General features: G+C 40.4%; 3 protein-coding genes and 2 long non-coding RNA genes across 10 annotated transcripts; 3 read left to right on the top strand and 2 right to left on the bottom strand.

The window, feature by feature from the left end:
* The first annotated feature begins 161415 nt into the window (after positions 1-161415).
* Positions 161416-173637, top strand: LOC119655325. Its single transcript, XM_038061164.1, has 2 exons — positions 161416-161759; positions 171617-173637. Exons 1-2 carry the CDS (start codon positions 161750-161752, stop codon positions 173500-173502), a joined length of 1896 nt encoding a protein of 631 aa, XP_037917092.1. The 5' UTR covers positions 161416-161749; the 3' UTR covers positions 173503-173637.
* A 4113-nt stretch (positions 173638-177750) lies between these two features.
* Positions 177751-193066, bottom strand: LOC119656114 (ring canal kelch protein-like). Of its 2 annotated transcripts, XM_038062435.1 has the most exons (7): positions 192716-193066; positions 192558-192654; positions 186536-186760; positions 179329-179435; positions 178341-179016; positions 178014-178242; positions 177751-177950 (listed from the first exon to the last, which is right to left on the bottom strand). In XM_038062435.1, exons 1-7 carry the CDS (start codon positions 192797-192799, stop codon positions 177806-177808), a joined length of 1563 nt encoding a protein of 520 aa, XP_037918363.1. In that variant the 5' UTR covers positions 192800-193066; the 3' UTR covers positions 177751-177805. The 2 variants fall into 2 exon arrangements, with proteins under 2 accessions (XP_037918363.1, XP_037918364.1); XM_038062436.1 differs by lacking the exon at positions 192558-192654.
* Positions 193067-199973: 6907 nt separating this feature from the next.
* Positions 199974-287151, bottom strand: LOC119653539 (long-chain-fatty-acid--CoA ligase 4). Of its 5 annotated transcripts, none has more exons than XM_038058217.1 (13): positions 286564-287149; positions 233313-233558; positions 219506-219641; positions 212108-212546; positions 211842-212048; positions 207769-207928; positions 207479-207653; positions 207193-207332; positions 206963-207135; positions 206794-206903; positions 201564-201717; positions 201220-201495; positions 199974-201059 (listed from the first exon to the last, which is right to left on the bottom strand). In XM_038058217.1, the coding sequence occupies exons 2-13, from the start codon at positions 233333-233335 to the stop codon at positions 200905-200907; spliced, it is 2148 nt and encodes a 715-aa protein (XP_037914145.1). In that variant the 5' UTR covers positions 233336-233558; positions 286564-287149; the 3' UTR covers positions 199974-200904. The 5 variants fall into 5 exon arrangements, with proteins under 5 accessions (XP_037914145.1, XP_037914144.1, XP_037914147.1 ...); XM_038058216.1 differs by lacking the exon at positions 286564-287149 and adding an exon at positions 285493-285513 and having other exon boundaries at positions 200905-201059; XM_038058219.1 differs by lacking the exon at positions 233313-233558 and having other exon boundaries at positions 200905-201059; positions 286564-287151.
* On the top strand, positions 225171-226484 carry LOC119653541. Its single transcript, XR_005249715.1, has 3 exons — positions 225171-225611; positions 225841-225996; positions 226067-226484. It is a non-coding gene; the product is annotated as an uncharacterized LOC119653541 (long non-coding RNA).
* Positions 236716-244476, top strand: LOC119653540. Its single transcript, XR_005249714.1, has 2 exons — positions 236716-237810; positions 244223-244476. It is a non-coding gene; the product is annotated as an uncharacterized LOC119653540 (long non-coding RNA).
* Positions 287152-288358: the final 1207 nt, after the last annotated feature.

Here is a 288358-nt window from a genome sequence, read left to right as displayed (position 1 = left end):
TCCTGATGGTTTTTCTGTAGTCTTCAGTCACTTAGGAAAGATTTTCTCTCCTTCTATGGTTAAGAATAATTCCCGATCATTCCCGCGATGCAACATATTGCCTCATCCAACACTGTCCTGAAGGCAGGCCTGATGTTAGGGGGTTAAAAAGATGGGGATTCCTCCGGGGTCAGAGTTTCCTCAAGAGCCGGAAAATAAATTCCCAATGCCCTGTTTTGCTGCATGTGTGTGTGAGTGTATAAGATGAAGAGAAGCAAAGCCTCTAAGCAGTCAGCCACTAGTAGTCCATTGTCCTCGATTCCCCTGTTTAACAGAATATCCCGGATTCGTTTATGGATCACAGGATTCTCTTCAGAGGAGCATTTCAGCACCAAAAATAAAAACATTGAAAATGATCCGTGGATCCCGCTTCCTCATTACAGAATGACACGTATCACCTTGGAGAATCCCTATTCTGAACATATGCCCATTTAGCGAATTATGGCCCGTCAGAATGCCTAAAATACCTACCTGATACCTGATAATGCTGCTGGATTTCCCTTGGTGATACCGATGAAGGCAACAAGGGAAAAGTGAGAACGTTCTTAACGCAAGAATGATACCAAAACAAAAGCAAACTAGCCCCAAGTAGCCATACAAATCCTTCTCTGAATGTTTAACACAGGTGGCCTCACTGATGGTCAGAAATAGGAATTTGGGAGAATCGGCTAGAAGAGGGAACGAGCAAAAATGGATATAAACTTCCATGCTTTGGTAATCCATGCGTTCGATATGGTATTGGTATTGCCACCTCTAATAGTTAGAGTAGTTGGCCGGCTCAACTGACAGTACCTTACACGAAAATTCGACTCTTTGCGAAAGAAAACACCTTCTATTATATCATAACATCAGTAGCCCACTCGATACCACTAGGGTAAAGACCTCAGTGCACATAATGGAGATGGCAGTTACATGAACTTCTAATGCTTATTAGAGGCAAGCAAGTCAATTGTATTATCATAGGAGGTAGGAGGACGGTGTTTTTCTTGTGTCTCTCAACAAAGCTGATATGAAGCAACTCCATAAAACACGATGTGATAGCTCAAGGAATGCGGTCGTCGACTGAATGTGAACACAATGTTTTTGACGACCCAGTTTAATGAAACCAGTGCGATCACAACAAGTGACGGTGATTCGTTAAGAATTGTGTGACCTAACTACTTCAGATCGGTGCTCCCAACTAATGGCGCACTGTACCATTAAGTTGTTTCATGCGCCAACCATATCTCATAGGGGCAATGATCTTGGAGAAATTGCAACAGAAACTCCTTTGATGGTATGGTCTTGTCACCGCCAGCTCACATCACCCTGACCATGCAAGTTAATGTGAAACGACAAAAACACACCCAAACAAAATAGTTTGGCACGATGGATGACAATTTGAGGAACTTCCAACTTCACCCCGGTGAACCCGATCCAGACGTGCCCACCTCGCTACTGTACGCGACGAAGAAACAAAGAAGAATAAGCCGCTAGAACAGAACGAAAAATAACTCTATTAGCTTTTCATGTAGTTTGAAAACCTCATCGAGTTGTGACGTCACACAACATGGCACGGGCTTTTCAGCCTGTTTGAATTTGAATTGAATTGAATTTCAAATGCTAATATTTTCAAACACACAGTTTTTATTTAAAAACGGTCGTAGAAAGTTTTGTCAGATTGTACCATATAAGTGATTTCCGTCATTAGTGAAAATAAGGGGGGGGGGAGCCTATTCCTTCAACTTTCAGTAACTTCTGTTCATTAAGCCGATTATAGTAATTACCCGGAGTCTTTCTTCCATGTTTGACGGTGGCATCATTTGTCCGCCGTCTTCAGTTGGAGGATCTTCAACTCCCTTGTATTCTAGTAGTTGGGTAATTCATCAAAATACTCAACCCATCGCTCCAATATGATCAGAAATAGGATTTCCCTGTTTATCTCGCCAGAATGACTATTGAAATGTATATGACTTCATCCTGTTTATAAAACTTCCGCGTTTGCGGCCGTACTACTAATAATCTTCTTCGGGTGGATATGAAGGTCAGTTATCGGTGCTTCATCTCCAAGAAATCTGAAAGCTGCAGCTGTTGCAACACCCATTTTCCTTTACAGGTGTTACGCAGGACTGTGTAATGGATGGCGCCAATAATAATAGTATCTGATTGTCAGATTAGATTTGAGGGGGTTTTGCGATACGTGCCGAAAGCACCATACCAACGAAATGGTGACCCGAATCTCTACTGTATCATTATACTCGTATGCCCTGACATTCATCAAAGCATTTCGTTGTCATTGCTATATTCGTGCAAGTCATGGACTCGGGCGTATTGCGAACATCCTCTCTATCGAAATGTAAATTTTTGATTTTCATGTCATGACTGGGGTAGGGTACAAAAGTTTTCTCCACAGCTTCGTAAGACTGATGGTTTCAAATTTGCCTCGTAAGGTCAAGGTGTATAGCTTTTCATTTACGTTTCCAACGCCGATTATTAGAGATTCAATTTTTTTGGGTGATTAGAAAACTTACTCCAGGCACATAATGGCAGCAGGATGGCAGGTATAATACAGTATTCGCTCGAAAATTTTCCAAGTGTTTTCGATAATGTAAAGAAAAAAAATCAGGTAAATAATTCTGCTCAGTCAAGCTAAGAAAACCATTAGCAAAATCAATTGCCTCTGCCTGGGTGACCCGTATATCCAATTTCTCACCCTCACCCTCGATAAATTTAACTTTTGGTTAGCAATGTGATCATACTATCTTTTGACCTGAGGTCCCGTTACTTCCTACAAAAATTAGGAATATTTACGTTGTGTATTGTGCTATTCGAAAAATTAATGATCTTGATTGATTGATGTGGTCGGAAAAATGTTCGAAAAGCTCATGAGGAGTAGTCTCGTCGAAGCGATAAGTGCTGCCGGGAAATTATCCCCAAGCAGTTTGGTTTTAGAGCAGAAAGATCCCCACTGGATATTGTCATGGAAGTTCTGGATGCTATTCAACGAGCTGACGGGCAGAACCGTTGTTGTCTACTTCTCACAATTCTTGATCAGAAATGTCTTCAATTCCATGTGATTGCATATTTACTAAGTAATCTACAAAATTCATTCAACATGCCGGGTTACCTTTTGCGCATATTGAGGAACCCTCCTAAGACCAGACCTCCTGAATACTACTTACAATAGTCTACTAAGACTCGACATGTCGGAAAAGTTGAACATATTGTTGAATAGGCACAATGCTGAGTTGACATATTGATGCGATGGGTAAGCGGATGGATGACTGGACATGGCTTCAGCCTTGCACTCGAAAATACTAAAGTATTCATCTTGATTAAGAAGAAAGTCTCGAGCCTGTGTCCCATATAGATCGGCAAGATTATTAATTAGTGAAAATCAACCGTTGAGGGCTTTTGAGTAAATCAACGCAGCAGCGCTAGTCCAAAGTAAGGTGTGAAACGGTTTACCATTATGGAAGTCCAATACTCAGTGCATAAACCCATTCACCTACGCTACATAAAAAGATGAAAATATTGTAGAATGTTAAATAAAACACAGGAAAAGCTTGGAAATTCCAACCACTTATTCTAATTTCAGAGCGGCAAATGTAAATAAATTGTTTGTTCTAATTTGCACCATTTTCTAATTTCTGCGACTGTATTGTATATGGTATAGTTGGTCTTCTCCAGGAAAGCGGTTCTTGTTCAATACATTTCATATGGCGCCATGGTATCTGCTTTCTTTTGGAAGAGGATACCACCTAGCAACTGAACAGGTCTTACATTCTACAAGAAGCGCACGTTTCACCAGAAAATGCGCCAATCGGTTGTCTTTTCTTCTTTGCAAAATCCGTCGTTGTAATCCCAACCCAGTCCGTGACAATCTCCGTGCTTTCCGGGCCGGTGGTTTTCCCGGGTAGGATTGTCGGCCCTATTCGAACCCTTAATATCGGGGACAAGTGCTATCATCCATCTCAGTCAGTTATTCCTAACGATCACCACGTGAAGGTCGAAATAAGATTTGACAACTGATCTACTGATGTCGGGTTTGCCAATAACGTCGAAATAACGTTGTCTAAAAACTGAAAATTCATTCGCGACTGTTAGTTTTTATCTATCTGCTCGGCAACATTTTTTTCAAATACTCAGATCGTTTGCCATTATGCTGTGCACAATGACTTTTTTTAAAGTTACATGTTTATGCCGTCAGTCTCATTCGATGACCAGTGGTCAACAAATCAGGTGTTATTTGGCAGAAGTTTTTCCATATTGATTGCCGATCACCTTCCTCTAGCCAACCTCCTTCAATAGCCAAGGCTGAATGAATGAATAGATTGACATTGAAATGCCGTTTTTCAAATTTAATGAAGAGACATTTTTAAAAATATCTCATTACTACCTCTACAGAGTTTAGCTGAATGCACAAGAGTAAGGAAAGATGTGAGAGCGGAAATTACTACTGCGAGTCGTAGTCAACGTAATCTGGGAATACTCTTACAGCAGAGCGAAGCACGGTGCAGAAAGATTTTCTGCAATCAAGACTACTTCAACAACCAGTCTAATGTTTGAAATTCAGGAAAAACAGAGATTTAGGGAAATTGATAACTTGCTTTTTTCAAAAGAGTTACTTTTTCTGTTCCAGAAAGTCTACTTTCCCAACAAGAACCACTAAGCAAACAGCTCATAGAAATTGTCCTCAGTAGAGAAGAACATCTTTAATTTGGGCTCATCATTCTTCATTGTAGTATCTTCAACCTTCCAGATAATATCCTTTCGGTCGACTCTACCCTAAATGCATATGATAGGCTGAATGTGAAGTTGTTTTAATTGCTGCCTACATTGCATGTAGGCGTTCGAGACTGCGAAATGTTACAATTAATTCCACTCAACACCTTTTGGGCTTTGCAGAGCGGTCAACGTGATGCGTTCGCTTCTTAGGCAGACAACTACAGTCAGACTCGATTTGTAAATTATAACATGTTCGATACGTTTCCTGTGCTTCATCTGAACTTTGATGTACAATCTGGCGTTTACGACTTGCGTCTGAAGTCCGAATGGATACCAGAAGCAATTGACTTGGCTATGTCCAATTACAATGCCGGTTGGAGATATCTCACCCAAGACTTGAGAGCAATCGGCTTAAGGCGACCGAGATTCGTAAATACAAATTTATCCACTCCTACGGAAAATATGTAGCGCAAATTATCTCCTGGTGAACAGATTTTGCTTAATTTATCTTGTTCTAATTGTAGGGTTCACCGAGGCTCGAAAGTTAATATAGATTCTCCAGGATTTTTACAAGTATTAGGTAACTGGCACGGTAGATACGTTCAGCAGGCCTTGATTCATGCTAATGTGGCCAGGTTTCATGCATTCCCCTTATCGAACGAGTACTGAATCCCCTTAAGGTGTAAATTACAACTTGTCCCTGACATTGAACCTGGACTTGACTATACTTACCACAGCTCTGACACAGTCCGCCACGCTAGATTGGAATGATCTTCTTGATTCTAGAATCGTTCTCATTTCCAAGTTGTTTTTCCACTGGGCAGAATATTTTTTTAGTGGATCTCAAAGAGTAGTTCTAATTGGCAAGAAATCGTAATTGTTTACGGTTATCATTTAGAACACTTCAAAGGTGTATGTAATTGTTCGCAGAATTACTCCGTACATGGCAATAAAAAATTAAATTAAAATGCACGGAATCATCTAATTTTTTATAACATGGCCAGACACAACGCTTTCGGCTCCATTTATCTGACTCTATAAAGGGTCTTGTGGTTTAGTAAATTGTTAAGTGGCGTAAAATGTTCGGTTGCGTTGCAAACGAAATTATCTATTCATTTGACGGTATTTAAATGTGCACAGATTATGATAGTTCCCAGGAATTGTAACAACCCAAGCGCCGTAAAACCTGGCATACAATACATAAAATCTTAAGAAACCTCAAAATCTATAATTATAGCCAAATTAAAAGGAAATACGGCAGGAGAAATAAATGGTGGAGTGGTAGGCAGCGTGCTGCAGTTCCGAATTACCAGGCTTTGTTGTGAATACAGAGTAATTACTCATTAAACCGCCATTGAACACGCCTGCTCTGAAAGTTCACCTGAAGGCTTCACTTCTACAATAACTCTGCTGACAATTGAAGTGGCTCATCATTTCTAGCCCCACAACCTGCAAATAGTCATCGACGTTTATCTCACCGTTGAACAACTTGCAGACCACATCAGTACTACCGAAAGCCGCGGTCTTACATAGACACATAACTATTTAGATAAAACTCTGGTAATTTCTTACATTAGTGAAAGTGATTAAAGGATATTTCCAATTTTAAGCGATATCAAAAGGTCTTAGTAAAATTTTTGCCATCTATAGTGTTGACCTCACTGTGGAGTGGTAAATGGGCCTGAAGTCCAACACCCATGTGAAATATTCCAACCTATTGCTTAGGTAACTGACTATGAACTCCCACTTTTCGTTCCTCGAGTAGGCCAGTTCACTTCAAAATCTCTCAAGAGTCCAGAGTAACACGATCATAAAAATGTACGCCTAATAATAATAACTCCTAGGCCCGATTGTGAAAGGAGGAGGAATAGATTGCTTCAGTCTGAATGGCTGCAAGCCACCACAATGCCTCTGGGGGTAGGCGGTTAATTTAATTCGTATCCGAAAGTCAATAAATCAATAAGTAGGAAAGAAGTAGTGGCAGACCCTGTCTCAGATGGTGCAATGGTATTGGTCGGGACGCCAGGCAGCTTTTAAGGATATCGAATTGGTGGACCTCCTCGCAAAACCGGAATATCTGCAGTGCCTTACTAAGGCTGGCCTAGACCGGCCAACGGTTGTTGCGCCGTTGATGGTGATCATGTGTGCTGATATATCGCAACTGCAACTGCAATCACTTGTGTATTATGGTGCAGTCACGGGTGTCAGATTGCACGGTCAGAAGCTTCGTTTTCACATTATTGGTTTGAGTGACCAAAAAGATCCACCATGGAAAATTCGCTGTGACTCACTTAGGACATTGCTAGGCTGGCTGAAATCAGCTCTTACAATGCTAGCAGACAGATAAAGAATAAAGTGCAGAGGGCTTATCGAATCTACGCCATCCCCGATTAGACACCCATAGTTGAAATTCAGGACACATTAAAGCAGAAACTTTCTATAGTAGGCAATCGGTTACGACGGTATGGCGAAAGTCACTCCAGGCGAGATCAGAATACAATGGACACGAAGAACCAGCGAAGCGTTTTCAGATCACTCCACGAACCTAACAGAACTTCCTGACAGTGCAGTTTTCGGTAACGGATGAGGAAGAATATTGGGGTAGACTTTGCGGGTTACACGCCCAACATGCTGTATGGATTACCGCTGAAGGCACTCACCATGCTAATATGCCGGGCACGAATTTTGTAGAAGTTACCGAAGAAGAGCTTCGACGAGCCATATACAGCTCAAAGAACCGGTCTCATACAAAATTTCAGCAGTATACAAAGTCGGCTGGCACATAACATAAATCAGGTCATAAGTTGGCCTGAGGAATCTTCACCTTTGCTCGCTGCGGGAATTATCTACCCTATCCCCAATAAGGACACGGTGCAGGACTTCGTGGACACAATACCGATTACTTGCTTACCAACCCTCTACAAGCCATCTAAATTATGAAGACGGGTGTACTTGGTACTGCTCATCATCCTACACGTAGATGTTATCTGATGGATGGTCTCCTCTTCACAATTGCATAATCTACAGAACTGGAGTTGGTAATTGAGAAGTCGTGGAGGATATACCGTTTGCAATTTTTCGTTAGGAGCGAAGCATCCTGAATTGAAATAAGGAATAGTTCTGTCTCGTAAAACAGTATAACGTTAGGTAATCATTGCATTAGCTAGATATTCTCTTGAATTGGTTTTCTTTCCCCATGTTGATATTCTATTAGACTGAAATTCCATTCGACATGGGATCCCATTCATTGCTTTTCAAGTTCAAATTAAACAATTTATTATCTGCATGATGGTAACCTAATGTAATTGGCTAAGAGATTATTTCTCAAAGAAAAACTCACGAAGAGAGTGCACTTGATTGTTTTTAAATGAACCACCCTCTTTCTCCCTGGTGATGCGGGATATAGATGCTCAATTTTTCGGTAGCTCTATTGTGCATATTGTTGTATGCAATAACCTGTCTGTTGACAGATTTTAAATTAATGCACACTGGAATAGTATCACACCGAAGGTATTGGTTGCCATAATTTTATTTTTTCCGAAAAGCTCAGTTTCAGAGCAAAATCCAGGCGCCGTTCTAATTTCCCCAGCACTTTAGATTTAAAACTTGCCATAATAGGTGTTGTTGTTTGTAATATCAGCGGTGCCACAACCGATATCCGGTCTAGGCCTTAGTAAGGAACTCCAGTCATCCTGGTTTTGCGCCGAGGTCCACCAATTCGACATCCCTAAAAGTTGTCTGACGTCCTGATCTAAGTCATTGCTCCATCTCAGGCAGGAGCTGCCTCGTCCTCTTTTTCGACCATAGATATTGCCCTTATACACTTTCCAGGCAGGATCATCCTGTATCATGTTCAGATATTTATATACTTCATCCGAATCGGGATAAGATAAGTTATCTACTTGTTGCAAAATGGTGGAGCTAAGTTCGGATCGCCAATCATCTTGTTAAAATTATTTGGCAAGAAGTGCGGAAAGTAGCTTCTGAATTATAACGGCTGGGTTGGCTCCAAACACTTCTTGTAAATTCTGCTGCCTGCTCCAAATCGAGTTTCACTTTCCGACATAAGTCGTTGACAAATTTATCAAATCATCTTTGATTTTGGAAGAACAAAGGGTTGCCTGCCCTTCGCTCTTTCTTTTGATACCTGTAGATGCGATTGGGGCATAGCGCAAGTATCTGGTTCATTACCTCAAAGATTGCTGTAATGGGCATATCATTGGGGAATCGGTAGTTTCCACTGATATCTGCAACACACCTGTCCACTCTTGGTGACTCCAAAAAGTGCTTGCGCGACATGGCCAATCTCCGCGGCCAAAATCCGTGGCACGGTAATAGGCGCGGAAGTTTAGTTGGTTCGTTCAAATCACACAACGCCTAGGTCTTTTGACCCTGTTCAGTGACGACATAACCATCAAAACTTCCGAAAGCGTAGAACCGCTCTTATGTTGTTGAGCGATCCTCAATCGTGTTGGAAATTGTTTTCATATTTCTGAGGTCCCATGAAAAAAAGTTGCTTAATATCCTCGGTTTTATACCAATGAGTGCTAGGGAATCAGTCAGCCCTGCCCTCCAAAAGTAGGGAAGGTATTAAGCAAGAGCCCCTGAAATACAGTGGCAAGTCACTGTAACGTCCGATAGGTGCGTCGAGGTTTACTCCCCCAAAAGGGAAGAATGGGTACAAAAAAATAAACATAAATGACAACATTCTGCTTTCCGCGGATACTTTTTCAGAGGATTATTTTATGATCTGGGATTTATGTCAGTAATCGCATCCCATAACACAAACCCCAGAGGGGTCTTAGGCCAAGCCCATTCGCACATTCCCTCAAGCATAGTTTTACCAGATCATACTATGTTTAAGAGCCCATGAAGCTTAGTGGCCATTTTCATACTCTTTGCCTTTAATAGCTTCATAGACATTTCATCCACACTTCATCGAATATAGTTAGTTAAGTTTGGTGGGGGAATCTGTAGCTCCAAGCACTAATGGCACCCCCCCTCTCCTAAAATCAGCGATTTAACGGACTTCACCAGTGTTCACAGGTTTTTGAAAATTTGAAAACCACTTCCAGAGGCAGATATATACACCATTGCGTTTCTTTTTCGTTTAAGAAAACCGCTCTGGAATATCTCCAACTGAGATCTAAGGAAGCCAAATAGCTTCCTATGAAGTACAACTCTAATTTTTCCATGCAGTAGTTCAAAGTGCAGTGTGCCGCTAAATGCTCAACCAATATTTTCATTTCCCACTTCTTAAAAGGCAAGAAATTGCCGCTCCAAAGGCCCCGGGCTCTTTCACAAAGATTTTCGCCTTGCAAGAATTCGAACTCCTCCATTTGATTGGGTGAACCCTTGCAACTTCATCCTTCAGAGCAAAGTTTACCATAGATAGCTCTGACGGGAAATGCGGGGTCTGATCCCAACATTATTGAGCCAGACAATTGCAATCTCCGCATCATCAGATGTACTAATGCTGTGACATCCACGTTACTCATTCGTTCGAGTTTCGGCAACAGATGGTGTCTTAATGTAGTATAGTGTATTAGAGTTTTAGCCAAACGATATGTAAGATAAGAAATAGGAATAAGATAATTTTTCTTTTCTCGTTCGAACCCAAGCACTAAGAAAGGCGGTAAGCAATTGCTGAAATGTAGATATATGCAAATAAATAAAAAGATCGTAAAGCTAAAGGAAATGGTTTAGAATTTTGTTTCAACTATCGTAGTCTTGCTTAATAATCTATTTAGGTTCTGTAATAACTACAAACTCCTTGATGCTCCGGTGCACGCTAAAATATCATACACACCTTGATATTTGTTACAACAGCAGGCTTGAGTGCGAGACCTTCATTACTACTCGCAACGATCATCAGCGGTTTCAGTACGTTACATCGTTTTCTCTTCTAAAGTTATTGTTTGTCACTCCCGTGGTGAACACATCGAGACCAGAACTCCTAAATTTTTTGCTAACCACATTGAATTCAGTTTTAATCGACCTTTGGTATGCTCTACACTCGAGTGGTGTGTCACAATGACGAGGCGGAGAAAGCTGTAAATATCACAATATTATCGCTACGATTCACAAGACCATGATTACATGCCTGAGCAAACGTTTAAGGCTCATTGTCATTCTGCCAATCATCATCATCTCAAAAGTCAAATTCAAATAACTTCTTTTGAACCCCATTCACCTTTTTACAGAAAGAACCCGGCGGTAAACCCAGCGGCCAGGTAATGAGGGTGCACCTTGCGGATGGAGTTAGAATTAGCCTAACACCGATTTGACTCTTACTTCCAACATACTTTCTAGAATGTTCCTCACATTTTACTTCAATCACCATCAAAATATATGGTTATCATAGACATAACTTACTTAATGTGTGATCTATCCACTGCCACTTCCGCCTTGGCTGGCCTGGCCTGCTAGGCCTGTGTGCCGACCAAGTTCTTCGTTTCTTATAGTATCAGCCCACCATATTCCGATGATATGTCGCGGACAGGTGTTGACGAAAGTTTGGAACCTTTGAGTCGCAGGGAATAGGGAGAATAGACTGTGACTTCCATCTCTTTTCAAATCCACAGCCATTTTACAATAGTCCATGACCCGGTGAGAGAGCAAACAGATGTCATTCGTCGTCAGATTTTATGACCCCTGCGTAGCACTCGAGAAAAGAATATTTTTTATGGCAATCAAAACACGTTGATATTCTCAGGCGGGTTGCTCAGAGTATCTGCTGTTCGATCAGTAAGATAACTCCCCCACTGTCGAGAGAAAGCTTAATCATACAAGTGGTGGGTGTTGCTCCCCTGTCGCAGCTCTCCAGTCTTGCGAGAAGTGGCGGACGCAACCGTTAGCAACCATCTGATTGTGATTCCTTTCGAGGACGGTGCTCGATCTAACTAGTCGTACGGTGTCCGTCAGTTGAAACCCAACTAACCTTATTGTAGACTCTCTGCTCGAGCAATGTGTCCCCAATAACAAGGCGGTCGAAGCAGCAGAAATCCACAAAGTAACATGTATTAGTAGGGTGTTGTCCGAACCCACCTTCGCATCCACATCATACATAACGATCACAGTGTCACCTCCAGGAAGCCCTTCCTAAACTGGCGTAATTGCTCATAGAAAGCCTCCTTCTTCGCTATTTGGGAAGTCTCCATTGGTTTATAGCACTGTACAATTGTGATGCTTCTGTACCTGGACCGAAAGCTTGCAACTGGAAGTCTGTCGAAAACCGGTATCCAGGACAATCTATCGTACCTTGTGGTAGCCACTACCACTTAGCTTTCCAAAGTATAAAAGCACATTTCCGCAAGTGGGTGAAGTACTCTCCAAAGTCCCAACAGCTTACTTCGCTTAGGCCCAGAATCTCCAGCTTATATTGTTGGTACCCCTGCTCGAGTTGGAGAGAGCGAGTATTATGAAAACCCTCGTCACGGTTGTCGAGAAGCGTGTGAATATTCTAGAAACCAATTGTAATCCGTTTTTGACAGTCAAAAGTCGCAGCTCTGAGGTCAGTCCCTACACGTGACGGTGTTGACGTTTCGATAGCAGTAAAGCTTCAAAATTTGCAGGTAGCTAGCCCACAAATCTCTATCCCGTTTAGTCGCCTCTTATAACAAGCAGAGAAAAGCTTGAGTGTATTCTTAAGCCCCAACACACAGTATCGATAGCTAACATCAAAGCGCTGGAACTCCCACTTAAAAAGCAAATAGTCTGGGGCCACCCAATACCGTTACTGAGGAACGCTGGTACATTTCAAAAGCCAATTCTTTTCCTCACCCAAAGATAGGTAAGGGTATACACATTTCTATTCCTTTTAGTCGCTTCTGACAATACGCAGGGAATACTTTGAGTGAATCCTTAATCCCCAACTTATAGGAGAGTCATCATCTTAAAAATGTTTAAGACACATTAAATTTATAGTGCCTACTATTAATAAGGCTTGCAATTTCCACATCTGCATCCTGAAGCACGTAGGTGTTTTGAGTCTGTTCAGACTACAGTTACCCGAACCTCCTTATTTTCAAAGGGGATTGGAGCTGTCTTTTTAGGAAATCAGTGACAAGCAGAGATTGAGGTTTTGCATGTCGTAAACTTTTATCATAAAAGACCTTCCAACTTCCTTGACTGTCTACTGAGTTGACTAGTTGTGAATAGCAGAAGTACGCTGTCACTTCCGGTTACCTTTGGTGGTAGATGGTTTGGGCATTTCTTTCCCATCGAAATTTTTAGTTTAGTTTCAAAGTTTCAAAGGATAAGAAAATTTACATTCAAATTTTTCAACGATGAGGCAACAAATAAAAAACAAATTCGGGACTATATTATTAAATATTAAAAAAAAGTAGTATATCAGGTAGTACTCCTCATCCCTCTTGTGAATAGCTGTCCTTTGGACTTCTGCGCATAGTTCGCTAGTAATAAGCCAATAGCCTTAACTGGAGACTAAACAAAACTATGTAAAGACGAACATTTTTGAGCGTATGTACTTTACTGTTGTATTGAGCACTTTTTGGTCATCAGTCTTTTGGGCAATTTCGAACCCTTTCTTGTTACTAACGCTGACTAATTTGTTTGTCCGTTGTCTTGCTTACACCAGCAGCATTCTCATTAATCTTTATATTATGTATTCACAAGTTGTCCATGCATTGTTCCTACTCTGCATATGTGAGCTTTCGAAATTTTGTGCATTCTGAAGAATTCCGGTTCAGCATGTATTTGAGCTCTCCGTTTTTGACAAATATATATGTATTTGCAACTGATGTGTGTCTAACTGTCGCCATTTTTTTAGGAAAGGAATGCGCCAGAATGCTGTTGGCCAAGGTCCCCTATAACCTTTTGATAAAGAATAATGCGCCTTTGAAATTTACCCTATATTTTTCAAAGTCAACTATAGTTGATATAGTTTGATCCCACGGACCAATCACTACGTCCCCTTAGTGCGATCTGACATTTCAATTCTTTATGTGTATACGCCTCTGTTTTTTTTTCTAAGATATTTGAGGATGAATTACTAACAAAACTTATAGAAGGATGATTTTGAATTACCGGAATGTTAGTTCGGAATTTTCTCCGTAGATAAGGAAAGGTCAGTTGCATTATCTGCATACGTTAGTTTCAAATTATTTCCTTACCTCTAGTCCTACACACAGGTTGAGCCTGTAAACACGATTGCTGTGAGCCCATCTACTCTAATGGACACTTTTTGACTTTCTTATTCAATATGTTTTTAGGGAAAATATTTGGCAACTGCTGGTTTTATTAGTTCTAAAACTAAAATGCGGGTTATTCCTGCAAATGCAGCCTGATATCTTAAGAAACTATTCAAGTCGTTTCTATTTCAGGATCTCTCAACTAAGGTACGAGTTCAGCGTAAATAATTAGCAGAATCTGAGTCTGCCAGTAAGTGCAGGTGTCAATTAAAACCACTAGTAATCACCATAAACAAGTTATTCCCGTGTATATCCTGCTAAAAGCCACTGTCGGCGTTTTGCCAATTTGACGGCTTTTTCCATGCATACCCAGCAAGGATAGAATGTCTTCACGTTTCGCTGTTATTTATGACCTCGCAGATACATCCTCCGCTCCCCAAAACGTGTTAGTAAGATATCGATAAATTTTAATAATCGGCTATTAGTCAATTTTGAAATAATAACTGAAAATATTGCCTTTTATAATTATCATAAAAATATCTTCAATTGCCTGTTGCAGCAATGAAAGATGCTACGTGGCGATAGGAGAGCATTGTTAAAAGAAGGAAACCACCTCTTGCATCCTATCAAGCGAAATGGTTAATTTATAACCGATTCTTTCGATTTGCCAGGTTGCTAGGTACAAGGGCTCTAAGGCTTCTTTTCCTGCAATTCGAAATCATCCTGATCATGGTCAATTCATAGATGAGGAACGGAATTACGTCTTCGCGTGTGTACCATCCGTGTTTATCCATTTGTCCGTTCGCTTCGGTCTTACCGATCGCCAATAAAAAGTGCAAAATTCCAGTCGGTAATGAAGACAGAGATTAAGTGCCTTCGGAATACCCCCGCATTGCAAGAATTCCTCTTATTGTGGTCATTTTGTGAAAAGGATGGCCTGAAGATGATCTTCTAAAGTAACTTAACCCGCCGTCAAGTTCAATATTCCTTCGAGAGAAACTGGTCCATTGGCAACTGCCAAAACTCAACAGCGAGCCCCAGTCAAATATAAGAATAATCCACGTCATTTTATCCAATAGAAAACCACCTCCTGAATTGACAATAAAAACTTCTCGATTATCTTCCCAACTGAGAAAAGTTCAGAGTCAAATAAAGTCCAGTCACTATCACAGGCTTTTATGATAAAATGCGGTGCAGTATATCTTCCAATCACGCAATCTCACCAATGATTACTAACTGAAGTTTTTCACAGCCTGTTTTGTAAAAGAAGAAATCAAGTAAACGAAACCAGAAGAAGTATTCAGGCATACCAAACAAGGGTTAACCACAGGATCCCATCGCTTGATGTAAATAACTTGGAAGCCGCGACGGAAAGAGCCTTGGCGATTTGTAGGCAGTTTGATCTCCGCAGAAAAACAATTTTTTCCCAGATCGAGATTTTATTTTTAGAACAAATTGGTTCGTCTATAGATTTATAGTTGGCCCAAGGGACTCAGACCCAGTCAACTTACATAGATGGAAAGATTTTTCTATAAGCAACACTATCGTATTCTCGCTTCTTCAGGTCTTCAGGGCGATCTAGTTGGCAAAGTCTTATGTGGAAAGATGCTAGCATTTCTTGAGATATTTCTTCAATCTGAACTTTGGTGGTATGTATGGTCTATAAAATGACGACTGGAATTTAAGGTTGTCGTTAGGGTCGAATCGTGCATCTCGGTGAGTCTATGAATTGGCAAATTGAACGCTCAGCTTTTAGGGTCATAAATTTGTTAGAATTGGACACACTAATTCCATGTTGAAATTCCAAGAATATATAATTAACCGGTCAAAATATCCATGTGAAATTTTAGACCGTCTGGGGTAGTTCGTCTCCATGACTACTCCATGGATCTGATGCTTACATCACATTAGTTCATTATGCCTGATTTATAACCGCTTATCGGAGGAATGCAGTCTGGTGTATAATTGATTCTTATTTAGTAAGGTTGATTAGCAAGACATTGCATCATATATGTTATAGCTGATTCCATTATCCATGCCCTTTGACTGGATATAGATTCAGTTATTATTAAAGCTTTTCGAAGGATTTAGCTCATAATACTCTTGCAGATTCACAACCTTATAGGAAATGAACAGCTTAGGATTGAAAGCAAAGCAGCAGACAGGCATTGGCAAACCATGTGGTAGTGGAGGTTAAAGTAAGGCTGATGGTAGATCTGAGGTAAGGATGAGGTATAGTCAGTTCCTTGAAAAAGTTCTGTCTGAATGTTATCATCATCATCATCAACGGAGCAACAATCGGTATCCGGTCTAGGCCTGCTTTAATAAGGAACTCCAGACATCCCGGTTTTGCGCCGAGGTCCACCAATTCGATATCCCTAAAAGCTCCATCTTAGGCAGGGTCTGCTTCGTCTTCTTTTTCTACCATAGATAATGCCCTTATAGACTTTCGGGGTGGGATCATCCTCATCCATACGGATTAAGTGACCCGCCCACAGTAACCTATTGAGCCGGATTTTATCCACAACCAGACGGTCATGGTATCATAGATTTCATCATTGTGTAGGCTACGGAATCGTCTATCCTCATGTAGGGGGCCAAAAATTCTTCGCACGATTCTTCTCTCGAATGCGGCCAAGTGTTCGCAATTTTTCTTGCTAAGAACCCAAGTTTCATGAGGACATAAGGACTGACAAGATCATTGTCTTGTACAGTAAGAGCTTTGAGCCTATGGTGAGACGTTTTGAGCGGAACAGTTTTTGTAAGCTGAAATAGGCTCTGTTGGCTGACAACAACCGTGCGCGGATTCCATCATCGTAGTTGTTATCGGTTGTAATTTTCGACCTTAGATAGGAGAAATTGTCAACGGTCTCAAAGTTGTATTCTCCTATCCTCATTCTTCCTGTTTGACCAGTGCGGTTTGATGTTGTTGGTTGATTCGTCTTCGGTGCTGACGTTGCCACCATATATTTCGTCTTGCCTTCATTGATGTGCAGCCCAAGATTTCGCGCCGCCTGCTCGATCTGGATGAAGGCAGTTTGTACATCTCGGGTGGTTCTTCCCATGATGTCGATATCGTCAGCATAGGCCAGTAGTTGGGTGGACTTGAAGAGGATCGTACCTCTTGCATTTACCTCAGCATCACGGATCACTTTCTCGAGGGCCAGGTTAAAGAGGACGCATGATAGTGCATCCCCTTGTCGTAGACCGTTGTTGATGTCGAATGGTCTTGAAAGTGATCCTGCTGCTTTTAACATATCTGGCCTCGCACATTGGTCAGGGTCAGCCTAGTCAGTCTTATTAGTTTCGTCGGGATAACGAATTCTCTCATGGCCGTGTACAGTTTTACCCTGGCTATGCTATCATAGGCGGCTTTAAAGTCGATGAATAGATGACGCAACTGTTGTCCATATTCCAACAGTTTTTCCATCGCTTGCCGAAGAGAGAAAATCTGATCTGTTGCTGATTTGCCTGGAGTGATATGGGCCAATGATGTTCTGGGCATAAGGGGCTATCCAGCCTAGCAAGGTAGCGGGGAATATCTTATAGATGGTACTCAGCAACGTGATACCTCTATAATTGCTGCACTGTGTGATATCTCCCTTTTTATGTATGAGACAGATAATGCCTCGTTGCCGATCGTCAGGCATTGATTCGCTGTCCCATACCTTGAGCACAAGTTGATGAACCACTTGGTGTAACTGGTCGCCTCCATATTTAACCAATTCGGCTGTAATTCCATCGGCTCCTGGCGACTTATGAATTTTTAGCCGATGAATTGCACGGACTGTTTCTCCTAATCTTGATGGTGGCAGTATTTGTCCGTCGTCTTCAGTTGGCGGGACCTCCAACTGGCCGATATTCTGATTGTTCAGTAGCTCATCAAAGTACTCAACCCATCGCTCCAATATGCCCATTCTGTCGGAAATCAGATTTCCCTCTTTGTTTCGGCAGGATGAGCATCGAGGTGTATAAGGCTTCATCCTACTGACTTGTTGGTAAAACTTCCGCTCCTGGTGCGGTTTCTCCCTGTACTTTTTTAGTTCACAGACTTATTGGTTCTCCCAGGCTTCCTTTTTCCGTCTGTGAAGTCGCTTCTCCGCTCGACGGAGTTTGTGATAAGTCACTGCGCGTGCCCGCGTTCTTTGAGAACGCAGCAGTACTCGGTATGCGGTATTCTTCCGTTCCGTTGCTAGCTTACATTCATCGTCAAACCAGCCGTTCCGACTCCTTTTGCTGCGGTTATTGCGGCATCCATTTCCCTTTTATAGGTGTTGCGGAGGGCTGTGTTGTGGATGGCTTCAGTGTTCACTCTCACCTGATTGTCAGAGGGGATTCTAGGTTGAATTGTTATTCGATCTCGGAGCACTATGCTAAGGAGATAGTGATCCAAGTCTATATTAATATAATAATAATCGTTGGCGCAACAATCCATATTGGATCAGGGCCTTGAAGTGTGTTAGAGCACTTCATTCAAGACCGTAACGGTACACTAGGAGGCAATGTGGTCAGCATTGCGCTCGCCCGAGATTATTACTCTGATTTGACTCAGGTACTCATTCACAGCTGAGTCGACTGGTATTCGACGTCAAATCACGATGCAAATTCCACTGTCACCAGTGAGATTTGAACCGCGACCTTCCGTATAACAGCCTAGTGCTCTAACCACTGAGCTATCCGGACACGTCTATATTGGCCCCCTTATATGTTCTGACATTCATCAAGGCTGAGAGGTGGCGGCGTTCAATCAATTTGGTTGGAAGTGTCCCGTCTGGAGAGGCCGTTTTCCGCGCAAACCAGGTACTTCCAACAATCATTTCGTGTGACACTGCTAATTGAATAATCCGCAGTCCGTTATCATTTGTATTTTCGTGTATGCTATGGGAGCCAAAGTATCGCCTGAATACGGGCTCCTTCCCTACTTGGCTGGTAAAATCCCCAAGTATGATTTCGATATCATATCTGGGACAGGCTTCGAGGGTTCGTTCTACTGCCTTGTAGAAGGTATCCTTCTCCGACTCTGCAGTCTCCTCTGTAGGGGTGTGAACGTTAATGAGGCTTATATTTTTAAACTTGCCTCGCAAGCGCAGAGTGCATAGCCGTTCGCTTATGTTTTCAAAGCCGATAACAGCAGGTTTCATTTTTTGGCTGACTAAGAAATTTACTCCGAACACATGGTTTACTGGATGACCGCTATAATATATGGTGTAATGGCTCTTCTCCAGGAAACCAGTCCCTGTCCAACGCATCTCCTTTAACGCTGTTACATCAGCCCTATATTGGAACAGGGTATCGGCTACCTGCTTGTCAGCTTCATCTCTGTACAGGGAGTGCACGTTCCATGAGAAAATGCGCAAATCGTTATTCCGTTGTCGTTGCCGGGTTCGTCGTTGTATAATCCGTCCAGTCCGAGGCTCCTGCTGTGGCTTCGTAACAAGTTGTTTCCCGTGTAAGGTTGTCAGCCCTACCCAACCCCCAACCTGGAGGACTAGTCGGTACAATTTGTCCCGTTTTTAGGTGCGGGAGACTCGCCTTCATCCTTCTCCGTCTGCAGCTTTTCGTTAAGAAAGAGCTCCCAGCGGTCACAACGTGGAGGTGGAGATAGGGTTTGGTAGTAGAGCTGTTGGTGTTGGTTCAGCAGGCATTTCCCAAGTTTTATGCTCCATCGTGGGTACCAATCCACGTTTCGCCCTGGGACCTATACTACCCTTTGACCACGCTGAATGTTATACTCCTTTCGAACTTAAACGTCAAGAAACAAAATACATGTGTACCTACGGGAGGAAATCCTTAATTTTGTAAATAGAAACTTCCTTCCTTGGCACGACGAAGGATGAAGATTCAATTCATGGATCTAATCTTTACCGCATTTAGAAATCATACTGATTTCGAAACAACGTTGATTTTCGTAAATGGCGCAGAAACCAACCGTATTATCACGAGGCCAGCTCAAATGAAATGCAAACTTCTCGTATATTTAATTAGTGGCAGCCACGTATAGACGTGGCAAGTGCAGTACACACCACTTAGGGCTGATCATAAATACAGTAACATCAAAACAAGTGGAGAAGCGAAAGCCCGGTGATTCAGGTATAAAGGGTCTTCTCAGTTTTATATAAAAACAGTCTATCCTCAACGCAAGCACCTCAGCTAATCTGTTGATCTTCCCCCGAGATGGAGAGCATCTACATCGCATTACTCTACCCTACCAAGACCCTTAAGCGGAGAAGGCCGAATCGTCAAAAAAACTGCAAAGTAAATATTATAATTTACTTCTCAGCGCAAGGGATACTGATCAACTGACACATTCCTAATAAATTTTGTATTGATAGCTACAAAAGTCTCTGAGTATCGCATGGGATAGACAGACAGACTTGTACCACAGACGCAGGCTTGTACCAGGTATTCACATCAGATGCTAAGGGAACTCTCTGGTTGAGAATGACTGCGTGCCATGCACACACCCACCAATCAACTGCTTAAGCAACCTGACAGGGGGTTATGTATAGGTTATAAACGGACTTCCACCCGTACGTGTCAGCGCGACACCCAAATTGCGCCAAGCATGGGTTATATGGCAAACCGGGATAGAGTTATTCCAATCAGTTGGAGATTCAGAACATGCCCGAAACTAGAAGAAACTAACTCAGGAATTGTGCGGAGGAACTATCTCTGAATGGCTTGGGAACTTTCACCGAGTGTCTGTTGTGTGGTAGATGGGCACTTAAAAAATAAGAAAGAACTGCTTACGGAATAGACCTTACTATGGGTCACCGAAACAGCAGGAGGCGAAAAGCAGGCGATTACCGTAGCTGTAATCCATAAGTTGCGGGAAAATACTCGGAAAATATATACAAATATGGATAAAAGAAACAAACTTCCATTAGGAAAGAAATTATTGACGCTACTTTTGTGAATTATTTGGCCACTACAGTAGTTAACTCTATAAATTTTAAAGAAGAGAAAGCGCACTAGGATCCCTTCAACCGAAGTGATGATATGCTAAGGTCTTTATCACAAGGCTCGAAAAAGCCATCAGAAGTAGGCTCGCTGAAGAGATTTTTGCTGCCGGAGACTTATCCCCTAGGCAGCTTGGGTTCAGAGCTGGAAGATCCACGGTGGATGCTATTATGGAGGTCGTGATTGCGATTCATTGAATCGAGGCACGCCGCGCCCGGTCTCGGTGAATAGTGTTACTCATAACACTTTATGTCATAAATGAGTCCAATTCCGTAAGAGGAGCTTGGTAGAAACACTAGAAAACTCATTCCACTTGCCGAGCTATCTATTGCTGACATTGAGGGATTATCTGAAAGGCTGCTTCCTGCTCTATGAGACGTTACACGTGTCAGATGCGGATGGTGATCACGTCAGGCGTAACACAGGAATCCATTCTATGCCAGATGAGTTTCGCCTGGTCAGTTATGCAAATGCAACGCCGGCACTTATTGCCGAAAATGCTGGTGGATAGGGGCAAAACAGACTTGGTAAGCAGATGGATGATCCGGATTCTGAGCATAGCAGAGAAACACTATTATGTATCAGTAACTAAAGTTTTGAATCGCTGCTACCGAATTTATTCAAGGTAGAAAACTGAAAACAATAACGAGCCTCGTACTTTATAACACTAGATCCATGCCAACGTTCTCGCATTTAGGCTGGGGACGAGACATTCTAGACATAACCTTGATTTTTGTGTCGCCGGTGAAGGTGTAAAGCTCTTAAAGACTAAGGGATTGAAACACAACACCGCCTCTGTAGCTAATCTGTGTTTTTTACAAATACCGATATTTCGAGAACAACTTGTGTTTGAATCCGTTAACCATTTCCGTGAAAACACATTGCCTTAAAGCCTACTCAGTGAATGACCATCAATATATCCCATTGGAAGTGAAGCCCTCGGCAGCCTGCCTAAGTAGTAAGGATCTGTTGCCAAAAGTCCGCTTACTTGGGACCCAACGTGGTTGCATTTTACGAGAGCTCGTTCTGCAGTCCGGCCCCCTACGATCAAACCCCGGCCCCGGGTGAAGGTTCCTATGCCAATTCGGAGCGGAGCAGGGCAGTGAAAGAGTAGGTACGTAGAAATCATCCAGGCAGCCCTTCGCGTACTTAGGGGTGAAAATATGTCCCGCATGAAAGCAAGATGGAGGACCGGCCTGCCCAAGTCAAAATGACGCAGCTCGAAGTTATTTACTATTAGGTGGGGTAGTGGTAGCCTTTTACGTAACTGGCTATAGCTTACGTGTGAAGGAATGTGCTTCTTGCGTGAATGCAAGATCATGGGGGCAGATTTGCACGACGCTGGGTAGTGGAGCACGAAGTGGCCTGCTAATAGGCAAAGGTGGTACCCTTTTACGTAGGTGGCTAGAACTTACGTGTGGGGGAGGAGTGTCTTGCGAAGATGTACGACGACGGGAACAGATTTGCCCGAAGCAAAATGGCGCAGCTCAAAGTGGCTTTGGTAGTAGCCTTTTGTGTAGGCGGCTGGAACTTACGTGTGGGGGAGGTGCGTCTTACGAAATGCAAGATGGTGAGGCAAATTTAATGATTTGCTCTCCTATCTGCATTCCTATCACTCTGTATATGTCATACTGCCGGGAAATTGATTGAAAATCGCATCAGGAATGGACTCGTCGAAATAGTACGTCTGCTGCGGACTTATCCGGAAGGTTCAGTTTAAAAGCAAAGAGTTCTGCGGTGGATGCTGCCGTGGAGGTCATAGATGCAATGATTGAGCTGTGGCGCACAACCGTCAATATAGACGAATAGTTCCCCAAATAATACTTGATAACAGAAATACCTTCAATTCCGTTATATGGACAGATACACTAGGCCCACTAAAAAATTCACTAATTTGGGCTACCTCTTACAGATATTGAGGGATTACATATTTGAGAGCCAGTGGAGGTTGTACATTGTGCTGAATTAACGTATCTAGGGAACGTTTCCTACGATAGTCTGCTAAGGCATTACATACCAGAAACTTCGGGCCTAGTTGATTATGCAAATGATGGTCAGTAAAGCAATTATAGAGTCAAAACAAGTGGTTAAATATCTTGGATGGACACTCGACTCAAAGACAAATTTTTCGAAGAAATCAAAATAATGGCGCTTCAAAAACATTAAGAATATTGACGCAACTTTGTTAACGCAGGAAGAGTGCACTAAGGCTAGAGAGAGTACAATATCTGGAACTCATATTAAGTCCGCTTATAAGATTCCAACAAATGGAAGCAAATGTTTTTTCGACTGTAAAGCAAAACAAGTCGGGAAACCGGAAGCTGGACGCTTCAGGTACGAAAGGTTTTGTGTATTTCTTAGTACGTAGCACGTAATATATCCATATATTATGTGAGAGTATCCACCTTCGGGTGATATTAACATTCACAGTCTTCAATTTTCAAAGAAGCAACAAATTTGAGGTATTATAACTTTGTTAGTAATAGTGCGATTTCCACCAAACTTGGTAAGATCATGCCTATATCACTGCAAAATTTCATGGTACTTCATGAACTTAAGGGGGGTTTCTGACCAATTACAAAAAATTGTAGTAATATACTATTATTAACTTTACTTAAACAGATATCGGCATTGAAGGTATTTCGGAGCCCAGGCACCATATAGTGGCAGCCTCCTGATTTTTTTCAGGTTTTTCGGTTTGGTAATTTCTGAGAATGGCCCCCTTAAAGAAGTGATCACTTTCAAGCCCCCGCGCTCCCCACCCTTCCAACGAATGTCAAAACGGCTTTGAAAAGTACTAATCGAGACCTTTAATTTGATACCCCACATGACTATATTTAATGAAAAAAAATTGTACACCCCCCTTTTGCATGTATGGGGACCACCCCCCCCCCCCCCCCTTAAATTCGATTTAAAAGGATGTAATTCACTTTATGCCTGAGCGTTCACAGTTCCCACCTTTCTACCAAATTTGGTGTCAATCGCTCTAACCGTCTCCGAGAAAAATGCGTGTGACGGACAGACAGACAGACACACGGACAGATAGACAGAGAAAGTATCCTTAGCTGTCTTGATATGGATAAATAATCAGGAAAACCGAATTAACGAAGCCACGAAAAGAGCCTCGGATAGGATGGATTTTACAACGACGAACACAGCAAAGAAAGCGAAATAACGATTTGTGCATTTTCTCATGGAACGTGCGCTCCCCGTACACTCCGAATACTGCTCAGTAGTTAGCCGACACTTTGTCCGGTTTCCGAATGACTCAAGTGGTTAAAGCGCTGGGCTGTCGTAGGGAAAGGTCGCAGTTCAAATCTCACTGGTGGCAGAGGGTTATCGTGACTGGATGGCGGATACCAGCCGACTGAGCTGCGAATCAGTACCGGAGTCAAATTAGGGTAATAATCTCTGGCGAAGGCAATGCTGGCCACAGCGCCTCCTACAGTGTGATGTAGTATACCATTACCTTGAATGGAGTACCCAGACATATGTGAAGATTCTGATCCAATACAGATTGTTGCGCCAGCGGTAATAATGATTAAAAGCGTTACAAGAGATGCGCTGGTCAGGGACACCGGTTTCCTGCAGAAGAGCCACTAAACAATATATTATAGCGGCCACCCAGTAAACCATGTGCTCGGAGTAGGCTTCCTAGTCAACCAAAAAATGAAACCTGCTACATTTGCGAGGCAAATTTAGAAATATAAGCTTCATTAACGTTCAGAGAAGTCCGCAGAGTCGGAGAAGGATACTTTCTACGAGACAGCGGACCCTCGAATATCCCAAATACCATATCAAAATCATACTTACACTCATACAGATTTTAACAGTCAAGTAAGCACAGAACTCGTATTCAGGTGATACGTCGGCTCTCATACATAGTTTACACAAAAAAAAAAAAACACAAATGATAACGGACTGCGTGCTATTCAGTTAGCAGTATCGCACGAAATGGTTGTTGGTAGTACTTGGTTTGCTCGGAAAGCGAAGCCTGGGCGACCCAATAAGTCTGTGAAATGGAGAAGTAACTGCAACAATGGCGGAAGTTTTACTAACAAGTCAGCAGGATGAAGCCTTATATACCTCGATGCTCATCCTGCCGAGACAAAAAGGAGGAATCTGATTTCTGACAGAATGGGCATATTAGAGCGATGAGTTGAGTATTTGATGAACTGCTTAACAACCAGAACATGGGTGAGGTAGAGGTCCCGCCAACTGAAGATGACGGACAAAGACTGCCACCACCAAGTATAGAAGAAACAGTCCGTGCAATTCATCGGCATAAAAATAATTAGTCGCCAGGACCCGATGGAATTACAGCCGAATTAGTTAAATGCGGAGGCGACCAATTATACCAAGCGGTTCATCAACTTATACTCAAGGTCTGGGACAGCGAAACAATGCCTGACGACTGACAACGAGGCAGTATCTATCTATTTTCTTTATACGGCAAGCAATGAAAAAACTGTTGGAATATAATCATCAATTGCACCATTTTCTCATCGACTTCAACACCACCTATGATAGCATAGCCAGGGTAAAACTGGACACGGCCATGAGAGAATTCGGTATCCCACCGAAATTGATAAAGCTGACTAGGCTAACCCTGTCCAATATGCGAGGCCAGATAAGAACAGCAGGGTCACTCTGAAGACTATTCAAATAAACAACGGTTTAAGACAAGGGGATGCCCTATCATGCGACCCTCTTGGCCAGACCCCTTTAAGTCCACTCAACTACTAGCCTACGCCGACGATATTGACATTATTGGAAGAATGACCCAAGATATATTCGTACAGTCTATCTTCATCCAGATCAAGCATGCATCACGAACTCTTGGGCTGCACATTAATGAAGGCAAGACGAAGTACATGGTTTGAACGTCAGCGCCAAAAACCAAAAAGCAAACAACATGGTCAAATTTTATTATTATTATTATATAATAATAAAGACAGGGGACTACAACTTTAAGATCGCTGAAAATTTTTCCTATCTTGGGTCGAAGATCACAACCGATAACAGATATGACGTTGAAATCCGTGTACGGGTTTTGACTGACAACAGAGCCTATTTCAACTTACAGAAACTGTTTTGCTCGAAACATCTCACCATAGGGTCGGAGCTCTTACTGAACAACTTGCCTTGTGCTTATGTATTCCTCGGGGACCTGAGATTTCGGCAAGAGAAATTGCGAACTCTTGGCCGCGTTCGAGAGAAGAAACCTTTTGAAGAATTTTTGGCCCCCTACATGAGCCCCCAATGAGCGATACCATGACCTTCTGGTTATGGATAAAATCCTGCTCAATAGGTTGCATTTGGCAGAGCACCTAATCCAAATGGAATAGCTATGGTAGAAAGAGAAGACGTGGAAAAAACCGGGATGAAGTTCCCTGCTAATGCAGACCTAGAGCGAATACCGGTTGTTGCGCCATTGATGATGATCAGTACAATGAATATTAGACGGTGCCCGACAACAAATTACCAGAAAAATTGTCCCAAGCTGCAGGGTTACAAAGGCAACGTTACGGGTAGTAAAAAATGTAACTTGTCTGAAAGAGATCCAAATTAGGTTTATTCAAATAAATCCGAATCACAATAAGGGAACAAAAGAAAATTGAAAAGTGGAGCGCAGAAAGTTGTACTATAAACTCTATCTAGGGGAATCTTTGAAGAATAGAGCCCCTGTGAAGAAACCATAAGGAGAGAACAATTCACATCGTAGGAGTAAGCCGAAATGGTTATAACCTTCCCCGCGCCGGAAGGCTTCGATGTCACCATCGAAATGGAAAAATCTGAATGGATTACATTCCCGTTTTATACTACGCTGTTGATGAAGCGCGACCTATGGAGTTTCAGCCTTTTCAAGGTTAATCATAACCTTTGTGGCAAACGTACTCATATTTCAAATATATTAGAAACAAATCAAAGTGAAATGATGTTTGTTTTATGGTCAGTAAAAGGCGATCTATAGGGGGAAAAATGCTTTTCGACCACCTATTATCTTTGCACTGACAAGAAGTGCTTAAATACTGGTCTAATTGTTGTAGTGAAAATGGAAACCTTCCATTGCGATCTTAACTATCCTCTTCTTTTTCCACTCCCTGACCTAATTTTTGCCGGATTTCAAAAAGGGATAGAGCGAACTAAATACTTTCAATGACCATTTTGTGTGATAATCCGCAGTTTATCTTCATTGGTACGTTTATGGAAGCTATCAGCCGGTATATCAGCAGAATGTTGGTTCTTCCGCTACTTACCTTAAATTCAGTAAAGTATGGTTTTAGTATGGTTCTGAAGCCATACCTGGGTAAGGCTTCGAGGGTCCGTTCGATTTCTTCGTAAAGTCTTATCTGTAGAAGCATGAAGCTCTTGTTCTGAGATTTGCCGCATAGTGAACAGCCATTAACTTATGTTTCTCACCCGATGCTAGTAAGTATCATTTTTTTGACTTACTAGAAGCTCTGCTCGGAGCACATAGTTTCCTGCATCATCATCATCATCAACGGCGCAAGAACCGGTACCCGGTCTAGCCCTGCCTTAATAAGAAACTCCAGACATCCTGGTTTTTCGCGGCCAAGAGTTCGCAATTTTTCTTGCTAAAAACCCAAGGCTATGGCCTGGCAAGATCATTATCTTGTACAGTAAGAGCTTTGATCCTATGGTGAGATGTTTCGAGCGGATCAATTTTTGTAATCTGAAATGGGCTCTGTTGACTGCCAACAACTGTTCGCAAATCTCATCTTCATAGTTGTTATCGGTTGTGATTTGATGGGTCTCAAAATTGCATTCTTCTATCTTTATTCTTCCGTTTGACCAGTACGGTTTAATTTTGTTTGTTGGTTGGTCTTTTGTGCTGACGTTGCCACCATATATTTGGTCTTGCCTTCATTGATGTCGTAGTAGTGTCCGGATAGTACAAGGCTGTCGTACGGAAGGTCGTGGTTTAAATCTCGCTGGTGGCAGAGGGATTTGTATCGTGATTTGACATTGGATACCAGTCGACTCAGCTGTGAATGAGTACCTGAGTCAAATCAGGGTAATAATCTCGGGCGAGCGCAATGCTAACTACATTGTCTCCTACAGTCTACTGTAGTGAACCGTTACGGCCCAAGATCTCGCGCCACCTACTCGTTCTGAATGAAGGCAGTTTGGTTGGTTTCCTGCATGGGCGCTATAATTATTCTATATTTGTTATGATGTCCCTATAACCTGGTGATATCAGTTTTATATTGAACAGGGTGTTGGCAGCTCCTGCTCTGCACAAGAAGCGTGCATTCGGTGAAACGAACGCTCAAATTGTCTGTCCGTGCCGGCCTCTTCGCTGCGTAGTTAATCTAGTTCGAGAGTCCTTACTTGACTCGTGACCAGCAGTTTTTCCGAGTAGGTTTGTTTTGTTTTGTCAGCCCCACACCAATCAGTAACCTGGAGGACCCCTTGACACAGTTTGCCCCGGTACTAGGAGCGACAAACTTACCTTCATCCTCCCCCGCCTGCTGTTTTTCGTTGTGAAAGAACTCATAGCAATCACCAGATGGGGGTGGAGATAGAAGTCGGCAACAGGGCTGTCAGTGTTTACTCAGCAGACGTTTCCAATCTTATGTGCCCCATTTTGCATACTAATCCACGGTTTCGTCTTCTGATCTACACTACTCTGAACCGCCGTACCATTACATTCGGAAAGCCAATGCAAAAAATGCAATTCCTTGATAATAAAATTTCTACAGCTCATTTTGGTATTTGGCTACCAGGATGTTCTTCGTCCAACCATCTTGATCCATCAATCGCGACCTTGAATTTCGCAATCCAAGCCATAACTTACTGTCTTATTGAAAAGAATCTGCCCAAAGCTTTCCGGGACTTCCCACCGGTCTTCGGTATGCTGTTACCCTATCGAAGACTCTTTTAGGTATCCGAGTATCGTCCTTACGTTGAATGTGACCACCCATTGCAACTTTTGAAGTTTGATTAAGTTGAACGCTTCAGGGCCGTCAAATATTTGGTACAACTGATAAGCCATTGATTGCCGGTATAGCGCCTATTAATCTCCTCATGAGGAAAGTATTGACCGATTTTTCGGAAATTTGTGTTACGATTTAGGTTTCAAATCCGTAGCATAGCGCAAGTCTTATTACCGTTACTGGCTGTATACTGGCAGCTTTTAAAATCGTCATAACCAAGTAGAAGGCTTTGTTTGCGAGGCGAATTCGGGGTTTTATTTCACCAACTTCATTTCCATCTTTTGTCAGTTGTACACTTAAGTATATAAAGTTGTTTATCGTTATATTTTGTCTAGTGGGCGCCATTTTGCTCGTTTGCGTTATAATTTTCATCTTATTTTCGTTAGCTCGTAGACCAACTTCGTTTGCTGTTTTGTCGAGGCTTATTTGGTTTGCTACTGTGAATGATCCCGCCTTGATGTTTATATCGTCCGCATATACGACGATGTAGCAGCAATGTGCGGCGCAATATGCTTTTTGTGCCCGGAGGGAAAGTTCGTATAATCTGCTGCAGTGCTAGATTGAACAGTAAAGGCTCCAGCTCCTCTCCTTGCTTTAACCTGACATTTGTCTCAAATGCATCTGTCAGACTATCACTAACTCTGACTATTATTGACCCTGACCTAGAATTCCGAAGGCAAGCGGTACTTTGTTCAGTACATTTTGATCAATAGTATCATATGCCGGTATGAAGTTAACGAATGTTCGTTGGGCGTCGATGATGAATTCCTAGCATATTTCTAGCATCCGTTTGGGCGTAAATAGCTGGCCAATTGTCACCCTTCCAGTTTAAAAACCTCCTTGTTACTCACCAATCGTCTCATCGTTGTACAGTATAATCCTTGTCACTAGTATTTTTCAACACGTACACTATTTTTGATTATTGTAATGACTGCTTTTCAGGGCAGTACAATTAGATTAAAACATAAAAGTCCATACCAAATCTAATGAGCTATGATTGTAAAGAAGAGCAAGATGAGCCGTGCACTTACTGACCTCACTAAGAACTATTTTGCTATCAATTATGTTGTAACTGCGAACTTCTTCGTGTATTATGTATTTTCGGATTCGAAATAATTTCCCAGACATAAATAGTTTAACCTATCTTAGGAAGATAATAATGAAAGCATTTATTGGTATTCACTTACTTTCCAGTGGGCCCACATCAAATCCAAACATAAAATTGGTTTATCTATGATGTGCCCATTTGTATCGAATATCTTTCTCCCAGCATAGAGACCTGCACATGATCATGAATAACAATCGTTTTCTTCACCAAACACAGCATTACCGATCATAAAAGAGGAGTAGTCTACTCAGATAACAGATACTCTGCCCGAACCGATTCAAACTATGTAGGAACTCAGAGTCCAGGTTTCTCCAAAAAACACCACACAGCCTAGATATAGATTCTCGACAAAAGATCCACATCTAAGATGAGGTAACAAAAAAGCCACACTTTTTTCCTTAATAAAATTTGTGGTTTTTCGGATTTCATGAGAATTCCGGAGCTTCACGTCTCCTCCGGGCAAAAAACAAATACTATTAGAATTGAATGCTTCATATTATGAATGATGAGGCTAATTATGATTTATCGCATGATCTGCACTCTATAAGGTGAGAAATAAATCAAATATAGTTAGTATCCAGATTTCAGATAAGTCATATATTAGAGATCGGACAATGGAAAAAATGGTTCTACCTTTGAGAAGAATGGATCGAAAATGAACTTAGGGGCACTTAGCAACGTAAAGGAGGTTTTCGACAAGATCATACATCTTTTTTGCCCCGACTAACATCAATTTCAGTGAATATAGGAACAACGCGTGGCGGTGTAATTGTAATCATAAGAATAGGAGATTGGATTCGGTATATCAGACGGTCTAAGACGCGACCAGCAAGAGTTCAAACCGTCACGTCATTCAACTACCAGAATTATGCAAATCACTGTAACTCAATGGTGCTTTTATGGGAGTGCTAACAACTGGTGTTTTGCTTATATTCATTACTTTGTTTTCGTTAATTATACCAAATTTTTTGTGCGAAAGCGGTGTAAGTGGGGTAATGGAGCTCAACTTGTTTTTTGTGAAATGATTACGACGGGAAAATGCCCAAATTGTTGCCTTGAAAACAAACACAATGAGGATCGCTGTTCACAAAAATACTGGAAAATTTTGAAATAGGTGGCTGGAATTAAAGAAATGGAGCAATAAAGGTGGTCTGCAAGAGTAGAGTTTTATGATTTTCATATTACATTGCCGCTTCTTTACAAACTTGGCTTCCTATTGTTTCTAAAATTTAATTGAGAAAATGTCGTTATTCATATGTGTACACTTATATGGTTCTTGAATTTGTGCGCACGGGCAATACTGTAATTGAAACACTATAAAGATATATAGTCTGCCAAGGATTGCAAAACAGTCCTTAAAACTCCATCGGTCTTTTTTGTCGTTGGAAAGTCAAAGCTTCAAAACTTATAGCTAACTCCTTCGATACAATCATGTGAGACTTTTTCTCCTTCACTTACCCCGATGGGAAAGAGATAAATAAAGTATAGTTAAAGTTATTCGGCTATAATAAATTGTACCTGACCACTCTTGGTGACAAGTCTCAAGTGGCAGGCCGACAAAGCAAATGCATCCAATGTAATTGAAAACAAGATGATCGCGTTGAGTCATACACCTCAGAAATGCTTGGGCGTTCACCACAGTCGACGCGACAGGATGGGCCCCGGTCCTGTCGAGAAACGGTCCTGACGCATAAACGGTGCCAGGACGTAAATAAATTAGTCCAAAAAAATCAACTATATGTTTGCACGCTAAATAAGCCCTTCCGAAAAGGCACATTGATATCTGCCCTCTGCAAGAAACTCCCAAAAGCTAGGACATACCTAGAATGTGGGCGGGATAAAAATGGTTATAAACTTCTCTATTTTGGTACACATATGCTCAATATGGTGTTGGCATTGCCATTGCAGAGAGTCTCCGTGACGCTATTAAAGAACCGATTTGATTTTGATGACCGGCTGATGAAGCTGATTATTATATCAGCTAATCGCACTATTCACTTCTATACCGGGTGCGTTCCGCAGACAGGTCGACCTAATTCCGAGAAAGATGCCACTTACCCCCAAAAACCTGTAACGTGCCAGCTGATGACTGTATCATCATTGCAGGCAGTCTTAATAATCATGTGGATGAAAAACGTGCCATGGGAGAAAAGCGTTTGGAGCAGGGAAAGAGGGTGGCGAACATATAGTCGATTTTGTGGACACCCATGACCTCGTAATTAAATACACATTATTCATCAAATAATTGCCTCATCTTCCTTCATTTTACAGCGGAAATAGTAAAACACAAATCGACTATATTCTCATAAGACGCCGACATTTTACCACCATCACTAACTACAGGCTAAGTCGTTCCCTTGTCTCATCGACCGTTGATTGCTACCTTGCGAATAAAGCCACCGATAAAACAGGGTGAAGAGCGCAAGCCAGGTAAGCGGTATATCAACCGAGATACCTGGCTTTGGAATGATGTTGCAAGGTGCGTGAAAAAAACGCCTCTAACACAAGTTTGCCGACAATAAAACGCTGACCAATTGGCAAATTTACAAGAATGCCAACCGGGAAGCAACGAAAGCGATCGCTGCCACCGGAGCGATCCATTACAAAGATTTATACGATAAACTGGACTCTCGGGACGGCGAGAGAAATCTATATCGACTTGTCAAAAGCCGACACCAACGCACACAAGATATCGAACTTTTCAATTGCGTTAATGACAGAAATGGTACTTTGCTTCCCCATCGAACCACCGCAACGGATAGATGACGGGAGTATTTTGATCAGACTTCAACGAAGAATTTATTCATCCTCCACTTCCACAAGCATCGCCGATATTTGGAACAATTGCACCTGTCTGCACGACTGAAGTCGAGGAAACAATAAAATGAACGAAATCAAGGAAAACCACAGGACTTGACGACATCACACCTGAGCTCAGGAAAGCGAAGAGCTGCGACTCAACACTGTGGCTTAGTGAATTTTTCAATCGGGATATTAAGGAAGGTAGAAAACCATCTGACTGGCAAAAAAGTGCCACACATCCAATCTATATATCGATAGACGATGGTAAACGACCATAAGGCCGGCTGAGGCAGCGGTGGCTTGATGCACTGGATGGTGATTTGAAGGCCTTACGACTACATGCAGATCAGGTCTTTGATAAAATAAAGTGGCGCAACCGATCACTACGAGCCAACCCCCTTTGTGAAGGGAACAAAGGCTAAAAAGAAAAAGAATTGCACCTCGATTATGTCCAGAGGAATGACTCAAGCGGATAGCAAGACCGAAATAGCAACTCTTGAAATATAGATGATGATGAAATTCAGGGATGTTTTCAATTAATTTTCAAAATATGATAATATACTATCATTAACTTTATTCGAACAGATATCGTAACGGGGAGTACTTCGGAGTCTAGATACCATACGCATAGCCCACCATAACTGCACATTGTTCAGTTTGGGTAAATTCTGAGAACGGTTCTTAAAATAATTGACCCTTTTTGAACCCCATACTACTCCCGTTGCCCACCTATGTTAAAACTAACAGCTGCTTCGGAAAGGACTCGAGACTGTTCCATCTATACCCCGGATTACTAAATTCGATGAAAAAAAAACATTGATGATCTATTTAGGTGTATTGAGACTCCCCCCTCCCCTCCTTTTTTTATTCAATGCATGTGTGGAGGCAAACAGAGAGGCAAACGAACTTATGGTGATGCTGATACTCGCGCTCGAAAATTAATTAAGATAACGAAATTAGAATTCGCCATTCGTCGGAAATTTACATTTGCAGAATTCTCTGTTATTGGTACGTACACCATGGGTACAGGCGCAGCGGTATATAATTGATATGATTCGTAGGTGTAGATTACCGAAACAAAGAATCTTCCACGGTGGCCATTTTGGAGTACCTTCCCCATTTAAGAAGAGTACGAACGCAGAACGATAGCCAACTGAAAAATCCGACGACGGTCGGAAAATTAACTAATGTGCCTCGGTGGATGATTTGAACAGTGAACGGAGTGGAAAAAAAACGCCGCCCACGGCAAAAGACGGCAAGAGCGTGGCAGGCTCCATTTATCGTCATCATCATCAACGGCGCAACAACCGGTATCCGGTCTAGGTCTGCCTTAATAACTCCAGACATCCCGGTTTTGCGCCGAGATCAACCAATTCGATATCCCTAAAAGTTGTCTGGCCTCCTGACCTACAGCATCGCTCCATCTTAGGCAGGGTCTGCCTCGTCTTCTTTTTCTACCATTGATGTTGCCCTTACAGACTTTCCGGGCTGGATCATCCTCATCCATACGGATTAAGTGACCCCCCCACCGTAACCTATTGAGCCGGATTTTATCGACAACCTGACGGTCATGGTATCGCTCATAGATTTCGTCGTTATGTAGGCTATGTAATCGTCCATCCTCATGTAGGGGGCAAACAATTCTTCGGAGGATTCTTCGCTCGAACGTGGCCAAGAGTTCGCACATCTTCTTGCAAAGAACCCAAGTCTCCGACGAATGCATCAGGACTGGCAAGATCATTGTCTTGCACAGTAAGAGCTTTGACCCTATGTTGAGACATTTCGAGCGGAGCAGTTTTTGTAAGCTGAAATAGGCTCTGTTGGCTGACAGCAACCGTGCGCGGATTTCATCATCGTAGTTGTTATCGGTTGTGATTTTCAACCCTAGATAGGAGAAATTATCAACGGTCTCAAAGTTGTTTTCTCCTGTCTTTATTCCGTTTGAAAAATGCGGTTTGATGTTGTTGATTGGTTGGTTTTCGGTGCAGACGTTGCCATCATATACTTTGTCTTGCCTTCATTGATGTGCAGCCCAGGATTTCGGGCCAATGGCCGCCTGCTCGATCTGGATGAAGGCAGTTTGGACGTCTCGGATGGTTTTTCCCATGATGTCGGCATCGTCAGCATAGACCAGTAGTTGGATGGACTTAAAGAGGATTGTACCTTTTGCATTTACCTCAGCATCACGGATCACTTTCTCGAGGGCCAGGTTAAAGAGGACGCATGATAGGGCATCCCGGAAAACATCTTATAGATGGTACTCAGCAACGTGATACCTTTGCTAAATTTAAACAAAAACAAAGCTACAGAAGAGAAGCCAAAAAAAGAGGTGAAAGTATGGGCCGTATAAGGCGAACACAGAAAGGCGGTCTACTGCTTGAAGTTAAACCAGACGAAAAGTCATAAGACCTGGAGAAGGAAATTCAATCGTCATTGCGCAAAACGGCTGGAATAAAACTGAGTAAAAACCAAGTAGTTATTGAATGTAAGGACTCAGACGAGGTTACTACGAAGGGAAAATTTGCCAAGCCTTACACTTCCAGCTAGGTATACAATTAATTCAGGTGACTGATATTTTACCACGCAAACCGCATCAGTAAGTTTACTTCTTGAAACGGCGAAAAGGGTTGTCACTGTCAGCAAAGTCGAATTCGGCTGAATCGTGTGCCGGTTACGAAAGCAGATTTCATTGAAGAAATGCTGTAATGAGTAAAACTTCCGCGCCTGGTGCGTTGATCTCTGGGCTTTTCGAGTTCACAGACTTATCGTTTCATTTTTCCGCCTGTGAAGTGGTTGTGAAAAGATTTTTAATAATAATAATCGTTAGTGCAACAATACAATTGGATCAGGGCCTTGAAGCGGGTTAGAGCACTTCATTCAAGACCGCAACGGCGCATTACAGGTTTGCAGTACCTAATAAGAGGCAATGTGGTCAGTATTGCGCTCGCCCGAGATTATTACCCTGACTCAGGTACTCATTCGAAGCTAAGTCGACTGACGTCAAATCATGATGCATATTGTACTGCGACCAATGAGATTTGAACCGCGATCCTCCGTACGACAGCCTTGTGCTCTAACCACTGCGCTATTCGGACACGAAAAGATTTTTGGCTTCGGATAAAAATTGGAGTCCCGCAATTGGAGATATCTAATTATGACCTTCAGCGGACTAATGCCGCGTACCTTTGTTACTTTTGACTTAAATTAGTAAGAAAAAAATTCTAAAAGGTTGTTCAAACTATGACTAATATAATGTTCATATAAAACAAAATCCAAAAAATAAGGTGAGAATAAGCCATTTAATGTGGTTTCCCCTCTTAAAAATGAAAGTAGATTCCTCATAACAACCTCGAAGTCGTGCTGAAGTACTTACCCCAGAAAATCAAAAGATTGTCATATCAGAGTGGGGAAGCAAATTATCACTCAAAACCACCAATCGAATACCTTACAATGATGACAGATGATAGACTTGAAGCAACATTTGCATTATGCTTGCAATGATGATGCTAAATGCTGAGGGCAGACGAACTGCACTGCATGAACCGTTGTCTTGCTTCAGAACCGTATTGGACGATACGGCATACGCAACAGCTGGAATGATGTCGATCGACATTCTCGTCGATGCGCATCTACAATGGGCCAGGTTCTTCCTCTGGATGCAAAGTTAAACCGTCGAAACAGCGCTAAGAATGACTGAGAAAGGGTCGATGAAGCCACGGATTGATTCCCAGTGTTAATTTCTGAAAGCAAAAGCGATAAACGACAATGTCGGTACCGCAGATGTTTGTGTGTGTTTGAACTGGGCAGCTCACCTAATTGTCTCAGCTGTGACAGTATCCCGGAGCAGCCGGGATATGTCTTTTTCCATTGTCCTAGATTTAGGAAAGAAAGTAACAGTCTGAAGGAGCCTTTGGAAGGAACGGCAACACTGGAAAGGCTTACGTCCCAAGAAAGACAGAATGCAGTTAACTAAATTGTTGGGCGGTACGAATGTAGGCTAAAAGAGGCAAGGAATACGCGACTGCGAATACAACCGATGAGTGAAGAGCAGCAAGGACTATACACAGAAGGAGCAACTTCTGCGATAAAGGGACGCGGAATCTCATTGTGCAACTTTCAGGTAGAGTCGAGGAAGGTAAATGGTATTGGTGTGTCGGTGTGTCGATGTCGCCTTGATGGTTTTCTTGTGTGTATTTCTTGATCTTATCGCAGTAGGAAACGGATGCATCCGGAGAATTAATCGTAGATGCATCTCCTTATTTCCACCTCACTTAGGAGACGAAACATGGACCTGTTGCCGTGAATGTCGTGCGTGTTTGCTCGCAACCACGTGGGCGCATACCAATACACTGCATCACATACAGCCCTTATGCGCGGAATTTGTGTTGCGCAATTCCCGTCGCAGTCGAACTTGTGCAAGACTTTTCCGTCACCATACAATTTCAAAGAATGTGCTGGGTGTTGAATCTTCTGTGTATAGCCTTCTTGGTGCACAGAAAGGTAGCTAGAGCGATATCTAACCCGCGATGTAACATTTTGAAGTGGTTTCGCACGAAAGAAAACAAAAATTAGGGTTGGTTTCTGTGTATTAAATTCGCACATACTGGTCCCACGTATAAGTTAAGTTTCAACACTTTGATTTCGAAAAAGACAAACGGGTTTTAATAAAGTGTTATAAAAGCCTTATAAGTTAAGTAATTGCCAGTACAATTTTTGATGGGATCGGTCCCAACAGTTACAGCTGACTTACTTTTTCATAGCCCTTAGATTATTCAAGGAGTTACGAGTTGTAAAAATTTAGAGAGATCATCACTAACTATAATTTGGAGAAGCCCAGGGAATATTGTGCCGGAATTTTAATTTGGAATAAAAGCTAATAGAAGAGTGCTCAAAATCCGGAAGTCGTCATTAATGACTGACCTCTTGGAGCATGAGAGTAGGCGCTGATATACATACGTATGCATTTTCCGACTCATCAAATAAACTTGATATCCTCCTCGCAGAGATTTGATAATGGGGCAGGAAAAGGTGTATATTATTATTTGTAAACTAAAATTCCAATATTTGTGCATAAAGCATACTCTTAGCAAGTTTATAGTGCCCCAAATTACTTCCATTTAGCCTGAAGGAAGTACGCTCCCATTACCCATTCATGTGCAGTTTGCTGGTAATCGAAAAAAGTTTAAAGTCGAAATGGCATTTCTGCGAAGTCTTTGAATTGATTTAGGTCTCACAACACACTTAAAACTTGCCGGCTCCAAAATTAGAACGACGTGACCTCAAGTATTATTTCCGTTATGCTATGTTTGTAACCCGAAAAGATTCAGAAGAAAATTTAATAATTGCTGATGCTATCCAAAATTGAGAATTTTTTAAATTTTTTCCTAGCACTTCTGCATTCCTTCAACCGAAAACCTGGGGTGTTACAAAAAGCTGTTAACATACGATAATAAACTCAATCTATATTGACCTAATGTATTCGAACAAATCAATAACCGCATAACGGTCAATCATTAAAAAAAGCACGTTCCGTAGCTTCTGTCTTTTGTTGTTAGAAAATAATAATCTAAAAACACAACATGGTAGATGGGACGTCACGAGCACGTGTAATTTAAATTGGTTAAGCTGTTTTGTATCCAGCGTGGCGAGCAACAGAGGTGGAATTAGAGTGAAGCGAATCGAAATCGATTTCTGATGACACAAAGATAGCCTACAGAATTCGATTTTGAAGAGTCCATTACGACCAGTATTAAAGGTAACAATATAATTCATCTAAACTTATATGGGAGCGGGAATGGAAAATATGAAGTAATTTTGGCATTGTAAACATTAGACGGGAGTTGAGTCAATAAAGCAAGCGGGAGCGGCGATTAGAGAACAGTTTGTAGTGTAGAAATTTCCTATTCTGAACGAGGGGTGAAATAAGTTCCTGGTTTATGAAAGTAATATCTTAGCAGTTCCCATATGAGTGAAAGGATTATGAGAAGGTACGTCTGTTCTTGCACAGTGACCGAAGAAAAATCATTACTTCCCAATACTGTCAAGGGTAGCTGTTAGTTTTTCTCTCCTTTTCTTTCAACATGCTTTTCTCATAATTTCCCATATAGCAGCTGTAATAACTTATGAACTTGTGCGATGGTCAGAAGAACATCTGAGTTGATCAAGGGCAACTAAAAATAAGGCTATCTCGAAAAACCTAAAGAAATATTGAAATTAACCACGTCGGTTCTCCCGCAAATAATGTAGCTCCACTGTCAAGACGCGCTTGCAGGCTTCTATGCTAACCAGGTTCAGAAATGTCAGAGTTCTTTTGAACACTTCAGTCCCTTTCACGTCATTTCCGTGCGTCCTTCTATCCAATGTATCGGCATTGATACCGTACCAAAACTCGATATACAAAAAGAGATATTGCGCAAAGTTGGAAGGCAATGATGCAAAGCTGAAAGTAAGAAATAAAAAAAAAATACCAGCTCCACCGCGCGCGTGAAACCAACCCGAGACCCGAATGCTGCCATCTAAAGGGAGGCGAAGGAAGCGGGATGTCCTTATCTTGGCATCTTCAGACTATCACAATGAAGTATATCCCTTACTTATTATAAATGGCGCCCAACGTGGAGCCCAACCATCATTCGATGAAACTATAATATAATAGACCAGTGAAATATAGCCTTTCCGGGCTTCCAACTTCATTTGAAGTTTCTCAACTTTGTTTTCATTAGGCGCGTTCCTTTTCCGCTGGAGCTCTGCTGCGTTTGACTCTTCCGCACACCGCTCTGATTGTGATGACGCATTGCAAAGGGAAGACCCCATGGGTTGGATTGATCCTTCCGCGACGAACGACTATATCTCTACCGATTAAAGGAACACAACTTGTGATTTTTATCAAAAAAGGGTTGGGGGGGGGGAGGGTCCGGATTTGGAAACTATTGCGGACTTAACGACTAATTCAGATTTAGCAGTTTTTAAGGACACGACGTTGACAACACGCCTCTAGAATGCCAAGCACAACCGCTTTATTCCTAGCAGTGGATTGGATCGTGCACCACTATCATTACGTCATGAGATTTGGTGTTTGACTTAGCATCAAAAACTTTGCCCATCAACCAACTTTTCCACGTGGAAGCATTGACCAAGTTAACCTTATAGGGGGATTTCGAGGTAGAGCAATAGATTGGTACTGGGATATCCTCGAATTGATGCGAAGCCGCACCCAAAGTCCATACGAGAATTTCGATAGCTACCTTACAGCTTTGTGTTTACTAACCGATAGGATAAAAAATTCTTGAAGAGAAGGCAGATTAGTATGTTACGGTAGATGCGCCATAGGTTGAGACCCGACTTACAGAGACAATTTCTCTACTTTCCGGCCAGTAAGGCGGGAGTGCCGCGCAAGTTAGTGCAACAGAGTGAGGACCCATCTCATACTTATTTTATTATATCTGAAAAGGAGATGAACATGCAATGCCCCTTCAGAAATTCAAAGTCTGAAATCTATCAACAGATTGGACATACCTACCATTCCCGCAGAATAACCACAACTTCATATCGGCGTTGAAGTACCTGTGTTTTTAGACATTTTAAAAACCACCGAAGACAGTCTAATGCTGTTAATGCTTTGAGTAACGTCAAATTCTATGCTACTGTCGACAGTATCACTGCTATCTAATACAATATATAATTGATCGATTCTTCTATTGCTGCCCCATATCTGCAAATAAAAAGAGCACCATGGTTCGTCGTATTGAAAATCTTGACTTTGTTGGTATTCAATCCAAGGCGGAAGATGCATAATGCAAAGTAATGGACAAAGCCGACATGGGTATGAACTATAACGATCAAAAACCGTCGATTTGAAACTATGACCGGTCTGAACCGAGACAACAACTTCCAACCTGCTTCCACCAGCAAGCGCTTTCATGGTGCGGTATACTATTCTCACTCTTATCTGTGACAGCTTTCCACTCCCAGGCCGAAACTCCATTCCACAAGATTAGTAGCTTTGTCTCCTTCGTGACTGTTATCTCCTCCTTTTTCGAACATATCAATAATTCCACCACCAGATAACACAGAAAAAGCGAAAAAAACGAACTAGAATTAGACTGCCAGTTCCGCTTATTAAGCCGGCGGAGGACAAGACCTTTGTGAAAATCCTTAGCTAGAAACGAAGCTGGTGACATCTTAGTTAAGTTAGATCCGAACAAAACCGATAAGTGCATGTTTTGCGAAGCGTTAAGGGACTATTGAGAGAGAAGGCTTTAGTTTCTACTCTGGTGGCTAGATGTTCTTTGGAAATCCATAATCTTGACTGCCTTATATTAAAGACAAAAGAGGAACAGAGCTTAATAGGCGGATAGACAACACCTATGCAGTTTCTGGAGGCCAAAAATTCGCTGCAGTGGAAGTTATGGAGCAATACAGGAGAAAATTCCTTAAAAGCGGAAAAATTAGAATTGTTTGAGTAATATGTCTCGAGACGAGTACCGAAAACCCTTAGAAAATGTCACAGGTATTTTTTTCTTAATATGACTGCAGCCTCCGGGGATCAGGCAAGAAAACCGCGTATCGTAAAGCAAAGGTTTGCAAAAAGGAGCTCTAAGTATTCAGGAATCGTAAGGCCGCTGGCGGGAGAGTTACACATACTGCCGCTTTGGGACCATATCCAGTAGTCAACGTGAAACCGGAAAAGTTTAGGATACTACTAATATGAACCACATATTGTGAATCAACAAACGTCGAAGTGCAACCCCTTGCGAGTTGCTAGCGCTACTCCTGGAAAGGCGATAATTGATATATTGCTATTCAGCCAGTGACGGAACAAGAACCGAGCCTCATGGCATCTTGATTTATAAGATACCGCTCCCATCTCAGTTCGGAGTTCAACACAAGGTTGACAAGATGATTTCGTCTGGATTTGTTGTTTAGAGTTAATGCTTGCCAACATCTAACACCTTTCAAACCGGCCCTGATGCTTTTGGAAGGCAAAACCCTAGGTGTGCAGAGAATGTATCCTGATTGGAAGAGACTTTAATGTAGGAGTATTTCAATAGGGCACACATCATCCAAACTTTAGAAAAAAATAGATTCTGGAGATGGTGACTATAGCGGAGCTCGTAGAGTTTAGTATCGGATCAACGCAAACCTACCAGCGTAGGTATTCAAATCACTAGTCTCATCAGCGGACAGGTGGCGAGTCCGGGAAGACTCGCGGCAAGCGACCATCAATTCAATATAGCCGATGTTATCTCTCAGCGTACATTAGACGGGTGTTGTTTCATTCATTATTCAATTGCGAACCTCATGATGACATCCTCTGCGAGCCTCTATACCCCGAAGCACACCCAGCCGTGACAAGTTTTCAATGTATTGGTGGACGACGGAAACTCCACTGCTTGGTTCAACGTTCAAATGGCTGAATAACTCCGGAAACCCTGCTCAGTTAATACCGAACAGAAATACCGTATCATACAGGAAAGTCGCTAAGGGTTGCCCACTATAAAAAATAATACATAAACTGGTGGTTCATCACCTGTCATGACTGCTATTCGGAGCATTCAACGCTTGTCTCAAGAACAGTGTTTTCCTTGTCTTGGGAAGGTAGCAAGCAGCACGCTGATTCGCGAAGGCAAGGAAACCGTGATCTGCCGTCCGGAAAGGTACTCCAAAGGCTCATCATTTACTGAAACAATACGTTCTGCCAGACACTAATTCCCAAGCCAGTTTGACTTTAGATTAAGGAGGTCCATAGTGTTATGCAGGCTACATAAGCTAAGCTAAGGCATACAGTCACAAATTTCCACTGGTAGTGCTATTCCTAATGCTCCATTTATGCTGGACACAGTGAAAAAATCCTTCCATGTACCGTGGTACCTCTTACTAATACTAAAAGATTACCTAAGAGGCCCCCCCCCCTGTGTGGAACGCTGGAGGGTCATATCTAAGTGGATATTATCTCGGAAGTAGTATAGAGGTCCATCCTAGGGTCGGATCTCTGAAATATTTCCTACGATAGTCTGCTAAGACTCTACATGCTAGAGGTGTCGCATCTGGTTGATTATGAAGATGCGGTGATGCGGCACTTGCTGCCAGGCGTACTGTTAAGCAGACGCAAAGCGGACTGAGGTATATTGATGCAGATAAATGACTGTTTTGCTTCATAAAAAGAAAAAAGAATAAACCATCTTGAATGAAAAAAGATTAGTGATACCATGGAATGGAGCTCGACTTGAAGATGAGCCAAAATAGTGACAGAAAAGACTGCAGCAGGAGTGTCGACCTTAAGTTGGCTAATGATAAATGTTGGTGTTGTACCGTTCCTTTCTTTTCTACGATGCGGAGGTGTGGTTTAATGTTGAAAATTAGCAATACACAGAGTAGCAATTGTCTTAAAAAAATGAATTGAGATTAAATGGACTAACAAAATCTAATTATTGATTTTTATCTTCATATCTTAATAAACAATTACTTTTGTTAAATTTTATTAACATCTAATACTCAGTTAACATAAGCGGAGCGCGGATACCTTTTCCTCTTCACTGACGGCCTTTTTTCGACTGTCTTTGAAGAAAAATTTTTCCTGTCTGTCAAAATATTGTTTTTTAGAGTCATGGCCGACTCTTACCAAAGTGTTCACAATTGTGTGCGTTCGTCGCACAAATTGCTCGCTCCGCCAAAGCTCATCGCAAATTTACATCCATAGTTGGACTACAAACAGGATGAGATTGATATTTCTTTACTCAGTTTCTAAATAGGCATGGTTTCCATTTGTTCCTAGATAAGATTGGTAAAACGCGATTCCCTAATTTTGTGTTCAGCGTTGATGTGGTTGATGATACCACTCGACCCTTTTTATTTTTATTAAAAGTGCGATAAAATTTGTCAGCAACTCTAAAGATACAGGGGAATTTCTTCTGGACAACATTGGTAAAGCGATCCTGAGAAGCACCGACGAATGGATCCGCGTTGCACATTATGTTCGGGTTCTTTTTCTCACAAAGAAAATTGAGCTCGACCGGCGAAGGGACCGGATGATAATGGGGTCTTTGTATTAACCACTTAATCTCCTTCTATACTCTCCAGTTAGTGAAACTAGTGGCTTGACTTCAAGGCTCCTCAAGACAGGAAAACGAAAGGGCTAGCCCAAAGTAATATGTTAAACTAGTTAGTTAGGCTAGTTCTCTGATGAGGAAGAAAGATTACAGTGTTTTTGGCTCTCACGAAAACAACTCGTTTAGGCTCAAATGCGATTATATCCCCAAATGTACTCCGCAATATGGGCAAATACTACAGCCGTAGATATCATACAATAAAAGCAAGACCACTTCGCCACACTCAAGCGAACAACCCGTTGGAGTTGTTGGCTTCCCTGCAACATACCTTTCTACAGCTTGTGGGTTCTTGTCTGATTTACAACCAAAACCAGATTTTCCCCCTTTTAAAAGAAAATCATATTTTATGAAACTGTAGTACAAACGGGTGGGCTCAACACTTTACGAATTGTTGCCTCAGAAGGTAACGAATTTTGATGCCCACTTGATTCCCTTTTGTTGGATTTCAGAATGGCAATCTAATCGAAAGTGCATTTCAGATTTTAATAAATACTGAATCTTCAACTCAATCCCCGGTGGAGACGGGAAAGTTAATGAGTAGGAAGGAGATGTACAACGCCAATGAAAACTCGCGGCTGCCACCCTCGTTGAAAAACTATGACATCTCGAAATGGAACCGCTCATTAATCTAGATAGAAAAAGTGCAATGACCAGTTAACCTGAAAACCTTGTTCTTTTTGTGTTTATTTTCATTCTGACTGTACTTGCCTTTCTTAATTAACCCAAAATCATTTGAACAAGTTCCATAATTCAATGATCATCATCCAGTTGAGGCTGTTCTACGTTAGTGTTCAGTAGCACATGAAACGTGACCACCAATGTTACCCAAAAGATTCAATCCTTCGTCAGGACTTGTCTTTGACACGTCACCGGGATATGCTGGTCTGATGTAATTACGAATGAAGATGGTCGTCGGCGCACAATCCAGTTACTCATAGACGTGGAAATGAATGAATAGGTGAATAGGTCACATATTAAGGAGAGGCGACAATTCCATTGGTGAATTCACTATCGTAAGATGACAACAAGGTCGCCCCAAGGGAGCGGTAGAGGAGGAGGTCTCGTAATATCCTGAAGGCAGGTGAAGCGCTTTTAGGGAACTATGAACGATGGCGCGTAAATTTTCTTGATGCGCTATGGCCGCTATGCTACCTTTAAACGGCAATCGCTATGATAAAATGGGGTTACTTTTTTATGTAAAACCGTCAATATATAATTCTGAATCCTACCCCCAGAAGGTGCTGTTTAGGGTTCCACTCTCTAGCCCCATAAGAAAGTGGTTGCGGTAACAAATTTACGGTGCTAGCTTGTGGAGGACACATGTAATTCGTGGCATTAATCGCATTGCTCACATTACAAAGATCAAAATTACCCTTTTTGCAGCACCGTAACTTTTTTAAGAAGAAGTGACTGCCTTAGATTTTCATTGGGACTAGAGGGAGGTAACCTTGTTCTTCCTCACGCATGCCTTCCTTATGAGATGCGGTTGCCTAATCAGAATTTGCCATATTGAGCCAGCTTTTAAGACCTAAAGACTGACATTAACTTTTAGCAGACTTGAAGAGCAAGGGCCTCCCGCTCCTTTTTCCATACCCTCTTTACTACCTCCGGGCTGAGATCCAAAATTACACCATAGTGTTTTCACACCAAAATAGCCGCATTTGGAGGCGCAATATCTTTTTGAAAAACGAAAGGCGGCCCAGTATTAACTTAAATTTTAGGGGGACGTTTGACTTTTAGCGTGAAAAATAGACATTTTTCGGGAACTTAATAAATATAAAAATGGTTTGAGTAAATTTCTTGAAATCTTTTGTAGATTACTAAGTATTAAGTATTAAATGAAAAAACCCCGAAAATAAAAAAAAAATAAAGCTCACCGTCGGGGGAAGTTTTATATATGCATGTACCAAATTTGTAGTTTTAAAACGAAAGTGAACACGAACTTAAAGTGGTTTTGAGAAAAATGCGTTTAAGGTTTTAGAAACCTAGAATTACAAATTGAAGGAGTGAAGATTAACTGCACAATTGCTTTAGATCGACTTGAAATTTTAGAAATATATTCTTGAAATATTTAGCTACAAAAAAAAATTAAAAAAAAAAACAAAATAATTTTTTTAAAGTGCAAAACTCCACGCACCTTCTTTAAAGGGCACCTTCTTTAAAGGGCAGTAACCGACACGTGTTCTCACCGGGATTCTGGAGGGGGATGTCTCTGTTTCCCGTCCAAAACATACCGACGCTCCTAGGGGGATGAGGCTGAAAATTCAAACTTTACTCCGATAAGATGTCCTGTAGCGGATCAAAGTAAGTTCCCTTTTCACGACAACCTGGATCTTACCTATATAAAGCTGAATTTAGTAGTTCCAGCTTACAACAACCAAGGTAGGAAATTAATGTGATACAAAAAATACAAAAACAATTTATACAAGATCTGGAAGAGGAGGATGTTTGGTTTCTTCTTCTCCCATTTCGTCCTCCAAAACGGTAGTGCATATGACAAGAACACTAAGGTCAAACGAACTTTTGGAAAAAAGGAACTCTTTCTTTCTATTGTAATTTAGTTACTATTGTAGTAAATTGATATTTGAATAATTGATAAATACACTAATTCGAGGGATAATGAGAGAATTGCTTATGTTTCTCATCAAAGCCCATAATAGGGAATTTTCTCACTATTCAATGAACATTTCCTTACTTAAAAAAAAAATAAAGTCAATGGACTCAAATGGTCATATAAAGTTCAAATTTAACAATATCTCCCACGTATAAAAAACTGACCCTCACTAACTGGACCAGATCCGTTTAATTGTCAAAAATTCCGTGATTACTCCAGGTCAGTCTCATCAAGACAATAAAATTTCTCAAGCACGTGAACACCTAGGGTCGATCCCTCTAGAAGATCCGTCGGATAGATGGACAACAGATTGAAGATGATGTCATTATTTTGAAGCTAGTCCAAAATCTTGAAGACAAATTGGCCTGGCTTATGCCGGCTGATCTGAAAAATGAGATTTCCATAGAATGATGGAACGATGTTGATTGCGGTTGACTAACGTGATGTGATTTCAAGGAAGGAGTATTGAACTGCGAATGCTTTTTTTCGAGGGATCTTTGTTCTAGGTCGACTGAGAAAGGTCGATGTCAAGGTTTTAAGTCTGCTCGTGCATTGGCCTTAAAATGCTGATCGATCGACTTTGTTATTTTCGCGCGATCGTGTTCTTTATCACGATCATGTTCCATTGTTTCACCAATTTGAAATGGGGAAACACCGCAATGACTTTGTAGATTTACCAGATTACGGCGGAGGCAAATGCAAATTGTATTTATTCTTTAGTACCTTCAATTACGATTGGATATCCTTTAGAAAAGCGGTATTGCAAGCTAAGCGGTACATAGATATGTAGGAGGACTGTTCCAATTCCTAAAGAACACGTTTTTACCAAAATCAAACGCTCGCATCAGCCGTGAGACTATGGACTGTTATATTACTTGGAGCAGTACGAGCTTTATAATTAACAAGTTCTTGGAGGACCTCAATTAACTCTGATAAATTTTCCCGTTGGGTGCAGCTCTTACACTTCTTAATGGAGCCCATTGTAGAAGGTATGCTGCGCCAATATTGTATGCAATTCAGTTGTAAAAATGAGTTATTCACCGATCATGTCTAGTACTATTACTAGTCATCAAAGGGTCAAGCACAAAGAATAATACTGACATCGAAAAGAATATACAATGTTGTCTGATAAATTCCATCTGAAGACCATACCACACCCCTTTCCATATCTATGTCTATATTGCGGGGTTCAAGTTGCGATGGAAAGAAATGGTTCTGGATCGTAGCACAGACCTGATCTGAAAGAGGTTTTAAGTCCGTAGTGTTTACGAATATCAGATCAACAAATCTCATAAATTCCTCGAAATTGCATCTCCGTTAAGATCATGTTCTGGCGATGAAGCTTGCTTCGTAGAGGAATAAAGGCCTCGGTTAATATTTTTATATAATAACGACTTAATGCGTACAAAATTTAAAAGGTGCTGATACGGCCCATAATATGATAACAATCCTGGTATAACTCTTGCCTTTGAATTGGAGGGTAACTAGCATCATCTTGAAACGAAACCATTTAATTGTACTCCAAACACTTTCGTTCAAAGTTACTACTGAAATTTCAAGGTTAAGTAAGCAGGACATTTGCCCCTACGCTCCTTAATTTCTCAACGTTGTGCAATCAGCAACAATCCTGCGCCATTCCTGAACGTTTTTGTAACCAAATCTGCAGATCTAAATCTTTTAGGGATTATCTTGTCTCTTCGCCTTTCTTATGGACATTTATTCCTAAGAATCAGCGCGAATCAAACAGTAAAAGTATCACTGGGAATAGTTGCGAAGGAAATTTGAATAACCTCCATCAAATGAACTTAGATTCAGACAACCTGAACTGGTTTTTTGCATTTTTCTCGGTCTACGTTCCATATCAATTTTGAATTTGGATATAAGTCAGCTTTAGCATTCTTGAGCTAGTTCTCATTGGCAAGGCCAAGCCTTGGCTAAGAAAAGAGACCTTTCAGAGCATGCTGATCTCAGCTGGAGGCACCGGGGCACTACTTGGAACCAGATGCAGGTTACATGTGCATGACGTGCCTGCAGCTCCAATGAAATAAATAATTTATGCTTCTTTTAACTTTGGAAAGCGCATTATTTATTGCAATTTAATTTAACTTTATGTTGAGATAATTTCACGTAAATAGGAGTAAGAAGGAGGTAATGCTCGAATAGTGGAATGCGTGCGAAAAAATATTAGATGCGGACAAACCTTAGGTGTTCTATCGTGTTTTAGCACTGTTTTAAATTATGCGTCAACAAACTGGAGATCCTGCTGATGCCGATAAATCTTCAATATAAATTGCTTGCACTCTTTGATTACATTATTCATCACAACTTATATCGATGTTTTTTACTTATTTTGGTGCGAAAACGCCTTTTCTTTAGTGCCTCGTTCGACAGTAAACATTTATTGGCAAAATGTAGATACTTAGGTATCGAATGAGGTAATTTATGCACTCTGGAACGTGATAGTACCACAAGATGGACGATTTTATATGGATTTGGATTTCCGCTCCCGTAGACTTATCATATGAACAGTCATCAGTCATGTAAGTAAAAACAAAAAGTATGTTAGCACCCTACTGTTCAGTGAAAATTAAACGAAAGGTACTAATAATATCCTGGGAATAATTCCATATTCAGAAGTTTGCTAAAAGTGTTCAAGCCTCGTAACATTCATCTGAACGGACAAAAAACACAACTGTATCTAGGAGCGAAAGTAAAGAAAGTAAAGGATAAAATCAACTGATTTATGCACTCATCAAAAATGAAAACGAAAGCTACTCTAGTAGCACAGATCACACTCACGAATCGATTATCTGGGTTGCTCCATAGAATTCTTGATATTAGCAGCACGACACCAAAACCGCAGTTCGGTATCTTATAGTACCACGTACACCAGCATATGCATACGTCATCAAATACACTAACGAAGACTTTAGTACACAGATAACAAATTAGATGGATTAATGTCAACCAAAAATCCTACTACTACTGGAAAGACTTCGGAGCTTAGGAAGTTTCGAGGTTCGCTGCAAGATTCAAAAAGTACAGACCGAACGCATAAATGAACTATGGGAGTTGATCAGGTGTGCCTCCCTCCAATCCCAGTTATCTCATATTAGAGCCCTGAGAAAACTGCCAAAGCATCAAGTGGTAAAGTCTCTTAGGAAACGGAGATGATCCCTTCCCAAAATAAAGTAGCCAAGCTGAAGGGAAAACTAAAGGGTCTTTATGGACCAAGTAGGCTTTCAAGTAGAAAAACCCTCTTCACTAAAAGACAAGTCGAAATACCGGAAGCTGGCGTTCATCTTATGTAAGAAACTTTTCACGCGCATTTTTCCATTCATATATGACTTAAAACCTGTTTCAAATTTTTTCAAACTACAAAGAAACATTGTCTATTACCGAATACTGTATTATATATGCACGTATATAAATTGATCTATACACATTTCCGATTTACTTCGTACACAAAAGCATATACATGAACATATAAAGTACGTTTATTGAATCATCAACGGCGCAACAACCGCTATCTGGTATAGGCGTGCCTTAATAAGGAACAAGGTCCACCAATTCGATATCCCTAAAAGCTGTCGGGCGTCCTGACCTACGCCATCGCTCCATCTCAGGCAGGGTCTGCCTCGTCTTCTTTTTCTACCATAGATCCCTTTATATACCTTATAGACTTTCCAGGCTGGATCATCCTCATCCATACGGTTAAGTGACCCGCCCAACGTAACCTATTGAGCGGGATTTTATCCACAACCGGACGGTCATGGTACCGCTCATAAATTTCGTCGTTATGTAGGCTACGGAATCGTCCATCCTCATGTAGGAGCCCGAAAATTCTTCGGAGGATTCTTCTCTCGAATACGGCCAAGAATTCGCAATTCTTCTTGCTAAGAACCCAAGTCTCTGAGGAAAACATGAGGACTGGTAAAATCATTGTCTTGCGTCTTGAACAGTAAGAGCTTTGACCCTTCCCTCCTTCCCTTCTTCCCTTCCGACGGCTGAAATAGGCTCTGTTGGCTGACAACAACCGTGCGCAGATGTCATCATCGTAGCTGTTATCGGTTGTGATTTTCGACCCTAGATAGGAGGGTTGTAGTCTTCTATCTTTATTCTTCCCGTTTGACCAGTGCAGTTTGATGCTGTTGGTTGGTTGGTTTCGGTGCTGACGTTGCCGCCATATATTTTGTCTTGCTTTCATTGATGTGCAGCCCAAGATCTCGCGCCAATAGCCGCCTGCTCGATCTGGATGAAGGCAGTTTGTACGTCTCCGGTGGTTCTTCCCATGATGTTGATATCGTCAGCATAGCCCAGTAGCTGGGTGGAGTTAAAGAAGATCGCACCTCTTGCATTTACCTCAGCATCACGGATCACTTTCTCGAGGCTCAGGTTAAAGAGGACGCATGATAGGGCATCCCCGAATGGTGTTGAAAGTGATCCTGCTGCTTGTATCTGGCCGCGCACAATGACAGGGTCAGCCTAGTCAGTCTTATCAATTTCGTCGGGATACCGAATTCTCTCATGGCCATGTACAATTTTACCCTGACTATCATAGGCGGCTTTAAAGTCGATGAATAGATGATGTAACTGGTGTCCATATTTCAACAGTTTTTCCATCGCTTGCTGCAGAGAGAAAATCTAATCTGTTGCTAATTTGCCTGGAGTGAAGCCTCTTTAGTATGGGCCAATGATGTGAATACCGCTAGTTTAATGTACAAATATATGTACCTGAATTAGACACAATCCCAAAGCTTCATTACGATATACATATAGATACATACATATGTCTGTCTCGAGTAATTGATGATATCTAATTGATTAAAAAACTAAAACGAAATATTTCCCTCCGCCGCCCATTCGTATGAACTTAGTTTGTTGTGGTATTTACGAATTGATATGTTATAACGACGTCATACACGTTTTAGAATGCACGAAATTCGCAATTGACACATTGGTCAAAGTTTCGCCTTCTATAACTTTGCTAATATTAGTTGGATTTCCCTCAAGATTGCCAGAGTTATGTCTTATATTATCCCTTTTACCCTTATTTTATACCCTTATATTATGCCGCCTGCTTTCGCATGTTGGGGAGCTCCCTTAAACTCAACACAAAATAGCGACACTTGCTATATGTAAAGAGCCAGTCGGTTTAGCCGTTTCCGAATAAATCGGGTGTGACAGACAGACAGTGAATCGAATAGCGAAAATCTCTACATTGACCCCGCCGTCCATAGAAGTTCACTTTATACATATGATGATGACGCCATAGATGTTCTAAAATGCAATAAATTATCTTGAAATGCAATACTTTAACTTCCAATAACTCTTTTGATAATAGTTGGATTACGTTCAAACTTTCTAAAATTACCACATGACCATAGTCTACAAAAAAAAATGTTTCATCCCCTTTCGAATATATGGGGACCCCCTTCAAACTCAACACAAAATGGCGCCACTCACTACATGTAAATTTCGTAACACACGTTTCAGCAGTTTTGGAGTAAATCAGGTGTGACGACAGACGGACAGACAGACATTCGAATCGAATCGATTTTAATAAAATTTTGTTTCACACAAACCCTGAAAAAGCTGAGTCAATAAAAATAACCGCGAAAATTGATAATTTCTCGATTACTGCCCTAACACGTGGTGATTGTTGGACGTCCTTAACGAAAAAACTGCAGACGGAGATGAATTAAGGCGAGTCTCCTGCGGCTGAAAATGGAATGGATTATAAGAATTGATCCTAGGCAAGGCTTACAACCCTGAACGGAAGCCTGGATAGATCTTACAATGAAGACGGACAAACGAATTACCCAAAATCCGATGCCAACCAAAAATACATCAAGGAGGCAATGAGATGAGGGAGATTATTGCAGAATCTAACTCCCCTACTTACAACATTGCGAAATGATCGGTTAGCGAATGCCCAAAGTTGGGATCTACCAACGGGAAACAATCTGTCAAAAATTCGAAAGAATTGACTGAAAGATTGAGTGTAGCGGAGAATGAGTACTTAAAGATGCAATAATAAAATTTAAAAAGTGGCTACTGCGGTTTGGTTCGACATCAGAATGGAGGAGGTTGGCTTCCTTCTGCATGAAATTATTTCACATTCAGGAGAAAATATTTCAAGACAACCTCAGGTGTAGCGATGGGCAATCCTCTCTCCCCACTCCTAAGTGAAACCTTAATGGCATCACTGGAAGAGAAAATGGAGCAGATGGATTATTGCCTAATATATGGTTGAAGTACGTGGATGATATTTTGGACACTGCAAGGAAGAACGGGTAAAAATGAAAATTTTTGTTTGGGATGAGTTGTCCTGAGCCGACTATCTACTTGATGGAGGGCTGCACATATGTGAGAAGCAACTTACTTCTGCTATTCAGTGCGCGGACTACACTGTTCGTGGGCAACCGAGCAGTACTTTTAAAAATTATAATATTGGCTTTGCGGTTTCAATCGCAGAGCAGTATGAATTATAACGACAGAAATCGCCTGGTTAGAACCTAAACTAGTTTAAGCTAATAAAAATTCGGTCGTTATAATTCATATCCTTGGCGGGTTTCGAATTCAATACAAGTCGGGAAACCGGAAGCTAGACGCTTCAGGTATGGAAGGTTTTGTGTATTTCTTTTATAAAGAGATTTAGGTGTGCGTTTGTCCCATTAGCATGTAGCACGGAAAATATGCTTATATTATGTGAAAATATCCACTTTCAAGTGATATTGACATTCACAGTCTTGAATTTGCAGAGGAGCGACAGTTTTGACCTAGTATAACTTTGTTAGTAATATTGCGATTTTCTCCAAATTTAGCAGGATCATGCTCTACACTGTAATCTATATTGCTGCAAATTTTGTGATTCTAGGGTGAACTTAACTTAAAAATTATAGTAATGTACTATTATTAACTTTATTTGAACAGGTATCGGTATGGAGGGTATTTCGGAGCCTAGGTACCATATAGTGGCAGCCCCCTGATTTTTTTCAGATTTTTCAGTTGAGTAGTTTCTGAGAAAAAAAAATGATCACTTTCAACCCCCGCGCTCCCCACCTTTGCAAAAAATATCAAAATTATGAACGGCTTCGGAAAGTACTAACCGAGACCTTTAATTTGATACCCCACATGACTATATTTGAAGAAAAAAAAATGTACACCACCCTTTTGCATGTATGGGGACCCCCCTTCCCCTTAAATTCGACGTAAAAGGATGTAACTCACTATATACTTGAGCGTTCACAGTTTCCACCTTTCTACCGAATTTGGTGCCAATCGCTATAACCGTCTCCGAGAAAAAAGTGTGTGACGGACGGGGAGACAGACAGACGGACAGACAGACAGACAGTAAATCGATTTTAATAAGCTTTTGTATTTACACAAAACCTTAAACAAGTCGGGAAACCATAAGCTGGGCGCTTCAGGTACGAAAGGTTTTGTGTATTTCTTAGTACGTAGCACGTAATAAATGCATATATTATGTGAGAATATTCACTTTCGGATGATATTGACATTCATAGTCTTGAATTTGCAAGGAAGCGACAACTTTGACGTATTATAACTTTGTTAATAATAGCGCTATTTCGCCCAAACTTGGTGAGATCATGCTCTATATTATACCCTATATTATTCATGGTGCTAACATGCACTTAAGGGGGGTTTTGCTGCCAATTACTAAAAATTATGGTAATATACTATTATTAACTTTAGGTAGGTAGGGAAGGTATTTCGGAACCCAGGCACCATATAGTGGCAGCCTCCTGATTTTTTTCAGATTTTTCGGTATGGTAGTTTCCGAGAATGGCCCCCTTAAAGGAATGGTCACTTTCAACCCCCCGTACTCCCCACCTTTCCCACAAATGTCAAAACTAAGATCGGCTTCGAAAAGTACTAATGGAGACCTTTAATTTGATACCCCACATGAGTATATTTGATGCAAAAAAAAATTACACCCCCCGTTTGCATGTATGGGGACCCCCCCTTAAATTCGACGTAAAATGATGTAACTCACTGTATACGTGAGCGTTCACAGTTCCCATCTTTCTACCAAATTTGGTGTCAATCGCTATAACCGTTTCCGAGAAAAATGCGTGTGACGGACAGACAGACAGACAGACAGACAGACAGACAGACAGACAGACGGACAGACAGACAGACAGACAGACCTGTGCGGAGTTGCCAAATCTCCCATCAGGCGCGTCCCTTCGTGCGGATAAGGGAATGCTCGGCGGATGCGTAGGAATATGCACATATACGCATTTGGAGGTGTGCGTGTATGGGCATGCTTATGCGCAGGCCGGGTAGGAGGGAAGTAAACGCCCGCCCGTGGATAAAAATTGGCTATGGGAAGGATACCCAGAAATAAAACCAAACATGGAGGAACAGAAGGAGAATAAAGTTACGGTGCAGGGCTTCGGAAACCCAGTACCGGCGGCTTTTGGGAGTGGGCAAGCAGGCTCCCGGCCGTCGATATCCCTCGACTGCAGTGCCTCGGTGGTGGATTACTTGGCCACCGTTGCATCAAATACTACAAGTAGCCTGGAGAAAGAGGCATTTAAAAGGAGTACATCACTCCCGAGAACGCCTGTTCAAAACCCAAGAAAAGATGGGGCACAAACTGGTCAGGTATTAGCCCATAGCGGGGTAACTACACCTGGTCGAAATATGTCGCAGGACTTAGTGGTTGATCCATTTAAGAGAAGCTCGACGATAGCGCGATCTCCTCCGAAATCAACCTTGATGAAGGAAGGAAATCAGGGAAGCATTCGGAAGGCTAATAAGTACGTAAGCGCCCAATGTAAAAACCAAGCGGAGGAGCTATGTCAGAGTCCGGAAGAATCATCGTTTGCCCTACTCGGAGGTAAAATAATAGAGTTGTCTGAATTTATTAAGGACAAACACAACGTGCACCAGGCCATCAAAAACATGGTCCGTACCATTCGGGTACTATACAATGGTGCCAAGGAGGAAAAAAACGCCTCGAGGAAATCAAGCGTCACCCAGGCAACACAAGTGACACCCCCTCAACATCCAAAGGGCGGTAAACTTGAAAAGAGGAGTAGAGAGTGCGCGAACGATTCTTTCGGATCCTCACAGGACGCGAAAAGGCAAAAAGGCCTCTCACCGGCAAAAGGCAAGGGAAACAAAGTTACCAACATCGTGGAAACTGCGGCGCCGGCTCCAAATGACCCAAGGGAGGCAAAGCCTCAAAAAGGGACCAAGGAAGCATGGACCAAGGTTGGTGGAAGGAAAAATACCGCCCAGAAAAGAAGATTACGGCCCGAATTAATCATCATCTCCAAAAAAGGGGATATGACTTACGCCGATATCCTTAGGAAGGTCAAATCCGATCCTGAGCTGATGGACCTTGGAGAAAACGTCAGCCGAATCAGACGCTCCCAGAAAGGAGACTTGATGCTGGAGCTGAAGAAGTCTCCGGGCAAAACGGCAGAAAATTTCCTCGGCAAGGTGGAGAAGTCCTTAGGAGAAGAAGCTCAAGTACGGGCCAGAAAGCAGGAGCTTGTCATAGAATGTAAAGACATTGACGAAATCACGACCAAGGAGGATATCCGTGACGCCTTAGAAAAGCAGTTCGGACCACTTGGCTTGCAGGATTCCGCAATCAGGGGACTGAGGAAGGCATACGGAGGCACGCAAACGGCAACTATAAGCTTACCAACTGAAGCAGCGTTCAAACTGCTGGCGGCTGGGAAAGTAAAAATAGGTTGGGTCGTTTGCCGACTCAGGGAGCAGGTATCCCTTAAGCGCTGCTTTAGATGCCTGGAATTCGGCCACATAGCGGCGAAATGCACCGGTGACTGTGACAGATCAAAATGTTGCAGAAAATGTGGGAGAGAAGGCCATATGTTCAGGGAATGCAAGGCTGAGCCTGAATGCATGCTCTGCAAGGAAAAAAAGGGCGTCGACTGTCGGCACGTTGCAGGCAGCAGCAGATGCCCAGTGTTTAGGCGAGCCTTGAATGCAGTAAAAAAATGAGGTTGATACAAATCAACCTCAACCACTGCGAGGCAGCGCAAGACCTTCTCTCGCAGACCATCTATGAGAAGGGAATCGAAGCTGCCATAATCAGCGAGCCCTATCGCAACAATAAAAGCGGTGCCTGGACTGCAGATGAAACTGGTAAGGCGGCAATATGGGCGTGTGGAAATCAGGCCATTCAAGAAGTGATGGAGTTTCCAGAAGTTGGATTCGTCAGGGCAAAAATAGCTGGCATCTATATATATAGTTGCTATGCTCCACCAAGCGCGACGATAACAGAATTCGAAGGAATGCTAGGTATGCTAGCCTCGGATGCAAGAAGTCGAAACCCCAAGATCATAGCTGGTGATTTCAACGCGTGGGCCGTGGATTGGGGCAGTCGCACTACAAACACCAGGGGCCGTATCCTGCTCGAGGCTTTCGCGGAGCTAGATTTGGTGCTTGCCAACACGGGAAACGTTTCCACTTTTCGTGGGACAGGGTCGGGCTCAATAGTCGATCTGACATATGTGAGTACCACATTGGCGAGGAGAATGACATGGTTTGTCAGTGAGCATTATACTCACAGCGACCACCAGGCGATTTTCCTCCAGATCGAATATGGGCCATGCGTCGATGCGTGTCCCCTTGAGGCTGGAAACCGGGGCTGGTCCGTGAAAGGGCTTGAGGAGGATGCATTCATAGAGATGCTATTGGGAGGCCAATGTCCCGGTGGTGCGGCTACGGAAAAGGTAGAGCAAATGATGGGACGCATAACAAGGGCATGCGACGCTGCTATGCCGAGGCGACGAGTTCTCGCAAAAAGGCGCTCAAACTATTGGTGGAATGAAGAGATCGCGGTGTTACGGAATGCATGTTTTCGTGCTAGAAGGATCTGCCAACGATCTAGAGCAAGACCAGACTTCGACGAGAAACGGCTAGCATATGTGAACCTTCGAGGTAGGCTTAAGCAGGCTATACGGACCAGCAAGCGAGAATGCTTCAAGCAGCTTTGCACAGAGGCAGACCAAAGCCCCTGGGGAACAGCGTACAAGATAGTTATGAAGAAGATGAGAGGGCGAACACCACAATTGACCTGCCCGCATCTTCTGCTCGATATCGTGACGGCGCTCTTCCCCCCAGATAAAGGGGAGCGCAAACAACACAAGCGAGCACTCGACGTCTACACCATACCTGCGGTAACTGAGGAGGAACTTATGCAAATTTGCCGGAGAATTGGTGATAACAAAGTACCCGGTCTGGATGCTGTTCCCAATAGAGCCCTTAAACTCGCTGTTAAGACCAGACCCGACTGGTTTATCAGCGTGTTTGAGACATGCATGATAGAAGGAATTTTCCCCGATCGGTGGAAGAGGCAAAAACTAGTTTTGCTCCCGAAGCCGAATAAACACCCAGGACACCCATCATCATACCGACCGATTTGCCTTATCGACACGGCAGGAAAGATGCTCGAAAGGGTCATCTACAACAGACTGCTCCCTATCATTGAATACAAGGATGGACTATCGGAGCGACAATTTGGATTTCGTCAAGCCCACTCAACGATCGACGCCGTAGACGTTGTTTTGAAGCTGGCTCGAGACGCGATGTCGTCTAAAAAATGCTGTGCCGTAGTGACGTTGGACATCAAAAATGCGTTCAATTCCGCAAGCTGGGAGTGGATAAAAAGTTCACTGGCTAACACGGGTGTCCCTAGTTACTTGACTAAGCTCCTCAACAGTTACCTTTCGGAGAGGACACTGTGGTACGACACGGATGAGGGATCCAAGCAGTACACCGTCACCGCAGGAGTACCACAGGGCTCAGTGTTGGGTCCTCTCCTGTGGAACGTCATGTACAATGGGGTCCTTGTCCTTCCCGTGCCAAAGGAGGCCACGATAATCGGTTTCGCAGATGATCTAGCTGTGGTTGTCGTCGCGAAAGAACCTGAAGACGTCGAAATGTACGCTAACGAAACCATTAGCGCCATAAAAGCGTGGCTGGAGATGGTTCAGCTTGACCTTGCGGAACAAAAGACGGAGGCGGTCTTGATTACCAATCGTAGGAAGAGGAATACGATTAATATTCGCGTTGGTGGTCACGTCATCACTTCGAAGCCGGTTATCAAATACCTGGGGGTGATGATTGACGCTAAGATCAATTTCAGGGGACATCTGGACTATGCCTGTGAGAAAGCGGCAAATACCAGCGTATCATTAGCGCGGATGATACCTAACATTGGAGGTCCAAGGTACAGTCGCAGATTACTTGTAGCCGGAGTGGTTCGCTCCACACTATTATACGCGGCACCAGTTTGGGAGAAAGCATTAGCGTGTGAGAGTAATCGTAGGAGAGTGAATATGACTTACCGCTTAGTGGCGCTAAGGGTGTGCAGCGCCTTCAGAACAATATCAGGCGAGGCAGCGTGTGTTATTGCGGGAATGATCCCGATAGACATTCTGGCAAGTGAGACACGCTGCCTGTACGAGACAAGGAAAATGAATCCTCTTGAAAAGGATGCAGAATGCCGAAAGGCGGCAAGGCGAGAGTCGCTGGAGAAGTCGCTGGAGCCACACTTTGATTCCCCGTATTGAAGAATGGATCCAGCGACGACACGGTGAGATTAACTACCATCTGACGCAATTCCTGTCAGGACATGGCGGTTACAGGAAGTACCTGCACCAATTCAGGCTGGATGATTCTCCCTTGTGTCCTGAATGTGGTTGCACACCTGAGGACCCGGAGCATGTTATGTTCCACTGTCCACGATTTCTCTCAGAAAGGAGGAGTCTGGAAGACTCCCTGAAAACCATTCTAAGCCCGCAGAACATCGTCGGGGAAATGTTGAAATCGGAGGGAAACTGGTGTGCGGTGAACACCGCCATCAAACGAATACAAGAGGAACTGGGAAGAGCGGAGCGCGCAAGGAGGACGCGAAGAACGGAAGGCGTGGTCGCGTAAAGCGCAGTCCACCCCGCGAAGTAATGCTTTGCGGCGGTCCCGCGGGGAAGGAAAAAGGAGAAAGTGGGGGTGGTTTTAGTGGGTGAGAATCCCACACGCTGCTGCAACCTGGCGCGGCAGTGTCTTTCTAAGATTTCCATCTCCATCCATAAAAAAAAAAAAAGAAAAAAAGACAGACAGACAGACAGACAGACGGACAGACAGACAGACAGACGGTAAACCTATTTTAATAAGGTTTTGTGTTTACACAAAACCTTAAAAACGAGCTAAATGCCACCCGATGCCGCTTTCGGTCTCGCTGCTCCGCAGGGTAAAGGCGCTGAGCAGCGTCTGATTAGATCGCCTCTGCCCTGCGATCGAAACCGCAAAGCCAATATTATAATTTTTAAAAGAACGGGTACATCAGCACCACCATAGATACGATGATCAGAAGACATGCGAAGGATAGAACGTAACTACAGTGTACAACCAACAACCGACTTCTACCCCATTAAAAAGATCAAGCGCCACTTTCTCAAATCTATTGAAGCATATAAAACGCACATTGAAAAGGTTCGACATACAACTGGTAGGATCAAGTCGTAGCTACCAGTTAAAATCTCAGCTTACTAGAGAAAAGGGCCAGAAAACAGTAGAGGAGATGAGCGGTATTTATAAAATCGCTCGCTTAGATTGTCCGAAGGTATTATATATGTCTAACAAACGAAAAGGCTGGTAACCATTAGATTTAGGGAGCATACGAAGGAGGCAGAGTTGACTATAAACTACTCCCGAAAATCCACAAAATCTATAGTGACTAAGCATATGGTGGAATGAAGCCATAAAATAAACACCGACGATCTGAAAGTTTCAAAACAGATAAGCACAAGTCGGCAAACCGGAAGCTGGGCGCTTTAGGTATGAAAGGTTTTGTTTGCTGCTTTTGTGAGTATATTTAAGTGTAGAACTATCCCATTTGTACGTAGCCCGTTATGTATATGCATTTAGCATGTCAGAATTAATACTTCGGGTTGTAAATTTACACAGTAAAGACAAATTTGAGCTACTGTAATTTTGTTACTAATAGTATGATTTTAATCAAACTTGGGGATAAAATTCTCCATACTATATTTTATACTACTACCTGCTTTTATAACTCTGGAATACACTTAAGGGGGGTTTTACTCAATTTTCCCAAAAATATGATAATATACTATTATTAACTTAATTTGAACAGATATCGATATGGAGATTATTTTGAGGTCTGGGCACCATATAGAGGGAGCTTTATGATTTTTTTCACATTTTTAAATTCTGTAGTTTCTGAGAATCAATCCGTTAAAGAAATCATAACTTTCCACTCCTCCCACTCCCCGCCTTTCTAACAAATCTCAAAACTAAGACCGGCTTCGAAAAGTACTAATCGAGACCTTTTGATACCCCACATGATTACATTTGGTGAAAAAAAAAATTTACACCCTCCTTTTACATGTATGGGGACCCCCCCCCCCCTAAATTTCAACGTAGAAGGATATCACTCACTGCCTGTCTGGGCGTTCATAGTTCCCACCTTCTCACCAAATTTCGTGTCAATCGGTATAGCCGTTTCTGAGAAAAGTGCGTGTGACAGACAGACAGGCAGCCATTGAACCAATTTTAATAAGGTTTTGTTTTGCAAACAAAACCTTAAAAAGCAAGTCTAAATTATTTCCAATAATCTATAAGATCTTAATCCGTATGGATGAGAATGATCCCACCCGGAAAGTCTATAAGGGTAATATCTATGGTAGAAAAAGAAGACGACACAGATCCTGCCTAAGATGAAGCGCTGGCGTAAGCCAGGACGCCAGACAGCTTTTAGAGATATCGAATTGGTGGACTTCGGCGCAAAACCGGGATGTCTGGAGTTCGTTATTAAGGCAGGCCAAGACCGGATACCGGTTGTTGCGCCGTTGATAATGATCTATAAGATCAGTGAGAGAAAATACATGGTTGCAATGTCAGCACCAAAACCAAAAAAAAAAACCAACAATATCAGATTGCGCTGGTCAAATGAGAAGAATAAAGATAGAAGACTACAACTTTGAGACCGTTGATATTTTCTCTTATCTAGGGTCAAAAATCACAACCGATAACAGCTATGTTAATTAAACCTGGGAATATTTCAATTTAGAAAGACTGTTCCGTTCGAAACATCTCAGCATATGGTCAAAACTCCTAGAGTAAAAGACAATGATATTGCCAGCCCTTATAACGACGAATTCTATTAGCGATACCATGATCATCTAGACCGGAAAGTCTGCTAAATAGTATCAATATGTATAATAGAAAAGGATCTGTAGTTCCTTATTAAGGGAGATCTAGACCAGATACCGGTTGTTGCACCGTTGATGATGATAATGATGATGCCTTAACACAAAGAAAGTGGAAGAATCGAAAAACTCGCAAACCCAAACAATGGATAAAGGTGAATAGCAAAAAGCGAAGAATACCATACAAAAATCCGTCCCGAAATAATAATTATTTCTAAGAAAAGGGATATGTACTAAATCGATATCCTTCGAAAGGTAAAAGTGAATTTTGAATTGCCAGACTTGGGTGATAATGCGAAGCATGTCAGACGCACAAAGTATTAAGACTTGAATGAAAAGATAGAGTTAAATCCAACGCATAATTTTCGCGGCCAAGTAGTGTGTTAAGAAAATAAGCGAAAGTCGAAACCTGAAAGCAGGCTATAACTACCGGATGATCGACCTAGACGAGGTTACCTAGAAGATAGATACGTTGCCCTTAAATAACAAAGTAATCTAGAAGAGGTTACTATCAGAAGTATAAAATGGACATGGAGTAGATGGTTCTTCTCTGACAGCGTGTAGCTATACTGTAATGTATTGTACGTATACAACGCCGTAAGCTGGAGGAGAAATACCAGAATCCTTAAAACAGCTTAAAACACCATGCGAGAAAATGAAGAGAATTGTTACAAGCAGTTGTGCTTTAAAACTAATACGAACCCGCGAGGCCTGCCTACAACGTAGTAATAAACAAAATATGAGACAAAAGTCACCTCAAATGGCTTGTTGCAAATAATTACAACTCCCTTTTCGTAATACCATACGTTCCTCCCGCCGACAGTTACGCTTTCTTGTTGCCGATTTCTCTGGATATTACCACAAGTGGCATTACAACAACGCCCATCTCGTAATTCACAGGGAAACTTCACCTTCTTTCACAGTACATTCCACTATCGCTTACTCGTTTCCACATACGAGATCCCTTTCTTCCGCTTTTCTGGGTAGAGGCGGAAAGGCAAGATTTAGCCTATAATCCCTTGTCCTTAGCGATTCAAGTTCCCTTTTACTGAGCCTTTCCCCCCTTCTTGGGAGAATTAGGCAACAGTGTCATCGACAGACCGGACGTAATCAGATTTCCAGTTTTTCTCATTATGGGAGTTGCTGTATTCTCTTTTCTAGCAATACTGTGGGGACCGAGTGCAGACTTTCCAGCGAAGTGGAGAGCGTACCTTCCATAGATTTTTTCGTAGAGGAACTTGAATCTTGTAAAGCCTCCAAAATCCGTGTCTTCGCCGCAACTTGATTGCTAAAAGTCGCGGGTGGATTCGAAATCTCTAACTCCTTACCACTTGGTCAGTTCAAATCCGTAGCTTCCATCTTCATGTGTTTTGCGCACTCTTAGTCTAGTGGTGAGCTACTGCATCACGACAAAGTGATGCCCCAGAGGCCAGTTCAATCACCACCTATTGAGCTTAGTCGAGTGGAAATGGGATCTACATCGAATCCTTTTCGCAAAAGTACAAAACTTGGGAAGCCACCACTAAGGGCAACATTGTCCCTAGGCGGGACTCTGATAAGAACTTGGATAGTCCCCGGATTGACATAATTACTCATGCTGTAAAAGACGAGCATGGAAGGGACCAAACTGCAACAGCGTTGCATTGGAGGAACGCATAAATGAACTCCGTGAGGGCAGAATATCAACCAAAATATCAGGGTTCAGAAATGTGTCGTTAAGTTGTTCTATATTAGGGCGGTCGAGGAGAAAAAAACACCCTAACGTCATGTGGCAAAGTCACGCGGGAGACGTAAGTGGCGCCTCCTCAACAGGGTACGTGAGAACACACGCAAACGAAGTAGGGACGGAATCGGTGAGCTCCCTGGCGAAGAAAGCTGCGCCACGAAAGTTCGGGTAGTTCTTCGACTGCGGCCCCAACTTTGGCAAAAAGGCAAGAGTCTATAGGTCGTAAACCCGAGCCATGGGCAAAGTGTGGGCGGCAAAAAACGGCAGAAGGAAAATAAGAAAATTCGTCCGGAAATAATCATTATTTCCAAGAAAACAGATATGTGTTACGCCGATATCTCTCGGAAAGTCAAGGCCGATCCGGAACTAACAGACCTTTGCGACAGTCAGGCGTACGTAAAACGGAGTCCAGTGCTGGAACTAAACAAATCCAGCGAGAAGACAGCGGATAGTTTTCGTGGCCAGGTGAAGAAGGTGCTAGATAAGCTAGCTGAAGTAAAAGCTTGAAAGCAACAGATAGTAATTGAGTGCAAAGATCTAGACGCAGCCACATCACGAGAGGATATCTGTGCTGCGCTAAGGGAACAATTCAACCTTAGCGGAATATAAGAAAACGCGATTAAGAGAATAAACAAGGTGTTTAGAGGTATACTGACCACTATCATTAGCTTGCAGGTTGAATCAGGAATTATTAGCGTGGACAAGGTAAAAATAATTTGGGTCTTGTGCCAACTTAAGGAGCAAGTACTTCTCAAGAGATGCAGCACGTACTAGTAAGCACGCTAGGTCGATAAAGTGCGGGAAGTGTAGAGATGAGGGCCATCTTATTATGAATTGCAGTGGAGATCCGCGATGCATGTTGTGCAAAGGGAAAAAGGGAGTGGACGACCGGCAAGTGGTCGCAGATGCCCGTTATACAGAGGGAACTGAATCGCAGGGCTAAATGAGGTTGATACAAATCGACCTCAACTATTGTAAGGCAGCTCAAGACTCGCTTTCCCAAATCATTCGAGAGTCGAATGTCGACGTGGCGGCGATCTGTGAACCTCACCGAAATTACGTTAGTGCTACGTGGGTGAAAGACTCATCTAGAAGCCCGCAATTGGATTATGCATGACAAACGACAGCAAAGACTAGCTCATCTCTAGCAAGGATGATACCTAATATTGGAGGACCAAAGTCTAGTCGCCGGCTGCTTATCACAGGGGTGGTGAAATCCATCTTGCTATACGCGGCTCATCTCTGGGCATGCGAACTGGGTAACACAGTGAACACAGGGAATGGTAAGTTTGGTATACCGGCCAATCGCGCTAAAGGCGTGCAGCGTTTATAGTACAGTATCCGGCGAGGCGGTGTGTGTCATCGCGGGGATGATTCGCAGATTCCCTTCGAGCTTCTAGCGAATGAGGCACACCGTATTCACCGGAGAAGGAGGACGAATTTGGCCAAAGTGATTGCGGGCTTCCGGAAAGGCACTAAGAAGGAGCTGTACAGAAGATGGCAGCAACGGTGAGATAATTCCGAAAAAAGCCCCTGAACCGGTACACTGACCCCATGTATTGAGATATGGGTCGAGCGGACGCATGGAAAGTTGAATTGCCACCTAACATAAGAAGTACTTGCATTGCTTCGGATTGGATGAATCCTAAGACTGTCCCGAATGCGCCTCTAAAGCCGGCAATCCGGAGCATGTTGTGTTCCATTGTTCGAGATTCGCAATTTAAAGAGGGAGGGTCAACGATGCCCTCAACGTAGTTATCGGACCCCACAATTTCATGAAGGAGATGCTGAGGTGCTGAAGGAGATGCTGATGAAAAATGGAGTGCGATAAACGCAACAGTAACTAGGATACACGAAAAGCTGCAGGAACTGGATTGAGCCCAGAAAACACGACGGACGTGTGACTTAGTTGTGCTGGTGTTGTGTTTTAGTAGGTGAGAATCCCACACACTGCTACAACCTGGCGCAGAAGCATCTTTTTAACATTTCCATCTTCACCCATACAAAACAAATGCACCTATTGAGCGTCAACGTGGGAGGTAGGAAAATTGTCAAATAATCATACCATCGTGATCACTGGGCACTTGGGTGCGGTATGCCGACTATTTGCTTAGATATCGACCATTTAGGTGTCGGACCATTTTGATCTGGATTCTATAAATCAGTATGACATTTCTGACAACTGATATGCCAGATTTGTGTGTGAGTTTGATATGATTTGAGGTATGTATTTTGCTGGAAAAGATTGACTTTTCAACATCACCCCCCAGGAAAGGGAGTGGTATTAATGATATCAAAAGCTTATCAATGATATAAAATAAGCTTGGAGAGAAGATATTCCCTTTCTTCCGCCTTAAACTCCAAACCTCCCAGATCGGAAAGCGTGGAGTCAAAAATACTTCTAACTTCTCCTGCCTGGCTATGAAAAAAGTATGATAACCGACATGGAGGCCATGATTAGATTTCTGTGAACAAGTTGATTGAAATGTTGAAGTAGCAATGGATACTTCACAATTAAAAAAGGGTGATAATTATATCACTGATTACACTACGGAACTCACCTTCATGAATCAACCGACATGTGACTCATCCTAAAGTTGTATACCGCGAAGGAATTCAGTAAGTATTTAAACTTTTTTTGCACAGCTTGATAATATTTGAATTATACTGCAAGCGTGTCAGTAGCATATTTAAATCTTGCGATGAAATCTTGCTTGAGCCATCGACGGAAACAGTTTTCCTTCCACATATGGAGCTAAGGAGGCCTATTAATGGCTAGGAGATATTTCTTCATGTATCCATGTCATACTTCCAATGATTTCAATTTTGAAAACACCCAGGGCCAAATATTTCCATGACTCTTCCTTATCAAAGCATTCGAAAAGAGCACCGATTTCATTGTTCATATATCCCATCAGTGTTCAGGTAGACATGCATGCTCTATCTTAGCTTCCTTATTCCTATTTCCTCCATTTATTCTTTTGAGCCCAGCTGGATAACATCGTTTTACAAATTCTCCATTGAAAATAGAAAAGTTTAAAACAAAAAAGAGATAATGAGAACCCAGCACCGTGCATACGTTAGATTTTATCCATTGATTGTTCATTGATCATTTTTACTACCAATAAATTTAAGATGATGTAATTTTACAATAGAACGAGCTCCCAGCAATGTTTCTTGCAGCCCAAAAAACTCAAGTTCAATAGCAATGTTGAAGTTCATTTATTCTAATCAAGGAAGCAACTAATGAAACCCTCGTAAACATTATGACTCGTAAGAAACTGCCTCGCCGGCGCATCCATATCAAAAGGAAGACCCAAGTGTTGAAAAATTAGAAAATACAAAAACTTTGGGAACGGGAAATTCCAATGACTTTGTGGTCTGCGGTTCCTCAGTATCTCATGCTCCTATGCAAACTACAAGCAGCAAAACACCACCGCCAAAAACTGCGCTGTACAGTTAGCAATGAAATCTACCTGGGGTCAAAGAAATTTAATTGTTTTTATATTAAAATTAATAAGATATTAACATACAACTTCTTACGATTTCCAGCACAACGCGAAACTGGAGAAAAGAACAATCGACAAGAGGAGCAGTCGAAAGGCACTGGAACAGCTGGTAATCGGTATTAGACTTCTGGATGCGTTGAACCGGGCGGAAAGGTCATCAATCTTAATTAAATATTTTAGTGTGGTGGTGTTGAATGCACAACTCTGCGGATCCAGCACAGGTAAGCGGCATATACAAAACAAATTCATATAAATCACAATATATCTATATGTATATTGTATTATGCATCGCTTTCTTTAGCCTCCCAAGAAATTTATGCGAAACCGCGAACTACGGCCTCGTCGATGACGTCATACAGAATTAAATCTTCCGAAAATTCTTAATGGACTAAGACAAAAGATATCTTGGGCCTTTCTCCCTGGAGTCAATGCATTCGGTCTGAAAGATCCGATTTTGAATACTTAAAGCTATAACTCAAGATCAGATCTCTTGAATTCTTTACCTACTTTACGTCCAAAGTCTACCATTATCTGCAAGCTGATACCCTAATGAAGGTTTACAAAGCCAAAAAGAGTCTAATTTCATACAAAGGAAATTTGAGCACAAAATAAAGAACAGGAAATGGATGGGATATTAAATATGCTAACTATAATGACAATGGTGGGTGGGAAAGGTGAAATTATAATTTGGAACTCGGAATGGCAGTCTAATAACAAATTGGCTTGCATTATTTCGCCTTCTTTCTAGAACGAAATTGCTGTCTCGGCAAATAACAGCTCTCTTTCACTAATGTGGTTTCATGAAGAAAGAATACAATTCGGATGCAGTTGTAACTATTTACACCTCCATTTCTCCAATTGTCTCGAATTATCCAAATGAATAGAATTTACCTAGATTGGATTCTCAAAGACAAAGGCCTCAGAAATAACGTTTTCTTACATCAATAATGAATTTGTAAAAGCACAGTCTCCGTTATGCATTCTTTACTAGTGAATTTGTGTTGGCGGTAATTTTCTCAATGCGCTCAAACCGATCATAAAGCCATCAAAGGCTTAAGTACATGACCTTAATTAATGCATTCAAGACAGCATTCTTAGGTGAAATTTCCCTTTCTGAGTAAACCAGAAAAATGAACCATCGCAGTTCTTGTGTACAATATCTTGAAAATGGGTTAAAGCGTTTTGTTATTTCTAAACAATGCCCGAAATTTCAGACAATCCACAAAGGCGTTTTAGCTCAAGTTAAAAATTTGCCGTATTGTTCCTCATATGGAAGTTCATTTAACATTGTTACGAAAACGCGTTAAATCGAACTCATTTACCATACATGGACTCATTTTCAAAATTCAGTCCATTGAATGGTTCCTTGACTTCACCAATTTCTTTTGATTAAACTCCATACTTAATACTATCGGGTTCAAAAGATCGCAGATAGCTGCTTAAAGAGCTTGCACCATAAAACTATGACTGGTGTGTAACCATTGCAAACGTGGTGTATAAATCCTTCCTTCCTTCTAAGGGAAGAATCCTTCCTCCTACGATTACACATGTTACACTAGGGGAGAGAGTGTATTCGATTCCTACGTCTAACCAAATATCCCAAATACGTTTATGTATCGCAAGCAACTGTATTCATATAGAAAATGTTCCGTGGTTTCCGCTTCTTCATTACAGGATTGACACGTGTCATCTAGAATAACCCATATTCTGAACATATGCCCGGCTAGTGAATTATGGTCAGTCAGAATGTCCATAATACTTCGGCAAGTGCGGTATTTTTGTTTGCTTTTGACAGGAACAGTTTGTTATGTCTGGCAACATTTAGGATTTGCCACCTGTCCTTATGGAAAGCTTGTTCTCATTTTTAAATAGGAACCATAGCCAATGTTACTGATACTCTAATTGCTGGCTCCGGTGGAACCCTTTTAAAGCTTTTTGTAAAACGATTTACTGTCTGTCTTTTAGGCACATCTTTTATCTTCGCAACGTACTATTGATATGAAGTTTGGTAGAAAGGTGGGACCTGTGAAAATGAGGAACATAGTTCCACGTGGAGTTTAAGTGGGGTCTTCACACATGCAAAAGGGGGGGGGGGTGTAAAATCCTTTTAACCGAGTATAGGCATGTCAGCGGTCAAAGGGTAGTATAAGTCCCAGGGCGAAACGTGGACTGGTACCCACGATGGGCATAAAACCTGGGAAACGCCTGCTGGGCCAACACCAACAGCTCTACTACCAAACCCTATCTCCACCTCCACGTGGTGATCGCTGGGAGTTCTTTCTTTATGAAAAAGAGCAGACGGAGAAGGATGAAGGCGACTCCCCCGCACCTAAAAACGGGAGAAAATGTTCCAACTGGTCCTCCAGGTTGGGTAGGGCTGACAACCCTACACGAAAAACAACTTGTTACGAAGCCACGAAAGGGGCTTTGGACAGGATGGATCTTACAACGACGAACCCGGCAACGACAACGGATTAACGGTACAGACCGAACGCTGCTGAGCAGCTAGCCGATACCCTATATAATATAAGGCTATTGTAATAACGTTGCAAAAGGTGCGATTGACAGGGACCGGTTTCCTGGAGAAGAGTCGCTACAGCATATATTATAGCGGCCATCCAGTAAACCATGTGCTCGGAGTTGGTTTCTTAGCCAGCCAAAAAATGAAACCTGCTGTTATTAGCTTTGAAAATGTAAGCGCAAGGCTATGCACTCTGCGTCTCCAAGGCAAATTTAGAAATATAAGCCTCATAAACGTCCACGCTCCTACAGAGGAGGCTGCAGAGTCGGAGAAAGATACCTCTACGAGGCAGTTGAGCGGACCCTCCAAGCCTGTCCCAAGTATGATATCAAAATCATACTTGGAGATTTCAACAGTCAAGTAGGGACGGAGCTCGTATTCAGGTAATACGTATCACACGAAATGGTTGTTAGAAGTACCTGGTTTGTGCGGAAAGCGGTCCATAAACATACGTGAGCCTCTCCAGATGGGACAACTTTCAACCAAATTGACCACGTGCTAATTGAACGCCGCCACCTCTCAGGCTTGAATACCTGTAAGAGCGAAATGGATGCCGCAGTAACCGCAGTCAACAGAGATCCTGGAGATGAAACATCAACAACTGATCTTCACAACCACCTAAAGAACGTTATCATTGATACGGTCACAAACATACTTGGCCCCAGCCGCAAAAAAGTCGGAACGGCTGGTTTGACGATGAATGTAAGCTAGCAAAGGAACGGAAGAATGCCGCATACCGAGTAATGTTGCATTCTCAAAGAACGCGAGCACGCTCAGAGATTTATCACGAACTCCACCGAGCGGAGAAGCGACTTCACAGACGGAAAAAGGAAGCCTAGGACAAGTCTGTAAACTGTGTCCGTAAACTAGAAAATTACAGGGAGCAACCGCACGAGGCGCACAAGTTTTACCAACAAGTCAGTAAGATGAAGCCTTATACACCTCGAGGCTCATCCTGCCGAGACAAAGAGGGAAATCTGATTTCCGACAGAATGGGCATATTGGAGTGATGGGTTGAGTACTTTGATGAGCTACTGAACAATCAAAATACCGGCTAGGTGGAGGCCCCGTCAACTGAAACGATGGACAAATACTGCCACCACCAAGTATAGAAGAAACAGTCCGTGCAATTCATCGGCTTAAAAATCATAAGTCGCCGGAGCCGATGGAATTACAGCCGAATTAGTTAAATATGGAGGCGACCAGTTACACCACGTGGTTCATCAACTTATGCTCAAGGTGTGGGACAGCGAATCAATGCCTAACAATTGGCAACGAAGCATTATCTGTGATATAATACATAAATAAAAAGGGAGATTTCACACAGTACAGCAATTATAGAGGTATCACGCTGCTGAGTACCATCAATAAGATATTCTCCTCTATCTTGCTAGGCTGGATAGCCCCATACACTCAGAACATAATTGGCATATACCAAAGAGGCTTGATTCCAGACAAATCAGCAACAGATCAGATTTTCTCTGTGCAACAAGCGATGGAAAAACTGTTGAACTTTTCATCGACTTTAGAGCCGCCACGGCCATGATAGAATTCAGTATCCCGACGAATATGATAAGACTGACTAGACTAATCCTGACCAATGTGCGAGGCCAAATAAAAGCAGCAGGATCATCGATACAAACTCCTTTCATCCAGATCGAGCAGGCGGCGCGAGATCTTGGACTGCACATCAATGGAGGCAAGGCAAAGTATATGGTGGCAACGTCAGCACCAAAAACCAACCAATCTACAACATCAAACCGCACTGGTGAAAAGGGAAGACGAATAAACCAACAACATCAAACCATACGAGAATATAACTTTGAGACCGTTGATAATTTCTCCTGTTCCGCTCGAAAGGTATCACCACAGAGTCAAAACTACGCTGCGCATGATAGAGCATCCCCCTGTCGTAGACCGTTGTTGATGTCGAATGGTCTTGAGAGTGATCCTGTTGCTTTTATCTGGCCTCGCACATTGGTCAGAGTCAGCCTAGTCAGTCTTATCAATTTCGTCGGGATACCGAATTCTCCCATGGCCGTGTACAGTTTTACCCTGGCTATGCTACCATAGGCAGCCTTAAAGTCGATGAAGAGATGGCGCAACTGACGTCCATATTTCAATAGTTTTCCGATCACTTGCCGCACAGAGGAAATCTTATCTGCTGCTGATTTGCCTGGAGTGAAGCCTCTTTGGTATGAGCCAATGATATGCTGGGATTATGGGGCTATCCGACCTAGCAAGATAGCGGAGAATATATTAGAGATGGTACTCAGCAACGTGATACCCCTATAATTGCTACACTACCTGATATCTCCCTTTTTATGTATGGGGCAGATAATGGCCAATCATCAGGCATTGATTTGCTGTCCCACACCTTGAGCCGTTCCGACTTTTTTTTGCGACTAGGGCGAAATATTTTTGCAGCCGTACCAATGATGACGTTCTTCAGGTGGTTGTGAAGATCATTTGTTGATGCTTCATCTCCAGCACCTCTGTTGACTACAAATATTGCGGACTCCATTTCCCTCTTATAGGAGTAACGAAGGGCTTGTGTTGTGGATTGCTTTTATGTTAACTCTCACTTAATTGTCAGAGCGGATTCTAGGCGATGTTGTTATTCGAGTTTGGAGCACCATGCCAACTAGATGGTGATTCTCACATTTTTCAAGACTGAAAAGTGGCGACGTTCGATCATATCGCGGTCAATTTCTAACTGATTAGTCAAAAATTCGTTGACGTTGGTATCCTTATGTAAGCTATGGGAGCCAACGTGTCATCTGTATACGGGCTGCGTCCTTACTTGTTTGCTAAAATCTCCAAGTATGATTTGGATATAATACCTGGGGCAGACCTCGAAGATTCGTTCCGCTGCCTCGTAGAAGGTATCTTTCTCCGACTCTGCAGGCTCAGGCAGGCAGGCTTATGTTTCTAAACTTGCTCATAGTTTACTGGCCACTATAATATATGGTGTAGTGGCTCTTCTGTAGGATCCGGCGCATCTCTAGTAATGCGGTTACATCAACCTTATATTGGGACAGGGTATCGGTCAGCTTCTGAGTAGCATTCGATTTCTTCAGGGAGCGCACGTTTCGTGAGAAAAGGCGCAAATCCGTTTTCGTTGGCATGTTCGTCGTTGTAAAATCTATCCTCTCCGAGACTTTTGCGGCTTCATAACAAGTTGTTTCCTGTGTACGGTTATCAGCCCTACACAATCCCCAACCTGGTTTGGCGCGGGAAACGGTTAAGAAAAAACTCTCAGCGGTCACCACATGGAGGTGGAGATAGAGTTTGGTAGTAGAGCTGTTAATTTTGGTTCACCAGGCGTTTTCCAAGTGTTATGCTCCATCGTGGGTACCAATTCACATTTCACCCTGGGATCCATAGTACCCTTTGACCACTCAACTTCAGTGTCTAAAAGACCCAGTGTACCCACGTGAATATGGTTCAGTGAAAATTAGCCCTCCAAGTATTGCAATCAGCAAGGTTAAGCGCTGTTTCTGATGGGTAGTACTTAAATGTTAAAATGTTATTTTGTTTTTGGCTAATTTCACTACTATTATTCACAAAGTTATAGAGTGTCCAACAAAATTGATACTGCAACTACTTATGGTAGATATGGAGCAGCGATAAGCAAAAGGTCCGTACATAGCAAATACATAAAACCTTTCATACCCAAAGCGTAAATTTTCCGGGCTTACGCTTGTCTGAATACATATTAGCAATTACAGCAGAGCAATTACAGATTGCGAAACGGCTTTCGCTACAAAAATGGCTCCTAGAAAAAAAATACAAAGTATTCAAGTTACTTTGACCCATCTCTTACCTGCCCATCAATACGAATGATCTAAGAAATCACCAGAAGTAGTTCTAAACCGAACTAATGATACTAGTTTCATGTAAATAGTTCAAATTTTAAAGATAAGTTATGTGAAAATATCACATGCATACGTACTAGCAACTAAAATCTAAATGAGTATGTTTTGTTCTCCTGCAATAAGTTAATGTATGAACACCATATCAAAATTTGAATAACTAATGTTAGGACTTTAAATACTACTTTCATCCACAGAAGTCAAAGTACTGCATAATCAGAGATGACCTCCAGTGCTATTTTTATTACCAACAAAACGAAAGACTTCGATGCATTCATTAGACGAGCAACCTTAGATAGTCAGTTTTTCTTTGTAACAAAATATTTCAGGAGAGAAGCTTATACTCTTTGAATATACTAAGAGAAAAATACAGAATTGATAATGATATTCAGAACATAGTCTCTAATTATCGAGCGCATTACAACGCTGATACTCAAAACTGATAGTTACATTGTAAAACATGTAATTAACATCTTGAAATGCTTCTAACCACCAAATGCCCCAAACGTTTTATCTTTTCCACTAGTTTAACCATTTATACTCTAAAAATAACGTACATACATACCTAAAAAACTCGCTAAACTGCAAAGAAGTAAAGTATCCATATTTTCGAAATCGTACTGTAAATAAACATGGGTGAAATTTTCACAGATACTTTTGGCCAATTAACAAATAATAAGTTTGCGAAGAACAGCGACCTTCTGTGTATATGTACTCTATTTGCTGAAAATATTGCGCGAAATGTGAGTCATGTATGGTCGAATTTATAAATTGTTCTGATTCTAGAGAGACTCAAGGTAATTATCATTACAAAAATTACTATGAACAACCGCAACGGAGGCTCTCAGTTCTCCCACATTCAACTCCAATCAGGAACCCTAAAAACGGATATTTGAACAGAGATCAAACCCAATAGAAACGGGGAATGGACTATAAAAGGTTAAACATAGAATTCTTTGCAGTCATTGTCCCATGGGAACAAATCGTTATTCGATTAATATCCACTAACCAAAGAATTGGCTCTGGAACCGAGCCAATCTATTGACCAACCTAAACTCTAACAATCTGGCAATTAATAGTCCATCTAACTAACGTATGGGCTCGCTTCGGTCGCCTGGTTTAAAAGTATCTTGTATCAACTCGTATCTGGCGAAAGGTAGATGACTTCCCGTTCCCTATCCCGGAACCCGAGTTCTCTCTTTCTCTGTTGCGCATCTCATCAACTGACAATTGGTCGTGATTTTCTTTTCGTGCATTGTGTACCGAATTTTCCTTTCGTTTCATGACTTTGTTGCCGGTCCAAACGTAGAGCGGCCTCACTCGCAGTTTGGTATCGGGAACTGGAAACTGGAAGCATAGTACCACGTTGTCTAAGAGTTATGGATGCTTAAGACAGTAAGTGACTTTAACGAACGTTTAATATGCGAACGAAAGGTGAATAGATGCGAGATACGCTTAATCTAAACATAGAATAGAGAACATTGCCCACGAAATGATAGCACACACCTGAGCCTTCAACATGTTCCAATTTTTTTGAAATACCCGAATACTGGCATCGTTAATTTCCAAAATTGTACAGTATAAAATGATGAAGAATTTCAGCAGCCAAAAGGAAATACTTGAGTTGTAGTGGCCGAAGAAAGCCAGATTCTTGACCTTGCGATGCCAGTAACAAACATAGAAACATACAGTTCAGTCTACCTTTGTCGAAATATTGAATCATCAACGTCAAGGGGCCGCCACTAAGGTAACAATTATTACCCCCTAAGTGAAGATAATAGTTCACCACGCAGTGTCTGAAAAAAGTACAAAGGTAACAAAACATAATAAAACCACTTTGGAGGAGGAAGAGTCTGCAGGCCTGTGCTTTTTTCACATTTCATTTGATCCATGACATTGTTAGGAGTCCGTTGTCGACGAGGTCTATTTAGGTGTGGTGGGTGCAGTTTGGATGAGAGTCGTGAACTTTGACGAAGGGCAATCACCTCATCTTAGTGCAATGTTTTGTGTACATACAAACGTTTAGCGTTACGCTAGCGCTAGCTAAAGTTGACAGTCATGGCATTTGATTCATCTTGGACCTAGGCCCTTTCGATTGGAATTTTCGATTATCATGCAGATGCAAATTTCATATCTTCCTCATGGAAAACTCGTGTCCATTCCGTAATGAGAAATTGTCCAGGAAGTGTTCTTGAGTGTACGTCGGATTCCTGGAGGGGTACATACGCGATCAAGTACTTAATCAAACAGTGTAGAGATTTGATATGCTATTATTCAAATTTTTACCAATAAAAGCAGCTCTGGCAGTCACGATTGCATGGCAGTGTCATAATTAAGGTGAGCAAAGGAAAATATTGCAATGGTAAACAAACTATTTATTTGATCAGAGAATCCAGGAGAAAAGCATACGGGAAAAGGAATTCGGCTCTTCTAATCTGCGGAAAAATGTGTTATTCACATCATATGATGCATTCGCTTCCGTCAACAAACAAAAATTACGTAAACAACATCGGGCGTCCATGTTGTCTGTGACTATAGTCCGGCAAGTCTTTGGTTCTTGTTAAACGATAAAATCGTATTTCAAGCTGAGTGTGATTGGAAGGCATACTTAAAGCCCCTCATAAATTGATATTTATGTCCGTTGACATTTCCTTAATTTATTATATGAAGTTGTTAATTCGAAGATTCAGGCACTACAATAACAAGCGCCCAATTAGGGATCATACCGACGATCTACATAAAAATTTACTTTCCAAATGTTTGGTCAATTGTTTAACTCAGAAGATTGGATGCAAAAACTTCTTCTTTGGAGGAATAACTTCTATTTCCAATGAAAAAAGGCAATATTGGCGAGACGAAAGTCCAGATCTATAACGCGCGACGTCTATCGGAAAATAACCAAAAAATTTGATTTGGCACGAAAAATCACTTATTTCACCTTGAAAGTAGAAAAAAGCTAGCTACTGATATATTCAAAATGTTCTTAGCAGAGGCTTTAGGTTCAGCCTCTAGTTAAGATGAAGCTGCCTGCCTTTGACCTCCAGCATAAATCATCCCAAGCTCGTTCAGAAAAGGAGTAGGAAAGAGTGCATACAGGCTGAATGGCCGAGTCACACCTTGGCGTCTGAGTCTAGTGTAGACTAACCGTATTTTTTATTAAGACGGAAGTAACTAGTATATACATAGTAACTGATGTGAGTTGGGGGCTGTAGGATTCGCCCAAAGTATTTCATGCTTGTTGTAAGGGACGAATAAAAGAGATAGAGATTTGTTGGCTTGCAACCTTCAATACTCATGCCTTGGAATTGCAACTGATCTTTCTGCTACAAACTTTCGGTTTCTTCAATTATTTATGATTACATTTTGAAATGTGAGAACACTTTGCACTCCGCGTTACAACGTGGACATCCTGTTGGTAGGCAAGGTAACGTAGTGCGACTCTGGAGAGCACTCCACTCCCTATTACCGCACTGTGCTGTTGCACTCTGGAAAGTCCGCAGAAATAATAGTGAATCCGGTGGTCCATTAAGACTTACCGGCGTGAAAAGTCGACGAAAGGCAACCCCCTAAGAGGCGTGCTATCCCAACTTCTTTGGACTTTGTTGATCAGCTCATTACTATGCGAACTGCAAAATCTGCCAACATACGCCCAAGCTTATGCGATACACGCGACTGTGCACTCAGACATAGGCTTTCAATAAATCCAAATAAAACCACAGTGGTATTATTTACAAAAAATGAGAAAACTAAATGGTAGCTTATGGGTTGTGTAACAGAACCTTTGCCTCGGCCTTTTGGTTTAGGGGGAAATAAAATCTCGGATGTTTCATCAAAAGACGGTTCAATTTCATCTGTGCCGGAATCGGAACCAGTCATTGACTAATGCTACTATCAAAAAATATGAACAAGCTTCCCATAATGACAGGTGGCAGAGCCTTAATACTGCTAAACACAACAAACTTTTCCTACATTTGTCTGTTTTTTAGGCTCGGAAGACTTGCTTTTTTTTGTCTCTGTCTGCAATTTTTCGTTGAAGGGGGAAATAGGGTTTGGTAGCAAAACTGTCGATATTGGTTTAACAGGCGCTTTTAGTAGACTGGTGCACTACCATCTCCACCAACGTACACGTCAAAGTAGAGGCCCATGCCAATATTATCAGTTCCGACTTGATCCTTTATCAGGCTCCTCCAAATCATGCTAATATTTCCCCCGGTTGGGGAATCAGTTTCCACCTTTCCTAGTAAGTCTGCTTAAAACATAGTTGCCGTCATTCAGATGGAAGTCACGTTCCTCTTCCTTTTCCTTCGTCGTCTTTGTCCCAACCTTTATGAGCAAATACGTCGAAGATACACTAACTTGTATCCAGATGGCTTAATGGTTAAAGTACGTTGTCGCAAAACAATTCCCTAAAGAATCTACTATTTCTACAAACAAACTCACTCGACGGACATCTTGACAGAGTAGATTCCACTGCATGGCATAGCTTGCAATGCTAGTGCCGCCCCTCCTTAATGTGCGACCTATCCATTGCATTTCAGGCGAGCGCAATGCTGACCACATTGCCTCCTATAAGGTATTGTAATCCTGTACGTCACGGTTACCGTCTTGAATGAAGTTCTCGAACACACTTCAAGGCCCTGATCTCATTGGATTGTTGCACCAACGATTATTATTATATTAGTCACTGCCACTTCCGTCTTCCGATCACATTCCCCACGGTTAAGCGCTGCCCGCGAGCCAAATTCATCACTAGCACAGAACAGTCACAACTTGATCTTGGTGTTAAGCTAACTTCACTTTCAGATTTGAGACAAGCCAGCGAAGGCGGATCTAGCGCTGTTAATGCATCGGGTAACATCCAGTTCAGTGCCACCGTCGCCCGAAACCATGCTTCCTAGATATACAAAGTGATCAACCCCTTCGATACTGTTCCTATTAATCCAGATAGGGAGAATGCGATGACTAGTCAGACTGAGGATCTTGGTTTTGTTGAAGTTTACCTTCAGTCAATCCCTATTTGCCTCTCTATCCAAATCTAAAGCCATTTGGTCAAGGCCCGTGACCCTGTGAGAGAGCAAAAAGATATAGTGAGGGTAGTCGAGACCTCGATTTGAACATCTTCCGTTCTAAGCTATTTGAAACATTAGAGATACGCACGACCGCGAGCCTGTTTTCCCATTTGGAATAGCCTCCAGTACTAGAGATTCCGAGTCACTGTACCATAAATCTCCTCTTACTCTGCTCCATGCTTGTTTTGAATTCTAAGTGACATTCCCATAATCATTTTGGTTTACTTACTAAAACTATGCGGAGCATCTTCTAATGCACAATATGATAGAAAGTACATGACCATATACTTTACATAATTGGTTAAATAACCTTATACACCAACTGAAAATGTATATGTTAAGCCTGATCTACAAATCAATCAAGCCCCGTGTCCCGGAAGGAACTGTGTTAGGTGGTGATTCAATTCGCCCTGTTTTCGCTTGAACCACTGCACAAGGCACGGAATCAATGTAAAGGTCCAGCGGCCTATTTCAAATTTATCCCAACATTGCTTCTGTACAGCTCCTTCCTACTGGCTTTTCGGAAGTTCGCAGTTACACCAGCCGGATGAAGATGACCTCCTTCTCTGATAAATATATTGCGAATCATCCGCTAAAAGAACCAAGGCGATCCTATATAAACTACACACGCTTAGCGCGATTAAGCGATATATCGAACTCTCTCCACTTCGATTCATCTCTTTGTCCAGTGCTGCCGCCCGCACGCGCGTATAGCGGTATTTATTTCACCAACCCTGCGATAAGTAGCCAGTGACTTGTTTTGGTCCTCCAATAGTAGCATCATCCTTGCTAGAAATAAACTAGCTTTTGCTGTCTTTTCATTCTAGCCTATGTTCACCTTGAAGCTCAATTTGGCATCGATCACTACCCCCAGGTATCTTATGATCGATTCTGAAACTACTTCGCGATTAGCAACTCATATTTTGACAGTATTGTTCTCCCAGAGATTGGTAATGAGGACCGCTTCCATCTTTTCGTTTAACAGGTCCAGTTTAACCATGCATAACCATGCCTCGATGGCATGAATGGTTTCACTTCCTTAAATTTCCACATCCTCGGGGCGCTTCGCAACTTCCATCACCGCTAAGTAGTCTGCAAAACTAATCGCCGTGGTCTTTTTTAGCACACGAAGGCCAAGCAATCCTTCAAATATTATTTTCAGCAACAGCGGCTCATGTACGAAGCTTTGGGAAACACCTGTTATCGCAGCATATCCTTTCGAGTCATCGTCCACCTCCCTGCAAAGAAGCTTTTCCGAGGAGTAACTCTTGATTATCCGAGGTTAGTAACCATGGACACCCACTTTAACTAATCCCGGAGAATCCCGGAGCTTTATTATCCTCAATTCGTCCACGGCTGTCTTGTAGTTTCTCCTTGGTCACCCCAGGGAGCAAGGAGACGTCCAGTTGAACCATTGACTAGGGTTCATTTTCTTCATGTTGTGGAAAAGAATTCCATATATTTTAAACATGATTCGCCTGCACATCAGTTGGGGAAGTCTTTGCCCACGAATCTTACTACCCTACGGGTTCGTAATTGCCTTAAGGCATAGCTACTGTAGAAATTCAACTTGATTTCCCGTATGGTCTTCTTGAAGCTACTTCAAAGGTTGCTGTATTCTTTCTCAAACTCTCGATGTTGTAGTTTCCTTCTTATACTTTGGCGAACTCTCTTTGCTCGCAGACACGTTGTTCTCAACTACAAGATAACCTGGTTGCATCCGAAGTTTGGTTTCCTACTTTGCTTTAAACGCCGTTGTGGAATTGCATGTCCCAGTTACCCGCTGACATAGCTCACCTGATTCAATTTTTCCAGCGCCGCTTCCTTCGGGGCGTGACCTCCATCTAAAGGCGCCAGGAATGTTTGTTGCGCATTCGACTGTCGCCTCCGTTTCTAAAGCCAACAAAAATTGCCTGCTGGTACTGTAGGTGTAGTGTTCACTCACCGGCCAGACCGCCTCTCTCGCTACTGAGGTAAGTCAAATTGACGATCTTGTAAAGCTTGTCTTCCACATGCTAATATCGCCGTTCCAGTGGTGGAGAATGCCGTCCCTCCGTACGATCAGACCCAAGCCTGCACAGAACTCATCTGAAGTGGTTCTTACGACGAACCCTCACGGGTGGTTATCTGGTACCATGAAAACCGAAATCCCTCAGGTCACATATATCACATATATCGGCCCAGCAGTAGTGTTAGATGGGTCTCACTTCCACTAGTATGAATATTAAACCTGCATTCAGTATAAGCTAAAGTACTCAGATTTACGACCTCCCAATTCTTGCCTTTTGTCAATGTTGAGACCGTACTCGAGGAACTATTAGAACTCATTTATACATTCTCCCAGTGAGAAAAAACGCTATTATTACCACATTACCACATGCATATATACCATACTAGGACTTCAATTATTCTCGTTGACTATGAAGTCAGCATCACGTTTCGCAAATTCGCTCAAATTTGATAATTATAACTTCTCTAGTAATAGAAAGATTTACATGGTAGTTTCCAGTATTATGCGCAACACTATTCTGGCGATACTCTGAGCTTCTGGAGTCCCTCTGGCTTCAACGACCCCCGGAGAACACTCATGCCGTTTTGACCTGCACGAACTCGGGACCGCTAGAGGCCTCGACGGTTTGTTGGTACCATCGAAAACACGGAGCTAATACTAATGCAGCAAAAAGCTAGATTCGCTGGGTGCCTCGGCGACGGCTACCTGAAGCGCAGTATAATGTCGCCAATCTTCGACCCCCTAAGCAAACGTTGCTTCCTGATCGATATGGGCGCTGAGCTGTCGGGCCCAAACTATCCTCTATCCTATGACGAACTCAAGGGACATTTTCTGGTCAATTTCAAAATATTAGCAATATACCATAATTAACTTTAATTAAGCCGATATCAGAATGGGAAGTCTTTGGGATCTAGATTTCAAAACAGGTACAACATTCTAGTTCTTTTCGGATTTTTGAAGAGTTTCCGAAATTGAGTCCTTCCTCACTTTAAGTTGAAACTTTTTGACTCCTTACACTCCTGTTTTATCACGGATGCCAAAACTAAGATCTCTTTATAAAAGTAGCTGAGAGCTGAGAGTAGCTGAGTCGTTACAGCACACGGCTGTCGTACGGAAAGTCGTCGTCGAAATCTCATTGGTGGCAGTAGAATTTGTATCATGATTTGACGTCGGATACCAGCCGACTCAGCTGTGAACGAGTACTTGAGTCAAATCAGGATAATAATCTCGGGCGAGAGCAATGCTGACCACATTGCCTCCTACAGGGCACTGTAATCCTGTAGTGTACCATTTCAATCTTGAATGAAGTACTCTAACACACTTCCAATTGGATTGTTGGCCCAACGGTTATTATTATTATTATATTCAATCAGACAAATTTTACTCCCCACTTTTCCATATATGAGGAGCCTTTTAAACTACACAAAATTTAATTAATCTCGTTTAAATCGATATAGCCATTTAAGATAAATGTACATGTGGCGGACAGAAGAACAGACGGGCAGACAGAAAACCGAGAGATTACCAACACCAGTATGGAGGATTTATCCGAAGACTGATTTAGGTTCCAGAGGTATACCCTTGACATATAAACAATACGTCAAATGAAATCTCAAGTTCCTTAATCAAAAAGTGGAGACTATATAATAATTATTTTAATATCATCATCAACCAAAAAAAAGTATTTTCAAAAGAGTTAAAAAGTTCATCAATTGCAGTTCCAATCAAGAATCATATAAGTTTGCCATAATCAATGCGTTCACCTAATTCCAAGATACACCTAAAATAATTAACTCATTTATAGCTGACATTTTCAAGTCAATGACGCAAATTTTATATCCCTCATCACACATTTCATTTCATCAATGTTATAAAAACCTGACCTATGAATATCCGAAATTAGGCCAAAGACTCAAAAATGCAGAACCAAATTCTTTCAAAAACGAAATATGCCAATTTTCTTGTATACGGATATTCCTGTCCTAAAAAAGGCTCATTAATTCCATAAAAAAAGACACAATTTTGGATATATTTTTAATATTCCAGAAAAAAATATCCATTTAAAGTTAGAAGCGAACATTCTAATTAATTCAAAAATTTTCAGGTTTTTTGCCTATCTGTGAACTTGAGCGTTTCTGCGATTCTTCCTACTTAACTATGCGGAAACATAAAATTAATTTGCATACATCAAAAATATTTATGCCATTGAACCGAGAATAGTGTCGATTTATAACGGTATTTCAATCTTTTTTTATTTGTTGAAAAAAGCAAAAAATATATATAAAATTATGAAGAGACTTCTGTCTTTGAAACTGATATAATTAAATCACTTGAGAATTTTAATGGTCTAATGAAGACAAATCTAGTTTACCGTATGAAAATCTTATAATTTATGTTGAATGGAACAAGCTGCTGCACTTCAGCCAGTTTAGTATTCTAATTTCCTGAGCGAAAATAAATTTTCATTTAGTTTATTGCTACCTTTTCGTGGGCGAGTCCGAGCATTATATCGTAAAATAAACATCCAGGTCTGTAGGTATTACTTTAATGTACTTCTGGGCACTCCATAAAAAAAACAAGTGTATGCATTTAGTGCATCGACAGATACGTCGCTACCGATTTTTAAGATGTTTTGAGGGAGTTTTTAGTGAGGTAAGGTTCATTTCTGACTGGGATAACCCCAACAGAGTACGAATACTTGTTTAAATATTACTTTTATTACCCAGTCATGTAAAATGTTTGAAATATTTTCGTATTCCAGGAGTCGTAGGTGGAAATGTACATCTAAAATTGATATAAATAGAAGCGTTAATCGTTTAAAAATTAAATAAATCGGTTTTATTTGCCAAAGTATTCGCAATCTAAGGAGACTACTAGGTTTTTATTATAATTTAGTTAATTATCCATGCTTCAACCACTCTTTTATCAAGCTAGTAAAAAATACGGCTGCCACAACGGTATTCAACATTCTTTTATTTTTAGGCTCCCTTCGTTCCAATCCTAGACTATTGGATCGCAGCAAGCGTATTGTTTTTAGACACTGGGATAATTTCATCTGCCCATTAAAGTCCTAAATATTCAGCAAAATTATGCTGGCCTCAAGACAAAAGAATGAGGTGAGTAAAATAATCCCAAAATATCATGGCAGACTTATGTCCTGGTGAAGTCCGTCATGCTATTAACATAGTATGCTGATCCTAAGCCCAGGTAAAGGAGGAGGGTTTGAGGCAACATACTCTATACTATCCTCAATAAAACAAAAATAAAATGCTGAGATCAGGGAAAGAGATAAATAGAGTACAGTTGGAGTTATTCTACTATGCTAAATCCTACCTGATCTCTCTTGATGACAGGACTCGCGACAGGTCGACCAAGAAAATGCATAGAATGTCGTTACAAACATGATGATCGGATTGAGTCACAAGCCTCAGAGAAATGGGCGTCCACCTCAGCCGACACGGCGGGACGGGCCCCGGTCTTGTCGAGAAATGGGCAAGGGTTCTTGACGCATGGACGCATCAGGTCGTAAGAAAGTTAGTCCGCATACAACGAACAAAACAAATACGTGTCTGCACGCTAAATGTTGGTACCCTAACTGGAAAGACCGAAGAACTCGCAAGAGCCCTTCGGAAAAGGCGCATTGATATCTGCGCTCTGCAAGAAACCCGATGGTCTGGTGCCAAAAGCTGCGACATTGAACGCGAACGCGGTAAAAATGACTACACACTTCTCTATTTTGGTAACGCACACACTCAATATGGTGTTGGCATTGCCATCTCAGAGGGTTTCCGTGATGCCATTAAACAAGTCGAACGATTTGATGATCGGCTAATGAAGCTCACCATTATATCAGCTGATCGCACTATTCACTTCTTCACCGCGTATGCACCACAGACAGGTCGACCTGATGCTGAGAAAACTTCTCGATGAAAAGACTTGTCACGTGCCTGCTGACGATTATATAGTCATTGCCGGCGACCTTAATGGTCATGTGGGTGAAAAGGCAGACGGTAACAGGTGCCATGGGGGAAAAGGGTTCGGAGCGCGCAATGAGGGCGGCGAGCGTATAATCGATTTTGCGGACACCCATGACCTTGTACTTATGAATACATGGTTCATCAAACGCTTGTCTCATCTTCCCACATTTTATAGTGGGAACATTAAAACGCAAATCGACTATATTCTCATAAGACGCCAACATTTTACCACTGTAACTGATTGCAAAGTCGTTCCCCATGAGACCATCGCACCTCAACATCGACCGTTGATTGCCATCCTGCGAATTAAGCCACCGATAAAACAGCGTAAGGAACGCACTGGCTCACCGCGCATTAAATGGTGGCGATTCGGTGAGAAGAAAGAAGAAACGGTCTCACTCATACGATTGCCAACCATTACGAATGTGGAAGAATCATGGAACCAAATGAAAGACACGATCCACAAAGCGGCCTCTGCAACCCTCGGGGTCACCAAGCCGGGTAAGCGGTACATCAACCGAGATACTTGTCTTTGGAATGATGATGTTGAAATGAAAGTCCGTGAAAAGAAACGCCTCTACCAGAAATTTCTCAACGATAAAACGCCTGCTAATTGGTAAATTTATAAAAATGCCAACCGGTAAGCAAAGAAAGTGGTCTCTGTCACCCGAGCGAACCATTTCAAAAATCCTTACGATAAACTGGACACTCGGGATTGCGAGAGAAGCGAAGAGCTGGGACCCAACACTGTGGCTCAGTGAATTCTTTAACCTGGTTATTCAGGAAGGAAGAACACCATCTGACTGGCAAGAAAGTACCACTGTTCCAATATGGAAAAAGAAAGGTAAACCAGCACAATGTTCAAATTACCGTCCGATCCGGTTACTTTCCCATACCATGAAGATTTTTGAACGCATTATTGACAACCGTATTCGGGAAATCGTTGAAATAACCGTGAATCAAGTCGGATTTGTCAAGAACTACGGAACTACTGACGCAATACACGCTGCACGGTTACTCATGGAGAAACGCCGTGAGAAGCATCGCCCTCTTTACATTGTCTTTCTGGATCTAGAGAAAGCGTTTGACCGTGTACTACACGAACTCATCTGGTATGCTTTACGACAACACTTCGTGCCAGAAGAACTCGTGCGCTGGGTTCAATTGCTCTACCACGATCCGAAAAGTAAAGTTCGAAGTATGGCGGGTGTATCAAAACCGCTTCGTGTCTCTATTGGTGTTCACCAAGGAAGCGCCCTCTCACCACTCCTCTTTCTTCTTGTTATGGACACCGTCACACGGGATATCCAACGTCCAGCGTCCTACACAGTGCTTTATGCAGATGATGTTTTCCTAGTATCTGATAGCAAAAATGATCTCGAGCAACTTGTTCAAAAATGGAATGAACGCCTCATGAAACACGGTCTCAGATTGAATTTAAACAAAACGGAATTTTTGACGACCGATCCCCATGAAACAGGCACAATCACTGTCAGCGGTAGTGATCTGCCAAGAACTGAGCGATTTAAATACCTCGGGTCAACGCTATCAGCCAATGGAGAACTGCATTATGAAACTGCTTCACGCATTAACGCAACCTGGATGAAGTGGCGTTCCATAACTGGTATTCTTTGTAATCGACGTATCAACGAACGTCTCAAATCTACAATTTACCGCAATGTCGTCCTTCCAGTCGCTCTCTATGGTTCTGAGTGTTAGCCAACTATTAAAGACAATGAACGGCGTCTAGCGGTAATGGAGACGAAGATGCTACGTTGGACTAGTGGCGTCACACGTTTAGATCACATCCGAAATGGGGATATCCGCGATCGTTATGGGGTTGCACCGATCGTGGAAAAGTTGCGAGAGAGGTGCCTTCGATGGTATGGTCACGCAATTCGTGCAAACGAGAATTCACTTGCCAAGATTGGTCTGAACATCGAAGTCGATGGTAAACGACCAAAAGGCAGACCTAAACAACGGTGGCTTGATACGCTAGATGGGGATTTGAAATCACGCATTCGATAGAGCCAAATGGCGAAGCCGATCACGACGAGCCCACCCCGCTTATGAACGGGACAAAGGCTGAAGAAAAAGAAGAAGAAGAAGACGCATGTCCTAGTGGTCTAGGGCTCGAAAATTGTAGATTTTTTTATCATAAAAAGAAAAAAAATATATTTCCGTTTATTAATTTTAAATACAAACAAGTCGGGAAACCGGAAGCTAGACGCTTCAGGTATGAAAGGTTTTGTGTATTTCTTTTATAAAGAGATTTGGGTGTGCATTTGTCCCATTAGCATGTAGCACGTAAAATATGCATCTATTATGTGAAAATAGCCACTTTCAAGTGATGTTGACATTCATAGTCTTGAATTGGCAGAGGAGCGCAGATTTGACCTAGTATAACTTTGTTAGTAATAGTGTGATTTTTACCAAATTTGGCAGGATCATGATTTATACTGTAGCCTACATTGCTGCAAAATTTTGTGATTCTAGAGTGAACTTAAGGGGGGTTTTCCTGTCAATTACTAAAAATTATAGTAATATACTATTATTAACTTTATTTGAACAGGTATCCATATGGAGGGTATTTCGGAGCCTAGGCACCATATAGTGGCAGCCCCCTGATTTTTTCCAGATTTTTCGGTTTAGTAGTTTCTGAGAATGGGTTCGTTAAAAAAATGACCACTTTCAACCCCCCGCACTCCCCACCTTTTCAACAAAAGTCAAAACTAATACCGGCATCGAAAAGTACTAACCGAGACCTTTAATTTGATACCCCAAATGACTATATTTAATGAAAAAAAAATTTACACCCCCCTTTTGCATGTATGGGGACCCCCCCTTAAATTCGTCGTAAAAGGATGTAACTCACTATATGCGTGAGCGTTCACAGTTCCCACCTTTCTACCAAATTTGGCGTCAATCGCTATAACCGTCTCCGAGAAAAATGCGTGTGACGGACAGACAGACAGACAGACAGACAGACGGACAGACAGACAGACAGTAAACCGATTTTAATAAGGTTTTGTTTTACAAACAAAACCTTAAAAAATTGAAATTAAAAAAAAAACATCCTTCTAAAAATGCCGCTAAAGTTAAATTTCAAGAAAAATAGGAACTGGGCGATGTTAACCATTTTGGCTCTTCTATTTATCTGTATTAAGTAGTATGAGTGTAGTTATGTCCGGAACTATGAACAGAAAAAAAATTGAAAATTGATAAAGTGACGGATTTTTGAAAGAGAAGCTCTAGAAATCGATTATCATTATAATCATTATAATCATTATATCATTATATATTATAAAAAAAATACGAAATTATTCGAATTAAAAAAATGGTTCTTGTTCCGGACATAGCGATTCATATTGTGAAATAAATCTACTTCTACGATATGCTTGTGAAATTTGTCGTATTTTCAACAATATATCTTTTACGCGCTTTAGAAGATGGTTGCGTAGAGCATGTAGTTTGTACCACTGCCTTGTTTTTTATCCATATTTTATGATATTTTATTTTCAACTGCTCGACGTTGCTTAGTGAATGGACAGTTGTAATGATCAACTCAGGTAAACAGCATATGAACGTGACTATTACTTATGGGGACTACACAAGTATACATATTTCGGAAAAGGACCGAAACAGCTACATAGCTACGAACAATCCATCTACCTACTAAAAAGGCTGTAGAAGCAAGAATACTGTAAATACTCTTTCAAAAATTTCACAGTATATTCTCAAAAGACTATACTTTTGAAATACATATAAAACGAAAAAACCATTTTTTTTAAATTCTAAACCACCGGGACCCCTTAAATAGTAGGAGTAGTAGGAAGGAATATTAAAAGGAAAGCCTATCGCCTAGCCACAGGCCTTTCACTGCCCCAATTAATGAATGGAATGATAGAATGTTGAGGTCTGGCAATCATCGTGAGCGGCTCAGAAACCGGTGTCTAACGGCGGATTTTACCTCTCTATTTGAGGCAATGACAGCCTATTGAGCCAGATTCTATTTGCAATCCATCGGTGGGGATGTCACCCATCAACTTCGGTCACGAATTCATCGGAGGTTCACCTCTCGAGCGCAGTTAATAACTCATTATTTTTGTTTTTAACAACCCAAGTCTCAGAGCGATAGTCAGATCCGGGATGAACTGTTACGGGTTCAATGGGTTCATAAAAACAAAGTAAAGTTCCTGATTGCCTTCAACTCGCCAAAGACCAGCAACGATCCTTGTCCATCCCTGGATCAAGCCGGCTCACATCTCCCAGTGTGTTGTCCGTGAGTTTCATCCCAGAGTACATTCTAATATAGTCGCCGCTGAACTTGACAGGAGATATAGGTTGCATCCACCCATATGCAATGGCACAAAACTATGGATTATATGCCCCAGGTAGCGGACCAGTTCTCTACCACCTACGGAGGCTAGGGGAAGCTTTTATTGCATTTAATCCACCGAGTCCAGTCATTAAAGCTTTCAACGCCCGAATTCTTTCAGCTAAGATCGACTGAGATCAAATTCAGGATGGGGGTAGAGTCTGGTATAAGAAACAAAAGTTATGCACCTTAAAAGTCTTTTTCGAATAGTGGACATATTCATCCATGATATTCAGATGGAATTTGGAATAGACAAGTGTCAAATCCAAGGCAACCGCAAAGGTCATCGCGAGCCGCATGCCGGACATGGCATTGGTGACCTTCACATCCAAGCTATGACCAAGACTGACTTTTACAAATACCTACGAATTCTGGAAGGAACCTATTCTCGAGTTGGTGATCTGAAAGATGTTCTGCTGTCCAAATTCCTGCGACGTATGAAGCTTGCACTGAAAATGCATCTCTCAGGAAAGAATCAAATAACCGCACTGAACCTATTCGCCACCCCTTCACAGGCTTATGCATTTGGAATATTGCCGGGACCAAAAATCGATCTGGAAAGCGGAACACTATGTTCAAATTGCGTAACATCGGAGATAGGGGCGTGATTGACGTGGCGGCACAACATCATCGCCAAGCGGACTCGTTGCGCGCTTATTTTTACAGTAAGAGCTAGCGAGTCCCTTGCATGCGGCTATTTGTAAGACAGATTGTGTGCTCATTCCACTGATTTGAACGATTGATCTTTGAACCCTCTCAGTGAGGTGGAGTCAGACCAAGAGCGGATCGATGAATGGAAGTCGAAGGCAATGCACGTTATACACTTCAATTTTCTTTGGTGGCCATTTGTCGATTTTCATTATTCAAACAGATGGCTGGATTTAAGTGTGCCATTCAGGACGGCGTGGTCGCCACCCCAGATTATAAAAAGGTCATAGTGAAAGGGCAGGAGGAGAACGACCAGTGCAGAATGTCTAGTTCGCCGTTAGCGATGTTGGACCATCTCATTCCGGGTGCACTGTAATGGTGCTGGTGCAATACAACAACAGGCATAAGGCTGTATGCAAGGTGATTCATTAAAACACTGCATACAAGCATGGGCTGATCCAACATATCCGGCAAGTTCTCCACATAGTCCACAACAAGCCTGTCATGATCACCGCGATTCGCATTTGCGTGCGCTCTACACGCAAGTTGTTCGCTCCGCGACAAGCCTAACGTGCTGTTAGTTGACAAGACGAGTCACTCTGTGCATATTATTGATATTGCTATCCCCCTTAGTAGCAACAATGAACGGATATACGTGGAAAAAAGGTGAACTATGAACTACTGGCCCAGGAAATCAAGGAAATTTGGATTTGTCCATGAAGCATCTAGAAAGTACCTTCCAGCCTCTAAATATATAAGCGACTACAGGCTTAACTTCATTTCGAAAAGTTGACCATTACCCAATAGGGCGCTGAGTTTAAAACAGAAATCAAAACAATAATGCGTTATAATAAAGCTTCTGGGAACAAACTTATTGGAGAAAGAATACTGAAAAACTTTCCAAAAAAGGGCCTAATCAAGTTGTTCCAAATCATTAAAGTAGCTTTCAGAAAAAAATACATCCCTCGACAATGGAAAGTGACCAAAATTATAACGTTTCCTAAACTAGGGAAGGAGCCAAGTAGAATCATATCGACCAATATCGCTACTCCCTGTTACCACCAAGTTATTTGCAAGGCTTCTACTTAAGAGACTTAAACAAATCATTGTGTTTCGAAAAATTATACCAGCATAACAATTTGGTTTCCGTAAAAAGCATTCCACAATTCAATAGGTGCACAGGATCACGAATCTGATTGAAAATGCAATAGAAAATTGGCAAATGTGTTCGGCCAATTTTCTCGATGTTGTCGAAGCGTTCGATAAGTGGTGGCACCAAGGTATACGGGGAGAATTTTTTGACATCCTTAAATCTTATATATTCGAGCGCCTATTCAGAGTGAGATACAAAGTAACATACTCTCAATTGAAAAAAAAAGCTGCAGGGCAATTTTGATAGCACTCAAAAAAAGGATATTTCCATAATTGTTGCACTAGGTGACATAAGTATCTAATAAGTTTCTGTATATATTTTATTGACGTTATTGTTATTCTCTTCATTTAACTTCCTTCTTTCTTATTCTGAGGATAAGCACCATGTTTGCCTTATCGTCCGCTAATTCCTATCTCCAGAAGAGCGCCCAGCCAAAAGAATGTTTTTGTTCCAAAATCATAACCGGTTCGTTCCCATGTTGACTCTCAATCCCTTTACACGACTCTGGATTCAAATATTTAAATTATTTGGATTAAGCGTCTTTTTAGTAGCACAGCCGTCTTTACGGGAGCTGCTTTATTATTTCTTATTCACCCACAAAAACAACAAAGTTCTTCTGCAGCTACCAAGGAAACCTCCCTCCGCTATGGATACACTCTGCCCCAAAGCAACACATTCTGTTCGTCGCGAAAGTAGACTACTTTCTAATTTTCGCACCAGCATCCCCAAGCTAGTTTGCATCCACCTTTTCACCAAAGTTTCGCCATAACCACCCTATAGACTATACTCCAACTATAAATAGCTGCCACGTTTTCACTACTTTATGGCGTTTCTCAGCTTCCTCCTAGTTTATCGTTGCTCTTAAGGGGCTATATTCGATTATTCTGGTGGTACTTCCTTGCCCGATCCGAAGTATTCAGCATGCTAATATCAGTTCACAAGACCTGTTTTACCTTTTTATTTTATATGAGCAGATTTTGCCCGCGTCCGCAGTGACATTGCAAACTCGTATGGGCTATCCGTAAAAATTTCCTCACCACCTCTGTCTTTTGTTGCGATTCCCATTTGCCTAGAGAATCGTCTGGTAATCGTAAAATATTAAATACTAAAACGCTAACATGACAGAATAATCTATGTGCGAAGGTATTGCGGATAAAAGTGATATACCCTCTACTTTCGTTGCGACTAATCTCTCTCTTGTGGTTGCTAGGAGCTTTGGCAAAGGATACTTTCCGCATAGCCAAATAGCAGCCTTTTAGTTCTGTTTGTAGCTCAAACAAAGCAATCAACTGCTCTGTAGGGCTCACTTATGACTGTGACGTCTATGTCCATCCCTTGCGCCGACTACATTAAAAAATTTTGCCAACCCCACAATGATTGAGGTTTACTTGTATAAGTTTCATCTTTGCATTAAGCTTAATGCTCTCCTGTACAGCTGCCGCACATAATATGCTTAGTGTCATCCTCAGCTGCATCTTTACAGAGAATTCAAACCGGTGACATACCCCCAACATCTAAAATACAATTTTTACCTTTTCGACTGCGCATTCCTTCGTCTGGCTGTGCTTTTGCGAACTGCTTAATTTTGCTCGAAGGACCAATGAAATGGTGTTGGACAGCTTTCTGTACTCCCTAATAGTATAGTTCCGATTCTTTTAGGAGCCGGTTGTTGTCCGGTTAATTCCTACACCGACTCTCAATCCCTTTAAATGACTTTGGATTCAAATATTTAACTCGTTTAGGTTAAGCACCCTTTTTAGTAGCACAACCGTCTTTATTTGCTTTGTTGGCTTGCTTCCGGTTACTACTAGAATTCACGTCGAGTACAAAGTTTGACCTCCTATAACTTTGTTAGCAATAGTTGGATTGAATTCAAACTTTCCAAAATTATGTCTTATATGATATTATCGCTTATATACTGATGACAAATGTCATACTTCTAGCATAAAGTTAAAGGGTTTTTTTTTCGGATAAATTACCTTTATTTGTGCAGATATCGTAATAGAATGTATTTTGCGGCCTAGATTTTGTAAAAACGCATTCCTGTGATTTTTTTCAGATTCTTTGGTTGGATAAGTTCTGGGAACGAAACCTACACACATTTTGAGCCCTCACTCCGCAATCTTTCATTCAATATAAAGCCTTATACCAGCAGCAATTTTGTGCTTCTCCAATGAAACTAAACGGGCAAATTTCTCAAATATAGCGGTATGCTACTATTAACTTTATTTGAGCAGATACCCAATATCGGAATGATTGAATTCTATATTTCATATAGATTCAAATTTTTTAGCTGGATAGATTCTGAAAACGAGACTTGTTTTTTGTTTTGGGACCCACATTTTAAGCCTTCAGTCCCCTATGTTTCACCCAACATCAGAAATAAAACGAGCTTCGAAAAGTACTAATCGATCCCTTTCATTTGATACCCCACATGTCCATATTCTGTGAAAATAAATTGCATGGCGAGCCCCCTCATACTCAACCCAAAATGGTGCTACTTATTGTATATAAAGGACTTCATAGACGATACCTTCTCACCAAATTTGATAACAATTCGTTCAATAGTTTTCGAGTAAATCGGGTGTGGCAGACAGACAGGCAGAAAGATATTGAATCGATTTTAATCAGGTTTTGTTTAACACAAACCCTTAAAAATTTGTGTTACGAGTTGAGCTCGGCTGGTTTGCACTGACTAAAGTCATACTATAAAAGTTAAAAATCGCAGGTTCCTTAGAGTCAGCAAATATTGATCTTTCCCCTATACTTATTTTGACAGCCATTTGTTACCTTCTACCGCGGAACCTAATCGCTGAAGAAGGCAGTAGAGTAGAGTGACAAACCACCTTCAAAACAATTTATATCTGATAAACTTAAACACATAAAATTACTTACAAATTATATTCTTTTTTCGCTTGAAATCTAGCTGATTTATACCAAAAAACAACCTTTACAATATCAATGACAAATCATAGAGGTCAGCTAATCAGAATCACGGCTCTTCGCGTTTCCGGTTTGAAGGAGCCCACAGTATTAGGTTACGCCGACGACATAGTACTGCCTGTAATCGGAAAGCATCTAGATACTACACAAAAGAAAGATCGACAAATAGATTTCAGGAACGACAGAAACGTTTAGAGAAGAGTTAATGGGCACAAAGGCTAATCCCACTAATCAGGAAGTGGTTGGAGGGAAAGTGTGAGAAGATCAAAATAGAGATACCTAGATAGAGTGATAATTTCACAGACAAGAGAGTTACATTAGCCTTCTAGGGCAGTATCTTTGAAAGATTTCTACATCAAAGAAAGCTACGAACTCCAGGGGCCACACCTCACTATCACATGGGATATAAACTGTAATTTCCCTCGTTCGATCGCCGTTCTTACTTTTGAATTGTCTTCCGTTACTATGATATATATGATAGTTAAGCCTCATCTAGGTAGAAGTTCAGATACGCCAGACTTAAAAAAACGTGAATTTTATTAAAGGACGTGTGAGTGACCAGAATTGTAAAAGTCCAACACGCTTTCGAAGCTGACTAGTATCAGTATCAGCGGTGCGTATCGATAGACGCTTCGGAGAAGTCGCACTTAGGCACAAGCAAATGGTATTGATTATAATGGTTAATCTTCGATAATGAAATATATGTAGTTCAACCACCATGATTGACAATAGCTAATTTGGGTTGATGAAGAAAATCTGACTTCCGACAGAATGGGCATATTTGAGCGATGGGTTGAGTACTTTGATGAGCTAAAGAACAACCAGAACATCGGCGAGTTCGAGGTCCCGCCAACTGAAGACGACGGACAAATACTGCCACCACCAAGTATAGGAGAAACAGTCCGTGCAACTCATCGGCATAAAAATCATAAGTCGCCAGGAGCCAATGGAATTCCAGCCGAATTAGTGAAATATGGGGGCGACCAGTTACACCAAGTGGTTCATCAACTTGTGCACCTTTGTGGGACAGCGAATCAATGCCTGACGATTGGTAACGAGGCATTATCTGTCTCATACAGTGCAGCAATTACAGAGGTATCACGTTACTGAGTACCACCTATAAGATATTCTCCGCTATCTTGCTAGACCGGATAGCCCCATACGCCCAGAACATCATTGGCCCATACCAAAGAGGCTTCACTCCAGGCAAATCAGCAACAGATAAGATTTTCTCTCTGCGGCAAGCGATGGAAAAACTGTTGAAATATGGACAACAGTTGCACTATCTATTCATCGATTTTAAAGTCGCCTATGATAGCATAGCCAGGGTAAAACTGTACACGGCCATGAGAGAATTCGGTATCCCGACGAAATTAATAAGACTGACTAGGCTGACCCTGACCAATGTGCGAGGCCAGATGAAAGCAGCAGGATCACTCTCAAGACCATTCGACATCAACAACGGTCTACGACAAGGGGATGCCCTATCAAGCATGCTCTTTGACCTGGCACTCGAGAAAATGATGCTGAGGTAAATGCAAGAGGTACGATCCTCTTTAAGTCCACCCAACTACTGGTGCTATTGACATCATGGGAGGAACCACCCGAGACGTACAAACTGCCTTCATCCAGATCGAGCAGGCGGCGCGAGGTCTTGGGCTGCATATCAATGAAGGCAAAACAAAATATATGGTGGCAACGTCAGCACCGAAAACCAGCCAATCAACAACATCAAACCACACTGGTCAAAAATAAAGATATGAGACTACAACTTTGAGACCGTTGATAATTTCTCCTATCTAGGGTCGAAAATCACAACCGATAACAGCTACGATCATGAAATCCGCGCACGGTTGTTGTCAGCCAACAGAGCCTATTTCAGTTTACAAAAACTGTTCCGCTCGAAACGTCTCACCATAGGGTCAAAGCTCTTACTGTACAGGGTCCTTAGCAAGAAGAATCCTCCGAAGAATTTTTGGCCCCCTATATGAGGATGGAGCGATGGCGTAGGTCAGGACGCCAGACAGCTTTTAGGGATATCGAATTGGTGGACCTCGGCGCAAAACCAGGATGTCTGGAGTTCCTTATTAAGGCAGGCCTAGACCGGTTACCGGTTGTTGCGCCGTTGGTGATGATGATTTAATCATTTTCTAACCTCCATTACAAGCTTCCACTGAAAAAGGTCCTGTAAACTTCTTTTCTACTGACATAGATAGAGCATATCCATACAGTTCCTTTTAAGTTCTATCAGGTAAAAAAGGCTCTGTCCTGATAGAACTTCAAGGGACAAGGAACAAAACCTGCGAAAAACTTAGTTCGGATTTGTTATATCATGCTATGATGCAGCACTCTGAAAGAAGCTTTCTGCGTTAAGGCTGCCAATTTATCTGACTCAAAATTATCCAAAAACAGGACTACAAATTAATGAACATAACTTGAATGCACGTGCAGAGTTGCGTATAAAATGGGTATTTCGATGTGTATTGCTGAGTAAGTGTATTCAATCTTTAACTGTCTCTAGTTCATTGATCAGTCAAAAAAGTTTAACCCGCATATTGGGTGCAAGCTATGTAGATCCAGGAAAAACAAGGTAGTAATATCCCGGACATTCATATTCCCTCGTGGGAACGTAATGTTTGTTTGACTGAGAAGATGTGGAAAGCTGCAAATCACTTCACGTAACTGTTCAATATTCTAAGTACTCCACTCAGCATTACACAGTGTGGACTTAGAAATAGAGTGAACCCTTTTAACCTTTCCGCATAAAATTTTAAAATATTTTTCATAATTAAAAATTAACAACAATGACTCGTAAATAAACGGAATGCAGCATATCAACTGTGAATGAGAGTGAAATAATCAATGCCATTGCTCCTAGCATACCAACACACAAAAGCATAGTTCCCGCGAGCATTTGAGGTCACGTACTTGAACAAAATGGCAAAAATTACGAAGGAAATTCCCTCAAGAATGGCAGAACCTTACATGAATAAATGTAGCATAACTGTCCGTCAAATCACCAAGTCACCGAAATAAACAACCGGATCAAGAAAAACTAAATCTCCAGGCGCCTGACACATGGTCTACGAACCTTTCAAGTGGAAATACACAGTCGCAATCGCGGAATGGTGCTAATGACCTTTTTCCCAAAAATTTCGAACAGCTCCAGTATCCAGCATCCTCTACGGGCACAATTCACCATTCTTCTCTAGGTTGAAAAGACGACAAGAAAATGCTATAAAAGATATTATGGGCTACAAACGGCAAGTTTTTGGGGAATCTAATTAAGTGATAACCTGGAGCGACTGATGGCCAAGCGGTCGTTAGCTGATGATGGTCATCATCATCTGCGTGTGATCGACATCAGAAAAACTAGTTAAACTCTTCTTTGTTGCAGGAGATGAGTAATTTGTTGACTTCACGATACTGGAGGAAGAATGCTGAGGCAGAGATAAAGATCCAAAATGTTATTTGACTCAAAACTTTCACGATAACTTAAGTTCCCTATAAAATGAGACAGTTTATCATTATTTCAATCAACTTTGCCACGTTCTCATTCTCATAGAACCAGAACGTGGGCACTGGCCATTTCGCCTTCCTGTAGGTAATGCATTTAGAAATTGTAGTAGGTGACATAGGGTAATGAGATTTCTGTTTTAATGGAGCCCAATTTCTCCTAACCCACATATTACAGATAACAAACTGTCCATTATCAACATTATTAGGGATGAATTACTGCCAGTATCTAGTTTATTGCTTGTTGAGTGCACATCAACTAACTGTAAATAGGTCGCAAAAAATGTAAGATCCAAAATGACATCTGAGTTTAATGATACCCCTACAACACACAGTCCCATTAAATTGATTAACTTGGACATTTTGTCCCTTTGAAATAGCAAAACCCAAATCCTATGTGCAACCAAAGGAGGATCAATATGCTTTTAACAGTATTGTCCAATTCTACCAAAAAACTAAACTGATCCTTCCGAAAAATCAAGAAAACGTAAACGAATAAACGTAGATTAGTATCCATCTCTGTTAAAGATGGTTACATCAACCATTTTCTAGTGGAGGCTTGGGCTTCAAAACAGTGAGCGATAAGCATATCTAAGATTCCTATCACCTGTGGGTGACCTACACCTGGGTAATTGAAAACTCTATTGTTCTCGGATAATTCTCACCGTAGTTTGAAAGTATCATCCAGCATTTGACTTCCATAGATCTCTAATAAAAGATTTCGCATTCTAAAAATTACCGTAGCTCAATAAGTACTTTCCCTAGGAAATCCGCGAAGTCCGTGGCACTTCTCTCTCCCCGGAGGCAATTGAAGTAATCTGAAAGCTTAGTTATTGCGAAGATAAACGCATGTTGATTCCTGGTATCTGAACAAGTCTCAAAATGGAATGTAACAAAATAAAAAAAAGAATGTTCTACCTCGTTTATCTGACATAAAAACAAACATTTGAAAAGCATTTTCGTATGGAGCAAAGTGATTTGTGACACATTTATTTGATGGTCTAAAACGAAGATGCTCCATTGTGAAATACGTTTTTCGCAACCTATGAATTACTTTACTAATAGTAACAGAATGTGCACTAAACTTTCCAATTTCTTACAAAAATATTTTTTTTTTTTATATTTTACCTTCAAAGTGCCGTATTGCTGTTTCAGACAGACTGCCGACCAAATGGCCAAATTATTCCACCCACCCCCCCTGGTGCGTCTAGAACGCTAGCCCGGAACCTTTTGGCACATTCCCTTAGGCCAGGCCAGTTCAGGTAGCCTCAGCTATCCCGGCATCTCTCCTATCCATTCCCCTCGTTTTCGTCCCAATAATGCCTTGTGTGTAACATCCACTCGGCTTCGCGTATCATCGCTCTATAACATGGCCTTAATTACGGTGTGCGGGGATACTTGACAACCTTCCATCGTAAGGTGATAGCAATAGTGCTCTCACCTTCTGCAGAAGAAAACGGTGTGGCAACCACCATCCACCACATTTTTGCAATAAATGCAGTCGAGAGACCGTAATTTCCCGATCGTATGCAGGTAAAATGGAAAATACCGATGTTCACTAACCAGCTGGATTAGATAATAGTCAATTTCAACGTGCTTTCGATTGAACCACAGCTGCACGTCTTTGATTAGATGCGCGGTTCATCTACCCTTTGATTTTGTGTCCCAAGGTTGCTACCTTGCACAGAGAGTGCGGGCTCTCTCTTCACAAGGGACGGCTTCCTTATTTCCCTCACCTTTTCTGAGGTATATAAAGAGCGATCGGAATAACTTCCTCTATCACCATTACTGCTGGTTCCGGGACCATACAATAGGCGGACGAAACTTGTAAAACCCCTCCGTCTTTGCACTTACGCAAGACGTTTACAGCACATCCCCTTACTGAAAGAGTCAACCCATACATCGAAAACGTAGAGAAGGACGGACTGAACCGCAATCATCAACAACCGATGCCTATTGGATCTGACATCTCCAACATTGGACGTCAGCCGGGAAATCACCGCAGCCCATCTTAATGTCTATCATGATACCGGCTTCGACAAGACCATGATTCCACCAGTCTGAATAGGAAGAACAAGGGACTCTCCTTGGTCAGAACAGCGACTCCGGTTTTCTTTAAGACTGTGGAGAATCCATGTTCAGTCATCCAACTGCTTACTCGCCGCATCACAATGCTCAATGTGCTCTAAGCTTGCTGAACTGTGCGCATGGTAACCTGTGCCGCAGCGTCAGCCACATATCCGACCAGATCAAGCATCTCGAGTCGTAGAATACAATTGTATAAGGCGCTCAAAAGGTTTAGGCCAACAATAGATCCCTGAGCTGTCCCCGCCTTCATTTGGCTCAGTCCTTCCCGGGCCTTTAAATATTCGCAATTTGAAGCCTGTAGTATGAGCACGATTTTCCAGTGCTTCCAATATGTGGCACAACCTTGCAGAAATGAAGGCGTTGCTTACTTCTACGGTCATAAGGAGCACCAACTGCGGATCGGATATTGTGTTGGTCAGTAGTCTGCTGCAGCACATATTACGTCAGTCTTGATGAGCTTCTCCAGCAGCTTCCCCGCTGGGTCCTACGCACTGAGGGAACGATACGCTAACGTGGCCGCCTTTGCCGTTGCTTATCAGCGCAACTCCAGCAACTTTCCAGTGGAGGGAAACAACACCCACTGTCAAAGATGCAATGAATATGCTGAGCAGCATCTGGTCCTGATGCTTTTATGTCTTTCATGGGCAAAGCCTAATCTTCTAGTTCCTTTACAGTGAAGAGTGGGTATTCCTCGGTACTCCATCTCTAATCGACAATGTCAATTGCTTTATGTTCGTGCACCTAGCGCTTAAAACAGCGAGTTAGAACAACTCTTCGCCTTATTCTGCAAATGATCCACTCGATATTCACTTTCCTACAGTTAAGAAGTTAACTCGCTGTCTTCTCAGGGACAACGACAATGACCAGTTTTCGTTATCTGGAGCGGAGAGAAGCTGTTCACATATGTATAAATATCGTATCCTTCACTGGCTTCACTGTAGCAAAGTCGACGTTGCTTGGTCCGTTTGGTTATCCCTTGCTGCTTCGTTTTCGGCAGATTCACGTTGTTGTCTCCTCGCCTCCTTTTGTCGATTGTTTGTTCCCCTCTGGCGTCAAACAGTTTTTCCATCTGCACTATATCATTTCTGACATCCTTGGAGATAGTTCGCTGTATGATGGTAGTAGTCTTCGTTTTCCGTTGGACCACCCCAGACTTCTTGGGTAGCCTTTCTTCCTCTCCCAATGTCTTTCGGATAATATCCATCCTCTCCGGTGAGAAGACTTGCGTTTTCGCTCATCACGAGGGTGTCACGCAGTTCAGAGTTTGCCATCTTTTCTCGTGGTCTTTCTTCGGGACTCGGGTTCAATGGCATTTCTCCCTTTTGACCGCCAGGACTCTTGGCCGCTATTGTGTCACTTCCTTTTTCACTATCAGTCGCCCTTACCGTTAAGACAGAGGGAGTTTCTACTTTTTCAACAGATGACCGCCGTAACTCCGCGTTCCTTCCGAAGGGGCTTATAGTGGAATCTCCCATTTTAATTGCCAAAGCTGGTGAGCCTGGAATACTGTTGCTTCTTCTAAAAGTTTGGCTATTGCCGGTTGTCTGTTCATGTTTGTTGTTGGTGTTGCCATTATAGTTTGGGTCCCAGCTGCAAGCCGCTGCTTTCGCCAGAAAACACGGGTAGAAAGGTCATACGTGCGTTGACACAAATCCTTATAGTAGTTTGTGTTCAGAGCCATGATCAGGCACTAGTCATGAGTCTATCTCAGCTGAGCCTGCACTACCAACTTAATGGTTTCATAGTTTTGAGTATAGTTACAGCTCTGCCCCATACTTGAATTAACCTGAAAGCCGTTTTCACAGCTATCAATTGATGTGCAACCTATTCGAAATCATTTGCCAAATCATAAATCCATGACGTGCCGAGTTGTCGTCACCGCTCACGTTAGTTCACCACCACCGGAAACAACTTACTTCGCCATAGAAGACCCTAGCTCACTTGACAGAGGAAGAACGAAAAGTCAATTTGAATGTCCATATTACAATTAGGATGACTTAGTGGACTTTAGGCTAGTGTAGCGGAAGCCCCGATTCAAATCTCATAGATGCCAAAAGGGTTTGTGTTGTGACTGTATACCGGAAACCAGTGAATCAGCTTTGAATGAGTACAATTAAGCGCAGTGCTGATCACATTACCTTCTACAGAATACTATAATCCTGTAGTGTACCAGTATGGACTTGAATGAAGTGATCTAATATAATTCAAGATCGAGATTTAATTGTATTGTGGCACTAACGATTATTATTAAAAAGTGGACATTTAGCCTAGAACATGATATACTACGAAAACACTTGAAATAAGTAATTCTAGGTGGTCTATACTGTCCTTTAGCATCGCTAGATAGATGCCATTCACGCCAAATTCTTTGAAGTGCTCAAAGGACAGTATAACAACCCCCACTTTTTCATTCCCATCCACCCCTCTCCCAGTGTTACAATTCCTCTTCCAACTTGTTCATCTTGAAAGAAACCGCCAGTTCCCCCTCCTACATCTGTCACCTCTTCTACGCGAGTGGTATATTTTCAAGACAGTCTTCACTAGCTAAAGTCTCGAGCTCGTGAGAGTCCTTTTAGGGACTCTACACAGCCTTGAAGTCGCCTTTCGCCTTCCAATTCGTCGAGCCCCACTTCAAACGATTAACTTCTTATATTCACGCTGTAAGCTTGTGACGTTTAACCGATTTTCATTCTTACTGCTTTTACAAACACGAATCACAAATCGAATGATTGATTTTCTGAGTTTTTGCAACCTTGGTTCCACCCGGGAGGCGTTGTACTGTATTTGCTTTGGGTAATAGGACGCTCCCCAGAGCACTCTAAAAGTATGCAGTTCAGAATTCTCAATTGATCTTCTATCGTCCAAGGAGTACATAGTCGCCAAGAAGTTCATTGAACTTTGCCCAACCCATATTCCTAGAGTTCCGTCTGATGGTCTGACAATGAGGCTTCGTCTACCAACCGCCAGTCTCTGATCAACTCCAACACCTTTAGGGTGCAGATTGTCAGGTCAATTACTAAACTTCCCCTTGGAACCTACGTTCACAGTCATAAGTGCAGCTGTGATGAAATAAAATAGCGTCTCTTATCTAGACTCCTAGAAAACTCCCCCAACAAATAGTTGAGCATTCCCGTCACTACCACTTGATTCTGCATACACCACCACATTCTTTAGTTCTTGCGTCGGCGGAGGAACAAAGAATCATAAGCTAAGCAAGCAGAGACAACTATGATGGTTCTCCTCTTGCCACTGATCTGATATTGTAAAATGACCGCAACCAGGTTCTCTAACAATTTTCACATTTAAAAACTTCATTGTAAATATATATATACATATGTGCAGAAAACATCTTTGTACCTTTTTGATTGTTTTTAAAGAAATTTTTTAACGCAAAACATAGTTTAACAGGAAGTATGATCTTTTTTGATAAAAATCACGTTTGAATCAATTGTCACTTTTAAGAGATTTTCATCAATTTTCCGCCATTCGTCCTGCAGAGCGACTTTCAAAGCCTTAACAAACCCAAACTGACAACTGCATTTTTGAAAACTGGGGTCGATAGTACACTCCGGAAATGCTTGATTGGATTTAATTCTAGACTTTTGGCTGGCCACTCCAGTGCGGGTAGATTTTTTAATTTAAAAGAGTCGATGGTAACCTTCGCTTTATGAATCGCGGCGTTCTCCTACTGAAAAGTCTAGTTATGCCATCGATTTTTTCGGCAAATTTTATAACCACCATCACTCCATCACTAAATATAACTTGATAGACTTGCTGCCTCCAAAGTTGGTATCTTTCGGCAAATCACAATCGGGCTCTTATATGAATTGGTTTCAACATAGGTTTCGCTATCCGCCAAGCCTACTGAACGTTTCGATTTTTATACTATATTTTGCAAACCCTATTTCTCATCACATCAAGCTTCAGTACGGCCTTTATTTCCACGCAACTCTTTTTCTTATTCACTGATAAACGTCGGTTATGGCGGGTTGGATTGATGTCCGGATAGCTGAGTGGTTAGAGCGCAAGGCTGTCGTACGGAAGGTCGCGGTTCAAATCTCACTGGTGACAGTGGAATTTGTATCGTGATTTGACGTCGGATACCAGTCGACTCAGCTGTGAATGAGTACCTGAGTCAAATCAGGATAATAATCTCGGGCGAGCGCAATGCTGACCACATTGCCTCCTAGTGTACCGTTACGGTCTTGAATGAAGTGCTCTAACACACTTCAAGGCCCTGATCCAACATGGATTGTTGCGCCAACGATTATTATTATTATTATTATGGCGGGTTGGCCCCTATTGGACAAGGGACTTTGCAGCTTCAAGCGTGGGGTTGCGTTTCACCTCGTGAACACCTCGTGCGAACTGTATCGAATTCGCGAGCCGTACATTGGACCCACCCATCAGCCCGGAACCGAAGCCATCACATCTGGCTACCGAACCAAGGGGGCCGAGCGGAACGACACTTCTTCTCGCTCCGGCTGCCAACCAGAACGAACCGGTTTTAATTCTTCTTCTCCTTTTTCTTCAGCCTTCGTCCCGTTCACAAGCGGGGTGGGCTCGTCGTGATCGGCTTCGCCATTTGGCTCTATCGAATCCTTGATCTGGGTGCAATCTCGAGGCTTTCAAATCCCCATCCAGCGTATCAAGCCACCGTTGCTTAGGTCTGCCTTTTGGTCGTTTACCATCGACTTCGATGTTCAGACCCATCTTGGCAAGTGAATTCTCGTTTGCACGAATTGCGTGATCATACGTAGCATCTTCGCCTCCATTACCGCAAGACGCCGTTCATTGTCTTTTATGGTCGACCAACACTCAGAACCATAGAGAGCGACTGGAAGGACGACATTGCGGTAAATTTTAGATTTGAGACGTTCGTTGATACGTCGATCACAAAGGACACCAGTTGTGGAACGCCACTTCATCCAGGTTGCGTTAATGCGTGAAGCAATTTCATAACGCAGTTCTCCATTGGCTGATAGCGTTGACCCGAGGTATTTAAATCGCTCAGTTCTGGGCAGATCACTGCCGCTGACAGTGATTGTGCCTGTTTCATGGGGATCGGTCGTCAAAAATTCAGTTTTATTCAGAGTCAATCTAAGATCGTCTTGCATGAGGCGATCATTCCATTTTTGAACAAGTTGCTCGAGATCATTTTTGTTATCAGATGCTAGGAAAACATCATCTGCATAAAGCAGTGTGTAGGGCGCTGGACGTTGGATATCCCGTGTGACGGTGTCCATAACAAGGACAAACAGGAGAGGTGAGAGGGCACTTCCTTGATGAACTCCAACAGAGACACGAAGTGGTTTTGATACACCCGCCATACTTCGAACTTTAATTTTCGGATCGTGGTAGAGCAATTGAACCCACCGCACGAGTTCTTCTGGCACGAAGTGTTGTCGTAAAGCATACCAGATGAGTTCGTGTGGTACATGGTCAAATGCTTTCTCTAGATCCAGAAAGGCAATGTAAAGAGGGCGATGCTTCTCACGGTGTTTCTCCATGAGTAACCGCGCAGCGTGTATTGCGTCAGTAGTTCCGCAGTTCTTGACAAATCCGGCTTCACGGTTATTTCAACGATTTCCCGAATACGGTTGTCAAGAATGCGTTCAAAAATCTTCATGGTATGGGAAAGTAACCGGATCGGACGGTAATTTGAACATTCTGCTGGGCTACCTTTCTTTTTCCATATTGGAACAGTGGTACTTTCTTGCCAGTCAGATGGTGTTCTTCCTTCCTGAATAACTCGGTAAAAGAATTCACTGAACCACAGTGTTGGATCCCAGCTCTTCGCTTTCCAGAGGTTTTAATTATACTGCAGATAGCGGATAGTTCCACGAAGGTATCGTTTGTCCCGTAAACCACCCAACGTTCTCATAGCATAGTTATCGTTCCGATGCTTGTAGTTCTTCTAAATAAAAATAAAACTAGGTAACTTGCTCCTACTACAATATATACAATATACTACAATATATTGTAGTAGGAGCAAGTTACCTAGTTTTATTTTTATTGTTCTCATAGCGTTTCGTTCTGGCGGATATCGTCACCCCCATTTTAGGCGCGAACTTCCTTTGTCACTATGGGCTGTTGATAGACTTGCAGAACAAGCCCTTGATGTACCATCAAATCCGTGTAGCTCCCTTAGATAATCCGAAAGCGGCTATTTGCACACCTTTTGGATTCTTCAAGTTCACTAGAATCACTTTCAGCCCGTGCAATACAACGCAAATGTTTCAGAGGTTCATCCACTCTGTTTTACGAAAGTTAAACTTCTGTTTCATCTCTGTTTCTCATAGGTGATATTCTGGTTGTTTTTCCTCCGAATCTGAGCACTTTGACCATCTCGAGTCCATTTTTCACATCTCTCTGAGACCGGACTTGTTCTTACAGTTAATAAGCGCAAGTTTTTAAGAAAGCAGATAGAATTCCTCCATTGGGTAAGCATGTCATTGGACTGCGGTGTTTGAAACCAAGGAGCTTGCCAAACTCCGAAAAGAGAGCAAACCCGAACTGAAATCCCTGGTCCGTTATAATTACCGCTGGAATAACAAAGCAACACTCTCGACAGAGGGCCTCAGCACATGAGTGCGCATTAATATTAGTCAGGGGTGGCTTCAGGCCTTGGAAACACGTTGTAAAGCGTCCACAACGACGCTGTCCTCGCCAGACATATAAACTGGCTGATGAACCTCAGTTGCCGAAGTTTTCGAGGGGATGCTTTATCGCTTTCTAGCGAACTGTAAATGTCCTGGTTTTGAGAGAGAAACGACAGTATTTAATGGCGAGGTACCCGGCGTATAACTCACGATCATAGTCCTTATAGTTCGGTTGCCATTTAATTACTTGAAGAAGAAGCTCAACGGTTTCCAAGTTTGACTCGCCCACTGGTGAAGATCGGCCCCCATGGCTGTGTGCAAGGCATCGACGAAGACACTAGAGGTGCATTTGGTTGACCAAATGCCAAAAGCGCAGCGCCTGGACGGCCCCTGCAGCCCACGCAATTACGAGAGAGTCTTTTGTTTTGGGCCTAGAGAAGTAAGTGCTGACGATTGCTTTAGGTGATTATCAATCGACGAAATTCTACCACTTCGCTTTATAACCCCATAATTATCTAGAACTTCCAAAAAGTTCGTAACGGCATTCTCTCTTAATCCTGTAATCAATGCAGGTTAATCTTCTAATAGCTGCATAAACGTGCCATTTTTATCGAAAAATGAAATTTATATGAAAGCCCAGCTTCAAACCCAGTCAAAAAAAACTGTTTTCTTCTTAATATAATTTTAAACAAACCGCTTGAAAAAATAACAAAATTTGTTGCGCAACAGTCACAATGAAACTAAAATAATTTTGCACATATAATTCTTCACTACGGAAATAGTCAACATGTACATTTCATTCAACTAACGGTACATACATGAGGATGGACGATTCCGTAGCCTACATAACGACGAAATCTATAATAGGTTACGGTGGGCGGGTCACTTAATCCGTATGGATGAGGATGATCCAGCCCAGAAAGTCTGTAAGGGCAATATCTATGGTAGAAAAAGAAGACGAGGCAGACCCTGCCTAAGATGGAGCGATGGTGTAGGTCAGGGCGCTAGACAGCTTTTAGGGATATCGAATTGGTGGACCTCGGTGCAAAACCGGGATGTTTGGAGTTCCTTATTAAGGCAGGCCTAGACCGGATACCGGTTGTTGCGCCGTTGATGATGATGATGAACGGTACATATAACTGATATTGCTCAAATGAATTTTTTCCTTAAAAGTGAAGACCATTACCGAAAAGCAACTGCAACATATGAACAACCCGGAATACCGGAAGCTCGCGCTTCGGGTATAAAGCTTTTGTGTTCATTTTTTTTAAGAAACTTCAATGCAAATTTTTGTATATTTTTCCAAACTACAAGGCATACGTACATATTACAGCCATAGATATTATACTCACCCTTAACAAACAAACTGTCTACTTTCAAATACTCTACATATATATGCACGTATATAAATTGATCGTACCCATATTTCCGATTTACTTCGTGCACGAAAGCATACATATCTACATATATAGGTCGCATATTAAATACGGCTGGTTTAATGTACAAATAAATCTATCTGAATTAGACACTACCCGCAAACTTCATTAGCACGCATATAGTATATACATAACATAACCACATGTCTTTTGAAGTAATTGATATTCATATACAAATGACTAAAAAAAACTAAAACAAAATAATTCTTCGCGATCCCATTCACATGAACTTACTTCGTTATGGTATTGACGAACTGATATGGGATAATGACGTCATACACGTTGTAGAATTCACAAGATTCACAAAAAATGTTTGTTAATAATAGTTGGATTTTCTTCACACTTGACCAAATTGTGCACTATGTTATCCCATGCCCATGCCCTAAACAAACTAATTGCCTATTACCAAATACTGTACATATACATGCAATTGACATTGATATACATATGACTAAAAAACTAACACAAAATCTTTTTTTTTAAGAAAACGTGTTCCCCATATGAAGTTTCATGTACCAATTTTCCTTTCTTTAAGTTGCGACCTTGATTGATGTTGCATCCCTAATTATTTGTTTTCTGAAGTAAGGTTTTCCATGGTGCTCTGAGGATCCCGATCTTCCCTTCTTCATGGAGTTTCAGAAAGTTCAATTTGAGGACCACTTGAGTGATATCTCCAGGATATGGACGGCTTGCTATTGTTTACTAGAACAATGATAAACTATGGCCCAAGACTAAACTTCACTTCTATTTATTTGAAATTTATACTTAAAACTAAATTACTACAAATTCGTTTAATGCACGTTACTGTTATCACTTTTTGTGGATCTTCGAACCAGACAAGATGATCATGAGAAAGTTTACAAATGCCATTGTTCACATTTATCACCCCAGTCTCATGTCAGCCCGTCAGCTGTTTCTGCGGCCATTGAATGCAGAGGTGGAGGCGAATTCATAATGGTGCCTAGGTTCGTGCCTCCGATGTGCCGCTACACTTTCTTAGCGACTCCCCATTCATGCGAGCTCACTTTGTTGTAGTATTGATGAATTGATATGTGATGAAGACGTCATACACGTTGTAGAATGTATGAAATTCACAAAAAATGGCAAAGTTTCATTCTCTATAATCTCGTTTATAATAGCTGGATTTTCTTCCCTTACACAAATAACAAAATTTTGTACATCTAGGATGAATTTAAGGAGGATTGCCAGGTTAATTTCTGAAATATACTAACTTTAACTTTATTTGTGCAGATATCAGAAGCAGATGTATTTTGGGGCCCAGATTTCATAGAGCACCACTGTAACTTTTTCCAGACGTTTTGGTTAGATAGGTTTTCAGATCGAGACCTACTTCACTTTTTGCAGCACACATTTCGAACTCCCACTATGTTTCACCCAACATTAGAAACAATATTATTTTCGAAAAGTTCTGATCGAGCCCTTTCATTTGATACCTAACATGACCATATTCTGCGAAAAAACTTTACACCCCTCAAACTCAATACAAAATGCGCTATTGGCTATATGGAAGGAGAATCACAGACCACACCTTCTTACCAAATTTCTTGACAATTGATTCAGCCGTTTTCGGGTGTTACAGACAGACATACATTGAATCGATGTTAATAACGTTTTGTGTTTACACAAACCTTAAAAATCGGATAGGAACCTACAATTTAGTCGTTCAGTGGCAAATGCATATTTCGGAAACGACTTTCTGCCCCCTTCAATGCATATATTTTAAAAAACAGAAACATATTTTGGGGGCAAGATAACACTGAAGATGGAAGCAGAAATATGTAATTTTTCTTTAAAAAATAATATACAAACTATTATACATAGAAACAACGATAACTCCAACCCAAATATCAGTGTATCTTCTAACTAACGTTCTAGCAGCAGGAACCTAATAACTGAAATCATGGCTCCCTAAGCGTGACTGAAGCTAGCCTAAATCTGCCTTCCATTCATTTAGAGATGAAATAAGAACATCTAGGGATTAAGTGCAACTGCCGAATACGAAAATGACTAATCCTAAAACTATGATGTGTATCAGCGAAAATCAGCATATACCGAAATTTTCAAAATAAAGGAAAAAGTCTAAAAGTCACTATTCTTATCGCCATTTTTACTTCATTTGTAACTAAATGCATCAGGTCCCTGAAGGTATTGAAAACGAGTAACGTAGACTTTTAACGAAATACTTGACCCTGCGTCCAATTACAAATATTTCTACCTATCTTAATGTTCGAATTTTCAGATCAATCTCAGCAATTTTTCAACGATATTTCATACTGATTGAACGAACTGACTGGCTCGATTGATGTCAGACATTGCATCGAAAGCGAAAAGAAGCAAAAAGACCACCCAAAGTCAGCATTGTTCTTTCGCTTTCTTTCAAAAGCTAATTCTAATGAAAAAATAACATTTTTTACAGATCAAATCGCAATGTAAACATCACATTTGAATTCTTGAGGCATATTTCGTACATGACTGACAATGAGCCCCACATATTGATGTTGATTACACAAATTTATCAATGTACATATATGTATGAATGTACCCGAAGGTAGCATGTCTTCATAATGCGTCATTTACACTCCCCTGGATCATGTTCACCAAGATGCCAAACCGAAATTCGTGATTGATGTGTCGGGATCATTGTTTGATTTATTGAAAAACAGCAATTGATGAATCCCCAGATACTATTCATTCTAGAAGATTGAACTCTATGGAAAACATAATCTCTGCGTTAATGGGGTATTTTGATTGTGATATTGGCAATTTTGATTGCCTAGCCCCCTGGGTTAGGTGCAAACACCTCATAATCACTATTGTTTTGTGTGTGGTTGATATCCCGTCTGCCAGAGTAACCACCAAATGTATTGTTAAGAACTAACCGTCGATTTGTTAGACCAAACCCAACGATCCTTCAAGAATACTCAAGCACGTACATAAAACAATACTATTAGCTCTTACCATTCTAATAACACCAATGACCCAGAGGTAACCACTCAGTATCCCATACCACGACAGGTGCGTCATTCAAAAAAGATTTATTCGCTTTGTTTAAATCCAAGATGTGCAAAAATCTTACCAAACCACCCCCTTAGTATGCAAATGTTTATATGGGAAAGTAGCCATAAATGCACGATTATTTTAGACCAGTCAGATTCATTTTTTTCCCAGTCCAACTGCGTTGAGGATCACTCAAATCAAACAAGTTTCTTGATCGTGAATAAGCTTCAAAAGATTATGATCTAGACGAGTTCAACCGTGAGAATGACCTGACCACAGATGCCACACAGATTGTCCAATCTGATAAAGGTAACGTGCTACGTACATTCATCCCCGTCAGCTGATCTAGCCATTTTGAGGAACATAATTGTGATCCATCAAGACATGATGGTAATAGAGTAACTACAGCTTCTGGAGCAATATGGGAAAGTGTAAGAAAAACTCCAGAAAGTCAAGCTTTTGAACCGGTTCCAATCTGTTTGAAAATGAAGCATTAACGTAAGTTACGACTAGAAGGATTGCTCAATTTCTCCACGGTCTTGTGAGATTCCCCGGGACAGCATACCGTGCGGATGCGCGCATTATACCACACCCCAACAAAAACAACGGCATCGACAGCAGCCAAACATGAGCCGCGAAGAAGTTCAACATCAAAGTCAAGGCCAAATGAAATTGCAATTACATACATAAACGAATTGAAGCCGCGAAGTGGCCAACAAAAAAGAAGACCAGGTAACAACGTCCGGTGATGGGCCAAAAAGTGGATTCTGGAGTTCTCTAAAGCGCCGTATCATGCCTTTACCACACAGTGGATCATAATGAAGAAGCAGCTCGCCAAGATGTATCAGGAGGAGCGTACTTATTTCTTTTTGAATTTGGAATTAAGACGGTCTTTCCGTGGAATTTTATATTCAGCTGCATCGGCTGAGATTAACGTAACATGGTTTCACAATCGGCGCATGTCTTGCGTTTTTCTTTGTACGAAAGTTTCTTTAATTGCAATTTCAATAAACGCACAGGTCTGTGATATTCTTGGAAATCTGTTATTAATGATTCAGACATTGCACTCTATCACGTTATGCATAAGAATATATTTAGAAGAACTTATATGTGTATAAATCAGTTTGAATGAGGAAAAGGATCACCTTCTGATAATCGCTGGGTATGGAAAAAATAGGAGATGAAATCTTTGCGGTTTGCAGGTTTCCTTTTTATTGGGCAAATAGCTATGAGGCTTTCTTAGCTGGCCATTTAATTCTTCATATTCGGAGAGTTGTTTCACTAGGGAGTAATGCTCCTGACGACAAGGTCTTACGCAAATAGCCTAAAAGTTACTCCCGTATTCCAATTTAAAATACTGGGTAGTTTGACGCTCGCAGATCAGCCATATTCTATTACTAAAGACGAAGAAAATTGTAGACATTCAACTCCCAACGCATTCTTCTAAATTTTATGGTGAAGAAAAATCATTGCCCATGTTCGACCGCGACAGTAATTCCGGGAGAAATATTCCGCGCATAAGGTCTTGTGTTAGTGTATGTGATACAGTGCATTGGCGTGCGGCCACGTGCTTCCGAGCACATGGCTGCAGACATGAGGCGTTGCGCAGCTGGAATGGAAAAACATCCATAAGAAATCCAGTTTAGCGCTATCTGCCCACCAACACACTAGTACATTAACCACATAAGTCTCGGGCCAGTTAGCTACCCGGTGGATTGCTCCTCCCATATATAGTCTTCTTTGCTGAGGACGGCTCAAAATTAAATTTACCTGTTTGGCATCAAACGGATCTCATAAATACTGCTGACCTATATGTATGCACGTGATAAGGATTTTGCTTTCGTTGTAGCGCCTGTTTTTTTTTAAAAGTGACATTCAATCTCCTGCCTCGTCAAGCAACCTACGCAAATATAAGTTACCATTAACAAAATTGGTTGAAAAATTGGTTGGTTGAAGATGATGGCATCAAGTTAGAAGAATTTGGGAGTTTTTTTTATATAAGGAACTTTTAGGATGCCACCTTTCTATATTTTTATGAATGGATATGGATGTTTTAAAATGAAGCTGCTGGAACAGGTTGAAACGGTGTGTAAAATTCAGACCCACTAAGACGACCACCACTTTTCTACCCCGCTTTTCTGCTCCTCAATGTATTATCTATCGATACATATAAAAAGATAAAATCTTAAAACCCCTTAATATTATTTTGCTTAAAATTTTGAGGAATCGCCCAACTATACATTCACGATAAACTATTAACTCGCAAAGAGGAGTCTGGTCTACCCTTACACTTAAGGTCCGCATCCGGCTAGTTCCAGTTCTTTCAGTATCTTTGACACCACGACTGTTGTGAAATTTACTCCCATCTAGTTCGCCTTTGACCTCAACTTCTCCTCTACAAAGTTGTAAAGTCCGGTTCCTCTGCTGAAAGCTTCGCTCAACCTCCTATTTCCTATAACAATAACATCCACAAAAACTGTGTCGATGAGTAATTTAATTAAAAGTGTCTTCGCGCGTCCCATTTAACAAATTCCAACCTAATTCTTTTGTAGTTGGCTTTAAAAAGTTCGTAGTCAGTTTGGGCGGATTTTCTGTACTTCCCTAGTAGCAATAGTCTGCCTCATCATTGGCTTTTCTGGTACTGTCCTATACGCGCACACACACTCCTCCGGTTAACGGAGTTGTCCATTGTTCCCACCCTGTCAGGAAGGGCGCATAGCAGGATGGATTTCACCAGAATCATTATTCCCAGATATTTAACGATCAAACTGGCCGAACGAAAGGCATTTCTGACATCTATGATTAGTACTACCGTCGCCTCTCGGACGAGATCCACGACAGTGCTGTCTTTTCAGTACCAACATTTCACCAGTACCCAAGTATTTCATCTCATTTTTCAAACCTTTTTAATTAAATAGATACTTTTTAAAACAAATCGAAACAAAATTAATATTTGGCAATATTACGTTTCCTGATGAAACAAAAAACAAAGAAGCGGTTTCGGTGAATGCAGTCCACCATGTTATGAAAAGTATAAAATGACGACTTCTTTTTATTTAGCCTCTGTTCCGTTCACAAGCGGGATCGACTCGTCTTGATCGGTTACGCCATTTTGTTTTAATAAAGACTTCGTTTGAATACAGTCGCGAAACACAATCCAGCGTATCAAGCCACGATTGTTTTGGCCTATCTTCCCATCGATTTCGATGTTCTGGGCAATTTTAGTTTTACTTGCTCTGATAAGTGCAATCGGTACAACCCCATATCGATCGTGGATATCCTCACTTCGGATGTGATTAAAACGTGTTTTGCCACTAGTCCAATGCAACATCTTCACCTCCATTACTGCGAGACGCGGCCAACACTCAAAACCATAGAAGACAACAGAGTGGACGTCAGGCAGGAAATTTTAGATTTGAGACGGTCGACTTCTAATCCACGATTGCGAGCAGTTGAAGAGACGGAAAGAACACTTCACCATGGTTCTTAGCCGTATCACATCCGGTAAAGTTCCTTCTTTGCCGGATAAAATAGGTTGTCACCATGATATGCGGATACGGACTGTTCCTCCAAGCAGAAGATAATTCATTTTGGCCATCAATGCACTCAAACGGAGTAAAGCCGTTGGGCGTGACAATCTCCCCACAAAGTTATTTATCGCTGCACCTCCAGCTTGTTCAGATCTGCCACTTCCGCTCATAGCGAAATCGTTGGAACCCGAAACTTTTCCCAGAGATTCGCAATTATAGGAGTATCTGCGTGCTCCTCGCTGTCGCGAAGATAATAGCTAAAATAATCCTGGAACGCATTAAAGAACATCTCAAAGTCTTGATCAACAGAGAGCAGGTTGGTTTCCGCTCCCCATTCACATCAATACTCTACAGATCATTTTGGAACATTACGTGGAGTTTAGATGCTCTTCGTCGATTGTGAGAAATCGATATCGAGGTGCAGAATGGAGTCCCCATCTTATGCATCTGGTCATCGATGTTATTTCTGACGTTCTTCATGCTCCCTTGTTCCGATGAAGTGGATGACGTGGATGGACTATGACATCTTCCCTTGCTCTCTCACCAGCACCATCTTGGACAAATGGCCCTGGACTGGGAAAGAGAAGTGGCTAGAGTTGGACTAAAACTAACCACCAACAAAATTAAGATTCTCAGTCTGACGGGTCATCGCATTCTCCCTATCTGCATTAACGGGCAGAGTGAAGGCGTCGATCAATTCGTATATCTAGGAAGTATGGTTTTGCCGACATCCAGTTCGGTGTCACCCGACGCATTAGGAGCCGTCAAAGAGTAGTATAGGTCCCAGGGCGAAGCGTAAATTGCTACCGACATGGAGTATAAAACCTGGGAAACTCCTGCTGAACCAACACCAACAGCTCTACTACCAAACCCTATCTCCACCTCCGCGTGACGACCGCTGAAAGTTCTTTCCTAATGCAAAACTGCAGACGGAGAGAGATTAAGGCGCGTATTCGCGCCTAAAAACGGGGTAAATTGCATACACTTATCCTCCAGGTTGGGTGGGGCTAACAACACTACACGGGAAACCGATGTTATGAAGCCACAGAAAGAGCTTCGGACAGGATGGATTTTAAGACAACGAATCTAGCAACGAAAACGTAATAACGATTTTCACTTTTTCTCCTGGAACGGTCGCACCCTGTACAGACCGAATACTACTCAGCTAGCAGCTAACCGATACCCTGTCCCAATATGAGACGGATGTAACAGCGCTGCAAGAGATGCGCTGGCCAGGGACCGGTTTTCTAGAGAAGAGCCACTACACCATATATATATAGCGGCCATCCAGTAGACCAGTGGTCGAAGTAGATTTCTTAGCCAGCCAAAAAATGAAACCTGCTGTTATCGGCTTTGAAAATAAAGGCAAAAGGCTCTTGGTGTGGGGGGACAATTTCGAAAATATAAGCCTCATCAATTTACTGCCCCTACAGAGGAGAATGCAGAGTCGGAGAAGGATACTTTCCCAATCACCTAATCACCAATATAGACTCGAATCACTATCTCGTTGGCATAATGCTCCGGGCTCGAATTAGAATTACAATACCGCCTCCAAACCCCTCTGACAATCTGGTGAGAGTTAATACTGAAGCCATCCGCAGCACAGCCCTCCGTAACACCAGGGGAAACGGATGCCGCAATAATTGCAGTTAGCACATATCCTGCAGATGAACTGCTCAACAAATATATATAATATTGGCGAGTTGGAGGTCCCGCCAACTGACGACGGACAAATACCGCCACCACCAAGCATGGAAGAAACAGTCCGTGCAGTTCATCGACTTAAAAATCATATGTCGCCCGGACCCGATGGAATTACAACCGAAATGGTTAAATATGGAAGCGACCAATGACAGCAAGCGGCTCATCGAATGATGCCCAAGATGTGGGACAGCGAATCAATGCCTGACGACTGGCAACGAGGCGTTATCTGTCCCATACATAAAAAGGGGGATATCGCACAGCGCAGCAATTATAGAGGTATCACTAACACAATATGATATTCTCCGCTATCTTGCTAGGCCGAATAACCTCATACCCTAGAAGATCACTAGCCCATGCCAAAGAGGCTCCACTCTAGGCAAATCAACAACAGATCAGATTAAGAGCACTAGATCCTCTTTCGTTACCCAGTCTAAAATATGGAAATGCAGATCAAGTTTGGACTGTTCCTTGCTAGTGTTCTTTTTGTATTTCTATATGGGGGTAGCACATAGAAAGTGACCCCCCACTGTTACTCAAAAGCCCGAAGCGTTAGTCAACATTTGGTTTGATACTGTCAAAAACGAAAAACTTTGGTCGACGCACAGGCGTTGGATTGAAAGACGGAAGTGGCAATCGATGGATCACACATTAAGAAAGGGCGACGATTGCGTTGCTTTCTACGCCATGCAGTGGAATCTACTCTCCCAATATGGCCGACGAGTGGGTCGCCCCAAGGACACTTGGCGCAGTGCAGTAGAGAAGGAGTGCAAGGATCTCAGGAAATCGTGGTTGGAGCTGAAGATTATTTCAGGTAACCGCAAACGACAATGCGTAGGCTTGGTTGGCGCCCTATACTCCACCAAAGGATAAATGAAATCCATATATATAATTATTCAGCTTGACAAATTTTAGCACTATTTTTATCTAACAAAAGCGTTGTATATAAAATCCAAGTTGCTTCATTGTAGCAGGTAAAAGTGTTAGCGAGTCTGAAAAAAGATAAAGCACCCAGCTGGGATGCAATGACTATGATACAGCGTTTGCTGACAAGCATAGAAGAATTATAGCATCATTAATAACAAGATGTCACTCAGTATTCCCCTGAATTTTAATATATAATTCACCTTCAAAAGAAGATCGAAACTTATCAAAGATAATACGAAAAATATGATTTTTATATAACATGCAAATAAGTTTGTCTTTTCTAAAGAAATGAAAAATATTTCGAAGCTCCCGAAGGTTTCCGACCCTTTTCAATTTTTGAATAATTCATTCTTTACAAAGTTATGGCCAGGCAACTTATCTTGCTAAATAAATAACAGACCACCGAAGAAAAACATTATTTATCACTGAAGCAATACAGGAATATTCCAAATATTTACAGAAGGAAATATATACATTTCTATACATATTTTGCTCATAGATTTAATACTAGTGAGACTTCCCATATACAAATAATAATGACATCACCCCTTCCAATCTCAGAATAAAAGTCCACTGAACTTTTAGATGCTTTTAAGATAAATGCATTTATCATTGATAGAAAATTCTACAAAACATCAAACCTCTCCAAATATTTTACTCATGCACATTTCAAAATTAGTATCGGTCAACAAACCATCAGATATTTCTGCGACATCTTAATTTTTGCCCAAACAGCAAATCAAATTTTAATCTTTACGGTTCTATAATAATTAAGACCCAAACTACCGTTTTTTGCAAACAATGCTATCTTAATAACAATGTAAACTTTCAATACAAAAAAATTAAACCCATACAAAATTGCCTGCTCTTTAGAAAAAATGAATAGAATATTCCACACAATCAGGATGGTTGTGTTTCTCAAAAATTTTGTAAATAATCACCTAATTTAAAAAGATATGAAAATTCCGTGGAATTAGCGTTTTGCTGAATTAATGAAGCTATAACCCAGCCATAATTATAACAAAAAGAACTAATCCCATCTTGTTAAGAATCAGGTGATAGTTTTTTCTGCTTCAGAATCACGGGAAGTGAGGTTGTATAAAGAGTCGATGGAACCCAGTTTATAGATCCGAAAAAAAGTGTTTAAACCTGGTATTTACCTCTTGAATCTACTATATATTACAAATAGCGTCATTTATTCGGAGTTAAGATCTCTTGAAACGAAAAAGATGTTTGAGTGCTTCCTTCCCGACAGATCAATTAATCGTTCCTTCAACCTCAATCATGATCGGCTTGTCCAGGACTGAAAGTGAAGTCTGGTTCATTTGCTATGTCAACTCAATGTTAATATATCACCTACGTGAGGATCCATGTGTAAATAGCATCAGCCACATTACGAGAATCCCTTCAGGAATGCCATACGGATCGTGTGTACCTGATGGCAAATAACAAATGGAAACACGCATAACTCAGTGTTAGACGCATAATTACATAAATCAATATGGAGATTAAATTTCAGATGGTCAGCGCATGCCAGACGAATACAGTGGACCGAAGCTCACTGATTGCTTTTACTTTTCATTTTCAGTTTTCATTTTTCCCGTCTTATCTTAAAAGCATGAATGCCGAGGGTCTTCTATGCATCTATTAGATTCAGGTATAAGGTGGGGTTACCGGTCGGCTTCACAACCACTGGGCGGTGCACGAATGCGGTCCTTATCTAAACATAAACATTTCACAAATATTAGTTTCCTGAAAATTAAAATTTCTAAATTATTCAGGCAAATGCATAGTTCGGCAATAAATGAAGAAACACTTCCCAATCACTTCAATATCTCATTCTTATCGATAGAAACATGTTTCTGCAATCACGGTTGCACCAGAATGAACGCAGCAAATGGGTTCTATTATACAAATTTACGAGATCGTTTTCGTAATGAATTTTATCGTTTTTCCTGTAGTTATAACTTGCACGACTTTACTGTATGTATAATTTGCACAATTTGTCTTTTCACTACAAGAGCATCTTTGGGATCAAATCTAACACTTTTGCTTGATTAATGGATACCACCGGTGAGAGAATTTCGAAGGTAATTAGGGTTCATAAATACAGTTGTAGGAAATACTAATTAAAAGATACATATTGTATTAGCGCATAAATATGTCTATATCAGAACTAGGACAAAATTTCTAACGTTTTTTAAGGTTTCATGTAAAAGATAACATAACATAATCGGTTCAATGTCTGTCTATCTGCCCGTCCATCTTTTCTGCAAATCATCGGAAGACTTGGCCTGGCCACACCAGTGTGTGGTATTTTTACCCATTAAAACCATCCCCGACTCCCTTCATGCCCCGTGAAACCATCATAAGGTTTTACATCATAGGACCGAGACAGCTCACTCTAGCTTTGACACCTTTCTTTTTATTATTTATTATTCTGTTAAGGGAAAGTCGCACCGCGTCATTAAAGCACTATTGTGCCCCTTTTACTGGTTATAGTGTACCTATTGATCATAGTATCTCAAGCAGGCCTATAACCGTTAGGAACTTTAGTATGTTCCCTACTTCCAGATCTTTCAACTTTGCATCTAGTATTAAGTGTTCTCCCAGATGCCACTTTGCACAAGTGCCGTACACTGTCCCAGGACGTGCATAGAGGTTTCATCATACTCCTCACAAAACCTGCAGGCAGTGGTCATAGATACCCCTAGCTTCCCTAGGTGATAGCTCAGCCGACAATGACCAGCGAGAATTCCAACTATGATTCGGAGTTTCTTTTTGGTGAGGTTTAAGCATGAAACCGTTTCCGATTCCACAGTAGGCTTCTGGCCCGTGTAAAGGCGTCCTTGCTTCCTTCTTGGCTAGTTCGTCCGCTGCCTCGTTGCCTTCCAACCCAGCATGGCCTGGAACCCAAAGTATCCAGACCTTGTTGGACGAGCCGAATGTATTCAGTCTCTCCAGGCATTCCCATACCACTTTAGAGTTCACATGTTCGGACCTAAGTACCTTGATCGCTGCTTGGCTATCGGTGAGAATAGCTATGTTCTGCCCCCTGTAGTTCCTTTGCAGATTACAGGGGGCACATTTGTCTGTGGCGTATATTTCCGCCCGGAGTATGCTAGTGTACCTGCCCATTGGCTCAAAGTACATTTTCCTTGGACCAATGACACCGGCACCCGCTCCCTCTGCTGTGAGGGATCCGTCAGTGTACCAAGTAATCAGTTGCTGCTTTAAGCCGTAAGTCGCAACCACGCTCTCCCAGTTTGCCTTGTTACACCAACGTGTTTCAAACTTCTTATCGAAGTGAAACCTCGTTGTCATGTTGTCCCTCGGTATCAGTAATTCGGGATACCGCCTAGAAAGGATATCAATCTTCCTTCGATTTAGGCAGCTCCCTGCCTCACTCATACTACCGGCCATCCTGAATATTGATATCCTTGCCTGCTTGGCTTGTGCTCCATAGGTAATCATTGGCCTTACTATTGCAGTATATATCCAAAGTAGTATCTTCGGGTTGCAACCCCATTTTTTTCCTACTATGGATCTACAAGTCATCAAAGCCCTCGTGGCTTTCCGACAAGTGTCTCCGACATGTATCTTCCAGAGAAATTTTTGGTCTAGCGTAATTCCCAAATATTTGACCTCTGTTTCTCGTTTCACCTCCATATCATTTAATCTTATGGCTCTCAGGTGATCACCTTTCTTTTCTTTTCTACGCGGTGTATTTAACCACGCTTTCTTCATTCCCTCTGCCTTTCCACAGTTTCCTCTGAATAGATGGGGTTATGAAGTTGATCGCATCCCAATCCTACTGATGTGCTAATATTCTCCGCACCAGATTTTCTGGTACCAGCATCTCTCCTGGAGTCTCCTCCAAGTCCTTTCGTTCTTCCACAAATCCTGGGTAGTGGAAAACTACGTGCTCTGGATTTTCTGAGACTCCATCATAGTTTAGACAATCGGGTGTGGTATCCAGTTTAACCCTGTAGAGGTACTGTCGATATCCTCCCTGCCCCGTGAAAAAATGGGATAAGAGCCTGTGTGTCATCAACCCTTTCCCGAGCGTTCCCAAAACTCTTGCCATCTATTTACAGATCTCTCCCTTTCGGTTTTCTTCGTCTGCGATAAAGGAAAGTTAGGCATTGCATTGTATATGTTCATCTGAGTGTAGTTACGCGATATTTCTAGTAAATAAATTATTTGAAATAATAAAAGCTTATTTTTCCCATCCGCTGTGTTGATTAATATTTTGCAAACACCGTTATTTCAGGAACCACTTGTTTCCTTCATCAGTGCTGACAAGTCCTCCTGTTAACACTGATGAAGGGAACAAGTATATAAATCAACACTGGCGAAGAGGGAAAAAAGTTTTTATTATTTCAAATTGTATATGTTCGTCATCTCATCAGCAAAGATGTCAATCACCATCATTACCGAGATGATGAACGCTGCCTCATCTGAGATAGTCCTAGCAACTCGTGAGTAAATTTCAGGGCACCCTGCCTAAACGGTCGATAACATAGCTGGATGTGTATTCACTGTCCGTCCGTTTTATCAAAATCTAAAGAGTTTAAGAACCACGCTGGGAGCCTTCAATTTATCCGCGCCGGCTCAACAGCATCATATAATTTGTATTTCGGAAACCCTGGCTTGACGACAATATTATATACTGAACTCGGAACTCCTCGAAGGGTATTTCATTTTCCGCCACGACAGGGACTGCACTGCGTCGTGTAAGTCCACGACTGGTGGAGTCCTAATTGCAATTAAATATCAAGTCCGCATCGAAGTCGTCTATTCCTCCTCTGGCTCACCATATGATTGTGTCACCGTACGTATCTCCCCGCCTAATTCCATCCCATTTATTGTATCACGTATCTACGTCCCCTGTGCTAACCTTCCCACCGGTGCGAAGGATTGTTTGACGTTGTTGGAATTAAGAGGTTAGATATTGTCTTCTATTTGTAGTTAAGTCTAGCAGTAGCTTTGTATTGATGGAGGGAGTAAGTTGCTCCCGAAATATATATACATAATAAAATAAAATTGTTTTTTGGAGTAAGCTACTGGTCTATCAGTTGTCGGAACTCCTTACAGCCAAATCCCTTCCCTCCCTTTCTTCATCTGCGAAGAAGTTAACCTTACCATGCTCAACTGCCCTAGTAATCATAACCTTCTTATTCCCTGAAACAATCTTTTCCACTTTTCCCTGCTACTCTTTCTTTCAAGCACAGCTATTCCCGTAACCCCACCCAATTTTCCCGTTCCCTCATCAACTTTACTCCACTGCTAACTCCCCCCAACAATCCTTTGTTCCTTCTTCTCGTTCGTGTTTACTCCCTCAACGACTGCGCCCTCTACGCCTCTTCGTAAAACAGACTGATACGAATGTCTCGGCATTCCTCTGCTCACGCCTTCCTTAGTTGAGTTCCTCATTGGTAATCTCGACACCAATGTCGATCCTGGTCGCGATAGGCTTCTTAGCCTCTTCCTTGTCAACTGTAAACAACACATTTCCAACCCTCTGTGTATTATCTTCAACAAGAGTTTAGAAGAATACTACTTTTCTCATCTTTGTAAAGAGGTCCTTATCATCGCTATCTTCAAGAGCGGAGATCATTTACTAACTCTGAACTACTCTCACCACCTTCTTTCGTCTTGCTGCAAAATCCTCGAGGGATGCAACAACGACTGGATAACAGTGCACTTCGATCAGCTGATTGTGAAAAAAAACAGCATGGTTTTGTGAACCACGATCTACTGCTGCAAACCTTTTGGTTTTCACCAACTTTGTTGCTTAATGCATTAATTCACGAGAGGGGCTACACGCTATTTATACTGATTTCAATAAAGCCTTTGATACCATTGACCGCTATGCTCTCCTCTCCAAACTCTCTCTACTCAACTTCTCACCTTCAATTATCTGTTGGCTTTCTTCCTACCTCTCACACCGCTCCTACAGAATTTCCTTTCATGGACACGCACCCGGTTCCTTCTCTCCCTCCTCTGATGTTCCCCAAGGTTCCATACTTGACCTCCCGTCCACCCTCATCAGTCTGGGTATGCTGTACGCTGACGATCTTAAATTATTTCCCTCTGTACAGTCTCCGCTAGACTGTAAAAGGACACAGTCCAACCTTTATACTTTAGTACTATGGTACTCGGTTAACAAGCTAACACTGAATGGTAACAGATGCTACTGGATGTGCTATCCACTTAAACCCTCTCCAACATTCTTTCCCTAAAACACCTTTGACTACTGATCTCTTTTCAAGATCTGGGTGTAATTTTCGATAACAAACTTCGTTTCAATTCCCACTTCATTGACATCATCAATCAAGCTTCCAAAATGTCCGGTTTTATCTTACTTTACTCTTGTGAAATCCTCAATTCAGCCCGTCATGACACTTTTCAACTCCTTTGTCAGAAACTTCTTTGAATTTTGCTATGTAGGCTGTTCCCATTTCGGCAAACGTGAATATCGCGCTCTTGAAGCTATACAACGTAAATTTACCCGGACAATACTTTTCACATCGAACCTTCCCCAGCTGAACTATCCGCCACGACACCATACCCTCAATCTCCCTTCCCTACTGCAACGCCGCATTTTGCTTGATATGTATACCCCTTTCAAATTCTGTAATTGCCTGATGTAGTGCGGATACTTTTTAAGTATCTTTCATAGAGCTCGTCATCTACTTTCACTCCTCAATCCAAAGACTATAGCTTTGCTCTGCCTCCTTCCTTAGCTTTAAGTGTAAGCTAAGCCATTGACTTGCTCCTCCCTCTGAGGACAATATGTAACTAACAATGTGCTTTCCGCCTATTGTCTTTAATGTAATAATTGAATAAATAAATCGAGCTCACCACCTTGACTATAAACAATCTAGAAGCATGCCAGGGTTTTCCCACATTCAACACCATCCTTACCAGGGCCATGGTTGCAGCATATGCTTTGTCACAAACATACTGCACGTGTTCCTTATAACTAAGCTTAGTGTCTATCATCACTCCCTAGTAGTTGATAGCCAGCTTGGAAGTGATAATATAATCCCAAATTTGAATGTGGACATAATTTTTTGTACGATACTTTTTAAAAAGGGGCGGCTTCCGTTGTTTCCCTCACAAGTGTCAGACCAGATCTCTCTAGCTAACCCCTAACAGCACTGATTCCTTCGCATGAGTATAATTCAGCATCTCCAAAATACTTTTGACCACAACCAAAGTTATGTCGTCAGCGTAACCCACCACAGTGGCCTCCTCAGGGACCGGAAGATTAAGCACTTCGTTGTAAATGATGTTCCACAGTAGTGGGCCAGGTACAGAATCCAGTGGGCACTCATAGAAGAAACGTACTCCTTCGGTCCATTATCGGTGTCATACCAGAGCCTCCGTCCTTATAAATAGTTGTCGACCATACCAGTGGGAGATATGGAAATTCACAGCTGTGTCGACTGGTATCCAACGTCAAATCACGATACAAATCCCACTGCCACCAATGAAATTTGGACCGCGACTTTCCGTACGACAGCCTTGCGCTCTAGCCACTCGGCTATCCGGACACTATACACTACTAATGCTAAAACCAAAAAGAAGAAGACCTTGGGTAGGTTAGCGGTGAAGGTAGGTGTCAGGAGACCCGGCATTAGCGATGCTAGTAGGGTGAAGCGCACCGCACTTGGGATCAATTGGTAAGAACACCAATATATTTAAGGCGGGAACATGCGCCATAGGAAGGTATGTGTACTTTAACTGACAAAAAAACTATGGGGAGCAGAATATTATCACTCAACTAACAGTCAGGTGGCTAGGAAAGCACTTAGACCCAACCAGGTAAACTCTAGACTGGTTTTGAAATATATATATATGGTTACCATTAACCACACCATGTTGTTAAGCACGTTTTATCGTTAAGTCCCAAAAGGACATACATTTTGCACTGTTGTACTGTTCAAAATTGTTCAGGAAAGTGTTCAATCAATGTTTATACATACTGAACATAACTCTGCTGTTTTGCTGCCCTGTCAGCTCACCCAAGATTATTACCTCGATTTGAATCAGGTACTTATTCGTAGCTGGGTCAACTGCTATCCGACATCCAATCATGATACAAATCCCTCTGCCACCAGGGAGATTTGAACCGCGGCTTTTCACTACGACAGCTTAGCGGTCTAGCCATCGACCAACTTGTCCAAAAATGGAACGATCGCCTCATACAAAACGGTCTCAGATTGAATCTAAATAAAACTCAATTTTTGACAACCGATCCCAATGAAACAGGCACACCTGCCCAGAACTGAGCGATTTAAATAACTCAAGCCAAAGCTGTCAGCCAATGGAAAACTGCATTATCAAATTGCTTTACGCATTAAGGCGACCTGGAAGAAGTGGCGATCCACAACTGGCGTTCTTTGTAGTCCACGTATCAACGAACGTCTCAAATCTAAAATTTACGGCAATGTTGTCTGTCCTGCGCTCTATTTGGTTCTGAGTGTTGGCCGACTATAAAAGACAATGAACAACGTCTGGCGGTAAAGGAAGCGAAGATGTTGCGTTGGACTAGTAGCATGACACGTTTTGATCACTTCCGAAATGAGGGTATCCGCGATCGATATGGAGCTGCACCGGTCGTATGAAAGTTGCGAGAGAAACGTCTTCGATAGAATGGTCACGTAATTCGCGCTAACGAAAATTCACCTGCTAAGATTGGTCTGAACATCGAAGTCGATGGTAAGCCACCAAAAGGCCGGCCGAAACAACAGTGGCTTGATACGCTGGATGGGAATTTGAAAGCCTTGCGAATGCATTCAGATTAGGCTTTTGATAGAACCAAATTAAGAAACCGATCACCACGAAACAACCCCGGTTATGAACCGCATAAAGGCTGAAGAAAAAGAAGAGGAAGTGCTTGCATTCTACAGTTTATAAAGTAATATTCTCTGATATGGACTACCTCTAAGTGAAAGACGATTTGTGGTGGAACTGGTGTCAACAATGAAATACAATGAATGGTTAATAATTCGATGTTGGATCCCCATATAAATGTATTCCCAAGAATTGCGAAGAAGTTCTCGGGAGCATCAAATAATGATATCTACACGTCAATATGACTGCTGTCTAGAGGATATCAAGAGGGTCTACCCAAATGCATTAATGCAACTCATCAATTCTCATAATTTTTGTGCTGTTCCTGCGTCTTCTTTCTGTTAGTCGAACACAAACTAAACGACATTTGCTGATTACCGCTGACAGATTTCAAAATGATACAGTCGCCTGTAGCCATATCTTATCATTCAAAGTATGTTTGAAAATTGTAAGCAAAAACCACTATATAAAGAAATCATTAATCTGCATTACTCCTAGATGTGAAAACTCACAGTTTATGGAGAAAAGTCACATTCTAGCGTGGTACTGAGTAGTTTTGCTACAATCCAACCTCGAATTCCAACCATCATAAGCATAAATAAATGATTAACAACCTCGGAATGCATGGACTACCTCCCGGTAGAAGACCTCTCAGAATGTTTCGTAACAAGTACGTTAATCCCTGATCGGTTGGCAGCGTGTTCTTAAGAAGAGTGAAAAGGTCGAGATTACAACCTCGCTTTCATTCACGAACACCAGTGGTACCATGGATATATCTTACGAGCCAGTAACTAGAGGAAGACGATAAATATGCAAATTTAGCAGCTATCGATGGTAATAAAAATTGAAGTTAATCCTCCACTTAATGATGACCGATTATGGAATTATTTCCCTATAATTGTATTACATTATGTGGGGCTCGTTATCAATATTGTTGGCATGTCTGTAGCAACGTTGATCGTAATCTTTGAAATTCCTGACATTCTCAATATACAGGAGTTATTTCTCAAAAAAAAGCAAAATCAACGATCGAAAATCTGGATAACCCCGTCGGATATGTGTAGTATAATTCCAACGATCACCTGGAACAATAGAAGTGTCAACAATGCTTACATGCCAGTGTGCAAGCACATATAGCAAAAAGGACAACCAAACCGCACAATCAGTCCAAAGGGCGTTTCACTAAAAGGCGAACCAAAGGCAGCATCCACTGGCGCACATCATACTGACTATGCATCTTCTGGCGAAATACAAACTTATATGCCATATCTACAACATGCTGTGCCAATATATATTGGAGCCCACTGAACTCAGAACCACCCAAAATACGAGCCCCTAATGCTGTTATCAAGGCTTATGCATCGGGTTGGCGATGCTGCCAGCCTATTTGCTTAACTAAAATTTCCATTCAGAATCGAACCAGCCAAAATTCTTTCTTAGAACAGGAAGCCCTTAACTATTATAGTATAGTGCATGCTAAGTTCCACACGTTGATGATATGCAATGCTTGATAGGGGGGTTGATGTCAGCCTATAGGAGGGGTGAACACTTCCCTGGGTATACAAGAGACCTCAGGTTAGTTCTCCACAAGACAGGCAAGCTCCTTACTTACTCCTCTTTCAATTGATCTTAAGCTAAAGACCAACTACCTGCGCTGTTGGTCTTATGCAGAACATGTGCCCTTGGAACACTCTGTAAAGAACTTCCTTTGAACCAGGGCAAGACAGATGTCCCGACACCGACGGAAAGGTGGAAAGCCAACAAAACCTTCCGTTCAATTTTTAAGAAAGCAGACAGAGTTCGAGAAATCAAGCTGACCTTGCAGTGCACAACCTTAAGAGACAAGTGAAAAACTAAGACTTCGAGAAATCAAGCTGACCTTGCAGTGCACAACCTTAAGAGACAGGTGATAAACTAAGACTTCTTCCCCCTAAATTTTTAAAACCAAAATTACTGCCATTACATTTTACTACAATTCCATTCCTCGATATTCAATTCAATTCGATACAGTGCTGACTTTCTATCTCTTACCGAGTAGCAATTTGACGCGAACTAGACAACTTTCGCCTACTGTAACTCTTTTAACAATTGTAGGTTTTACATCACACTTTCCAGTATGCTGATTCCGCAAAATTTTACGGATTAATGAGGTTCTTAAGGGGGCTCTTAGTAAACTTTCAAAATATAATAATATGCAATTATTAAATTTATTTAAGCAGATATCGTGAACGAGAATATTTCGGAGAGGCAGCGAAATGGTTTTGATAAGGTTTCTTTTAAAAAAACCTGAAAAATGATCACTTTTTCGCAATTGTCAACGAAATGAGGATATCCACCCTTTTATGTTTGGAATCCAAGAACCGAGAAGAATGAATCTATTACAAACATCCGTTTCCGAATAAGACGGTAGTGGGTACTTGACACAGAAGAAATGCTTTATTTTCGTAACACCTCCTTGTTCCTTGGGACCAGGACACAGAAATAAAGCGAGGTATTTTGGAGGACCCGACATAGCTTTCAACTAGAGTTGGTTCAAACAGAGAGACGACGGGGATTATTTAAACATTTTTATCTCTCCCGTATCATTTAGCGACACTTCACGTCTCCTTGAATCGATCCGTGGGTCCGCACCGGATTCTGAAAAATAAACAAAAACTTCTCCCTCTTCTTCGCAGCTCGAGTAATACGAATTGAAGGGTATACTGAGTCTGGCGGCATGGTCCTCCATAGACTAGTGCCTCGTGGAGTGTCGTAATCGTCTATGTATTTGCACGTGTCTGACACAAGAGCTCTCACGATTAAATTTTATTATTGGCAAGCTAAATCCTCCTTAACTTGGCGCAAGTGATGAGCCTTCACCATCCGAAGTCCGCGGTAGGTAGTGCGAGTATATTCCACACTCAACAGACACCAGTGGGGCCCATACTGCCCCCACCGAGGGGGTTGAAAATAGCAGAGCAGAGCCTAGTCAGTCCGTCAGTTCACTCATTTACTTCTATGTTTATATGAGCAGGAACCAAGAGGAGGTTGACTTTGAGCGTGCCATCTAGACTGTTCAGCGCATTCCTGCATCGCATTACAAGCCTTAATTGGCGCTATATCACGCTCGGATCATGTTCTAGCCAACGACAGGCATTCATTATCACCAGTACTTCCGCTTGGAATAGACTCACGAATACTGGGAAACCATGTCACACGGTTTGGCCTGTTTGCATACGAAAAAATTCTCCCACCCACTCCACACCCCTTTGATCCGTCGTTGAAGAATACTGCACATGACTTAGTCCATAGAGAAATGCCAGAGCTTCCGAGATCCTTCGTCTAGAATGTTACTATGGCCGTAGGACTTCCCTTTCCAACATGAGGACTTTCGCGGTCTGACTGTACTGCATGCTACAGAATATTTAGTGTGAAGTTCTAGAGGGAGGAGTTGTAGCAGTACGTTGAGAGTGGCAGTCCTTTCAATCATATTAAGCTTCATCCTACTGTACTTTCTGCTCGCGCCTACCACCACACAGGAGAACCATATGTTAGGGTGAAGCGAACCACGGCTTTATACATCCAAGAAAACCATCCTCGATCGGAGACCATATTTCCTGGCAAAGGTAGGGATGTAGAAAGCTGTGCAGATCATCTTAATCCCTAGCTCTATGTTCAATCTCCAATTTAACTTAGAATCCAGGATTACACTATAATACTTTATATTGGAGGAAACAACGATTCTTTCTTCGTTTAGTCGCGAGGGTGGAATTCAAATACCCTTGTTTTAGTAGTGAATTGCCTTAGCTCCGTTTTGCTTGGATTCATTTTACAGGTTTATCTAATCGCAGCATCTTTTTAGTTTTATTACCATATCAGGGGAATATTGAGTGTTCATGTCCATGCCTCACAAATTCAATTGTACCCTATTTAAGACACGCGATTTTCGACAATGATGTGAGAAGAAACGTAACGCGAAAAATTTAACCTATCTCCCAGAACTGGTTTGCAAAGAAGCAAATAACTGGTTGTGGATTAATGCTTTTCAAAAGATGCTTTCGAGATGCGATCAAATCGCCACTTTTTCTCTTCATTGATTATCTATACTCTCGTGGTTGACAATATTTAACTTCATGTTCATTCTTCATTTATATGTTCATCCGTTTTTGCCTCTCTAAAACTCTTCTGATTTTTCCGTTCTCCGATGTTTTGGCATCGTTACTTATTCTTTCGCCGTACACTGCCGTATGCCCACCTGACACCCTTATTATACTCCCACCGAATGCTTCGGTCTACGTGATAAACTCGCAGAGTTCAAAGATATTATTCTGCAGTACACTGATTGGCGTAGCCGCAAGATCATCATTTTCGATCAATTCTTCACCTCATGCCTTAGTACCACTTTAATAGCAAGCATTAAGCCTTGCCTTCCACTACCACGGCACTGCTATTGCAAAAATATCGGCAGCGTGCTCCCAAAAACTGCTCGACCTCAACTGAAAATAGCTGAGTGTCTACCGCAAATATATGTAGTAACTCGCGTCCACAGAGCACAGCTGAGCTAGTCGTCAGCACCGTACTCCATGAAAAGTTCAATCCTTCGTCGTCCTATCCTCGCTTTGAAATCAAACGTGCCATAAGCAGTCAGCCGGCGAAAGTTTCGTGAACCTTCGAAATTAATCCCTCCTGAACATCTCCTGAATTCTTTTGTCTCCTTCGAAACCGGGGTCGGCTCGTCTCGCATATCAAACTATCACTGTTTCTGTAGGCCTTTCGGTCGTTTCCTATTGCATTTGATGTTTAGGTCAATCTTGACTAGTGAGATCTCGCCATCGACATGACCATACCATCAAAGAAGTCTCTTTGGCAACGTTTCCACAATGGGTGCAAGCCCATATCATTCGCGGATGAACTCCAACGACCTTTGTTTCCACGAGACGGGGTTCATTGCCTTTGTAGTCTGCACATCACCTGAGTTAACTTGAACTAATTATTCATCTTCTCCCAGTACTTTTGCGCTGACTCAGACGATTCCCTTAGTTTATGATGCACTTCGTCCACTAAACCGCAGTACACTCTGAACCACTCGCCTTTACCGATTAACTACAATTCTACCCGGATCTCCACATCGCCCATGCAGAGACAGAGAATCTCAAATCTTCAAACGGGACAGGTGAATTTCCACCCACTAGAAGATACAAATGCCTATGTGGATATCCAAAGTTTCTACACTGTTACCTTCTTATGAAACAAATTTCCAACCCTTTAAGGTGGTAAGCAACCTAGATACCGGCCATAGATATCTGAAGGCCGTACTATCTAAGAAATAGGGGCCTGGATTACAAGAGTTTATATTATAAGGAATGGTAGGATTCACTAAAACTATTCCCTACTTGTTAAAGGTGACTAAAAAGGGTTTATGGGCTAGCAAACTGCAACTCTCGCAATTAAGTTTCCTAAAGGCGACATTGCAATCGTGATGGGAGATCCGAATGGCAAGGTCGGCACTGGTGGCATCTTGCTCGACCATGCAACATCCATGGCCTTATCATTGGTGACACTTGGTCTAAACACATGAACATTTAATCAAATCGGTCAGATCGCGATCAGTTGTATCCTGGATAGGCATTAACTTCGGCCTCGAGTCAGACCATCACTTGATGGTGTGGTGTTGTCCACATTTTCTCTCAAAGGAAGGGGGACTTCGGACCGACTTCGACCACTGAAGCTCAACACTGTTCGCTTATGGGACCCGGCTGTGGTTCGAAAATGGGAAAACTATCTTTCTCTTCACACATCAGATATCTATCAGAGAATATTGATCAACACTGGGCCACCATCAAAAGTGGTCTTTTCTCCAATGCAAATGAGATTGTTGGCCACGCCCCGAATGCACGGCATAAAGTCAGGCTGGCTGCCCGGGCATGGAGGTAGATTGAGAAGCCTAGGAAACTGAAGGCTCTTATTGAAGAAAATGGCTCTTCAGCATACAATACGGATATAGGCTAAATCATTTCGCATGCACCCATGACAAGGCCACTGGACATGACGTTTTGCGCGCAGAACTGTTCGCTACAGATACGTGTAAAAAGTCCTAAGCGGAAGCGTATTAACCTTGAATGAACAGATAAAGTCCGACGAAAACAGATCCTCTCCCAAAGCATGAAATTGGACTTCAAGAAACTGAGAAGGGAACTGGATGAACGCTTCACCGCAAGAAAATAAAACAGAAAGAACGGGTAACATCATTGACTAAGATCAAATCACCCAGCACCTGTGAAAGGGTATGGACCTTAAAGAGAAAGAGCAAAAGGAGGATACGACGGGAGAAGATCAAATTCCCCATTCATCGAAATAAAGATAGGAGGCAATATCAGTCGTATTAGGAGATTTCATACTGAAAGCTCCTAGGCCAAATAGAAAAATCACTAAGCAAAGCAGGAGACAAAAATAAATGCGAGTAGGCAGGATATCATCATCAAATGCAAGTATATTAGATCACTTTACTTGAGTTTACGAAGACCTGGAATGGGAACTTGCGCTAACGGGATTGCAAGAATCAGCGATAAGTACCCGGAGCTCAACTTTCTTTCAGCTAAAACTGTGAAAATGGGCTGAATTATGTGTTGACTTGAGTCTACCTCTCGAATAAAAATGAGAAATGGGCTTTTCCTTTGGGACAATATGCAACGGGTTTTCAAGCCGAAGTTTATGCGATCCTAAGGGTGGCAAACTGGGTGATTGACGAGCGGTTGAAGGGCAGGTGCATCGCAATCTGCAGTGACAGTCAAGCTGCATTGAGGGCATTGAGCAGTCCTTTGATCACCTCGAAAATCGTTCAGGAATGCAGAAACCGTTTGAACTCTATGTCTAGATTCAATACGGTGGAACTACTCTGAGTACCTAGTCACTGTGGCATAGAGGGAAATGAAATCTCGGACGCTCTAGCGAAAGAGGGGTCAATCTCCCCTATGCCGGGACCGGAGCCTGCAATTGGAGTATCAGTAACATTGGCTAAATCTGTTTTCAAAAACTGGGAACAAGTTTGCCATAATGACAGGTGGCAGAGCTTAAATGCTGCTCGACACACCAAACTTTTCCTGCCAGAACCGAACATACGTACCGCAAAGTTTATCCTGTCGAAAAGCAGGAGGACTTGCAGGTGTATTGTGGGCATTCTGACAGGCCATAATTCACTAGCTGGGCATATGTTCAGAATAGGAATTACCGAAGATGATACGTGTCCCTCCTGTAATGAGGAAGCGGAATCCACGGAGCATTTCCTATGTGAATGCCCCGCCTATCGACGCATCAGGCATTACATCCACTAACGGAAATCCTGCGATACGTTAACGAATCCGGAATATTCCGTTAGACGGGGGAGGCGAGTATAATGGGCCAACACGGCCTGAGTGCTCAGAAGCTGCAGCTTCTCCCCCACCATACACACAAACACACGGCTGCTCGTAAAAGTTAGAACGATATATGTAAGCTATAAACGCTAAACAAAGCTGCCACAATTAGTTAACGATTATAGAGCGTAGGTTCATAGGAATCTATATCTGCAAATGTTATGGCCCTCCTAGAACAACGCTGGTTGGTGAACGAATGTTAGGGAGTGTGCTCTGCTTAAAGCGTACACGGAACCAAAAAACGATAAATTCGATTTATCGTCCGATGACTGAGTGTTTGTAGAGCCCTTTAAGACATCAGTGTAACTAACGTTGGTTACAAACAGGCAAGATCCCAATCCTCACCTATTGTCCTAAGTAAGCTCAGTAGACTCATTAGCAACAATTCCAGAATAAAAGCTTGCGGCTAGGATGGAGTCCTGTGATCACTGGCAGTGTAGATGGAGCGAGTTTGGGGGACAAATTCTAATATTAGGGTTGAACCGGTTCAGTCATGAAGAAGGAAATTACCATCTTAGAAGGAGGACACGAAGGTTGTTACAGGCAGAACTTTCACCGCTTTTGATTAGATAAATCGCCAAACTGTCCTAAAAGCAGTAAAACATAAGAGAAGAAATGGTACGTGCCATTCCATTGCTCCCGATTCCAGGTTGAAAGAAGAAAGCTACCCAAGGCATGTTTCCTGAGAATATAGTATAGCTGGGAGATCCTCAAATGGTTGGTTTCTTCCCCATGATTAGAGTACATGTTTGGGCTCGAAGACACCAGAGAATTTGTAACGCGCATTTGACTTGGAATATTATTGAGACTAGCAATGCATTCATTTCTAAATAAACCTCTATTTACATATAAATCTATGGTAAGAACTAGCAAACTCAATTCTGATATCTAAATCTGAATACACGAATCTAAGTTCCACTGAAATATTTGACTCCAGTCGTTCAATTTCGTAACTCACACCAACCAGGAGGCAGCGGTCAATGATGCTTTTGCTGGACGACGAACCCTGACCTCAGCATTCGCGAAACCGACCACTAATGCTGACGAGAATAAGAAGCCTCCACACCGGCCTTCCCCAAACCATTTCGTGTGTCTTCTGTTGCAGCATTCATCTCAAAGTTCTTGATAATTTCACGACAGGTTCAGAGAGCACACGCTATTCATACCTGTCGTAATAGCTCGACGCGCTTTTTGCAGGCGATCATTAAAACGCTCGTAACTGATGTCAACGCTATAAAAATTAACCGCATGCGGTATTAGATAAACGCTGGTGCAATTTCTATAGCAAAGTGCAAAGGATCTGAATTCTGCGAGAGGTGAACGCTAAGTTCACATCTTAATGTGTTTATTATGTTGAAGATTTGCGATATGATGCCGTCGGCAGATTTACCCTTTAATGTTTGTTTGTTTCTAGCATGGGTTACGATCGAGCGTTTAAGGGTAGTTCAACAGCGAATAACGAACAATTTGCATTTTGAACAGAGTAGCCTAGAATTTATCATTTGATTTGATTTCCTTCCGCCGCTTCTGTTTTAGAATTATTAATCTCTTTTACTTCAACTTCGTAGTAAGGTAATATATGTATAATATATTCATGTACAAAACGCCTATTCCGTACAGTGTGTAGACCCACCAATAATCAATACAACGTTTCCAAACGTTTAAGCACCTTAAATAAATCTCTAGGATCTTATTCACCTGAAAAGATACATTTCACATTTCATTTCATATTACATTACAGAATTATCTCGTGATATTGCCGCATTAAACTGTGAGAAAGCAATCTGAAGTCGTAATTCCATGCGTAGTTTGCGTATAAATTTATCAGATAGTAAATAAGTTATTAAAATACTTCCAAAGTAATTATATTTACAACTAGATAAGTTTAATAGATCTTCGTTCCGTTGCGCGCAAGATGGCGCTTAATCAAGCAGATAAATAAAAGAATAATCACGTTCTAGGTTCGAGTAATTTCTATTATTGCATTATAGAATGGATATCCATCTACCGTAGATAAATAAAATGGAATAGGTTTATCATTATTGCGTATAATGGAAAATATAGAAGTGATTTTCAGAAATTGAAGTCTTGCTGTGAAGAAATTAATTCAGCATCGGATCAGGACGAGTGCTTCCATGAGTACCGTATTGATTTAAATCCGGTGGTAATTTATCTAAATGTTATCTATTCTACGCATAAAAGAAGGAGATTTGTGCAGCTATTAGATTATTCTAAAAAGTGAAACATATTTGATCTGATGCAGTTGTATTGTCTAGTAGACCCTTATATTACGAGCGAAAGTTCTACCTCTCCTAATATAAGGGGGAAAATAAACTTTACCAAATTAAATAGTTATTATGAATGATACGATTTCATAAACTCACCCACCCAACGACAATCGAGAAAATTTTCAAATTTCATTTTCTTTTTGTCGGGGAACAGGTCAGTAGTATTAAAATAAGTCGGGAAAACGGAAGCTAGAGGTTTCAAGTATGAAAAGTTTCATATATTTCTTTTATAAAAACATTTGAGTGGACATTTGTCCCATTTGTACCTAGCACAAAATATATGAATCTATTATGTGAGAATATCCACTTTCGAGTGATACTGACATTCAAAGGCTTAAATTTGCACGATTGCGTCGTTTCTGAGAATAGGTCCGTGAAAGATATAATCAATTTCGACCCCCGGAACTCCTCACCTTTCCAACAAATGTCAAATCGAAGACTAGCTTCGGAAAATATTAGCCGAGTGAAAAAAATTTACACCCCCCTTTTGCATGTAAAGAGACCCCCTTAAATACGACTCACTGTTCCTCCAAATTTCGTGTCAATCGCTATAACCATATCCGAGAAAAATGCATGTGACAGACAGACAGTAAACCGATTTTAATAAGGTTTTGTTTTATACAAAACCTTAAAAAGGATCGAAAAGAAAAAGAAAACCATTCCAAAGAAAGTTTCAATTATTTTGAGAGAAAGTCCTAAAAATCATTTCAAAAATGCAGTTCAGATCGAAGTGCAACAGTCACACCGAATGAATATTTCAACAAGAACATTTTAAAAACACTTACAGGATTTGGGTACAATCGCGAGAAAGCCTGCAAAAACCACAAAGAGAACGAAAATTAAACGTATAAAAAGCAAGAAAGATTATACCGAATTTGACTAGCCACGTGTTATTTTTTCGGAAAAGTCTAAATGAAATCTTATAGGACCCGAGGGCTTTCGCATTGTTCGACGCAAACGAGGTAAACGATATACAGAAAATTCTGATAGGGAGGAGAAAGAGGTTTTCTATAAAGAACTGAAAACAATCTGTAAGAAGTTTCCCAAATGGGACATTATGATGGGTGATCTGAATACCAAGATGAGCTTTGACAACACCTTGCTCGGACATACGATGAGGAAGCACGGTCTTGATGATCGCAACAACAATGGTGTAAGGTTTGTAGGTTTCTACGAATCATGGAAGCGGATCGATAAACACAAAGGATCGAAGGCTCTATTGATCGCTGAGTGGTCGGACTCTGGTGCCATCAAAAATATCGAGAGATTCACCATAACGTGTGCTATGACTGTATTCTGCTCTGGATCATTCTGTATCGACCACATTAACACTATTCGGATCATTCAGGAGCAGTATCAAATATTTCGAGAAAGCAGTCTACAACGAGGTCCGGAAATACATCGGAAGTGCTCGACGCAGCAGGGGTATTCCGTAGAAACTACTAGCTATTATCAGAGCTACGTATGACAGCACAAAATCTCTGGAGCTACATCGGATAAGGATACATTTCTGAAGGCATTGTTGTAGAATTCCGTGTTTACTGGGACGGCCGAAGATAAAACTTCGTAAATGGTCTAACAAATATATTGGGCGCCTAGTCTCAGAAACGCAACTCCAACTATTGCTGAAGCGTAGAGGTAGCTAAAAGCCGTATAGAATACCTACAGGAGTGAAGGAAAAGTCAACGACGAACGACGTGCCGAGTATAACCACGCAGGTTAAAAGTTGCGATGAACTTTGTGATGAGACAGATTGCAACAGTTTTCAGATTGGAAGGTGCATACAAATAGGCAATATCGGCAATAAAAGGGAAAGGGCTGTTGGCTGCTATATGCCCTTATTTCGGTCCTGATCAAAGAAATTGGGATAAAAAGCTGTCACCTATCAACTGTGTACTTTCTTCAGAAAACACTTTTCGATAGGGAATTTCCCTTATCACGTCGTTTTTGACTAAAGCATGGTCACCCATAGAAGTATCTACGCCCTTTTACGACAGCTCAACGCCTTGCATGATGCCACCCTGGAGATCTGTTCTTAAGGTAAACTTACAATTCTGAGAGCAGAGGTTCAGAGGGGCATCCACAAATCAAGAGAAAAATAGGAAAGGGGTTAGAAATTGCGATCCCAACCTCGTGAATTTCGGGTCGGAGATACCGTTTATAAGCAACTCTTCAACTTAAACAGTGCAGCATAGCGGTACAATACCAAGCTGGATCACAAGTTCGTGAAAGCGAAGGTCATCAGTAGGATCGGAATGATTCAATAGTTGACATTCCCATTATTCCCTTCTTCAATATTCATTTACATCAACTATTTAAACTTTTAAAAAAATCATCTCATTTTTATCTGAGTATAATTATGCGGTGTTTCCAACGATTAATTATTTGAAATAAAAAAAAAACTTGTTTCTTCTTATTCGCTATTTTTATTTTTGCAAAAAACGATATTTCGGGAACCACTTGTGTAGAAACCGGCTGATCAATTGACAATTGATGGGAACTTTGGTAACAAAGCTAATGGTGAAAAGGGTACATTTGCCGCGTCCTTAAAATTCTTATAAATTAGAACGATAAAACGATACGAAAGCCAACATATAATTCGGTTTTGCTTACGTAAACTGTAAAGGAGGCCAGCAAAAGGACAGTGTGCCAGTTGTCACAGAAAAGTCCCCAGAAGTGAAAAGGTGAGTTAACTAAGAAAAAGTATTTGTTACCTTCTGATGTGTGTGTGGGACAATTCTATTTTCTTTTAATTCGTAAATGTAGTTATTTACGCCCAGAGTATTCCCTCTTGTTCTTCGTGAGAGTATTATTCCCATGAAATGGCCGGCATTGGGATCCTTATACCAGGAACTTCAGGGGGCGACCAACATTCCCGGAAATCGAAAGCGGCCCCAGAAATCGATGAAGTCCTCCCCGCGTTCGCTACTTCGCTGATGTCCGAAACACCTTTAACTCAAAATCTGGTCCGAATACGTGAGTCTATTACAGATTTCTTAATTTGGTTATTTGTGTGATTGATTAGTCTAAGTGTAATTGATGTGTATCCGAAGACGTTTTGTGTTTATTCCTTTTACATTATAAGGAAGTAATTTGCAAAAGTGGAGAATTTTTTTGATTGGTTAAGATTGATCAACTGGAGTATTTAATTTTTGGTACTGCACGAAGACAGAAAGCAGATGCGTAAAGGCATTACTTTTTTTTGGAAAACGTGCCTGAAAATTTCTTTTTTTTATATAATGGTTATGTTCTCTTTTATATTTATATCATAGAAGAAAAACTTTGCATACATTTGACTGGACTTTCAGATCTCGAAAGGAAAGAGGGCTTCAGTTCGTAATCGCATGCTTTTGGTTCAATTATCTTTTTCTCTCGTATTTTATTCTATTGTTTCTTTCTTTTTTTAACTTTTTTTTATATATTATAGTATTTTGATATTTTATCTATCTTGCAGTATATTCATTCTAAAGTTCCTTTGGTTTACTTTGATTTTATTTTATCACATAAATTTATTTCTTTTCTTATCTTTTTTGTTTATGCGGTATTGATATTTCCTTGTTTCTGTATTTTTTAATAATTATTATTTCCCTTTTATGTATTAATTTTTCTTTTTTTTCCTAGAATGAATCCTAAATTTTAAATTAAAAAAACAAAATATCTGAGGCAGGGAAAACATCGAACGAAAATGTGATCCATCGTGGATTCCTTCCTTTCGATCGCGGCACTCGGTCCGGAGTTGTACGACACCACACGCGGACGAGCCGTCCTTTTTAAGGTTTTGTGTTAAGTAAAACCTTATTAAAAACGTTTTACTGTCAGTTTGTCTATCCGTCTGTCTGTCTGCCTATCACAGACATTTTTCTCGGAAATGGTTATAGCAATCGACACCAAATTTGGTGGAAGCATGGGAGCTGTGGACGACATTTTGACATTTTTCTTTCACTAAATGTAATCATGTAGGGTATCAAATAAATGGTCCTCGAGTTTGGTTTATTTTTCAATGTCCGGTGTGTACTCACTCTCTGGAGTGATATCTGAATATTATGGAATGACACGTGAGGGATCGAAGTGTTCAAAGGTGCCCCCCATATTCTCGAGCCTGGCTCGCACAGAGGCGTCCAATCACGTGTCGACTGATCGTTTCGATGGAACTTCAATGTTTGCGGGCGGACTTTCACTGTCAATTTCGCCATCCTTTTTAGGTTTTTGGGTTAGCTTTTCTCTCTTGTTCGTCTCCAACCCCTCAAGATGATCTTTTGGTCAACGTAATCTCTAGTAGTCATTATAATAAATGAAGAAGTTCTGGATGAAGCGGAAAAAGTCCAAGATGGCCCAGTTCCCATTATTAGCCAAATTCCTAATAAAGCGCTAATATTGGCAATTAGAACAACACCAGCACCAAGCAGAGCTGTTCGTAGCCTATTAAACAGGAACAATCTTTCTAGCAGTCCTCATCCTGACGTCGGCCAAGTCGATAAGTAAGCTAACATCCTAAAGACTTATTTGTCCTCTGAATTCAGTACGGTCAAACGTGGATGTGGGATATGATCTAGCCAGAAACACTTCCGACGAAGGGAAATACTGAGCAACGTAGATATCAAGATCACTTTCAATTATATCAGGTAGAACAGTATTGTTGAAGCGCTCATCGCCGTACAACCACCAAACTATACAAAGTGTCCCGTTTATGGTGATATAAATTTTAATGATGGAGAATACCAGAGAATGTACTCTTTAGCCACTCACCTGTCCCGTACCAGAGAGTCCTCTCTGAGAAGTAGTTTTCCACCCAATTCGCTAAATACTCGGGAACACCTATGTCAGCCAACGCCCCCTTAATCCTGTTCCAATTGGCCGAGTTGAATGCGTTTTTGACATTCAACGCCAACACGCACAGCAGCCGCCAGAAATCAGTGCACCTTTTGCCTGGTTTACTACCATGTTAATTGCGTCCACCGTAGAGCGGGCACGCCGGAAACCAGACTGGCGTTCCAACAAACCATTGCTGACTTCGATGATGGGTAAGAGCCTGTTGTAGGTGACTCTCTCTACCGTCTTCCCCATTGTATCCAGCAGGCAAATAGGACGATACGATGTTGGGTTTCCAGGTGGCTTGCTAGGTTTCGGAAACAACCCTAACCTTTGCCTTTTCCACTGAACAGGGAATATTTCTTCTCTTATGCACGCCTCGAAGATGTTAGCGAAAAGGTCGGACCTAGTATTCACTGCCAGTTTCAAAGCTCGATTAGGGATGCCATCCAAACCTGGGGTCTTGTTGTCACCGATCCTACGATATATTTCCAGAAGTTCCTCCACAGTTACTGGGGGTATTATACCCTCACTTAGCCGGTCCACCATTTGCCTTCCCCTATTTTCGTGGTGAGGGAACAGAGTGGTAACAATCAATTTCTGGAGACGCAGACAGGTTCCCTGAGAGGATCTCTACAGCCCCTTCATTACCACTCTGTAAGGCTCGCCCCAAGGGTTTATGTCGGCATGGTCACACAGCTGTTTGAAACAGTTCATTTTTATCCGGAGGATCGTGGCTTCTTTTAGGCGGCCACACAATTGCCTGTGTGCCTCCTCTCGACCATCGCCACCGGGGTTTTCCCTGAGCTTCAGACATAGCGTCCTTGTATGGAAACATGCGGCTCGCAAGCTTGGGATTTCGTTGTTCCACCAATGGTTAGGTTACATTGCATGCTTCCGTCACCCATCGGGTGATTGGGGTGGCTTTTTCTCTAGCCGTAACATTCAGAGATATATCGGGTTTGAGCGCCGCGGAAAACGTGTCCCCTCTCGATAGCTTTCCCTGTGCAGCCGAGCATACCACCCGGCATTCTGCGTGAACTCTTTTTCGAGCTCAATCTGCCCTTGATTTCTACTCAGATTTCACATTGTACATTAGTTGTCCGGCTGCCCCATTCAAGAGCCCACGCATTAAAATCGCCTGCTATTATGGGCAGCCAAAATCCTCTTGCATCTATATCAAGAGCGGCAAGCATCTGGCATACTCGAGTGTCGCAGCTGCAGCATGTAGACGCTTTTCACCTTCGCTCTGATGAAGTCCTCCTCCGGATGCTCCATTATTTCCTCGAAGGCTTATTCTCCATAAGCCCATAGCGATGCTTGGCTCGTTTGGTCTTTGACCCAAATGCTACACCGTGTTTTGATATGACTCACTTATTATGACTACATCGATGTTTTTCTCACGGATGGTTTGCGAGATTAGATCCTGGGCCGCAGCGGTTGAGGCTGATTTCCTGTATTCCGGTCACCTGCTGCTGCCTGTGATGTGCCGATGTTCCACACCCTCCTTCCCTTTGCACAGTAGGCAATTTGGGTCAGCTCCGCAGTTCCTGTTGATATGGCCTTCCACTCCGCAACTCCTGTATTGCTTGGACCTATCATTTGGACTAATGCGTGCCTTCGCAATTTGACCGAAGCCAAGGCATCTAAAGCTTCAACGCCACCTGTTCCCTAAGACGACACATAACCCAGCCTATTCTCACTCTCCCTGCTGCTAACAGTTTGAGTGCGTTCTCTACTGGTAGGCTGTTGATGGCGATTTGTGTTCCCCCGTAGGCGTTCCTCAGCATTTTCACCTGCTTCTCCAACGCTTCGCAAACCTCCTCCTTCGTCGTGATTTCATCTATATCTTTGCAGATTATAGTGATCTCCGGCCTGTTACCCCTTATGTCAGCTTCCTGTCCTTACAACTTTCCGATTTGACTCAAAAATTAGTCCGTGGTTACGTCCTTGAATTTCTTAAGCTCCAACATAAGGTCTCCCCTCTGAAACCGTCTAATTCGGTTGACATTGTCAAATTGGTGAGTTTGGATATATCTTTGACCGTTTTTTCTACATAGTGTCAAAAAGGTTGACCTTCTCAAAAAAATCACAATTTCCCACAGCCTCAATCATTTAATCCTAGATTTGATAGCATTTTCGGAAACTATATAATTTTTTTTCAATTGATCGTCATCCCTTCGAAGATATACGAGTAACTATTTAAATTTTGAAGAAATTTTAAAATCTAAATTTCAATATGCATTATTGTTAGTGTACTTTGATCTTACAAAGTTGCAAAGTTGATAAAAGTTGCCTCATTATATTAGCTTTCAAATAAAATTTAGGAATATTAGACATTAAATGCGAGAAAACCTTAGAATAAACTCAATTAAATAGACCCGCATCCACCCCCCACTCGCACCACAAATGTCATGTCAATCTGTCTTGACTGAAAGATTTCGGAGGTAGGAAATTTTAATGACTGCACTAATTATTAAGAATCCCTAGTCACCAAACGAACAGTAAGTAGGGCTGGCTATACCATACAGACCATTTGGCCCTATTTATTTTTTATTTGGTCACCTATTTAGATGACCTAGCGCGAAAAATCAAGAAGCACGAAATAGTAGTGCGGCAAAAAATATTGATTTATTGTGTCTAGATATAAAGATATATTGGGAGAGCTAAAACTCGAATTCGTGTTAAATTTCCCTGTTAACAATGCTTACATGCTGTGCTAATACCTTTGAAGATCTTTCTTGATAAGGCCATCTTGAAAAAAAGTTTGAATCAATCATCATAATAGGAAGTCCATTAACTTATGAATTTATCTAGTTTATGCCTCGTATGTTGACAATTCAATTCACTGCTGCTAATAAATCCATAACTGCTGAAAATAAGAACACAAGTTTCGATATTTCCATGATAACATTGCATTCTCTGGGCATGTACCTGTAATCTACGGTCAATACGTGCAATTCTTTCATACTAATCGAAAATCGATTGCTTTCGAGATTAACAGACCAAAGGTACAAGCACTTTCTCAGTTTCAATTTCTACTTTATTATTTTCACTGTTATTCACTAATTCAACTAATCTTGTCTCTTATCTTCTAGATCCAGATGTGAATAAATGCCTCAGGGTAAAATCAAATGGAATATGAAGTTTCTGCAAGCTCGTGAGATGTAGAAATGAGCCCCGATAGAGACTTCTGTCTAAATTTAAGTGAATGATAAATTTATTGACGAAGCAAAAAGTTTAAAATCCCAGAAAAAAAATTAATCATATGAGTGAAGAGCGGCCATTATTGGTCGTTGACTGGTAACATAGCGATCACTGATCTTCAGTAGAAAGTTACCTGAAATTATGTTCTCCCGAGATTTATGGCGAAAGAAGAGGTTATTGGTGGCTAGACAAGGGAATTTCGATACGATGTTGATTAAAAAAAGTGAATATCTTATTTTGATGTTGTGGTTGTATCTTTTGAGGGAATTAGAACAACCGGATGCGCTAAGCAAATGTTGTGTAAACATTCTTTATTTAGAGGCATTCAGTTGCTGCATATACTATTAGGATTAGGATTGTTGAGGTAATCTCCATTTTAAGAGGAAAGTTGATTATCTAGGAAAAGTGCTGTTTTGAATAAAACTAGGCAAAGCGTAGCCTCAATATTCTCGGTGCAAAAAACATTATTTGCACCTGAGCCAGGGAGGAGTTATTATATTATGATTTGCGGCTGCCGAGAGTTGGTGAGAATTAATTTTCGAAGTTTCTGGTGTTTAAAAATAGTCTCTAAAGCCGCCTAAACGTCTTTTTTCAATCAACCGAAAATGTATGGAGGCGAACAGTAGAGTGAGTAGGGCTTCAATGAGATTAGACACTTATTATGCAGCACTGTAACTTGAACTTTTGAATGGAATTCATTCTTCATATCTATTTTAAATAATAAATAGATTTAGCTGAAAGACGGTTAAATGGTACATCCTAATAAATTTTCAAGAAAAGACCCAACTTAAATCTGCTTCTTGCAGAGATATGGTTCTAATAAGAAGTTAGATTTCTACATGAGCTTCTGATAAATCTGAATATGTGATGATGCAATGATGAAACTTTTAAAAAAGGTAACCACTTTGGAAGATTTATAGATTTCTTCACATTTTTCTGCCTCATCCCTGAGAGAAATATCTTCTAGCAAAATTATCAATTTAGTTGGACTGACTGGCATTAAGAAGTTAACCCCACTTGTTGCCCAAAAAATAGGTCGTTTTCAGGGATTTTTTTTTAAAAAACTACCAAACTTTGTGAACCTTCCTTATATCATCTTAAAGCGAATCATTTTCAGTGTTTCCTTTTTGTTGAAAAATATTATACAGCTATGTAACAAATGACCGTTTTCTTTGAAAACGTATTTTTATTTTTATATAAACGAACTGGATAATTTGGATCAAAAAATTTCGATGGATTTAGTAAAATAACAATAAAAAATAGTGTTTGATTGCAGAAAATAAAAAAAAATATACATTTTGCACAAAATGAAGAACAGTCTAAGTTAATAGTTCGAATTTTTAATTAAAAAATGGTCATTTTTAGGCTACAAAACGGTCATTTTTTATCGAAGAAAATCAAACGAATAGACACTAAATTTGTATGTATAGAATAAATCTGCCAAGTTTCCAAAAATCGGCACAATGGCTTTCGAACAATTTTGGTCACCGGTTTCAAACATTTCATTTGTAGAAATTTCAACTTCAGGTCGTTTACGGAGCGCATTCTTCTCTTTCAACGATCATATTTCAGTCAATCTTATTCGGATGGACTTGAAATTTTAACGACGTTTTCTCAGATAGTTATACTTAAAAGAATGAAACAAAAATTATTTTTTACAAGGATTCGTTATTTTGTGGCGAACACCTGGAAATCGACTCTGCAAATCCGATGATAAATACATATACATCACCCGGAGCTAAGTAAACTGAAATGTCGACTTTGTCTCGCTTTAAATCTATTTGAAATGATAAATGGTAAATTTAAACAGTCGTCTTTAACAAGCAGAAGCAACGATAATGCTAATCGATGTTGACCTCCCTCCTTAAAATTAAGATATGATCCATCTTCTAATACAATACTAACGTATCCGATGGTTTCGTTACAAACAAAACATCGCGGCATTTCCTTCTTCTTAACTACTATTTTTAACGAAAATACACTGACCTTCGAATTGACCAAATCTCCAACTCTCAATCGGATAATTTTTATACATAACTAGGAATGATCATTGACTTTTTTGTCAATAGTTAGCGTAATAGAATGTATATGCCCAAGCCAGTGTGCAGTTAAATGCATTTTGCATCATGGATCAGCGCAGGCAATGGAGAAATTTCCTTATGCGTAAGTTTGCGAGGTTATACATATGTGCGGCAATGTTGCCAAGCGACAAAGACAACCTGAGATTGTCACGTAAGAGTCGCAATGTTCTTTGTTTCGTGATAGAACACGGTGGACCAGTGACGCGAACCAAAGAGAAACATATTTTTCCTTCGCTTCCTACAATCACCTGACCGTATTTTAGGCCCGACTTGGAATTCCAGCGCCCTTTATACAACCATTTCAGCGAAGGTGAAAGTGAAAATAAATAAAATTGGCCGATTAACCGCAAATAAGTCGTGTATAATAAAGAAAACCTGGAACCTCGTCAAAAATTATGAATCGCAGATGTTCATTTTGTCAGAAAAGAAAGATATACCACATTAATCAAAACACGAAGGACATTTTTGGGAGGCCGGTTTAAGGAGACCAACAGAAATATCGATGAAGCATGATAAAAACATATAGGATAGTATGAAAGTCGTCTATCAATTCCCCCCTCCAAACCAGCGCAGTGCATATCGATTCCTTTTGAAATTGACCAAAGGCAATGGATTCAAAGCTAATCCACAGAACTACAGCGGCATCATTGAGTATAGTGTAACATCATCTGGCATAGCACATCCGCAGAAACGTGTCATCAGTGAACAACTTAAATGAATAACATTTAATGTTGTGAAATTGCAGCAATCAGATCGGACAGTAATTTGAACAGTCTACTGGACTGTGTTATTTTTCCATGTTGGAACGGTCATACTGAGCAAAAATGTTGGATGCCAACTTTTCGCTTTCCAGAGCCCAGATGCGCTGTCGTCAGGTCCTGCTGCTTTCCTCGGTTTCATTCGTTTTATTGCTTCTTGCTAAGCAGTTTAGATTGCAACTCTCCGTTTTACAGGCTCAGAGGCAAAGTCATGAGGTCCTGTTGCTTTCCCTGTTTTCATTCATTTTAAAGCTTTTTCGACTTTAGTCTCGTTGACAAGTGGAATTACAACAAATGTTGGCAGAACTTGCGGAAGTGGAGGATGAACAAATTTTTCCATTGAAATTGCTCAGAATATAATGAAAATCAGCTGATATAATTGTAATCTTCAACAGTCGATCATTAAATCGCTGGACTCCTTTAATGGCATCATGAAAGCCCTCAGAGATGGCAATGGCAACACCATATTGAATGTGTGGGCTACTTACGTTCTTTGTCGCGGCTTGTGGTACCACATTATTGAGTTTCTTGTAGAGCGCAAATATCAATTCGTATTTTCTGAAGAGCTTTTGCGACTCCCTCCACAAATTTTGACAAAATCATTTTTGAATCTGCAAGATTTGGTTTGAAAACAAAAAAGATAAAACTACATATATGATCAATTAAATAGACCAAGGTGGCTAGATAAAGGAAGTTTGTGACGCCGCATACGGTTCTCTATGAACTTTTTGTCAGTGTAAGAAGTGAATTTCTTAACCTATTTTCGGTAGCAATATTTCCAGACAGAGATTATCAAAATTAATGCAAATAGGTGGGTTTGCACTTTTCGTAGGATGAACTTAAGGGGGGTTTTACAGCCAATTACTGAATATTATAATAATATACTATTATTAACTTCATTTGAGCATATATCGGTATGGAGGGTATTTCGGAGTTTAGGCACTATATGGCTGCAGCCTCTTGATTTTTTTTTTCCAATTTTTCGGTTAAGTAGTTTCTAAAAATGGGTCCTTTAAATAAATGATCATTTTCGACCCCCCGCACTCCCCACCTTTCCAAGTGGAAAGTGCTAATCGAAACCTTTCATTTGATACCCCACATGACTACATTTAGTGGAAAAGAATGTACACCCCCTTTTACATATATGGTGACCCCCCCCCCCCTTAAATTCGACATAGAAGGATGTAGCTCACTACATGCGTGAGCGTTCACAGTTTCCACCTTCCCACCAAATTTAGTTTCAATCGCTATAACAGTTTCCGAGTAAAATTCGTTTCACGGATAAACAGACAGATAGATAGATAGGCAAATATAGGCGACATATACGTCTACAGCTGACGTTAGCTAAATTCGAGAACATGTTGGACAAATTGATTTTGGATGCAAAAAGACGGAAACCAAAAGTAATCGCCGGTGATTTCAATGCATGGGCCAAAGAATGGGGAAGTTCACTGACGAATGCAAGAGGACGTTGTCTCTTGGAGGCTTTCGCGCAGTTAGAACATATTGCATATTGGCTAACGATGGTCAGGTTAGTACTTACCGGAAAGGGAGGGATCCGACTGACTTTTATTAGTCCTGACTTTTATTAGTCCTTCACAAGTTCGTGCAATATGTCCTGGAACGTCAGTGAACCGTACACCCATAGTGATCACCAGGCAATAGTCTTTGACCTGAAGAGCAAGTCAAGGTTGGAAATCTGTTCGTCCAAAAATGATAAGAATGCCTACAACGTATACAAAGTATATCATCGGAAAGAGCCCTCCATATCATGAATTGTATCGCAAAGGCATGCAACTCAATGATGCCGAGACGTTATACTTTCCCTAGTAGAAGTTCCAACTGCTTGTGGAATAGTGAATTGTCAAATCTTCGGCCGGCATGCCATCGGACCAGACGTTCGACTCAGAGAGTAATGGGTAGGATGTGAATGGATGTGAAAAAGCGAGCTTGCAAGAAAGCCCGAAGAAACCTGAAGCTGTCTATATTGAAGCAAGAAGGACTGCTATAAGCAACTCTGCGCAGATATAGCCCCATGGGGAAGCGCCTGCAGAGTTGTGATGGGGAGATTTAGGGGTCAGGCAGCTCCACAAATTACATGTCTCCATCTCCTACTAAAAATCGTTCACGGTTTGTCCCCTCAGGAGAACACAAGGGGTTACAGTCTACAAACATCTTTAGATGTGGCTGTAATACTTCCAGTAACGAACGAAGAAGTTCTGGAGATTTGCAGTAGGCTGGGAGACAACAAAGCGCCCGGCCTCAACGGCATACCAAACAAAGCCCTTCAGCTAGCCGTTAAGTCGAGGCCAGACATATTCGTAGAGTTGTTTGAAGCATACTTGGCGGATGGGATCTTTCCTGAGACATAGAAAAAACAAAGGTTAATATTGTTCCCTAAACCTCGGAAGCCTCCTAGTGAACCATCTTCCAACAGGCCTACATCTCTATTGGACACTATGAGGAAAATATTGGAGAGAATAATCTAGAACAGGTTGCTCCTGGCTGTAAAAAGTGTCTTCCGTACAGCCAGATCAACGATCAATGCCATCAAACTGGTCACTGGTTTAGCTGAAAATTCGATGCACGGAACGGGTGGCACTTGCAAGTATTGCGCTGTGATTACCCTTGACGTGCAAATGCGTTCAACTCTGCCAGTTGGAACCGTATAAAGAGGTCATTGGCGGCGATTGGTGTACCAAGTTACTTAACTGCGTCGACTAGCTACTTAACAGATGGAAGGCTCTGGTACGACACAAACAATGGAACCAAAGAATAGATTGTCTCCGCGGGTGTGCTGGGCCCGCTTTTTTTGTGGAACATCATAGATAATGATGTTCTCAATGTTCCAGTTGCTAGCGAGGTTACAATAGTGGGTTACGCCGATGACATAGCGATGATTGTTGTTGCAAAAGATCTGGCGGCTGTGGAATTGTATTCATCCGAAGCACTGCTATAAGGAAGTGGCTGAAAGATGCAGGTCTTGCACTCGTGGAGGATAAAACAGAGGCGGTGCTTATCATGAAGCGGCGTCAAGAAACTACCGCCCGTATCAGAATGGGAAAGCATGTCATCACTTCAAAGCCAACACCTTGGAGTGATGATAGATGCGAGGCTGAATTTCAAACAGCACTTGATAAGGATGATGTCAAATGTTGGAGGACCGCTATGCACTCGGAGATTACTTATAGCTAGAGTGGTGAATTCTATACTGCTTTACGCAGCGCCAATTTGATCAACTGCATTGCACATCTCATACAATGCTCAAAATATGAGCGCGGTGTATAGAAAAAGCACCCTAAGAGTGGGCTGTGGTTATAGGACCATCTCGGACGAAGCGACTTATACTGTAGCCGAAATGATGCCGATCGACATTTTGGCCGATGAGATGGCATGTATCTATGATGGATCGGATTCTTCCTCTGATGGGCAAATGAAAAGCGCCGAAAGGGATGAATCCTTAAGCAAGTGGACCCACAGTTTGATTCCCAGCATCAAGACGTGGACGCAGAGAACTATGATCTCTATGATCTCTATGATCTCACGCAGTTTCTCATGGGACATGGCGGTTACCGTAAAAACCTCTATAGGTTTAAACTGGACAGCTCACCCAACTGTCGCAGCTGCGACGGTATTCCGGAGTTCCCCGGGCATGTTTTCTTTCATTGTCCTAGATTCGCTGAGGAAAGAAAGAGTCCGGAAATTATAATTAGAAAAATGCTTGCATGCGACATGGTAGAGCGGATTCAGTGCAGATTAAGGGAGAGGCTAGAGCCATATCAACCCCGCGACGAAATACTTTGTGGTGGTTACGCGGGGAAGAGGACAGGAGTTAGAGAGTGGTTTTAGTGGTGTACCAGTGTCTTTGGAAGATTTCCACCTCCGGAAGAAAAAAACAGACAGACAGACAAACATGCAGACAGCCAGTAAACCGATTTTAATAAGGTTTTATTTCACACAAAACCTTAAAAAGGCTTGGAAAAATCTAAGGCATTGCACGCCAGATTCTACGACGCTGCCGCATGATATTCTGAAGAATGATATGGTTGTTTATATCGTACTGATTCAATCATCAAATACGAGTAAACAGCGAAATATTCAATAAAGTCTGAGATCGACCATACATCCGACTTTCTTCAGAGAACTAGAAAAGTATTCTGAAACTCAGTTGAATAATCGAGTTTGATTCGATTTCTTTAAAAAAAAATACTGGTTCAAGCCATTATCACCTGCCCGATATGCGGTCGTTTTTGCCTAAGTTATCTTGACCTCCCATTTAAAAGCGAATATCCGCATACTTGTCCAAATGACGTAAATTCACTTCTCAGCCTGAAGCTTAATTCATATTTATATTTCAAAAATTGAATCCCACGTCAAAATGACGCCCAAAAAATACACTTGGCAAAAAACGGGCAGAAAAGTATCCGCCTGCATGAATATCAAAATTATATTACCTTTAATGAGGATAGTCATAAACTAAGATACTTTCCAACAAATAACATGTAAATAACTTGGCAAAAAATATAAGAGCGATTACCAAAACTACCAAAAAAACCGGCGAAAATTCATAACTTCATTTCGGCTTTACCGTGAATTTCTTGAATTTACCACTTTAATTAAATTAGCTCTTTAAGGTCACCTACTTTGTGGTTCTCCCATTCCAATTGTTGGTGGTTGCTTCTCCTTTATCGATTGTTTCTAAAGCTGTGTTACGTTTGCTAAACACAAAAAGTGTTTTTGTCTTATTTGAAAAAAAAGTTATATTTAGTGAAGCATGCCATGATGGAATTGTGCTTCTTCCAGATGGGTAACCCAAAATTTCCGCCAAAAGATTAAATACTCGAAGACATTACCCCAAAAAGCGTGAAGTGCCCATTTTTCGATCATAAATCTTCCGCCTGTCTTTCGGAAATTAGTCACGATTGGGTCACTTTGATATGTGATTTTCTTCATTTCGATTAACCGACAAACAATGAAAACATTTTCTAATTACTCTCTTGGTAAGAAAAAATGTCAGTTAACCGTTTAAAGCGGGAGCAGTAATTATTTTGGGAGACTTTCTTGGAATTTTAGCACAGTTAGCAATGCTTGGGCTATGGGCGCAGCCTACTTTACTTTAATTGTCTTCAAATATTAAATCAAACAATAATTAACTTGGTTGGGTCTTAATTGAACCACTAACTGGGACGAGTTAACAATTCAATCAACTACTTATTTTTCAACTTAATTTGGGCCTAAGTTCAATGGTTAACACTTGACAGTACCAAAAGTCGGTCACATTAAAAGGTTGCTAAATAAATAAGAACTCAATTTAATGACTTAACGACCATTCACCGTAGGACCAACATGTAACACAAACTCTATTTTGACATCTTAGCCTCTTTTGTAAAGCATTTTGGCATTCACACCGCCCCTTCCTCCTTTATGTATATTCTTCATCCTTACATTATTTAATTTCCAATCAACCTTTGCTTAAGTTTCATAACCGGTACGTTTAATACTGTGCAAGTGATAAGCATTCGTTTGTAAGTGATACTACATCACCAGAAACAAACATCCATGACACAATACGGATTCGAACCCAGACACGACATTAAAAAGTTGACACTTACCCAACTCAGTCTTCGCAATTGTATTCGCTAAAGAAAAGCAGAAACAGTTTTGTATATTGGCGCGGTATTAAAGTGAAAGACTTTATTGACCTTATTTTTCTTAAGGCGGTTGTACGAAACCGTGCAAAGAAGAAACCCTTAGAGCTGAGACAATGCCAGTTAAGAGTGAAATTACCTTTCAGATGGAATCAAAACTTAATTTGCACTTGCGCCAACAATAAAAAAAGAAATTGGCATACCCCTCGCACCAAAGAACGCAAGGAAAATACACTCCTCCACAAATTATACTATGCTCTGTCCATTAGTCCTCCTTATTCACACTATCGAAAGCTTATTCGAAACCGTAGGGCACTAATGTGGTCAATACAGAAGGATCCGGAGCCGAATCCAGTCTACTCTCTGTCGATCAAGCTTTCTAGATGTTCTTTGTTGCGTTCCAGGATTATTTTAGCCACGATCATTGCAACGGCAGGGAGCACGCGGATAGCCCTCGAATTGTCACATTCAAAACGAATGCCCTTCTTCGATTCAAATGAGTATCCGCAATAAAATAAAAAAAGCTACAGTCAATAAAGCGGGAGCAGCGCGCACAAACTGGTTAATCAGGCGGAGGCACATCTGCGAAATACTGAGAGCCAGGTGATCACACCCAAAAAGGGAGAAGCTGGGACGTCAAGCGGTGGATCTAAGGTCATACTGCGAAGACAACAACCAACAAACACCATTGCTCAAAAAGCAGGGACTGGAAGAAGCACGTCTGAGATAAATATATCAGACATCAGGCAGGAGTCTCAGAGGCGTAGGTGCTAAATTGTGCCTGCGCTACCTGGACAAAATCCTGAAACCAGAAGAGGCCCTTAAGGAGACTCAGGATAGACCTAAGCCATCTTTATCGGAGCCAAGAAAGCAGGAAGCAGTATATATTAGCAAGCATGAAAAGAATACTCCCAAAAAATCTAAACCTGAACCCAAGAGGGGAGAAAACCCGAGCAGGTCAAGGGTGAAAGCATGAATCAGGAAACCCGCCCAAGGGCATTCGACTGGCCATACTGCCAAAAATGTTTCCCGCGCACTAGTGAGTAGTAAGGAGCAGGAAACCATCGAAGACCTTGTGCCAGGGATGGACTGCGAAACTTGTATTCACCGGGATACGCTTTCGACCAGATCATATACTGGTGAACTGCGTGACTTAAGACACTGGAGAGTGGCTTAGGATCGTGGTTCCTAAATTGCCAGGCTGGGAAGAAGCAGAACTATCAACAGGTGCTGGGGATGATATACCCAGAACACACATGGTGACAGTTTTTCTACCAAAATTCGCGACAATAGAGACGGAAGATCTCCCGGACCTCCTAATCGCTCAAAATGAGGATCTCCATACACGATCATGGGGAGTCTTCAGAAGCAAGGTGGAGGGCAAGGGTAAACTCCTCACGATCGGCGTAGATGACCGATCCCTGGAGGCGATCAAACGTCGAAGTTGCCATATCAACTATCGATTTGGCAACCTACCTGTGCATGTACACAGGGAAAAGCCGAGGAAAAACACTTCGGAGGAGACACAGGATGAAAAGCATACCGAGGTCCCCGAAGAAGTTTCGAAAGCCATAGAGGCGGAAAGGATTGGATCAACCAGGGAGGTATACTGCTGCCCAGTGAAGAGCACAGGCTGGATGATCTAGACCTAGAACTTCTATGGCTCAGGGTGGTCAGCGACGCGCAGGAAAGTGCCATGGCGAAGGAGGAGGGCGATACTCCGACAGGGGAGAAGAGCTCCAAACAATAAAGGAGCCAATGGCCACCACTAAGATAGCCAAGATAAACCTCCACCATGCGAAACCTGCACCTGCGGTAATTGAAAGGACAAGTTCCAAGTAGAACATTGGAATAGTGCTGGCTCAGGAGCCCTGGGTGTACCGCTTTCTAGCGTGGTGCTAGGGTAAACTTAAGGGGGGTTTTGCAGTCAATTACTAAAAATTATGGTAATATACTATTATTAACTTTATTTGAACAGATATCGGTATGGGAGGAAATCGGAGCCCAGGCACCATACAGTGGCAGCCTTCTGATTTTTTTTCAGATTTTTCGGTTTGGTAGTTTCTGAGAACGGCCGCTGATCACTTTCAACCCCCCGCACTCTCCACCTTTCCCACAAATGTCAAAACTAAGAGCGGCTTCGAAAAGTACTTTTCATTTGATACCCCACATGACTATATTCTTAATTCTTAATTTTGTGTCAATCGCTGTAACCGTCTTAGAGAAAAATGCGTATGATGGACAGACAGACAGACAGACAGATTGTAGGGTCGCTCAAGGTTTACTCGAGCAGACCATCTACGAATCCGTATAAAAATCGTCACGGTGGCGTATGGGTTACAAACTCGACTGGTGGAGCGGCGATGTGGGCATGTGGTCGACAAGCCATACAATGTACTAGGGATCAGACATACAGCGGTTTTGTGTGGGCGAAAATAAACGGGGTATATGTGTACAGTTGCTACGCCCCACTAAGCCTGACACTGTCCGAATTCGAGGAAATGCTTGACAGTCTTGTCCTCGACGCAAGAGGTCGTAGTCCAAAGTTGATTGCTGGTGACTTCAATGCTTGGGCCCGTGAGTAGGGTAGCAGAGAGACAAATGCAAGCGGCCGCAGTCTATTGAATGCTTTCGCACAGTTGCCCAACGAAGGATATGTAAACACTTTTCAGAAAGGGGGGTCTACCTCAATCGTAGACCTAACTTTTGTCAGCCCTGCACCGGCATGTAGTATGTAATGGTGCGTCAGCAAGGACTACACCCACAGCGATCACCAGGCAATCTTTTTTGGGCTATGGGTGGAGTCACCGGGCAGAAGACCATCATGCCCGAAACCGAGAAAGATGTCAGGCTGGTCCGCTAAAGCTCTGGATGAGCAAACTTTCATAGGGGTGTGGTTAGACCAACAGAATAAAGCAGACGTCTCTATGAAAGGAGCTGTCCATGTGGCCCAGCCTGTCACCGAGGCAGAAGAGCGACTTAGAGAGCGGTAGGTAGAATCGACCAAGGGCAAAAAGAGCGCGCCTATAAGGAAGTCCGCAAAATCCTCAAGCTCGCCATTCAGCGGAGCAAGAGCGAAAGCTTTAAGAAGCTCTGTTCGGAAGCGGACGTAAACCCGTAGGGGAGCGCCTATAGAATCGTGATGGGGCGGTTCAGAGACCAATCATCTCCGCAGATCACGTGCCCTTCACTCTTGCTAAAAATTATCCAGAGGTTATTCCCACAGCAAGAGGAGGGCATAGACAGCTTCCAGCGACCTCTGAACGACACGCAAAACCGCCAGTCACTAGTGACGAGTTGCTGGAGATCTGCGCTAGGATAGCAGATAAAACAGCTCCGGGTCTGGATGCCGTTCCGAATAAGGCCCTTAAACTTGCCGTGAAATCCAGACCGGACATGCTCGCTGAGTTATTCGAAGCGTGCATATCCGAGGGGATACTTCCTACATCATGGAAACCACAGAAGTTGGTGCTATTGCCTAAGGCTGGCAAACCTCCAGGTGAGCCAACCTTCTACAGACCTATTTGTTTTTTGGACACTGTGGGCAAAATGCTAGAGTGGGTAATCTATAATAGATTACTCCCGGTTATTGAGAACCAGGGAAGTCTCTCAGATCGGCAGTATGGGTTCCGTAAAGCCAAATCAACCATTGATGCCATCAAAATGGTTACTGGCTTGGCCAAAGATGCAATCCACGGATAGGGCAGTACTAGCAAATATTGCACAGTAGTGACCCTGGATGTGAGAAATGCATTCAATTCGGCCAATTGGAACCTAATACGGAAATCTCTGGCGAAGATTGGTATTCCTGCTTATCTTGCAGCTATTGTCAACAGCTATTTACAAGAACGGAAGCTTTGGTATGACACCGATGACGGACCACAGGGCTCCGTACTGGGCCCACTTCTGTGGAAAATCATGTACAGCGATGTACTTAGTCTTCCCCTTCCGGAGGAAGCGACGGTGGAGGGCTACGTCGACGATATAGCGCTGGTTGTGGTCACAAAGCATCTCCAAGAAGCTGAGTTATACTCATGCGAAGCGATCAGTGCTGTTAAGAGTTGGCTAGAGAGTTCTGGTCTGACACTTGCGGAAGAAAAAACGGAAGCGGTCCTCATCACTAAGCGCCGTAAAAGAAATTTTGTCCGCATTTAAATTGGGAATCATATCATCACTTCTAAGCCTGCCATCAAATATTTGGGAGTGATGATAGACGCGAAGCTAAGCTATAAGCAACACGTGCAGTATGTTTATGATAAAGCATCCACTGCAAGTGTGGCCCTGGCAAGGATGATGCCGAACGTGGGAGGGCCCCGGCATGCTTCCAGGTTGCTTATAGCTAGGGTAGTGTGTTCGATCCTGCTCTATGCAGCTCCAGTTTGGGAAAAGGCGTTGCCGGTTGCATTTAACACTAATAAACTGAGTTGAGTCTACAAAAGAACAGCCCTAAGGGTGTGCTCGGCATTCAGGACTGTCTCAGATAATGCAGCATTCGTCATCTCTGGAATGATGCCGATTGACATCTTGGCAGATGAGATGGCGAAAATATACAATGCGAAGCCAATCTCTCCCTTATCGCAGACAAAGGACGCTGAGAGGGAGAGATCCATAAATAGATGGCAAGAGCAGTGGGGACGCTCGGGAAAGGGTCGATGGACTCACAGGCTCATTCCTGCCATCAAGGAGTGGTTGGAGAGACGACACGGTGAGATTAATTATAATCTCACCCAGTTTCTCACGGGGCATGGAGAATATTGCCAATACCTGCACAGGTTTAAATTGCAGACCTCACCCGACTGTCCAAATTGCGATGGAGTCCCAGAGGACCCAGAGCATGTATTCTTCCACTGTCCGAGATTTGTGGAGGAAACCAGAGGTACCAGAAAATGTAGTGCCGAAAATGATAGCACATCAAGAACATTGGGATGCGGGCAACTGCATGATCGCACCCATCCAAAATAAACTACGAAAAGCAGAGGAGAGGCGAAAAGTAGAGAAGAGGCGAAAAGCGCGGTCAGGTGCGCCCCGTATAGAAGAAAGGTGACTAAGCTGGAATGAGCTGACTCAGCCCCGTGATATAATACCTTATGGTGGTTCCGCGGGGCAGGGAGGAATTCGGGGGTGGTTTTAATGGGTAAAAATTCCACACGCTGGTGTGTCCAGACCAATGCCTTTTGAAGATTTCCACCTTCTGAAAAAAAAAGAGACAGACAGACAGTAAACCGATTTTAATAAGGTTTTGTGTTTATTGCTTACAATGATGGTATACGAATACGAATTTTGCATAGTGTATCTCTCGAAGGCGAATTCGGCGTATTCGCAAAAATCAACATTGAATTGTTGTTGAAATTTGCAAGCTAAAAACTACTATTGGTACCGGTATTTACTTAAGCAGCGCATCAACCGCTCCTCAAATTAAGAGATTTCACTCTTTATTGAATTAAAACTTCTCACAACGCACAACCCAAGAGCTGTGCCAAGGCTGAGGGGAAAGGAGCGTTTGGGGCAACTGCGGCTAAGGGGAAAGCGGCAGCCGTCCTCGGACGATCCTAACTCTTCGACACAAAAGACAGCAAAGTGGGCTCGGCCGGCAATGGCTATCGAAGCCAATGGATGGGTCCTGTATGACGACTCTAATCCATCCGGCTGCCATACTGAGCAGTGCGAACAGCTTACGAGGAAACTCTTCCTAGCTGTAGGGACTGCGTCCACGCAAGGCATTAAGCTGAACTTTGCCGACGAAGACACGAACGAGTGGCTCAGGCAGTATTGCTCCTCCCTTAACGATGTGTGGGAAGGTGCGTGACTAACCTTGAAAAGGGTCTCTGAGCCTCCATCGATCAACAAGTGCTTTCTCTGGCTTCCAGAAGAAGTGCGAAATTGTGTTGGGGTTCTGGAACAACTTGGTGTGCAGAACAACCTCAACACTTCCACCTGATTGCTGTTAGGCAGCAAAACAGGAGAGAGAGGCGGTAGGCCGGGAACTTTTCTCACTATCGGCGTTCCTGAACCCGATGTTAAGAAGGTTCGGGAAAAATCGGGCTGCTGGCTACTATGGGCTGGGGACCGTCACTTTACAAGTGTCAGCTCCTAAAACCATTAAAGGGGACATGCAGCCCTAGGCATCTTCATCTGAAACGTAGATGAGGTCCCACATTTCCCAAATAAATTTGCAGCATTGTAAAACGGCGACTGCACTTATCAGTCGTCGGATCACTAGCTGCAAGACATTTATATACCTCATACAAGAAACGTGGGTTGTTGATGGGGTAGTCAGGGACCTAAACTTTCAACATGCTGACCTATTGTATGCCAATGGAAGCGATCGACCCCGCACCTGCATGGTAGTCTCCAAAGGCTTCCAGGCTAATTTGGTTAACGACCTATGTGATGGCCACACCACATTGGCTAAGCTAACCATAAAAAGTCAACAGGGAGATAAAGAGATGCTATGGTGCTCTGCATATTTTCCCTAAGACGCAGAAGACGTTCCCAGTAGAACATTCATCAGAACTATCCAATATGCCAAAAGTAAAGGCATGGGGGGGGGAGGTAATAGTAGGATGTGATGGCAACGTTCACCACATATGCTGTGGAAGTTCAAACATCAATGCAAGAGGATCGAGACTACCGGAGTATCTAGTAGGAACCGATTTGCAGATCCTAAATGTGGGTAATGAACCCACTTTCTTCAACGTGATCAGGCGAGAGGTCATCGACATCACAGTGGCATCTCCTGACATCGCGGCTCTGATCGGAGAGTGGAGAGTATCAAACGATATCACACTCTCGGATCATAGACGCATTGATTTCGTAACGGGCATGGATCCACCTGCACCCACTCCATTTCGGAATCCGAGGAAGACAGATTGGGTGATGTATAAAATAGAATTGAGCGCCCGAGTCACAATTCCTGGGAAGCGCATCAAAGCCATTGCTGGAATTGAAAAGACAACCCAAATGATCACACACGGATTTGGCAAAGCAGAGGAGAACGACAAGGATGCTCCTCAATCGTGCTCTGAAGGGTGAATAGTCACTAGCTGGGATCGCTCTAAAAAAGCACAGAAGGCTCTAAAGAAGAGCATAAGATCGGCTAAACGATCATCATGGAGACGCTTTTGCGAAGAGACTAACTCTCTTCAGGCAACCTCAAAACTGAAGCGGATTCTGGTCAAAAAACGTAGCCAGAAATTGGGTTATTTACGTTTACAGAATGGGAAGTACACTGAAAGCGATGAAGAAACGGCAAACCATTTGCTTGAAGTGCACTTCCCAGGAGACAGCATCCAAAATCTAATCTCGGGCCAGCAGGTGCATATAGCCCTCAACCGAAAGACTGGAATCAGTAAAGTAAAATCACTGGAGCGAGTGAAATGGACATTTAACTCGTCCCATAAATATAAGTCTGCAGGTCCGGATGGCATCATTCCTGCGCTAGTAATAGAGGGAATGGATGCCCTGGGTCTACACATTCGGAATATATATCATGGTTGCCTAGCACACGCTTATATTCCAATTAAATGCCGGGATGTGAAGGAAAACCCACCTACACAGACGCAAAAAGCTTTCGACCGATCAATCTAACGTCCTTTCTGCTAAAAGGACTAGAAAGACTAGTAGATCTGTTCATAAGGGATACACACATTCCTAAGTGGTCACTTCACCATAGGCAACACGCCAACCAGAAAGGCAAATCCACGGAGACAGCACTCCATGAACTTACGGCAAAAATTGAAAAGGCGATGTCCGAAAAAGAATACGCCTTAGGCGCATTCATGGACATCGAAGGTGCCTTCAATTATGCCTCATTCTGGGCAATTTGTGATGCGGCAAGACAGCATGGAATCGAACCGCTGCTAATCAGTTGGATCATGCACATCCTAGAGTGGACAAAAATCCACATATCGGTGGGCCAGAAGTCTATTGAAGCAGGATGTCTCAGAGCCTGCCCACAGGAAGGAGTTTTCTCTCCACTGTTATGGCTCTTGGTAATGGGTACCCTGCTGTGGCTCCTGGAGGACAAAAAAATCTTCGCGCAAGCATTTCCGGACGACCTTGCCGTAATAATTACCGGCAAGTTTGCGGACACAGTATGTGACCGCTTGAATGCAACTCTGCATGAAATCCACAGCTGGTGCCTCCACAATGCACGCTAGGAAGACTGGACTAGTTATGTTCACGTCAGGTGGAGCAGCTATACGCTACCCACCTTAGCAGGGGCGGAAATTCAGCTGGCACAAACAATCAAGTACTTAGGAGTACATTTTGACTCCAAGTTAACGTGGAAGCATCATATCCAGGAACAATATCAGAAATCTTGCAGATTGCTCTGGTGCTGTAGGAATGCAATAGGTTAGACCTGGGGACTTTCACCCAAACGGATATACTGGATGTATACATCCATAATAAAACCCATTCTGATGTATGCATACATCGTCTGGCGGCCAAGACTGAACTTTGCTAACAGCAGGAAGCTGCTAACACAGATTCAGAGACTTGGTTGCCTGAGTATTACTGGAGCTTAGAGGTGAAACGGAAAGCAACCAACGACGCATATAGGCTTGATACCATTGGGGCGTGGAAAGGCGGCCAATCGCACGGTCATGTGTCTCTCTGGACATTCCTTGAAAAACATCCGGTAGCCCTGATGCCGACAGATCATATGGTTTCCAGATTCAGATTTCTTTGAAAAGACATACACTGTCGTAATCACCGAAAGAGAAGAATGGTGGACAAGTGGCCATGCGTCTTTTCAGATTGCAGACCAAATAATCTTCACCGACGGGTCCGTCATAGAGGATGGATCGGACGCAGGGGTTTTCTCGGAGAATCCGATTATAGAACTGGCCCGACCCCTCGGAAAAATGACGACCATATTCCAGGCGGAGATATATGCCATTTCATTGGCAGCAGAAGAATGTCTGCGACAAAAATGGAGGGGTCGCACCATTCGAATCTAAATAGTCGGGCGGCATTATCAGCACTAAATGGCAAGAACATATCAAGCCAGTTGGTGTGGAGTTGTCATCAGGTGCTACTGAAACTTGGCCGACTGAACGAAACATTCCTAATGTGGATGCCGGGGCACTCTAAAATCGCCGGTAATGAGGAGACTGACAGACTGGCTCGCCGAGGGTCTGAACCCACAATGGTGGGGCCAGAACCAGCTCTTGGAATCCGACCATCTACTGTCAAGTCTACTCTGAAGGGTGAAATTGCAAGGGTTCACGCTACCGAGTGGAGAAAATTTGGACTCTTGCCGGCAAGCGAAAATCCTTGTGAAAGAGCCTAGGGCCACTAGAGCGGCATTTTTGTTGTCCCTTAAGAAGTGGGATATGAAAACCCTAATAGGGCTTTTAACGGGACACTGCTCCTTAAAAGATTGGGGTAGTGGTTTCGACTATGTGCAGCCAATGTGAGGAGAAGAAGGACACCGCCTGCACTTTTTATGCAGCTGCCCGGCATCCTCAGATCTGAGACGAAGACACCTTGGCAAGGTTTTCTTCAATGAAGAATCTGCACACTCTCTGCCCCTGGAGAATGTTCTCAGATTCGCTAAAGCCTGCGAACGCCGTAGGCGGGAAGCCATTGAATAGGCAATTTACGGGGATAGTACAATGGGCCTAACAATGGCCTGAGTGCTCGGAGCTGCGGCTCCCCCCAGTAAACTAAACTAACTAACAAACTGTCACAATGGAGAAAGAACAATTGTTAGGATTTGTTATGATTTATTGCATCAATGGCTTTAATGCGGATTTCTCATTTACAATTAATTTTTCTATGTCCCGCGGCTCCATCTACCGCTGTCTAGATGCTTACTGGGGGAAGTATCATCAGAAAACTTTATTGAGCTTTTGAATTTCGCAGGCTCAAACCACCTCTAATCCAAATGAGTGCATTTGGAAACAACACGACGACCACCATTGGTGAATGACTACGTCACGCACGAATGGTCGTAAAAAACGTGACACCTCCGAACGCACAAACACGCATGCATATCGGCACCCACGAACCCATTCCCCCTCGTTCATGTCGGCATGAAGCACGGCAAGCGACGGGAAATGGGCATTCATGGGACGGGAACGTGACTTGCCGTGAGAGCAAGACACCAAAGCGGAACCCCCAGTACGTGACTGCACCCGCCGGAGCGAGACAGCGCTAGTCACGAAACACGAACGAGTGCGTGACATGTCGTAAATTCTTTGAAATGGCGCAAGTGACCGACAACGAACGGCGGATTTCGTTGGAAAGCGCAAAGCGGTCAGTGTCTTTTCGCCACTTGGCAACATAAAAAGTGTCTCGCGAGGTTTCCGCTTGTGAACGAGTGCAGGGAGCAGCTTCCGTCGAGTCCGGCCCGGCGTCGCCTGGAATCCAGTTCGTCATCATGTACGGGGGTAAGTGGCGAGTTGGCGGCCGTGAGCCCGTGAGGAAGTGTCACGCCGAAACCCCTGTTGGAGCCCGTTCTTCGGCCAGGTTTCGCCCTTTGGGTTGCGGGAACGAAGGCGATAATTGGCTGCACCGCCAGCGCGTCGGCGAGGCGTCGCTAGACGGTGCAGAGCTTTCGCAATCCAGGCTAATTGGGCTCCGTCAGGCCGCACAGCTTTCATCCGCGGTTGTGTCTTTATACATAGTATGTATGCATGTGAGATATGAATGAATGTGGTGCCGCTCACGTCGTCACGCGTGAACGGGAGCAGGTCGGTGTTGCCGGTTTGAGGTATTAACTGTTTTGTAACCGCGGATTGAAAATATCGGAGTTATAGTAACGAAATTTAAAAAGTACGAGGAGAACTCCTTTAAATTTTGTTGACATATTCACCGAAATAGAGGTGGGTGCCATGGGATTCCAGCTGAAGAGGTGTTAAGTTTTTTAATCAAAAGCAACGCATTTTGTATAATGAATAAATTCAGTAATATGTCCATATGTCCAAGTGCACGAAAAAAATATACACCAAAGTGGAAAATTTTACAACTAATTTCTTAAGTTTCTGAATTCATGACTAATAAAAAAAATGGATTTTGTGAAAAACATGAACCTTGAAAGAAAAATTATTAACCACTTTTCATCCATTTTTAAGGTTTTGTATAAACACAAAACCTTATTAAAATCAGTTTCTGTCTGTCTGTCTTTTTTTTTAAGGAGGTGGAAATCTTCAAAAAACTTTGACCTGGGCACGCCAGAGTGTGGGATTTTTACCCACTAAAACCACCCCCGACTCCCCCCTACCCCGTAGAACCACCTTTAGGTATTACATCACGAAGCGGAGTTAGCTTACTTTAGCTAGGTCTCCTTCCGTCTTCCCGCGGGGTTCGTAACGGCGCCTTCCTCACTTCTTCTGCTTTTCGCAGTTTCTCCTGGATTACTGCGATCATGGAACTGATCGCATCCCAGTCTTCCTGGCAAGCTACCATTCTCCGGACAAAATTTTCCGGTGATAGCACTTCACCTAGAGTTTCCTCTAGGTTCCATCTTTCTTCCACGAACCTTGGAACATTGGACATTGGAAGGATACGTGCGCTGGGTCCTCTGAGACCCCGTCGCAGTTTGGACAATAAGGTGGGGCGTCCAATTTAAACCTGTACAGGTATTGACGGTATCCTTCATGGCCGGTGAATAACTGGGTGAGATTATAATTGATCTCCCCATGCTTTCTCTCCAGCCACTCCCTGATGGAAGGGATCAATCTGTAAGTCCAACGACCCTTTTCTGACTGGTCCCATCGCTGTTGCCATCTCATTATAGATCTCTCTCTTTCGGTTTTTTTCACCTGCGATAAGGGAGAGATGGACCTGGTGTTATAAATGTTCATCATTTCGGTTGCCAGGATGTCAATTGGCATCATTCCCAAGATGACCAACGCTGCATCGTCTGAGATGATCCTGAAGGCAGAACACACCCTTAAAGCTATTCTTCTGTAAACCGTACTCAGTTTATATGCATTGCCTAAAACCTGCAGCGCGTTTCCCCAAACTGGAACTGCATACAACATGATAGAACTCACCACCCTGGCTATGAGCAGCCTGCAAGTATGCCGCGGTCCTCCTACGTTCGGCATCATCCTTGCGAGAGCCATACTCATAGTGGATGCTTTTTTAAAAGTATGCTCTATGTGCTGCTTAAACTTGAGTTTTCCATCTATCATCACCCCGAAGTATTTGATGGCCGGCTTGAAAGTGATGATACGAATCTCGATTCTAATGCAGGCGTAATTTCTTTTGATTAGGACCGCTTCCGTCTCTTCCTCAGCGAGTGCCAGTCCAGTACTCTCTAGCCAAGCCTTAACAACACTGATTGCTTCGCTTGAGTACAGCTTAGCATCCTAGAGATGCTTTGCGACCACAACCAGTGCTATGTCATCGGCGTAACCCACCACTGTGGCCTTCTCCGGAACCGGAAGGTTAAGCATATCATTGTACATGATGTTCCACAGTAGTGGGCCCAGTACAGAGCCCTGTGGGACCCCCGCGGAGACAACGTACTCCTTGGGTCCATCATCGGTATTATACCACAGTGTAGTCATGCAAATAGCTATCTATAATAGCGGCGAGGTAGGTGGGAACACCAATCGTCGCCAGAGACTTTCGTATAAGGTTCCTTTCACGCCATATTTGCACACGCCTGTCAGATATTTTCACATTAAATTTATTCTTTTTAAGGTTTTGTGTAAATACAATAAATGCTCACATATACAGTGAGTTACATCCTTTAAGTTGAATTTAAGGGGGGGCTCCCCATACATACAAAAGGGGGGTGTAAAATTTTTCTTCATCAAATATAATCATGTGGGGTGTGAAATTAAAGGTCTCAGTTGGTACTTTCTGAAGCCGCTCTTAGTTTTGACATTTGTTGGAAAGGTGGGGAGTGCGGGGGGTTTAAATTGATCATTTATTTAAGGAGGCCATTCTCAAAAATTACCAAACCGAAAAATCTGACGCTGCCACTATATGGTGCCTGGGCTCCGAAATACTTTCCGTACCGATATCTGTTCAAATAAAGTTAATAATAGTATATTACTATATTTTTTTGTAATTGGCTGGAAACCCCCCTTAAGTTCATCCTAGCACCACGAAATTTTGCATTGATGTAGGCTATAATGTGACATTACCAAGTTTGGTGAAAATCGTACTATCACTAACAAAGTTATAATAAGTCAAAGTTGCTGCTTCTTTGAAAATTGAAAACTATGAATGTTAATATCACCCGAAAGTGGATAATCTCACATAATATATGGATATATTACGTGCTACGTACTAAGAAATACACCTTTCGTACCTGAAGCGTCCAGCTTCCGGTTACCCGACTTGTTAAATTTGCGTAGACCATAAGATCTTATCAAAGTCGGGTTACTGACTCTATCTGTTACACGCACTTTCCTCAGAAACAGTGATACCTCCTAATAAGAAATTTGTCGGAAGGGTTGGAATGCAGTGACATCGTTCTATGTTGAGCATAAGGGTCAATGCATGTAAACGGGGGTCTAACTTTTTTCTCACCAAATATAGTCATGTGGGGTATCAACTAAAAGGTCTCGCTTAGTACTTTCTCTAGCACGCTTTCATTTTTACATTAGTAACAAACTGAAAGTCAGTGGGTAGCCAGGAGGAAGTCATTTAAATTAAGCGGCGGACCTCAGAAAATACACCGTCGAAAAATCTGAAGAAAATCACGATGGTGCCCTCATATGACATCTACTGAAAAGCTTAGTGAAAATCCTCCTATTATTAACAAATTTGTCTGTTTTGAGTAAATTTACTACATCCTATGACATCATATGTAAACAAAATATTAAATTAAATGGAATAGTCTGATATACTTAATAAAGTGACTGCGAAATGTAACTTAAAACAATTGATAGGGCCTTTGAGAAATAAAAATACATCCCGGTTTTGCGCCGAAGTACACCAATTCAATGTTCCTAAAAACTGTCTGGCGTCCTGACCTAAGCCATCGCTCCATCTCAGGCAGTGTCCTCCACGTCTTCTTTTTCTACCATAGATATTGCTCTTATAGACTTTCTGGGTAAGATCATCCTCACAACCAGACAGACGCGGTATCGCTCATAGATTCCGTCGTTATGTAGACTACGGAATCGTCCATCCTCATGTAGGGGCCACAAATCCTTGTAGAGATTCTTCTCTCGAACGCTTCTTGCTAAAAACCCAAGTCTCCGAGGAATACATAATGGCTGGCAAGATCATTGGCTTGGTTAAAGAGGACGCATGATAGGGCACCCCCTTGGCTTAGACCGTTGTTCTACTGCTTTTATTTAGCCTCACAAATTGGTAAGGGTCAATCTTATCTCTCATGGCCGTGTACAGTTTTGTCCTGACTATGCTGAAAAGATGGTGCAACTGAGGTACATATTCCAACAGTTTTTCCATCGCTTGCCGAACAGAGAAAATCGGCCCTGCTGCTGATTTGCCTGGAGTGAAGCCTCTTTGGTATAGATCATTGATGTTCTAGGCGCATGGAGCTATCCGTTCTAGCAAAATTACGGAGCGGAGATGATACTCAGCAACGATATCTCCATATTTGCCGCACAACGCGATATCTCCCTTTTTATGTATGATTCGTTGTCCCACACCTTGAGCACAAGTTGATGAATCGCTTTGTGTGATTGGTCGCCTCCATATTTAACTAATTCGGCTGTAATTCTATCGGCCCCTGGCGACTCATGGGTTTTAAGCCGATGAATAAATTTTATAAAACAACCACTGGGGCAACAATGGGCAACCCCCTCCCACTGGTGCTATGCGAGGTATTTATGGAGAACTTAGAGGATGAACTCGAGGAAGCTGGGGCACTCCCGAGATTCTAGACACACAGGAACATCTATTTCACCATGGGCATCGAAAAGGAAGAGAAGATACCGCTCCTAGACTTAAAAATAATCCGGGGAAGAGTGGATTTTGAATTCGACATCTACTGGAAACTGACCCAGACACAACGAACCATCACATACACCTCAAACCACGATTTCCAACCCAAAGATGGCGGCATACAACTTTATGATTCACAGGATGGTCACAACACCGCTCAATGAGGAGAGAAGAAATAAAGAAGTTGATTACATCCTCGAAACAGTCAAGAAAAACGGATACAACACGACCCTCATCGAAAATTGGATCAAAAAGAAACCACGCCAGGCCTCAAGACAACTTTCAACACTCTTCCAGGAGGTGAACACAGAACCTAGGCAATGGATAACACTAAACTACTCGGATCGGACGCAGAACATCAAAAGGCGTGGATTCCGGATCATCTCGACCAGCAGACGATAGCTACTTAGGACCCGTTTACAATCAGTCAAGGACAAGAAAGAGTGTACGGAAAAATGCGGCATTTATAAGATCTCCCGCCCAAACTGCGATAAGATTTACATAGGGCTAACAAAATGGTTAGTCCACACCAGGGTGTTAGAACACCTGAATCCGCTAAAAATAAGAATAACCCACACATAAGGTTCGCGGATATATAATAAAGCAGGGGCACCATATGCCGTTGGACAACGCCAATATCTTGAGAGTCTCCACATCTAGAAAATCCCCCTGAAAAAAAGGTTAAACAGGCAACAATTGTGACATTGTGCTGATAGCACCTTCCTCAGACATGTGGGAAAACACGTTCTTGACAACCGCAACGGTAATGATGGGAGGTTCGTGAATTTCTGCAACTCCCACTGCGTCGTCTTTGGTAGCACATTGTTTGAGCACAGAACCTTCCATAAGGTCAGTTTCAACTGGCCGACGCCTTACTAGCAATCAGATTGACCACTTCGCGATCAGCAAGAACAACAAGAGAGACGCTGATATCGGCCTCGAAAGGGATCACACTCTGATGGTCGCTTATGTACGCTTGCGTGTTGCGTCTACCACTGCTCGAAGGGTTGGGGAACTGCGACCCTCTAAGTTGAACATTGACCGCTTGTATGACCCAGCTGTTGCTCGACAGTGGGAGAGCTATCTTACTATCGTACGACAAATATCCGCCTGAGAATATCGTAAGACTTGGGCCGCCTTGCTCTTTTCTCGGGTGCTACACAAGTCGTCGGCCATGTCCCAAACGGTCGACTTTTCTTCCACGAACAACTGAACAGGTGAAAAGAACACTTCATCACTATAATTAACCGTATAATATCTGGTGAGTTCCTCCTCTTGTGGATCAAATTACTAGTCACCATAACACGCGGATAAGGACTGTTCCTCCAAGCAGAAAAGAAATCATTTCGACCATCGATGCACTCAAACGGAGTAACGCGGCCGGGCTTGACGACCTCCCCGCAGAGTTATTTGTCGTTGTACATATTCCCCAGAGAATGGAATAAGGAGATGATCGTCAACATCCCAAAGAAGGGGTTCCATTTTGAGTGTCACAATCGGAAGGTTACCTGCATGCTCCATGCCGTCGCAAAGGTAATAGCTAAAATAATCCTGGGACGCAACAAAGAACATCTCAAAAACTTGAGCGACAGAGAGCAGGCTGGTTTCCACTCCGGATCCGTCTGTATTGACCACATCAAGACCCTACGGATCATTTTGGAAATGTGCGCGAAGTTTGTGTCTTCATCGATTTCGAGAAAGCTTTCGATAGCGTGAACAGCGAGGGTATTTGAAGTGCTCTACACAGAAGGGACATTCCGGAGAAACTAGTAACTATTATCAGAGCAACATACGATAATATCGAAAATATCACATGCTGCGCCGAAGTAAAATCTCAGAGAATTTTGACTTTATACTGCCTTGTCCGGAGGAGGTGGAAGAATTCAATGGACGATGACATCTTTTTTCGAACACCTTGCTCTGGATTTGGAAAGAGAAGCAAGTAGATTGGACTGAAGATAAAGACCAACAAAACCAAAGTTCTCAGTCTCACGGGTCATCGTACTCTCTCTATCTGCATTAATAGCGCTTGATCCGCTTTCGTGACCCTGCCTAATATCTGGAAATGCAGTTATCTCAATACCAAGGTCAGGTTGAAACTATTCTGTGCTAGTATTCTTTATGTGCTGCTTTATGGGAGATGCCCATGGAAAGTGAACTCCACTGTTACGCGAAGGCTGAAAGCTTTTGTCAATACCTCCCTGCGTCCTATCATCGGAATGGGCTGCCCTAGCACTCGTATGCGATGTGATCGGTAGACGGAAGTGGTAGTGGATAGGTTACACATTAAGGAGGGGCGACAATTGCATTGCGGGCTACGCCATCCAGTGGAATCTACTCTACCAAGATGGCCGGCGAGTAGGTCGCCTCAAGAGCACTGGCGTAGAGAAGGAGTGCGAGCGTCTCGACAAGTCGTGGGGGGGGGGGAGAGCCGAAGGGTATTTCAGGTAACCGCTAACTCGAGCGAGCGCACTACCAACCACATTGCTTTCTTTTCTACGTTGCAGTCTTAAAATGAAATACTCTAAAGTGCTTCAAGGCCTAAGTTCAAATTTAATTGTTGCCGATGATTTTTAATGGCTGTCGCATATTATCAGGTTGTCCACAAAGTTTTCGCACAAATATTAATGTGACAATTAAAAAGCAATTAGCAGACAAACCAAAACAGCAGGTACAACATGTGATATCCCAATGGAAAGGTCAGAGTCCTAACTATAAAATGCATGGTAAATTATCCTTGAAGGATCAGTGTTGTGAAGGATATTCAAGGATAAACATGGAATTCGACAAAGTACATTTTCGTCATTGCATTTTGTACGAGTTTCAAATGGGGACGAAGGTGCCGAAGGCGATTGAAAATTTGTCGAAGGTATTCGGTGAAGGAAAGGTAAAGCGCAGGACAGTTTACGATTGGTTCGAAAAATTCTACAGCGGAGACCTGACATTTGAAGATGAACCTCGCTCAGGAAGACCCTATACGATTGACGACGATATCCTGCGCAACAAACTGGAAGCGAATCCTTTTCTTTCGACACGTGTGCTTGCAGAGGATCTCGGTGTATCAAAATCAGGAGTAGCAGTAGCCATTACGCGTCTTGGATATGTTTTGAAGAGCACAAAGTGGGTACCGCACGAACTGACTGAGCGAAATCTGGCCGATAGAGTGAGAATTTGCTCCGCTAACCTTTTACGGAACGAAAACGACCCTTTTTTGAATCGATTGGTAACTGGCGATGAGAAATGGATTGTGTACGAAAACGTAGCGAAGAAACGAGCCTACACTCATCGAGATCAACCGGGTCCATCGGTAGCAAAGCCGTCTATTCATCAGCAGAAGCGAATGCTCAGTATATGGTGGGACGTTCGTGGCCCCATACACTACGAGCTTTTGGGACCAAACGAGACCATTACCGCCGATAAGTACTGCGAGCAGCTCGACAGATTAAACACCCAGCTACGTTCGAAACGACCAGCATTGGTCAACAGGCGAAATATTGTCTTTCATCATGATAACGCCCGGCCGCATACATCTTTAACTACTCAGCGAAAATTGAGTGAGCTTGGCTGGGAAGTTTGGAGTCATCCTGCGTATAGTCCCGACCTTGCTCCTTCTGATTACCATTTGTTCAGGTCCCTCCAACATTTTCTGGATGGTAAAAAAATGACTTCTGAAGCTGACCTCCAAAGTGCACTTCGCACGTACTTTGAGGGGAAGGGGGAAGAGTTTTATAGAGGGGGGATTTTGAAGTTGCCCGATAGATGGAGGGAAGTCGTATCTAATGGAGGCAATTATATATTAGATTAAATAATTAAAGGTTTTTATAAACTTATCTGCTGAATTCTGTCTTTGATTTGTGCGAAAACTTTGTGGACAACCTGATATTTTATATTATTTTTAGTGGCTGTCGATGTATCAAGAAAAAAAGATTTTTCAGACCTGACCGGTTTCACTTGCCTAGCGGCACCCTAGAAAGCGAAATGGAATCCTTCATAGCATATTGAAAACCAAGCAGCTATTAAAACTCTCCGGCATACACACAGAACATTGGGAAGGACTAAACAATGCAAATTGCTAATTAAACCCTGGGTCGTCCACTCTATGATAATGGATTCTATTGTATGGCATACCCGGGCTTTTCTTAAAGTGTGGCCTATCCACCGCCCCTTTCGCCTTCTAATTAATACCTCTACTTCAACCTGCAGCTCTTCGTTCAATATTGGGTCAAACCAGAGTGTCCCGATGTAACAGTGGAAACAGGTGTTAACAAAAGTTTGGACCCTGGACATTGGTGGTCAATTTCTATGTGCCGATAACATACACCTATAACAATAAAGGGAGGATGTTAGCGCGGAATAACTTCAACTTGATGTTTCCATTAATGTATTTTAGATAAAACAAACAAGAGAACTCTAGCGCGATAGATGGGTCGGGTAATATCAAACTCAGTGCCATCGTCAGCATAAACAACGCTTTCAAGATCGAAAAATTGATCGAAGCCCCCGATGTTCTGGCCATTAATACAGGTACGAAGAGTACAATAAGAACCGTGGTTTGGTTGCTCTTTATCTCTGTTTACCTCCTTCTCCAAATTCAAAGCCATTTGGTCAAAGCCCATAACTCGGTGAGAAAGCAACAAGATGTGACCAACCTAGTCGAGGTGTTTGAGGAGAGATGTCTTACAAACAAAACGACTGGAAAAACGTCATCGATAACAAAAGGAATAGTATCGGCACAGATAGCACTCTTGCCTGTACTTCGATGCAATACTAGCATCGTCTTATGTCGCTCCAATAATAACAATTTGTTTCCCCAGAATGTCCTCCTGCGCTAAACATTCCGAATACACTCTCCATACGCACTATGGAAGACGTAGTGAAATATGCCTTCCATCGCTGCTCGTCATTGCTCGAAGCATTGCGACCGTTTGCAAGTTCTTTCACTGCCCTTCCGAAGTGGCCTTCTTCATACTTTTTCTCCAAAGTTCGGCATATGGGCGTGTTATCTATGTAGGCCCAAGTATGAAAGTTCTCACTTGTTCTTCTCTTTACTTTCAAATATCTGTTAGCTATTCTTAGCGTACATATATAGTGATTCTCAATTTCTTTGAAATCCATCAAAAGATGTTCACAAGCCATTTTCAGAATTATTAAGTTCTGAAATTATTATATTTATTCACTCACTCTCTCAATTAGAACGTTGAACTGGCTGTTTTCTTTCTTCTTTTTACGGTCTGGATGTGTTACACTCAGCGTTGTACGGAGTAGGATTCCATTATGTTTAGTACTATTCAAGCACAAAAAAGATTCAACACAACTTAACACAGTTAAGAAATCTATTCTTATAACAAATCTTGTTAATTTTTTTTTTCAGAGGATGGTGAGCCGATCGAAATCAAGGAGGAGTACAACAATGACGAGCACTACCAAGACATGTGCTTGTCTAAATTCGACTTAGACTACAAACTCAAACGCAGCGAACACCAGCATGAATTTTTCTTCACGCCAAACGAAAATTGCAAGAGCGATGTTTGGGATCGCTTCTATTTGATTTACTATCGCGGCATAAAACAAGACTATGTGAAATGCCGAAAATGTTTCTCGATTTTAAGCTATAAAAGTCGAACTGGAACAGCCAGTTTGCTCCGCCACAACTGTGAGAGAAAGAATGCAATTAAAGCTTACGAACAGGAGGCGATAGTGCATCCTATCATCCCATCACTTGTAAACAAAAACATTTCAGATGAAGCGAGAAATCAAATTCACGAGGGGCAGCTTTATTTTCTGGCAAAGGACATGCATGCATTTGATACAACAGATCGAGTAGGATTCAAACGGTTGGCACAATTGCTCATAAACTTTGGATCCAGTTTCGGAAACCAGTCGGTGAATGAAGTGTTGGCACCAAGTGATTATTTGGTTAATAGTCTAATGACGACGACCATTTCAAATATTTCGAGAGTTATAAGGAACTATCTCTTGGACGAGGATCTAGCACTGACCATAGATATTTCAAATGAAACCTGTTCTCAAAAACGATTTTTAACTCTATCAGGCCATGTCGTCACAGTTGACTATGTCTTCAAGTCATTTATCATCAACACTATAGAAATCGAGAACTCAATTGATTTGGACCTGAAGAAAACTATCTTAACACTCTTGGATGACTACATTCCAAACAGTGAAAGCAAACTCTCAAAAAGTGTCGTTGTCATTGACCAACACCAACTGTTATCAGATTCACTGGCTGATTGCAAAGTATTTCCGTCTATCGGCCACATAATGCAAGCTATTTTGGACAACATCCTTTCAGAGTTGCCGGAGCAGTTCCGCAGCTGTTTGAACACAATAAAAGACTTAGTCCAGAACATGGAGACAATTCCTAATCGGAACTTGAATGTATACTACACTCTGAAGTATTTTCACGACTATTTACAGAATGCATGTCAGGAAGGCTCGAATCAAGACTTATCAAAATTGGACATCCCTACTCTTCAAGTTTTCTACGAACTGCTGGAATTGTTCAAAGAATGCTTAACGGACCTAAAAGCGGATGACACAGCAACGATTGGCAAAGTGTATTTGTGGAAAGTTAAGTTAGAAACCTATTGCAAATCAATCCCAGCTGAGGACGAGGACTCAGTCATATACTATTTGAAAACAAGAACTCTTGCCTTGCTAGACGAGCATTTGATACCTAACGACTATCACAAAATTGCTCTTTTCTTGAACCCCAACTTCAAGGGCTTAAAATTTCTGAAAATCGCCGAAAAACAAGAAATTTATGATTTGATCAAGTCGATGATTTCAAAAATCAAAGAACATGAAGACCTAATCTTCTTTCCTGGAGCTCATTCGTCATCATCCTCATCGAAGCCTCCTCCACCCAAACGATTCAAAGATGAGATTATTTTCGGTGAAATGATGGATGCGACCGAAGGCGAAAGTGATGACGAGTCCACCGAAAGTGAAATCTTTCGCTATGTTAATTATAAGTTGAAAGATCATTGCAGTGATATTTTGGAGTATTGGAAAATGACTAATGATTTCCCAAATCTTAAGAAATTGGTAAGACGAATTCTAAACATTCCGGCTAGCGTTGAGTCGAAGCAAAATGTCATTTGTCAGGGCACAAACGGATCGAATGCATCGTCAAGTTCGGGTTCTTCAACAGTCAAAACATGTTCCTGTGCATTCAAAGACAACATTAAGTCTCTAGTGTTTCTCAATAAGAACTTCGGATTGGCCAACTGTATTTAGAGTAAAATTTGGGGTGATATTTATGATTAGGCACTAAAACATGTAATGCAATGTTTACTATTAAGTGATATTCTATTTTTATTATGAATATGTATGTATGTTGATATTTATATTAAAATTTATATGAAATAGTCAGTTCGCTGTTTACACTTTCCCGATCTACTATACTTTGCTGAAGTTTCTCTCTTTTGCTCTTCCATGAGTTCCAAAGCAGAATTTCCTATAGCAACCGAGAGTTTTTGGTTATGTAATTTTCTAAAACAACATTTGAATACACTTAGACCTCCGTGTTGAGAAATAGGCACAGCTATACTTCACTAAGGAATATTGCCAGATGACACATGTCTGTTAGTCAATTTGCCAGCCAGCAGGGTCTTCGGCACTTCTAGTCATTACATTTCACTCCACAAAATTGAGGTATGCCTTGCACGAAAGATAAACAATAGGGGTTTAATTTAGAGCGGAAATGGCGATAAAACTAAGCAGTTTGCTTACGCACGTTGACCTGAAAATCTTTCTAACTCGGATGCTTCGAAGGAAGGAAACTAGTTCCCTGCCTCTATAATGTCCTCTGTCCTTATTATATATACAGATATAGTTATGATAGGCACCCACCCTGTAAAAAGAATAGTTACTGATAGAGGATGATGGAAAATGGGGCAAAAACAAATTGAGGGGTTTCAATTTTTTTTCACATCGTATAGCCCAGGGCGCAGAAAAGGAAATAAAAGCAACCTACGAATTAAACCATTATGTTATTGAAGGAAGGTGGAACTTCCACAATTAACAATAATTTCGCTACGGTCTACTGCATCACGAAAGAACATGCAAATGGTCACAATTCTTTTGATGTTCTGTGAGGGACGTTAACGATCAACTTCTCACCCACGATGACAAGCTTAAGCTTTATAGGTGGAAGGATCATTTCGCCATATTTATTGAACATACAACATCTAGAGAAATTTTACCAGATATGGGTGAAATAGTTAATCACTGTAACAGCAGATACGGATTAAAGCGACACAGGGCCGCTGGAGTTAGCGCTCTTCTCCTCCTCTCACCTCGAAAGCTCGTTCGACAGAGCAGACAGGTTTCCACTCTGAATCCTACCACGATGACCATATTAGAACCCTGCGGATCATTTTAGAACAGAATGCGGAGTTCAGATCTCCGCTTCATATGCCCTTGGTTTCAGGAAAGACAGTGCCATCAATAGACATTTCACGCACACAAAGTGCTCCCCGTGTCTGCATAAAGTTGCTGATGATACCAACCCCACATTCCACAAGAAGAAAATCGTCGTCCCCATTGAAAAACATACAGCCAGAGGTCTGTTTTTTCCAATTTTATGGAGGTAAAACTGAAAACTCATATGGTATCTTAGAAGCCAAGTAAGAAAATAAAACACCCAACCGCGAAGCTCCCCTCGTCTGCACTTGCGCAAGACACTTACGATGCACCTTTTTGCCAAGAACATCAGCCCATACTTCCAACCGGTAGAACAGAGCAGGCTACTTGCACTCAAAAGAAAGCGTCTCCTGTTAACTACAATCTAATCTACTTCTACTTTGATTTGCGCGAAAAAAATCATCTTCGAATCGAGCGTCAGTCCAGTGTACTTCACCGTTGGTTTTGACTTTTTTATCAACTCGCCGATCAATATAAGACGTAAGGTCAGGATTCTCTTTTTAGTCAAGATGACTACTTCGATTTTTCCAGCCCAAGGCTGAAACCATGAGTAGTGTTCTATCCGCTTACTCGTCGCATCAATATGTAAAGCCAGCTTTGCTTATTTAATAGTACCTGCGGCAACAAGCGCCACATCATTTGCATAACCAAACGGGCGCGACTTTTCTGGCATATCAAACTTTAGCAGTCTATCATAGCACTCGTAAGCGTCCCAGTGCTGCACCCCTATGGATGATGAATTCCTGTGCTACCTCCGACGCGTAGAATTAATTTTCTAACCTAGCATATCTGTCCATTTTACGGAATCGAAGAAGCACTACTGGTCGAGATTAGCGGCTGTGTGCGTCAACTCAAGAAACCGTAACCACGGTCTCTGTGTTCCGTATGCGAACGACAGCTCAGAGTTTTCTTTCCCTTTGCCGATCAGCGCGCTGCAGCCTCGAGAAGTCGCAGAGGCAAAACCTATCCAAGCATTGGTTCCTTGATGGTCTTTTCCACTTTGACCTTTTCGATAAAGCAATGAAGATCTCAGAATTCTAGGGAGCATATACACTCTGGAGTAGAACCCAGAACCTTCTCTCTTGTTGTCTGCGCCCCTAATTCAGTGAGGACTCTGCCACCCTTGTTTTCCATATACGAGTAGAAGACAATTCTGCACCATTGACTTTAAGCTTGATCTCATAGCGGATCTCGCTGAGCAGTACCAAATACGTCCCATGGTTAGAGTTTTGTACTAAAAACTACATCGTAAATTTACGTAGATTCTAGCTGGATCGCCACTAAGCAGGTCGCAGCGTACTTATCTGAAAGACTTCTAGACATAGAAGGAACTTTTATCAGTAGCAGGATAAATGCCACACGGCTGGAGGATGCCCGATTTCGTCTAACTTTGCCATATTTTTTGCATGGCATGCTAGTCCCAAGCCCGGATAAATGATGAGATCAAACAAACAGAGAAATAAAGTATAGTTGGAGTTATTCCACTGTGTCAAATCCCACCTGATCTATCTTGGTGACAGGTCCTGCAACGGGCCGATCAAAAAACGCAATGTCATAAAAAAATGATTGAGTTGAATATAAAGCCTCGAAAAAAGCTATGGCATTCACCTGAGTGAACGCAAAAAGACGAGCCTCATCCTGTTGAGAAATGAGCAAGGGTTTATAATGCACGGACAACGTCAGGTCGTAAATAAATTAGTTAGGCCGAGCCAAACAAATACGTGTCTGCACGCTAAATAATATTACGCTCACTGGAAAGACGGAGAAAGAGCTTTCAGAAGAAGTGCATTAATACTTCCGCTCTACAAGAAACTCAATGGTGGGGTGTCAAAAGCTGCGACATAGAACGCGAACGAGGTTAAACCCCGATTGCGAACGTGGAAGAAACGTGGAATCAAGCTAAAAAGACGATAACACTGGCCAATTGGCAAATTTACAAGAATGCGAACCAGAAAACAGAGAAAGGGATTGTTATTGCCCAAACTGTCCATTACAAAGATATTTATGATAAACTGGACACCCGGGGCGACAAGGGAGATCTATATCGACTTGTCAAAAGCCGATACCGTCGCACACAGTATATGGAACACTTCTGCGGCGTTACTGACAATAACGGCTTTGCTTTGCGACGGACAGATGACGCGAATGTTACGAACCGATTTCAACTGAATTCTTTGTTCATCCTCTACATCACAAGCTTTGCTGCCATTTGGAGCAATCTCACCTGTCAGCGCGACTTATGCCGGGGAAACAATAAAACTAATGACCTGACCTCATCACATCCAAACTCTGGTAAGCAAAGAGCTGGGACCAACCAGTTGGACTCACCGTTCTAATATGAAAAAAGGAAAACAGTCCAGCAGAATGTTAAAATTACCGTCGAAAAGTTTTTGAATGCATTCTTGACAATCGTATTCGCGACATTGACGCTTCGTGTACGAAAGTTTTGTGTTCATCTTGTGTGAGAAATTTCCTTGGCATGTTTTTCCATTCGTACATCAATAAAAATTCAAAATATTCTGGATAGGTTCTGAGAGCGAGATCTGTTACCATTTTTAGAGCACACTCCCCTATGTTTCATACAGAGCCAGAAATATGATCAATTTTGAAAGTGCTAATCGAGCCCTTTCATCTGATAGCCCACATGACTGTATTCTGTAAAAAATGAGGGGTGCGCATGTATGGGACTTTCCAGACAGACTTTGAATCACTTCTGATGAGGTTTTGTTTCACACAGAATAATGGATGGAAATAGAGATATCCGCGATCAATATGAGGTTACACAATGCGAGGAGAAATTGCCCTTGCGCGCGATAACTTACTAAGATTGGCCTAAGCATCAAAGTCAATGAATAACGACCAAAACAACAGGATGTGATAAGCTGGATGGTGCTTTTAGAGCCCCTAAACCCCACCCAGACCAGGTCTAAAACTGAAAAAATAGCACATTCGATCAAGACGAACCGACACCACTACAAAACGGGACGAGAAACGCAATTTCGTCGCACAAGCGACATCAAACACCGAAAATTAATTTAAAAACAATAAAAAAACCTTGAATTATTTTGTAAATATTTTAACTTTAATTACTTAAAAAATAAGCGACATTAACATTCTAAACAACGAAAATTGGATGATCATCAAATGTGTAAGCCAAAATCTTTGCCCAGCTGTCTTTTCCTGCGGCGTAACTTTCCATACCTTTGTTATTTAATAAGTACAGCACATCGTCTCGAGTACCAATGGAGCGGCTGTTCACACTGCAAGAGAATAATACTTCCTTCAAATTGATCGATAATCAATTTATACAAATTATCACTTACGAAAGTGAATAAATCGGTGTATGATGCAAGATTCTTGGATCATATCGAACTAAGTCTTTTGTACCCGTCTTCAAACAATAAATGGAATCCGATAGCACCGCCGAACTGCAGCCCGATCTAAAATCGAGAACGCCAGCGTTGAACCATTGACCTTCTCGTGGATCATAGCGCTCAATAATTTTGGGATAATCATTTGCATCGATTCCTCCAAAGACGTAGATAGATGAATCTTCAAAAGCGAATGTTTACATAAATAAAAGGAAAGAAGACTTTTTTTCTTTTCAGACGAGACTCAGTAATAGTATCAATGAACAAATTCCTACTCACTGTAAACAGACACGCCAGGTCGACTTCTCCTTTGCGTTAAATTAGGCAACTCTATCCATCGTCCAATATCATAGTCATATGAGGAGCACGACGACTGGAAAACTCCTTCAATCAAACCTCCAATCAAAAGCATCTGATTGTGCCTTGTACAAGTACCACAGCAAATTTTTCCGACTTTACATTTGAACTCTGTCCAGACCCTATCCTTTGTATCGTACCGTAGACCCACATCTGAGAGCACAGAACCGCGGTAGCCCCCAACAACGTAGATCATATTTTTGTACATAGTCATCGAACTATACGATAATTCTGGACGGTAATGTGCCTTGATTAACGAACCTTCTAACTCATTGAATTCATACATATACGTTTGAAGCCCACGCGACATTATGTAGAATATTGCACGTTTTTCCAAAACGCTGACTGAGAATCGGGTACGATTGTCCATTAGTGATGACATGAGCCATCGACACCCGCCGCTGTTTGTCTTCAGGAATTCTTCGTTCATGATTTGATTACTTATCAGACTAAGTGATAAATCATCCACAGGTACATATTGTAGAATCTGCTCCGAAAAACTACCTCTTCTTTGTTCATCATGTTTTAGCCATTGAATTGCGATCTCGTACATTACATCAGCGTCTGGATTGTCGACCCTGCTCAGTATATATTGCAACTGAAATTGAGAGCAATTACTGCATTACGCGAATGCATTACATTCTTTCAAAGCAAGCCTTCGGTATGAAAATTTCATATCTTTACACACATGAAACAACCCAATCTCATCAACAGCAAAGATGCTAAACAAGTAAATATCGGAATTATTGAAATATATTAACATCTCAATGCAAACCCTCATATTGGTTATATGGAATTTAAAGGAATTCGTTAGCGCAGTTTAGTAGAGAAGTTCAAACATCTTTAAAATTTGGAAAATGGATTTTGAATATCCTTCGAAATATTGATTTGCCAAAAAGTTCCAAATTACCTGATTCTTGGTGAGCTCTTTAAATGCACTGTTGTTAATAATTTGTTTCAAATTCTCTCGAATGTAGCCGATTGCGATTTCCTTTAAATCCATTCGCTCAATTTCATCTACATAATATGGAAATAAAATGTTCATTCATAAATAGAACTAGCTGAACTTAGATGATTTACTATTTGTCGATAGATTTCCGAAAATTAAAATTAGGTCATAAACTAATTTCTCAGTACGTTCATACAAGCCAAAATTGTTAAAATTGCTAGTTTTACTTTAAAATCACGCTATGGATGAGATACTCAGCAAACGTTTATGCTGATAGCCGGTCGAATGTACGTGAAGTGGTGATTGACATTTTATTTCATAAATTAGTGTGCGCTCAATAATTACTGCTATTGATCCAGATGAATAACGCAGATATACATCTCTTTAAACAAAATTCATAGTTTTGCATTAAGTGCAAACAGTTCTAGATTTGGAGAAGGAGACGAGGAGAGACGAACAGGAGATAAAAATCAACAAAATCAAGGTTCGCAGGATGACGGGTCGTTCCATTTTACTAATTTCATTAATTTGCAGAAAAAGAAGTCGTAAAATTTCTATATCTAGGAAGCATTGTTTCAGTGTCAATTCCGCGCTCGGTGTTTTGTCTAAAATCTGGAAATACCGATATCTCAACACCAACTTCGTTTGAAGTTACTGTGCGTCAATCATCATCATCCGGTCTAGGCCTGCCTTAATAAGAAACTGCAGATATCCCGGTTTTGCGCCGAGGTCCACCAATTCGATATCCCTAAAAGCTGTCTGACGTCCTGACCTACGCCATCGTTCCATCTCAGGTAAGGTCTGCCTCGTCTTCTTTTTCTACCATAGATATTGCCCTTACTTTCTCTCTCATCCATACAGATTAAGTGACCCGGCCACCTTAACCTATTGAGCCGGATTTTATCCACAACTTGACGGTCATGGTATCGCTCATAGATTTCGTCGTCATGTAGGCTACGGAATCGTCTCTCGAACGCGGCCAAGAGTTCGTAATTCTTCTTGCTAAGAACCCAAGTCTCCGAGGAATACATGAGGACTGGCAAGATCATTCTCTTGTACAGTAAGAGCTTTGACCCTATGGTGAGACGTTTCGAATGGAACAGTTTTTGTAAGCTGAAAGAGGCTCTGTTGGCAGCCAACAACCGTGCGCGGATTTCATCGTCGTAGCTGTTATCGGTTATGATTTTCGACCCTAGATAGGAGAAATTATCAACGGTCTCAAAGTTGCAGTCTCCTATCTTTATTTTTTACATTTGACCAGTGCGATTCGATGGTGTTGGTTGGTTGGTTTTCGGTGCTGACGCTACCACTTTATATTTTATCTTGCGTCTATATTCTTCTCTATGGGAGCAGGATATGGAAACCGATCACCAACGTTATTCGAAAGCTTCAGATTTTCAATAACTCATGGCTGCTTTGTGTCATCGGGGTGCTGACCGGCCTTACGCAATAACAGAAGCTGAACTTGGCCGGCATACGAATTAGACATTAATGTACTTGGATATTGAGAAAGGGCGACACTTCATCGCGGGTTATGCGTAGTAGTAGAATCGACTAACCAATAATGGCAGACGAATGAGACGCCCTAAAGCTATGTGCCGTAGAACAGTGGAAGACACCTCTCGGGGGGTCCTAAAGATAGCTAAAGCACATTGCCAAGAACCGAAAATGATTGCACAGTGTGGTCGACATGCTACGCCCTATATAGGAGGAGTGTCCCGCGACCATACTACTTCCTATCTAACTGAAATTATATTTTTAAATGAAATAGAGCGTTGCAGAGTAACAACAAACAGACCGTTTGGTGAGCGGACGGTCAAGTCGAGGACCAGTCTTGCTTAAACCTTGACATAAGCGGAAGGTTATTCATCGCCCAATCCTTATAGTGTTCAGAGTGCCAGAATGTCACCTGGAAGCTCGCAATTCTCACTATTAACAGAGGAATTTATATTATGATTAGATATTGGATACCAGTCGACTCAGCTGTGAATGAGTACCTGAGTGAAAATAAGGGTAATAATACTGACTACATTGCCTTCACAAAGTACAGTAGTCCCATAATGTACCGTCAAGACCCATATTCCATTGGATTATCGTACTAACGATCATTATTATTATTATTAATTCATCACCGCTATGATCCAGAGCAGAACGTCCACCCTAAAATCGAGTTGCAGCGTTCCCTCCAGATGACTCTCCTGATTCAGTTGAACTGGCCTACCATTCGTCGTAACCTGAACGGAGAAATGGTGACGCAACAATCCCTTTTCCCTGGCCAACAACCCCATTTCCTTCACTTCATTTCTGCTGGTGAAATCGTTTATTTCTAAACCGCTGCTAACGTGGAAAATCTCTTCAATGGATGCTATCTCATGGACTCATCATTACAAAATCAAGTTGCCCAATAAGGACAATCGAAAAAGTAGAATTTCATGCACGACATAGGAATAGTGCTGCTGAGTTTATTACGTTGGACACAGTAGCGCAAGAATTGTTACAATTTGCTTTTGCTTAAAAATAGAAATAAAATATTATCCATCGGCTCAAGTGGAGCAAGGCCACTGGGCTTGACGATCTCCTCGCGAAACTGTTTATCGTAGCTCCTACTGTCTCTGCAGAGCTGTTTCTTCCACTCACCTTGGGACTCTGAGATTTTTCCCAGTGAAGAAGAGAACAAGTCTTCAGTGTGGCAATCGGAGTATTCGCATGTTCCCTGCCTTCACAAGGATAGTAGCTAAAATTATCCTCGAACGCATTAATGAAAATCTCAAAAGCTTAACGGATAGAGAGCAAAGGTGTTCCGGCTTTGGATACTCCTGGATTGACTACATCAACACCCTGCGGACCATTTCAAAACAGTGTGCGGATCTGCACTTCAACCGCTGTTTATAGACTTCAAAAATGCTTTCGACAGAATCAACAGGATATGCATCTGGAATGCTCTACCTAGGAGGAACAGTTCGGAGAGACTAATACCTATTATCAGAGCGGCATATGGTGGCGGAAAAGTCACGTGTTGCATCTACTTAACATTTCTGAGGAATTTGAAGTTCAGAGTAGGACTAAAAATACACACCAATAAAACTAAGATTCTCAATCTAACTGGTCGTCGCACTGTTCCTATAGGATATAATTAGAAAACATTCCTACAAGAAAGGCAAATCTACGGAGACAGCACCCCATGAGCTTACAGGAAAAATTCAGGTGGCGATAAACAAGGACCGATAAAAAATACGTCTTAGGCGCATTCATGAACATCGAAGGTGCCTTCAATTATGCCTCATTCGCGGTGATTTGTAAGGCAGCAAGACAGAATGGAATTAATCCGCTGTTCTGGTTATGGACACCTTGCTATGGCTTCTAGAGGACACACAAGTTTAAGCACCAGCATTTGCGACGATCTGACCGTAATAATTATCGGCAAGTTTGCAGACATAGTATGTGACCACTTGAATGTAACTCTGCACAATCCACAGTTGATGCCTCCGCAACAGACCCACAATGAACGCTAGGAAGACTGGATTAGTTATGTTCACTAGGAACGTCAGATGTATCAACTACACGATACCTACCTTGGCATGGGCAGAAATCCAGCTGGTACAAACATCTCGACTCCAAGCTAACGTGGAAGCACCATAACCAGGAGCAAGATCAGAAATTCTGCAGATTCACTGGTGCTGCAGGACTACGGAACTTTTACCAAAACGAATTCATTGGATGTATACACCCATTTTGATGTATGTGATAAATGAAGAAGTTGACAAACTACCTGGCCAAGGTCCTAGGTTCTACAATGCTGGGACCAGTACCAGCTTTGGCATCTGGCCGTCCACTGTCAAGTCCACTCTGAGGGGGAAATTGCAAAGATTCAGGCAGCCGAATGGAGAAATTTGAACTTCTGCCGGCAGGTCAACATCTTTATGAAGAAAGCCGGGGCCGCTAGAGCGCCATTTTTGTTGTCCCTTAAGAAGTGGGATATGACTAAAAGCCCTACTATAGTGGGACACTGCTCCTTAAATGTGAGGAGGAAGAGAACACATTGTATTTCATATGCAGCTGCCCGGGTCCCTCAGACCTCGAACGAATTTACCTTTTTAAGGTTTTCTACAATGAAGAGCCTCAAATTCACGAAAGCCTCTGAAAGCCGTAGCTGAGAGGCCGTTGAATAAACGATCTCAGGGATAGTACAATGGGCCTTACAAAGGCCTGAGTGTTTGGAGTTGCGACTCACTTCAATAAACTAAACTAACTCAAGATGAGCTGCAGATTGTATAAGTATATTTGGTTACAAGGCATTTAAGTTGAAGTTCAATTTTAGGGAATGACTTATCTCGCCTTAAAATCTCGATAATACTTACATTGATTATTTGTACTTCCTGTTAATTCGTACAAAATTGCCGATCGCTAGATTTAATTTTCCTTACTTTGCACTACCGATAATTCGTTATTCTGATATTTCGTACCAAATCATCAGTCCCTTAATCATATGAATTATCGGAGTTCTACTGTACACATTTTGCACCATTCGGGATTTTTAAAAAATCCTGTTTTTATGTTTCCGCAAAAACAATGCAAAAAGGAGAAGACGAAAGAAAAAACAGCCAGGACGAGTCTCGTGTCTGGAATACTACGACTCGCTCATTTTTACATAATTAATTTACAGCTTTTCAATCCTATTCTCGAAGTTTGTATTTCGGTGGTGAATTAATTCGTGAAGAAAATTATAGCCAGCGCAGCTCCGGCAGAGCAACGGAAACCCTTATGCAGATCACCTTCTATTAAAGCAGACAGGTCAGGCAATCACCGATATTTAGAGAAAAGGTTTTTGGGTTCATAAACTCGCCAATTTTGAAAAAAAGATCCGCTCAAAGCGTAGCGAAAAATGTATAGTGTAAGAGTGAACTCCTCCTAACATCCTATAGAAAACGCCTCATCAAATGAAGATTTGATTCGTCATACATTTTCCCTCCTTGACTTCCGGCTTTACCCGCGCGGTCGTCCCATTTTTCTTTTTTTTTTCAATTTGACTATGAAAATTATTCGAAACTTTTTACTAATTTCCCCGGACTGTTGCTCCAGACTCTAGTGCGATTCCAACGCAGCATGTAAAAGATGTTGCCCAACAGGACCTGCTCGATTAACTTTCGCAATTTCCTGTTTTGTCGAAGCGAGTAACATCACGACTAGATTTTCCAGGGATTCCATCAAAATATAGTATGTAATCCTGGTGGCCTTCATGGAAGAAAGAACTCGATTATCCAACAGTATTACAATGAATTCTCGGGCCTTTGCGATGAGAAATCACCTAGGAGAACTCGGTAATCCAGCCCGACATAGAGAGGCCAAAAAATATTATTCCATAATTACAAAGCAAAGTTATCCGAAATCGTTGCATTTTCTATGAATCGTTCTATAAATTGCTACAGCATCCACTGGGATTTGTATGAAAAAGGGAAACAATTTAAATAAAAGGGTCATCTTCGTAAGGCAAGCTTATTTTAAAAAGTTTCAGTGGTCATAATTTTTTATTACTCTTTTGTACCATAAGAGAAATACAGGATGCGGCAGCATAACTTCCTTTTTTCAAAACTCAATAAAAACTATTGTATGCATTGGAAAATATTTATTTATTTTTTATAATGTAGGTACATGTCTAAAGTTTTTATTTACATTGTTTTGAAGATCAAATCTGTTAGGTGACGTCCCCCATTCTCCATATATTGCGTAAACCGATTTCTGGCGTTTGTCATGACTCTTATTAGCATAGCAGGTGTTATTTGGCAATTTCTTCTTGGATGTTGGTCTTCAAATCTTGTAGGGTTCTTGGAGGGTTCACATAAACACGGGATTTTAAAAAACCCCATAGAAAAATCATAAGGGAACAGATCGGAAGAGCGTGCCGGCCATTCCAAATCGACTCTAATTGAGATAAGGCGCTCTGGAAAGTGTTCCCTCAAAACAGCCATCGATGCTCTTGAAGTGTGTGCTGTTGCACCGTCTTGTTGGAACCAAGTGTCCCCCAAATCCAAATTTTCTAGCCGTGGGAAAAAAAATTCTGTAGCATGTTTACATACCGGTCCGAATTCACTGTCACTGTAACCTCAAAAAACCAGGGACCAATAATTCCATCTGAGGAAATTGCACACCACACTGTGACTTTGGATGAATGCAAAGGCTTTTGATGCAATTCTCGAGGGTTGGTGTCAGCCCAGTAGCGCATGGTTTGTTTGTTAACCGATCCACACTAATGAAAATGGGCTTCATCGCTAAAAAAACAATAGCATCCTCGGGAACGACATCAAGAAGAAGCTCACACGCGTTCATCCGAGAATTGAAGTCACGTTCTGAAAGTTCCTGCACTATTGCCATCTTATAGGAATGAAAATGAAGATCATCACGAAGAATTCTTCTCACAGAACGATCGGATAGTCCAAGGGCAGATGCGTGTTTGCGCGCAAAACGCCGTGGCGATCGCAACATTGACGCTCTCACTGCTTCAATGTTCTCAGGTGATCTAACGGGCCGAGAGACTCCAGTTCTTCCTTTTGTCGCACTTGCAGTTTGTCTGAATGTAGTGACCCATGTAACAATTGATTTGCGGTTTGGGACGGGAGCCAACGGGGCTAAATTAAAGCGATTCCGAAATGCACGCTGCGTTGCAATAACCGAACATCCGCTTGAAAAATAAACCTCAACGGCAAAGACACGCTCCTCACTATTCCAACGCATGATGGCGACTGAACCGTGTCGGGACAAAACTTTACAATATCCCCTCTTGAACGAGACCACTAGCGCTCCGCTATGACATCAACCAACTGAGTGGCGCGCATTTTAAAAAAGGAAGTTATGCTGCCGCACCCTGTATATACTCTAAGAAGGAGGGTATATTTGGGACAGTATTTTACTTATATTATTTTTTCGAAGTCTATGATGAGAAAGTACGTGTTAGGTATTGAATTATTGCTGAAAACATCTAAAAGGCACACCGATTAACACTGGAATTAATTCCAGTAAGCTTTCATTTGTATTTTAAGTTTCTTTTTCTCAAAATACACTCTTTACCACATAAGCAACTGTTAAGTGAAAGAATCTTGTATGAACAGCTCAAGGATATTCCAAATACCAACTGACATTGATTTAATGTGAATATATTATCGAAAGAACTTACCTGTTAGCACATACAACTGAACACAGTTCTCATCGTTTAGCATTTTGTTCAATAAAGTCTCGCATTCTATCCCCAAGTAATCGAGGTTTTTTATAATCATAACGGCTTCTTCCGGAGGAAACACCAATATACCAGAGTATAGAAATTCAATTATCGTCCACATCACCTCGAAGGTAGTATCATGTCGGAGTTCGATGCTGTTTTGATGACGTTCAAAAAATGAATCTAAAAGAAATGAATTAGAACTTTTTTAGTATGTAAACTTTACATTTCAGAGGAATTCATATATCAACAATAAACTTAACAAGAAAACCAAATTGGTTTAATAAGGCGGACTTGCAAATTTTCTTCTTAAAAGGTTCATAACGATATCCATTTCTGATCACTTCTGAATCCAACTATCCTCAGTAAAATAAAAATAAAAAGCGATTCTATGACCACTTGATAAAGCTCATTATTACCTCGGCTGATATCACGTATCATTTCTTTACTGTCTACGAACCATAGACAGGTCGACCCGAAGCACACAAAGACCTGCAACGTGTCTGCCGATGACTATATTGCCGTTATGAACGATCCAATGATCACATTAACGAAAAGGTGCGCTTTTCATCGATTTCGGGGAAACTTTCGATAACTTGAACAGCGAGTGTATCTAGAGTACTCTACGCAGGAAGGGCATTCCAGAGAAACTAACAGCCCCTATCAGGGAAACATATGATAGCGCAAAATGTCATGTACTGCACCGAAGTAAAATCTCGAAAGATTTTGAGGTCTACACCGGAGTCCGCAAGAGTTGCATCCTGTTACCGATATTATTTCTTCTTGTTATCGGTGACGTTCACCATGCTGCCTTCTCCGGAGGACTTGGAGGAATTCAATGGACTACGACGTTTTTCCTCAAACAACACGACTACACGGATGGCATCTGTTTGTTCTCTCACTAGGTCTTGGACCATGGCCAAATGGCTCTAGGTTTGGAAAGAGGGGCAAATAGAATTGGATTGAAAATAAACACCGACAAAATCAAAGTTCTCAGTCTGAAGTGTCATCGCACTCTCCCTATCTATATTAACGGGCAGAGCATCAAAGGCGTCGATCAATTTGTATATCTAGGAAGCGTAGTTTCTCTCGACGGTGGTACCGAACTGGAATTTAATTAACGAGGAGAAATTGTCCCCAAGGTCCGTGTTAATTCGTTTTATATATGCGTTATATATATCAAGAAACAAAATCAGATAGTATTTCATACCATGCAAGATAACCCATATGCTAGAAATGAACTGTCGGGAGTTTACAACTAATTCCAAACACGTTTTGACAACATGGAAACATAGACATGCTATTACCCAGTAAAATAGGCGTCCCCACCCATTACCCAGTAAAAGAGGCGCTTAGTCAAGGGAACCTCCTTTCAACTATTCCAGTCAAACTCTGTATCTTCTCTGAAGGTCGTGTTACAACGATTACCCTAAACTAAACTACCTCAAGAGGAGCTGCAGATTGTATATACCTATACCTATATTTGATGGCAAGGCATTTAGTTGAAGTTCAATTATAGGGAATGACTTATCTCTCCTTAAAATCTCGATAATACGTACATTGATTATTCGTACTTCCGGTTAATTCGTACAAATTTGCCGATCGCTAGATTTAAATTTCTTTATTTTGCACTCCCGTTAATTCGTTATTCCGATATTTCGCACCAAATCATCAGTCCCTTAATCATACGAATTATCGGAGTTCTACTGTACAAATTGAAAAATCACTCGTGCAACCGACCTTTCCCTTAAAGGATAAACAGAATTCGCTCAGATATGTGCCGCAGGCATGAAAACGGACCATCTCTTTCCCTTTTTACAAGTCTATTCTAGGTCATCACTAATCAAACAAAGAGAATGAAGTCAAACAAGCCGGAACATAACTAACTGCTGGATTCGTTTTCATTTCATTGAAACGATTCAAAATTTGTTCATATTTAATTAAGATTTAAAAGAGGCTAAAACGAAATTTACTTTAGTTCATATTGAGAAGGTAATTGAAACACACTTTCTTACATAAAATTTTAAAAACAAAATAAAATGCCAGATTTTGTTTATTATTGAAATGATATTATAGTAAAATTTTCCTTGTTGCTGTTGAAGTAAACTCTGGATACCATGCAGCCCCGTTTCAATTAGCCTTATTTCAGCAAAAAAGGGCCTGCCGATAGACTTAACATTCTCCGGTAGAACAAGGGCCATGGCTGCCAATTATGATAGGCTGAAAAAATGCAACCCTGAATGAGGGCAGCCCTGAGTTCATCGATGAAGAACCTGAGTCTAGACTCAGATTCGCCACAATTACAGACCCATCCAATTGGAACTCAATCCCTAACGAAAGAGCCGAAGCAGACCCCTTCTGTTAGAACTGACCCCTGGATGCGGTCGCCGCCATCTGCTGTGAATAAAGTCTTACCCACGGAAAAGCATTTACCTTCGGGAAAACACAGCCTCCGAGCAAACTGCCTTTGAGTAAACCCCAAACCCCGGGTTCCACCGACGATTCTAGCTCCCCAGCCCAAAGGGCAGCAAAAAGGGCTTGGTCGGCAACGACTAGGTCCTCATTTGCAGCTACGGCAATCAAAGTCAGTGGTTGGATGTTGTATGACGACACCATCGATCTAGTAACGATAATGAGCAATGCGAACAAATTAAAAAAAAAGCTCTCCTAGCTAAACGGACTACACCTTCGCCAGGCATTAGGTCGTGTTTTGAATCAATTTGGTGTATAGCGTAAAATGTTACGACTAAATTTCCCCTACGAAAGCACGAACGGTTGGCTCAGACAGCATTGCTCTTCTTTCAACGATGTGTGATATGATGTGCGACTAACCCTGTACACCATCTGCACCACCGTTCGAAAAGAGTATTCTCTGGATCCGAAATGAGGAACGTAATGGTGCTGCGGGTCTCGAACAACTCGGTGTCCAGACCACAGTCCGGGAAATTGGCTTGCGATCACCACAACTATCGCCTCCTAAGGCCAGCGTTAGGGGGCATACAGCTCACCACATATTCACCTGAATCGTAGTTGCAACATTTCCCAAATAAATTTGCAGCATTGTAAAGCTCCTACTGCACTAATCAATTATAAGTCAATAATTGCAAAGCAATATATGTAAATACCTCATACAAGAACCATTTGTTGTTGAAAGCCGGTCGAAGTGCTAGACCCGGTTCCTGTATGGTGATTTCAAAAGACCTCCACGCTATCCTGCTTAACGACCTATGTTGTGGCGATCCCACAACGGTCACCACAAACCATAAAAAGTGAACAAGGGCCTAAGATTCTTTGACGCTCTGCGTACTTTCCCTAAGAGAACGACGAAATTCCCAGTGGAATATTCGATGGAGCTATCTAATATGCCAAGTGTAAAGGCATAGGGATAACAGCAGTTGTGACCTCAACACAAGAAAATCGAGACTTTTAGAATATCTATTAGGAGCCGACCTGCAGATGCTCAATATGAGTAATGAACCTACTTTTGGCTCTTGTAAAAGAATGAAGAGGGGATCGAACGATATCGTGTTCTCAGATCACAGGCATTGACTTCGAAATGGGTATATCGAAATTCGCGGAAGACAGATTGGGCAACGTAAGAAACAGAACTGAGCGCTCGAGTTACGATCCCTGGGAACCGCATCAAATCCATTGCTAGAATTGTAAAAACGAATCAAGCGATTACAACTAACATGAAAGAAGCTTTCGAAGAGAGTTTTCCACTCAATACGCCAAATAAGGATGAAAAACCATAATGGAACTCTGATTTGGCAAAACAGAGGAGAACCAAAGGGGCACTTCTCAACCGGGCTTCGAAATCTGATCCACCTGTTGGTTAGAATCGGCACAAAAACTCCGAAAGCTCTAAAAAAAGCATAAGGCCGGCTAAACGATCATCATGGAGATGCTTCTGTGAAGATTCTAACTCAGTTGAGATGAACTCGAAGTTGAACCGGATTCTTGTCAAGGACTTAAACGGCAGTTGGAGTAACCTACGTTTGCAGAGCAGGAAGTACACAGAAATCGATGAAGAAACGGCAAAGCATTCGCCTGAAGTGCATAGCATGCATAGCATCCAAAATCTAAAACCTCCAAGGGTCGATATCCGCGTACAACCCTCAACCGAGAGACTCGACTTTGGCATTGAATATAATTTGAGCGAATAAAATGGACATTGAACAAGTTCCACAGATACAAATCTGCGGGCCTGGACATTATGCCTGCCCTAGTAATAGGGTGAATGAGTGTGGTGGGCTCCATATGCAAAATATTCACTAAAAATACCTGGTACACGCTTATATTCAAATAACAGCATGATATGAAGCTGATATTATTCCCAAACGATAGCATTGGCGCGTGGAAATGCGACCAATCATACCGTCATGCGCCCATCCGGAAATCCCTAGGCAACCATCAGATGGATCTTATGCCCAACGACACTCTGCCGTAATCACCAAAAAAGAAGAATGATATATAAACGACCACGAATCCTCTAGGATTGCGGACTTAATAATTTTCACTAACCGATCTGTCATGGGGTGTTCTCAGCAAAGCCGATTATGTTACTGGCGCTGAACACTCGGAAGATGATGATCACATTCCAGGCGAAGATATATGCCACTTTATTTGCAGCAGAAGAACGTTTACGATAAATTCGAATCTGTTCCGACAGTCGGGCAGCGTATCAGCACTAAGTACCACCAACCTATCAAGCCGCCTGAAGCATTCCTGATGTGAGTGCCAGGGCACTTGAACATCATTGGTAATGAGGACACTGACAGACTGGGTCGCCAATGGTGGCACCAGAGCCAGGTTTTGGCAACTGGCCATCCACTGTCAAGTCTGCTCTGAAGGGTGAAATCAAGAGTTCACGCAACCAAATGGAAAAATTTGAATGTCGGCAGAGGAAAATCTTTGTAAAACAACCCGGGGTCTCTGGAGCGACATTTCTTTTGTTCCTTAAGAAGTGGAATATGAAAACCCTGGTAAGGCTATTATCGGGACACGGCTCCCTAAACTAGCAAATGGAAAAAATGGCGTGGTCATTTCGGCACTATGTAGCCAAGATTAGGAAGGATAGGGCCCTGGACTTCATATGCAGCTGCATCGACTTTCTCAAACGAAAATATTTCCTGCATCGTAAAAACCGAATTTCAACTAAGTTTTTTGCCAAAATATACCAACACACCATTTTTTATAAGCTTTCAAATTCTGTCATAGCCTGTAATCTGCTCAAAAGTTACTAAAATATCTATTTTGATTTGCAATTCATATGAAGTCTCGTCTATCCTGGAAGATGGATTGGCTACCTTATTTTCGTATTGAGCTATAGATCATTGATTAGGCGGCCACTTGCTATGAATAAATGATGTAGAAAGAAGTTAATCTTTTTGGGGAGTTCCAAAGTGACCACTATAGATAAACCTTATGGAAGGTCAAGACTTCCCTCAAACTGCCAGGTAAATAGCGATGAGCCATTGAAACGACTACTGATTGTGGGAGCCTAGAACGAAAACATCCACCACACGTACTGTATATGATCCGTGAGATTAACAATTAAAGGTATGCCGCAAAAACGAAACTTCAAGATTGCCTGCATTACACAAACAAAATCATAAAAATAAATTATAAATTAGTTTGGAGACCAAGTCACGTATCAAACTCCAGGTAGCCCACATCTCCCACTGCGGTCTGATAAGTTCACTTATAAAATGAGATTAATGAACTTTCGGAATTCTCGAAGCGCTAGCGTCTCCGAGATATAATGAAATTCTTTAGATAGTTTGGACAATCCCACTGGCTACCAGTATTCTGGAATGTAGCGTAAAATGCAGAACCCAACACGGGGCATGTCGATTAAGATATAGAAATGTGTGAATGTGTAAGACACCAAGCCCAGCCAAGCTCCGATATCAACTTATCAGTGAAAAGTTAAATGATTGCAAATGAGAACGTGGTTAGAATTAAAATGGATAGTAACCATCGAACATCGCCTCGAAGAATGAGCTGCACGCTGCCAGCACCGTTCTATGCGCACTAATTTCTCGTCCATCGATCCACAATTTTATGTCGCAGAACTGAAAGTGTAGGCAGGGCGTGAGTGGAAAATACTTGCGACATGTGCTTAACTGGACTCACCTTATTACTGCGACGATACTCCGCCAATTTTTGGAAACACCGTTGCACATGCTTTCCGTCCACTATTCGCGTCGAAACCGGCATTTTCCACAAACCTTACAGCTTTCTCTGAAATGCCTTCCACCACCTGAACTTCACTAGAAAAACGATTACTACTCGCGGCAAAGGAACGTAAACAAATAACAAGTCCGCCGCCTAGTCAGTGTGTACAACTTATAAATAAACACCACACACGCTACTACGTACTATATGTACAGAAGCGCTCGCCCCACCCCTTCTGCGGTGTTTACGTTTCAAAGCATTTTCACTCTCCATCTGGGGGTCTCGTCTCGCCGTCTGGCGTCTGGCAAGTTGTTGGCTCCCGTTTAACCTTAAAATCAGTGAAAATGAAAACATTGGATGAGATGTCAATTGCGCGAGAGATTTGGAAATCCCCGGCGTCCGAAGTCTCCACAAAGCGGAGAAACCGATTCGGAGAAATCGTTAAACGATGCAGGCATAACCCGTGTAGAAATCATGTTATTTGTGCAATTATAAGAAGAATGGATTTAATCTGTAACGAGTTGACAAAATGGACAATTGGATATAACATTCGGAAAGAGAAAGAAAGATTATAGACAAAAACCCTGAGGAAGAGGACAACTGGCCCTCGATATATAGATGTATGAAAAGTAAAATGTCGTTTCAAGCATTCTAGGAAAACTTTAGTCTTATAAGGTTTTGTATGAAACAAAACCTTACTAATGTCTGTCGGGCACACGCGATTTACACGGAAATTGCTGAGCCTATTATTACGAAATTCCGTGAGAATATGTCGTTTGTGTGTCCTTTTACATTCAGCGAAAGGGCCCGATTAGTACTTTTTGAGACGTCCCATTTCTGATATTGTGTGAAACATAGGGAAGTGAGGGCTCAAAACGTGTGCCCCAAAAAGTGAAACAGTTCGGAAAATCTGGAAAAAATCACAGTAATTGGACTGACGAGACAAGTGAGAATTGACCGATATGCAACTTTTCATAACTCTTTTTCAGCTGGAAATTTTATTAAAGGCGCACGTGGAGTACATAGCAAAACGCATAAAGCTCTATTCATACTTACCAGCACGTGACATGGTAGACCACCACCACCATAAGCAAACGTGTTCATACTTAACAGCACGTAGCCTGTCAGACACAAACGTATTCTTTCATATATTCCCTCTGCGAGTATTCATATTTACAAACGGGAAGTGTAGCGTGTCAGACACAACATAGACTCAATGGCCTGCGGCAAGATGGCTAAACACAGGAAGAGCAAATTAAAAGGCCTAGGAGATACGGAGTGACAGTACGTATTCGTGGGGTAGGGACTAGGACTATTTTTCGGCGGCGGAATTTTTCTCCCGCACATACCGTAGAAGGTGCAATTATTTTGTTCAACCATACAGTTTCAAATAATGTGCCGCGAGACGAATCTCCCTGTGTGTAGTCCTCTTGCCTTAGACAAATGGCCTTGAATCCGAAAACGGTGAAGACTGATTTGAATTTCGCAGTCTGGCTCGTGACAGAAAATTGAAGACCAGGATTAATTTGCCTGAGTAGAATCCGTTGTTTATGAATTGATGGCCCTCAGTTCGTGTTTGTTCTTTTATTTAACATTTGCTACTGTAGTTACCTCAACGCATACATCAAGCTGACCATATCAAAGGCATCATTCCCTCAAAGCTCTTATATTATAATAATACTATCAAATGGAAAATGCATAGCATTCTAACGACCCCTGTAATGGTAATGGTATATCTATTAACTATAATATCTCGATCAATACTGTAACCCACTGTACTCTTAGGATGTTCACTGCTCTTTGTTTTGCTGAAGTGTAGTATTCAGTATCCTTCAGACATTGTCAACAGATATTCCTAACTTCCTTAAGTGGTAGTTTAGCCTGCAGTGGCTCGTGAGTATTCCCATTACGATCATAAGGCTCTCCTTGGTGAGGCGTCAGCGCTTTGGTTCATATTTCCCCATGAACCCCCTGAACTGTTTCATTCCTGATAAGTTAGTTTGATAGTTCCCTCAACCATTCCTCTTCCTACATTATTGTCATGGCCATGAATGCCTGCTTGATTTCACAGAAGGTTTCTCGTCCATTTAATAGCATTTCTATTTCTTCTCTAGCTAACTCATCCTCTTATTCACTATCTTCGAATCCAACGTGGCCGAAGACCCAGAGCATCCAGATCTATTGGAGGAGCCAAGTGCAATCAATTTATTAAGATTGGACCTTAATGCGTTAATAGCCGCCTGGCTGTGGTTAAGATTATAAAATTTTGCACCCTATAGTTTATTTGGAGCTTAAAGTATACATAACTATATATGACATCCACTTCTACCTAAAATACTTGAACGAATTGCCCATGCAACCATCGCCTCTGCTATAAGGGACTCGCTAGTGTACCAGGTAATCAGTTGCTGGTTTAAGCGGTAGATTATTACCAGGCTCTCCCGATTAGCCATATTGCTTAATTATGTTTCAAATTTCTTATCAAAATGAAACTTTATTGCATCAGTAATTCGGGGTACCGCCTAAAAAGGATTAAAACGTCCTCCGATTTAGGCAACACTAGGCCCCCTGATATTATGGCCATTGTGAAATATGCTCTTCTTGCCTGTATCTTCATGTAAATACGAAAAGGGGTTAACCTAGAGGAAGCTCCAACGATCGGTTGGCCATGTTCTCATTGCCCTAGTCATACGCAGAGGAGCCAGTCTTTGCAGTTTATGTAACTCCTCGAATATGTGGTGGTAAGCCAAATAGCGATCGCCGTAAGGAAGTATGCCGAGCTACGCTACTTCTTGGTGGTAATCAAGTACCTCGTTTCCTCAGGTACCACCCAGTGGTATCACCATTGCCTATTCGAATGTTCGAGTTTTTGTACCAAGAGAATAGGAGTGGACGGCTCGTAAGCGGGTGTCCACACTCATAGAGGAGCTTCAATAGCTGTACTCAGTAGTAAACCAGTACTCCGGTTTTGATTGTCTGTCTGGAGGATGTTTACTATTGAAGATGGTGTAGTTCAAGTTTAGAAGTTAGATTAATGTCCATGAAATGAGTTAGATCAATGTCCATTGAATGTCTGATAATCTCGCGGTGTTAAGTTATTTTTACTTTTATAATGAAGTATATTGATTGGTTAGAATCTCAGTATTCTGCAAATGCGTAGTCCCACCCTCCTCAAATAGGATTCTCATATTTACACCTACAGATTAATATAGTTATTCCAGTATTTGTTTGTTTCTTAAAAGTTTGCCAATTACAATATTCCACATTAACGATGATAATACCGCAACTTGTGGACAATCTTGGGTTGTGTTTATGAAAATAGAATTGGCTCCTATTGGTACTTCCACTTGCATGCTTTCTAACAATTTGTTCAACCAGAGCCTTATTCTTCTTCAGCCTTTGTTCCGCTCAGAAGCAAGGTCGGCTCGTCGTGGTTTCAAATCACCATTAAGCCTATTAAACCACCGTTGCTTCGAAATTTAGTGCTGAAAATACATCCCGTTCCGATATCTGGAAAGTTTATGAAGAAAGGGACTGGTGGTCCCTCTTCAAACTCGGTCAAAACTCGATACGGTCATTGCCCTTAAAATGTTATGGACATTCAAAGTGGGGTTCCTTTTACATCAGCATGGCAAGTTGAATTTTCAAGCCTGTGCGGTGAGGAGGACGGAATGGGGAGGATATGTAGAAGAAAGAGAAAGATTTTTTTAACCCCGTTAAAGGATAGCGGCGGTCACCATCCCTTTAAATTGTAGGGTTTAATTTTGAGCCATCTTCCCGCAGTGATAAAAGATGACCTCTCACGGAAATTCCCTCCGTCTATTGGGAGATATTTTGATATCATCATGGTAAAGTTGGGATTGCTAACCATACTCCTGGAGAGTAAGAGTGTAAAGAGGATATATAGAAGAAAAAAATGTCCCTCCTTTCCACTTCTGTTAAAGTTATCGTACCAGGAAAAGGGGCTATTTTCGAATCATAAATAATCTGGTAGAGTAATTATCGTCACAATGTGGAACGGGGCTACAGAAGGGGTCACAACACAACGTTGTACATCGCTCCGTTGCGTAATTTGTTTGAGAGTGTATCATCATCAACGGTGCAACAACTGGTATCCGGCCTAGGCCTGTCTTAATAAGGAACTCCAGACATCCCGGTTTTGTGCCGATGTCCACCTATTGAGCCGGATTTTATCCACAACTTGACGGTCATGGAATCGCTCATAGATTTCGCCGTTATGTAGGCTACGGAATAGTCTATCCTCACGTAGGCGGCCAAAAATTCTTCGGAGGATTCTTCTCTCGAACGCGGCCAAGAATTCGCAATTTTTCTTAGCAAGAACCCAAGTCTCCAAGGAATACATACTGGCAATATCATTGTCTTGTACAGTAAGAGCTTTGACCCTATGATGAGATGTTTCGAGCGGAACAGTTTTTGTAAGCTGAAGTAGGCTCTGTTGGCTGCCAAGAACCGTGCGCGGATTTCATCATCGTAGCTGTTATCGGTTGTGATTTTCGAAACTTGATCAGGGTCAGCCTAGTCAGTATTAATTTCGTCGGGATACCGAATTCTCTCATGGCAGTGTACAGTTTTACTCTGGCTATGGTATCATAGGCGGGTTTAAAGTCGATGAATAGATGGTGCAACTAGTGTCCATATTCCAACAGTTTTTTCATCGCTTGTCGCAGAGAGAAAATCTGATCTTTTGCTGATTTGCCTGGAGTGAAGCCTCTTTGGTATGGGCCAATGATGTTCTGGGCGTATGGGACTATCCAGCCTAGCAAGATAGCGGAGAATATCTACTAGATGGTACTCAGCAACGTGATACCTCTATAATTGCTGCACTGTGTGATATCTCCCTTTTTATGTATGAGACAGATAATGCCTCGTTGCCAATTGTCAGGCATTGATTCGCTGTCCCATACCTTGAGCACAAGTTGATGAACCACTAGGTGTAATTGGTCGCCTCTATATTTAACCAATTCGGCTGTAATTCCATCGGCTCCTGGCGATTTTTTTTTTAGCCGATGAATTGCACGGACTGTTTCTTTTTAACTTGGTGGTAGCAGTATTTGCCCGTCGTCTTCAGTTGGCGGGACCTCCAACTCGCCGATGTTATGGTTGATCAGTAGCTCGTCAAAGTGCTCACCCCATCGCTCCAATATGCCCATTCTGTCGGAAATCAGATTTCCCTCTCGGCAGGATGAGCATCGAGGTGTATAAGGCTTCATCCTGCTGACTTGTTGGTAAAACTTCCGCGCCTGATGCGGTTGCTCCCTGTACTTTTCTAGTTCACAGACTTGCTGGTTCTCCCAGGCTTCCTTTTTCCGGCTGTGAAGTCGCTTTTCCGCTTGACGGAGTTCGTGATAAGTCTCTGCGCGTGCCCGCCTTCTTTGAGAATGCAACATTACTCGGTATGCGGCATTCTTCCGTTCCGTTGCTAGCTTACATTTATCGTCAAATCAGCCGTTCCGACTCCTTTTGCGGCTGGGGCCAAGTATGGTTGTGGCCGTATCAATGATAATGTTCTTCAGGTGGTTGTGCAGATCATTTGTTGATGCTTCATCTCCAGGTCCTCTGTTGACTGCAGTTATTGCGGCATCCATTTCCCCCTTATAGGTGTCCCGGAGGGTTGTGTTGTGGATGGCTTCAGTGTTCACTTTCACCTGATTGTCAGAGGGGATTCTAGGTGGTATTGTTATTCGAGCTCGGAGCACCATGCCAACGAGATAGTGATCTGAGTCTATATTGGCCCCCCTATATGTTCTGACATTCATCAAGGCTGAGAGGTGGCGGCGTTCGATCAGCACGTGGCCAATTTGGTTGAAAGTGGTCCCGTCTGGAGAGGCCCATGTATGTTTGTGGACCGCTTTCCACGCAAACCAGATACTTCCAACAACTATTTCATGTGACACTGCTAATTGAATAATCCGCAGTCCGTTATCATTTCTATTTTGGTGTAAGCTATGGGAGCCAGCATATCACCTGAATACGGGCTCCTTCCCTACTTGGCTGTTAAAATCCCCAAGCATGATTTTGATATCATATCTGGGACAGGCTTCAAGGGTTCGTTCTACTGCCTCGTGGAAGGTATCCTTCTCCGACTCTGCAGTCTCCTCTGTAGGGGCGTGAACGTTAATGAGGCTTATATTTCTAAACTTGCCCCGCAAGCGCAGAGTGCATAGCCGTTTGCTTATGTTTTCAAAGCTGTTAACAGCAGTATATGCTCCCTTCAATGTCATTATATCCGGTTTTGACTATAGTTTCTTTAAACTCTTATGAATATTTAAATAAAGTTGTCAAAGAGAAAAGTGCAATCAGCCGTTTCACGAAGCGACGCGTACAGCAAAGCGGTCTCGCGCCTTGCATTTTCAGAGTCTCGTAATGTTTTCATTTTAGTTTTCACTCCCGAATTCTTGGGAGCTATATAACATGTTCTAGGTAGTTTATCCTATACATGAAGAGTGTAATCCCGAAATGTCACAAGTACTTCTTACTATGCGGATTTTACGTATTTTTTGCAACTATAAGCATTCTAACAGCCCTTTATCTTCCACCTAGTCCTACCTACTGACAATATTTTTCCTGTATTTGTGGAGACTTGCAGGACATCTATACAAAAATTCAACCGTGCCAGAAGTCAGTTTTTTTTTACAAAAATTTAACAGGTTTGAAAGCTCACCCACGCCTTTGCCTTGCAGGCCTTCTGACTATCCGGCTGTTCTTTCGCTTCATTCCATCCAAACTATTTCCTTATTTGATAGAGAGTTTACTGTATTGGAAGAAATTTGGTCCGAGTTTTTCTGAACCTCCTTTACGGGTAGTCCCTCTCATTTTTTATAACCCCTATTTGGTCTCTCCAAGCGGTCTATCCGCCTCTAAGAATGTTGTATCTTTTAAAAGCACCGAAGCAACCCAGAAGCAAACTTATAAAAACAAACGCCACATTTTTTCTTATTCTCATAAAATATATTTGCAAAAATGAAATATTTCATGAAACTAGATTTAGTTATATATAAATACATACATGAGAGAAAACACTTGGGAAACATGACTGTAGAAAGTGAAGAAAAGGAACAAAAAGCATTAAAGATGTGGAAAAATGTGAATGTAAAATGGGACAGAACCAGGAAAAAAATTTACAACAAACAACTTTCAAGAGAAAAAAAATATTGCCGTCTTTTTTATATAAATAAATTATATACTAATCATTTCCTCGTATCGAATTAAATTTAATGCTTTTCTTTTCTGTTTTTGCTTTCATCACTTCTATATCCTAACTATCATTGTTACAACAATTACGTTATAACTAATATAATCATCATCAATTTTCAGCTAAGGAAAATTTTTGTGTTTTTTTACAGTTTCAATAATTAATAAACAATAATTATAATAAAATCCCTACTTCGTTTTGTGTTACTAAATATTATGCAACTTTCTTAAACGGTTTTATCTTAACAAAATAGTAGAAGAAGGAAAAGAAAAAAACTAATAAATTATCCTTAATAAAAAAGGAATTAATTCACGTTCTTCTCGTACGAAATAAAATTATTTAAAAAGTACTTGCTTTTCTATTTACAATGTGGTTTTGCGATTTATTTGGATATTTTTACATTTTATTTTCCTCATGTATTCATGTGTTATGTGTTCATTAAATATGACAAAATCAATTGTTATTATCATTGACGTTTAGTTGGCTTACAATTTTGTGTTGATTTTTTTTGCATTTTCATTTAGAATAAGCTACTGCGTTGTATAGTCAACTAGATGATTCGATCTTAAATTTTCTTTTATTTACAAAATATCATCGGCTTCCTCGATTGCATAATAACCGACATCACATAACACACTTACATATACACTTTTTCTTGAACTAGTGGTAAACTGACTACACATCTCATACGAATTATCAACTTATCCCTTAATTAGTTCCTTTTAGAAGAGAATTGCTATTTATCATTTCCTTCCCTTTCGCTGCTTGCTTAACAGGTTCCCATCACTGCCGTTAAGCTTTACAATGAGTTGTGTTTTATAAAATCATGAAAGTATTATTATTGTAGTTGCATTTTTTATCTTTGCGTACCTCCATACTTTATCGATACCTTAAGAACCGATGGTTGTGGTGGATACGAGTACTTTGGCTATTTTCATGAGGCATACATTCTGTTAATCTCGTGCTGGTATCGGTCTTGGATGTCTTTTCGTTTTAGCTTGAAAGCGGCTGTGACGAGACCCATATCAGGTGACCAAACTTCTTTGCAGAGAGTGATGACGGCAGGAACTTCATATTTTTGTAATTTGCCTGTAGGAGAAAATGAACTCGTTACTAGCAGGTATAATAAGAACTTAAATCAATGAATTAAGGATAATATTCGAAGAAACTGAACTGAAGTAGAATTTTCCAAATTTTACTCGGGATAGTGACTCAAGCAGAAAAATTCAAATCGAACAGCAATACTTACATTTCCTAGCGTGATCTACTATTTCCCTAATAACAGCTTTTTCCATAACCGGCGAAGCGCACAGCTCTTCGAAATTTTTAGTGTTTATGTTATTTCTAACAGCTAATTCCTCCAAGCATTTCTGGTTAGGTACAACCAATGCAACAGTGTAGTGTTTTGTTGGATCGCCATATACGCAAATGTTCTCGACAATGGGGCAAGTTTTGAGCTCAGCTTCAACTTTTCCCAAGGATACATATTCGCCCGCTTGCAATTTCACCAGATCCTTCTTGCGATCTGTGGGAAAAATTTATGAACGGAAACATTAGCAACAATTTTAACTAATATTTTTAAATGAATTTTACCGATAATCTTAAGTACACCATCTGGATGAACTTCACCAATATCGCCAGTCTTGAACCATCGTCTGCCGTCTTCGTCAAAGAATTCTTCACTAGTCTTGTCCTTCATCTTGTAATATCCCTCTGAAACATTGTCACCTCCAACTAAAATTTCGCCCTGTAATGAGAAAAGGGTTAATTTTTAGAGTATTTCGCTATTTTTCACTATGATTGGATGATGTCCTTGATGATTGAGAACTTCAATAAAATACGATACAAGTAACCTGAGTCTAAGGGTTAAAGGGTTGTATGTGGTCAGGGTGGTTTGCAGATTCGGTACTGTACCCCACAATAAAAATCCGAATAAGATGCGTTAACACCAGCAACCCTACTATCAAATTCTATTCTTAATTCTACAACGTCAATCCCTGGGCAATGCAAAACAACGCATAAAAGCGGGAACGACTGCGCCGTAAAACAGATAATAGTCGTTCAGGTTGGAGATAGCATAAAACGATGACAACTAATTCCCATAAAATTGATCGCTCATAGATTTCGTCGTTATGTAGGCTACGGAATCGTCCATCCTCATGTAGGGGACCAAAAATTCTTTCGAGGATTCTTCTCTCGAACGCGGCCGAGTTCGCAATTCCAAGTCTCCGAAGAATACGTGAGGACTGGCAAGATCACTGTCTTGTAAAGTAAGAGCTTTGACCCTATGGTGAGACGTTTCGAGCAGAACAGTTTTTGTAAGCTGAAATAGGGTCTGACAACAACCGTGCGCGGATTTCATCATCATAGGTGTTATCGGTTGTGATTTGCGACCCTAGATAGGAGAAATTATCAACGATCTTAAAGTTGTAATCTCCTATCTTTATTCTCGTTTGACCAGTGCGGTCACGTCCTTGTTCATGAACAGCCAGGAATATCTGACCCTTGTTGGAATGCTGTGGGGCATAAGATCATGTACCGGAATATATAGTGTCGCAGTAGATAGAGGAAGGTGAACTAAAAATGGGAACTCCTTAAACTTGTATTTGGAGTCCAGTTGATCTTGGAGATCCGAGACAAAGCGTCAGCGACTAAGTTGTCTTTACTGCTTCCTTGGGCTTCTGCCCCAAGGCAAACGTTAGAAGTTTATGATTTGTGAACACGGTAAGCGGCCTGCTCAGATCCGCGCCTAGTAATTCACGATCGTAGGCGCTGTAATTCCGTTAAATGAGATGCAACTGTTTTGAGAAGAAACCCAATTATTGTTAGCTTTGTTTTTTTAGTATCTGGTAAATAGCAGCGCCTACTGCGATGTTTGAGGCATCGACGAACACAACTTGCTAACGAAATGCCAAAAGTGAAGTGTCTACCAGTTGTTGGTTGTTTCAAAGGGTTGAACGGCTTCTGAAGACCACGCAAACTCCCGCGATGCTTTGGTCTTAGGACCAGACAGGAAGTCGTTAAGTAAGGTCGATTAGATACATGTTATGACGGCAAAAAGGTAGATAGCAACCGGTGCCAAGGGCTTAACTCATCGGCTGATATAATGAAGGTGGCGAATGTATTGTCAATTTTGCTGTCTTTTGAACTTTTAAATAATTGATTATCTTGCTACACTTTCTAATGGGAATTGGAAACGCAAGTTGATTATATTCTCCCACCATAATCTCATCATCAAGTCTCTATGAGACCATCGCATCTCAACATTTGCCGTTGATTGCTGTCCTGCCAATCAAGCCATCCCCGTTGAAATGCCATGAACAGCGCACTGGCCTACCCCGAATTAAATGGTAGCAATATCATGTGAAAAGAGAAATCAAACCAAAAATACAATCTATAGAGCCGTCACCAGACCTGGTAAGTGATTCATCAACCAAAATACTTCGATTTGGTATGATAATATCCAAATGAAAGACCTTGAGAGAGTACGGCTTTATAATTCGTTTCTTGTTCATAAAACGAAAGCTAATTGGCAAATAAGGAATGCGAATCGTAGAACAAAAAAAAAAGCGACAACATTGTAGCCGAAGTTTAGAAAGTGAAGGACGATTTTTGGTTCATTGAGTTCTTCAAATGCTTTGTTAGGAGGGTAGAACAATATCTGTTTGCCCAAACGTAACCATTCCAATAAGAAAAAGAAAGCCCTGGAAAACGTTAAAATTAGCGTCCTCCGGAATTTTTGCTACAACGGACGCAATTACTCATCATTCTCTGTATATTCCATTCTTGGATCTAGAGAAGGCATTTAGCCGTGTATCATATAAACTCCAACCAAAGAGACTCATGCACTGGGTTAATTTGTTCATACGCTATCCGAAAAGTAAAGTTTAAAATCTGCCAGATATAATAAAAACGCCCTCTCCCCACTCTTCTCTGTTCTTGTCTTGAATAGGGTCACGTAGGACATCCGGTGTCAAATGTCATACATACTCTTTCTCTTTCTATCTCGGCCAGATTAGTTGAAAATGCCCCGAGTGAGGAAGGAATGCGAAAGACCTGCCCGGTTAACTTGACCACTTTTCATAAAGTTTTCGATAAGTCAACCTAGATGATAACTTTAGCATCTCATCAAATCCTTAGAAATAATAATAATAATCGTTGGCGCAACAATCCATATTGGATCAGGGCCTTGAAGTGTGTTAGAGCACTTCATTCAAGACCGTAACGGTACACCACAGTACACTGTGGGAGGCAATGTGGTCAGCATTGCGCTCGCCCGAGATTATTACCCTGATTTGACTCAGGTACTCATTCACAGCTGAGTCGACTGGTGTCCGACATCCAATCACGATAACAAATTCCTCTGCCCCCAGCGAGATTTGAACCGCGACCTTCCGCTACGACAGCCCAGCGCTCTAACCACTTGAGCCATCCGGACACACAAATCCTTAGAAATAGTATATTTTAATTTTTACCAATCACGGCAATTTTCTTCTAATTTGATTCTTTTGTTGAACGACTGAAGACAATATCCTCCAAGCATGAACTATGTATTCAAAGACATTCGTCGAGTAGATATAGTTTTGCCTGACCTGATGGTGCAGTAGCGTCTCCAACTGGTCGGAAATTGATAAAGTCAAGAAAATTGTGTCAAAATATAGCTTCAAAGAACTAAATTGTGTGTTTGACATTAATCTCTAGATGGCTAGGCTCGTGTCAACTTCGCCTATTCGATTTGATAAGATGGGTTTCAGCCACTTCTAAGAATTCCCGAGCACTCTTCCTCCATTGTTTATTTTTGAGTCACCCATTTTGATAGCTATCCTGGGATAGTGGACAAGTGAGAAGCTGGCCGACTCCGGTTTCCAACTCTGAATTTTTCAGAGGTTTTACCCTTATGCAGAACGTCAGATTGTGTGGCGTCCTACGCTACTCTGATAACAACTTGTTTTTAAATCATTACTTTATCTTATTGCTTGCTGTGAGGATGCCGGCTACTTCAGAAGTGGGTTTTCCTGTTGTCAGAAGATTAATTCGTTTACTACGTTTACATTAGATCAGGTGCAATATAGTCTGGCTGTAGAACCTTCATAGTAGATGGCATCAGAAGGCACCGCTATTATAGTTTCTACAATGGCCGACGCTTCGCAATACTAATGATATTCAGACGTCGCTATCTGCCTCTGCCCTGAGAGCAGCGTGGTCGATGTGATTAACAAGTGTAGTTCGCTCCCTTATCGTAATTGTCTGTACGAGTTTAAACCCAAAAAGAGGAGCCCATTAACCAGAAAAGTGTGAGGCAGTTTCTCTCCAATTGGTTCGGTCCGCCATCAAGTGGCGGGCTTCAAGGCTCCCTCAATTCCAAACTAAAATGAATTCAATTTGATTTTTGCGTGGCAAGCAATGTGTTAAGGTGTGGTTTACTCCAGTTACAATCATCATAGGCTTTTTCATTATCATGGAAACCTACCTGAAGGTTTTTCCGTACACCGGTTTTTAAGAAGTATAAAATATTTCAAAATGGCCGGGAAGGTGCTGATGACGAACCCCCCCCGATGATCCCGCACAAGTCAAACGTTAAAAATTATTGGAAATGTCCGCGCTGCTTTAGCAGAAAATCTACGATCAGATTGTTCTTTGGACGTTTGCAGTCGGAAAATTGAACCGTTCGTAAAATAATTACAGAACATCTTAGAAAAGATTTGTGTGCACGCTTTGCGCCACGCACGTTAATGGCGGAACAATTAGAAAATTGAGTAACTTCTTGCCACGATCTTTTGAACATGTGAGGAAATGGTCCGGCACTTTTAAATAAAATTGGGATCAGTGATTAATTCTGGTGTTTTGTCAGAGTACAACCTAGGATGACCAAAGTTTACCCAGGGTAAACAAATTTCGCTACCGTAAGTCACGTGCCAAAACTATATTGATTATAATTTTCGATCCCAGGTTCTAAATTCATAAGGAATTCATCTCTCCCGATAAAAGTGTTAATGCAGAATACTATAAAAGGAAAGTAGAGTGGGAAGGCAGATGGATCGTCTGGATTTTCAGGCATCTAAAGATTGATTCTCTTGCACAGCAATGCACCAGTCCACATCACGATATCGATTCGCAATTTTCAATAGAAAAGTTTACCATTTTTCACCACCCGTCCTATTCACCTGATCCGATTTTGACAGACTATTTTTTATTTCCCAAGCTGAAAATGAAGTTAAAGGGCGCGTTTCCACAATTGAAAATATATAACCGATCGAATTGAAGATAATCATAGAAGCGATTTAAATTATTAGATAATTGAAATATGTGGAAAAAAGTTATTCAGTCATGTCGAAGATAATTTCGACATTGCTTTTCTATTTCGATGCTAGAGTTATATTTAGTAGTAATTAATCACTGTTTGTCATAAGCCAAGGTATATGACATTTTCAAAGAAAGTCATTCACCTTGTGAACGATTAATCTATGCATTGATAGATCATACACCTTTCGAATTATATTCCGAAATCGGAGGTGTTCTATTTACCTCAGAGCTGTCGCATGTTAATGGATAAAAGTTGTAAGTGATATAAATAGAAATCACAGTGGAACGTTTCTTTTCGCTGTTTTGTGTGTTTGCATTCAATTATGTTGAAGCAAATTAGGGTCACTAGACCGATTGTACGAAATATTTGCAAGCTGAATTTAGTCCACAACAGAATTGGACTAAAACACAGCAGATGTTGAAAGGAAATTAATTGTTTACTAGACTTGAGTTAAATTGTTTACTTGACGCTCAACCATATGAAAGAAATAACAAACAAGATATCATGTTCAAAACTTACCTGAGGATATGGTTTATTTTGTATCCTATAGCCTCCTTCCTCCCAATTTACTAGTCTAATATCATTACTTGTTAATGGAGCTCCTACACGACCATATGACATATCATATTCTGTGAAAAAGTGGTGCTTAATACATGAATTTGTTTATGAGAAAAAGTGTTTCTCTTACGATCTAATACACATGCTCCCGAAGTAGTTTCTGTAAGTCCATAACCTTGAATTACGTCTACACATAAACAGATTTTGATTTGTTCGTTTGTATCAGGCGATAAAGGTGCACCACCTGACAGCATAACACGGACGCGTCCTCCCATCAATTTTGCGACTTTCTTGAATATCACTCTGTAACGACACATATATGAAGACACGTTTTATTTACCTATTAATTTCTTAACATACTTATCGATCAGTGGTGTTTTATATCCTCTCGATGTCCATTTCACTTTGTAAGCGTAGGCGAATTTGAATAAAGCTTTTGTAAGTGGTGAACCGGAATTCACTTTGTCATTTATTCCTTTTGATATCCTGTCCAATATAAGCTGGAAGAAAGAAACAAAACGATAAACACATTTAAATGGTCGGCATTCAAAAAACAGTAAAAATAATTTTTCATATGCAATCTGAATTTCCCAGTTCATTGCAATTTGAAATGAAATCTTGCTTTGTACAAAAGTATAATCCTTACCGGTACTGTTGTCATACATGTTGGTTTTAGTACAGTTGCATCACCTTTACAGCCTTTCATTATTTTACTGCTCGTGTCAATTAATGTTAATGGCGTAGAGTAGCCAATTGGAACGCCCGTCAATAAGCAAACACTTTCTGCCAACAGTTCAAACACATGGGCCAGAGGAAGGAATCTGAATATGAGATAAAAAATCAAATAAAATAATAAAATAAATAAAAGCAAATTATATTCCAATTTCGAATGAAATTCCCATCGATTGGTAGAGATTTATGAATATTGAAACTTACCCAATAAGGACATCATCCGGATAAATTGGAACGAAATCACAAAATCCCTTCATCGTTGCAATGCAATTTTTATGGGAGAGAAGTACACCTTTCGGCGTACCAGTCGAGCCTGATGTGTACATAATAATAGCCGTGTCATCGGGTGATGGTGAGACGCCCTCTGGAATAATTAAATGGTTCGTTTAAGTGTACACATGGATAATGCTGGTTGCTTTATTCGAATATTTATTGAAGGACATTCTCTCTGTCCCAGATAGCACGCATAGGAACAGAACAGAATGCCTATTGCTTTCGACATTTTAGAATAGGTGGAATACGGAGATTGAATACTTGATCGAAATTTTAAAGGATCAAAGATAAAAAGGATTGCAGGGAATTCCATGAATCCAATTTTTGAACACTTTTTCCAGTAGATCATGAATAGCCCATTAAACATTAGAATGTAATGTTTGAAGAGAGTCTAGCTTATTGCTATAGACCAATGACTTCAAATAACCCTACAAAGAAGTAGTCAGAACTTCTTGGAGGCTATTCAATGTCAGAAACGATATTTCCGTTAATTTACCGATTCACTGAGATGAAAATAAGCGTCATTGACAAGCCTCATGATAATAAGTGAGAAAAATGTATGCAAGTCGAAATCCATTCTTAAAATCCGCCAGGTTGTGTTCACAGATAGTCCCGATTACTGAGAACGCCTTGGAATGGACAAATTCCACTCTTCAAGAGCACTTGCCTGAGCGAAGACAATATTCTGATCACTTCGACTGGTTTTTTGTCTTATTGATACGTGAACATTGTACAAAGAAATTTTCAATAAGTCGAAGAATAGCGAGTATGATTATGACGATCATAAAATGACAAAAAGACACGGAAAGTTGCACTCGTAGAGCTCGTTTTTTTGATAAAATAATTGAATAATTTGTAAACGTTATTGGCGGGTATAACGATCTATGATGAAATTGCAAACTTTGCTGAATACACTGATAAAAAATTACAGATCTGGTCACATAAAATATAGCTGAAACATCATGGCGGAATCTTATCACCCCTGTTGAAAACCCCATAAGACTAACAATCAATGCAGAAATCCGACCCATTCTATATTATTTCGTTTTTTATAGATATTACGAAACACGATGTTATCCTTTATATATTTATATAGACTTGCAGACAAACTTCTGCACATAGTCATTTTTTGCGGTTTTACAACTCTCGACTTTGTTTTCTGCAATTTCTCAGCGTAATATTTGAATTGATATTGGTGCTTAAAACAACTGCTGAAATGCTGATTTGGAGTAGTTAGTTTGAATAACTTGAGATACAATTAAATGACGAGCATTTAATTTCCTGTTTTGAATAACTAATCTGGCTTCATGTTGAAATCCCGAAAAAAAATCTTCATCGGATGGGTAAAGTTTAAGAAATATAAACTTTCCGAGGACATCAACCATTCAAAATTGATGGACTCATTTATCTTCCATTCGAACAACGGAAGTTCAAAGTATAATTCGGACCAATCTCTGTGTCCGAATGGCTCAAGTGGTTAGAGCGCTGGGCTGTCGTATCGGAAGGTCGCAGTTCAAATTACATTGGTGGCAGAGGGATTTCAGTCGACTCAGCAGTGAATAATCTCGGGCGAGCGCAATGCTGACCACATTGCCTCCTACAATGTACTGTGGTGTACCGTCGTTACAGTCTTGAATGAAGTGTTCTAACACACTTCAAGGCCCTGATCCAATATGGATTGTTGCGTCAACGATTATTATTATTATAATCTCGTTCTATTATTATTAAATTTGTTGGCCCAGCTACTAGTTTCTCCTTATCACCTTGTGATCTGCTGAGATTTTCTTAGTTAAATTTCGCGACTGCTCTTATGATTCCTTATTTTATACGCTTGACATTCTATTTGCCAATATTGAGTCCAGCCACGATTGTCTCAATTTTTTCCTGCTAAATATCAAAATGCATTTTTTCTCTATTAGTCTGATTTCATCAAAAGCCACTCAGAAAACTGTCATATCTGCAGAGAAGAGGTTTATGATTTTTATCTACGAAGACAGAAGCAGTGCTGGAAATTATCTCATAATCTCCTTTTCCCTTTGTTTGGAAATTCTTGAAAAAAGTATGAAAATTGACTTAAAAAGAACAATATGACTGCCAAATTTCTACGAATGCTTGTTAACCTCCCTCAGTTTATCATTTTTTAAGTAAATATTGCAACTCATGTAGTTCATACCTAACAAGTCTTCAGAGTTTGAGGAAGATAAAAACCATCATTTGGTAAATCTCACGAGCAGTAGAGAGGCCAAATTGGAAAGGTTGAAGGGGTATCGGCTGTCCGGCGATGTTGCGCATTAAATCAGCGAAGAAGGGAGTTTTCTTTATCTTGGAAGTCGGCTGATAGAGTCATGAGAAAGTTTGAATTCGGTATAATTTCCGCGCAAAACTATCAGAGCATCCACTAATGCTGCGAATCTACGACGTATTAAGCTTTGTTTGTGGTGCAAGGTAATCCTGAGATTCGGATATGTTCCGATGTTTGTGACAAACGTATGGGATTTTATTCGGCGAGTCGATAATTATCATTATTTCCAAGTCAATGTGGTTTGAAAGTAGCATTCAAATGTAAACTCAACCATAGCCAAATTTTTTCGTCGCCGTGCCATAGAGTATAGATCTGCGCTAGGTGTATCATTGGTCTTCAAACTAAGAGCTTCACTTTACTCGTCGCAAAATTGGCCGGCAATGTTACATTATTCAGTAGTCAACTGTTATATTGAGCTTCGAATATATTTTCACATGTGAGAGTACTGCATAATGTCACATCTTAGCCACAACTTTTGCAGGGTCGAAGTGTAGATTTAGTGGAATTCATCTGGAGATTCGTCCATTTGACAGTAGCAAACTTTCTTATGACCTAAGTGAATGTTTGAATTGAGTAATTTTCTCGTCAAATTTCTTCGAAGGAAATTCATAAGTAAGCACTGATTTAATTCTCTTGCGCAAAGTCTAGCGATCGCTAAGCTCGCGCAGTTAGCTCTTGGGACTGTTAAATCATTATATTTCCGTACCATTTCCAAAAGAAGGAATCACGAATAAAATCATCATTCGGTAGTTGAATGAATCGCAGTTTTTCCAACCCCAATAGAAAAATACAAATGTTTTGTTTATAAGACTTACATATAGGCATTCAAAAGAACTATTTGGGAGATATTCAGTATATTATAAAAATCTTATTTCGTGGATGATTTTGTGTTCTTTCCTTTAAACCTCGTGAAAATTTACGTCATTTGCACGATAGATCTGCCCATTTTTGTGAAATTAATTCTGAATTTCTTTCGAGCCTAAGGGGAAAGTGGTTTTTCATCGACCCCAAGTTTGGTTCAGATTATTATTAATATTTTTTATATTTTTTTATTTACCCTTTTTTAAATTTATGATTTCATTTTCCATTTTATGATTTTATTTTTATTTTCGTATATCTTTATTTGAGTTATTTCTGCTCATTACTCCCATTTCTTATGCCCTTTTAAGTGAAAAAGAAATTATTAGGAACTTCCGTAATGAATTCTTTATTTTAAGGATCCTTTTCATTACTTCCTCTTAAATGCTCAGAGAACTTTCTAATTATTAGGAGCTCAATTACGGTATGGCTGAAAAAGTAAGAGGAGTACAGGGGGATGCGATCTGTTGTGAATCGTCCCTTTCGATCGTGGCACTCTTAGTTAACTTCGGCCAACCCGACTGGTAATTTGGGCATCCAGCAATCAACAACACATTAGTTTACGAAAAAGTACCTACAAATGCTAATAATTCATTCTAGTCGTGTCTACACTAAACTACGTAATAGCTGCAGAAAAGTAGTAAAAAATCTGGAACCAAAAAGAGCCCGCTTTTCTGTGCACGAAATTATTTAAATTATTATTTTAAATGTCCTAATCGATAAGAGCCTTTTACTAAGAGAAATTCATCATTATCATAAACGATATAAAAATAATAATATTGTCTGATTACTTTCAAAGCTAAAGAAGTTATTTCAAGTTAACAATAAAAAAATCTGTTCTTACCGAATTTGCTATCCTTTCCTATCCGCAGAACCTGTGAGTATGGAATGATCTTGACGCCATCTTTGTAACCGGTTGTTTCAGTTTTATGTAACTGATCTTCCATGTAAATAATTGTATGAACCTTTGGTATCTGATCCAGCAGAGTTTTGAATTTTGGCAAAAGTTCATGTGATGTTATGACCGTTGTCACTTCAGTTTCATTGATACCTAACAATAAAATTATTATGATAAAACCATTACTCTCCATCTGCTCTAGTAAAACTTACAATGCGCTACACCATCATCGCCTAAAGTAGCATAGACCGTAACAATTGGCATATTCTGTTTAAAGCAACCATGCGCCGCAATCATCCATTCAGCTCGTGTTTCGGCAAAGATAACGATATTTTGCAAAGGTTTTTGTCCTAATTCACGTAATCCACGACCGAAAGAAGATGCCAGTTTATCAACTTCAATATAAGTTTTCCACTTATATTCGCCCATGTTGTATTTTTTGAAGACACGTCCATTTGATTGAACTTCATCTTCTTCGCTTAGGATTTGCCTAGTGCCTAGGCAACGTTTTGTCGAATGGAGTTTTGTTACGTAAATGAAAATTTTTTCCAATGTGTCAATATTATTTTGGAGGATTTTAACGTGAACTTCGCGTGGAGGTTCTGTCGTGCGATATGTGATCTGTTGATCATCTTGTGAAATGACTTTTGCCTAGAAATATAAAAAAAAAATAAAAGAGTCAATTTCGCATTTGAAAATTGTATCTGATCATAGCAAGAGTATATTAGCAAATTGTTCGTAACAAAATATTCCGGTTTGCATTTGATTCGCCACTTCAAAGTCAAACGATAAAAGTCAGTCGGCAAATCAAACAGAAACTGAAAGTCAGGGAGTTTAGGCATTCCAATGTGTTGTTTCTGAAAAAGAGATCTGTGTCAACCTTCAATATCGGTACATTTAAAACCTCATTCCTTATACTTTAAACCAATGTATAATAGAATGAATTTGGGAAGATAGATCTTGAGGTTAGACTACACATTTCGATTGTATTATGATTTCTTTTTCGAGAAATTGGGTATTCATTTTTCGCTACTACATTTGCAGTTTCTTCATTGTTTAGTTTTATATTAAATCTTTGTAAGGAAAATGGCAACATCCACTGAGTCACCTTTTTGCCTCTGGTTCGCAAAGATGAGCTCCCAACGCGGTTGATGACCACCACATAGCAAGAAAGATTATTGGTTCGTGCAAATCGGGGAATGCCCCAGAAGTTTATCATAAACGACAACCTATGCGCTCATATAAACTTATTAGTAATTTAAGCTTGCGATGATTTTTCAATTCATGATTCAATTCAACGAATCCATAAATTACAGAACATGACACAGAAGACAAAGAAATTAATCCGCTACCACACAATCCAATCACATTTATTTATACAAGGTCTCAGCAACACTAGCTGACGAAGCAAGTAGCCAAAGCAAAACCAAACCTTCCTTTTCTTGTTACTGTCACCCCGGTTTTAGTGGGAAGCTAAATCGTGTGCATATAGAAGATATTCTAAACGATAGCCGAGCCAGGCAAGTCTTTAGGAAGGGTGCAAGTAGGATCCAAAATATAAATGTATGGTATATCATCTAAAGAAAAGAACAGGGAATTATGATTCCTGCGAACGTGCAGTTGCCTTTTGCGTAATGTTCTTCTATGCTAACGGCAGTGAGATGTATAGAACGGATTAGAAGATTATTATGTGATATTTTGTAATCCTACGCCACATTGGTATCCATATTAAACAATAATCTTATAATTTCTATGTATTTATCACAGTATATGTATTTTCTATTTCGTTTTGCGGTATTAAGCCAAAGAGTTTCCGTACTTAAAAGTTTACCATACACAAATCTGAATCCATTTTCCAGGCCAATACCAGATAATAGCACGGGGAATCATAACACTGACAGGTTTGAAAGCACTATACTAGGAAGGCATTGGATGATGTTTCATTATGTGATCTCACATCTGCGCGGACATTACAAAACATTACTTGTCGCAAAAGTAATATCGCCAGCACTTCTCTGTTGGGTGACGATAAGTAATGATGTGATGTTTGCATTGCGCTCAGTGGTAGCATATTAAATTTTTTTCACGGAGTAGATTTCTAATACCAAAAACAAAAAAAAACATGCATACCATCTCAAAAATGACAAAAAAATTAATCTGGAAATTCGTTCAAGAAATGATCAAAATTACGGGGGAAAAGAAAAATTAGGCATAAGTACCTCAGTTGACGATATATATCTATTATTCTCCTATTCAAAATGATAGCAGCAATATCTCGCTGAGTAATCAACTTTGACAGATAGGACCCCAAGAACGCCTTTGTCTTCTCACATTCCTCCTATATGCATACTATATTTTACGGTATCTTTGTTGTTTACAATTATCTAACCTTGAAATATTGTATTCATCACAAATCAGTGCAATCAATGTCTATTATTAAAATTATGACAATGTTTATACAAATTATCTTATCAAAAATCATTAGATTTGCCACTGGTGATGAAGAATTCAAAATTGAGATATGAATATACAGAAATAGAATCCTAATCTGATGACTATCTCGGAAGCAAACGCGAACCTGATGTCCACGTAGTACTAATGATATTTTTTTAGATTTTTTTGTGTCCTCGGAATTAATTTTGCGATGAGAATTTGTTTTCAATAATTAATACTGGGGAACCACAATGTTGGTAATCATAACAAAAAGGACAGAAGGATGGAGGGGCAGTTCCCTAAGATAATATTCTTTACTGATCTGTAAAATTGTCCAACCATCAGTTTTTCTAGCTGATGGAAACAAAGCTTGAAATGTAAAAAACTTCATTCAAATCTGCAAAACTTCTTTAATATATAAGCAGACAGCAAACGATCTTAGCTTTCTTACAAAAAAAAAAACGCCACTTATCCTTTTTCTTTGTTTTAAGCAAGCTTTTCTGCAAAATAAAACTTCAATAACATCAGTTTACAATCTGCTTCGGTTTATTATCATCACACTAATTGTTGTTGTGCAAATGGTAACACAAAAGCAGCTGGAGAAGTAAAAAGTCAACCACAAACAACCGTGACTGAAGTCTGGGGCTCCGACCACGACATAGTGAGGAAACTGATACCCCATGCTGCATGTTGGGTCTTTACTAGAGACCCAACATGCATACTTTGCAATTAGGACGAGCCAGCCTCTCATATTATATTAGATGCCAAGCCTTTGCGCGGTGGACGTATACTACTGAAGGAATAAGAAGCCCTGAAAAACGGCTTTACCAAAGACTAGCTTAGGCATATTTCACTATTTAATGGTTGTCCCTTTTATTACAAGGCATATGGAAGCACCACGGATCTATACTTTCGATAGAAATTTCGTAGTCACCACTGATTAAGTGCTACGTATAATCAAACTGATTGCCATGTTTTCATATATAATACATCGTTGTGAAACTTCTGCAGTTGCACTATCATATTATAACCCTAAACAGCTAGTTCTGTCAAAAGGAGTCTGCGCAGAGAAATGCTACCTTGTGAGCATACAGAAACGCACTTAAAGTAGCCTAAACAGAGTATAATTCTTTATTCAACTTTCCGCGAGGATGGGCCATAAATTACTGCTGAATTCCTTCCTGCCTGAGTTCAACCCATAAGTAAATAATGGTATTATACCGACGTTTTCAAAACAAAGCTTTTAATGTTACAATGTGACGATAATTTTATTAGCTATTTGCTGATTACACGCTTTTCTTCGAATCCTACAGTAATAAATAGGGAAGTAATGCGCAATGTTTAGGTAACGATTACGGTTCTGTAGTTTACATTATTGAAAAGACGTAAGCCTGTAGCATTTACAGTGTACTAACGTCGCTATTATAAAGAATTGTCAGTGTCCAATTTGTGTGCATTGTTTGCATCAAAGTCACTGACTTATCGAACAGTTTACGTTACGGTCTATTATGCCGCGACTTCCTATTTGGCTTTTGATGAAAGATCTTGCACTGAATAAGAAAACATTATCGAAATTCGGTATATGAGATAGAAAAAAATCGAACAATCTTCTATTGATTTTGTTTTTCAAGAAGATAAAACGGAAGGTATGCTAAAAGAGACATATTTCTGCATTTCTTTCTCCGATAACACAGAAGTACAATGATCCATGATTGTAAAAGGAATTCCATTTACTAAATGCTTTTATCTGAACTTACGTTGAAAACGATGTACAAACATAATTCTGATAACGATTTCTAGCCGATAGGAAGGTTAATTCCAAACCACTCTTTACCTCCTTTTATTCCATTTTAGATTGGATTGCTACCCGTATCTATTTATCCTTACATTTACACTCCCCTTCGCGAAACGGATTCAATCATTTAACCAATCAGAGCAATGATTTTCAATAAGTTGCGATATTAGTTAAAAGAAAAACTTGGTAAGGACAGATCTGGTAGAAATATTTCTGAATCAACTTATCATAATTAGCATCCCTTGAGACAGAAAGACAATTAAATCCCCCAAGACGGAGTAACAACATGAAACGAATTCGCAACAACTGCAGATTGAAATGTGAAACTGAGCAAAAACAACTTCAAATGATGCATATAACGGCTACCTAATCTATTGACATTTGGGACAAAGGTATATTGCCAGTCAGAATTTCCAAAAGGGATTTTTATAGTTAGCACCGTGAAGAACCCGAATTTTTGGTGTAACCTTTCTTTGTCCGATGCGAACATACCGGGAGGTACATGCAAAGAGGGTATATTTTTTTTACCAAATATAGTCATGTGAGGGATCATATGAAAGGTCTCGAATAGAGGTTTTCGATCCTGGTCTTAATTCTGACTTTACATAAAGATAGAGGTCGGGGGCTGAAAAGTGGTAATTTCTTTCACTGGCCCATTCTCAGAACTTACCAAACAAGAAATCTGAAAAAATTCATGAAGTTATAACTATAGTGTTAGGTGCTATTGGGACAAGTGCCGTTCATACCTGAAGCATACAACCTCTGGTTTCCCGACTTGTTTTTAATAAATATTTTCTGACATACAGTTTTTGCAAAAATCAACATATTGTAGGTGAAATCGGCCTGGTCACGGGACTTTCAAAAAAGGAAGCATCGTCGAAGAAAAGCTTTGTAGCTGCTATTTTCTTTTGCAATGCTTTCAAAAAAATAACTTATGCAGGTTATGACATGTACAATTAAGGCCTCTTACCAGAATTTTAATTTAGTTCATTGTCACGCTGAAGAAATATTCCAAAATACGCCTATATATTAGACCGCTACAGTGGCCTAACCCCTTAAGGATAAAGTGGTTGGTCAGTTATAACTTCCCTGGGAAGAGTTATTACAATGCATCTAAATTTGAGAGAGCGTTTGGATAATTCCAAAGCCAACTTGGTTGTCGAACTAGCTTGGGTGTCTCCTTCAAATTTTCATTGTGATAAATAGACCGGTCATTGACTATCCGACGCTGTACAACGTAAATTCTTTTAAACAACTCAAAAGGAGAATAACGCCTTCCACTGTGGTACACCTCGGGAAGCGAACTCCTATTCATTCTCTAGCCAATGGATTTCTCACTGACTTCAGGAAGAACCCAGGGCTTACTAAATGAAATATTACAATGTCAACAACCGTTCTAGAAACGTGCAAAACAACAATCTTTTTGTCAAAAGTGGTTATGTTAACTTTTTGTAATGCAATGCCTATGTTAAGTTTTTATAAAATTTCCATAATTTTAAAGCAGATTCAATGTCAAAAGATATCGTCATACCTGAGAATCACCACCACCACCACTTTCTCTTCTATGTACAATACATCAGCCATTCCTAAATACAACAAGCCTAAAGCCACTCAGACACTTGCTAACAAAAGTTTCGTACTAACAGTATTATAATAATTGCAATTCACAAACCATCAAGACAGTCCAGTTTAGACAGATTAGAAAGTAGCTTTAATTATAGTTTGCTTTCATGCACGCGAAGCTCTGAGAGCATAAAAACCAACCCCAGCGAGCTACACGAATCCATGCGCTGCTCAATATGCTGAGCATCAAGATGTGCCACGTAACAAGGATCCAATGCATTTAGTAAGCAGTGTTTTGATGAAGTCCCATACCAATATAGTGCCCCATGTCAGAAGTATTTACAAAAGTAAAAGAATTTACATGCAGCGAGTGAGGAGCTATGTTTAGGCAAATTTTGTGCAGCAAAGAATGATTTTTCAAAATTATCCAAATATTACGCCATGCCTTATAAATGATTATATATTATTCATCCTTGCTAATTTCTGGACTAGACAGAAATTCTATTTTATTTCTTTTAAATTAAATGTTAAAGGTTCATTGGGGGACATTATTTGGCACTCGTAACTGCCAATCGGGCAACTTAGCGAATAAGCGCAAGAAGCAATTAAGAAACATACAGGGAATATTTCAAGAGTAAAACATAAAGAATTTTTCATTTTACAGGCATTTTCAATCGAATAATGATCTCATCTTATCACAAGCCAAAGAGAACTATCTAAATTAAGAAAAAAATCTTTTGATAAGCATGTTTCAGATATGCCACCGTTGGAGCTGATAAATTTGGCGGTTTCGGTAGATTTTGGAGGTCTAGCAGTCTCATATTCAGACTTACTGTAAGGCTGTGCAGAATCAGATTCCTATAAGGAAATTTATCAGTATGACACACCGATTATTTCCTGAATTTTGTGCGATTTATTCTACTTTTCATTGACAACCTATGACTTATAACTAAGGGAAACCAGCCATAAGAATGATTGACAAAGATTAGATGCTCTACACCATTCCCCACTAAGCGCGGAGGCTGAGCCCCCTTATAAATATTAATTCCGTTAACTCCTAAATACAGCATAACGTATCAGTCACACCTATATGCCACCGTTGCGCCAGTTCGCGGAAATGTATTCCAGTTCCCTCCAAGACCTCCCGAGAAGCTTGCTTCGCAACCTCAACGTAGTGCCCTACGTTGAAATTCCTGCCACACTCATGCATGTTTGTGATTGCTTAGAATTACTTGCCCCCTTAAAAAAATATATGTCCGATGGCTTGACTGTGTACATGTCAATAGTTAATGTATATTACTAACCTCCATAGAGTGAAATAGGAGCTATGCGAAGATTCATGAAAAGCCAACCAATGTAAATTGGCTGATGACCCCGGGAAAGCTACAAAACCGTCCATTTCGGCTTTTGATAAATCGTCATCGCGATCTATCGTAATTTAATTAGAAATCGAATAACTTATCTACACATGTCTTAACAGTGGCGATAAGATTTATTGAAATCATTGGGGAACCTCAAGATGACGAAGTCTAGATTTCAATGGAAAGCGATTTTAATAATTTCCAACTACCATATATTTTATTTACGATCATTCGTAATTAACTATCATGTGATGCTCATGTTGACATGTTAACTACGTTAAATGAACCGTGGAAAATGAAAAACAATAGGGCGCGCAATATAAAGGTCGTTTTAAATGGAGCTACTGACACAGTATTATATAAAAGTATTCCACATTCGACGAATTAGGGAACGTTTTGAGGACAGTACTGACTTTATTATTGAGTAGTTATTATTATATATTATTTGCAATCCTTACCTTGACTCTTCTAGACAGCTGCCTTCTTTTCCATGGTTGCTGTAGCACTAAATACACTGGTAAAGTAATTATATCACACACAAAAGCAATAGCCTTGAAAGCACCGATTGCTGTCTGGACCCAGAAGCTTTCCATCCTGAAATGATGAAAAAGAATCACTTTTAGAACACTTCATCGAAACGAATACGATTTTAATTTCTACTCTTTTCAGGATATATTTAAGGTGTAAGTTGAACACTTTTCTAGTTAGGTCCTAGCACTTTGAAATCACTTTTTCTAATTATTATGATAAAATCTCAAGGATTCCTGAATATAATATTGACAGAAAATCGAAACCAAGCAATTACCCTTCCTCTTTACATCAGAACTCGATCCCAACTAAACAGATTAAAAATAATAATGTTCAATGGCAGTTGAAAACTCGACTGTTATCAGCCTTGAACACCGGGACAACCATCATATCAAGTATACTATAGTTTTTAGCGAACCTGATAATAAATTGGTACTACAATATAAAGTTCAGATAATAACACAATTTTGAATGACTTAAAAAATCTCTGAGCATTGTTGTACATACTTTTATTATCAGTAAACTCAGTAATACTTTGCCGTGAGAGAGCAATAGGAAAATGCTGACGAAACGTTACAATACCGTTTAGTTAGTTTTAAAATAAAGATAATCTAAGATGATAATATACACTCCAGACACGATAACAAGTAGTCGTAAAAACGGTTGCAGTGTGGAAAAATCGAACAGGAGCGAAAATTTCGTCTCTAAAATCAGAAAACTGAAGGACAATAAATCTTAATCTATTCGCTATTGTATACGCGCACTAGTTTCCGTATTTATAATATAATTCTTGATGTAGATCTCAGTGATAAGGATACAAAAAACTACTGGCTACTGACCTTGAACAACAACTAGTATTAATGAATATTCATAATGCGAAGTGAGAGAGCGATATGTTGTAAGTTTACTAGAAACTCCTGATTGAGCGAACTGTACAATAAATTTTCAGCACAGCTGTTGGAACTGCAAAGTTCATGACATTGCGTAATCACTAAATGATTATCTCACATGAAATTCACGATTGATATATTATTCGATGGAATTTGTCAATCGATGATAGAATCACAATTCACGTGGCAACAAGAGATCTCGAGCAGAGTGAATTGAACTTTGTCTGAACAGGTGTGATAGCCTAATGTGGATCGGGACGTTTTCAATGGGAATCATATCAGCTGTACAATTATCAGAAAGTGTTGACCCGATTGAATTTGCTGTCCTTATGTTTCTTAATGAGAGACTTGTAGAATATATTATTTAAGAAACCTAAAACCTGTATTCCTGAACTTAGGGTTTCTAACAGTTTTAAGGGGTGCTTGGGCTCTGTATAACATCAAAAAACTTTCGATAGTGCTTCGCCATCAAAGTTATCCTAAATAAAGTTCAGATAAATCACAGCGCCATTCTCGTTTCGAAAGGCTTGGACTCTTCCTCCACGGTTTTGCACTACGTAACCCTGGAGCGAGCCACTTATCGCCCACCCAACGATAGTGGGTACCATTGCATAGTATAACCCGAATGAAATTGCTACTTTTCTCAATGTCTGATCTATCTACTGCTACTTTCATCGGATAATCAACACGTCCATAGATATCTGACCCGTAACCCAACGAAATTCTTCATTTGTTATTGTCCCAGGCCAGACGTGAGTTGATGTAACAATGTTTGTCCCTTTTCCGGTGTTACTCTCATATAGTAGCACAGAGAGTACATTAACCAAATCTAAGCTTGATGCTGGTGTCCAGAGTTGAAAACAACAGCGAAGGCGAAATTTGCTCTGTTAACATTTTAGGCGACATCAAATCCGGTGTCGCTTTGGACAAAAGCAATGGTTCCCATATACTGTTCGATACCCCCGATATTCTGCTCATTAATGCAAATCGGAAAAATGTGCTGTTCCATCAGGTTGAGAACCTTACTTCTGTTGGTGTTCACTTCCAGTCCAGCTGCGCTTGCCTCCTCCGGTAAGAAGCAAGTAGATGTCATCACTGTAGTCGAAAAGTTTATCCAAGGCAGCATGAAGGAGGCCACCGATGACTAGAAAAAAGAATATAAGGTGACCCTGGCGTTCTCTGCTTTTAACTAGAAATTCTTCCGAGTTTATATTGATGCCACATATGACATTTCGCGGTACCATATGTCGCGCTGATAACAGGATCCGAGATACACTCTCAATTCAAGCTGCGGAAAACTTTCTCGAAATGGATGAAAACCAGGTGAAGCGGGAATCTTCCCTCCGCATACTGCTGGACAATGATCTGAAGAGTATTAATGTGCTCGATGCAGGAGGATTCAGAGTGGGAACCAGTCTGCTCTCTGTCGATCAAGCTTTCGAGATGTTCTTTGATACGTTCCAGAGTGGTTTCTACACAAACAGGAGGCACGCAAATATTCCTCTAGTTGTCGCATTCGAAACGGATGTTCTTCCTTCGTGACCATTCCCCTCCTCTATTCAATGAGAAAGGCCTCAAGGAGAGAGAGAGTGCAGGAAGATCGTCACCCTTCAAGGGACCATTTTAAGACTTGCGACTGGTTAAGAAAAGAACTAGGTTTTTTTCCTTATTCTGTAAATTTTTTGTTTTCTTTAGCATACAATTGTTTCGGTATCTTAGGTATTAGCACAGTTGAAGGAGGCACGTGGTTCCCGAAACAATTGTATGCTAAAGAAAATAATAAATTTACAGTTCCTTTCTTAATCTATAATTACTGTAAAAAATAAAAACATGGGCACAAATTTCAGCTTGCGATTGCTGGCAAGCTCTTCTGCGATGCATTATCCTCACCAACGTATTTGTGAAATTTTCGCTCCAGCGTGTCGTGCTCACTCACGCTCGTATAGAACTTGGGGGCCGATACTCTACGAGCAAATGCAGATATACCAGCGAAGGTAAGGGACCATCAGATGATGAGGCCGATATCAACATCTCTTATGTTACGCACATTTAGAAGACAACTCCTAAATTTGCTGCAATGACACTAACATTCTTCTGCAATCCCTATTGTTGCGTAATACTGCATATTTGTGATGCTCCTTAAGAGAATCTAGAGGAGCCGTAGAGGAGAGAGTACTCTCCAGAGTTACAACATTTCACTCCACATGGCCCAAAATATCTAGGCGATTGAGCCGAAATTCTTGTTTAAATTGGAAAAAGGCCCTCTGTGTGGTGTCATAGTCAAGACGCTTGTGCGAGGTTGAAGGGAGGAGCTTGTCGCTACATATGATGGAGTTGACAATTAAATTCAAACATTATGACATCAAAATAAACCCGTAAGGAAGCACTATAAGAAGGATAAAGGTGAATGCGAGGTTATAAAGGGACCTGGCTTACATAACTTAGAACATTAGAATTAAAAATTCAAACTTTATCATGAAGCACCATCCGGGGGGTCATACCTTTTGAAGAATCACTGCCACGAGCTTTTCTCAGGATTGAAGAGAAACGATCCCCCGTTCCTCTTCTTCAAAATTCAGTTTTTAACTTGCTTTAACTAACAAAGTTACAATAGATCAAAGTGATTTCTTCTAGGTAATTTTACCCTAAGGAAATATTCAATCAACCAATTAAAAGATTCTAGAATACACTTTGAAGTCAAATATTTCGGAAAGCCAGTGGATAATTGTAAAGGAATTGTTGATGAAAAAACTGCATTTTTTGTTTTTCACCATTATTTTATTAGTTTTATTTTATACAGAAAAATTTTGGTGGAATACCGGACCAATTGGAGAGAAATTGTCTCACACATTTTTGACTCGTGGATCCTTTTTTGGGGTAACACCCAAGTTTAAAAAAAATGTACAAACGACTGTGGTTTCGACCAGGACAGAGGCGTTGCCTCTGCCCTGAAAGCAGCGTGACCGAAGTGGTAATCAGATGTAATTCGCTCCTTTATATCAATAAGCATATCATGGGCAATCATGGCAAATTATATCCATGGGAAAACCGTCTAGTAATTCTGGCTTAAGCCGGCCGAAGCAAAAATAGTTCTTGTTTGGAGTTGAAGGAGAACTGAGTCCACTTGGTGGCGGACCGGATCAATTGGAGAGAAACTGCCTTACACGAAACCGTAGTCATTTGTATTTTTTTTTAACTGTGAGTGTTAGCCCAAAAAGAGGAGCCCATAGACTAGAAAAGTGGGATGCAGTTTCTCTCCAAGTGGATGGCGGACTCAGGGCTAAGGGAGTCCGAATAATAATTATTTTAGCTTCGGCCAGAAATAGTAGGCCATTGAAATGATCTTCACAAAACCTGACCTCAAAGAAACTGGATTCCGTCGGACGATGGCAATGCATTTCCCCCGAAAATCTCCATTCGGAACAGCCAAAAAACTTTCTGTGGGGTTTTTGTGCAGCAGGCATGAAACAATATACAGTAATGTGTGAAAATGTAATAATATACTATTATTAACTTTATTTGGGCAGATGTCGAGATGGAGGGTACTTTGGAAGGGGAGGATACTACCACATACAGATGCCACCATGGATTTTGTCAAATTTCTCGCACAGGCTTAGCCAATAAACTTTGTGCAGTAGTTAACCTCGTTGTGAGGAATGCTTTTAATTCTGCGGGATGGAGCAAAATACTTGAGCCTAAATATCTGGTGTGCATCGTCACATAATTCCTCCTGTGAGGTTGCTGTGTTACGATTCGGACGATGAACCTAAAACGTATCGAATAACTCGTGGGGATGGAATATCAGAAACGAAGAATTTTAACGTTCGAGCTTCCCAAAAGGTTTACTGCTATTGGCTTCGCAGTTGACATTGGAGTGACTATCGAAATCTTGACCAACGAGGCAATTTGGAAAATCAGATCTTGGCTAGAAGACGTTGATTTAGCGCCCGCAGAACATGAATCGATAAAAGTCATGGCGAAAATACCATAGATTCCCAACCAGCGCTCAAATACCTAAAAGTCATGATTGACCAACAATTTAATTTCAAGCCACATCTTAAAAGTTTAGTAACAAAAGGAGTTACTACATTGTTTTCGAATGTAGGTGGCCAAAAGCAAAAGCGTCGGCTCCTTATTTTGAGAGTTGTTAGCTCCACCCTCCTTTAGGCAGCTCCTGTTTGGGCCTCGGAATAAAACAAGAAGCAAATAGGAAAAAAATGCATTACAGTCTCATTGCGAATTTCGTGCGTCCATCACTGTAAAAGCTCTCTTGCTCAATATGGTCAAAATGAATTTTAATGAAATAAAAAACAACTTTCGTCCTCTGCACTCACTTTCCAACATAAGAAAACCACACAACTTCCTTTCTATCTCTCAAGACTCTCAAGAACTTGTCTTAATTCTGTTCTGCCTTTTCCTTAATTGACGCTAAGTAAGCCCACAGTAGCGTGAAAATCGTAAAGGTGTAAACACAAATAGCAGCCACCCGCTGTCAACTGAAAGTACGTTTTGGATGTGACGATTCCAGAAACTTATCGGCAGCATTCCTTATACTCTTATTTTTGTTTTGTGTGAGAAATAATCGATTCCCTAATTTGATTTTGATAACAAGTCTCTTTTGTACCTAAAATCTAAAAATAGTTATATCCAATTTCAATCACTGAACTATAGAGGCCATCTTATAACAAGCAAACAAACGCTACTCGCCAATCTTCCGCTAAAATTATGAAAATTATACTACGCAATAGAATGAATGCTTTTACACCACGTCATTAACATAAAGATGTTTCTTATATCCAGTAGCTTCGATATCACTGTAGAGCTAACATCCAAACTGAATGGTGTAATTCGCGACCCCCAATAGTAACGCATCGCGTGATTTCGGCCCATTCAATTCGAATCGTGTGAGTTGTTTATAGGCCCACATGTTTTTTATAATGATTCATTTTTGTAACGTCACGTTCCACTATAACAACAAAATCATTATTCATATTAATAAAATGATCAGACGATTCAGTACAAAGGGCACAAGTTTTTCTCCTAAATCGTTAGTAAACAATTGCCTTTGTGGGTAGTCACTTTATTTCATATGAAGTTCTGAAACGAAATTGTCGGAATGTTCTACTTCGCAATTTTATTGTTAAAAGTAAGTACTCGAGTCAATGTGAATGATTTCTAGATTGTTTCAAGAAAAGTCGTTGATGAAAAGAACCCAGATGTGGACTTTGTTTCAGGAAATAATTGTCAAAGTATTCATTGAAAAATGAACAGAAAAATTCGAAATATTTTTATATGAAATTATTTATTTGTTTTCCACGTTCCATACAAATAGGTACAATTAGTTACGTAGAAAAGCGGTTGAATTTACTTTCCAGCTCATCTACCATTTAATTGCAATTGGCGGAAAGTTTGCAGCTGAATTTGAATGAATTGCAACCTGTTGCCATTAGCAGCACGTCGACATTGGAATATTTCTAAAAAAAATAGAATTAACAACAGGAAAAATATTCTAAGTCAAACCAAGTTATCAGGTTAAGTTTTGTATTACAAAACTCCGCGTTCGAAGTTCAAAACTTCCCCTAATTATCATTTTTGAAATAGCCTTGGGATTTAATCGTTTTAAAATTTTTGTAGGTGGCATAGCAGCACAACATAATGGGAAATCTTTAGATATCAAAGTGTGAAGTTCAAGGTATCTTTTATCAGCCGTATAGCGAACGCTTGAATGTACTATAAACCAAATCCGATAAGTACGCGCAGAATGTGATATGAATATATGCTGCTAATTTTCGTAGAATTTATTTGCTGATGTATCACCAATCAATTAATGAATTGATAAGCTCGTCTGGAGGAATGAAATTATATCAATGTTAAGGGGGAGAGAATGGAGTTATCATATTTCCTGTTGCGATGACTTTCCTGGGCGTTTCAATTACTCATACGAGGGCGGTCCGATAAGTACTTAGCCTACCAAAAAAAAAACGAAAATTTTTGAAAAGTGGCGAATTATTTCTCGACATAGTCTCCTTTTAACTCGATACACTTCTCCCAGCGATGCTCCAACTTCTTTAACCCGTCTGAAAAATACGTTTTCTCGAGGTCTGCAAAGTGGGCTTCCGTGGTGGCTATAACCTCCTCATTCGACTCAAATTTCTGCCCGGCGAGTGACTTTTTCAAGTTAGGAAATAAATAATAGTCGCACGGGGCCAAATCTGGGGAATACGGTGGATGGGGCAGCAGTTCGTAGCCCAATTCGACCAATTTGGCCGTGGCGACGGCGGAAGTGTGAGCCGGTGCGTTATCGTGGTGGAAAAGCACTTTTTTCTTCACCAAATGCGGCCGTTTTTTCCGCAATTCGGCGTCAAATCGGCTCAATAATTCGGCATAGTACAGCCCTGTGATCCTTTTGCCTTCTCCAGGTAGTCGATGTAGATCACACCTTGTGAATCCCAGAAAACGGCGGCCATCACCTTTCCTGCCGATTGCACAGTCTTTGCCTTCTTGGGAGCACGTTCGCCGGGTAAAGTCCACTGTTTCGACTGTTCCTTGGTCTCTGGAGTGTACCAGTGGATCCATGTTTCGTCGACGGTCACGAAACGACGAAGAAACTCCTTCGAATTGCGCTTAAACAGCGTCAAACACTGCTCTGAAGTGGTTTCACGGTTGCGCTTGTTGTCCGGAGTGAGCAAACGCGGCACCCATCTCGCCGACAGCTTTCTCATGCCCAAAATTTCGTGCAGGATATGACCCACGCGGTCTTTTGAGATGCCTACTGTCTCGGCTATCTCGCGTACCTTCAATCGGCGGTCTGCCAATACAAGGTCATGAATTTTTGTAACGTTCTTCTCCGCAGTAGCCGTTTTCGGGGCACCGGGGCGTGGCTCATCAAAAACTGACGTGCGACCACGTTGAAATTCATTAAACCAATTTTTGACGGTCGCCATCGAAGGAGAAGCGTCACCGTACACAGCATCCAAGCGTTCTTTGATTTCGCTGCGCGATTTCCCTTCCAAAAACAAGAATCGAATCACCGACCGATATTGTTCTTTTTCCATTTTTCTAAAATTCGCCCACACGCCCGCTTCTACACGCGCTAAAAACAAAACTACAAGTCCTATTCGACTAAAATTTTGACAGTAGCCGTCTACGAGAATGTTCTACACGACAGTAAATACTTCTTGCGATAGTAGCGCCATCGGGCGGAGAGGCTAAGTACTTATCGGACCGCCCTCGTATACTAGTTCCTCAAAGGAGAACGGAAACTACAATTTGAATTTAAGATTTTAACTTATTTTCATGATAATCCTGAAAAAGTTGAATATTCAACCCCATCCTCGAAAGGGATGGCATGTTTATAGTTTTATTATAAAGGATTTTAATAAATTAGTGACTAAGTATGAAAGAACCGTATAATCGCAATTGTTTTAGTAGCTTTGTACTGATGAAGGATGTAAGTTGCTCCTGAAATATATATCTACACTGATAAATAAAAATTATAGTTTTTAGGAAGGTACTGGTCTATCAATTTTAGACTAGACTACAAATAGCAGACAATATCTAATCCCCCCCCCCCCCTCATTTCCGAAGAAGACTCGTGGTGGCTACCTTTTAAAGTGGGATTTTTTCGAAAACTTTTAAAAAAAAATGTCATTTCAAAATAAGGCTGTTTTCATGTCATAAGGGATTCATCACCTCCAGAAAATTCAAACATTACCCATTAATGCGTCAACCACTTGTTTCAACTTTTTTATGACCATAGAATAACTACATTGGCATCTGAATCTTAACTTCTTGATTCACATATTTTTTTTCCTATGTAAGAAAACCGTTCATTTTCATCAAAATTATTTAACTGTTCGAAAGTGGTTGTTTAACTGTTTTTAACAAACAAGATTCCTATCACGGTATACTATCATAGATATATCAAAAAGTTCCGGAGCGCAACCTATCCGTCAATACTAGAACATATTTTAACCTTCTATCTCTCATTAAAATATTCTCTGAATTTCAACTGGATCTGTCAATTCTGTTTTTGTTTACAACTCTTTCAGTCCATTTTTCAACAGTGGAAAACATCGAACACGTTAAAAGAGATTTGAGGCCAATGGAGATTTATATCGAAATGGTAAATCTGTTAAGGGAATTGACTTCTTCGAGAACAATTGGTTTACAAATGGGCTGGTGAGTTTAAAAGAGGTCGTACAAGCATTGAAGACAATCCACGTGCAGGACGCCTATCAAATGCATCAAATTCAGAAAACGTAAGAGAAATACAGGATATGGTTCTGGAAAATCATTGAGTATCAGCTCAGTCTTAAGTGAAATTTTGGGTTTCAGAAAGCAATTGCGGAATGGGTGTGACATTTTTTTAACCATGGAACTAAAACGCATGCGAATGCGGCTTTTAGGAAAAAAAAAGATTTTGTGCATCGTTCCATACCATGGATAAGATATGGAATTATTCCCAGGATCCTGAATCAAAACAAGAGGCTAAGAAGTAGTATCCACCCCAATCTTCGTACCGGAGTGACTTCGTGAGCAGAAATCAGCTAAAAAGGTATTAGCGTCAGCGCTTTGAGATTCTAAAAGAATTTTGGACATAAAAATTTATGAGAAAAGGTCTGATTTGCAAAAAGAAAAAAGTAACTTTTCATCAAGATAATGCATCTGTGCTCACACAACTCACAAAACCATAGCAAAAATCATGGAATTGCCAAGTATGAATTGCTGCAATATCCGTCCTATTCGCCAGATTTAGCTCCCGCTGATTTGTGGGCCTATACCTCCGAAAATTCTTACGTGGATAATGATTTTTATCAAATGAAGGGAGGAGCGGGGGATATGGGTATTTTGTAGATCTTCCAGAAACCACTACAGAGATGGGGTCCTTAAATAAGAGTTCTGCCACAGCTCTATAGTCGAGCCCTCAAACAGAACAAAGCAGGGCAAGGCCTCGTGAAATGAATACGAAACACAATATGTGGATATCCCTAGGTCAAAATTGCACTGTACATCTGTGCATCTACGGAGGAAGTATAGACGTTAAAAATCCATATTTTCATTGACAGCCAGACAGCCTTAGAAGCTTTCGCATAATCTCAATTCATATTTCAATTGATCTTAGTGGAATATTCCTTGAGTGTAGTGGACGGGACTATCCATTTAAACGGACTTTGGTAGGACATACAACTCGCTAGGCGCTGCACTGTGGTGTTAACCCGATCCTACACAATGACTACCTACCCATCAACTATGCACATGACTACGTGTTTTGCTCACAACTACATGTTGAAAACTGAGTGCCATCATACCTCAACATGCATTCATCTAAATTCTTTGAAATTTTCACAACTTATTCAGAACATATTTCTACGGTTCACAAACTAGAATTTGTGGTTTTGTCTGAAACAAAACCTTAAATTCGGTTCAATGTCTGTCCGTCAACGAGATTTACTCCGAAACGACTGGATCAATCATTACGAAATTTTGTGAGAATATGTATCGCGTGCAACCAATGGCATCATTTTTGTGTTGGGTTTAAGGGGGATATGTGCGAAAGAGGAGAAGCAACATTTTTTCACAGAATATGACCATTTAGGGTTTCAAACGAAAGGGGCCAATTAGTACTTTTTGAAAATGACCCTCTTTCTTATATTGGATGAAACACAGTGGTGTGAGGACTCAAAATGTGTGCCTCAAGAAGTGAAACATATCTCGTTCTCAGAACTTATCCAACCGAAGAATTTGAAAAAAATTAAAAACAAAAACACAAACGGTCCGTAAACTAGGATAATTGCGATTCATTGGGTAGTTTTTTCTATTCATTAAAGAAGCCCCGAAAAAACACCACAATTCACAAAAAAAAGTTTAACACGGTACCAAAAATTTAGCTTTTAATAATCCTAGTTTGCGGACTGTAGTTAGGTCTGCACTTTAAAATGCCGTTTACTTTTTTTCGTTAAGATGATCGCAGCGTTCTCTAGCATGGCAGCAGAAAAAGACTTTTTTTTGGAGATGGGTGTATAAATTGCTCTATATTTCAATAATAAGCTATGCTATCGGGTTGGACGAATTATTACGTATGCTCTAGATATTAATAAATATATGGTGCAAAATTCGTATTTGTATATTGATCCAGTCTTCACAAAAGAATTCTAAAAAAAGCGAAAAAACGGCCAATTTATATATTATTATCTTAAGACCTTGACAACTGAAAACGAAGAAAGGCTGAAGTTGGTAGCAGGACATGAAGATATTGTCAGCAATGAGTTGACTTGCAAGTAAGGGATTCGAAGCACGAATTAGAACTTATAAGAGGCAAATAGCTAGAACATCGATGGAGAATAGCTACAAGCATAACAACTTTCTGATACAGGATGGACGGCGAATGAAAACGAATGAAATTTCGAAACTGAATAAAATTAAAATGAGGTCGCAGATATGAGCCTGAGCACTATACTCTACGGAAGCAACGACCTACGCCGAGAATCAACATGCAGACTCAAAGAGAATGATGAGGTGGCTTCTTATGGTATACGACATTTTGTAAGTGCACAATAGAGCTATATGTATCTAGTCGAATATCCCTTGAACTTAATGACTAGGACATTCTATTCACTTAAACAAATTTTGGTAGAACATACAATAAGAGAACAGGGTGCAGTAGGGGATCAGAAAACAATATCCTAGACGAGATGCTCCTCCATCCGCCAACTGAATACAGAAATTATAATCAGCAGCTCCTGGGTTTTTAATTTATCATAAGCAGAATTTCGAGCCAGGAAAGTTACTTTGCTTATCGAACAGCAGAAAGATATAAATATGGTTCAAGTTACGAGTTCAAAGGTAAAATACCCATGGAACCGAAATAGAAACAATATAGATTAGGAAATATTGTTCAAAGAGGTTTCTACATGTGCCATAAGCTTTCAACAAAAAATACAACAAATTCAAATACCAAACCGGTATGGTACCAAGGACCTGAGATCGTTTCCAACACAAACACACAATATTCTGCAATCCTTTCATTTGGAACGGGAAATCATAACGAACTATGAAAATCCTGATACCATACTGTTCAAAGAAGAGTTTCTCAAGGTGGCAAGAATCGATCCTTCGGATCTACCAATTAACCCAAGCGTGAAAATCTCAACGTTTGCAAACGATACCACCACTTTGAATACGAAACAAATCCAAAACCTCCTTAATCATACATAGTCAGTTGATTTGGCTAGAAACGAATATAATTTAAAAAGGTTTTTGTGTCTCTATTCTGGGATGCACATGGTTTAATATTCATCGACTTACTTGAAAAAAGAAAAACTATCAACAGCGAATATTATATGACATTATCGAAGCGTCGCAAACTGTTGTGAAACACCTGAACTGAAAAAAAATTATGAATTAAACTCCCGGTTCTCCTGTATTCACCCAGAGGAAAAGAAGAGACGATGAGACTGTTTGTATCATTCTTCAAAGGAACAATGTTGAAAGATCATTTTATAAATGATATGCCATAATACGCTTTCTATTGTCTGTCTCTGCTCTTCTTGGAAATCGCTAGCCCGCTAACAAAAACAATAAATGTGGTAGTGGAATCGAAGATGTTGGATTGGATCTTTGACATAACACGCTATGATTACGTCCAAATTAAGGACATCCGCGGTTGATATGGCGTTGCACCAATCATGGAAGAATTGCGAAAAAACTTGTTTGATAGTTTGGCCAGATACATACTTCGCGTTCATGATAAATCACTAGTTGAAATTGGTATTAACACATCAGTGGAGGGCAAACGACTATTGATACATTAGATGGTGATTGAGAGCCGAGAAATCGGTTTCACCCAGACGAAGCCTATGGGTGAGGAAAATGGCGAATTTGATCATGAGGAGCTGAAGCTCGCAAAGACTAAAGAAAAAATGCCAGGTTAAACGAAAACAAGCTGGAAAATCAAAAGCTGAACGCTTCAGGTAGGAAAGGTTTTGTTGATTTTTTTATGTAAGAATATTTGGTTACACGATAGTTCCACTTTTATATAGCTCGTAGCGTAGTACATACCTACATATACCTGATATTAAATTCAATGTGGTACTGATATTTAGTAATAGTGTAGTGATATGACACGAAAGGGGTAACTTTGACCTGCTATAATTTTTTTAATAATGGGATTTCCAGTCTGACGCTTCTTGATAAAATCTATCTTACTACAAAATTTTACGGATCTACGATGAACTTAAGAGACAATTTCGAAATATAATAATATACCATTATTAACTTTATTTGAGTAGATTTCGCAATGGAGAGTACTTTGAGGCCTAAATACCATACGCGCGGACTACCATAATTTTTTTCAGGTTTTTCTGTTGGGTAGAGTCTGAGAATGGGTCCTTGAAATATCTCCTTTCGAACCCCCGCAATCTCCTCTTTGTAACTAATCTTAAAACTAATATCTTCTTCAAAAAGTACTACTCGAGACATTTCATTTGACACCCCACATAGCTTTATTTGGCGAAAAAATTACTGAACAAAAAAACTCAAATGTAAAAATTGTGAAAGATGCAAAATTAGCCAGGCTTACATAATTAGAGCACAATATAATGCGAGGAAATTGAATGGATGAAGGAGGAGAAAACATGGAACCGGAAGACGAATCCATCCACTCCTGCGAACAGTCAATTTGAAGAATGACGGATTTGTTTCTATTTTTAACTTTTTACAGTTCATTTGATAATATTCACCCGAAATGTTTAAGATTTGAATATGGAATAGATGAAATTAAAGATATATATTAGTAGTTCTGTTTAAAATAAATTAATAGTGTGAGAAAATCAATGAGTATACTTACTGGACGTCATCTTCGATGAACATTTTGTGACCTTTTTATGATAAATATCCACTTTCTCTATATTCCACTGTTTTTGTTATCTTCTTTTATGTCGATAAATTTAATGCCACGATGAAATTCCAAAATGAATGTCTTTTTTAGTGACCTATTTAGATATGTGTGTGTAGTTTCACTTTAGATTGTTTGATGTTTGATGATGGGCCCGTACACAAAACACAAATACAATACAATTGAATCAAAGCCCCCCTGAAAGAAAAAGGACGTATTTGTATGATTACATATCGAATTAAGGTGTAATATCATAAATGCTAATGTCATTAATATGTGTAATAATCAAAATATTGATAACAATCGCGAACGTCAGAAGGGATTATCAAATTGTTTTCCAAACTTTGGAACATTAGTGGTTTCGAGAAAGAATGGAGTGATTATAATCTTTCAACTACATTTTGGTAGGCAACGGCAGCTTTCTTGAGAAATTGTTGCTTATCGAAAAAACGATTGTGAAGAAGGTTGCTTCATCAAGGGAGATTTTAAAAAGGAACATTCATATGAATCATGAAACTTCGTTTTATAACCTAGTCGATATATATCGATATGGTTATTAATAAGCTAATAGGTAGACTATTTGGAAGTTCTTAGGTTCAGGATATACTTTTTGATTTTATTAGCGAAATATTATTTCAAGACATGAAGGTTGATCATTGATCAAATACCAAAATTTATAGTAATATCTTTACTACTCGAAAAGCGAGAATGCAAATGATCAAAAAAGTCAAAATCGGATAACATGTCCCATGTGGAACATGCTTATGGGGTTTCCCGGTTTTCCCTGTTTGATGCCGGCCATACACTATCAGCCGGCTGTCAGTTACGCCTAAACAGTCGGCAGTTAACCTGTGGTCGGAACGTGTGGATCCGGATGGCCTGCTCACACACAAAAATATCTCAAATTCTTCCTTCGTCGTTCAGAGTTGAACTAATGATATTGCAGCTTACCAGTACGGAACTGAACGTAGATGGCGGGTTTAAGGATGACAGGGAGCTTTTTTCGGATGAAATTACCCCTCTGATAAGCCATTATGGCATAGATGTGTACTTTAGCTTAGTTGCATTAAATACATGCTGTTGTACGCACTTTGAGCGGCTGGAAAATTAAAACGGAAAGTGTTTTAAATTGAAGAATGGTTAAAAAAAATACATCGGGAGTTGCAGAAGGAAGAGCCTGAAAACAACTTCAGAGGAAGGACGAAAAGTGCTAACTCAAGCTGCACAGCGAAAAGGGAAAGAAAATTAATACCTACGGCAAGAAACCGCATAGGTAGGATCACCAAAACGAAGAGTAGAAGATATCTAACGAGCCCCAAAAATAGGAAGTAACAATTTCTACGCCTCGTTGACATGCAGAACAACATATAATTAGTTTAAATTTAATATGTTCCTTTTCAATTTGTAAATGCTGTAACTTTTTTTTTTGTTAAAATTCTGAGGGTTTATAATTCGAGGTCCATGATTCTTATAATTGGAAACCAAAGAAGTAATCCACTATACTCCTGCGAGATCTGGGATAGTGCAACCAAGATATAATGGGAGGTTTTTCCTCTTTCTGCTTGCAACTACTCTTTGCAGTGAGCATTGTAGTTTAATTGGAAATTGATCATTCGTTCGCGATGCAAGGCCCGTTTTAATTTCTTCTCTTTTCTTTGAGGATGACGAATGAGGTTAAGAATACAATCCGTTATGGATTTTCCTCCTTTGATCGTTTCTGAGTTTATAAACATTCAACTCCCTGTGCTCATCCGAGGCGGAAATGATTGTTTTATAATGCTTCTTTCTCACAACAACCATAATTTGAAAACTATGATAGGAGCAACAAATATCTGTCTATCGAACTAGCATAAGCTATGACATCCCTCGGATCACTCCCATTTGAAGAGTCAAACAATCTTACTATCCCATTGCATTTTTGAGCTTGTAACCCTTTTGTCAAAGTGGTGAGCAAACTTAGTAATCAAAAGTGCATTAAAAAGTTATGGTTTCGCCTTATAGTTGGTAGCTTGATTGAATCAGTAGAAAAGACTTACATTTTAAAAACAGGAAAATCCCTGTTGACGAAACGTCACAAGCACGAACTCAGCAAAAGGTTTTCACAAAGCATATCAAGCTACCAAATAGTCCTTGATGCGAACTTGATTGATCAATTTTTTTGATAGCTTTTAAGATGAGTTTGACCCCAAAGAAATATGAAACTATGACGAGTAAAATTTATAAGACAACCCTAATGGTAAAAAGATTATAATTAAATGAGAGGCTAACATCCATACCTCCAACTGTTGCAACTGGTGTTTTGGAACTATTGTATGTAATATATAAAACAACTGTATTCAACTTGGAAGGAAAGAGTCACCTGACACTCGCTACAATAGATCAAAAAGTGAATGGTTTGATCTGCGAATTTTTGAAGAATAGTTTGATTATTAATCATATTCAAAAACCAAACAGGAAAATAGTTCGACAACTTGAGCTTTCATCTGAGTCGCCATGTTCCAAAGTTATGCAAGGATCATAACATTACATGTATTGCCCCTTCCTCCCTCCCACCTCTTCCAACCACTTAATGTTGATTTTGTCCTGGAAAGAAAATCTGGAAGATAGGAAATTCGCTTTTTTTCCGAAAGCGTATTTTCTTCAAATATTTAAGAAGTTTAAGCAGTGGCAATTATTCCCTTGAACCGAGACTGTGATCTCAATAGACTTGATTTGATTTGAACAAGTCTACCCACCCAAGTCTAACCAGCAGCAGTTATATTAATGAACCACACCCGCGTACTAGTCCCTCTTCCCATCCCTTAAAAGCACATGGACTGTATGTGGAAAAGGCGAGCAAGTGCGTGTTGACAGAACAATTCAGTTGAACTGCCGGATCTGCACCATTAATTCTCGCCGCTTTGAGTTAGTCCTTCCCTCGGGATTGACGGTAGTCTACTTGGGTGATCTCCTTGGCCATTCTGAACAGCTACATACGTTCCATCTTGCAACGCCGAACTTCATGGAACCCCATAAAAAACGAAGAACTAGTTATTATAATCAAAAGTATTATATCAAAAGTTTCAATAAATAGCATAGTCGTAAAAAAGAAACGATTCTTCCGAACTTTTTAAAGCAAATCTAAAAGAGATTACCGAAAGTTGTAGCGATAAAGGCACATACCCTTTCATATGAAAAGATAAATGTGAACATGACCTATCAATAAGTTAGATTCTGTGTCGACCTAGTGCCTGAATAAACCAAAAGTACTTGTAAGACAGCTCCTTCAAACAATAAAGGCTAGACAAAATTTTCACTGAATTTTTAGTATGATGGCTAATGCGACTGCGTGTATATTAGAAAAATTCAACAGACAGTTACGTGCGGATTTGCATGTGCTTAGACATTAAATGACGTATTTTTTTTTTGCATTCATTTCACTCAGGAGATCAGGACGAACTAGGAAACACAATTTGCAAAATGTACGAAAGCAGATTTGACAAACCCAAAATAGGGACTAAACAATTGCATAACCGGCGTTAAGTAGTAGATGTGCGTATCATAGTAATCACAACACTTCACCCATATTTAAAATAAAAACACAAGCCCAGTTGGAGTATTCTGTATGCATTGACGAGTTCTTCATAAAAGTCTTGAATCATTCAGTTACAACGTCCAATTTGTTCATGGGTTGGTGGAAAATGACTTTCTTTCTCTATCTAAAAAATTGAGAAATACAATCTCAGATATTATGCAAATAATTACAACTGCCGCATTTAGAGCTCGTGAAGTTAAACGTGAACTCAATCAGTCGTACTTAATTTTAAAAAAAATATTAATTTTCTACAACTTTTCAAATGCACTGGCCTATGGCCTACCCTGTACGATATAATTTACTATTTATATATACTTCATTATCAGCAAATTCATAAATCCAATTTCCGCCCATGCAATTTTTTCGACGCTGACGCCAAAATCATTGAAATTTTAGACTCAGCATTTTGGACGTTGGATCTAACTTGCACTTTTCGCATCATACCATGAAACGTGACAGTCGCTTGTATTCAGAAACGAATGATAAAGTTCGAGTAGAAAGTATTCTGTTTGTATTTATCGCAGATATGAAACCAAAAGAAAAATAAAATATCAGATTTGTTTGAGTGAGCTGTATCTATTTCTGTTTGTGTACTGCAAAAATCATGGACTTTGCACTGATAACTTTTAAGTGAAGCAGTCAAGCCATTAGGAAGCATAAGAAAATGTCTTTTAATTTATTTCAAGACATTCGAAGTTGAAAATATTCGCGAACTATTTGGGATATAAATATCTTACGATTTACGCAAAGTGCAGAGTACAAGTATTTTGTTTTTTATTTTGATACGTGTTTGCGAGAGTTCTAAAAAGAGGAGGGTGATCTATAAATATTGGACAATTTGAAAAATGTTCGTAGAAAGCGGGCATTGTTTGAAAGGTTGGTTGTAAATTTCAGAATATTTTGGGGGCGTGTAGTGGGAAAATCGATTTGCATTTACATACCTCTTCAAAATTACTTGCATTTTTTTTTTGAATGCGGCGATTAACCGATTGTTTTTGAATAAGTATTTTTGGCTGAATACCGATAGATGTTTGTCTGATTTGTCTAGACGTATGTTCTTGACAGTAGTTTTCGGTCTGGCTTTGATTTGAGGACAGTTTTCTACTTGGCAATACCGAACATTTTTTGTGAAAGGGGAGTTATGGATTATCTAAAACCAAATAGTATGGGTCAGAGTCGGGGTCACCTACTTCTTTGGGTTATATGTCAGTAACACAACTTTTTCCTATTTTTAAGGACACTTTGATAAATATTGCAGTTAGTATCTATAGCCTATATTAATAATAATCTGGCGAATCTAGCAATTATTACAGAAATATAAGCCAAAGGTGATAAAATTTTTTCGGATAACAATTTTTAAAGCCAAATAATACCTTCATTTTTTAATTTAAATAAAAAAGGTAAGATTTTTTTATTGTAGAATGTATCCTTACAAAAAAACCGCATTTTCCTCGTTTTACCATTATGTTTATGTATTCACTGCTTTGTGGATTGTAGGGCAGCTTTCAGTTTCCAATGGGATTGCATTTCAGTTCCAGTATCGGCACAATTAGTGTTGTATAAGTGAAGTTGTATAAGAATTTGACAATAGACCATCTCGTCCTTGGCTGAGTATAGTGAATTTAATTTTTCATTTCACAATTTATATATTGTCAAGGGAAATATACCTTTATTATTATTCTACCAAAACGCTACTAATTTGTGTTTTACTTATGACTTTCTATTCCGACATTGGATATTCAGCTCCTTTGATTCTACCAAATTTCCAACACTAGCAAGTAACGCTGGTTTAAAAAGGACGATAATCCTTCAATGTTTCATCAAGTCTGGGTACATTCCTTAAGAAGATATTTTCAAGCACATATACTTGATGTTAACTAGCCTACTATTGACCACTGATTTTATTTCACTTTTCTTCATTTTCGAGTTTACTGTCCGACTGCCAAGTATTCAAACGAATCCTGTTTATTTGTGCTATTTTTGGCTACGTAGTTTATAAGGGGTGGTTTAATGTACAAATTCATTTTTTTAAAACATTTTAATGAGCACATATTGTTGACTCTTTTGTGGAGTATAGGGCCTTGATAGTCTCTTTTGTGAATTTGTGCTTTCACTTTTCCAATATTGTTTTCAATGCGGCTGTGCTATTATTATCACACTTAATGCTGTGCAAGTGTTAAGCGGGGTAGCACGAAGATGAAAACAAACATTCATGATGATCCGAGATTTGAACCCGAAGTAGCGAAATCAAAAGACTGACAATCAAACAACTCGATCACTGTGCCGAAAAAAAATGTTGATATAGTTATCGTTCCGATGCTTGTAGTTCTTCTAAATAAAAATAAAACTAGGTAGCTTTCTTCTACTACAATATATTTTAATAGTTAGTAAATACGTATTTCGAGAGCTACAACTCTTCCTAAGTACTTGAGTTACCTTAACTTAAGTACTGAGGAAGAGAGTAGGTAGCTACCTTAGCTTAAGTACTGAGGAAGAAAGTAAGTAGCTCTCGAAATACGTATTTACTAACTATTAAAATATACTGTAGTCGGAGAAAGCTATCTATTATAGTTTTATTTTTTTAAAAATTTTTTTTTATAAATCAGATCATCTAATCACCCTGTTGTGGAGCAAAAACACAAGCAGACCTAACAAACAAACTACTCCTTTAAAAAAACATCGTCCAATTTGAGTGCAGATACAAATTACACGGGTGCCTCGAAATTTGTGTCAAAATATATATTTTCCAATATGTGCAGAAAATATTTATCGCAAAAACTTCGGCATGCATTTTTATTCCTGTGTGACGCGACTTTGAATGTGTGAGGAATTGTCTTTATGACGAACTAGTAGCTTAAAGAAAGATGGAGATAGCTCTCGAACGCCATTATCAGGGCGTCCGACGCGGCCCAGTTAATGACAATCTTTGTGATTTTCGTGAGCAGTTTGGCGTAGTTTGAATTTCGATCTGTCCGAGGATTCATAAAATGACGCAATTTTTCAATAACTTCATTATCTCAACTTTTTTGTTACTTGTATCTACACACAACAAAAGCTATTGAAACTTCCGATAAAATTTGGAGAATTGAATATATAGATCCAAATCGGGCACAAAATGGTTATAGGTCAGGCTAATTGAACATCGCCGTTTCTACAAATAATTTAGATATGAAAGAGAAGACAAAAAATCCGCTTTCAATGTAAAATAATTAAGAAATTGCGCATACAATTCACAAATGATAAACAAGTCGGAATACCGGAAGCTCGGCGCTTCAGGTATAAAGGTCTATGCGCGTTTTTCCATTGGTACATAGCTAAGAATGCAATGCGTCATATATTGCCAAAGAAAATATGCATATATACATATTTATGTAAGACATAAATATTGTGCTTAAAATTGATCTAACGCACCTTACCTTCACGCGTTTCCACTTTACTCTGTGCAAAAAAGCTTACATACATACACACACGTCCATCTTATTGAAGACTACCCGCAAATTTCGTTAGCATATATATATATATATATATACATATACCTGTCTCCAGTAACTGATATTGATATTCAAATAACTAAAAAAATGTAAAAAAAAGTGAAAGTGTCTCCATGGTCACCGCCGTTCATATAAGTTCACTATACATATGATGATGACGTTATACACGAGTGCAATAAATTTACGTCAAATTTAATACTTTGACTTCCAATCATTTCGTTAATAATAGTTAGATTACTTTCAAATTTTCCAGAATCATGTCCTATATTATCACCTATGCTGATGCAATTTTTTACATCTGGGATGAATTGAAGGGGTTTTCTGATAAATTTCTAAAAAAAAGTAATCTTCTATTATTAACTTGTGCAAGTGTCGGAACAGAATGTATTTTGAGGCCCAGATTTCAAATTCTGTGATTTTTTCAGATTTTTCGGTTGGTTAGGTTCTGAGAATGAGACCTGTTTCACCTTTTGGGGCACACATTTTGAGCCCTCACTCTCCTATGCTTCACCTAATATAGATCAGCTTAGTTTCACAAAGAATAATCGAGCACTTTCATTTGATACTCTACATGATCATATTCTGTGGAAAAAAAATGTACACCTCCCCCCACAAACTTAATACAAAATGGCGCCATTCGCTGCATGTAAAGGGACACACAGACCACATGTTCTCATTAAATTTCGTGACAATTGGTTCAGTCGTTTTGGAATAAAACGGATATACCAGGCAGACATTGAATCGATTTTAATAAGGTTTTCTTTCCCACAAAACTTTAAAAATGATGCACCACTTTTCTAGTGCAAAAATGTACGCTCGCTGGTGATTTTTTTTTAAATAAAAATCAAAAAACTTATTTTAATTTCAAAATCGAAATTCTAAAATTTTTCTGAGTTCATATGTGTACACTCAATCTATAATAAAATGTTGCTTAAACATTTTTTGGAAGATTGACGGTTATAGGGATCTAGTTGAAAATCTAATTTCTTATAAATTTCAATAACGCTGAAGTAAGTCCTCTTAACTCCGGAAACTTGATTTTCGACTACACAGAAGTCCGGTCGACTACAGAATTGAAACAAGTTGAAAAGTGCTCGAAGTTTTTATTTGTATGTAATTCGCAGTAGAAACTGATATTCTACATGGCCTAGGGTGTAGCTTTTTTGCGCGAAAGACGTAACTACGACTTACTTATGATTTCCATCAAACTTCTCAGTATTGTATTCCATGTTATGTGTATGCAATGGTTCATGCCATGCTTCTAAGGTGAACCAAGGAATGTAGGGGATGCCATTAAATTTGAAAAATATACTATTCCATTTTTATTAACTTCATCTAATCAGATAAGATGAAAAGTATATTGAGGCCTAAATGTCGTATGGAGCCATAATCATGAACTTTCCCCCATTTAAAAAAATTTACTTGTCTACTCAAGATGCAAAGTTGGTCTTTTATACTCAGCATTTAACCGGAAAATAGCTAGGCAAATTGTGTGATGTTGGATATTTGACACTAACTTACTTTAGTCTTCCAAGGTTCTCTTTTTACAGATCTTAGTGTGGGCTTTTGATGGAATGCACATCTCCATTTGTAGCAATCTGATACCGTAAAATCAAACATTTTCTTATTCTGTATACTTGCTTCTATCGTCAGAACGTCAGAATTATAATTTTATCTTATTAAATATTAAAAATGGCAGATTTGTCAAAAGAAACTTCAAAAATTGCGTTTTTCATTTAAAATCCAGAATAAAAGTAAGAAATTATTAACGAAAACACATAATCGTGATACAGACTAGAATTATAGATGCGTGCAATAAAATGTAAAAATTTCAGCTCGATCGGTTTAGCAAAAATTTAGTTGTTTTCCACCAGTTGAAAAAAATGCGGCTTCGAGAAAAAATGCAGTTCAAATTTTGGTTTTATAGGCAGGACGGCTTCTATTTGCTGTAACTTAGATCGGTAGAAAAGAAAGTTACAAGGGAGGCTTGGTGATAATGGAAAAATTGTACGGATAAATTTTCGCAAGCAACAATGTCTGACACTTGCTCAATCACATGGGAACGATTTATGACCAGGATGGAATAAAGCGGAATCAGAGTAGTCAATGCACCGCATTCGATTCTCATTTACCACGTATTCCTGTCAGGATATACTTTTCTTTTCTGAATATCAAATCTATATAGGCATAATAAATAAGCGTAGCCTTAGTTTCTCTGGACATATCCGCAGATTTCATCACCGGAAGTAATTAGAAGAATGCTTTGTTTGTAGGGTTTATTCTTCCTTATGTCATCTTATATGGGCCACCATCTCTCACGTCTTATGCTATACACTGAGGTCATCCTTATTTAATGATTAAATTTGAAAGGCAGAAGTAATCCCAACGCCCAATTAGGTAAAATCCATTCTTTGCCATTTACTCTCTTACATACATGTGGTGATATTATTTGAATGATTTCGTTGCGGGCTTCATTATAAATTCAGTTTTCCCATGATAACCAGCCAGGCACAAAAGAAGAACTGTAAATTAGCAGTGAAATGTGGTTACAATATACAAAGGGAACCCGGTTGCCGTAGAAAAAACTATTGAATTTGCGAATGAAATCTACTTTTAGCTAATATCGATGAAAACAAGGAACACATGCACAGAAAAACCAAAATCATAATTTACAACGAAATATCAAGGATAATAAGAACTTTACTATGCAAATGGAAAGTTTGATGAAAACGTTGTGTAGATACAAGCTGTAACCTAGGAGAAACTAATTAAAAATTTCGATGGAGTTCGTGGAACGATAGCAACTGAATAACTGGAAGTAGATTGGGATGAAATTTTCACGAAAAATACTATGCAACATTATTCGTTTTTTAGTCAGCAAAACATTCCCCAACATCTACATGCACCACGAATATAGAAAAGGGCAAAATTAAGCTGAAACGAACACGGATTGAAAAGTCGAGACTGGGCGTGTTTTATGTGGAAAACATTGACGTAGTGTTCTTTCGATATATACATAACTAGGAATGTCTTAGGTACAATTTTTTGATTTGTCAGATACAAGGAACGCAAGGTGGCAAATGAAAGTTTACAATTGCTGTCTTAAAAATTATATTTTAACTTGTGCTGTCATGATTACTTCGCCACATTATGCATAGAAATACCTCGCGTAGCTAAACAAATAAAATGTTCAGAATTTTACTCAGCTAAAATTTTTATTCTTATCAATTTAATAGAAAACGACCTGCTAAGTTTACGGTTGTTAAAAACTGGTTGGCGGGCGCGATGGTAATGATGGTTGAGCATGTGATACAAATTCCTGTCATCTTTCAAATTTTTACAAGTGACCTCTACCTTAAATCTATCATCTCGGGAAATACACTTTTCGCAAAATAATCATCATTAAATTAATTCAGGAATCGCGGCTTTGATTATCATATTTTTCGTATTGGTAACAAAATGATTAAACTGTGCGTTGGTCGAAATGGTTGGGTGTCAGCCCCTCGATCTCGTTACCCCGGGTTCGGATCCCGGTCACTGGTGTAGGCTTATCGCTTGCACAGCGTTAAATGTGGTGATAACGAAACTGAAGCACAATCTCATTAAAACCTAAGACTGTATCGATATTCGATACTTCACAAAGAAGTGAACAGGAGAAATGCAAATGGAATTTCCAAATTTCCAAAGTTCAATTAAAAAATCATATCCTACTTTTTGTCCACTGTGTATAGTGTGTTTTATACGCGGTTTGACTAGCAGTGGTTAAATTTATTTATCTAAATAAGCTTAATCTTCAGATGGTGCACATCCATATTGGTCAGCAAAATACCGATGGCAAGCCGAACAAACAACTTTGTTAACTGAAATGCAGCGGCAATGGAAGGATATTCACCAAAATATTATTTAAAATGTGGTACGTACCAGGAGACGTCAACGTTTTCGAGCTGTTATAAAAAACAAAGGGGATAACACTACATATTGAAAACACCTTAATCAAAAAAAATCCACCATGTATTTTTAAAAAATTGAATAACATCTAAACTTTCATTTATCCGTTTGTTATTTGATGTTTTAAAAACGAAAATTATTTTTTTTTCAATAGCAGAAAGTAAGAAGAATATTCAAATATTAGCGACACCTAATGACCTATTTTAAAGGATTAATAAACACCGATAATCCATAACACATTATTAGCCATCAAATAAACTCTAAATTTGAAAGGTGAAATTTGATCCCGGATTATCAGCAAATCGATACTTTTGGCTATAATCTTTGAATAGTCAAGGAAACATTGTAGCAAATAATAAAATTGTCAAAACAAAAAACCAAAAGGTAGTATTCGCACTTAATTTCCTATCATTGCATTTTCTCGTTATGGATAGCGATCGTGAAAGTACCATTTACTGTCAAAATGTGATAAAAAGTAGAGAAATCGAATTAACCAGAACGTTCGAAAAATGTAGTTTACAAGAGCGCCGTACCAAGCGGGTTCGTTTCGTTCATCTATTAGGAAATACGATGAACGAGGCTCGTCCGTATTTCTCCTTTCAATTCTTTGTTCGTTCAAAAACTTTTTCCACCCATGTGCATCTTCAGTCAAGTGAACAGATGGTAATCTAAAAGCACCAAGTCAGAGGAATGCGAAGAGGTGTAGGTTGGTTCAAAACGTTCCATCCACTATTAGTCCAGGAGTTGCTTTGTCGCATTGGCTGTATGAGGTCTGGAATTGTGATGCAGTAGGCCAGTTCGCCTTGTGAGTTTTCCCCCTTTTTATTCTGAATCACCCTTTCCAATTAGTTTTAGAGTTTCACAGTATCTTTAAGTGTTGATGGTCTCCCCCTCAGATGTTCAATAAAAATTATGCATTTATGGTCCCAAAGCATGTTTTTCAACTGAAATTATGGCTTAGCATTATTCGGTGAGGGATGAAGAAATGTGACTCCACTGTTGAGATTGTCTGTTGCTTTCAGATGGATTGTAGGCAACCCCATAAGCAATTTTGACCACATTAAAAATTTCAACTGAAATTTTTCCCTTCACGACGAGATAGCCGTCATCTGCCCAGATTTCGCACTTAGCGGGAGATTAAATTGATATTTTTCCAAAAAGATGATCCAGGATCAAGAGTTTTCACCATATTATCTTTAAATGGGTCTAAAGAGGAGTTACGCTACACGATAATGTTGCCAAAATCTTGAAAACTATTTTCTACGGTCTTGAGAGCCCTAGTACACTTGCTTTCTTGCTTTTTTTTACCAAAAATTTGCTGCTGAGATATACTATACGTAATTCTTGGGCGGACAGCATGCAGTTTTCATGTTGAAGGTGCAAAGCTGAATGCATTTGGTTGAATCAGCTGATTGTAGTCTATCATGAGCTGCTCAAAATGAAGGAAAATACTATCGATTAGAATTGAAATTTTTATGTTAAATTCAGCAATGGGAACTCGACAAGATGTTGCAAAATCGATATTTATTGATTGTTACTTGTTCCGATCGATAGCAGAAGTCTTTGCTGTGCAGAATTTCTATTCTTGCGAAAATGTAAAGAAATGCATGGACTCTTGGCAAGAAGACTATACACGGAAGGTGAAACTAATCAAAACAAGTCGGAATATCGAAAGCTAGACGCTTCAGGTATAAAAGGTTTTGTGTTTCCCTATGTAAGGAACGATGGGTGCATGATAGGTATGTGCGAATATAGTTGAAGATTCCACTGCCCAATATTTTTTGAAAAGCTATTTTACATAAATAATTTGATTTGGAAAGCATTGTATTGATAATAGTCAACCCGATGCGTTTCACACTGGGAGTTCAATATTATTAGCAAATGTGAAGAAGTTAACCTATAACAGATACAAAATAGAACTGGGGAGTAGATTCTTCGTGAATGGAATTTTAAATATTTTCCTCGAATATTAATTATTCTTGTTAATTATGACATCAGGATCTTATTTGCATGGCTTAAGATGCAAATAAGTAAATTCGCGCGTAATTAGTAAGTTTAAACTGCTATAACTTTGACACTAATAGCTGGATTACCTTGCAACTTGGTATACGGATGCGCGATACTGTTCTCTGTGCTACTGCTACTGCTCTTATTACTCCTAGGAACTTAAGTCAGGTTTTCCAGTTAATCTCTAAAAGTAGGTAATATGCTATTAGTTAAGTTTATTTGAGCAGATAACAAAATGGGACATATTTTGAGGCCTAGATTTCATTAAAGTGCACCTCCAGATTTTTTCAAAATTTTGGGTTGGGCAGTTTCCGAAAATGAGTCCCGTCTCACTTTAAGGGGGCACATTTTGGTTCCTTATTCACGGAATTTGTAATTGATGCCAAAACTAATATCAGTATAGAAAAGTACAGTAATCTATAGGAGGCAATGTGGTCAGCATTGAGCTCGCCCGAGATTATTACCCTGGTTTAACTCAGGTACTAATTCACCACTAAGTCGACTGGTATCCGACGTCCCCCTTTAAACTCCACCTAAATTTATGCCATTCCCGGTATGCATGGGATTCCATAGTTCTCATATGTCCACCAAATTTCGTTTGAATTGGTTTAGACGCTCCGGATAAAAGTGCCTCTGACAGACCAGACAGACAATAATGAATCGATTTCAATAAGGTAGGATAAAAAATGAATCATCCGGGTTGAGGCCAAGTCAAGATCGCAGTATGTTCTGGGCATCTGTCTTTCTATACTATTTCTATATATGTGAATCCATATAACCAAGCAACCAGTCACAAACAACCAATAAGAAATTAGTAAAGTGATATTGCGATATTTGTCGGAACAACGCGATTGCGATATTGTTCGGAACAACGAAATGGTAAAAGCGTTCCAGACAATAAATTAGTTCACCTTTCTTCAAAGACTCTGCAGTTACCGCGGAGAAATCTTCAAAGAGTCCAGACTGAAAACTAATGAAGAGCCTTAGCTTCACTAATTTACGGAATTGTGTCGACAGGAATTTCACTAGAAATTCTTTTTTTCTACATACATGAGCAAATATAACTTGAGGTTTGAAGAAACCATCCGTGAGTTGCTTTTCGACAAAACAAAGTCACCAATGAGGATATTGAGTGGTTTGAGTAAAAAAAGGAAAAATAAATTTACGAAAATTCCAATGTCTGGGGAGGCTGTAAATCCCGACGAAATTTCGTCTGAAAAGACCAACTTCCTCTTTCAACTGTGGTCCTCGGGGTCGTAAACAGGGAAGAGATTGTTATTCGACTCCTTCGTCGGGCTTGAGAATTGAAGAAGACGGTGATGATACTCTGAATCAACGACTTAGAGAAAGAAATTATATATTTCTGCAGGCCGTCCACAAAACAAGAAATTATGTTTCCTAAGTGAAATGCGCCTCCATTGCATAACCTCAACCCAAAGACTTATATGGTAGGTAGTGAATCAAAACTAGTGAATACTCTCCCCCAAATAGACCAATATAAGCTTAAACGAAAATAAAAAAAAAAATGTAAAAAAAATTGGAACGCAAAATATCATCACTGACATAATATTTTTATTATACTTTTGTATCACGTATACATGATTTTTCAAAAAGTCTGAAATATCTTCACAAAATCAGAAATGGCATCAATTGTACATCAGCATGAAAAGCAAGTTATAATTATCAATCTCGTTGCAATAACATGGAACAATGTTACATAACGGAATGCCCACACAATAGTAAGTCAGTTGTTCATTCAAACTTAAAAAAAATTGTCAACAGAAATAATGATATTTATAAAAAATATACTCAGCCTAGAAACAAGAATTAAAACAGCAGATGTGATCAAATAATCGCTGATTCTGTTTAAAAATATATTATGCAAAAGAGTGAAACCAGACCTTTGACATCAAACATTTCAAATTGCTGAACATGAACCATGATAACACTTTGCATTAAATGTTTTTATCGCTGTTTTTATTTGTATAGTTCACTGAATTCGACAGAAGATATCACTTAGCACAGCCGCTCAGATTTTCGTCGTAACTGTGGAGAAAGTACTTTTTTTGTTGTAATATGTGTTTTTTTCTTTAAATTCAAGATTAGGGAAAGATGAAAACTGCCAACACTTTCTTTGAGCCCATTAATTACCCTATTATTATATCGGCGAGTAACATTCGCAGGCCGTAAGAGTCCAAGTTTACTGGATTCTTTCATAGAGGAATGTACATGGTTGAATGTAGCAAATCGAAAAAACTGTGCATGATTTAAACTAGTCAAGCGAACAATTTTTAAAGTTTTACTGTACGAAATGGTGTCAATTCAACTTATTTGACTATTTTACTTTTTACTCTTATATATAGCATGTATTTTCAAATAAATGTATTCCTTGCTTTAATTCAAATAATTAGAATACTCAAAGTTCTAGAATTTTATCCGTTAAAAAAACCTAATTTTTAAATAAAAGTATTTATGTTAACTTAAAATTATGGTACATAACATTAAATCATATAACGATTTCCTATTGTAAGTAATGCATAAGAGAATCTCCAATATTCTGTGTTTTTATAGAATATATTTCGTAAACACATTTCTAAAAACCCTAGCTCAAAACGGATGCCTTGATTTACTTCAATGTAAAAAAAGCATAAAATCCATTAATGCTCAATTCAATGTAAACATATAAAAATTAGCCTCAAGTTCAGTGCCTCTAACCTTAACAAAAAGTAATTAAATTTGCTTGAAAGCTTTTTTTAAGAAAAATATATGGAAACCTTTGGTTCATTATCATTTGAACAACAAATAAACAGCATTGCTGTTTTTTGAAAATTACTACTATTATTGAATTCAAAATTCCTTAGATTTCAGAATAAAGTTTAAATTCAAAATGCAATTAGTTTTTCAGAAATGCTACTCCATGTACCCGAAAGATGGGACAAGGGCAGGATATAAAAAGAACGTTTCTGAAGTGGTATATGGTTACGGAACTCCATTAGATAATATCTGGGATCAGGGAGGCCAAAACATTGTAACGCGCCGTTAATACTTGCACTTGACCTGATCATGAAAATTGGTGGTAGGGCCGGACTTGAAGTATATATTCAATTTCAACCACAAATACAGATTTTTATTAAAAGGGGAATGAGAACATGGCTGTAGCAAGTAGCTAAGAACATCGATTCGAAAAGTAAAGTTTGAAATGTGGCGGTTGTATTAAAATCGCTTCGTGCCTCTGTTGGTATTCCTCAAGGTAGCGCCCTATCACCACTCCTCTTTGTTCTTGTTATGGACACCGTTACACAGAACATCCAACGTCCAGCGTCCTATACACTGTTTTATGCAAATGTTTTCCTAGTATCTAATAGCAAAAATGATCTCGAGCAACTTGTCCAAAAATGGAATGATCGCCTCATGCAAGACGATCTCAGATTAAATCTGAATAAAACTGAGTTTTTAACGACCGATCCCCATGAAACGAGAACAATCCCTGTCAGCGGCAGGGGCCTACCCAGAACTGAGTGATTTAAATATCTCGGGTCAATGCTATTAGCCAATGGAGAACTGCGTTATGAAATTGCTTCTTGCATTAACACAACCTCGATGAAGTGGCGTTCCACAATTGGTGTTCTTTGTGATCGACGTATCAACGAACGTCTCAAATCTAAAATTTATCGCAGTGTCATCCGTCCTGTCGCTCTCTATGGTTCTAAGTGTTGGCCGAGTATAAAAGACAATGAACGGCGTCTTGCGGTAATGGAGGCAAAGATTTTGCGTTGGACTAGTGGCGTGATACCTTTTGATCACATCCGAAATGAAGATGTCCACAACCGATATGGGGTTGCATCGACCGTGGAAAACTGTGAGAGAGACATCTTCGATCACGTGATTCTCGCTAACGAGCGACCAAAAGGCCTGCCAAAACAACGGTGACTTGATGCGCTGGGTGGGGAATTAAAATCCTCGCGATTGCATACAGATCAGGCATTTAATAAAATAAAATGGCGAAACCGATCACCGCTTGTGAACGGTCTGCAGAAAAAGAAGATTAGAACAAATATCGATGTGGAGTGTATTTCGGAGTCTAGGCAGTCTCTAGACTTTTTTTCAGATTTTTCGATTGGATAGTTTCTGAGAATGTGTCCATGAAGGGAATGATCACTTTCGACCTTCCCTACTCCCTACCTTTCCATCGAATGTCAAATTTAAGGCGGGCTCCGGAAAGTAGGCCCCCTTAAATTCGACGGAAAATGATGTAACTCACTGTATGCGTGAGCGTTCAGAGTTCCTACCTTTCCACTAAATTTCGTAACAACCGCTCTAAACTCCTCAAAAAAAATGCGTGTGACGGATAGACAGACAGACAATAAACCGATTTTAATAAGGTTTTGTTTTACACAAACCAGCAAGATTGGAGTGGTAATTAAGAAAAAAAGGAGGTTCAACCAAGCTTTAATTAAGCATTTCAGAGTTATTGTTTAATTACTATAATAAGTAAACAAAAATTATTGTGATACAAGTTTTGTGATTCATATAAAACATAAACCAAATTTTTGCGTTTTTAATAAAGTAGACTTCCGGGATGTTCCGGGAAAATTTTACATAAGTTTTTGCTTCCAAAACTATTTTTAGCGCAGTATCAATACAAAAACACTCATATTCACTGAATTGAAATAACAAGTCGGAATACCGGAAGCTCGCGCTTCGGGTATAAAGGTTTTGTGTTCATCTTATGTAAGAAACTTCAACGCACATTTTTCCGTCCGTATATAGTTACAAATTCAACATAATCCTTCATATTTTTCCAAACTACGAGACATACGTACATATTACAGCCATAGATATCACACTCACCCTAAACAAACAAACTGCCTATTACCGAATACTGTACACATATATGCACCTATATAAATTGATCGTACTCATATTTCCGATTTACTTCTTATATCTGTTTGAATTAGGCACTACCCGCAAAGTTCATTAGCACGCATATATTATATACCTACATACACACATGTCTGGCTGACAAATAACTAAAAAACTAAAACAATTCTCTGGGACCCAATTCATAAGAACTCATTTCGTTGTTGTATTGACGAATTGATATGTGATGATGACGTCATGCAGGTTGTAGAGTGCACGAAATTCACAAAAAATTGTAAAGTTTCACCCCCTATAACTTTGTTAGTAATGGTTCGATTTTCTTCAAACTTGACCAAACTGTGCATTATGTTCTTCATTACACGCATGCCAAATTTTGTACTTCTAGGATGAATATAAGGGGGGTTGCCGGGTAAATTTCTAAAATGTGGAAATATACTATTATTAGCTTTATTTGTGCAGATATTGGAACCGGATATATTTTGAGGCCTAGATTTCGTAGAGATGCAACACTGTGATTTTTTTCAGATTTTTCGGTTGGATAGGTTCTTAGAACGGGACCTGTTACACTTTTTGTGGGTCACATTTTGAACCCTCACTCCCCTATGTTTCATCTAATATCAAATATTGAACCAGATTCGAAAAGTACTTATTGAGACCTTTCATTTGATACCCCACATGGCTACATTCTGTGAAAAAAAAATTTGCACCCTCCATTCACATGTATGGGGAGCGCCTCCTTAAACTTAACACAAGATGGCGCCACTTACTGCATGTAAAGGGATCACCAGATTACATACTCTCACCAATTTTCGTGACAATCGGTTTAGTCGTTTCCGAATAAATCGGGTGTGACAGACAGACAGACAGACAGACAGACAGACAGACAGACAGACAGACAGACAGACAGACAGACAGACGGACAGACAGACACCGTCTCGATTCTAATAAGGTTTTGTTTCACACAAAACCTTAATAAAAACTTGTTGTTTCTTTTTCGTTGGTGTGGATATTTATTCTTGCAAATACCGATATTTCGGGAACCAGTTGTTCCCTTCATCAGACACAAGAACTTGTTAGCACTGATGAAGGGAACAAGTGGTTCCCGAAATATCGGTATTTGCTAGAATAAATATCCACACCAACGAAAAAGAAACAACAAGTTTTTATTATTTCAATTAATTAATCGTTGGAAACACCGCATAATTTCACTCAGAATACTCATATTCACTTTTTGGTCAGCTCAATATTTTTTTCTCAAAAATCAGATTTGCTTACTGATTAGATTTTTTACCCAGCAATTTATGTTAGGTGTCGCGATGGTCAAGACGGTAGAGTGTCAAACTCTCTTCTTGTAGCGTTGGGTTCAAATCAAAGAAAGCTTGGTGCATTGACTATATTCATCAAATTTTGCTTAAAAGCTAATTTGATATTTTATCTTAGAGGAATCTGGACAGGAGGAATATTTTCATGTGTAAATCCCATGGAAGGACCTGAGACCGATTGTAGACTCAATCGGTAACATTCCTCATACTGTCTTCATTGGAAGAAATAGAAGAGTTCAATGAACAATGAAATCTTTCCTAAACTTCTTAGATAATATAAAGTGTATCCCCCCTATCCCCCTCCTACTGACCCTGCATATCATTATGCAACAATTTGGGTAATTTAGATTATTTAATTCCGAGAATCCGGAGAAAGCAACAGAAGAACTTGATAAAAGTTATTATCAAAGCGATATATAACAGCGCGAAACGGCACGTGTAATGCTGAGATTAAATTTGAGACAAGTTTAAAGTCAAAAGTGGAGTCCGTCAAGTTATTTTCCCACAGATATTTTTTTCTTGTGACTGATAACGGAGTCCTCATAATTTATATCGCCAGCCTGAATTACCTGTGAGCGTGTATCTGAAAAATTTCAAAGCTCTCAAGCTAGCCTATCATTCATAATTGGAAAAATATTAAAGCGATCTTCCATCCGTAGATTAGATCGTTTAGAACTAATCTTTCTATTTTCTTCTACTTTTCTATTAACTTTCTAAAAAAATTTTTCCAAAGTTGTCTTGAATGAGTAGTGAATAATTCTACCAGATATCGATGCTGATTTTTTTTTAATGACAAGAATGCAATGTTGCTTTTTCTAAAACATGTTCCGCATTATTCAAGTTGTCACGAATCAACACTCACATATGTTGAAATTTAACTTCAATTTTCATGTGAGGCTTTTAGCGTAACAAAACAAGCAAAATTAAGCTTAAGGGGGTTTTCCTATGTGGCGATTCTCAGAGGTCGATTTTTTGTTTGATGTAAATTTTGAAATGATTTTGATATAAATTTTATAAATCCAAAAATTTTGGATCGTCGAAATTTCAAATATGATATTTACCAAATTACAGCAAATAGAACGGCATGCGCAATCTTGACGTGCGTAAAAACGAGAACTTTAAACGCGTCTTTCTCGAAACCACTGTTTTCCAACTGATGGGAAGCACAACTAAAATTCTGTTAAGCCTATCGGGCTGGAATTTTTACATATTTTTCTACACATCTGTAGTTATGATTCGAACCATGATTATGCATTTTCGTTAATAATTTCCCATTTTCTGAATTTTCAATAAAAAATAGTAGCGTTTTTGTTTTGAAGATTTTAATTTACAATTCCGCGATTTTATTGTTTAGTGAGATAAATTATAATCGCGGTTCCGGCGATAGACGCAAGTATACAACGTTTAAATTTTTATATGCAGATCATTACAAATGGAGATGTGCTTCCCACCATTTACCTTTTTCTAAAATAACCCAATTTGTCCGCGAAAAACAAATACACACGATTATCAAATTTTGTATTATAATTCAAGATTCCAATATTAACATATAAAAAGACTGAATAGATTACGATTCGATCATTACATAGGAAAACTCCCTTAATATTTGTAATTTTTATAAACATAAAGTATTATGTCTGGTAAAAACCGATAAATGATATATATGTACTCGTATTATGTGCAAATTAACGTTACAGACTCACACAACTTTAAATATAAACCAAATTCGCACAATCTCGGAACAGAATAATCTTCATCGCTTTTGTTTCCAGCGCCTACAAATGCAACTAAATGAAGAATAAATTTCATTCACCTTTTTTTCACTTTTACACATTCACTGAATTTATTCTGATATCATTTATCTCTGACGCAAATTCTGTTCTGGTTTGAGGCGATAACGCCGAGAGTCGAGGATCCTGCAACATCTTATATAACATAAGCGAAATAATCAGTGTCTCATCGTAAGAAACTGAGTATCAGTAAATTAACCTCTTGCTCTTTGGGTGGTAATAAGCACATATGCCGGGAGAAGTCAATGAAAGTCATCATGAACAGGGGAAAATTGATAATTTTTCACGCATATGTTAACTTATAAATATGCATGAACGAATATTTTACATTTAAAGTACTACGCTTGTAATAGCTTATACTACCAGTATGTGGTTCATAAGTAATGCAGATAGGTGGATAGGGTAAATGCCATTTTCACTCACAATACATTTCAAAAGTACGTCACTTGATTTACCTGGAAGAAAGAAGAGAATGAAATTAGTATACGTGTGCATATTTGCTTATTGATTTCTACAAGTAAAAAAAACTATGAACAAGACTTTTGAATAGAATATATTTAAGCTTTTCATTCATCAAAAAAGTACTCATTCTAATATTTATCTCGCTGACAATGCCAACACTTTTTTCTGCCAATCGCAGAAAACTGAGAAGTAGCCAAAAATCGGAACTCAGACAACTAAGTTTAACTAAATAAATGACAGCCTCATAATAATTGCCAAAGGATCCTATATGCGATTATTAATTCAAAAATATTAACAGAAAATCTCTGATCAGAACATGGTCATATCCAGCATTTAAGTGTAGCACACGAATTTAGTCAGGCGTGTGTCGTTATTGTTCGACATTTTCGAGAGTGTTTTACAGAAAAGATAGTTTACAAATTTCTTGAAGTTTGACAGCACTCAAAATAAGTAAGACGATGATCATCATTGATAAACTTTTAACTCCAAAATGTAAGTCTCACTTCTACACCCATGAGGGGAGGTACCTCTCACCTCCACACCCTATCACTTTTATCAGCCCTTGTAAAAAGAAAAGCAATGATTGAAGTACATCACTTAAAAGATTTACATGGGGCCTGACGCAATTCCCTAGTTTCATGAACTCGGCTCTGATAAACCCCCAATCTTTGAAAGATAAACATATTTGTCCTGGGAAAAATATCCGAAAAAAGTTTTTGTCAGAAGCTGGAAAACCTCGGATTTGCTGATGGTAGTACTCCATGATGAGTTGTGGATGCCATGGCACCCCGCACTCAATAACACTCAAACTCATCGATTTCGAAAGTATTTGAATTTTGATAATATAATCCCTGAAATTAGCTTAGAAATCATAGTAATTAGTGGAGAAATTGTTGGCATCAGGACAAACGGTTTAGAAAATACCGCAAGAAATAAAGCAAGGAAAAATAGAAAAACAAAAAAAAATCTTTATAGGGTCCACTTGAGGAGAGACGATCGTTTGACATCATCATGATTTGCAAAAAGAACTGATCATTTAATGGAAGTATACTTCTTAAGTTTAACAAGTTCATGCTTGATGAGAGTTGAATTGAATTATAACAGTTGAAGAAAATGTCGAAATGAAAGCGTAAACCATTAACTTTAGAAATTAAAACAAAAAATTTAAATCGGTTAGAGGTGGGAATTACCGTCATCCTCTATGGTCCTGATCGACTGTAAAAGACAATGAAAGGCGCCTCACGGCGATGGAGACGAAGATATTTCTTTGGCGCAATGGAGTAACACCCCATGATCACATCTGAAATGAGGACATCGATATGGGGTTGTATCGATCGTTGTGAGAGAGGTGGTCTTAGACGGTATGGTCATGTAATTCGCGCTAACGAGAATTCACTTGCCAAGATTGGTCTGACCATGGAAATCGATGGTTAACGACCAAAAGGCCGACCGAGACAACGATAGCTTCAAATACTGGATGGTGATTTGGAAGCCTTGCGACTCCATCCCGATCATGCCAGTTTGCCGATCAACATAACACGGGACATGTTCAATGATTGGTATCTGAAATATTTCGTCCCTGCGGTAAAAAAATACTACGAGCAGAATGGCGTGGGGCATAAGGCCCTGTTAGTTTTGGACAATGAACCCGGCGATTCTACAACCTTAGAAAACTTCGAAACTGATTTGCCTGTAAAAGTTGTATTTCTTCCTCCCAATATGACTTCATTACTGCAGTCTATGGATCATTGAATAATCGCTGCTTTTAATTCGAGAAATGAATTCAGCCAAGCGCACATAGGAGTTTTTGAACGATCTAGCCGGTCAAAAATCAATTTATAAAAATTCACTATAAGTAAAAAGAAACTTATTATCGTTGTTAAGTGTATAGAGAACAATAAGTATCCGTTTCCGGTTTTTATCGGCTGCACCCGCGCTCTGGTTTTAGTCGAAACTTCACTATAGCTTACTTATCCTTTTCAGCCGCCTAAGTGTGGGAACATCACTTCAGAAATAGATATTTTTATGATCAATGATTTATTTAAAACTATTTGAATAGAGCAGGTAAGAACACATACTTTTGAAATATTTCATTCTGTTTTGATAAGGCTTTGTTTTATTACCGTTTGAAATCATGGTTTTAACTTATTTGAATTCGGGTTCTTCCTGGTTAAAATTTTGAATTATAATGAAAGGTTAAAGATTAGAAAACAACTATGATCAAACTAGCCACTCCCCCTTTTCAGCTAGGGTGAAAAATTTAGATAGAGAAAAAAATAAATATTTTAAAATCGTGCACTGTTACCCTGATAAGTCTTTAGCTTCAGTATCATTTTATGGCTAGGGTGTTAGCGTAGTGACCCGTAGATGACTTTTTGATGAAAGTTAAAAAAAACTTCTTGAGCTTGAATTCTTCAAACTAACGGCAAATGGCCAAGAAAGACTTGAAGTATTAAGAACGCAGCCTAAAAATTATGGTCAATTATCAAAATCGTTTACAAACATCTGGAACAAAGATGCCTCACATATACTTAAACAATTTATGACCTACCCAACAAGAGAGATAAAATTGGAAAATGTATACAATAAATTGGAAAAAGCATTGAGTTTCAGCTTCTTCCAGGGCTTTTCGAGAAGCCCGCTGCCTTCATCCAGTGTTCTGCGCCATGTGTTTCTAGGATGACCCAATTATCGGCCATCTTGGTGTAGTGGCGCTAGTTGCCACATGCAAGGGAATTGTCCTCCATGTGTAACCTACCCACTGCCACTTCCGTTTTCTCAACAATACGTCTACGAGTCAGACTTGTAAAATAAACTGTGGATATAATCCAAGAAGTAATTGAATATGTGCAAAATGTCATCAAATCTTTGCAAAAGACAACATTTTTACTGGAAGGAAAGTTGTATTACGTAAAGGACAAAATGATGTTAACAATGGTAGATGCAAAAATGAATAATGTCGCTATACAAACGAGGTACTACATTGGTAGAGCTACTCCGACAGAATTTAACAATTTACACATCAAAAGAGATATTGACGCGAATGCAGTTCTTTTGGACGCAGTGTATCAAAAACTGTTCAAATTAACGTTGAAAGGTAAACGTATTCTGATATGAAGCTTAGCGTAGTACATGCAGCAAGCCTAGAGAACCAAAAACACCAAATTACTGCTCGTCCAAATCGCCTGATGTAAATGTAACTATTTTCGTACCAAAATAAGTTCATCCAAATACATGAAATGAACCTAAAAAGAATCGCGGAAAACTTGCTAGTTGAATGAAAGGTGGCAATTGAGATCGGAAATACGCACCTTTGCTGCTTGGACAAAAAAGCAATTTGACAAATCGAGTATTGAATATTCGCGAGCAACAGTTGATCTAATCCCAATCAACTTCAGATATCCTTTACAAGAAAATCACACGTTAAGAGATTGGGAACACCTGGAGGCATTTGTACTCTTAGAATATACGATCTATTTTCAAAAATAAGCATCACCCATGTGATCGTAGACAAAAGACAGCGCGTGTGATTTAGGTGCTGGAGCGTTAAATTCTCGGTCTTGTTTCCCCCGGTTCGAATCCCGATTGTCATAGATATTGTTGTATTTGCTTTTGCGATGTCCCGCTTCTGTAGCCACAGGATTAGGTGTAAGGATAAGGAAACTGAAGCACAGGCTCATTGGAAAAAAAAATTAGCAAAAATAAGAATAAGAAGGAAGTAGTGAATACGAGCCATACAAGTGAACACATGACGTAGAAAATTTCATACACATAGGTTTACTAACCGAAAAGAACCCTGTCTATTATTATCTACCAGGTCACGATTGTTTCTATTTTTTCTCATATCACAACATATTTTTAGAATCTGTTAAGTTCCTCTCCAACCCATATACATTCTAAAAGTGTGATGACCGAGGAGGCGATTTTGTGCCCAGAGTTCGAATACCGGTTACATTCTACATGGGTTGGTTTTTGTGCATGTCCGCTTCGTGTAGGCTTATCATTTGCGCAGAATTCAAAGTGTGATGATAATGATATCTCATTGAAAATAAAATTAGGAAAAAATAACAAGAAAAGTTCTCCACAAAGTAGTGAACAAAAGGCATAATAACTCAATACATAGAAAATAAGATTTCATTATTCACACTACATCCGCCATGGAAGTTCGTTTACTTCACAAAAAGTACGCGTGTAATTCATTTTACCAACTCACGCTAAACAATTGTTATTTTTTTGGAATCGATAGCTAACGACTTATTGCCAAGGGTGTATAATATGTTATATGTAACATTATGTTCCTGCTTTTCATGACACAGTTCTGGTATTATTGAAAATATTGGCCAATTATTGACAAAAGTGTGAAGTTGGGGTCGACTGTAACTATTGAGTATTTCAGTTTTAAATGTGTGACAGCTTTCAGTTACATTTTGCAAATATTACAAAGGAGGAGTACGAAGAATTAATGAAATGTTTACCTTTGCAACTTTTTCTCAGGAATAGGGAAGTAAAAAGTCTGAATTCAAAAGGTCTGTCTTCAGAAATCAGCTAATTGGTGTAATTGATATGAAAATCATGTGCTCAAAAGAGTCAAACTTAAAACTCAAGCATAATTTTAAAAGGAATAGAATTCTTGGTGCAGTTTACAGCCTTGTCATCTGTTAGGAATTTTGTTCTAATTTTATTGCAAGAGCCCAGGAGTAATATTTTTTTAATGGATGTTGATAATAGTATTTCTTCAAAATTTTAAAAGCCTGCCTTAAGTTCTACGATTTTAGAAAGTACAATCTTGATTCTCATAAGGACGTAATTATGTCCCAATTAATAAAGTGGAATCAGGGAAAATCAAAATTATAATATCTAGTAATACTGTTTCCTTTTTATCCTTTACACTTAGTTTCCAGTCTCCCAGGAATTTCTGTTAGTTTTATTTATTATTTATTGAAGCGATGAGCGTAAAAATCTATTGTGTATATGAGATTCAAAAGTTGCCTTTCATAGATTACAACACCTACCCCATTCTTCCCATCTAATGAAAAAAATCGAACTTAAAACTGAGTTCTAAATAATATTCGGCAATTTCCATTTATCTCGAATATTAAGTATAATCTGATTGTTTCAAGAACAAAATGATTGGCCAATTGGTCACATCCTGCATGAACATGGCGTTTTTGATAGAGGCGACGTTGCGACACTACAATTTACATATGATGAGAGGAGAGACCAACGATCATACATAACATCATTACTTGCGTAGGTTCATCTATTTATATAATCTCTGCACCGTACTCAATGGATCTTAATGAACTATAAGTGTCTGGATAGCCGAAAATCCTAATGTTTTCTCTGAATTGTCACTTTCATGGGTGTTAAAAGCCATAAAATGTTTCGTGGTGTTGTGTGTGCATGTTAGGTTATACATAATGGATGTAAGTGCATATATGTACTGATATAAGTAATCCGCTGAATTATGGTAATTTTAGACATTCTTTATCTATTGAATCTCATTCAAAACTATTAATTTAAAATGGGGTTCTAAGCAATGCATTATTAGAACCGAAAAGCAAGCAAGGGGTTTTCGGGCAATTCAATATCAAAAATCCAGGAATTGAAGGGAATAATATGACGAAGCATGTTGCAATATTCACACAATAATCGAATTTTTAGAGAAGCTCGAATGACTACTCTTCCTCTTCTTCCTTCCGCTACATATAACTTTCATTTACAATAGAAGAATTAAAGCAATTGAATGTATTACTCAATGGATCCAAAATGTATTTTGAATGGTTTAACTTTTCCATAGTAACCCTCCAACATATAATTTAATTTAAAGAAATTGGAAAAAGTGGAATATAACAACAACCTTGATTTAATCATTTCCCGTACATTGAATTCAAATTCCTAAATTTTCAGCTGAAAAGATGACTTAGAACGCAGATGTTAGATAAACTGCCCTTTTGACAGTTTCATTCGAGTACTATACAAATTAAATTAATCAATAAGTATTGTGGATAGGGAAATTAAAGTGATAGTTCATTGTTTGATAAATAATTAATTGGAAAAAGCCGTGTTCTGAAATTATCGATTTGGAATGAAATTAGGAATGAACTCTCAAAATTGTGAAGTTGAACTTCGTTGTGAGGAACAGAATTTTTTTTTTTGTTGAATAGCATAACATGGTGAGAATAATAGTGGCAATTATTCCGGTGGTAGGGTAGGAAATGATTGGTTTTCATGAAAAGCCTTTTGAAGTCCACCCAGGAGAAGGGCCATATTGGATGAATGAGGTCAAAGGAAAAGCAGGAGTCGAATGTATCTAATATGTCGTTCTTATATGCCCAAGAAGCAACTTTTATTTAGAACTTTGATTGCGAGATTATGATATAGATAAAACTCTGTTCGGCATGGCTATTGTGTAGCGGAATAAATTCACCGCCATTTACGAAGTTTGCATAGCAGTTTAGAAATTCGGAATTACACGTTCTTACATCTCTTTACCTATCTTTAGAACCAAAGAAAATTTCAAGCCAATTTAAGACATATTCGTACTAATGAAATCATTCAACAAGCGTGCCCTTTTGGGCCCCTTCCATGAGTTTGAAAATGTTTTCTCGCTAAATATTCAATTGTCCTCAGAGTTTTTGGATATGAGGAACATCCTCCACATTGCTTCCAAATTGCCGGTACCAATAAAACGAGTCATTGATTATTCCTACTGGTTTCAACATTACCTCTTTTTCGTTCAAAAATAAATAAAAATTTAATACCTTGTCAAAGAAGCTCTCGATGTTCCTAAGGATATTTTTTGATACCAACAGGAAATATTAAGTTGGGTTGTCACCAAACTTGTGAACTCTTTTTAGTATTCTTGCTTGGTTTCATCGATGTCACCAACCCGAAACTTTAAAGAGTAGTTGAAAGTGTAACATTGTAATTTTAGCCCATAAATATTGATCTGAATTTTAATGAAACCCCTGAATTGGGAATCTAATGTGCAATTGTAAATGGAAAGTTGTAATTTTGATCCCGTAATCATGGCAATGACAATCTTGGCCTTTATGCTGCCAAGTTCAATGAAAGTCTTAAAAATAGAATTTCATATCACCTGGGACGAAGATAAGGCTTGTGAATTCTTAATTTTTTGCTGATTAATAGCATCAAGTCGGACATCAGTAGTGAACGTAATGGTTGTATTTACGTTAATTGAAATTTCTCGCGATTCACTATACTTTATGTTGACTTTTGATGCCCCTCTTTTTGACTTCCTAGGTCAATGAGGTTAGATAAAGAACGAAGCGAATAGAGAGAAAAAAAGATCCCCTTGAATTAGCTGGTGAATGATCAGTTAGTTTTGAGGAACTGCACCTAAGTATGAGCGACCTAGGTATTTGATATTACCATTATTTTTGTAATTAACACATATCTGGACAAAAACAACTGGGAGAGATATGTGTGGCGTATAGAACAACCATGTTATCTGTGGAAGAAAGATGTGTTGATTTCAATCTCGAAGGACACCGTCATCCGATGGTTTTCTTAGCCTTGGTTACAAAATACATCAGCCCCTTTCAGCCCCTAATACCATACCAACCATACTTTTAGCAAGCATACCTTCAGTAAGCATATTATTCTGCCTCCTTTAGATCATTACAAATATCCATAAAATGAGGTGACGTGGCTGATTACAAAGCGCCGCATTTGAAAAAGGTTTTTTTATAGGAAAACTTTAATGTCACCATACAATTTGTTAGGCGATGAAGGCGTGAAAGAAGGTAGATTATTAGGCCAGAGTAGAAGAATGTGTCATAAAAGTTGAATGACATGAACGAGTAATGAAATCAAATCATGATAATCACGGACGAGCGTAATACTTCTTGGACTACTTTATGGTCTCGAGATGAAGGAACATCAGCATTTTAAATCATTCTAATAGTATCAGAAGGGGCCAATCACTAACCAAAGTATGTTTTACATTTGAAGTGACCGTAGCCCATCAGTATAAACGATATTTGTACCTCATATCGTGAATGCCTGGAATTGAAAATTTATTTACACTTTCCTCAAATTCGCCAAGACAAAACCCTGCATTTGCCATATGGCCGACATGAGATATTGCAAAAACACAAAAATGTTCTTATTCCACCTAAAGAACCCAGACTTGTAAGCTAGATTGATATTAAGATTTCTCAAAAACGACGCTTATCAAGCTCCCCCATAAACTACTGAAACGCGATGAAAACGACCCTTTTTTGGAAAGAATGAACATTGTGATGAGATGTGGATGGTGTACAATAATCTGGAAGGCGTCTTGGTATCAACGTGATGATTCGCCTCAAACAACATCACTAGCTGACCTTCATTAAATGAAGCGTACGCTTTTAGTAAGGTGGGATTGAAAGAGTTTAGTATTTTATTTAGTTATTCCGAATTTGTTCTATAGAAACATCCGGAGATCGTCAATCGTGAAGGAATTGTGTTTCATTAAGACTGCGCGAAGCCACATGCATCTTTGGTAAACCGTCAGCAATTATTTGAGCTTAGATGGTATGTTTTGCCTCATTCAGCATACTCAGTGAAACTTACGCCGTAAGACTTCAACTTATTTCACTCTCCTCAAAACTCCCTGCATGGAATAAAGTTGCATTCAGATGAGATGGTAAATTAGCACCTTGTTCAGTTCTCCGTCAACAAAGGCAAACTTTTCTATGACGGAGGAACTACGAAACTCTCCGAAAGAGGGCAAAATTTCATAGCCTAAAACGAAATAGTTTCGTTGATTGATCTTTGTTCTTTATGTAATGAGATGAGATGAGAGAATATGAGATAAAATATGCATTGGCTTTTTAGTTTTAAACGATACGTGTAAAAGATTCATAACAGTCTGATCTTTCTTTCGTAAATTACAATAGTTTTAGTCAGGTTATTTTAGCAAGTTTTTAAGGAATAGAAAATTTTTTCTGAGTCGGTAAAGTCGACATTTTTCCCTTTCCTTCTTAATAAGAATCACTTAACACTTCCATTATCCTCCTTTCGAATTTCTAAATTTTCTCCCAACTTGCATATGATGTATGCTTAAATATGAATTTTGACTAGCGGATCGACTTGAGGAATTGCGAATGGTCGGTGAGCAAACTCCCAGTGGAAGTTCGATAGTTCAGGTGAGTCTGGATTTGAAGCGCGATGAAAAATAGCAGCTGGTGCAGTATCAGTCGACTGCAATTGATTGTTCTCGTTCGTGTTATTTCGATATTGGTGCGGGTGTCGTGGGCGAACATTTTGGAGCTCAGTTTGCAAGTGAGTGCACTTCTTGCGTTGATTTTCTAAACCTTATTGTGCATGTCATTGTGAATTTAAATTTTCTTTCCTGAAACCGAAAAATATATTGACACCTTAGTACATAGCAGTTTCATTAATTTAGAGCTTTTCGTTTGTTCCTTATTTCTTTGAAAAATGGCGCGATAAGATGAATTCGTCGTGTATATACATTATCTTTTTCGTTTTTAAGGGACCCCGCTTGATGCACTCCGCGAGAGTATGAATTTTCCAACTTTCTTGTACATAATTTCAGGCAAATTAAATTAATTCAATTGTTGATTTGCTCATACTTCTAAGATTTTTTAAACCGAATTAAATTAATAAAATATAAATCCTTCGAAATTCCGAGAATTCAATAAATATTGAAACCTCACGGTTACTCTTCGGTATATTTTTACATTTTTAAGTGGTGTAGCTTCGTGGTGGGATTCTTGGATATTCATGAAGGTTAAGAATGTTCCTCACACGTCATTATTAATGAAGAAACTAACTCCTGATCATTTAATTATTAAATTGTAAGCATATCGTCCCTTTTGTCGCGCGTCCCTCCCCTTTTCGAAGGAAAATACATGAACAGTAAGTTATTGTAGTAAGCATGACTACATACCGTTGTATATATTCGCGCAAAATAAGACTATGAGCTAAAAACAAGGGCTACCCTTAATTTTTAAGGTCTTGTGTAAACAGAATACATTAAAATAGATTCAATCTGTCACACTCGATTTACTCGAAAACGACTGAATCCATTGTCACGAAATTTGGTAAGAAGTTGTGGTTTGTGAATCCCTTTATATATAGCCACTGGCGCCATTTTGTGTTGAATTTGATGGGCTCCCCATACATGTGAGAGGAGAATATAAATTTTTTTCACCAAATATGGTCCTGTGGGGTGGCAAATGAAAGGGATCGATTAATACTTTTCCAAAATAATATTGTTTTTGATATTGGGTACAATATAGAGGAGTGAGGGCTCAAAATGTGTGCCCCAAAAAGTAAAGCAGGTCTTGTTCTCAGATCCTATCCAACCGGAAAATCTGAAAAAAAATCACAACGGTGCATCTCTACGAAACTAGGCCTGAAAATACATCCGATTTCGATCTTTGCATACGTGCATGTATATGTACAGTATTCGGTAGTAAGCGCGAGCTTCCGGTATTCCGACTTCTTATTGCCTGATGTCGGCCCACACGATTGGCATTTGCCGAAAACCTCCAAAAAACGGTTGGCCAAACCAAACATCGCCATCCACACGTTCGCAAGTGTTGTTTTTTGAGCAGGCAAACAAATTTCCTTTGATTTGTGCGAAAAAACCGACACTAGACCGCTCGCAAACCCACACAAACCAAACACCCTACTCACACGTTTGCTTTGCGATGGTTTGATGAAGCTTCGCCACCAGGATGCCAAAGAAGAATGAGAACCCCAAATGCCACGCCACCGGAATATGTAACGCAGGAGTGAAATCGACCACAGTACTCGGGCCTCCCGTTTCCCGGCTCCATGTGCGTTATTTTTTATTTTCAATTTCCAGCTTCGCGTCAGTTGCACTTCAAGTTGCCCCTATGTCCTTTTTTGCATTTCAGTTTGTAATGTGGCCGCAACGCACCGCATCAAGGACAAGAAAAATTTTGTTTATGACATGGGAAGCATCGTCTCCTCCTATCTCCTAAAATGTCTCGCTCTGGAATGTTGCATTTTCGATGGATGTTCATCACTTGAAATAATTAAGACTTACTTTTTTCTATTCGCTAGTGTTATTTATTGGTCTCGCAAATACTGATATTTCGGGAACCACTTGTTCTCTTCATCAGGGTTAACAAGTCCCTTGAGCTTGTTCCTTGCAAGACCAATAAATAACACTAGCGAATAGAAAAAAGCAAGTCTTAATTATTTGAAATTATTTAATCACTAGAAACATCGCGAAATTATACTTAGAAGTTCATTACCATATAAAAAGGAAATTCACTTCCCCTTTTTGCTAAATAAACACCACCTCTTAAAAACAGGCCATTTGAACAGAAAAAAATGTTTCGGGGTGTACAATCCAGGTCTTTACTCACTCGAAGATGAATCACATTTGGACTAATTTCTTTTTCACCATCTTCACGTGAATATCTGGGAGAACCAGTAACACTTGTTTGCTAACTTATCAGTCACGAGCCTCTAGAAGTAGTAGAAAAACAACATATTCGGGGGCCAGAGGCGCCGGGGAATATAGTGTCATTTACATTATTAAGGCTATGCACTCTAGGAAAACATATAGGACGCTTTTCGATAATAAATTAAATAAAAGTGGACGAGACACTGAACTAAAAATGAAGAACGCTTATAAGAAATCGCTATTATTAATTGAATTAATCAAGTAACTAAAGGAAAAGCCTCGTCGTTAGCATCTCATTTTAAAACGATGTACATTTGAGGAGTCATGAACATTTTTCAATTTATTATGTCATAATTCCATTGCCAAATTCATACTGGAATAAAATTGAACACCGTTAATATAATAATTGACGCCAACAATACAAATTGCAGTTGTAATTGCTCATGAATAATCATTAATTGATTGTGTGTCTTATCGAAGACGTTTTAATTAATTCAAATTTGCTAGCAGAAATCTTACAAACTTAACAAGCAACAACAATATTTTCTATCGATATCAACAAAGAAAATAATATCGAAATAAACATAACTCCAATTGATGGAATCCAAATATCTTCCATTGGCACCTGCGCGAATTTCCCTAATCTAAAAATATACCTGGCCATATTCTCCATCAACCACTTGTTTATAAATAACCATTTTCTCCTAATGAAAACAAACATTGTTGGCCTTGTACAAGGTCTCGAAAATGTGCTGAACAACTGTGCGCATCTGATTAAACCTTTGTCATTTATTTATTGCTGTTGTAAGGTAAAGTGTCGATTGTAAATGGGATTGTAATTAGTTGGGTGCACTGAAACATCAAAGTACGCTTGCAGCTTTTAATTTCGACCTCAGAATGCGTCTCAGATAGTTGAATTGCTAATGAACGCAGTTCGCTTTCCCGATCAATCAATTCCATTGTTTGATCGATTTTATTACACCCTGATCGAATTACATTGTGTGCACTTAGTATCGCGCGACATGATCTTCAGCGAATTATTAGCAATCAAAATTTGCATGCTCTACATTAGTTAACTGGATGTTTGTTAAGTGAACAATTTTATGAGCTAAATTGATCAGGTTCTGCTTTGGATCTCTTAATGGACTTTGGTCTACCCGGCGTGATTTGCTGTAGTGGGCATATGGACGCTATATAATCATGATCTCCAAGTAGATTGTGATAATGATCAGCTTCAAAATAGATGTCCCCATGCATTTTCTTGTAACAGAAAGCAAGCGAGTATGGAGTTAAGTTTAATATGTGCAGGAATTTTGAATCCTGAATGATAAAAGAAAATATTTTCATTAAGAAGGTCGCACTATCAACTAAAACCATCCACTGAAAAACATTTCGGGTGGAGGGGACATGTTCAGCCCACACAAAACAATACAATATCTACTTCTTCAGTGCAAGATACAAGGTTAAATTCTTCAAAGCGACACTGTCCGCTGTGATAAAAAAAGATAAAAGCGTCCATCGACCAAAGCTCGGAAAATCATATATATGAATATCAAACTTCTAAAGTGGCTTCGTAGTGCGAAAATGTATCTGAAAAATGCGAGATATTGTTGTAACTTGAAACATTCCACACTTGAAGTTGTAGATAGCGCAGATTCATCAAAACTTTAAATGATATAAATGCTTGTCCGCCGATCGGACTTCGGACACTATCAAGTCCAATGAGACTGTTATTTACCATTTTACATAGTTAATTCACATGTTTGAGGGGAGCAATGCAGTGAGCATGAAAGAATCATAAGCTTTAGAACATATTCGCGAACACTAGTTACGTAATCATTTAAGGTCGCCAAACGAGTTTAGTTACTTAGATTTTGCACTGATCAAGGTTGTTTACCAATGGAATCACGAATAGTGATTAAAACAATTGAAGCCTACTAATCTTAAAGTGATATCGTATCATTAACTCAGTGGCCTGGGAATGATTTAAATTAAATAATTATAGTTTATGAATTCCAAAGATTAAGGTAATTGTTCATTGTTCATAGTTCCTTGAGCTCTGCTACTGAAAAAGTAATCAAGTCACAAGCTGGTAGTTTCAGATATCGAAATCTGTGTTGTTCTCCCATGAACACCTTAAACGCACATCTTGAATATCTGTGTAGCCTCATATGGTATTCCAGAAAGTCTTGTTGTCATTTCGCCTACATTACAATAAATTGAAGCACGGTTTCCACCAAAATTTTCATGAACTGTCACATTGAGCAGAAAAGTTACCCAACCGGCGAATTGATTTAGTAGCTCAATAAGCGAGAGAGTCATTTGGAAGCAATCTTTCTTGCATACTTTCTGCTTGCAGCTGAACTTCTCTAAAACATGTTGCCGAAGGGAAATACGTATTTTTTAATCATTAAGTTCCACTAAAACAGGAAAGTTATTTCAGTAATTTAATACAAATTTAAGAGAAATCAATTACAGAAACAGCTAACCAGCTGATATTGCAATTGCAATTGACTGATATCCTCTTGTGCCCTCCATCCGAAATTCACTGGACTGTAATATGGTGAAGCATATGGAGGTTGGATGATCAAATAATCAACTCGGGATGCCTACTATGCTTTCTTTCAGAAAATTGGTGCTTCAATGCCGCTCCACCGAAGTACCTCTTGCTCCGTGCTTACTTTGATAACCATTTCAGGGAAGTGGGGTGAATTCTTGGCATATCGGTCCCTATACAAAAATTGGCGTATCTTAAGCCAGATACATTGGTACTTGCACCGGAATGTCCTTAAAACCCAAAAATCAACCGTGGCATGGTGAAACACAATATGGCTGAGTTGGAAATTTGAAACGAGAATAAAAATAAGCGACTCGACGCTGGCGTGGGAAAGAAAGTTTCATCAGATTGGATCTTCCATTTGATACTGCATCTAAAGACATGACCTTTCATGGACTATACAAGTGGAGATGTCCTTTGTCGAATTCTTAGAGAAGTCGGAAGAAGTGAAAATATTTAAAGCAAAGTGAGTTTGATATTTTCTAATTTTAATTATAGACGGTACGATGGCCGAATTCTAGATTTAAACTATGATTACGCTGTGGCAACATACCCCCCCCCCCCCCCCCCCCCCCCCTACAGAAGAAGGAACAAGAAACAAGACAACCACGTATTGGGTCGAATATTACATTTTCACAAATTCTGCACCATTTTTCAAACAAATACCGTTCTTTTCTTGCTTGGGAACTGAGGGAGTCCTGAGGTCGAATCCACTTAATGACGGACCGGACCATACTATTTCATAAATAAGTTGGAATACCGAAAACTGGACGCTTCGATTAAGGTAAAGGTTTCATACTAATTTTGTGTGAGAAATTTCCATTTCTTCCATTTAATACCGCACATGGCCATATTATGTGAAAAAAATTTTAATTTTCCTTTCGCATGTATGGGAAAAAATGCGCCACTTGCTGTATGTAAAGGGATATACAGACCCCATATTTCCACTAAATTTAGTGACAATATTCTCAGTCGTTTCCGAATGAATCAGCTACAGACAAGCCGACATTGAATCGATTTTAATAAGGTTTTGTTTCAATCAACACCTTAAAAATGAATGCATATAGAATTATTTGATTTTTATCGAGAAATGCAACCACATTCTACATAACATTGTAATCATTCGTTCATTTATTCAAGCGGATTATAAATTCACAGCGGAAAAAGGAACGCATTTCACACAACACTACTATCTTTGCGAAATTACAGATTAAACAGAAGACATGAAAACACTTCATATTTTTGAAAATTAAGAATTCTTGAGGATAAAAATTGACCTCCGATAATTCCTAAAAAAATTCACGGGCATGTCTTCGCTTCCAATGGAATAGCTTTTCATTTTCCCTATAGGGACCTTTCAGCAGGGGGAAAATATTCTTTGCAAGAATTCTGACCTATGCTGTACTGTGTCTATGCGAATCTGAAACGCATGCTGCTGGATCGTATGAATACTCTCATAATAAAGGTTTGAAACAATTCTTTTGTGTTTGACACGTTAGGGTCTGGATCGTATGAATAATTTCGTTTGTAACATACTGGACATGGAACGCCTGGTGCCGGATCCTAAGAATACTCTTATAGTGAACGTATGGTACAATTCTTTTGTGTCAGATACGTTCAGTACTGGACACACTAGCTGCTGGATCGAATGAATTGAGCTTCAGCTAAAAGTTTAGAACAGTTTAAAAAATAAGCGCCTAGATGTAAGCGTAGAATTCAACATTCCGTTCGCCTGAATTCCGCGATCTTTCAAGGGAAACTCCAGTCAGATTGGATCTCACATTTGATACTATCTCTAAAGCCAAGGTTGTTCACTGAGCGCGAATTCCCAGAAAAGAGTTCCTCAGGGATACGACGCAGACATGAATTGATGAAAATTTAGAGCTGACGATTGACAGCGACGATAATTTTCATGTGCTGCTCCCATATAGCAGCGCAAAGAGAACATTGGTAGAGAATAGCTTCAGCTTGATGCTGATATTGAGGCAGAATTCCTTAATTTTGGGCGAAACAGTGAAGACGAACGACGAGCCATTTGGCAGAGGGTTCATAATCTAGTGAAAGATGAAGCATTATCATTTAAAAAGGTACTTACTGCTAAATTTCTTAGAATATAGACCGAACGGTTATTAAAGTCCTTCCTGTACGAGGAATGCTACTTATATTGGGAGTAATTTATTATCGCCATGGTAGGTGCTATTATAAGTAATTTATTCGAATGTTTGTAACCTCTGAAGGGTCGGTTTGCATTTAAAGTTTACTTATTACTCCCACCTTGAACTCGTCATCAGCATGGTCTTTCAACAAGAGTGCTTCACCGCCAACTTCTCCATGTTGTGCTGTGAGATGTAATCTAAAAAACTACTTCAACCAATGCTAATTTAGACCGATTTTTCTATTAACTACGTAATTTGCAGCGGCATTAATCAAGACAGTGCAGATTGTTTAATTGTCCATAATTTCAGCAGATAGTTTATAGGGACTGTCCATCCCAAAAATATAGTGTGGTAAAACAAAATATACGCAGCAGTCGTAAGCGCGACTTGGTGCGGCAACGTCAATATTGCAATCCAGACTGGTTACAAATACTTGAAGGCACCAGTGGATAAATAATGCTATAAACACAAACCGACGCTGATTTTTGAGATTGAAGAGTATACCAGACCAGTCAAAGAAAAGTTAACAGATCAAGAGTTGCTTTCATATTGTTTAGGAAAAAGTGTCCAAAACAATAATGAGCACTTCAACAAAACTCTTTGAACTATCGTTTCAGAACATACCTACATAGGGAAGACTGTCTTTCTTTTCCAAATTATGTATTACGAAGTCCGGACAACACAATGTAGGATACAAAAGGCCAGTCTTATAACCAACTCATAACATTTCACGTTCATTACGCATTGGTATACACTTGAAATTTGGTACCAAATAATAGTTAGTAGAATAGTAATGTTGTGCAGACTACCCTCAGAAACTGCTAAATGAATTGAAAAACGAATCAAAGCTTCTCACAATACAACAGTCATTTTGGGTAGGTAAGGAAAAAAGGGAAGTGTGAGCATGACCTCGAAAACATGGCTTAATTGTCTAAACTGCCAAAAACAAAAAAAAAATCAAAATGGGTCATCAAATGCTTCCTTTTTATTATTATAACAGCGCATTCTATTGAGTTCCTGCCATATGCAATAAGAAATCCAGGAAGTTTACACAATCAGCCTAGAATTGTAATAAAACGAACATGACTTCATTTGATGGACATTGCCACCAATTCCATCTTAGAAGTTGAAGAGAACTATGAAGTAATAACTTCGGATACCCCTGATAATATAAAAACGGAATCGTTGGAGGAAATAAATTTCAAACCGAAAATGAAGCCCCAGAAACATTGGAAAATTTAAAGAGAATTATGGACGATAAGCAAATATCTTTTAATCTGGCGAACGATACTATTTGGAAGCATCCCATGTCACTCCAAAACTCCAAGTCTTTGTCAACACCTCGATCATGTCACCGACAGAATTTCCGTCGAAGGGCTACGTCAGGGTACGACCCAGATGCTCGTAGACCGATAAGGCGACAATTCCATTACTAACTGAGGCTGTACTTTCCTAGAATAGTCAACGAATGGGTCACCGTAGAAAACGTGGCGTAATACAGTTCAGCAGAAGTGTACTATTCCCGGGACGACCTGGACGAAGCTATAGCTGAGTCCCATTTGGGAATGTCGTTCCCTTTGCTTGTGAGGGTTTAATTGCCAAAACGGAATTTTGAGGAGGTAATTATTTAGGAAATGCTATATGTAACTGTATGTAATGTGATTTAATAGCAAGTTCTCTTTGTTTCTCAGCTGATTTGACATTTTGTCTCAATGTTTTGAAGTAACAACGCAAATGCGATCGAAAACTGACATGACGAATAAAAATCGCAATTAGACGCAAACCTCAAACGGAACACTTCGCGAGGTTCGTGAATGAAACGAAAAGCACATTTTAGGAGTCAGATACAGGGAATTACCGCAATAGATTATCAAAACTTTTAGTAAAACATCTATTCTATTTTTCCAATCATTTTGAGCAGCTCATGGAAGGTGCATGTACAATGACGCCACCAGACATGCATCGATCAAACCTTTTCAGTTTGATATTTTATTGATAACCATATCCCCAATCTAGATTTATAAGTGCGTTCCACTGTCATAAACCGCATTGACGATTTAAAGACAATTTGAAGAATACAAGCCTTTATTCAATCTAATCTTAAACTAAGGTTATCAAAAGCACTTCTGATATTGTGCATTATGCTCATATCTTATTTTAGCATTTGAAATTTAAAGCTTATGTCAACTACCTGGCGAGCCATATATTGTTTACGTGATTATACTTAAATTGCGTCGTTGTCTAAAAATTTTTGGTAAATCCAGATTATATATCAATCGTCCAGAGAAAAACGTAGTCAAGTAGATAATATTAGATTTTTGCTTTATTCAAATAAATGTTTAATTTACTTTTGGAGAATGCTGGCCTCGAAGAGAAACCTTTAAAGTTTTGAAAATGTTGCAATACAAAATTCCAAGGAATCGGGGTGTCAAGCTCAATGAAAAAATTCGATTACTTCGACCACGCTTTTCCCAGGGCAGAGGTGTCACTCTGCTGGAAAGAAACCCTAACCGTCTTCGTCCCTCTTTTAATTTTGGAAACTCGAGTAGAGAAGTCCGCAGACCATCAAGAGTGGGAGGAAGTTACTCTCCATTTGGTCCGGTCCGGCATCGAGTGGATGCGGACTTAAGGGGGTCATCCCGTGTGTCGGGTTGGAGAAATCGATTTTTTTTTTTTGCATGAATTGTATCTATATAGAGTGGAGAATATGTGGGCAAAGGGATTTTCCTATATTCCGAGTCCTTCAGAAATTACAGTGTTAAACAGGTAAGGAGTTTGCAGCCGCGGCTAGAGCACTCGATGAGAAAGAGTATGGAATCTTTTTTTACCTGTTAGTTTTTTACCTGAACCTTATAAATTTGAACACAGGTATAAATATAAAAAGATGGAAAACCAATCAATTGTCTAAAATTATTTGCTGTTTGGAATAAAAAGGATAATCCAGTCTAGAGTGAGCACCGAAAAGCTTTTAAGCTATACTGAGTTATATTTTGTTGTAAGTATTGTGCTGTTTGTGTGTTCAGTGATTTTTTTAAATGGATCGTACGAAGGGAGATCGCTTTAACGTTCAACGTCATGCTCGCACTAAAAAACGAGTATTTCATGGGAATCGACACTTATCAGAGAAGAAAAAGGACTTCGCATCAACATCAGCAAAGAAACTTTTAGCAAGCATGAACATGGATGTTCCAATTGCGACAAGTTTTGTATATTGTATATTGGATTTTGCTGGAGTTTTCTCCGGTAATTCTGCACATTTCTGCAAATAATAAAATATACGTAGTAGTATTTAAAAAGAATGCGTAAGACACGTCGAGAAGAGAATGGGAACGCAGCTTAGAAATGCAAAGAAGAATCACAAAGCCATTGGTAAAAAAGGGGCTGGAAAACTTACTGATAAGGTTATTAACGACCTCACTACATTTTTTGGGCTAGCTATTCGTTGACACGCAAATTCGATAGAAGGAATAAAGGAAGAAATTGGGGCAGCTTTCTTTCATAAATGTTCTACAGATGAAAATCCTTAGCATCAAAATTGTCCAGCAAGCGAGGACAGTTGGTGCAAATGGCGCAAAGCGGAAGCTAAAGGAGAACTGGATAAGGCATCTTTGACTGAAGAAGTTCAAACAGTCATCAAATCAATCTACGAAGATTTGTCACGAGATGATCTGTTGAACAGATGTTTAGGAGCAGAGACCCAGAATAACAATGAGTCGTTAAATGCATTAATCTGGACTTTCGCTCCTAAACACCTTCATTCTGAGGCCAAGGTCGTAGAAATGGCCACTTTTCTGGCTGTAATTATTTTCAGTGAAGGATTCAATGGCATTCTCAAAATCCTAGTGACAATGGGATATCAAGTTGGACACATATGTCAGGTTTTTGTCGACCACTGTAATGAAGCGCGAATTTGGCGGTCCGAACAACGATCGACTGACCTCTCTAAAAGAGCCAGAATTGAAACCAGAGAGCAACAATCGGCCTTATAAGACTTTTTTGAAGAAACGGAGGGTGCTCTCTATGGACCAGGTATAGCAGATTAATAGTGAGTTAAAATTTTACTGTTGATAATCACATTTAAATTTTCAAATGCGTTTTTCTCGAAACTGCATCTTGAAAATCGGCTGCCACCATAGCTCAAAATCTATCCAACCAAATTCTTTGAAATTTTCACGACTTCTTTAATACATATTTCTACGGTCCGCAAACTAGGATAATTGCAATCGGACGGGTAGTTTTTTTTTTATTCATAAAAAAAGCCGTAAAAAAACACCAAAATTCAAAAAATCAACTTTAAAAGCCCACCAAAAATTTACCTTTTAATATTTTCTAATTATCCTAGTTTGCGGACCGTGGAATATTGTCCACATTAAAATTCCGTTTAGTTTTTTTTCCGCAGATGAACACAGCGCCCTCCAGCTTGGCAGCAGAAAAACACCTTTTTTTGGAGGTGGGTACATAAATTGACACGTATTCCAAAAACTAGCTACAGTATCAAGCTGAAAAATTTATCACATATACTAGAGATATAAATAAACATATGGTGAAAAAATCATGTTTCTATCTTTATCCAGTCCTTCAAAACAATTTTTCAAAAAAAGTCAAAAAAAAACGGCCTTCACACGGGATGACCCCCTTAAGATTCCCCAGTCCCTAAAAAACTCTCAGATTTTAGGTGAGGGTCCATTCTCTCGATATGTCTGCTCAGTCTGGCATAATCTACATAATCCTATGTAACCATTTAGAACTTTTCCGTCATATTGGTCTATTCGATAATCTCTAGGTGGGGAGAATGCCAGGTATAAGATGTTGAGGTGAGGCTGGATCATTGTAAAAGGATTTAAAGGAGACGTTTCCTGAATGTGTGAAATTTACATCAACTGGACTGCTTCTTAATATAACTTCAATTTTATACGAGTTCTCTTTACCCTGCTTTATTCATCATGACTTTCGAAAAGCAGCTTTTGCTATATGATGCAAACAATATCGAAAAAAAACTGTAAGGACTCAAAGGAGACAACCGACTTAACTTTTTTTATTCCAGTAGCCAGAACGTACTAGACGCTTGCCGGCAAATACTGGCTGGTTCCCATTATATTGAGTCAAGCGTTTGTTATAATGGGTCAAAATCCTATAATATCAAAAGGTGCACGTAGTGTTTCATTGAATGAAAAATCAACAGAGCGGTAAACTTTTCATTTCGGGTCACGAAGGACGTCGCGGAATTTTAATCTCAAATCGAAAAAGAGGTTGGGTGTGTTGATAGCAGACTTATCGATATCGTGCTATCGCCTTTCAAAAAGTAGTTTTGCTTGAAAAGTCTGCGCCGACACATGAGCCTTAGCGCATCCACTTACCACCTCGACAAACACGAAGTCTCGGATACCAAAAATAAGCAGCGAAAGTATCTAAGACGCCTCGACCAAAGATACCCTGAAGTTTGCATCTCCCAAGTAGGTGCCAATTGTTCTGCAGTATAGGCTCTTTAAGTAAACCTACACATTGCCAGCTTGTTTTTTGAACCCTCCTGCTAAATGAAAATATCATGAAAATAATGAATTGACGTGAAATACCCAATTTTTACCCTATATAACTTTTGTTAATAATGGTTGGATTTTTGTCAAACTTTCCAAAATTATACATTATATTATTACTTATAACTGTACCAGGATGAACTTAACGAGGATTTTCGGGTTTTCTAAAATATGATAATATACTATTATTAACTTTATTTAATATTAATATATCAGAATGGGATGTATTTTGAGCCGTATGGATGCATCATTGTGTTTTTTCAGATTTTTCAGCTGGATAGGCTCTGAGAACGAGACCAGTTAAATTTTTTGGGCACACATTTTGAGCCTTCACTCCCCTATGTTTCACCCAGTATCAAAAATATCATCAGTTTCAAAAAGTACTAACTGAGCACGACCAATTTCGGTGAAAAAAGATTTGCACCCCTCTTTCACATATATATATAAACTCAACACAAAATGGCGCCACTATATGTAAAGGGATTCATAGACCGCGTCTTCTCATCAAATTTCGTGAGAATTGATTTAGCCGTTTTCGAGTAAATCGGCTGTGATAGACAGGCATCGAATCGATACTAATAATATAGTAATAATAAATATCTAATAATAATAATAATCGTTGGCGCAACAATTCATATTGGATCAGGGCCTTGAAGCGTATTAGACTGCTTCATTCAAGACCGTAACGGTACACTACAGTACACTGTAGGAGGCAATGTGGTCGGCATTGCGCTCGCCCGAGACTATTACCCTGATTTGACTCAGGTACTCATTCACAGCTGAGTGACGCTGACGACTGGTATCCGATCAAATCACGATACGAATTCCACTGCCACCAGTGAGATTTGAACCGCGACCTTCCGCACGACAGCCTTGTGCCATCCGGACACAATAAATATATAGCCTGAAGTAATGTTAGTTGACAAGACGGGTCGCTCCGCGTATATTGTTGATGTCGCTATCCTTCATAATAGTAACATCGAACGGAATTATGTGGAGAAGAAGGTGAACTATGAGCCACTAGCTTGGCGTTTCGAGCAGGTGGTTGTAGTTCCCATAATATTGTCAGCTACAGGTATTGTACCTAAATCCCTCACGGCTTCCCTTGATGTCTGGTTCAAACCATGCAGAAGAACATCATTCTGCACACGTGCACGATGTTGCGGGGAATTCGCGACGGATTCTCCCATTGTATGAGTGAAATTATACTATTTGTTAATCGGGAATCCTATCCATAGTTGAGGAGAATCTAGCACATCATAACCGTGACTGTTTCAAATAGTTTATTTAATGGAAACATTTTTATCAATTTTCCATAAATACAGGCGGTGACTGCAAGGTTGTATTTCCTGAAAAATGCTACAGAAACATGATAACTTTGTTGAAGGAATAGCATTGAACCATTATTGATTCGAACGGTGCAAAGCATTCCACATAATTAAATGATTCGGCATTTAGGTGCAGAAAAACACAGGACATCACCCAGCTCTGCATTGCTAATATGCTCAGAAGAATTAAATACGACTGAGATTGAATATATATTTGACTGTATAATACATGAAAACCTAGCGAAATGGCTTGTCCTTGAGAAGGAAACACCCTATTATGTTGTGACTCCAAAATTGAAATGACAAATTTCTAAAGAATTTGACATTCTGTTCCGTTCTAATAACTTGGCAGAGATACTAACACGGGACTATTTCTTACAAATATATGAGTTTTCTGTCTCCAGTTTCTTTAGCTTTCCCGAAAGCTGGTATAGTATAGTACTTCTAGGCAAAAAAAGAGATTTCCTAAGTACAATGGAATTTGATTGGGAAAGGGCTTCCTAGAAATGATAATACTATCGTTATGAGAGATTTGAATGCCAAGATGTGTTTTCATATAACATCCTTGGTCATGTCGTGGGAAGGATATCTTCGAATATGTCATGCAAAGAGTAGGTTTTGGCAATGAGCGGAGGTTAATGGATTCCTGAAATTGTACTTTTGATAATGCCAATTGAATTTCTATTAAGTAGCGAGGATTGGCAAGATAAGAGAGCTAAAAGGAGCACTTGAATTCGATGATGTTTCATTCATCATTATAGAGTCAATGATCATAAACGTATACTGAATATAACATTAAAATGGATCGTCTAAGATGTACTGAAGCAAGTTAATCATTTAGGGTCACTGGTAACAAAGCAGAATATATTTCAATTAACTGGCTATCCTAGTATCCTCCCTCATTTCCTGAAATTTTCCATGTGATTTTGTTGAAGACATGTTTGCTAAATAAACCTCTCTGCAACCGGTTCACTTCTTCTCAAGACAAGGGAACTATATATCAAGCATTGTACTACATAAGCAACAATTAACCATTTCAGATCAGACTTTTTCAAGAACTCACTCAATAATTGATTCAGCAACTAATATGAAACTGAAGAAAAGTAGATCGATAGCCCGTTATATCACCACAATCAAGTGCATGTTTACCATCTTAGACAAAGCAAAAAGAAAACATCTAAAATCTAAGATCGACACAGAGTCATAGCAAGTATGAATGTCGCTTGAGGAGGCGTAACACCAAGAGATGAGGTGAATAACCACATTCCTTATCAACTTTTTCGCATATTGAGAATGTTTGTATTTGGTTCGTAACACTACAATAGTTCGTCATTGAACGAGCGCGTAACCGGTCGACAGTCCATATGCCGGCAAATTCCTTCACCTTCTTTCTCCGATTTCATTACAATTTGCTGACTGGCTGGAGAATGGACATCTAAACAACAAACAGAAAACCGTAGCCGTGGCCAATGCCAGTAGAAAACAGTAGAAGAGGAGCGAGTAGACATGAACTTGCAATATGATCGGTTTTTCGTTGAGTTTTAAATATTTGCTACATATCCACAACCACATGGTCTGCGTTTGACATACTGACGAGTAGAATGGGTGCTCTCTTGCATAGTCAAGTAATCCATGAATGGTACTAATATGAGCATATTTCTGATTACAGTTAGTTTGCGATTTATTATGTTTAGACAACTTTTTTATTAGGTTAATACGCAAATTGGCAATGTACACAGTGGTTGAGTGTATACTGAGAGCGCTTTCGAATCATGTGCATGGGCATTCTCATTGAGAACTAGGAAGCAAGTTTCTCAGATGTAAATCTCTCCTATTAGTTATACCATAAGCAGATAATATATTGACTCTATCTCCTAACAGCCCATATGTGGGATGCATTGCATACCCTCTCCTGTCAATCAGACACCTATATTCAAGAAGGCTGACAGACCGATAACCAGCTACCTAGACAGAACTGTAAACAGTGATCCCATTTTCTATCTGGTGGAAACGATGCAAAAATATATACTTCCCAAATATTCAATTCGACCAAACGGAGATAAATAACAAGCATATAGGATAATAGAAGCCCTGGCATATCTTATTAAATTGAGAGAAAATTATTTCTAAGGAAAAACAAAGGGTTCCGCAGCAAGGTCTAATTGGCCGACTCCCCGTAGAACATTGAGATCCATTCAAAATTCTTGTTGAAATATACACAGACAATGCAAATCGTGCCTGTAATCCCTGGGCAACAGTTGAAAAATTTCACAAAAGGGGCCGATTCAAAATCAAAAATTGAAGGTGTATTCCGTGTATCCATCACAAATCTTTTAATAGATTCTCCTTATTTTTTGTACAAGAATGCTCTCTTCTGTACTTTTGCAGTTATTTCGTAAATTTAATAATGTCGAAGTGAAACTATTCTTTTGCTACAAATATTCTCTAAAATGATATTCTAGGATGCAATCTGACGATTCAAGAAATTAGGACCACGATATGAACGTCCGGGGCTAGGAATGAAGCGCATTATCAACGCTTCCAGAATTCGAGAAAAAATCGACTCAAACTCCAAAACTTTCAATCAGAAGATCAGAGGATCATAATGAAGAAGAATACCGGCATGATATTTTTGAAGCCGTAGGACTTTCGCGTCAACTCAACTCACGAAGTGGAAGCAACATAACAATGGTGGAGCCATTTTCCCAACTTCATCACTTCTGCCATATAGCAGTCATCGTATCAGAAAGGGTTTTTCGGTAAGTGTCGTGTAGTATGTCGTGGGGAAGGAAGAAAATTGTTCGTCCTTCTAAAACTAGAAAAAAGCCGACCAGGGATTTAGGAAGTTTAACACCGAAAAGGGTTGAAGTTAAACGAATTTTATGGAAAATCTGACTCTGAGTTTGCAACTGTTTACAATTGGGTAAATGAATTTAAGCCTGGCCTTACATCCATAAAAGATGAACATCGTTCAAGATGCCTCGTGAAAGTGACTATTCCCGAGATGGTTAACTAAATCTACTATACGGTTTTAAGGGGGTCATCCTGTGTGTCAAATCCGAGGAATCTATTTTTTTTTTTGGCATCAATTGTATCTAGATATAGTGTAGAATACATGGGCAAAGTGATTTGTTGATATTCGGAGTCGTTCGGAAAGTAGAGTGTTAAACAGGTAAAATTTCGTATGCCAGGTTTACGTCGATCGCGGTAATAAAGCGTGTATTTATCGGTCCGAATGACTTTCGAATGATTTCGCTAAAATCATAAGAATTGAAGCCAAGGCTTTGCATGTGTTTCTTCAAGAAACCTAAGGTTTATGGACTAGGTCTAGCAGATTAATCGTCAGTTAAGGTTTTATGGTTAAAAATCGCATTCTACTTTTTAAAAGCGTTTTTCTCGAAACTGTAATTGAAGATCTGCTGTCACCATAGCCCAAAATCTATCCAACGAAATTCTTTGAAATTTTCATGACTTATTCAGAAGCAGAAAAATGCCTTTTTTAGAGATGGGTGTATAAGTTGCTCTGTATTTCAATAATGAACGATGTTTTCGGGCTGGAAAATTTACTATACATGCTCGAAACATTGATAAATATATGGTGAAAAATTCGCATTCGCTTCTTCACAAAAAAAAAAAAAATCTAAAAAAAAGCGAAAAAAACCGCCTTTACACGGGATGACCCACTTAGTTAATCAACGAAACAAAGTGCTCGAAGTAAATAGTTAAGGCCACAGATACTTGGAAAAGGTAATAAAACAACAGGACAATATTATATGCCATTGAGCGAAGCAATCAAGAATAAACGCGTCATTTGAAAAAGATACTCTTTCACCAAGACATCCATGCATGAGAACTAAAATACGGCATCCATCAGGTTTGGCTTCCAGTGCCTTTTTTATTTCCGAAGTAAAAAGTGAGTCAGCGGGCAACAGTTCACGACGAACGAACCTTTCGAAAAGTTTTAGGCAGCTTAAACAAGTTTGAGAAATGCCTGCACAACTGCATAAAGCTATATTTTGTTTTTCTTCTAATTGAAGGAGCCTTCTACTTGGAATAAAGCCTACAGCGAAATTGTGGCCGTTCATCAATATCTACCCTGTCAACCGCCATTTTCGCTTTCTAATCAACTTGTCCACATGTATCTGTCCCGAAGCAAGAGCCCCAAGACCTATTACGAAGGTGTATCAAATATAAACGTTGTTTTTAATATTCCGAAGAGTCTACCTGAAAGGATTGATGAACAGGTAGCCGATAATTTCATCGAGAAGGGGGGAACAACCATAGTTCTCTTGAACCCCACAGTATGGAAGGAAGCTATGAGCAAGAAAGTGCATGTGTTTGTGAAGCAAAGAACTATTAGTAAGTTTTTGCCCACATCGGGGGTGAATCCGGAGCGATTAGTTCGGAATATTTCGGAAAAAATACCCTTTCAAGGGCCCGAGTATTTGCGTGGCATAAGAAATTCTCTAGAAGACGTGAGGAAGCCGAGAATCTGATCGCCGCAAAAGACAAGTGGTCCTGCGTAAAATATCTAGGCGGTCCGCAGACTCATAGAGCAAAGTCGGCGAATTCGAAATCGTTGAGCAGGTCAACATAAACTGTAGAAGTGCCCGAAAAATTGTAACACATGACCTGGAACCGAAACAGGCCAGTATGGAGTGGAGACAGAGCGGCGAGACGGCGCCAGTCAAGACCAAAGCGAGGTTGCCATGCGGTAAGGTGATGGCAACTGTTTTTTTTATCGGAAAGCTGTTGTTCATTTCGAATTCCTCTAGGATCGACGTATTCTTAATGCAAAATGCTGGATGTCGCGAAAGTGTCATTTCGGCGAAAAAGTAAAACGAAATTCGGCAGAAGAATGATTCTTCTTTATGCCAACGCAACGAAACAAAAATTGGAATCCTTTTGCTGGTAAACCTTAGAACATCTTCTCTACAGTCTGGACTTCATCTTCCTGTGGTTTTCATCTTTTTGTACCACTAAAAGATACGCTTGGAGAAAAGTGATTTGACGACGACGGGCAGTGGAGGCGTTCGTGTGCCAGTAGCTACTAGAATATTCAAAGAAATTTTATAACGACGAGATTTAAAAACTCCTAATTCGTTTGGAGAAATGCATTTCCTTGGCAGGAGGGTATGTAGAAGGATTAGAAAATTAGTTACCTTTCTTTTCCACCATACCTTTCTACCCACCCTAGTTAATTGCTAGATGGTTAAGTAGAGCAATCACTCGGTAGAAGAGACGGTCTAGTCACAGTTTTCATATTGTGAATACCACGATGTGAAGCAGGACTGTTGTTCCAATCAAATAAATAAATTAAATATATAAACACGGCTTTCATCCAACTTCTGCTACCGACCTCGCCTGGTAATGCCCAACATGGTGATCCCGAGTTAAAAAGGAGATTTGCCTGGTTTCAAAGCAAACAGAAAAGTAGTAACAACGAGAATGCCGCGACACTCGTTAAACTGGGTTCCAAAATGTCCGGACTTCAATCCCCAGGTGTCCGAAATTTGATTCAAAATAGTGGAAGCAAACTTTGTAAGGTGTAACATAACCACCACAACAGCAATATTTTCATTTCATAGTAGTGCTACCACCGCAGTATATCACCGAAGATCGTGACATAGTTTTGTAATCTGTGACAGATAACTCATACAGCCGCATACGCGAACAATCGATAAAGAGGTTGAGTGCCAGGCAGGAGGAGAAAACAAGACAGCTTATGGAGAGCACTTCCATGGATGACGAGAAACCTTCCCGTTCCTCCGCCGCCTGTAGTGTCTCGGCGGTAACGCAATTCCAGAGCCGCTAATGCGTAGTCTATGAGTATGACGCCTACCATTTTCAACCGTTTATGGCGACAATAAATGGTTAGCCACTGCAAACGTCACCTATGTCGTCTATGCCGCGCTTCCTCCGACACCGCGGAAGCAACTTCAGACCCGCAAACATTCTCTCCTTTATAATAATAATCATTGGCGCAACAATCCATGTTGGATCAGGGCCTTGAGGTGTGTTAGAGCACTTCATTCAAGACCGTAACGGTACACTAGGAGGCAATGTGGTCAGCATTGCGCTCGACCGAGATTATTACCCTGATTTGACTCAGGTACTCATTCACAGCTAAGTCGACTGGTGTCCGACGTCAAATCACGATACAAATCCCACTGCCACCAGCGAGATTTAAACCGCGACCTTCCGTACGACAGCCTTACGCTCTAACCACTCAGCTATCCGGACTACTTCTCTCCTTTAGTTGCGGAAATACCGATGATGTAGTTAGTTCGACAATTATTAAGTCAGCCAAGATACGCACCGCTAAAAGGCAGATTCACTCCGAGAATTCATCCAGGAGGACATCTCAACGTTCTCGGTCCAGGTCAAGTATACAGCTCAGCTCCAAAAATATTCGCCCAAGGGTATATGTTGTGACCACTGGAAGTTGAATTCCAAGACCGCTCCAAAAAGCAAGGTCCATATAAAGGGAGACATTTCAAGACAGCCAGGCGAAGCTAAAAGCATCAGCAACCACAAACTCCGGAACGATCAGAGAGATTCAACATAACACATCACAAAATGGATCTACAAGCAACGCAGCGGTGTTGACTTTTCTAGAAAGCGCTCCCGCAGTAATGACAGAGGACTGAGTTGATGAGAGTCTGGAAACTTCGAGTGATGTTGCTTCCACACAGTAGCACAGAAAAAATAACTGGCATGAAGGACATTATCGGATGTGAAAGAATAAATAATATTATCACGGCCGTAGAGAACACAGAATGAATGCGGACATTCTATGTTAAAAAAAAATTTACCCAGTCTCTATTTCGAACAACCGATGAAATGCCAGGACTAAGGGAAATCTAATTTTCACCCTTCCTTCGTCAGACTTGAGTTTCGGTGAGACAATGTATCCCCTTTGAATTCCCAGTTAGATTTGAAGTTTCTCCCTCTTGCTTCATATTTAGTGCAATAATTGAATCGTAAAAGTAAATGAAGACTGATAAAACAGAAATATCTCGAAGGAGGCAATCGTTATGGAAAAAAATCAATTGCACAAGAATTGCACTTTTTTCAACACAAGAGTTTTGAATTGAGATTATCCATTCATCGGAATTGGTACTTTGTTCTAGTTTCTTTCAGCTGAATGCAGCAGATGTAACCCCACCACTATAAGACTCAATTCAGGAATGTAACCAACATGCGTCATGTATTCCATTTCAAAAACAATTCACAGATTCACTCAGGAAGCCTAGACACATTTACAACCCACCACTGTATCTCACAGGATTCCAGGTAAATTTTTATTGATTGAAAGTTGTTTACGCCACTTGCAGCTACAAGGAGCAAGGCAGGAAATAAAACAATAGCGAGAACCACTGCGTGATTGAGAACTTAATCGAGCAAAGAGGAAACGAAGGAGTTGTGGAGTTGTTGGAGTAACAGACTTTAAGGTTTATAGTCCTCCACATCTGAAGGTTGAATAAGTAATCCTACAGTCAGGAGACGATGCGTTGTTACCGATTTAGTGTGGGAAAACACGGATGACCTATTCAAGAAAATTGATTGCTTGATCAAGGACGATAGTTTCACTGCTACGTAGGACATTTCGGGTGAAATTACGGCGTAAATAAACCACAATGAAACATGCTTATTACTCTGCACTCACCCCCAACAACATGAAACAATCTCACTTTTGTGGCGACGCCAATTTCACGTGACAACACTTAGAAAATGCCAAAAACACTAAAGTTCATGTGCACCTGAATATAAATATTTGCGGCTCCGATGTTGTATCACTACACAGCGGACATTGCAAGAGTACGCGGGAACGGGCTGCGTCTCAACGCTCCATGCAAACTTATATCGGATGACATCGAGGGGAATTGCACAGGGCAAAGACGTGCATGGCCCAGCGGAATGTCAATTAAGAGGAAGTGTTCTCCGCTCGTAGCTTGAAGAGGTACCACGTGGTTGCACGTGCGCACCAACTTTCAAATCATATGAGTAACGGTAGGAAAGGGTCGGCAGCTGCCACTCAACACCGCAAACCCTTCTGAGACCAACCATTGAGCGCTTGGACGGTGTAGACAGGTGTGGCGCTTTGAACAATCCGAACGTAAACAAATATCGATATCAGGGTTTATAACAAATCGAGGCAAGTGAGTTATCAGATCATATACGAGAAGTTGAGATGCGAGGGAGAGTAAACAATTCCGGTGTTGGCTTAGTGGTCCGGAGTGGGGCAATTTGCCGGCTAGGAATGATGGGACAGTTCAGGCTTGATTTCCTTTCAGTATTACCGGAATGCTCTGCTTATCACCTTCTTCGTCTGGCTACTGAGCAAATCGCAATTTCTTACGTAAACTTCATTCACAAATTCGCCAATTACGCAACAAATTGGTCGAAACATTCTACTTCGCCGTTTCAATGAGGACCAAACGGTTCAATCTAAAATTACGCACAGACGTCTGGGAATTCTGCTCGTCTCAAAGTTCAACCGAGCGCTAGCCGCCTCAGCAAACTGCCTGCAAGCAAAAAAGCAAAAACCACCAGAGAGAAAGTCCCAACACGATCCCAGGCAGCGCTTTGAGGTTATGTTGTCATGCAAAATGCCCCTTTCTTTGGTGAATTTGCACTCGAGTGTCGGCTGTGCAGTCCGGTTCTTCCGAAGAGGGGCAATCCCTTAATCGGAAAACCCGCGGCAGGAACTCGCGGATAACTGTAATTGTGGACTCACCTTCAATTCCAATTTACGGCCTGCGACGCTATTGACTGAGCGCTCCACTTGCCTGCATGTGAGAAAACGAGGACAAACGCACTTTCTTTCCAGTTCACGGCACTTGCAAATTTCTGTATTTTCCGCGACCAGGCCTTTTCACGAGTTCCGGCGCTTCTAAGTCACTTAATTTCGATGGAGCAGTGGAATTACGCACAGTTTCACGGATACAAGTCGCAGGAAATTGCCGAGTTTCACTCACAACTGAACGTCGACTCACGCGCCTTAATTGAAAGTATCAACGCCTTGTTTCGTTCTCGACACGCCGTTCACCGACCGACAGCCCGCACGGGAACCTCTCTCTGTTTTATAACCTAATTTCCAGCCGAGTCACTGCTTATCGAGGGAAATTGATTTTTCCTATTCCGATCTGCCTCGGGTACGAACGAATCACCTGAATTATTGCGTGTCACACACGTTTTCCTTTCCGACGACCGTTTCCAACGTTGTCTCGTCGAATTTTGATTTGATTTCGAATGCGACGACGACGGATAGTAAACAGACGACACGGAAAATCGACAGCCAGAGCCGACGGCGATAGAGAGTTGTCAGAAACGAAGCGCGACGGTGTGAGAACGCACACAACTGCAGCGGACAACCCGCATTCAGTCGGGAAATGCATGCAAAAGTATATTTGTCACCTTCCCGTCCACATATCTTAAATGGGATACATCACGTTTTGCGTCTCTATCTAGCAGGGTCTCGAAATTACGTCATGATTCCCTTGGGAATACGTGTGAGACACGAATGTGTAAAATGGAGGTGTGTGTATGGTGGGCTCACGATGAGCGGCGGAGAATTCGGTCAGAGAACTTCATGACGTTGTTGATCTACTTCGGCGGAGGTCGGGCGAAAATGGTGTACTTCGGCCCGGTGGCGTGATGTCCAGTCCGAATGTGCGCATGACTCAATTCGAAAAAGAAAATGCACAAAGGCTGGTTGGAGGTTGTGTGGGTAGAAGTCTGTCAAAATTACGAGATATGTAGTAGGGGATGGAAAACAGTTGTGTTGATTTGCGGTAGGGCAGTACAAGGGAGTTTGGATTAGGGGAAAGCCGGTGACAACTGTCAGGTAAAAGACGATTAGCATAAACTACTGCCAAGAAGTTAGCGGCCACAGAGAATCCACCTTTTAACATTTTTGGACCGTTGGGTAAATACATCACAAGTGAGCTCAGAGAATCTACTTCAGGTATCTACATACAGATTAAAGAGCTTATATTCAGGTTTCAGATTTATGATGATGATAAATGAGTTCTGGGCTTATTTATAGACAATCTAGTTGTGCTACACCATTGAAATGCTACGGCGAAAGTCACTCCAAAGTGAGTTTGGAATGCAAATTTCAGCATTGCGCTTAGGCAATGCAGTCTTCGGTATAAGGTGGTGCAAGTTTCCTGAGGAGCCGTCTGCGATCCTTAACGGGTCGTTCTCGGCACAGGGATTAGCGCCCCCAAAGTGCCTGAAAAAGGGGTTCTGAAACCTTAGCTGGGATTATACCTGCCTCCTAGGTAGTTGCCTTAAAACAATTTTCGGTGAAGTGCGAACGATGAGACTGGCACACATTGTGACACGCTGGGAGTCCCCCGGAACCGTCGCCAGCTCTGCTAACGTCAATGGGGTGATGTAAACTGGTTCTACAAATCTGGCACATGTGGGGTGTATCAGAAGCTAGATTTTTCGGAACTCTAGCCTGGTAGTGTGCACTGAACCGGTATTTTTAGATTGCGTTGCACCGAATGCGCCTAGCTTAGGTT

The sequence above is a fragment of the Hermetia illucens genome, chromosome 4 (genome assembly GCF_905115235.1).
Source record: "Hermetia illucens chromosome 4, iHerIll2.2.curated.20191125, whole genome shotgun sequence".
Classification (NCBI taxonomy): Eukaryota; Metazoa; Arthropoda; class Insecta; order Diptera; family Stratiomyidae; genus Hermetia; species Hermetia illucens.
Note: the sequence above shows the minus strand (reverse complement) of the source record. Positions and strands in the feature narration are given on the sequence as shown.

What these genes read in the sequence shown, in the direction of transcription:
- LOC119656114 (XM_038062435.1), bottom strand. Translation starts at nt 192,799, where the DNA reads ATGCCGGTTTCGACGCGAATAGTGGACGGAAAGCATGTGCAACGGTGT. An exon ending in CTTCGAGGCGATGTTCGATG is followed by an intron (nt 186,761 to 192,557) that starts GTTACTATCCAT and finishes CATTTCTTTTAG; the next exon opens with ATTCATTTTTTGAACGTCAT. An exon ending in TCAGTTGTATGTGCTAACAG is followed by an intron (nt 179,436 to 186,535) that starts GTAAGTTCTTTC and finishes CATATTATGTAG; the next exon opens with ATGAAATTGAGCGAATGGAT.
- LOC119653539 (XM_038058217.1), bottom strand. Translation starts at nt 233,335, where the DNA reads ATGTTCATCGAAGATGACGTCCA. An exon ending in TTCATCGAAGATGACGTCCA is followed by an intron (nt 219,642 to 233,312) that starts GTAAGTATACTC and finishes TCATCATTTCAG; the next exon opens with GATGGAAAGCTTCTGGGTCC. An exon ending in TGGTGTACTTAAGATTATCG is followed by an intron (nt 201,496 to 201,563) that starts GTAAAATTCATT and finishes TTTTTCCCACAG; the next exon opens with ATCGCAAGAAGGATCTGGTG.